We start from the raw sequence: 202056 nt of genomic DNA, 5'->3' as shown, positions 1-202056 counted from the left end.
AATCAGATTTGGTTGCTTTTATATATTTACTTGTGCACTTTGACATCTGATATAGCTGCAGACTTCCACTGATAGTCATATCAGATACAAGATGAGCATGCTCCATTGGGAGAGAGCATGTTGACAGCAGGATATCAAGTAGAACAACAGGTCTGTTTTGACAACATTACTGAGGCCTGGGAAAAATGTGTTCTGTAAAGAAAAGTAGGGCAAGCTAGGGTAAACTAGACAAATGTGGACATTGTGTGGGCACAGTGTTTTTTTGGGAATCAAAGTTTTTGGCAATTTAAACAATGATCTCAAAGCATTCAATTAGAAGTTCTGTACAGAATGTTTACTGTGAAATCTAAGTCACAGCAAATCATAACTGCATAATGAACATGCTTAATGCACCAATAGTCAGCACTGCATGACAGACAGTGCCTTAAAACATCAAGCCAGGCTTTTATCTCTCATTCTCAGGGACCATAATTCAGAATGAGAATTAAATGGAGACCTTGCATAATCTTTTTCTGTTTTGGCCCTATCTTCACTCTGATGTGCATGTCATAAAATGTTTGTCAAGCTGACAAAGTTCAGGCAGGCACAGGAACAATGGTGGTTTTGTAAGTGTCCCTGGATGTTTATCAGTGCGCGACTGCCTTCGTGTCCTGCTGGGCACATTCTGAGCCTGCTGTCACGAGTGCCACCAACATACAGCAACATAACCACAATGATCAGCCCTCCTTCACCACCATGCTCTGCACTCGCTGTTCCATGTTGTTTTTCTTTCTGTGACCCATTCTTTTTATCTCTCTTCTCCCAACATGTTTCTTAGTCAGCTTCTGTATCAGACAGGTACTCGGGCCCGATACTGCGCTCTTACTCATACTCATTAAAATGACGTTAAATGACTGTAAAGAGAGAGAGAGCGCGCACACTTCTGTTGCATGATTCTGATTGCTGATCGTTCACTCAACACACATGCATCATTTGGATTAAAAGTAAATTGTATGTGCAAGTAAAAACATGAACTGTTACATGATTTATGTAATCTATAACGAGTTGCTCCCTACATTATTACACGAAGGTGATACAGTATTCACATGATGATTTCAAGAAGTTTTCTGTGTGCAAACATCTGAAGCGTGCATCCAGAAAGCTGCCTCTCAGACAGCGTATGAATAGCCTATTAAATTGAGTTCTCTTTCATGTCTTCTTTGGCTTGAACAGACAAATTCACACAAAATGATGTCAAACTGCCTGTATAGACAAGTATCCTTGTGAAACATAGTCGGATGTCTTAAGTGAACATAAGCAGTTGGGAAAGAAAATGCGTGTATAACAGTATTTTGGATACGTGTTAATCTAACAACAAAAGACAAAGATAAAATAATCCACTGCTCTTGACTGAATATCATTTGTAACTTTAATAATGATTAATCTATATCTATTTTACAGTGAAGACTATGCAGTGTTATTTTACATTTGATTATTCAATTTCAATTTCTATACGGCTGCAGGCCAGGCTGGTGCATGTCTGCATACTATGGGGATACTGCAGGCCGACCTGCTGAAAGATCTGGATGAGGGCGAGGGAGTTAATCCCGATGCAGTTCGAGAAATGCGTCAGGCCACAGATCTGTCTCTCCAGCCTAGTAAGGAGATGTCCAGAGCTATTCTTTCCTCACCACTCTCAGGTTTTAGGGGCTGCTGGGCAGGAGCAGCCCCAGCCCGAAACCAGCTCCTCAAATTGGCACAGCAAAAAACAGAGCATTGTCTCTTGAGCCTTTAATTGGAGGGTATTGCCTTTATGCCTTGAAGTGAAGAGTATTAACTTCATGGTGTGGGAATCGTCAGCTGGACCCAGTTAACTGCCCAGTTGGTACAGTGCTGGAATTCCTGCAGGAGCGGTTCTCTGTAGGGTTATCCCCCTCCACTTGTGGCAGGTGTATGTGGCAGCCATAGCTGCTTACCACACTCCTTTAAGTGATGTGTCTTTGGGGAGAGACCCATTGGTATCTCGTTTCCTCCGTGGTCCTTTGAGGCTGAGGTCTGCAACTCACACAAGGAAACCGGCCTGGGACTTGGCCGTGGTTTTATAGGGCCTTTCGGCTGCTTCATTTGAGTCTATTGAGGAGGTTCCAAAAAGGTTTATGACCTTAAAAGCTTTGTTACTTCTGGCCATCACATCTCTTAAAAGAATAGTAGACTGTCATGATGTGAGAACGAGGAAGCAATAGCAGGTGCAATAAACTCTTTATTAGTATAATTGATGAAACAAACAAGGTAACAGACACAGGCGGGTGACGCAGGGACTTCGATGGTCAAACACGGGTGAGTCTTGGCTGGTGCTGAAGTGCAGTGATGTGATGGTGAATCCCGGCGTGAACGAAGAACGGAACAGCGAACAGGAATCCAGGAAACAAACACCACACGAGCACCGAACGGGCAACAGGAACACAGGATCAGGACACCAGACAGCACGAGACTTCAACAAACGATCTGACAATGGAGAGGAGAAAACGGTGAGTATTTAAGGAAGTGATGATGAGTCGCAGCTGGCGCCGATGATGATTGCAGATTGATGAATGAACGTGATTGCTCCGGCCACACCCACAGATCCACGCGACACACACACACACACACAACACAAATAACAAACGCACGAGACAAAAAGAAAGCAATGGATTCGTGACATAGACTTGCAAGCCCTGTTGGTTTCCCCTTCGTGTTTGGAATTTGCACCTGGCATGATAAAGGCCTTCCTTCACCCTAGACCAGGTTATGTTCCCAAGGTCCCCACTAGTGTGGCAAGATCTATCGTGTTGCAGGCCTTCTGTCCTCCTCCTATTCGGATGTTGGATCAGGAGAAGTTGAATCTGCTTTGCCCAGAAGGGGCATATTTAGTGATTTGGGGGCCCCAGGCAAAATATAGGAATGGGTCTCAGTACTTGGACCACTTCTTTTCTCATGTCATCACTTGGATCTGTCATTCAGAAACATGTTTTTTCCTATCACTGCTATGCTGATGACACACAACTCTAGCTCTCATTCCAACCAGAGGATCCTACGGTAGCTGCTCGCATTTCAGCCTGCCTGACAGACATTTCTTCCTGGATGAAGGACCACCACCTTCAACTTAACCTTGCGAAGACAGAGCTGCTTGTGGTCCCAGCCAACCCAACACTCCATCACAACTTCTCCATTCAGCTAGGTTCGTCAACTCAATCCAGGCCAACCAGAAACCTTGGAGTTGTGATTGATGATCAGTTGAACTTCACAGACATCAACGTCCCCACAACTACCCTGTCCTGCAGATTTGCCTTATACAACATTAGGAGGATCAGGCCCTTCCTATCGGAGCGTGCTACACAACTCCTTGCCCAAGCTCTTGTTCTATCCAGACTGGACTATAGTAATGCTCTCTTGGTGCATGTCACAGCTCTCCTACAAAATTGCACTGGTTGCCAATTGCTGCTCACATCAAATTCAAGACACTGATGTTTGCCTACAGAACTACCACTTGCTCGGCACACCTATACCTAAACTCATAACTCCAGACCTATGTGCCATCCAGAATCTTGCGTACTGCTAATGAACGGCACCTTGTGGTGCCATCACAAAGACGCACAAAAACACTTTCACAGACCTTTACAAGGACTGTTACCTGCTGGTGGAATGACCTGCCTAACTCAACCAGAGCTGCTGAGTCTTAAGCCATTTTAAAGAAACAGCTTTTATTCCTGTTTTAGACCCCGAAATAGCAACAGTAGGCAAAGGGCCCTATCTTGCACCCAGCGCAATTGACTTTGTACACCGACGCATTTATCAATCCTATTTTGCACCCGCGCAAAGCAGACTTTTCCCTCCACTGACGCACGTCGGTTAACTAAGAAATACACTTGCGCTCCCCGGGGCGGTTCAGCGCAAAGAGGAGGCGTGTTCCGGCGCAAACGTTCCCTCATGCTATTTTACAGGTTTAGAAAACAATTGCGCCACTGCCCGGAAAAAAAAACAGTTTAAAGTCAGTGGCGCGTTGCGCATGTTATTCATATGCTATTTTAAGGGTGCATGCTTGGCCTTAATCAATGTAGCGTGTGCACAATGCGCATACACTTTGATTCTCTCATCTACACACAGACGCAGCAGTTATTTTTGCAAATCATACATTATTACGATAGATAGATAGATAGATAGATAGATAGATAGATAGACATTTTATTATAAAAGCATACATCTAGCTTACACATTTACCCAAATTATCATACGCCTGTTTAACCGAAGTTAATTTGGGTGTGTTTCTCCATCCCCAACGTCCCTGACGAGAACGTCGGTCTCCTCGGCCTTGAACCGCTCCTGTCGTTCGCCTGGCAAATCCGTCGTTATAATAGGAATCCGCTTTAGAACAAGCGCGCCTGCTCTTAAAGGGAATGTGAGATGTCGCTCTGATTGGTTTATTTCACGTTACGCCCAAACCACACCTATGAATAATGAAGCTACTTCAGACCAACCCCTTTTAGATTTGCGCCAGGTGCAAGAGTCATTTATCCCGCCGGGAAAATAGCAACAGCGCCAAGACCCGCCCACAAAGTTACTTGCGCTTTGCGCTTTGACACTTGCGTTTCAGATCGTTAAAATAGGGCCCTATATGTTGAAATCACACATGGAACTGTCCGAGCGGAACTGTCCGGAACTAACCCTAACCACAATTCTTTAAAAAAAAAAGAAAAAAACTAATAAATTATTAATGGTAAAAATAAGTTGCTAATCTAATCCATAATCAATTATTACATTTAATTAGGCATGTTTTGATTATTGAAATTTGAATAAACTGTAGCAAATTATCTCAAAAGGGAAATATTAATAATTAATTATAACTTTAATAGAATTAACTTAATGAAGCTGAATTAATATTACCATAAATTAATCTGTTCATCCAGCGAACACTGAGTATTGATTGTCTATCAACTCTCAGAAAGGATTTTTTTCGTGGCCACAGAAAAATAACTCTTTCTTAGCATGTAGCTGTGATTGCATCGTTAAATGGATGTTGATTAACAAGCAGGGATGAGAATCTTGTGTGAAATGTGCACAAACGTTTTATTTAACTCTATCACAAACACATAACTAATCTAAATAAACACATACACAAAGTTAATGAATCTGGAAGCAGATACAGAAAATTAAGCTATGGAAAAGAGTAATTTAACTATCTGAACAGAACCATCAGTTTCTTAGTTTAAAGCACATATTTAACAAAGGGTCTGCAGCTTATACTAAACCTCTGTTTAGTTATTTAAATGTACGTGAGGCGAGCAGGACGAGGCCAAAGGGCCGTGAGAGAATGGCGCGAGGCTGGTGGTGTGATTGATAATGAGCGACACCTGCGCGACGCACCGGTCTTGTATCTCTCACGGAGGAGCGGAAGCATAAAAGGAGGAGCGACGACAGTGAAGGACGAGAGAGGCCAGGCCTGGATTTTACGTTGTGTTTTGTTTCTGTTTTATTATATGTGGCAGCAGTCATCTGTGAGGGACTGCTGCCTTTATTTTTTGTATTTGTTTATTTATTTATTTATTAAAGTTATAGACTGTTCACTGGTTCCCGCCTCCTTCTTCCCATAACAACGATTATTGGTGCTGAAACCCGGGAGGAAGGTGGGACATGCTGTCAGAGAGCCCTCGCTGCTGAGGGGCATCACGGTGCTGAGGAGGTTGGACAGCAAAGGAGCAGTGACCGCCAATGGCTGCCCGAGGCGGTGGTATTGGAGCTTTGAACAGCAGATGGGGCGGAGAGCTCACTGCCGTGCTCCTGGGTCGAGGAGGGGTGGCTGACGTCCGAGAGGGAGCAGAGTCGCCACTCCCGTTCGCCGTGGGCTGGAGCCTGCTGCTGTCAGCCATGATGGGGGCGGAGAACTTCCTCAACCGGAGGAGCCATAGCCGTCCGCCAGGAGGCAGAGAAGCGTCGAGCCATCCCCCATCGCATGGCACCGCGTTTGAGGACCGAGCGGCAGTGTTTCCGGGAACCACACTAAGATATTTTTTTTCCTCTCTCCCCTCTCTCATCTCTGTCGCTCCTCATGCTTCCGTCTCCTTTTCTCTCACCTCATCTGTCCTTACCCCCAGGTGCTGCGGCCTCCGTGAATGGCCCCCCCGGAGGAGGGGGGGAGTAGAGCAGTCTTGTGAGTACCCCCCGGCCTGCGAGGAGCGATGGGGGTATGTGGCGAGCAGGACGAGACTGAGGGGCGTGAGGCCGGTGGCGTGACTGACAATGAGTGATACCTGCGTGACGCACCGGTCTCGTATCTCTCACGGAGGAGCAGAAGCATAAAAGGAGGAGCAACAACAGTGAAGGATGAGAGAGGCCTGGCCTGGATTTTACGTTGTGTTTTGTTTCTGTTTTATTATATGTGGCAGCTGTCTTTACTTTCGTTTTTGTATTCGTTTAATTATTTATTTATTAAAGTTGTTGAATGTTCGCCGGTTCCCGCCTCCTTCTTCCCATAACAACGAACATTGCTACAGTACGATACTTGCAATGCCTTAGCCATTGAACGAGTGTACGGATGCTGTCTCAGGAGAAAGTATTGATGCCTCAGTAAGTCGATGGTGTTGAGGTTGCAATCAATTTCTTCTGTGTTGAACGAAGAAATGATGATGAACTTGTGATGTTAGTTTGACTCTGTTATGGTCGAGGAAGTTACAATGGTTGTAACTTGAGACCCAGGACAAAGGTCACGTGGCTTTTCACATGAACAGCAACCCAAAGACGAACATAAGAGATAAGAGGAAGAGGAAGAGAGAGATGTCACTGGAACAGTGGCCTTTAACTTATGTGGGGGTCACTCCTCTATGAAGGTAAAAGAGTAGCAAAACTCGAGAGCACGTAGATGTGAATTTGAGAACTTGTACAATAAATATTCGTACTTGTACGTGAACATTTACACTCACAGCTCCAATGTGAAAACCTGTAAAATAAAAATCTGAAGTTGAATGTTGAAATTTGCACTCGCAGACAATAGTCACAAACCTGTATTCTGAATTTAAAGCTGCAGACAAGTAGTCACAAATGAGTAAAATGCCATTCACAGAAATACAATGACAGACACAAACTTGTAATATATATTTGCATTTAATCTTACATTCACATTCTCAGTACAACCTCAATTAGGCACTTGCAACTTCTCAAATCTGTCACTGCAATTTCAAATTTCGCGCCTTGACTTTTCCTACTCTTTTCGCGATATATTAGGTGCAAAACTAACTTGTGCATTTGCAACTCAGTGGTGGCGAGAGAGAAAAGGGGGCGGGAGCGGGGGTGTTGAAAGGAGCCGCTTTATTGGTTGGCGCATAGCCAATGAAATGGGACTTCTATTGTACGCGATGATGTCACGAAACCCGCGTCCTGGGGGACGCTCTGAAACTCTAACATGGCTTAAAGCTATAGTAGGTAATCCTGTTCAGAAACACTTTTTTTTATACTGGGTGAAATGGTCCTTCCATCCTGAGAGTAGTCAATACATTATGTGTTCAGAAAAAGGAATGAAAACAATCAGACCTCTGTAGCAGCTGCAGGACAGTAAAAACTCTGACCAATCACTGCCATTCGGTGCGAATGTAAAGAACCAATCAGATGCCTTCAGAGCCAGGAGGAGTGTCTTAGCAGTGTCAATCAAGTTCGCGTACGCGTCATTCAAAATCAAGATTGCCGGTGTGCCGAGCAGCTGTGCTAATGGCGGACAAACAACCAAAACTGCCAATTTCTCGAGTGGAACCTGCTCATACAACAAAGACAGGTAAACGGAAAAAGACCGATGACGATAAACAAGCCCGTCGGAGCCCATTGACTCAGTGTTAAAACTCTAGCCGCATAACATACAGATAAAATGTCACGCACTGTGCAAAGCAACAATTGAAACCTGCTAACCTTATATCTAGCGACCTTATCCGTCGTCATCTGTGACCCTGCATGTTTACTAGCCTGCACGTTCACGGCAGGCTCCGCTGTGGGGGGAACTTTACATAACAAAATATGTTTAACAGCTAGTAGGCCGTTATATGTTATGAATCTTACACGAAATTCATCTTCATCACAGTGCAACTAATGGAAATGGAAAAACGTGTATCAATGCAACCTGTTTTTAGCTTTGCCTTATAGTTATAACTAGCTCGTTAGCGAATCAAAAAAATATATATTTTAAACTTTACCAATATCGATATGATAGCTTGATAGTGAGTAGGCTACTAAAATACATCTTATTTGTTTATATTCATAATGATAAAGTTAGATTTTTTTATTACATGTGATTCTGACGTCTCAGGAAAATAATGCGTCTTCCAGCTCAGCTGTCGGAGTCGCGCGTTCATGTGTTTTGGGGGCGTGGCTTTGGAAGGACCCCAGAAGGGAGAGGGTGGACTGAATGGAAATAATGAGCTGTCTTTAAAACAGTCGTTAGAGGTCTACATACACTCGATTTTTATACTTTCTTTTTCAGAATACTTACATTTTAATTATGTATTGATATATACATAAAGTTTAAACAAATTTGAAAAATAAGTTTTTTAGACCATTCTTACGTACCCCAGCTTTAATGCATGATTAGACGAAATAAATGATATCATCAAACTCAGTAAACACCATACTAATAATGCATACTACAGAAAAGCAGATGAGCACAGAATAGACAGTGGTAAAAGACCATACTCAGGAAACACCATACAAATAAAGCATACCTTACAGAAAAGCAATCAAGCACAGAATATGAACGCAACGCGTTTAATTGTACGTTAAGCATTTTCCTCCCATAGAAAACCAAGAAAACGCTTAATGAGGCATAATGGACCAACAGTTATAAAAAATATATATATATAAAAAAACACACAATTTATTATACATTATTAATAAAACACAGGCAGCTAGTTTATTTGCACTGAACACAAATTTGCTTTCTTTCATCATATTCTGTGCTCATCTGCTTTTCTGTAGTATGCATTATTAGTATGGTGTTTACTGAGTTTGATAATATCATTTATTTATTTTAATATCAGTCTAATGCATTAAGCCATTTTAGAGTTTCAGAGCGTCTCCGAGGACACGGGTTACTTTGAACACCCCCGCCCCCGCCCCCCTTTCTTTTTTGCCGTCACTGAGTTGCAAGTGCACAGGTTAGTTTTGCACCTAATATATCGCGAAAAGAGTAGCAAAAGTCAAGGCGCGAAATTGGAAATTGCAGTGACAGATTTGAGAAGTTGTAAATGCCTAATTGAAGTTGTACTGCAAATGTGAATGTATGATTAAATGCAAATATATATAACAAGTTTGTGTCTGTCATTGTATTTCTGTGAATGGCATTTTACACATTTGTGACTACTTGTCTGCAGCTTCAAATTCAGAATACAGGTTTGTGACTATTGTCTGCGAGTGCAAATTTCAACATTCAACTTCAGATTCTTATTTTACAGGTTTTCACAATGGAGCTGTGAATGTAAATGTTCACGTACAAGTACGAATATTTATTGTAGCCTACAAGTTCTCAAATTCACATCTATGTGCTCTCGAGTTTTTCTACTCTTTTACCTTCATATCAGTGACAGTGAGCCAATGGAAACTTAAACTTTCGGTGGGAAAATGGTTTGAGCATGGTGTTTTGCATATTAGAGTGGCCTGGTAGTTTGTGTCCCTTCATACTCTGAATTAATATAAAAAAATAAAAAAATAAAAATCTCTACAACCCCAGTTCCATATAATACAGAATCGTCCTGTATTTCAGGCATCAAATAAGCGTTCTATGAAAGGCATAATATGCTAGAGTCTAGCCCATATGAATAACAAACTCTGAATTGAGAATTAATCATTCTTTTTGGACAAAACATTGTTTGATTTGTGAACAGAGAACCATTGCGCAGAGGAAAGAATTTGAATATTTGGGTAAACCATCAATTCAAAGTGCATTTAAACACACTTAACAAGAATCACAAATCACATTAGGGATCCATAAAGATTGCAATTGCTTTTGTTTAAAAAAAAAATCTAATAGGCCCACAAACAATGTCCAACAGTTCACAGTGTTTGAGTATTATTTATTTCATTAGTCCCTGATTTTATGGTCTAAAAACTCTGAAACTCTAACCAGGATCCTTTAGAAACAACAAGTAACACATTTCCATTTTTCAAAATGTAATTTAAACAACTAGTCTAGATACTGTTGAATTTGAATTGTGGGCCTCACAGGCTTTACTTAATCTCTCAAAATTCTCAACTGTGTGACAAACCAGCTGTGGTTCATATTTGTTTCAGCGTGAGAGCCTGACCTAGGGAAATCGAGGACACACACACACACCCCCCACACACACAAGGGCTTATGGGAATACAGGATGCCATTTGGGTAAGTCTTGGAATTTACCTTAGATTATATCTGACATTAGAGAGGATGTTATGAATAGAACAGATCGTTGTTGATGCATAACCTGAGAGAAAAGCATATGGGTGAGAATGATATGCTCCTAGGGAATTGAGGAGTATTGAACTACATCCAAGAATTGCACAGTGAATTTTTCTTTTGATGTTTTAAAGGTTCATGTCAGGATGATGTAAACCTTGTATCTTGACCATTATTTGAGAACACTGGAAATGTTTCTCCACATGCATTTTTTGGGCGTACCAATACCGGAAAATACGATACCGATTTTAAAGGTGCAATAGGTGATCTGGGAAATGCTAACTTTAGCCTGCTAGCATTGAAAGCATACGATTCCACCCTCCCTGCAAATCGCCATCCAAAGCCACGGCTCCTCCAAAACACATGAACGCACACAGACCAGAAGCGAGCAACTAGAGACAACGTTATTGGATTTGTAAGAATTGATTTTCCTGCTAAGACAAAACTCACTCTGCAATAAAGCAATAAAACGCACCCTGGACAGAAGATCGCAAAGAAAGAGCACAGGACATTGTCTTGTCCAAACTTACCTCCTTGTTTATATATGCATCCCCCCTCTCCCTCCTCAAGTCACCAAAAGTTCACTGAAAATGCCTATATATATCACATATGAGGTATCTTGAAAATCTATTGTTTTTCCTTTTTATGTTTGGTATCATTTTAAATGTCTGAAATTGCGATTGGTAAAATGGTCTTAGTTTCATTGCAGTCATTGGTATAATGAGAAAGATTGAGAACTTAGGAGACCTGTTCTCCTCTTTGGGTGATGTCTCTAGGTGACAGAGCAGTCTGGGCGAACCTGTAACCAGGAAAAACCCCCATACAGTGCTGTTTCAGTGTTTTCCCACTGGAAAACACTCACACTGTGTGTCTCTGTCAGGAATGCATTGCTAAACTTTTAGAGTCATCTTTGAGTAATTGATGTCATGTATTTATTATTTCTGAATTGGCTTTTAATCATTTACTTGTGTAATTGGCATGATACATTTTTCCTGACAAATAAATGTTACATCTTGATTTATTCTTAACCCTCTGGGGACCAAGCTGTTTTTGGGGTCCTTGAGATGTTCTGACATGCTCTGACATTTGTGCTTTTTTCAGTTATTTATAAACATGTTAATGGCAAAGGTGTAAATTCACTCTATATAGCACAAACAGGGCTACCATAATATGCGAGCAACGTGTATGTAGATGTTTGTATTTTTAAGAGAATAATGTTTATGCGTGGTTATTGAAAGAAATTTAAATGAAAGTTGCTGAATTAAGACCACAAAACACATATTAAATATGTGTCCACAAGACTTTTGACTAATGGATGTTGTCCCTTTGAGTTCTAGCTTCAAAATTATGTGAAAATAGTCTTGCTTTATCGTTCACAAAAAAAAAAAAAAAAATACATTGATTTAAATGGTGTAAAACAGGTTTTGCTTGGAAAGCCAATATGCGAGGGGGAGGAGTAGTTTACACCTGAGATTACAATGTCCCACCCACTCTGCATAATGACTCTGCCTAATGAGCCTTTCATTCAGGTGTGACACTGACTGAGCCACAATGCAAGGACAAAAGATGTATTTAGAAGAAGACTTATATTGACCATTTAAGATTTCGCTTACACCTATCTTGTAAATATGTTTTGCTATTTTATTAAAAATGTTACAATTACAACAATAATTACAATTTCAACAATATTTCAAGTGTACTCTTTCTTTGTAAAAAAGAAAAAGAAAAAAGATTATAGGCCTACATTTTATCATATGTATTCATTAGTTTGAATATAGCAAATATATATATATATATAATATATATAAATATATATAATATATATAAATAATATAGTTATATATATATATATATATATATATAGTTATAAATATATATAACGTTAGATATGAGCAGAAATTGCTAAACAAAAGCTTATTTGATGTGGCAGTATATTCTACAGTAGCCTAAAAACTGTACCCAAATCTAGTCAACAAGTGACTGACTGTAACGTTGTTTTTATGAAATATTAGGGCATATAAATGCTAATTTGCAGTTTAATACGTTGCTTATACAAATACATTTTATTTCAACATATTCCAGTCGATTTTTACTCATCTCAGTAGGCTATAGCAAAGCAGTTTATTCTTTCACACACAGACGCGCGATTCATATTTAGGCTAAACAGTCTTTACAAATATGTACCCTTCATTCATCTCACAGAAAGGCGAGTCATATTATAGAAATGCGATTCATCTTTTTGCGGTTTACATAGGCCTACACTAACGTTATTCCATAACGTTATTCCACATCAACACTTGAGAAAAGAAAACAGCCTACCTCACTCCTCAGCGGGATCTGCTCCTCATATCAGGAGATATTGCTCCTCATATCAGCACTGTTCTGAGGAAACTTTTCTCTATAAGGTAGGCTATATTATGCCTCACTCGCGGCGCTTTGTTTACAGCTGATGTGGGCGTTTCACAGACTGAAATGGTTCTCAGAATTTGCATTTGAATAGCACGCGCTCCCCGGAGAGTGGTCAAATTACTTTTGAATGAGCTCGTAATGAGCTCGACTGGAGTCGCTCTCTTTTTATACAGATTACAGAAGCTGAGAATATTAGTTTTTTATATAAATTACTTCATTTAAAAGATGCGATCTCAAGCTTTATGCCCGTGGGTCTGTTTGCCTGTTTGACTGAATTTTCGCGGAGTTATAGATCATTTTCGAACGCGTTTCAAATGGGAGTTTACTGACAGAGAGAAGACAGAAATCGCATCATGTTAATTTTTCTTTATTTGTCAAAAAGCAAAACATTTTATTTTTATTGTGAGCATACAGAAAAAAAATAGAAACTGAACAGGATCGATTGATGTATTACACGAAAATGAAAGATCAAAATTAACAGAGCATTAAGTGTTTATTTTCATTGCTAAAAAAAAAAACGAGCAAAACGCGCAGGCGCGTTTTTGGTCCCCAGAGGGTTAAGTATTCTGGAATCATTATTTTAGTAGATTATGAGGAGGCAGGTGATACCGCAAATCTTAGTTAGGGTTGGTCAAACTAAAGGCGCATGTATGAACGGAGCAGTAGGCACGTCATCTGAAGACCTTTTGATTTATGTCTATCACTGATTTGGCAAGTTGTATGGAAGTGGCTAAAATAAACCACACTTTTTTGTACGCGTGAGCAGTAGGCAACCGACTTAAGAGATATTAGCAAACCCTGCATCCTCTGACTATTTCAGAACTGACAAGTTTGTGTCCGTGAGATCCACGTAAACCCGGGGCATGTGACTCTGTGCGGCATCGGGTCCCTTAATGAAAGAATAATTGAAAATATGGATACTCAGAATAATTAAAGATCTAAATTAAGTCATAATCAATATTTATGATTATTTTCTAATAAGAAAGACGATCTAAATTTGATTATCATTTGCAATTGGAGTCAGATTAAGCGTAGAGCTAAAGTAATATTGAAACAAAATTCTAATAAATTAAGTGAACTTCACTGGAGTGCTGAAAAGACATACACGCATTATCCCTTCGCCCATACCGTTGGATTTCCGTCTTTGGGTGGTCTTTACAGATTACATCATGTGTCATTCAACGGTGAGAAAACTTTACAGTTCAGTGAGGGGATAAACAGAAGCGCTTGCTTGCATAAATAAGTACGTGATTGTGAAATGACTCCAGTTCAGAAGTTGACCTGTTGACATAAAGGAAAGAATGCACTGTATTTCAGCTTAATTCATATGCGATTTAAGGACATAGCGGCAGAGGTGGGTAGTAACGAAGTACATTTACTTTGAGTCTCCCAAAGTGGCGCTGCGTCTCCACACATGGGGTTCGCAAATGGAGCTGGTGGATGATGTTGAGATGGCTTCGGCCCTTTCTCAATAATCAGCAGCCAGTTCCATCGGTCCCGTTCAGGAGTCGGAAGCCCGCTCTGTTGTTTCTTCTGCCCAGGACGAGGATCCGATGCTTGAACTATCTGGCTCTGAGGAGTTAGATATTTTGGGCATCAAGGCAGGAGAGGATTCGCCACCTCTTTCTCCTACCTTCGAGGAGCTGCTGGAGGTTGTGACCAGGGCAGTGGCCAATTTAAATATCGAATGGCCATCAGAAAAGCAGGAAGCGGCCAGAAAAAGCAAACTCGATGAACGCTCCCTGCATATATGGGCTGGTGCATGCCTGCATACTATGGGGTTATTGCAGGCATAACAGGCCTACCTCCTTAAAGAGGTGGATGACAGCGGGGAGGTCGCCCTCGACGATATTACTGAACTTCGTAGAGCAGTTGACTTGTCTCTCCGTGCTACTAAGGAGACGGCCCGTACCATCAGCCGCTCTATGGCAGCATTAGTAGCTACGGAGAGACACCTGTGGCTGAACCTGTCAGCATTGGGGAGAAGGACAGGGCCTTCCTCCTCAATGCCCAGCTTTCGCTTTCTGGCCTTTTCGGTGACGCAGTCAATACTGTCGTAGAAAGCTTTCAGGAGGCATGACAGTCAGCTGCATTTAAACTGCTAATCCCCCCCCCCCCCCCCCCCCCCCTCAATTCCAGATCTCGTGGGTCTGCTGCCAGGGGGCAGTCCCATGAGGCAGCTGCCAGCTCCTCGCACCTGCAGCAGCAGAAGGAGAGTGTTGCCTCTCATGCTCCCCCACAAAAGTCCTGGAGCCAGAGACAACACTCTCAGCCAAAGTCCTCCCAACCGAAGGCAGATCTGAGGACCGTCATTCAGGCAAGGAAGGCTTCGGCGAAGAGGCCCTTATCAACATCTTGCTCCCTCACGGAGCCCTCAGGAAATCGATGTTTGCTTCCCGCCGCTGCCGTTTTGCAAATCGCAGTGTCCGCCCGAAAATGTTTCGGCCCTGTCGAGTTCGCTTCCTCTCAGGAGGCCAGCAGAAAATAAATCGGCTAATTCCTGCCAGTCAACTGCTTCAGGTCACCGAAATCGCTCAAAGCTCAACAGCCGTGGCCAGTCCCGAGAGACTGGTCTCCCTAGTAATGTATTTAGACACCTTTAAAGGACTTCAAAATATATCTCAGTCGGTCCTGCACACAGTGGAAAAAGGGTACAGAATTCAGTTCAAGTATCGTCCACCAAAATTCAGTGGGATGGTTCACAAGCTTGTCAGCCCTGAGCAGGGTTGGGTCATGGAACAAGAAGTCCAGTCCCTCTTATCGAAGGAAGCCATAGAGCAGGTTCCTCTTCAAGAAAGGGAATCTGGGTTCTACAGTCGGTACTTCATAGTTCCCAAAAAGGATGGGGGGTAACGTCCTTTAATAGATCTCAGGGTGTTGAATCGGTCTCTGAGGAGGTTCAGATTCAAAATGCTAACCATACCTATTATCGTGAGTCAAATCAGGTCCGAGGACTGGTTTGTCACGATAGATCTAAAAGACACGTATTTCCACCTATCCATCCTTCCCCATCACAGGAATTTTCTGAGGTTCGCTTTTGGGGGAAAACCGTATCAATACCGAGTTCTTCCATTCAGCCTAGCATTGTCACCTCGCACCGTCACGAAATGCATGGATGCTTCTCTAGCTCCACTGAGACTTCAGGGCATTCGTATTCTCAATTACGTCGACGACTGGCTCATTCTGGCACAAACAGAGGAGATGGCTCTGAGCCATCTGAGGTGCTTGGGGTTGAGACTCAATGTCAAGAAAAGTTCACTAATTCCTCTTCAGAGAACGACATTCCTGGGGGTAGTGTGGGATTCAGTTACGATCCGGGCACAGTTGTCTGCTGCTCGTATAAACACCATCTTGACTACAGTCACGAGTATCAAGCTAGGCCAGGCCATCACTATCAAACATTTTCAAAGGTTTCTGGGTCTTCTGGCAGCAGCATCCAATGTAATACCTTTTGGCCTGCTGTATATGAGGGCCCTGCAGTGGTGGCTCAGGACCAGAGGGTTTTCCCTGAGGGGGAACCCATTTCGCACGATCAAAGTAACGCGCAGATGTCTTCGTTCTTTGGTCATGTGTAAGAAACCATGGTTACTGTCCCAAAGCCCTGTGTCTGGAGCACCATGTCAGAGAAAAATAGTGACCACGGATGCGTCCCTCACAGGCTGGGGAGCGCTCATGGAGGGCCGCTACACCAGGGGTCCATGGAAGGACCACCATCTCTAGTGGCACATCAATTGCCTGGAGATGTTGGCAGTATTTCTGGCTCTCAGATATTTCCTTCCGGACCTCAGAGGCCATCATGTTCTAGTACAAACAGACAATATGTCCATGGTCTCATACATAAATCGACAGGGGGGCCTGAGATACACAGATGACACAGGTCCTCGGGCTGGAGGAAGTCGGACCAGCTGCTTGTGTGTTTTGGGTCAACTAAGAAGGGTTCCCCTGCCTCTAAACAAACTATTAGCAGATGGATAGTAGAGGCCATTTCTTCAGCTTATGAGGCGCACAATATGCCTTCACCTCTCCTGATAAGAGCCCACTCAACTAGAGGAGTGGCATCCTCTAAAGCCCTACTAGCAGGGGTCTCCCTTCAAGAGGTCTGTGATGCCACCGGCTGGGCCTCCCCACACACCTTCATAAAACATTAAAGTCTGGGTTAGGCTGCCCTCTACACCGGGTTCACAAGTTATCTCGTCTTGAGTGTGGCAGACTGCTTCACACCAGGGTGGGTACTAGTCAGTGTGGCGCAGTGGGCATTTCATTCCCCAATGCGTCGATTCTCGACACAGCGCGAGTTCCCTCGAAAGGGAACGTCTCGGGTTACGACTGTAACCCTTGTTACCTGAGAACAAGGGTTACATGCTGTGTCCCTTGGCCACACTTCCTGCGCTCCTGAGAACGACTTGCTTCGACCTATCAGAAGCTGACGCTGTTGCGATCCGGCGTCCTTTTAATAGCTTCCACATCACTGTCACATGCGACGTCACAAGTGACATAATGATGCAACACCAATCGAGATTGGACTAGTTCCATACAGGCTTCAGACGCATCACACTGAAAGCATTCCCCAATGTGTCGATTCTTCTCAGGGAACGAGGGTTACAGTCGTAACCCGAGACGTTTTTTGGACATATACCCTTAATTTGTACATTAAATAAGCTACCACTGTTCCCAGTTTATGAAATGAACACCCGCCATCCCGCAGTAATTTGTGTGTATTGCGCAGTGCGGTGTGTGAAATCGTCTTGAAAACGAATGCCTTTGCCTGCCTTAGACACAGTTAACCAGTTTAAACACGCTTGCAGAAATATACATTTGATTAAATTTTGGTGAACAGATGGAAGAGGATCCGTCGATGTGCATTTGATCGTTGTTTGTGTTCAGATGTTCAGTACTGGTCATGAGCGCGAGCACATGTGAAGAGTTTTAACTCTTTCTTTGTGTCAGTGGTTCTCTGTCTTTAAATGCCTTTGAATGCAAAACTCTGCAGATTCACTTTATTTCGACATTGTCTAATAATCCAAATGTAGTTGTATAAGTTACTATTATACAAACCAAAGGACAGGCAATGATTTTCGGGAATGCTTGTCTCTTCTGTTTTTGTTGCAAAGATAGCCTATCTAATTATGATAATAATAGTCTTTTAAATCAAAAATATCTAAATATCTATGTTGTCCCGAGAGTTATTCACGCTGATCCCGGGCGGTCCATATTGACGAGTCCTGCTGTATTTTGTACAGATTTAATTTTGTTGTGCGAAGTATTTAATTATTTTACCCAGAGAAAAACGTTGGATTATGCAACAGACATTATACAGCTCAGTGCCTTCACGTAGTTAATTAATTGTTTGTTATATCTGCCTTTTTAATGGACATTTTATATAGCCAATATGCCAATGGTTGTAAGTATCAATGCTAAGACTCTATGTAGTATTTTTGGTGAATTTATTAACTTTGTGCTTCATAGCAAAGCGTTCACAGCTGTTCACTTGTACCTGCAGATGTCATATAAATTTGTTCTTTAATAACCTTTGAATGGCATGTAGATCAAAAGAGATATATACTATGTAACTGCATCCTAGGTTGTGGGAATCGTGAGCTCAGGGTCATGAAGTAAAAGCTGCCTTATTCTGCTGTCTAGTTCTTATGATTCTAATGTGAGGGCTCTAGGTGCTGCTTTTGTGCCTTTTGAACATAGAGATATTCCCTAGATCATGTACCACAAAGCAAAACTCAAACCTGGTCTTTTGTGTGAATACTCTGGGTTCGGTCCGAACTCCGAGCTTGGAGCCTTCCCCCCGGACAGCACGCCAAATACACTTTAAACTTTACTCCCTCTAATTGTATGTAAGTGTGAACTTGTGAACTTTGATTTATTTTTTTTCCTTCTTCAAAACCTGTAAAAAAAACCAAAAAAACCCATAATGTTACTTTCCGCACTTATGGTTAAAAAGGTCATTGTTAAATAATGTATTGAATAATGAAAAAGGTGTTAAATTAATGTATTGTGAGCAGATCAAGCGTTAACTCATTAATGATATGTGCAAACAGCATATTAATGCACATTGCTTCAAAATGAAAGGTGTGTCAGGGAGCAGTACTTGAACCCTTTTCACTGTCTGTAATGATGCACTTCTACAGTTATTAACATCATAAATCAAGCTAAATCTAAGTTGTTGTTTTTTTTTTTTTACTTAACTATTTACATTTATACCTTTCCATATTTTGTTCTTTTGGAAAGTCATGGAAATTATATTGCAGATTTTTTTATTTTATTTATTTTTTTTTTTTATCTTTAGCTACTAGAGAAAATGGGAACGTAATATTAGTAGAATTAAAGGTCCCGTTCTTCGTGATCCCATGTTTCAAACTTTAGTTAGTGTGTAATGTTGTTGTTAGAGTATAAATAATATCTGTAAAATTATAAAGCTCAAAGTTCAATGCCAAGCGAGATATTTTATTTAACAGAAGTCGCCTACATCGAACGACCCGTTTGGACTACATCCCTCTACTTCCTTCTTTAATGACGTCACTAGAACAGTTTTTTGACTAACCTCCGCCCACAGGAATACACAAAAAAAGGGGGCGTGGTCTTGTTGTGCTCCCACGGAGAAGAGGAAGAGTTGCGTTTGTAGAGTGTGTTTGTCGCCATGTCGTCGAGACGCTGTTATTTTCATCCCAGAGTCCAATCACCTTTGTTTGGCCTTCCCTGAGCGCATGCATCTCCACGTTATGGTAAGAGGCGTGACCTTTCCGGGCAACGTGCGCTAAACTGCTGTCGATTTCATAACACAGGAACCGCTGGCACAATCAGAACTCGTTACGTATTTCTGAAGGAGGGACTTCATAGAACAAGGAAAAATACTGTTTTTTTACACGCGAAACATGAACACATGTTGTATTGCACACTGTAAACACAATCAAAGCTTCAAAAACACACGAAAAACTGGACCTTTAAGTTTACCCAACTATGATGACTTCCACTTATGAGAATCCTTAAAAATGTAAAAAGGCTTATACTAAGATGTTATTTTTTTGCATACGTTTTTGAGCACAACATGGAATCAGAAGTATTTTTTCTTTGCTTGAGTAAGAGCAGTTAAGTTACCCAATACAACACCACAAAATTTGCATTTGTTTGATTTCTTATGTAAGATCTAAATTAGATTATTTCCCACTGTTTGATGGTGTAGCTGTTTATTTTATTATTTTGCCTTTAAAGAAACCACTGGCAGTCAAGAGCCTGCTTTAAATTTGTGACTACATTGGGCAATGACAAAAGTATTTCTTACGCCAGCATAATAGTCTGGTTTACGGAGTCATTGAGTTTAATGGGCAGACACAAGGCTGTTATTGCTGAGGATAACTGAAGATATAATTTCTTCTCTGTGGAGAGTGTGGTGAAAATGTATAGTTGGCATATTTTTTGTTAAAGGGATCATATTGTACATTTGATTATATATATCTAAAAATTAAATGTACAATATGGCGTGTCAAATAATGTATTGTGAGCAGATCAAGCGTTAACTCATTAATGATATATGCAAACAGCATATTAATGCACATTGCTTCAAAATACAAGGTAACATAGTAGCTTTAAGGGAGCAGTACTTGAACCCTTTTCACTGTCTGTAATGATGCACTTCTACAGTTATTAGCATTGTAAATCAAGCTAAATCTAAGTTTTTTTGTACTTAACTATTTACATTTATATCTTTCAATATTTTGTTCTTTTGGAAAGTCATGGAAATTCTATTGTAGATTTTATTTATTTTATTTATCTTTAGATACTAGAGAAAATGGGAATGCAATATTAGTAGTATCCTGTTAAGTTGACCCAACTATGATGACTTCCACTTATGAGAATCCTTAAAAATGTAAAAAGGCTTATACTGAGATTCTGAGATATATATATATATTTTTTGCATTCGGTTTTGAGCACAACATGGAATCAGAAGGTTTTTTTTTTTTTTTTTAGGTTTTTTATATATATATATATATATATATATATATATATATATATATATATATATAATTTTATTTTATATTTTATTTTTACTCCCTCAAGGTCCACTTTTTGCAAAAACAGAAGCATGGCCATTTCTGACATGAAATGACAAACAGCTTTTTCTGCATTTACACACAGACTGCTATTTATTTCACTCAGTTTTTTTTTTTTAAATCATTATTTTTATTTTATGTTAATTTATACTAATATGAACAGATACTGAGAGGAAAGAGGAAGTGGAATAGGTTTGGAGAAATTAAAGCTTAAGCGTAAAGTTCTGCCAGGAAGACTCAAATGTTACGTCACCCATTACATATTTGGTCTAATCAATCATTATCTAAGACTGGGAGTATAAAAGATCGGTACTTACACATGTTTGAGTTCTCAGATGATGATGCAAACATTCACTTGCTAGCACTCAGTTGCGACCAAAATGTCACAGGACAGGTACGCTGTTTGTGACTACTCAGACTCTGACAACGATTTCGTCCCACCATCTCCTCTCACTGTGCGACGTAGCACTCGCATCCAGTCATTCCCTATAGGCTCAGTGGTCTTCAGAAAAAAATATCAACACTTGAGGCTGCTGGTATACCTATCAGCCAAGGATTATCGAGAGAAGGTCTGCTTCTCCTGGCCCAAAACACCTCCCGCTACTACAGATAGGCCTACCACCCCGCAAACTTCAGCGAATTCAGGACAGACCAATCAAGCTGGCAGGAAAAGGACTGCTAAATCTTCTTCACCTCGTCCAACCAAAATATCCACGTAGCATCTCCTCCGGACATCTCCGGATCCGACGATGTTAATTCACAACTACTCCAGGTAGACCAAAGCCTCGCAGGATCTGTCAAAGGTTTAGAGTAAAAAATGGCGAAGTTCGAAAAATCCTTCGCCACTCCTAACCTGCTACGGTGTCTCCTTATCTAAGAATAATATCATCCAAGGTAAGGCCATAAACTTGGCTACTTTACCGCTTCCTTCGCCTGCAACCAACAGGAAAATGGTGGACTCTGGCAACGTGGCAGTTCCCTTTCAAGGGAACTCCCGTTGCGTCGAGAATGACGCTATGGGGAACGCTTTGCGTGATGACGTCTTGAAGCACATGTAAAATCAGTCCAATGGTGTGGCGGAACGTCAGAGGCGGGTGACGTCACCTACCAGGAAACTATAAAAGCCGGCCCGAAACAGAAAACGAAAGCTTTCTGAGTCTTCAGTCGCGCTCTGTGTTGAATCTGTCCGTTTATTTGGTGTTGTCTGTCTATATATCTATATATATTATTCAGTATGGCGAGCAAGCAGCAGTATCGAGTGTGTGTCCGTCCCTGCCCGCGTTATTTAACGGGAGGTGACACACACACTCTTTGTGTTGTTTGTTTGGGAGAGGAGCATGCCCAGTCAGCACTCGAGGGTGGTGACTGTGAGCATTGCTGTGCGCTTCCATTGCGTACGCTCCGATCCCGTTTGGCTCGGTTCAATCCCGACCACGTTCCCCAGGGCTCGGGTCCCGCCGCGGCTGAGGCTCGGCGGCGATCTCAGACCTGGGGTTCGCAAATGGATCTGTCAGTGGATGTTGAGACGGGCTCTGCCTTATCTCAGCATCAATCTGACAGATCCAGTGCCTCTCATCAGGGTGTGGAAGCACGCGCTGCGGTTTCTTCCCCCCCGATAGAGGCACCAATACTGCAACTGTCCAGCTCTGAGGAGTTGGATGTTGTGAGTATTGACGCTGATTCTGAGGATTCGCCACCTCAGTCTCATGCGTTTGAAGAATTGCTCGATGTGGTAACTAGAACTGTTGACAGACTTTCAATTGAGTGGCCAGAGGATAGGCAGGACGTTCGTTCGAAAAGCAAGCTCGACGAACGCTTCCTGCCATCTCGTGCACAGCCTCAGCGCAGGAGCCTTCCGTTTTTCCCCGATCTCCACACCGAGGTGTCGAGATCGTGGGGGAAACCCATGTCATATAGAGTGTACACACCACAGACATCACACTACTCCTCCATTTATAAATATAAAGAGTATGGTTATGGGGAGATGCCGAAGGTGGAGGAGACGCTTGCGAGCTATCTCTCTCCAGCAACGGCATCTTCCTTGAAGGCTCCTTCACTTCCCTCTAAGCCAGTTAAATTTACATCATCACTGGTTCATAAATCGTATGCAGCCGCTGGTCAAGCTGCAGCGTGTCTGCATACGATGTCCCTTATGCAGGCTTATCAGGCTGAATTATTGGGTGATTTAGAGGAGGGCGGGGGAATTGGTCCTGCCACGGTGGCTGAACTACGCAGAGCCACAGATCTGTCTCTCAGGGCCACCAAGGAGACCGCTAAATCTATCGGGCGGTCTATGGCAGCCCTGGTGGCCACTGAGAGGCATCTGTGGCTCAATCTGAGCGATATAAAAGATAAAGAAAAACACGTTCTCTTAGATGCTCCGGTCTCCACCGTTGGTTTGTTTGGTGATGCAGTTAACAGTGCGGTAGCTAAATCTCAAGAAGCTTCTAAACAGGCAGCTGCACTTCAAAAGCTTCTCCCCCGCCGTTCTTTCTTTGAGGCTGCTGAGCGGGAGCAGCCTCATTCCTCTAAAAAGAGCGCTGAGCACCGTGCCACTCAGAAGCAGAGCGTTTCCTCCCGTGCTCCCCCACAAAAACCTCGGGGACACGGAGGGCGCGCTCAAACCCAGCAGTCTTCGAGGGGTAAGACGGATCTGCGGACCGTCATTACTGCCAGGAAGGCTGCTGGGAAAAAGTCCTGATGTCCGAGGGCTCAGGACAAATGAGGGTAGTCCCCCCCGAAGCAGAGCGGTTAACACCTCTTTTTACGGTGCCCGTCTCTCTTCGGTACCCTCAGGGGACCGTTCTGCCAACCCTGCCGCCTCAGGTGTTACAGGGCGCAGCGGTCTCCGGCGAGCACATATCTCAAGGACCACCCGGAAACGTAGTGGCCTCGGGATGCCCGCCCCCTCCGAGGAGGGTGTTAGAGCAGTCTGTTCGGTCGTTCCCTGCCGGTGCGCCGTTACAGGGCGACGAATTGACTACTCAACAACAACGAAATCCAGAAACCAGTCTCGAGAGGCTGGTACCTCTAGTAGAATCTTTGACAGCGTGGAAGCTACTGTCGAATGTTTCTCGTTGGGTCCTGCAGACCGTGGAAAAAGGGTATCAGATACAATTCAAAAAACGCCCACCTCGGTTTATGGGGGTCCTGCCCACAGTGGTGGGCCCCGAGCAGGTTCTGGTTATGGAACAGGAAGTAAACACTCTGTTAGAGAAAGGGGCCATAGAATATGTACCTCCCTCCAACAGGGAAACCGGGTTTTACAGCCGGTATTTCATAGTTCCGAAAAAGGACGGGGGATTGCGTCCCATTTTAGATCTTCGAGTTCTGAACGAGTCAGTCATGCAGCTCAAGTTCAAAATGTTAACATTGAGACAGATCGTGCCACAGATCAGGTCCGAGGACTGGTTTGTCACGATAGACCTCAAGGACGCATATTTCCATATTTCCATCCGTCCGTGTCATTGGAAGTTCCTGAGGTTTGCTTTCGGGGGCAAAGCATACCAATATCGTGTTCTTCCATTCGGCCTAGCTTTATCACCCCGCACTTTCACCAAATGCATGGATGCAGCCCTGGCGCCGCTGCGCCTCCAGGGTATTCGCATCATGAACTACATCGACGATTGGTTGATTTTAGCTCAGTCGCATCAGTTGGCGGTTCAACATCGAGATGTTGTTCTCGCCCACATGAAAGAGTTGGGGTTACGGCTGAACGCCAAGAAGAGTGTGCTTTCTCCACTCCAGAGGACCACTTTCTTAGGCGTAGTTTGGGATTCAGTGTCGATGCAGGCGCGCCTGTCACCGCCACATATAGAGTCCATCCTTGCAGCTGTGAAAAGTGTAAAGCTAGGCCAGCTACTCACTGTCAAACAGTTCCAGAGACTGTTGGGTCTCATGGCAGCAGCTTCCAACGTGATACCTTTTGGACTGCTACACATGAGGCCCCTGCAGTGGTGGCTCAGGACCAGGGGGTTTTCCCCGAGGGGCAACCCATTTCGCACAATCAGGGTCACGCGGCGATGCTTACGTGCCCTGGTTATGTGGAAGAAACCTTGGTTCCTGTCCCAGGGCCCAGTGTTGGGAGCTCCTTGTCGTCGCAAACTGCTAACGACGGATGCTTCCCTCACGGGTTGGGGAGCGATCCTGGAGGGTCGCTCAGCTCAAGGTCTGTGGGAAGACCATCATCGTTCCTGGCATATCAATCGCCTAGAGATGTTAGCTGTCTTCCGGGCTCTGAGGAGCTTTATCACAGATCTCAGGGGACACCATGTGCTAGTACATACGGACAACACGTCGGTAGTCGCCTATATCAACCACCAAGGGGGTTTGCGCTCGCGCCCGTTATCCAACTTGGCACGCCATATCCTCTTGTGGTCCCAGGGGAAGTTACTGTCACTCAGGGCAGCTTACATCCCCGGGGTCCAGAATATAGGAGCAGACACTCTGTCGAGGCAGGGGCCGAGGCCCGGGGAATGGAGGCTCCACCCCGAGGTGGTGGAGCTTATATGGAGGGAGTTCGGCCAAGCACAAGTGGATCTGTTTGCGTCTCGAGAGACGTCTCACTGTCCACTTTGGTTCTCCCTCACGCATCCAGCTCCTCTTGGACTGGATGCTATGGTTCAGACGTGGCCGAGGCTACGTCTGTACGCCTTTCCCCCAGTTGCTCTGCTCCCGGGAGTTCTGGAGAGAGTTCGCAGGGACCGGGTTTGCCTGCTTCTTATAGCCCCGCGTTGGCCGGGCAGAGTATGGTTTCCCGATCTGGTCTCCCTCCTCGACGGGCATCCTCTGGAGTTACCCGTCAGGAGAGACCTTCTGTCCCAGGCAGGGGGCTCAATATTTCACCCCCGCCCAGAACTGTGGAACCTGTGGGCTTGGCCTCTGAGGGGGCCCAGCTCATAGAGTCAGGTCTCTCAACTGAGGTTGTTGAGACCATTCTACAGTCCAGAGCTCCCTCCACGAGGAAACTTTATGCCCTGAAGTGGAGAGTCTTCACTTCTTGGTGTAGTGACCGTCGGTTGGACCCAGTTAACTGCCCAGTTGGTACAGTACTGGAGTTCCTGCAGGACCGGTTCACAGCAGGTCTAACCCCGTCCACTTTAAAGGTTTATGTGGCGGCCATAGGTGCTTACCACATTCCTTTGGGTGGAATGTCTGTGGGGAAAGACCCTTTGATATCTCGTTTCCTTCGTGGCACTTGGAGGCTGAGGCCTGCAGTTCGCTCTAGGGTTCCGCCATGGGACCTGTCCATTGCATTACAAGGCTTGTCCCTGGCCCCCTTTGAGCCAATTGAGGAGGTTCCTGAGAAGTTTTTAACGCTGAAAGCTCTTTTTCTTCTTGCTATTTCCTCTCTCAAGAGAATAGGGGATCTTCAAGCACTGTCGGTTGCCCCGTCATGCTTGGAGTTTGCTCCGGGTATGGTCAAAGCGTTTCTTCATCCCAGACCGGGCTATATCCCCAAGGTCCCCACTAATGTGGTCAGACCTATTGTTCTGCAGGCCTTCTGTCCTCCTCCCTTTCAAAATGCTGACCAGGAGGCTAATAATTTGCTTTGCCCTGTACGGGCGTTAGACGCTTATGTCCACAGAGCTGCCTTGTGGCGTAAAAGTGATCAATTATTTGTGTGCTTTGGGTCCCCTAACAAAGGAGGTCCAGTGTCTAAGCAGAGGATGAGCAAGTGGGTGGTCGAGGCTATCTCACTTGCTTATGAGGAGGCTGGGCAGCCTTCTCCTTTGGCTGTCCGGTCGCACTCGACGAGGAGTATGGCGGCCTCTAAGGCCCTTATTTCAGGAGTTTCATTACAGGACGTCTGTGATGCGGCAGGCTGGTCCTCACCGCACACTTTCGTCAGGTTTTACTCTCTGGATCTAGACTCTGCTCCAGGGTCTCATGTTCTGTCTTCCTAGTGCTGCTCACCAGATTACACACAGGACAGACATTCGTAGCTATGGAGGCGTTGGTATAGACGTTCCCCATAGCGTCATTCTCGACGCAACGGGAGTTCCCTTGAAAGGGAACGCCTCGGTTACGACTGTAACCTCGGTTCCCTGAAGAGGGAACGAGCGTTGCGTCGCCTTGCCATATCTCCTTCATGCCTGTCAGCTCGACTTCAGACTTTTACGAAGCTTTCGTTTTCTGTTTCGGGCCGGCTTTTATAGTTTCCTGGTAGGTGACGTCACCCGCCTCTGACGTTCCGCCACACCATTGGACTGATTTTACATGTGCTTCAAGACGTCATCACGCAAAGCGTTCCCCATAGCGTCATTCTCGACGCAACGCTCGTTCCCTCTTCAGGGAACCGAGGTTACAGTCGTAACCGAGGCGTTTTCCTCAAAACATCCAATTCCAGATTGCAACGTAACCTCTCTTTTCCCGAGTGACATTCTGTGTCAAGTTTTCACAGACCGAAGGGAAGAGTTAGATAGCAATGATGGCGGACTTTAATCAAAGATACGATTATTCTGCCCTAAAGCATTCGCTAGCCAGGATCCACCTGCTGTCCATGGTGCTGAAAACGTAAGAGTCAAGTCAAGTCAAGTCAAGTCATCTTCATTTATATAGATTTAGATTGTTCCAAAGCGGCTTTACATTGGTAATAGGAAATTAAAGTAACAGAGACTATTTTGGCTTTACAGCAACTCAAGAATAAAGTTATTGTCCTAACGTTAGTTTTAAGACCCATTAGTTTTAAGACCCAAGAGCCATTTTCGACGCCAGAGGTCGTCCTATTTCCAAAATTAACGGTGTTTCTCTGTGTAATAATTTCAACAAATCAGTTTGTTCTTGTTCATGATGTAAATTTGCTCATATTTGTAGCTTTTGCAAGGATCCACACTCGAAATCAGTCTGCCCACGCCGGTACAGACTTGCAACCTGAGGGAAGGCCCCAACACGCAACCTTCCTTCTCACCCCGATCCGTCCTTCATCAATTACTTAATCACCAGCCTGTCTCAAAGGTTTCAGGTGGGCATTCTTTCCCATCTCACTACTTCCTATTTTACAAAAAAAAATTGCATATCTCATATATTGCATATAGTATATAAAGCATATCTCATTGGCCCTTTTGCTTCTCCTCCTTTCTCTCCTTTTCGCATTAATTCCCTCGGCGTCGCAACCCGTAAATATTCTGGTAAAAAAACGTCACATTTTTGACATGTCTTCTCTACATTCAAACATCACAGCAAGCGTTAACGAATGCATTCCCTTAGCCCCTTTTTCTAAGCCATAATTAAGTTAGCTGGCCAAGGTGCCTGGTTAGCTAAAGCTGACATTACAGACGCTTTCAAGATTATGCCAATACACCCTCAGATTGGCCACTTTTCGGTGTTAAATGGAACTCAAAATTCTATTTTGCAATGAGGCTCACATTCGGGTGCAGAAGCAGTCCGCATATTTTTAATTGCCTTTCCAAAGCATTATGCTGGATCCTTCTGATTTGCTCGATGATTTTTACTGATCGATTTTCCCTCTTCAGCGACATCGGTGTTCCCCTCTCCGAAGAGAAAATCCTGGGTCCCTCTACTTTGCTAGAATTCTTAGGCATTTTACTAGACTCGGCCAACATGCAAGCATCCCTTCCAAATGAAAAGCTGCAAAGAATCAGGTCCTTTATAGAGCCATTTCTCTTTACGCGTCTAATCTAAACGTGATATGCTCTCTCTGCTCTGTCACCTTAATTTCGCTATGAGTATCATTCCTCACGGCAGGGCTTTTATCTCTCGCCTGTTAACACTGGCTCACTCTGTGCCTAATTTAAGCGATCCAATTCAGCTTGATAAAGGGTGCATGTCCAATTTCAGATTTTGGAGCTGCTTGCTAAATACTGTACGTGCAATGGCATTTCTTTTTTCTACAATGATGTTTTCAAATCATCTGTAGAATTATAACTTTTCACTGACACAGCCCCTTCTATCGGCTTCGGGGGATTCCTTCAAGGGCAATGGTTCACCGAAAAATGGCCATATGAATTTCCCAAGCCTGCTTCAGGCTTCGTTTCGTCCGTGTTTCACAAAATGTATCCTATAGCGGTCGCTAGCGTCCTTTGAGGTTTGACGTGGTCGCGGAAACGTATTTTGCTGTTTTGTGATAACAAAGCCACGGTTGCCATCATTAACAAAGGCAGATCCTCTTGCCAGACGATCATGCCATTCCTGAGACGTTTAATCTGGCAATCAGTCATCTTTAATTTTATAATTAAGGCCGCGCATATTCCCGGCCACTGCAATGCCATAGCTGACGCTCTTTCACGGTTTCGTTTTTGCTCTTCAGCCAACCCAGATCCATCACCCTGTATATCGATCTGGTCAATTCAGCTAGACAGTACATATCCAAAGGCGTGGATCCTTCCACTCTTAACGCTTATACTTCTGCTTGGTCCTCGTTTATTATGTTCTGTTTTTCTTTTCAAATTCCTCTATTTGCCATACTGATCTCAACCGTTTGTTCCTTCCTCGTCTATAATTACGAAAATCGTAATAAAAAATTTTCTTCCAATCGTAGATTCCTCGCAGACATCCAATTTTATGCAAGGTATTTTAATCCTAATTATCCAAGCCTTTTCACCGTACCTTCTGTTCGCTTACTACTTGGCCTAGGAAAGGCATGGCCAAATCCTCTAGTAAACCCCCAGACAAACGCCTGCGAATCACTTTGTCTATATTGCAAAGATTAATCACCTCCGTCCGCAATGGTCTATTTTCCCTCTATATTAATATTCTGCTAGAAGCCGTGTTTTATCAGCATTTTATGGCTTCATGCGTCCAGGGGAATTTACTTCAGAATCTTAACATTTCGTTCCCGCTCGCAGTCTTTCTTTTTCAGATTTACGCTTCTCACCAAAATTCTTTACTCTTTTTCTTAAGCACTCATCTCTATGTCTCTACAGTATGTGGGCCAAGGCCACCGTGGGCCACATAGAGACGAGGCCACCGTAGGCAGACAAGGCCACCGTGGGCCACATAGAGACGAGGTGTCTCTTGTCTCCATGTGGCCCTCGGTGGCCTTGAATCTATGTGCCCAACGGTGGCCTTGTTTGCCCACGGTGGCCTCGTCTCTATGTGGCCCACAGTGGCCTTGTCTCTATGTGGCCTCTATGACCTTTATCCTGGTTCCGTGATTTACATTTTGTCATGCTCATTTTATGTTTAACAAAAAATTTGTTTTTAGGAACCGCAAGATACACTACTGGTGGGTATGTTCCCTTTTACAATTCTTTGGGGGTAGGCCCCGTCCCGGCGGAATAGTTTCCATACCAATTTTGGGGGTCAACTGCGCCCCTGCCTCCATCTTCGGGCAGGAAATGCAGAGTCCGCTACCCTCTGAATATAAGCTAGGAACGAGGCACGCGCCAAAGAATCGCCTTCTCATTCAATATTGTTCCTTCATTTGCTGGTCTATTAATGAACAAATATTATTGTGATATTATCCTGCCTTCCGAGTCTTTCTGGTAGAAATGAAAGCTTCAGTGTAAAGTTCTGCCAGGAAGACTCAAATGTTACGTCACCCATTACATTTGGTCTAACCAATCATTATCTAAGACTGGAGTATAAAAGATTGGCACTTACACATGTTTGAGTTTGCAGATGATGATGCAAACATTCACCCCCATCCTCCCCACCACCACCAGAATGGTCCCAGTCCGCTACCCTCTGAATACGAGCTACGGATGGGGCCCGCGCCAAATAACCTTATCATTCAATATTTTTCCTTCAATTGCTGGTCTTTCAATTAACAAATATTATTGTGATATTATCCTGCCTTCCGAGTCTTTCTGGTAGATCTGCATAATTTTACCCTCTCCATCCAAGGCGATGTTTGCCAAGCACAACTTCCTGATCTCTGTGGTGGGCAGCAATGGCAGAGCCCACCAAAATATTCATACACAAACATACACTGAATTAATAATAAATTGTATATGTTTTCAGTATTCTGTAACCAATATTTTTCTAGACTATTCTAAATCGTAAAGTGAGCAGGATATATAAAAATTTAGCGCATGGATTCGGCGGGCATATATCATGATACTAAGCAGAGTAGCCGGCTCATGCTCATGTGAATAGCCTTTATACAGTAGTTCTTGTTGTGTTTGTTTTACGTTTGTTCTGAGAATAGACATTTATTTTCCTCACTGGAATTCCTACCAATTCATACGAATTTTACGAGGTGGCTAATTTTTGCGAAATCGTACATATTTTACGAGTTGCCCAATTCATATGAATTCGTACGAATGACCCCTGACCCTGCCCCTAAACCTACCCATCACTGGGGTTTAGACAAATTGCATGAATTGTACGAATTCGCCACCTTTTACTCACTCATACGAATTGGTTGTGAGATAGTGTTGGGAATTCCTGTGACTGATGTGTTCAGAGATTAGAATATAAAGCTTACAAAATTTGTATCATAAACTACCCCTAAGACCCAGAATCTGCCCTATCTAAATTTACAGCCAGGAGCCTCTACTGGTGGTGGGTCTGCTGTCGCCAGGGGAATCACCTTTTTATTTTGCAATAAAACCGTACTTGGGTTCTTTCATCTATGTTTCCCAACCTTGTTTGTTGCATTATCCCAGTTTCCAGAATATTATAACACAGATGGCCTCCTCTTCACTCATAAACATAAAACTGTGTGCTGGCAAGAAGTACATTAGCATTATGGCCTCATGTTAACATATCAAATATTGTTTGTTTTTTTAAATGCATTTAAAAGGGGGATCTGGACAGCTTTAACAAACACTTTTGAACAGGTATGTTTGATTAGGAATCCCGGCAAGCCAGATCTTGCTGAGGTTTGCGTAATTGTTTCTTGTAAACTTAATTAAAAGTGGCATAGGCTACAGTAGGTATCTGGTTCTGTGCATAGGATCACCTTCATTTAAAATTGCCACCTGTGACTGCTGCAGAGAACAAGCCTTTAACGGTATAACAGCAATAAACATACAGTAATTACGAACCTATATGCTCAACTGCCATTTCCATCCACGATTAGAAACATGTGGTTCCATGCTGTTTGAGCATTTGAAGTTTGTTCTTTCAGTGTAATTTAAAGCCAGTAACAACCTGATGTTTCATAGAAACAAATGAAACCTTACCAGTCCAGTTTCAGCTTAAATTAGAATTTGACAGTAGAAGTCAGGGAGGAAAATGCAACCAAATACTAAGGGGATAATGGGAAATGTTGAGGAAGGAACAGCAAGTACTTTGACTTAACATTGTGTTTGTGTGGTTATTAAATGATCACATGTAGTTCATCTGCACACACATTGGCCCTCATTTATCAAAAGTGCGTACACCAAATTTCCAGCGTACACCTGGCGTACACCCAAAACCACGGTGACTTTGAGATTTATCAATATGGACGTTGGTGTACGGCACGCTCAAATCCTACGCCAGCTCAGGAGGTGGTGTACGCACGTTTCGAGTGCGGGAATGCGCAGAAAAACAATTTCTAAAACCACACAACGCACTGACAAACTAAAAGATATGATATATTATGACCCACTGTAAAAAAAAACAACAACATAGTAATTATAAACTTAAGTATTTATTTTTGTGCAACATGGACTTCAATGTTTAATTTGTGTGACTTTACCAAAGCATTTGAATTGTAGGCATATGTATTCCTTAAGTTGCGAGCCTGTGCGCTTTACCTGACGTTTCAAGCCTTGTTTATACTTTCGCCTGGCTCCGCAGCGCTAGTCTCCGCAGACTGCGCGCGCAGCTCCCCAAACGGACGAGGCGTTTATATTCGACGCGCTCGCCGTTGTACTATTCTTTGAAACGATGGTTAGGCCAGGGTTAGGCCCGGCAGGTGTGCACGGGGTTTAGTAATGAAAGGCTTTCAATGACCAAAAAAATAATAATTCAGACTGACAAAATAATAAAAATGACATTCTTCTTCTTTTAAATAATAATAATAATAATAATAATAACGACATTCTTCTTCTAAATAACAATAAGCGTCATTAATAATAAAAATCTAGAAATCAATTTTGTTTCTTTCCACTTCCCTGGTTTCGCTTTCTCTTTCTCAAAGAAGTTTCTCTTCTTTGCCGTCTTCCGTGTGTCCATGGCATAAAATGAGGGCGTGGGGGGAGCGGAGACTTGAATATATAGGGGCGTGTTATTCTAATGACGCTCGTTTTCAGCCGCGGCATTTATCAAGGGCAGGTATTACGTACACCTGGATTTCAAAGGTACGCACAGCTTCATAAATCAGGCGATGAGAGGAGTGTAAGCATAATCTTACGCCAATATATACGCCCGTTTCTACGCAAGAATGATAAATGAGGGCCATTGTGTGATATATACAGAAAAAATAGACTTGACAAGCCCTGATGACTTTTTACAGAATGCACACCTGCCTATAATCTAATTATTATATAAATCTAATCAAATCATTAGCTTATAAAGATCAAGACATCTTGTTTGTAGTTTTTAGACTGATGTGATGCACAGCACCTAATTGTGAATGTGTCACATGCCTGTCCTGTCTTGTGCTGCACATGGGTGTTTTGTTATTTTGGGCCATGTGCTCGTGTCTATTGTCTAGCCCCTCCCATCTTGTTATCTGATTATTGGTTAATTTGTCCCACCTATCTTTCTCGTTACCCTCCTTTGTTTGTTCCCCTATTTAGCCTCCTTGTGTTTGTAGTCTTGTGCTGGTTCGTTTGTCCGAGTTTCTCGTTCCTGGAGTTCCTGAGTTCCTGAGTTTTGAGTTTTGTACCTTGTCTCTTGTCTGCATGTCACTAATAAATTTCCTCTGCATTTGTATCCTCTTCTCATGTTAACTATTTCGTGACAGAACGAACCAGCCAGAATGTGGATACAGCGGAGTGAGATTTTTCCTCAGGGAGAGGATAAAGGGTCTTCAATTTCCTTGTTGGAATACTTCTCTAGGTGCGTTCAAAGGACTATGGAGGAGGAGGCGTCCACGGCAGACGGCGGTCAGCTGAAAGGAGAGCCTTCACCGCTGGTCCCGAAATGGAGGAGAAGGAAGAATCCCTCCGTGACTGTTCCAGTGGACCCAGTTCCGGTGGACCCAGTTCCGGTGGTCCCGAGTCCGGTGGTCCCAGTTCCGGTGGTCCCGAGTCCGGTGGTCCCAGTTCCGGTGGTCCCGAGTCAGGTGGTCCCGAGTCCGGTGGTCCCAGTTCCGGTGGTCCCAGTTCCGGTGATCCCGAGTCCGGTGGTCCCAGTTCTGGTGGTCCCAGTTCCGGTGGTCTCGAGTCCGGTGGTCCGGAGGCGGAGGAGGAGGAAGACTTCCTGCCTCCCCAATGGCCCGGAGGCCATCCCCTCCGAGCAGCCCGCTGTCATCCCTGAGATCGTCTCGGAGCCGCCCACCATCAGTCCTGCCACGGCCAAGAGAGTGGTCTTCCTTTTTTATGCAGTGGCGGTACTGCAGGCGTGGAGGAAGCACAGGACGTCTGCCGATCCAGAGACTGTTCCTGAGCCTGTGTCTTCGGACAAGATGGCCACCGCCGAGCCTGTTCACGTCACGCTTGCCGAGCCTGTGTCTTCGGACAAGATGGCCGCCGCCGAGCCTGGGTCTTCGGACAAGATGGCCGCCGCCGAGAGTGTTCACGTCACGTCTGCCGGGCCTGTGTCTTCGAACAAGATGGCCGCCACAGAGACTGTTCACGTCACGTCTGCTGAGCCTGTGTCTTCGGACAAGATGGCCGCCGCCGAGCCGGTGGTGTCTGTTCCTGAGCCGGTGGTGTCTGTTCCTGAGCCTGAGCCGGTGGTGTCTGTTCCTGGGCCGATGGTGTCTGTTCCAGTTCCTGAGCCGGTGGTGTCTGTTCCAGTGCCGTGGCCGCCCGAGGGGTCGTCTCCGCCGTGGCCGCCCGAAGGGCCGTACCACCCTGGTCGCCAGATGGACTGTCTGTCCCTCCCGTACCGCCCTGGTCTGTCCCTCCCGTCCCGCCCTGGTCTTATGGAGCGTCTGGTAGCCGCTCCGTAGGGAGGGGGTAATGTCACATGCCTGTCCTGTCTTGTGCTGCACATGGGTGTTTTGTTATTTTGGGCCATGTGCTCGTGTCTATTGTCTAGCCCCTCCCATCTTGTTATCTGATTATTGGTTAATTTGTCCCACCTGTCTTTCTCGTTACCCTCCTTTGTTTGGTCCCCTATTTAGCCTCCTTGTGTTTGTAGTCTTGTGCTGGTTCGTTTGTCCGAGTTTCTCGTTCCTGGAGTTCCTGAGTTTTGAGTTTTGTACCTTGTCTGCATGTCACTAATAAATGTCCTCTGTCCTCATTTGTATCCTCGTCTCATGTTAACTATTTCGTGACAGAATGTGAAGAAAACTGAGATCGGATTGGAGATCATAACCCTGTAGATCAGGGTCGGCAACTGGATTATTTTGGAAGTCCTAAATGCTGCACAAAACTCTTCCACTAAGTTACTTGCGAAAAGCCGTAGTCGCGCGGCGATTACCACAATAGTACTTGATCTGTTTTAAATGATTTCATTGATATAGCCTATAAGGTGTTAAATAAAAAAATAAAAAAATAAAATTAAAATTTGTCTAATCCAGTAATTCATTTTTTCTATTTTTGATCTGAGCACACAATCAGAAAATCAGAAGACCCGTCGTTATTCGTTTTTTCATTTTAGTTCAGGAAATAAATAATGGAAAAACAAGTAGTTAAAAAAAAAAAAAAAAGAATTATTTTAATTTGAAAAAACGAATGATACACGGACCCATCATATTCTGCTACTATAGGCCTATATAAGAGTATTTAATTTGTATCCATAGGCCTACTCTGTGTAGCTGGCCCGCCATCTACTGGCTAAAAAAAATATTGGCCCGCGGCCAAAGCTAATTGCTGACCCCTGCTGTAGATATTCATAATGTTCCAATAACACAGGTGTTCTCATATAAATATATTGGTGTTAAAATTGACTGTTCTTTTACATTAATTTGACAGTACAGTTGAAATCCAGGCTTGGACCTCGTATTCAAACGACCATGAATATCATGGGCAGAATATAACCTTTTTTTTTTTATCTCCAGACCCTGTATGAAAAGTCTATGCTGAGAGAGGCATATAAGATTCTGTATGATACAACACACACAACTATGAGTTTGAAATGTTGCCATTGGGTAGGAGATTGCGAATGGCAAGTTGTAGATTAAACCAGTTTAAGAATTTGTTCATTCCTTCTGCAATTAATAACACTAAAAAATATATATATATATATATATATATATATATATATATATATATTATTTTTTTTAAGTTTATGTTCTTGGATTTATAGTTGTGAATTATGGCATATGCATTTGTGATTGTGACATATTTCGCTCATTTTTTTTCTTTGTCCTTTTTATCTTTCTAATTTATGTGTAATTGTGTTTATTGTGTTGTGTTATTTTATTTTACTATATGTTTTATGTGATTACAGTGGTTGTATTTTTGAGCCCAAGACAAATTTCAATAAATATAACGTAACCTTAATTCTATCACAGCTTTGTATGCATGTATGTGTGTGTCTGTGTGTGTATCTATCTATCTATCTATCTATCTATCTATCTATCTATCTATCTATCTATCTATCTATCTATCTATCTATCTATCTATCTATCTATCAATGTGACTGTTGGTGTGCGACCCTGTACAGCCTTGCAACCTTCAGCTACCTCTTGCTTTGCCAGCCAACAGTTGGGTGTGGTTCGAGGACCCGGTTTTGCCTTCTCACGTACTCTCTGAGGTCATCTAGAGACAGATAAGAGTCGCACTACACACTCAGACCCTGTCTTGGGCCACCTTCGGCCCTTTCGAGCTAGCTCCCTGTTTGTTGCCTGAAGGCTGTGGTATCCGTGGTTCCGCTGCTTCGCTCAGTTGTAGCAGTACATGGTGCTCCTGGCTGATCCAGCGGTTCCCCTGTACCTACAGACTCGGCTTCATTTGCTGGCATTGAGTGCGTTCGAGGACCCGGTCACGCCTTCTCATGTTTACAACTTGGACCCTGCTTCGGGCCGCCTTCGGGCCTTCCGAGCTGGGTCCCTGTCTCTAACCCGCTGCCTCACTCTGAGTACGTCTCTGATACCTTGGGCCCCCTGTGTTGGCCCTTTTTCTAAGACTCCGTTCAAGTTACTACACAGTACACATTACTAATGCCCATCCCTATGAATGGTCTGCAGTGTGGGGCCTGAAGGACACGTACACGTTCTCCTACTTGCTTGCTCTATTAAGAAGGTAGGGGACCTGCACACATTTTCAGTCAACGAATCGTGCCTGGTTTCGCGCCGGCTAACTCTCACTAATTGAAATCCTGGCCTGGATATGTGCCCAAGGTTCCTACCTCTCCCTTAAAATGGGAATGCAGGTGGTGAGCCTGCAAGCACCTGCAAGCACCTGCAAGCACTGCCCTGGAGGAGGCAGACCCAGCCCTGACTTTTCTCTGTTCCTCCCGCTGTGCGGTTATATAGGACTAGGGGTGTCGCAATATACCGGTATTGACGATAATCGTGATATTCAAAGCATGAAATATCGACATCGTGTTAATTTAGAGCAATACAATATACCGGTATTGGCGATATTGGCGTTTTCTAGACGCAGCGCTCGTCCGCGCCCGCGCAGCTAGAGTGAAACACTCTGTCCACACCCGAAAAGAGTAAGCTGAGCTCGCCAGTATTAACAACAGAGTTCTTCGGCTTCAAAGAAAACAGCACCTTAGAGGTGGTCGCACACCGGACGAGAAGCGCAGCGCCACGTCTTTAAAATTCGAACACATTCTGTATGAGTGTACACACACCGGACGAGAAGCACAGCGCGGTTCTATTCGGCGTCTGTCCGCGGCACCCAGCAACGGCTCAAGACCTTGTTCAAAATCCTGCCGCGACACAGAGCGCAGAAAAAAGTGTTCAGATCACAGACTCAGCAACTATTGTATTTAATTGTACAGTATAATCATAACATAGTACAGACATGATCTCAATTCCATAATGTCCTTAAACATAATGATATTGCTGGCCATAAACTGAGAAAGTGCGTGTCCGGTGTGCGATACCTCGAGTTGTCATAGACGCGACGCTGCTATTATTTTACTAGTCATCATGGAAACGTGACATTAACTGTTAACAGGGGGTTTCTGTGTTCATATATTTAATAAAGGGTGATTATTTATATTAAGAATCCCGTTTTCTTTACTCATCTTATTTTTGTATTTGTATTTGCACTTGATTTTTTTATTCAAATCTGCCATCTGCATGACTTTATTGGCGCCAGTGCAACAACAGGTTTAAGAGCTTTTCAGGTCTTCAGGAAACCTTCAGACAGTGTTTGGCTTCAGTTTGAAACCAGATAAACTTCACATGCTTGTCTTCCTTCACAAAAATTTGCCATAGATTGAGTACGCAAGAAGTAAAAATGCATGTGCCTTGTGTTTATCAGTATCCTTATGTTTGTTGGGGAAAAAAGAAAAACTATATAAACAAAGTAAAAATTCATTTGACTGATAACTACCCCCCCCCCCCCCCCCCCCCATAGATTCTATAGATATCGCGATATATCGATATCGTGAATTCTTTTGGCCACAATAACCGTGGTGTGAAAAACCTAACATCGTGACAGCCCTATATAGGACAGAATGTAAAGTCTCAGGACCTCTTCAGCTCTTGTCTGTCTCGAAAACCAGCAGAAGGGAAGGCGGTTTCTATGCGGAGGTTGGCCCACTAAGATTAGTGTGGCCATCATCTTGGTGAATTCCCAAGGTGCACATGCCCACCTGGGTAGTGGGCTCCTCCATAGAGAGAGTGTAGCTCCTTCCTGGGTGTTGACATGAGTGCCTCGCTGACAGATTAAGAGTTGTGGGCTGGGCGACACCAGCACATTCTCTATGAAATTAGCCTATGTGTCGAGCCGGTTGCTTCGTGGGCTCCCTTCACATGAAGCCAGCTTCACCTTAGCCCGGTTTGTAGTGTCGGCTTGCTGCGCCATTCCCCTCCTATGGACTGGATAAGTGCACCTTTTTGCTCCAGTTGAGTTCCCTCTTCCGAACCCTGTTGAGTTCCTCCTCACCCCGTCGGTGTTGGACATGGCGGAGCGTCCGATACTAGACCTATCACTTGTATGCTTGTGTAACTTGTGTTAGGTGGGGACCATATGATATGTTGTGATCCCTACGGTGATCCCATATGTGACCCTGGATCACAAAACCAGTCTTCAGTCACACGGGTATATTTGTGGCAATAGCCAACATTATATTGTATCGGTCAAAATTATTGATTTTTCTTTTATGCCAAAAACCATTAGGATATTAAGTAAAGATCATGTTCCATGAAGATAATTTGTAAATTTTCTACCATAAATATATAAAACATTTATTTTAGTGAGTGAATGCAGCACAATCGCGAACATAAATGGACAACTTAAAGGCGATTTTCTCAATATTTCGATTTTTTTGCACCCTCAGATTCCCACATTACTCAGATTCCACAAATTTGTCCTGTCCCAAAAAAACATACATCAATGGAAAGCTTATTTATTCAGCTTTCATGTTTCTCAATTTAAAAAAAATTACCCATGTGACTGGTTTTGTGGTCCAGGGTCACATATGTGTATTCTTCCACGGGTTGACTCCCTGCGGCAAGCCTATGTCTTTCCTTGGAAGAGCCTGATCTGCCGTCACTGACCGGTTGCGTCTCCCCGTTATTGGCTGGAGCCACCTCAGTGGCATGCCTTATATTGTACTGCCCGCTAAGTTCGCTCAGTCCATATGTGTTCTCCACATGTTACCTCCTTCGGGCAGGATGTGGCTTCCGCAGCGTAGACCTTCCAACAAAAGTTTCTCCCAGTGGTCCTGTGGAACCGCAGTGACTTTCCTGGCCTAAGCCCTGTCATATTCGCAAGTGCGTAAGATCCCAATCAGTCCCTAGCGTGATCCCAATCAGTCGACACATCGACTACGTCTCCGTTCCCTCCTTCAGGGAATGAGGGTTACATACGTAACCGAGACGTTCTAGTGAGAACTCTAGCTGCTGCGGTTTGGACCAACTGGACTTTGTTTATTAAGCATGCAGGGCAACCACCCAGTAAAGCAATACAATAATCTAGCCTTGAGGTCATGAACGCATGAACTAACTGTTCCGCATTTTTCATTGACAGCATATGTCGTAATTTAGATATATTTTTAAGATGGAAGAATGCAGTTTTACAGATGCTATAAACGTGGCTTTCAAATGAAAGTTTGGTATCAAAGAGCACACCCAGGTTCCTAACCGACAACGAAGACTTGAAAGAGCAGCCATCAATTGTTAGACAGTATTCTGGGTTAATATGTGCAGAGGTTTTTTGCCCAATAATTAGAAACTCTGTTTTTTCAGAATTAAGTAGTAAGAAATTACTAGTCATCCAAATTTTTATATCAGCTATGCATTCTGTTAATTCCGTTTCGTCGGGGCACATAGAAATCTAGAGCTGAGTATCAGCGGCATAACAGTGAAAACTAATACCATGCTTCCTAATGATATCTCCCAAGGGTAGCATGTACAGGGTGAACAGCAACGGTCCTAGTACTGAGCCTTGTGTTACTCCATACTGAACTTTTGATCGATATGACATCTCTTCATTTAATGCAACAAACTGATAACGGTCAGATAAGTATGATTTTAACCATGCTAGCGCAATTCCACTAATGCCAACATAATTTTCGAGTCTATTCAAAAGAATGTTGTGGTCGATGGCATCAAATGCAGCACTAAGATCGAGTAACACTAATAGAGAGATACAACCATGATCGGATGATAAGAGCAAATCATTTGTAACTCTGAGAGCTGTCTCAGTACTATGGTACGGTCTCAATCATGACTGGAAATCCTTGCAGATTCCATTTCTTTCTAAAAATGTAACATAGTTGTGAGGATACTGCCTTTTCTATTAATTTTGACAGAAAAGGTTCGAGATTGGCCTGTAATTGACTAATTCTCTAGGATCAAGTTGCGTTTTTTAATAAGAGGTTTAATAATAGCCAGCTTAAAAGTTTTTGGTATATATCCTAGTGACAAAGATTAATTAATTGGAGGCTTAGAGACCACTTAGAGGCTTTTGCATCTGAACTTCATATATATATATATATATATATATATATATATATATATATATATATATATGCTTTGCATCACAGAAATAAATTATATAAAAAAGTATTAAAAAAAGAAAACCATCATTTTAAATTGTTTTTTTTTTTCTGTATTTTTGATCAAATAAATGCAGGCTTGATGTGCATAAGGGACTTCTTTAAAAAAAATAGTAATGTGTGTGCAAATTTTTGACCAGTAGTAACGTCACTGTGCTATTATACTATTGCTGCAAAATTATCAAAAATGTTAAAATAATAAAGTCACCATTTCACGTGTTGTTGTCAGCCTACACTTCACATAATAGGCCTGTAGGCCTGGGCTTCATTTAACAAACTATGATAGTTTCATCAAATGGCAAATGGTGTATCAATATAGACTAAATACAAGTGACTTGAATAGTATACTTACCATTAATGCTACTTTTGGTGCTGGTTTTGTGCAGTGCTTTGTAGTCCATTAACATTAATTAGTTCAATGACGCAGATTCAGATTGCTTCATAAATGTAAATTCGTCTGTCCATGTAATTTTCAAACTATTTATTTATAAATGACTGGAAAAATTACCGCTCCACTTCACATTGTCCAATGAATTTTTAACTTGTTGTGCCAGATGACGATTAGTGTATTATACATGACAAACAGGCTTCAATAAATTATGTAATATTTTTAAATATGTGATATGTGATTTTTTTATTGGATCGACACACTACCTTTTATTATAAAAAAAATAAAAATAAAAAAAAGTTTAAAAATTGTTTGGTTGAAAAATCGTCAAGCCATATACTCACTGAAAGAACCATAATTGGCTCGAGAGCATCGGTTCCCGAGCAGACTGTGGGATACCTACGTTTACACTAGTGCATTTTCATTTTAAAACGCATAACTTTTGCTACGGTTACGCCTGCCGTCCACACACACTACTCCCTCGTAAACGGAGACTGACCTCTTCAGTCAAGACCGAAGCAAGACACACGCAACTTGATGCAATTTATACCCTTTTATTAACCTGACACCTCAGACTGACAGAAACGTAAAAAGTACGTTTAGTTTTATACACATTGTCATGTTAATTATAATCAAATGTATTTTGTTTTTTTGACCACAATATTATCATTGATATTTGAGAAGGGCACTTTTGATTAATTTTGAAATAGGGCAGGGGCTCGAGCACCCAAAGCACTAATTTTAGTGATCTGCGACTGGCGAAGTCGAACATCATTAGTGCCGACGTGAATAATAATCTTAGAGACTTTACGATTAACATTAGCCAGCACTTTTGAATTTGCTTTGATGTCAGGTGGTCTGGCTCCCGGCAAACATGTTACTATGGTGGCTGGTGTCTCTATTTTCACGTTCCGTGTAATAGAATCGCAAATAACTAGGACACTTTCAACAGGATTCTCAGTGGGTGCTTCACTGAGTGGAGAGAACTTGTTATCTGAACGGAAGAGCGGTGTTTTGTCCCACGACTACAGCGTCTCATGGTCACCCAATTGCCCTGCTGCACGGGCTCTACAGCCGGAACCGAACAATGTACAGAGTTCACTAAGCTAGTCACATCCAAAGCAGTATCTAAAGGCCGTTGCACTCTTACTATCCTTGATTAAAGTTTGGATGCGTGTCTCTAGTTCTGAAATCTTCTCCGTCAGCCTGACTATCTCCCTACATTTATCACATGAAAAGCCCTTGGAGCTGACAGAGAAGGCTATACTATACATGTGACATGAAGTGCAAGTGACAATAACAGGAGAAGACATTACTCACCGTGTTTGTAGACTGATCCTACTCACCACAGTTGTTTGATGGACTCGAAAAGGCATGAGCGCGTGCGAGAAAAATAAGATGGCAAACACCGATGGCAGATTAACAGGCTAGCGGAAGGCTTGCGCATTTTGCGAGCGATAATGATTTAGATTAAAGATAGCGAAGTCAGATCAATGTGACAAGTAATTAGATAATATCATATATCTGGTTGATGAGTACAATATATTTAGCGATATAAACAACAAGGAATGATAGTAAATAGAGATTCAAAACGGAAAGCTATGCAGAGCAGCTTACAGACGCAAACCACACGGCAGCAAGATCAATGAGCCAAAGCAAGATCAATGCAGTATTAATGGGCACCTTATTTTCTCTATTTCACAACAATACAGTGAGTAATATACAGCAAAAGTGAATTGTGTCTTATATGCTTTGAAGTTCATTTGGGCTTCTTGAACAAGTTGAGTTTAAGGAGTCGCACATGGGTAAATCAATAAATCGAATTATTCACTCCAAAACTAACCTTAAACAATTTCATTTCAACACTTTCCATAATACCATTCAACATGTACTGTTGTTTTTGGGTTAAAGGGGGTTTGGTGTTCTGCTTAAAAGGTACAAAAACCAAATCAGTCATCCATGGCTGTTTTCACATGTACGCTGCACCTTCCCCTCACACCCCTTTTAATCTCTCTGTCTTGGCTGGAGTCGTGAGGGAGACCAGTTTGTCTGTGCCAAGAATGGATATATTAGACACTTTAAAACTGAAAGGACTTTTCCAGGTTTGTTTGAGATAAGAGTGCATGGCTTGTGTTTCCAGTTAAACTCTTGAGAAATAGTCCCAAAAATAGCTCTTATCTATTTAATCAGAACTGGCAGGTCTTGACTAGGGCAAAACTATTTGCATGTAGTAGACAAGATTTTCAAGAGATTAATCTGTATTTTCACCTACATTGCAAATTACTGTTGATTGAGGAACCAGGTTTGTCTGTTATTGCTGTATTAAAATATCTTTGTGTCTGGTTTTGTTTGGTGACGCATTGCTGCCACATACATAATATTTTTTCCACTCAATTATGTCGTAATAACGAGATCTTATGTCGTTTTAACGACATCTTTTCTCGTAATAACGAGATCTTATGTCGTTTTAACGACATCTTTTCTCGTAATAACGAGATCTTATGTCGTTAAAACGACATATTTTTCTCGTAAACGAGATCTTAGCGACATATTTTTCTCGTAATGAGATCTTATGTCGTTAAAACGACATATTTTTCTTGTAATAACGAGATATTATGTCGTTAAAACAACATATTTTCTTGGCCTTATAAGGACATGTGCAGTCATGTACAAAATATGCCTTTATCCACATAAAATTGATAGCCAATCATTTATCATACATCTACGTTCAAAAAGCTGAAGAAATAGCAGCCCCCAATGGACATTCATGTTAAAAGATCAAATTCTGTACACACGTTCTTAAATAGCAGATGAGCCCAGAATACGAACATTGCGTTTAATTGCACATTATAGGCTAAGCGTTTTCCTCCCATAGAAAACCCTTATAATAAAGAAAAAGCTTAATGTGGCTTAATAGGCTATCTTCAGTGATAAAGATCAAATGCTGTACACACCTTATTAATAAACCATACTATCCTACAGAAAAGCAGATGAGCCCAGAATATGAACGCAATGCATTTAATTATACGTTAAGCGTTTTCCCCATAGAAACCCTTTATTATAAAGAAAATATAGGTGGTCCTTAACAAAAATAAATCTTATATATTATATATTATATAAAAAAACCGTATAGGCCTATATAAAATATATATTTTTTAAAAAGGGCCTCATTGATTAATTTTGCCTGATTGGGGGCTATTTGCTTAAGCCTTTTGAACGTAGAAGTGTGATAAAGGCGTGATAGGCTGTCAATTTTATGTGGATAAAGGCATATTTTGTACATGACTACACATCCTTATAAGGGCAAACAAAGGGCATCTCGTTATTACGAGAAAAGATGTCGTTTTAACGACATAAGATCTCGTTATTACGAGAAAAGATGTCGTTAAAACGACATAAGATCTCGTTATTACGACATAATTGAGGGGGGAAAATCATATGTATGTGGCAGCAATGCGTCACCGTACCATGGTACTGTTCGCTGGACTCGAGGATTAACATGATATAAAGACAACAGATACATGATTTTGGGGTTATTGTTAGGTCAAACATTAATTAGGTCACAAAGTTAGATTATGAAGGTGGAATTAATACCCTTTTTTGTGCACTAGGGAAAGCAGAAATACATTAAAGCTTGATTGTGGGGATACGGTAGCGTACAGCAAAAAAAAAAAAAAAAAAACCTGTATATTTAAAAAATATATTTTAACCAGTAGACATGGCTTTTTAAACTACAGATAAACAACATATTTATTTTTTGATATGTGGATACAAAATGGCCATGGGATACAAAATGGTAAAACTGCTTTAACTTTGCTGCTGAATGGCCATTTTACTGAGAGAACTCAAAAATCTCAATGCATCATAATTTTTAGTTGTGTGTGTGTGTGTGCGTGTGTGTGTAGTCCATGTCTTACTAATGCCATTAGGTGCATGTGACTAAAATAATTTGGGAAGCTAAAAATGAACAAACAGTTCAGGGGTCTCATTTATAAAACTGTGCATAGGAATAACCTTACTAAAAGTGTACGTGCGCCCGAAAGCCAAAAATGGCGTACGCAAAAAAATATTCAGACTTATAAAACCGTTCGTACGCCAGAACCTGCGCAGAATTCACTTTATAAATCCCAGTCAGCGGAAGATTGTACGCACATGCGTCTCCACCCCGAAATAACCATATATGGAGCTTACAACGCCTAGTTTTACTATGCAGATCCTCATCTGCATTTCATTTGCATATGATTATTCATCCACGTGCTAACGTTTAACGGTACAAGACACATTACATTAATAAAAATCAAGTAGTTGCCTATATCTTGCCTTGTTTTTGAATACATAAATCAAATAGTGTAAAAAACATTTCAGAGAAAGTTTTTCTCAATCTTTTCCACTGGCCGAATTGTATTTTTAATTGATTTATATTTTTAAGGGAAACAGATAGGCCTTGGGCATTATTTGCACGAAACTATTTTCTCAGACAACCTGGTATTATCATGATAATTATCTCTGTGGTTAAAACATTAAAACACAGCACGCCACAGGAAAAGTGTTCAAAAACATTGCATCCACAACAAATATTTCTATTGATTGAATATAAAAAAAAATGTTGTAACTTCTCAGTAATGATTTCATGTTTAAGTGTTAAACTCCATTAATTTGAATGGCATATTTAATCTAAATGTTTATATCAGAAGTAAAACATAGTTTAAATCATTATTTTATTCATTTAAACTGTTATTTGTGTCAGTTTCACTAAACGGCCCAAAGCGCTCGCTGGCGTGGACATTTAAGAAGGGATGGATATTTGCTTCAAGTGATAGGCTTGGTGAGTGAAATTATATTTTGTATCATCTTTCTGTATATGTCTTTAGATTTTCTGTCTAAAAGTGACCAAAAAGACATTTAACTCCAGCTCACCATCGGTGTCGCCAAACTGCTCCATCTCCAAAACGTTCGTACGCATGGGTAAGAGTTTGCGTGCAGGTGCGCAAATTTTCCCGTCAAGTTTGGTTTTATAAATCACAACTTCTTTGTGAAACACCTCTTTCAGGGCCTGTTTTGTGCATGCAACGGTTATAAATGAGGCCCCAGATGAATTAGAAATTCAGTTGGTCAGACCAGCCAGAACTCAGATTTATGTAAAACTATGCCCTACTAAAATTCATATAATTTCATAATCCCATTCCTATCTGACATGTATAAATAATGAGTTGGGCTGCCAATTTCTTTGTAATCAAAAAATACTGGAAGCAGAAGACACAGAAAGCCAGACACATTGAATTTACAAGTGGCTGTTGTGAAAAATAAAGGTGGATATATTTGTGTTTCTGCTCACTTTCATGTTATAACTCATAAGCCTCCAGTGAAGAGTTTAGGGCTTTGCTTTTTGTTTCTTGTGGGTTTGTTTGTCCATTCTTGGTGTAATACATAATGTGACTAAACTCAATGTTCCCTTTTGAGGGAACTCGTGCTTCATCGAATGACGACACTTTGAGGAACTTTGCATGACAGTGTCTGAAGCACGTGCGAAACTAGTCCAATCCTGATTGGCATTGCGTTTTGAGTGAGACAGCGCACCACGGAAGCTACAAAGGTAAGCCGGCACATAACAGCGTCAGCTTTCTGTTCTTCAGCAAGCTCTCTGTGTGTGTGGAACTGTCATTTACTGTTGTATGTCCTATTTGGTGTTGTTTGTCAAAGAAAAAGATAAGGAATATGGCGAGTGAGCTATACAAACAGTGTGTGCCTCCCTGCCCCAGATTCATCACAGGTGGGGATACGAGTTTTGTGTTCTCTGCCTGGGAGCTCTCTGCCTTGCTTTGTTTGATGAGGCGGGCCAGGTTCGCGTTCCTTGTGGTCCGGACCCTCGTCTGCTGAGGCGGCGTGGCATCTTAATTCGTGGGGCTCACAAATGGAACTTGCACAGGCCTGGAGATGTTGGCTGTACTGTATTTCATACTTTGAGGTACTTCTTCCCAGGCCATTATGTTTTTATTCGTACAGACAATTATGTCGGTGGTCTCTTACATAAATCACCAGGGGGGTCTGAGGTCACGCCCTCTGTACAGACTGCCACATCAGATCCTCCTCTGGTCCCTTGGCAAACTACTGTCGCTCAGAGCTATATCCCTGGAGATCCGAATGTGGGGGCAGACATCCTGTCGGCGTCTGTTAGTGTTGGTTGGGGTTTGTTTTTCACCCGACTGAACCAGCATTTGTCAGCATTTGTCAGTGTCTGTTGGGGCAGTGTGAACATGACAGTTATTTTTCATAAAATTCTAAATCCAACTGCAAACTTGTTTGTTGGTGTTTGTCTGTGCGGTGTGAATTGGCCTTTAAAGTAGAGAGTATTCACTTTATGGTGCAGAGAGTGTCAGTTGGATCCAGTTGACTGCCCAGTGGCTTCAGTGCTGGAGTTCCTTCAAGATCATTTCTCTGGGGGTCTTTCCCCATCCATGCTTAAAGGTGCTATCTGTAAGAATGACAGCTAGTGGTCGAAATAGGTACTGCAGTCCAAATTCAAAATATCAGAGATCGTTGTTTCCCCCGCCCCCTCCTCCTCAGACTTGACACTCACGCAGGTTTGCCAGTTTGAGGACACGCAACAGGAACGAGAGCAATTGACAATGAAAGCCGAGGAGACTTACAGACGGTTGATTTATCCAGTTGATTTATCCGCATTTTAATATGCTCTCGTTCATAGAGATTTTTAGATGGATATCAAAGCTTTTTAGACTGTGTGGAATCTGCAATATCTGACCCAGATTGTTTGTTCATTTCCAAGACTGCAATACGCTGTGTATCCTGCCAACTGGCATGCCGGGGTGTTGAAATACTATTGGGTGAACTGGCAGTGGGCGAGATTACACAGACCAAAACAAAAACCGACTGACAACACGTAAAATGACAAGTAAAATAACTGGCTGTAGATGTGTTTTTCAGAGAAACGAGTATATGAACTTCCTAAATATCTGCAAACATATTTTGGTATTTTTATTTTTATGCTTTAGTAGAGTAAAAAAGTTACATATAGCACTTTTAAGTTTTACATGGTGGCCATAGATGCCTTCCACGCACCGTTAAGCGGTGGACCATTGGGGAGACACCACTTGGTTGTTCATTTCCATTGTGGTGCGCTGAGGATGAGGCCTGCAGCTCATGCCAGGGTTCCAACGTGGGACCTGGCTGTGGTTCTAGAAAGGTTATCCCTGGCACCCTTCGAACCTTTGTGAGAGAGGAGTTCCTTACTTTAAAGGTGCCTTTTTTGGCAATAACGTCCCTCAAGAGAGTGAGGGACTTACAAACCATGTCCATCTCTCTTTCCTGTTTGGAGTTCACTCCTAGGAGAGCTAAAGCCTTTCTCCACCCTAGAACGGGTTATGTGCCCAAGGTGCCGACTAATGTGACACAGTGTATTGTTCTCCAGGCCTTTCATATTCCACCGCATGTGTCAGTGAATCTAGAGAAGCTACACCTTGTGTACCCCATCAGGGCTCTGGAGGCCATGTGCATAGGTCCTCCCCATGGAGGAAATCTGACCAGCTGTTAGTGTGCTTTGGGTCTCCCAAGAAGGCTCTATTGTCGAGAGTTTCCCTCCAAGAGGTCTGTGATGCTGCGGGTTGGGCCTCCCCACTCACATTTAAGAGATTTTACAGTCTGGTACCCTCGTACTGAGTTACCAGATTACCAGTGACAAGACAGGTTTCATACTAGGGCAGGCATTAATCAGTGTGGCGCAGTAGGCATTTCGTTCCCCAAAGTGTTGTCATTCAACACACAGAGAGATCCCTTGAAAGGGAACGTCTCAGGTTATGAATGTAACATCCTGGTTGCGTATGCAACCCACAGGGAACGGAGGACGTAGTCGACGTCGACTGAATGGGATCACGCTAGGGAGCCTATCTTCTTCGAGTATGCTTGAAAGAGCCAATGCGCACAATGGCAACGTGAATTTGCATCACGCGCTCCGCCCCGCGATTAATGACCGTTGTGATCAAATTTTACCTCCGACAAATTCTGGCAGTGTCAGTATTGTCAGATTTGACTCACAGTCCTGTAGTGTGACTTCTCTAACGACGACCGTCAAATTGTCTTAATTTTTTCAAGACAAGCCATTTCACCCCCACACTGACACTCCGCATAGGCTGCTTACACTCAGAGAACATCTCTTTCATGGTGCTGGAGGAGTGCACTGCTGAGCTCATCCTGGGACGCCCTTGGATGGTACAACATCAACCCACCATCGACTGGAAATCCGGGGAGGTCCTTCGCTGGGGGGAGAACTGTTCTCATACCTGTCTAGCTCCGGTTAAGAAGATCCAGAGAATTCCCTCTTCTTCTCCTTCTTCTTCGTCTTCAGTGGGAAGACCCAAGATTCCCGTTTGCTCTACTTCCATTGAGAGTCCAGAAGTCCAGCACCAGGTGGAGATTCCTGCAGAGTACAGCGCGTTCCAGGATGTGTTGAGCAAGCAGTTGGCGACCAAGCTACCACCTCACCGGCCATGGGACTGCGCCATCGACCTGCTACCTGGAGCCACTCTACCTAAAGGCCGCGTTTATCCTCTGTCCATCCCGGAGCAGAAGGCCATGGAGGAGTATGTGGTGAAAGCTCTTCAGCAGCAGTTAATTCGTCCATCTACGTCCCCTGCCACTTCCAGCTTCTTTTTCGTGGCTAAGAAGGACAGAGGCTTGAGGCCGTGCATAGACTATCGACATCTCAACTCTCAAACTGTGAAGTTTAGTTATCCCCTTCCTCTGGTCCCAGCAGCTCTGGAGCAGCTGCGTGGGGCCCGCATCTTTTCCAAGTTGGATCTACGCAGTGCGTATAACTTGATTCGTATTCGTCGGGGTGATGAATGGAAGACGGCATTCGTCACGCCCTCAGGTCACTATGAGTATAGGGTCATGCCCTTCGGATTATCCAACGCTCCAGCAGTCTTCCAGGGTTACATGAATGAAGTCTTCCGGGAGTATCTCAACAGATTCGTGGTTGTCTATATAGACGACATTCTCATCTACTCCTCTTCTCTCTCAGAGCATAAGCGCCACGTCACTCTAGTTCTGGAGAAACTGAGAGCTCATAAGTTGTACCTGAAACTGGAGAAATGTGAGTTTCACACCGCCACTGTGCAATTCCTGGGTTACATCATAGACCAATATGGAGTCCAGATGGACCAGAGGAAGGTGGAAACTATCCGGACTGTGTGAAGGATCTCCAGCGATTCCTCGGGTTCGCCAACTTTTATAGAAGATTCATTAATAACTACAGTCTCATCAGTGCTCCTCTGACCTCATCTCTAAAGGGCCGGCCCAAGTCTCTGTCCTTATCTCCTGAAGCCATCTTAGCCTTTCAACGTCTCAAAGAAGCCTCCCTGACCGCTCCAATCTTGGTCCATCCTAACCCTGATCTGCCTTTTGTTGTCGAGGTTGACGCGTCCTCAACAGGGGTTGGAGCGGTCCTCTCCCAGCGGCAGGGTGATCCACCCAAACTCCATCCATGCGCCTTCATCTCTAAGAAGCTATCCCCGGCGGAGCGGAACTATGATATCGGGAATCGGGAACTGCTCACCATCAAGCTCGCATTAGAGGAATGGAGGCATTGGCTGGAGGGAGCCAATCACCAGTTTGAGGTCATAACCGATCATCGCAACCTGGAATACCTCAGAGAGGCGAATCCTCGTCAGGCACGATGGGCCCTCTTCTTTACCCGCTTTGATTTCATCGTTAAAGAAATGTATGTAGATTATTTATTCTCAGTATGACCCCAAGCGACATTTCTTTAATTAAAAAAAATGGTTCCCTTCATCTCAATAAAATTTTGTGACATTTTCTAAATTATCTATACAGTCACACTCATGGCCTTTGAAAATGAATGGGAAATGCAAAAAAAAAAAAAAGGGAAAAAAAAGCAATAAATCCAGCATAAATCCGAAAGTTTTCACACAGAAATGAAGGCCGGATACTAGAGTACAAATGCAATGTAGAAAAGACATGCTCACTCACACACACACAAACACACACACACACACACACACACACACACAAACAGGTATGACTGCCACAGAGAGCATTTGTATAGAATTTGGCTAATAAAATCAGCCACAAATGCAGAGCAAAGATAAAAGGGGTGAGACCTAATGCACACACACATGGGTGCACACACACAGAGAGAGAGAGAGACACAGACACATGTACACTCTCACACACACAGACACACGCACACACACACACACATATGCACACTCACACTCACGCACACGCACACACACACTCTCACTCTCACACACACACACACACACACACACACAGAGAGAGAGAGAGAGAGAGAGACACATGTACACTCTCACACACAGAGACACATGAACACACATGCACACTCACGCACACGCACAGACACACACACAGCCAGAGAAAACAAGATTCTTTCGACCCTCCAGGCCCCTCCACTGAACCTCCACTATCCAAAGAAAAAGGTGTCAGGTTTGTCCAAGAGCCAAGGATTCAAAAATGGATAAGCAGTGCGCAAACTGCAAAAGAGCCATTTGTGCTGCTCATACCGTGTACTTGTGCCAGATGTGCGTGGACTGATTTTTGTTCATCATACTTGTTCATTCACAACATTCTGGACTGTGCTTTTTTTTTACCAGGTGTATTACGTAAAAAAAGAAAAGAAAAAAATTGTAGCTTGTTATTGCTTTTATGTTCAGTGTTCAGAATGTGATTATCAAAAATGTTATAGTTATTCAGTGTTCACTCTTCACTCCTGTTAATTTCTGCATATTGCTGTTGGTTTTATTTATTTATTTATTATTTTATTTATTTATTTATTTATTCTAAATTCTAAAGTTAATTATTTTTGTCACATTTAGTTCATTAAAATAAATAATATGCAACTACAATCTGACTCTAAGTCTTGTCCTTTAGGTGTTTCTTATGTGGCATTTTTCTGTCAGATTTCTGTGGTATTTTGTAAAACAAAATATCAAAACGCATCAAAAACGACCAAAATTCTACTATTTGAAAGAATATTTATTTTTAATGTCTTTTATAATGTTTATACATATATAAATTCACAAAATGTATCACAAAAGTTATGATATAAGCAGTTCGCCACATCCAGTAAAATGAATGTATCTCTATTGCCCTCTGCTGAGTATTTATGGACAAAACTATTTCTTTCTTAAACTGAAATTCCTTTAGGTTTTTTCTTTAACCAACAGATGGCAGAATTCTACACCTAACACCTAGATCAATATCCAGAAACAACTTATATTTAATTTAGATCATCATTTAAGTATTTTTTTTATTTTATTTTTTTTATAAAAATGTAATATTTCACATGCAAGCTAATGGTATAGTTGAGGAATTGTGTGGTAAATAGGTACAATTTTACTACTTTGTATTATATTATGTGTATTATTAAAAATGTCCTTTTTTTTTTTTTACAATCACTCTATACATGTTGGGGTGTAAACAGGAAACTAAGAGCATGACAACTGAGATCTTACAGTGTGACGTGGCGTACAGCGATTATCATGTAACAACAATCGTAAAGGACTATTATAAATCGCACAGTGTGTACTCAGCTTAAGATTTCTTAAGTGAGTGCAATAGCTTTGTGTCAGTATGCTTTGTTTCCTTACTAATGCACCTCATTAGTACAATATCCTAAAAGAATGCAGCACTTAAAATATGCTTTAAGGGTCAATGAACCCAAAAACGCTGGTTACTAGGACATGACACACTAAATGGAATTGCAGCTGAGTCCCTTTGTGTGGGAGTTTTCAAACAGCTGCTGATATAACAAAAGGTCCCTCTTGACTCAGTTGTGCTGGGCATCAACATTATCACTTGCATAAACTGGTGCCTCAGGCTTCAATAACAATAATGTTTGATTCTATGATACAAAATATTTCTATAATAAAACTAATATGATAAAGGATTAGGATATAATATAATAATTGTATTATCCATGTTATATTTATGTGTGCTGTACAGTAAAATAATGTTAGGCTTATATGAGAATGGATAATAATTGACCTCTTTTTTAGACAACTTTCCACTGAGGGTGAGAGGTTCTGCCACTTTGCACTCTGATTGTTTAACGGGGAGCTGGCTCAAGCCTCAAGCTCATTTAAAGAGCACAGTGACCCTGGAACTCACATGGAACATGAGCCCATTCAGTGTAATACAAAACACTGCAACACAATTTGGCCACTAGAAGAACAAATGAAAGCATAGACAGAGCCAATGTATAAACAGCCAATGATTCATCAGTGACTGGATATCTGCCAGGTTGCTTTCCTAGAAAAGGAGACTCAATGGTCAGCGGATGTTGCCCTAATGTTGGTTGAAATGGGACTAATAATAATCATTATCCAGAGACATCAAATGCATGTTAAAAATCTATCCGAGGCCTGGTCTGAATTCATCAAAAACAAAGCATTCTTTGGCTTATATAATTATTTGTTAAATAAATTATAAGTTTTATTTACTTTTTTTCCAACGAGCAGCTGAAGGTTTTCAACTGATGTGGTGAGAATGAGGTTCCCCAAGAGGGATGGTTCTGGCATGGATTGTGCTGTGTGGTAAATGTTGTGTTGAGAAGCCAAGGACTTTGTAATCTTTGAGTACATGGAGTCTGTACTTACTGTAGGTAAGTGGACATGTCTCAGTCTGGTTCCTGTAATATTAAAAGTTGAATATTGTTGACCTGAATTGTCCTCCATCCCGGTTCTTTTTGACCTATTGAAAAATTATATAAAAATGATTAGTGGCAAGCATTGGCTCTGCTTGTCCACATCATTTTGTTTGTATTTGGCCAAGCTTGACTCTGACAGGTAGACAGAGGACTTTCTCTTAGAATTGCACACAGTTCATTTTGCCCATTGTAGTCCAGCTGCAGCAGCTGAGTAGACTTCAGCATGTGTTTGAAGGCAGATCATGTTTTTAGACAAATGTTTTATTCTAACCCATGCAAGCTGAAGCACAGATGGTACAGGATTGAAGAGTTGTTTGAAGTTCACACACAGATACCATGTGACAGAGTATAGGCATGTGTGTGTCAGTGCACATTGCATGTGTATTAGAGCTTCCTGGGATCAGGAGATTTCACGAGGAAGGAGGCATGTGTGGACAGGTTCACTGACCTGTTTCCTTTATTTCGATCTTAAAGCTACACTGTGTAATTTTTTAAGTTCTTAGCAAAAAAACACTTAATGTGTAATTAATGTGTAACTTAATTAATGTGTAATTACTTCTACTAACTAATCAAGTATTCTCGTAAGCGTAGAATCTGCCATTTAGAATACATACGAGCGAGTCGCTCGAATGGCGGCAGTCATGTTGCGCCTCCATCTTGAAAATACATTAGCCAAAGAGGGACATACCGGGAAATTCAAGCTTCGCCTTTCGCGTTTTTACACTCAGTGGCACCGTGACGAATGCGAGGGGGAGATTACTCATGGAGATTACTCACGACTGCCGGCAGATTTGAAATAATACGGCCAGCGTAGGAGTTAAAACGCTCTCGGAATGGGAGGGGCTAGAAAGTAATATTCAGTTTGTAGTAATAAACAATTTCACTGCTAGATGGGAGAAAATCCTACACAGTGTAGCTTTAATGTAATGGAAAGATGTTTTTATAAGATTTAGTATAAATTATGGAAAGTTATGACTTTGAGGCACAACTTTGAGGCACAACTTGACTATGACTACAACATAGTTATGACTATGAGGCACAACTTTTGTTTCAATCGGACTGAATTCATTCTGATTGATGAATCTGAACGTAGTGTTACACGAACGCTTGTGAACATTTGATCGGGTTTATGTGCGTGTTTGTATGTCACAAGCTTCAAATCGGAATAGATTTTTTGACATGCGCACACTGCACAAATATACAGAGTTTCCCGCTGTTTGCGCATACTAACTATTCTCCTACATTGGTTCTTTATTTGTTTTAAACAGCAAACTTAATATTTATCCATTTATGGTCATAATTTTGAGTAAATTAGCATACTGTTGTGCCGTACTGCTTATATTTATCTCGCAGTAAAATGCAGTAAAATCCCCCTTCCCGCGTCGTCTGTGGATGAGAATCCGAAAACGGACGCTAAGTCTGTGAAAGGAGTGAAAGGAGAATTGACGGGACACTCATTATGACACTTTATTCAAAAGGAAGAACAGCTCGTTCCGAGCGTCTTACGTCATGACGCTATTTCAACGTTATTGCACATGCGCAGTCCTTTCAGTCCGATCAAGTATTTTGTTCTCTCGATCGGATTAGAAAAGGAATAAACCACCCCTTTCACTCCTTTCAAAATTTCATTCGGATCGAGCTCAATCGGATCGATTAAGGTGTTTACAGGCTTTTCAGTCCGATTGAGCAGTCAATCCGATTATTAACGGATTATTTGGTTGCATGTAGCCTAAACGTAGAGATAAACAATGTAGGATGCAACTTTTAAATAAGACATTAAAAATGTAAGGTAGGCCTACACATGTTAGCATATGTTATGTAATTTTTTCTGTTTCACTCTATCTGAAATGTAGGCTACAGAAGGTGTGTGTGTGTGTGTGTGCGTGTGTGCTTGTGTATCTGTGAAATCCACACAGATTGCAAAAATCCCACTCAGCCAAGGAAGGGGTTGGTGGGGGGTTTAGCAAGTGGATTCTTATAAGGGAAACGATCCCAGTGTTCCATTTCACAGCCAAGAAAACCAGCACATGGTGTGAAAAGTAATGCTTTAAGCACCATGAGCACATTTGAATCCTCTGACTTCAGCCAAAGACATAATGGAGGCAGACACCATGTGCTGAAAGCATTGTCTTATTTTCAATCCTCATCAACATGAGATATAAGGTATAAAGAATGCTGTTCAAGATATCATAAATGTTAAGTATTGGCAAGATGCTTTAGTAAAATTCAATTGATTTATGTAAAACAGGAGAAGGTTTTTTGGTGTGCATTTAGAATAAGTGCACTCTTGAAGGTCCTTTATTGGCATCAATGGTTTCAAGTGTCACAGATTCACCAGGCTCCACCATAACTCCTTCACTCAGAACCCATTCACCAGAGTATTGATCACTGCCACCTGTCAGCAATCACCACACTCATCAACCCCATAAACAGGGGCTGCGTCCGAAACCGCATACTCACTAGCCGCATTTGCATTACCCTTCAAATTGTGCAAATTGAAATTGCGAATTGAAAATACGCTTAATGGAAACACGTAATTTTAGCAAAAACTCCCATTTATCGCAAAAAGTTTTTACGCTCGCATGAGGTGGTTTTTCAGGCGATTTCAGGCGTTTTCAGACGATGACGCGGTGTGTTTGGACAATACGAGACAGAGTTCTATATTAAATTCATATAAGACAAAATACTTACAGGAATAATGGATTCTAAAGCTCAAATAAATGCCACAATCAAGACCTCGAAGCAGATATGAGGGAGAAACACCCAGAAACACCTCATAGGCCTATGTGCTGCTCACAAGGGTCGTTTCTTACCATTAATGCTTGGAAGACACACATACATCTCTTTCGATTAATAATAATGGGCTGTGCAGTGGCTGGGATTAGTAGGCTACATAAACCTACCAACGTCCGTTGCCATGGTTTTTGGAATGACTTTACTTATCGCGAGAGGAAAAAATGAAGTTCTCTTACGAGAGGTTCTCTCGTACTGCGTAAGAACTTACGCTTGGGGGAAAGTCTCTTTCCGTGAGATATTGAAGCCAAAAATTATCCTTTAATTTTTATATAATGCAAAACGCGTTGCAGCAGCATACAGACATAGGCGAGGCACCTTTGCGCGCCTATTGGCTGCTCTGCGGCAACTGCAGCAGCCTATCGGTCAGGTTGACGCCTGACCAATGGGGGTGCTTCGCTCCCATTTGCATAGCGTCCTGCCGAAATAGGCGTGGCCTAGGGCTATAAATATAGCGTCGAGAGGCTGGTTCACTGATTTTCATCTCTTCAAGCGGAGCTCACGCATCGCTGGATCCTGAGAGAAGCCGCGCCATCTGAAGAAGCCTTTCAGCGGGACGAGTCTGCATCGAAGCCGCTGGCCGAGCCGCCTTCTGCCGACATTCCTGCTGCGCTATCCGGTGCACTATATCCTTTACTGCAGTGTGTTTTCGCCCCGCGAATCACACACCTTTTCTCTCTAAAAGAGCTGAGCGTCTTTTTCAAGATGTCTCGCACTCTCTGTGGCTCGTGCAGAGCCCCTCTCAGCGACGGGGACCGCCATGTTATCTGCGTTTCCTGCCTGGGAGAAGATCATGCAGCTCTCGCGCTCGCTGACGGCGGATGCCCTCATTGCGAGCTGATGTCAATGGCGACTCTGCGGACTCGCATGGCACGCTTCCACGAGTCTGCACCCCTGCCCGCCGCGCTGCCGCGCCGAAAGAAGCGCCGCGCTCAGCGAGGCCCTGAACCTCCTCCCACCGAGGCAAGCTTGCCGGTTCGCCCGCCAGCTTCACCGCCCGCTTCACTCGAGTCTATCACCCCCGGACAACGGCCGCTGTCTGCCGCCGTTTCCGTCGCGGATGAGTCTGATGATGTGGAAATAGCGGAGGAGGACAGCTGCTCTATCCTAGCGTCAGGCAGTGAGGATTATCCGAGCTCTGTTGATCTCGCACCCCCTGCTCGCGAAACGTCTGGGAAACGGGCCAGCATTGAGTCAGAGCTGACGCGTCTGCTCTCTCAGGCCGTTGAGAGCCTCGGCCTCGAGTGGTCGACGCCCGTAGAGCCAGCACGCAACCGACTGGATGGCTGCTTTCTAAAAGGGGACCGTGTTGCTACACCGTCCAGACCCGCGCCTTTTCTTCCTGAGCTTCACGAAGAACTCGTGAAATCCTGGTCTGCACCCTTTTCAGCCCGTGTAAAAACTTCTGTTTCTGCTGCATTCTTCGTTGTTGATGATGCTAAAAACAGAGGATACCAGTCCCTCCCGGTTGTAGAGGAAGCTGTTGCGGATCATCTTTGCCCGCCCTCCGCTGGACGGCGCGCTAAGACTGCACTTCCCTCTAAAGCCTGCCGCACCACCTCAGCACTGCACGGCCGCGCTTACACCGCCGCTGGACAGGCTGCAGCTGCGTTGCATACAATGGCCACGCTACAAGTTTTCCAAGCCAACCTTCTCTGCAAACTTGACGAGGAAGGACTGGAAGCTGTAAGCGTTCACGGATTTAAGAAGCGCCACAGACCTCGCTCTTCGCGCTACAAAATCCGCTGCACAGGCCGTGAGGCGAATTATGGCCTCTCTCACCGTTGCTGAGAGATATTTGTGGCTAACACTGTCTGAGATGCCGGACTCGGAGCGCGCTGCGTTCCTCGACGCTCCCATCTCATCTGCTGGGCTCTTTGGATCGTCCGTCAAGGATTTTGCGGACAGATTCGCTGAGGTACAGAAGACATCGCAGGCCATGAAACATTTCCTGCCTAAGCGCGCTAGCTCCGCGACAGGTCGCTCTAAACAGCCGTCTGCTCGAAGCTCACAGCCGCAGCCACCGCCCGCCGCCGCCGCCTCACAGAGGAAGCAGGCCCGAAGCTCGAGACTGCGCTCTCGCTCTGCTGCCCGCCGCCCTCAACGTGGTCCCCGGCCAAAGATTGACATCAAGCCCGAGGCCTCGAAGTCGTCCTAGCCCTTCTAGGAAAACGACGGTGTTCAAGTCCCGCTGCGGCCAGACTTCCACCAAAACTACCAGCTCGCTCAGTTCCAGAAAATGTGACTGTTCCAGCTTATTTAGCAGTAAACAAGTCGGTAACACGGCCCGCTTGCCTGCTTACAAACGCCGTTGTCACGGCGACCCAGATATATCCCTCAAAGAGTGTAAATTCTGGTATTCCGGCCACGGCCGATGGTGTTACGAGTGTAGAAAAAATGCCCACTATAACGTGCTCATTCCTACACACAAACACAGCTCTTCACACAGAGCTCGCGCTCATAAAATCGACTCAGGTCGATTGCGCGTTAAATGTAGTGAATGTGCCCACAGCCCAGTGCCCACATACACTGCACACTGCATGTCTCCCGGTTTCTGTAAAAACGAAACCAAAACACACACGGTCACAGACCCAGGTTGTGTTCAGTGCTTCCCATGTGCCCGCTGTAGCGCGCCCACATGCACTCACAGACATGTCAAACCCCGAAGGGTCTCGCCCACTCGCCTCCTCTCAGCCACTCGCTGTAACAGAGTTGAGCGCGGGCAGGCTGCCCGCTGTCATCAGCGCGCCCCCCGCCTCGTCTGCCGCAAACACGGCATCTATGTTTCAGCACATAGAAGCTCTTCAGCCGCCACACTGTCACGGCCAGAGCGCAGACTTCATTCAACCCCTAGCTATTCATGCGACTGCATGGGCACAGCTTCCCGGGGTGTCAGAATGGGTGCTGAACATTATAAAAAGAGGCTATTCGCTACAGTTTGCTCAACGCCCTCGCCGCTGCGAGGCGCGAGTCGAAACTACGGTGTAAACGGAAGTAGCTCATCTACTTCGAGCCGAAATAGCGAAACTACTGAGCAAAGGGGCCATAGAACCCCTATCTCTAGCTCAGAGCGAAGGGGGCCTGTACAGCAGATATTTCCTGGTGCCAAAGAAAGACGGGGGTCTCAGACCCATCTTAGATCTAAGACGGCTGAACAAAGCGCTTTCAAAGCGCCCGTTCAGAATGATCACGACCAGACAAATCCTCTCGCAAGTTCGCCAGGGGGACTGGTTTGCGTCGATAGATCTGAAAGACGCGTATTTCCAGATAAAAATAGCGTCTCGTCACAGGCGATTTTTGAGATTCGCCTTCGAGGGCCAGGCATATCAGTATACAGTCCTACCGTTCGGCCTGTCTTTAGCACCCCGTACGTTCACAAAGTGCATGGACGCGGCCCTCGCTCCCCTGAAAATTCGGGGAATGCGAGTTTTGAACTACTTGGACGATTGGCTAGTTCTGGCTCAGTCTCGTACAGAGCTAATAGAACACACGACCATTTTGCTCGAGCACCTCGAGAAATTATGTCTCACAGTCAATTGGGCGAAGAGTCAGGAAATATCCTTTCTGGGCACAGATCTGAACTCGCTGTCAATAGCCGCTTTCCGACCGGAGGAACCTTTTCACAGTTCCTAGAACTATTGGCTTAAGTACCCGGATGTCGGCGTGTTCGCACCGGAGGAACTAGGAACGATTTTAGTTCTAGGAACTCCATTTGGAGGAACTAATTTAGGTCCTACTTCAGAGTAGGGTCTAAACCAGCACTATAGGAACTACCCATGACGTTAGTGTACGTTGATGACCGAATGCACGCGGAGCACCAGCACCCGCCATTTTTAAAACAGCTAGAATGTAAACACACAGATTATTGCCTATATATTTACTCCAGAAACTAACTATACAAACATGGAAAACAGTGATAGATGGGCCTCTAAACCTTTATGCTGAAGAGAAAATCCAACGCAACTTTGCGGGGACCAAGCCAAACATGATTATGTTTATCTGCCCAGCTAGCAACACTGGACATCAACCACACGGCATAGGCTAATAGCCTTTTTTTAATATACGGTCTACTTTCTATTACAGTTCTATCTAATAACATGTTAAACAGTACTGTTAGACAGATCGCTAACTAATAAACACAGAGAATGCGAGCATTGTTTGCTCTGGCGTTCTCAGCGCCGCCAAAATAAAGGTCCGTCGTGCCGTCAAAATAAAAGTCACCGTGCTTGCGTCACTCCCTTACCCCTCCTACCAGTTCCTATGGCCGCTTGGCCAGTGCGAACGCAAACAGCAAAACTGAGTTTGGGGGAGAGTAGTTCTTAGAACTGTTTAGAAGTGGACAGTTCCTAGAACTAAGTTCCTGTAACTACTTGGTCGGAAAGCGGCTAATGACAACTCAGTTATCGCCACGACGCACACTGGCCGTTCAGCGCATGACGGAAAGCTTCTGCCGCAGCGCTATGGTCCCGCTCAAACAGTTTCAAAGGATGCTGGGTCTCATGGCCGCAGCATCACCAGTACTTCAGCTGGGGCTCCTTCGGATGCGCCCACTTCAGTTCTGGCTGCAAGCGCGTGTGCCGCGCCGAGCGTGGACTTCCGGTCTTTTTCGCCTCAAGGTCGATCAGAAATGCATTTCAGCTCTGAAACCTTGGACAGCGACCGACTGGTACCGGTCAGGAGTAAGCCTGGGGACTTCCTCGAGTGTGAAGGTGGTGTCCACGGACGCCTCCACCTCGGGATGGGGAGCGCTGCTCGAGGGCAGACCATTCTTTGGCCTATGGTCAGAACGAGAAAAGCTCCTACACATCAACTGCTTGGAAATGATGGCAGTCGACAATGTGCTCAGGCGCTTCTATCCCCAGATAGCAGGACACCACGTTCTAGTCCGTTCGGACAACATGGCGGTGGTGGCCTTTATAAATCACCAGGGAGGCCTCAGATCCCGAATCCTTCACAGGCTGACGGAACACCTCCTGGTTTGGGCCCAGCACAATTTGCGCTCACTGAGAGCAGTTCATGTGCCCGGCCACTTGAATTTGGGACCAGACAGACTGTCCAGGAACAACGTTCCGGCAGGAGAATGGTCCCTACACCCACAGACAGTCCAATTGCTGTGGAAGAAGTTCGGCAAAGCGAAAGTAGACCTGTTTGCGTCTCAAGAAAACGCTCACTGCCCGATATACTTCTCCAAGAGCAGGAACGCGCTGGCCCACGTATGGCCCCGCTGCCCGCTCTATGCCTTTCCCCCCATTACGCTCATACCTCAGGTAATAGAGCGGATCAGGAAAAGTGGATGCTCTGTGCTACTAGTAGCTCCGTTCTGGAAAAACCAGGTCTGGTTCCCAGTTCTGATGCAACTAGCGAGCTCTGCCCCATGGCCGATACCTCTGAGGAGAGACCTCCTCACCCAGGCCAAGGGCTCGATTTGGTATCCTCGCCCGGAGCTTTGGGCCCTACATGTATGGGCCATCAATGGGTACCCGCTCACCTCCCTTCGGGAGTACTAAACACGATCACGCAGGCTAGAGCTCCCTCTACGAGACGGCTCTATTCCTCAAAATGGTCTGTGTTTTCTAGCTGGTGCACAGCCCGTGATGTGTCACCCCAGGACTGTGGGGTGACGAACGTTCTTTCCTTCCTACAAGAGCTTCTGGAAAAGGGCAGAACCCCTTCCACGCTCAAGGTCTATGTGGCGGCTATAGCAGCGTTTGTTAAACCAACGCTAAGCCAGTCACTCGGGAAGAACGATCTGGTCATTCGCTTCCTAAGAGGAGCAAAGAGGTTAAACCCTCCCAGACCCCCTTCAGTTCCCATATGGGACCTTTCCACGGTCTTGGAGGCCATGAAAGGTGCCCCATTTGAGCCAATCCAATCTGTGGATATCAAACACTTGTCCTTCAAGACAGCGTTTCTTTTGGCTCTCGCTTCAGTTAAGCGTGTGGGGGACTTACAAGCACTTTCAGTAAGCGCGACATGTATGGAGTTTGGGCCAAATGACTCAATTGTCAGGCTCAAACCGAGACACGGGTATGTTCCTAAATCCCTCAACACACCGTTCAGGTCCCAGGTCATTTCCCTGTCGGCCTTACCGGTCCCTGAGGAGGAGAAGGACGCTGCTTTGCTCTGCCCTGTCAGGGCATTAAGAGCTTATGTGTCTCGCTCGTCTGCCTTCAGACAGACAGAGCAGCTATTTGTTTCGTTCTACGGACGCTCTAAGGGGCTAGCTGTAACGAAACAGACCCTATCCAGATGGATAGTGAATGCCATAGAGCTGGCATACATCTCTAAGGGCCTACAGTGCCCATTAGGTGTCAGAGCGCACTCCACAAGAGGCATGGCCTCTTCGTGGGCTTGGTCCAGTGGGATTTCTCTACATGATATCTGTATGGCGGCAGGCTGGGCCTCCCCGTCTACATTTATCAGGTTTTATAACCTGGAAGTTCCCGCTTTGCAAGCTAAGCTGTTGTCGGTCTAATAAGCCAGTACTATCTGCCCCGAGGTCGGCTCAGATGCTGGAAACTGTTCGAGCAATGCTCACGGATCGATCATACAGCCCTGAGGGCAACTGTATTGTGGCAATTTTTCATCAGATCAGGCCAATAACTTTGTCCTGACTGCGTGGAACACTATTATTATAATGCTCCCTGGAGGGATGCTACCTATTCAGGAATGATGCTTTAGCCTCTCTTCCTGGACTCTCTGTGAGTCCCTGATGATCATGTACCATATGGGCCCCGGGCACATGCCCTTGGGACTTTGGTATTGGATCTCAAGCACGCACGGCGTTTTACATTGTGTTCCCCAAGCGTAAGTTCTTACGCAGTACGAGAGAACCTCTCGTAAGAGAACGTACTCGGTTACTAACGTAACCTTGGTTCTCTCTAGAGAGGGAACGAGTACTGCGTATCCTTGCCGTGCCTGCTGTTCACTCTGGTTCGCTCCGGCGATGAAAACCAGTGAACCAGCCTCTCGACGCTATATTTATAGCCCTAGGCCACGCCTATTTCGGCGGGACGCTATGCAAATGGACGCAAAGCACCCCCATTGGTCAGGCGTCAACAGGGCCTCTCTCGATAGGCTGCTGCAGTTGCCGCAGAGCAGCCAATAGGCGCGCAAAGGTGTCTCGCCTATGTCTGTATGCTGCTGCAACGCGTTTTGCATTATATAAAAATTAAAGGATAATTTTTGGCTTAAATATCTCACGGAAAGAGACTTTCCCCCAAGCGTAAGTTCTTACGCAGTATGAGAGAACCTCTCGTAAGAGAACCGAGGTTACGTTAGTAACCGAGTACATTTTAGTCGCATAACATCGGTTAATGGAAACGCCGTCATTTCGCAATAGTTTTTTGTTGACATTTAGAAAAAATCTTGTTATTCACCTGCAATACCAAGAACTGCATCATTCTAAAAGCATTTACTATTGGCAGTGACCATCACTTACCTGTTGTATTGCTGTTCAATAAAGCACTGTTGTCACTCATCCACCTCTCTCTCTGAGTCTGCAATCTCCTTACATCAAGGAATTTTTTTTTTTAAATTGTATTAAATTTATTTTTAATAAACAGATTTTCACAAGAACAAAATTGTTGTTTTAAGAACTGCTCACTGAAAGGTTCTTTGCGGGACCCAAAATGGTTCTTCTATGCTATGGCATTGCTGTGAGTTTTTTTTTTAAAGGGTTTGAGACTTCAAATGGAGAGTAACCCCCAATTTCCACCGGCTGCGTTACGGCTCCGGCACGTCGGCGGAGTCAATAGGTTTCCATTAAAGTCAATGAGTGTATTTCCACTGAATGCGGTACAGCTGCGTTCCGACTCCGGCGATCCGCAGCCCTCCGGAGCAGATACGCAGAGCTTCTATTTTTGCCGGATGCCGGAGAGCTCCGCAGCAATTCAGCACTTATATCGCGCGATCATACGTGAATTTGCGAGATCTCGTGGGTCCTTGTGACTTCAGCTGTCAGTCATGACCGCAGCCGTTCCGCAACAAATACGGACCTGGTGGGTATTGACGGACGACGGAACACGGAGCTGTCACGCAGCGGAGCCGTTCCGCAGCCGTTCCGCATCTGGTGGAAATTGGGGGTTGTCTACACACACCTTAAAGTGATAGTTCACTCAAAAATTATTTCTTCTGCTGAACACAAAATATTATATTTTGAAGAATGTCAGTAACCAAACAGTTGATGGCTCGCTTTTGGAACCTTTATTTTTAAAAGTGTATGCTGTGCTTTGTTCTACTGGGGAAATTGAACTGGGCTCTTAAGTTGTTCCAGTTTAACCCTGATAAGGCATAATTGAATGGATCAGGTCTTATGCTGCCCAAAGCTCTGAGGATCCAAAGCTTAAAAGATTTGTTTCTTGTTTATGATTTAATTTCAGTCACGTAAAAACACAAACGTAACAGATTGTTCCTGAGCTAAAATCTGTTTCAGCAGAAAAGGCCATGAGAAAATTTGTCAGAGTACAAACATTCCTTAAGCATCATAGCAGGTGTTTGTGTTTTCCAGAAATCTGTGAGTATGTTTGGCGGATTTAATTTGGGCAATGTTTTTGTTCAGAAGGATAAAGGGTGGATTACAACTCACCAATGACTAGCACGTTACACCAAAAACACAAACTGCAGTCAAGTGCCAGCATGCAAACTCTTATTTTGGAAAAAAAAAAACTGATTACATGTTTCATAATGATTTGAGAACTGCATACAAAAATGTTGTGAAACAACATCAATATTTGTTAAAAGCATAACATTAACAGCATATAAGCAATATTATAAGCACTGGCACCCACTTAGCATCTTTATTTAAAATGATTATTTAATGAAATATGTTTTATTAAATTATTTAAATATAACTGCATGTGGTTAGTTCAAGGAGTAGTAAATAGGTCATAATGGCTCAGCTGAATTAAATGTTGAGAACCCATGTTAGTAAATTAAGCAGTGAAACATGATTTGTAATCATCTCATTATTTGTAATTATCCATTATTACTGGAACATGAGTAAAATCCAACAGGCTATAAGCCAAAATCACTTTCAAAATATAGTTAACCTAGATTATAGGGTTTGTTAAAGTGTATTGAATTGCACAGAAGAGAACAGGTATAACAAATAGTAGCCTACACAGCAATGTAGTAATAGTGCTTAACATATGATTTTACAGAGTTAGGGACCAATTAGATAAAGTCAGTTTCATCTTTAAAATAATTCAATTTAAATGTGTTTAAATGGGTAACTGATTTATTTATAAAATGTTACTGCAGCTTTCATATTTGGATGTTTTTCTGTCAAATCACCCGGTTGTACCTAACAGCTCTGTTCCCAGATTTGTTTTGTGTGTAAGCCTGTGCCTTGGGATTTATCCCGATTCGGATTTTGTACATATTTTTGCACGATGTGCTTAACTCACTTTTACTTACTGATGTTTTTTTACTTAGGCCAATTACTATACTGTACATTTGCATATGCCTAAATACTCACACTTCTATTTTGTGCAGAGTCTCTTTCTCTCATGTTTACTGTGCATGATGCCCATCATGTTCTAACTGAATAACAATAAGAGGGAAAACATGTTGAAAACAACATTGGACAAATTGAGAGATAGAGATTTAAAAGCTGATAGAGAAGCACATAAATGAGAGCAGAGTTTGAAAGTGAGAAAAGAAACCAGAACAGTGGGGGTGGAAAGAAGATAGAGGAAAATGGAGCAGAGATAAAGTAATGAGGAACAGAAAAAAGAATGTGTGAAAGAGAACATTTAGTACAGAATGTGTTGCCGTTGCAGATTGTCTCACATTTATGCCTTAGCGTGACTTTTGTGTTCGTATTTGTAAGCTAATTTATTTTTGTGTATCATTGTGTATGTGTGAGTTTGTGTGTGCGTGGGAAGGGGGTTTGCAGAATGTATGAGTTGTGCTGTGTTTGGCAGATGTCCAATATTTACTCTGTCTCTGCAGTATATGTCTGACAGATCCTAAGAACACACTGTCCTGGGAAAGATGTTTTTTTCCACATCTCTCTCTCTCTCTCTCTCTCTCTCTCTCTCTCTCTCTCTCTCTCTCTCTCTCTCTCTCTCTCTCTCTCTCTCTCTCTCTCTCTCTCTCTCTCTCTCTCACACACACACACACTTCTTTTCTTTCTCTGCGTTTGAGATGAGCAGGGAGCTGAATCAAGCCTTTGTTCTTAGTCTAAGACACTAAAGAGGATTATCTGTATATGTGTCTTTTCTCGCTGTGTTTCTCAGTAGCAAAAGGTCCTACAACCAAAAGGTAAACAACTACTTTTGAAAAGTAAAATCAAATCTATTTCAACAACAAAAATGACTCCTAGATCACGGTCCTCTACATTTCATGGTGGATCCATTTGATTTGTTCTTTTTCCATATGGTTCAATAAGCACTTTATTTAGCTAATATCATAATTCTTTGAAGCTGCTTGAACTGTTTTGGAGCTTTGCATGAAAAATAAGCAATTCTCAGTTTAAGTTTTGTTAACATTAGTTTTTAGGACCCAAGCCCTGAAAGGGATTCTTTGTTTCCTTAGGATTCTTTATTATTATTTTTCTGTAAAACTTTCGGGCACTTTTGGGGCCCTTAACATGCTTGAAAACTATTGAAACTTTGCACACAGGTCAGAACCCGCGGCCATCAGGGCCGGGCTGAAGCTGGTACCCGGGCGTGGCAGGGGGGCTCAACAGCACCCCCTTGAACGGGGTCCGAAAACTTGGTCCATATATCAAACACGCTTGCATGAATTAATATGAAACTCGGTACACATATAGATCTCATCTCAACAACTTCCGCACTCTATGTTATTAGCTCCGCTCAACAGGAAGTCAGTTATTATGGGTTGTTTGAAAAACATATGCTCTGGAATTTGAAATACTCCTCCAAAAGAATTCATCCGATCACCACCAAACTCGGTGTGCATGAAGTCAAGACATTGAGGATGCTAAATTTCGGACAGATTTTTGATATCTCAAATGGTTTGGCCGTGGCGAGGAAATGAATTTATGGTGAGAAAAAGTGAAACAGGAAGTGTGTTATAACTTCTGCATACATTAACTGATCTTGGTGAAACTTCAGCAGTGTGTTTGTTGTAAGAGGCCGATCACATGGATGTGACTTTTGTGAGTCAAAGTTATAGCGCCACCAACTGGCAACAGGAAGTGTGGCACTTTCAAAATGCTTTTGACAAAAGTGGTGGGGTTAGTTTTACCTACAGTAACAAAACTCAGTACGTATATTGGTCTCATCGAGCCGGACAACTTTCTAATTTACAGTCATTAGCTCCGACCAACAGGAAGTCAGATATTTTGGTTTGAATGTGGATTTTTTTCAAAATCAGTCTCTGAATTTTTACCCACTCCTTTTAAGAGGTTTATTTTATTCCCACCAAACTTTTTCAACATGATGAAAATACATTAAAGATGCTAAATTGTGAATGGATAATAAATATCTCAAACGGTTTTGCTATGGCGAGGGATTAAAGTAATGTCAAAAAAGGAAACACCAAAATAATATATTCTACATCTTCTACCAGAATATCTTCTAAAAATTTAATTATACACTATTTATTTCTATATAAAAGTATAGAAATATCAGAACTAAACCCATTTTATTCTTTTTTTTTTATTAAAGAATTATGTTTCAGTTTAAAAACAGCCAGAATGGTTGTTTAGTCCAAAAAATAAATAAATCAAGTCATACATAGTGCTATACTGCCCTCTTGTGTTCAAAATCAGGTAGGCTTATTGTATTTAGATATAAATATATTAGGGATGTGACTGTGGGAATATTTTCCCACCGGTTAATCGACGTGTGACAGCTCTGGGGGCTTTTAAATCGCTTACTTAAAAGCGAAAGTAAAATACGGACATCCGCACAGACATTGATAATGGTGCGGAGCAGAGCGAGCTTTTTCAATGAATTCCTATGGAAGTAGGAATGAACTCAAAAACGTTGACTCTGTTCTGATCATTTCTCTCCGTGGATGCGCACCGTTATGAATGCCCGTGCATTTTAGTTTCTTTTTAAAATAAGCCCCATTTCGGGGGCGGATTGCTTGAATTTATTTTACAAAAGCTTGTTGTGTTTTATTGCGAGTGTACACAAATATAAGTAAACACTTTGCAGTTTGAATGATGTCCTGTATGAACAAAATGACGGAGTAGCCGATGGTTTTATGTTTCCACTGTTCAATCGCGCCCGCGCATCACACACAACATATTCCAGCATCTTGACATCGCAGCCTGTTCATTATAGCCGTAATAAAATATAATAATAAAATAGTCAAACTATCATATAAAAATTACACTGTAATATCAACTGAGAAAATATAGCTGCGAGCAGTGATGACGGGCCCAAGCCGGTGGCACCGCCGCCCCGGTGCCACCGCCGCCCCGGTGCCACTGCCGCCCCGGTGCCTTTAGTTACCCTAAAGGCACCAGGATGGCGATGCCACCGTCTTGGGCCTGTAAGGCCCGCTATATTGGTCCAATTGCCGGTTTGCCAATACACGGGGAAGGAATCACGTGTTCTGTCCCCACTCATGCAAAGTATTGGTTGGTTAAATTTGTAATACATTAATCATGTATTCTCTCGTAATTTCATCTGACTCCATAAATGAAAGGTTTTAATAATATCTGTGCCTCACTAAAAGTGAGCGAATGTTTGACTATTCCGTTTAACTCTTCAATGAAAATAATGTCAAAGTCAGTTAGAATAATCAAATGTAACAATTTATTATGTCAGGTAAATGTATCATGCCAATTTCATAATCAATTCAAAGATAATCGATACAAAACATCAAATGCTCTGGAATAGAGAGAAGATGCAAACCCAACTTTAAGAAATACGTGAGGCTGAGAGATTTCTTTCTCTCAGCCTCACGGGCCGATCTGAAGTACAGAAAAGGCCCCGAACTCTCTGCTGCATCTCATTAAATAGGCCTAGTCAGACCCCTTTCACATGGAAACATGTGCTAACAAAAGAAATTTGCATGCAGTGGTCGCACCTTCATGGGGGTGGGTGACCATTTGCTTGAGAGACCACCTTCCTTTGTAAGTCAGTTATCCATAAACTCTTAAAACCTTATTACCTTTTATTTTATCTATCTGGATATGAGATATCTGTACCACTCACTTTGAAACATTTCAAATGACACCAAAAACATAACAGTCAATGATAAACATTCACATTAAACCATATTCTTGTGTGAGTTCTTAGTAGTTTGCGGAAGTGAGGTCATATGGGGGAGGTCAAATGGTAATTAGCCCTTTGTCTCAGACCAGGGCCTCAACAAGTATTTTCAGTCTTACAGGCCCGTCATCGCTGCTCGCAGCTATATTTTTCTTTTTCTTTTTTCCAAAAACATGTTAACTGTCTCACTCAGATGAGACTCCAGTCATTTTTAGTAGCTTAATAAAAGCTGTTTTCTTTTACATATTAAAGGTTGCATCATGGTGTCCATCATATTGACGTCACATCTCCAGCCGAATACTTACTTTATCTTGGTAACCCCTCTAATTTCGGAACAATGTTGTAAAGTAAAACAAAGCTCTCTTCATCAAATATATAGAACAGCAAAATAAGATGATTACAATATATTCAATCCAAGGTCATCTAAGCACCCATTTCTCACACAATTTATTACTGAAACATTCTCAACCTGAATGATAGTGTCACCAATGTGTTTTTTTTTTTAAATAAGACAAAGCTTATTGAAGTCAACATAATGTTTTCTTTTTGACTCAATTATTGTGCTACATTTGCCAAATAGATACATAGTTTTTAAAGGGCTCTGTGGGAGTCAATGTTTAACTGGCTGTTTATGTATAAACTTCATCAGGAAGAAAGGTTTGGGAAAAGGTGGCATATCAGTTTAGCCAGCTGTACTCTCTTAAAAATAAACATTACAAAAAGGGGGTTTGTACAGTATAAAAACCATTATGTCTATAGTAAGTCTGCATATTGATATAAAAACAAGTGTGTGTGTGTGTGTGTGTGTGTGTGTGTGTGTGTGTGTGTGTGTGTGTGTGTGTGTGTGTGTGTGTGTGTGTGTGTGTGTGTGTGTGTGTGTGTGTGTGTGTGTGTGTGTGTGTGTGAATCACACCTGCTGAACTGATAGCAACATTATCTGGTGGACAGGACTTGAGAGGAGAGATTTTAGTTAGGAATGTCTTGCCTGTATAGGTCTTCTTTCCCATTCAGGCCCCTCAAGAAGAAATAAGACTTGCATAACGGCTTTTTTTTTTGTAAATTCAGCAAAATGGAAACAAGATATTTAAAACGAGACAAAACGGTTCCACTTTTCTTTTTCTTTCTGTGTGCTTATGTGCTGATGAAACTGATCTCAGAATACATGTTATGGTTCATAGATTTTCATAATGTCCGTGATGTTTTGGGTAAAAGCAATATGAAAATTAAAATAAAGGCAAATAATTGAAATATTACAGTTCTTTTTTTACAATCACTTTGGCACTAATATCAGATGATGTAACTATCAATTGAAACAACTGATCAAAAGAATAAGTAAATGTTACATTACTCCTAATGCATAGTTTTAACAATATTATGAAAGTTTCAGTATAACAAGATCCATTGACACCAATTATTGTGGATCATCAACCAGTTGATCTACATTATCAATGGATGTAATATTTCATCATCATTCATTTTCATACACTGTGTCTATGGTCCCATGTTCATGTTTTAGATTTGACATGGAGACATGTTTCTTTTTTCGATCTGTATGGAGCTTCTTGTAATGAGAACCTGTGTCTGAATCCACGAGAAAGGGTTGACTGAAATATAGAAGTTCAGTTATCAATCCATTGTTATACTCTTTACAGTAAGCCAGATGAGGAACACTGCAGTTGAAGTTTTACTGTATTTTTTTTCTTTTCTTTTTTGTAGCTAAATAGTTTTGCTTTGATTCAAAGAAGCCTATGTTGTAATTTCATTGTATTACATCAATACTGTACATTTCAGAATTTTTTCAATGATTCCACTGTCTGTAGTATTCTCTCGACTAGTCTTGTTACAGTGATGTATTTACGCGTAGTGTGAAATTGTTGGTATCTTGTACGTTGATCTATTTTGTGAAAAAAATTGTCTATTTAAACCAATGATTCTGCAAGTGCAATTTTCTTTCAAAATGACACCAAGGTTCTGAAATTAGTGCCAAAGTTATTGTACAAAATCAGTGAACATTTAAGCGGTGTCAGCCATGGCCTTCATGCTTGTTCAGTCAGGGCTGTTCAAAGCGTCCAGAACTCTATCTGGGATAGCCAGGTTGAGGAATGGTTTTGATCTTGACCCCATTTAAATGGCCTTAAGAGTGGACCATTGACCCCTGCCCCTTGGGTAGCTTCAGTTACACTCTGCTAAGGCCAATTCACACTGCATTGACAGATGCCAAATAACGGCAACAGACACTTCGCCAGGTTTTGTCGGATTAGTGTGTTACCCCTGACTGTGTTGGTTAGCACTTGTTCTTGTGAATGTTTAATTGCCGGGTCGTGGAATGTCTGAGAAATGACATGATTGTCCACGTTGTGAATTGGCCTTTTCTAGGGGTGAGGATTTTATCTTGAATCCATGCTAGTGATAACACCTCTAAACCCTTGTTTCAGAGAACATCTCAGTTACGTATGGTAACCCTCGTTCCCCAAGGAGGGAACGCAGACGTACGTCAGAAGTGATTCTGACGAATGGGGATCTCGCTCGAGAGCCTATCTACTTCGAGTGTAACTAAACAAGCCAATGCACATTGGCATGCGATAATTGCACCAGCTGCTGTGCATCGCGGCGCGAGCATATAATGAGCAGCAGGTGCATCGCATCCTTGTTTTTCCGCTGAGGAGCCGGACTTGTGACTCGGCCGTACAGCGGAAGCTCAGCAACTGTGGCGAGGGGACGTACGTCTCCGTTCCCTCCTCTGGGAACTAGGGTTACCATACGTAAACCGAGACGTTCCCCTTCATCAGCTCACTATTACGTACATCAAAAGTGATTCTGACGAATGGGGATATCTACCAAAACGCCACTGCTGCTAGCCCTTCCAGCGCTCCGCTTGAGCCTCCTGGCCTGACCGCAGTGTTGGGCAGAAAGTAAGAGCTCTAAGCAGAGAAGGTCAATCACTGCTGTTCCGCAAGACCCACACAGTGTGACTTGGAGAACGCTGGGAAAGCGTGCCCTTGAGGAAGGGGACGCTGTGGAACCCATATCCTACCCCGGAGGGAGTCACTGTGACGGTACACCTTAGACACCTTAGATCTTAGTTTCAGTAGTCATGTCAAAGCAATAACTAAATCAGCATACTATCATCTGAAAAATATTGCAAGAATTAGATGCTTTGTTTCCAGACAAGACTTAGAGAAACTTGTGCATGCTTTCATCACCAGCAGGGTGGATTATTGTAATGGACTCCTCACTGGCCTTCCCAAAAAGACCATAAGACAGTGTCAGCTCATACAGAACGCTGCCGCCAGGATTCTGAGCAGAACCAGAAAATATGAACATATCACACCAGTCCTCAGGTCTTTACACTGGCTCCCAGTTAAATTTAGGATTTATTTTAAAGTATTATTACTGATATATAAATCATTCAATGGCCTAGGACCTCAATACATTGCAGATATGCTCACTGAATATAAACCCAACAGATCACTCAGATCACTAGGATCATATCAGCTAGAAATACCAAGGGTTCACTCTAAGCATGGCGAGTCCGCTTTTAGCTATTATGCCAGCCGCAGCTGGAACCAGCTTCCAGAGGAGATCAGACGTGCTCCTACAGTAGTCACTTTCAAATCCAGACTCAAAACACTTCTGTTTAGCTATGCATTTACTGAATGAGCACTGTGCCACTGTTCGTCCGACTGTTTGTACTGTACTGTACTGTATTTTATTTTTTATTTTTCTAAACTGTTTTAATTATTCTTATTTCTTTTTATTATTTTAATTTCTTCTATGTAAAGCACTTTGAATTGCCATTGTGTATGAAATGTGCTATATAAATAAACTTGCCTTGCCTTGCCTTGCCTTACACATATGGACTAGCCAATTAGGGAAGTACAACATATGGCAGTCTCTGGGGTGGTTCCAACCTAGTTATAGAGGGGAAAGAACACCAGCAGAGATGACAGAGTGGGCTCTGACGAGGGAAAGACACAGGCTAATCCGCAGAGGAGCTGATCGTGGAGGAATACACATATGGGGTCGCCGCAGGGACTGCTACATACGGACATTCAGCTTAGCACAGGTTCCACAATGCATACAAGTGTTGGCCTGGCTCCGCAACGTCTGACTGCCGCAGGGGTGCTGGAGGAACTCAACAGGGTTAGCCATTTCTGGGGAACACTACTGGAGCATAGACGCACGTATCCGGCCCAGCGGGGCGGGAGTGGCGTTACAAGCCGACACTAAGAACGAATCCTTTGCGCTGCTGGCCATTGGGGGCGAGTATATGTGAAGATACCGGCTTTACACGGAGGCTATATAATCTAGCGAACGTGTAAAGTGTTGCCCAGCCCGCAGCTCTACATATATCTGTCAGCGAGGGGCCTTGAGCCAGTGCCCAGGAGGAAACAACACTTCTAGTTGAGTGTGCTCGCAACCTGAATGGGCAAGGCATGTCTTGGGACTGATACGCCAAGACAATAGCATCCACTATCCAGTGGGCTAACCTCTGCTTGGAGACAGCCTTTCCCTTCTGCTGGCTGCCGTAACACTTGAGCCAGATTCAGTCTCATTGCTCCCCTCAGCTTACTTGCCTTCAACTGCATCGTGATGTACGGCGATAGCGGCAACCTACACTTTAAGGATGGAGGGAGACTTCGCTCCAACCCATCTTGCAGGAAAGAAAGCACTACTCTGATCAGACATCTTCTGGGGTCTTCCCGGTGGGAAGAACACCATTTTTCAAACAGGTTCCACTTCAGTGCATAGAGGCGCCTTGTTGAGGGGGCTCTAGCAGAAGTGATGGTGTCTACCACCGCCTGGGGTAGGTCACCTATAACCTCCGCATCCCATCCAGAGGCCAGACATGGAGTTTCCAGAGGTCTGGACGCGGGTGCCATAGAGTGCCCTGTCTCTGAGAAAGCAGGTCCTTCCTCAGAGGAATGGGCCAAGAAGGGGCTGTCGCGAGGAGCATAAGTTCTGGGAACCAGTTGAGGCCCCGTCCACAGACCTGAAACTGCATGCCCGTTGTACGTGGCCCCCCAGCCGGTGGCAGAGGCATTCGTGAAGACCACAGCAACACCTGCCCGTAGAAATGAAGGGTCCAACCACGGGCTGAGAGTTTGGCAACAGAGCGGGGTGACATGCACGTGACGCTCTGCTACGCCCATCTCAGGACTCGGCCATAAATCCAGTGCTGAAGCGGTCTCATATGAAGCAACCCGAGCGGCGTTACTGTGGCTGCGGATGCCATATGCCCCAGGAGCCTCTGAAAAAGTTTCAGTGGGACCGCTGTCCTGCTATTGATTGTACTCAAGCAGTTCAACACTGATTGGACGCGCTCCTCTGTAAGTCGCGCCGTCAGGTTGACCGAGTCCAGCTTCATACTGAGATAAGAGATCCTCTGCACAGGGGAGAGTTTGATCTTGTCCCAGTTGACCCGAAGACCCAACAGGCTGAGGTGACGGAGCACCATGTCCCTGTGTTCGCACAACTGATCTCGAGACTGAGCCATAATCAGCCAGTTGTCAAGATATATGAGAATACAAACGCTGTGTTCTAGGAGCGGAACAATGGCTGGCTACGCGACTTTCGTGAAGACGCTGGGTGACAGGGACAGCCCGAAGGGTAGGACTTTGTACTGATATGCCCGTCCCTCGAACGCAAAGCGTAGGAACGGTCTGTGTCAAGGGAGAATCGAGACATGAAAGTACACGTCCTTCAGATCGATCGCTGCAAACCAATCTTGGAGACGGATGTATTCGAAAATGCGTTTCTGCGTTAGCATCTTGAGCAGGAACTTGTGCAGGGCCCGATTCAAGGTTCGCAGGTCCAAGATCGGTCGTAACCCACCCGCCTCTTGGGAACAATGAAGTAGGGGCTGTAGAGCCCTGTCCTCATATCGGCTGGAGGGACCAGCTCGATCGCGTCCTTCGCCATAAGACATATCTCTGCCTACAAGACAGGGGCATTGCAACTCCGCACAGAGGTGAAGTGGATGCCCCTGAACTTGGGTGGGTGCCGGGGCGAAGTGACACAGGAGGGACTTGGAACAGGAGGCACTGAGGTGGCCCGGAGCGGAGTCTGAGTGTGCCATGCAACACTTACCTGGTTCCAGGGTGGCGTGCACACTGCTGCCCGCTGGCGATGAGAGAGGGAGATGGGAGTGGCAAGGTATGGAAGTGTCGCTCACTGCCATCCGCGCCCTCTTGTGACCCAGAGATGTAAGAAATTTCTATTTTATTGAAAAAGTGGGAACAGAAACAAACTGAAACAAAAGATTCTCCCCCCGACCCTCCTCCGGGGGAGGGAGAGGTGCGGTCACCATCTCCTGGAGAGCAAATTCCTCCATCGCTGGGTCGCCCGTCTCAGGGCGGCTTGCCCTTATGCTTGCCGCCAGATTTGGCGGGGGCTTGGACGGGCTGGGAGCTCCTCTTGCGGCCGACCGCCTGCTGATTGAGTGGAGGCTGCTGCTTGTTTGCTCTAATCCGGGGATACACAGGAGAGATCAACCAACAAAGCTGTGAAAACAGCTGTTTGCTCTAAACCGGGGATACACAGGAGAGATCGCGACCACCACTGTCCGCACCGTCACACCAACACCAGGAAACAGAGATTCTTCTCACAGAGACTCGAAGACACACACAGTAGATCTTGCAGGAGACAGGAAAAGCTTACACCGTCTGGCTCCGAAGCGAAAGACAAGGATGCGATTCACCTGCCGCTCATTATATGCTCGCACCGCGATGCACAGCAGCTGGTGCAATTATCGCATGCCAATGTGCATTGGCTCGTTTAGTTACACTCGAAGTAGATAGGCTCTCAAGCAAGATCCCCATTCGTCAGAATCACTTCTGACATATGTCATAGTGAGCTGACGAAGGGGAACCTGCTTCAGCAGAGCATTACACTGGCTTAATTTCTGCCTCTGTCATAATATTTAATAAATGCTATTTAAAGTTAATCAGATTATGGAGATGGAAAGAGATTATGAAATATTGAAGGATCTAATACTGAGAGATGGTGTTGATTTGGTCATGCACAAAGGAGGAAAATATGTGAACAATGAGTTTATTCTAGATTTTAAGGGTATCCTGTGAAAGGGTTACTGTCTCCACACGTTGATCTCAGGATTTTGGAGATTGACAGTAGAAACAACTTGATCTTGCTGTTCTGTGTATTGCATTGAGTTCCAGCCCTTTTTTTTTTTTTTGCTGTTTAATGTTTGATATGTGCCCATTTTTTCAGCCAGAAGATGATATAAGACCAGAGCCATTTTTCACTACTTAAAGACCTCAAAAATGGTTAGACAAATGCAGTTTTATTTCCTGAGTTGACCTAACAGGAATTGCTGGGTGGTCCATAAATCTATAGGCAACCATCTTGCTGGAGACATTGGGTTCAATGCATGTTTGTATAACTGTCAAGAAGTTTGAAGCCAGGTGCATCCTATGGGGCAATCACTCTTGATGTTTTGATATTCCTGGTTGATAATGCTCCCATGTGAACTCTAAACAAATGCAAACATGTTCATGAACAGCATGATAATGTCAAACTCCTCCAATCAAATGTCACTTAGAGAGTGCTGGATCTCAGAGAGCTAAGTAGAATTTCACATCCTTCATCCATCCAGGAACTACAGGCTTTTCTTATTGCATAGTAGTGCAATATCTCACGATACACAGGATTTGTACGACGGCATTCCATGAAGGATTGTTCTGTAGCTGAGGGTCATTGATACTAATATATTGGCTTTCTGTTATTTTGTCCTACCCCTTTACCTTGAAATAAAGAAAACAGAAGCACAACAACCAAATACACTTTTTTGTTAAAAAATAATAATAATTCATGCTACTTTAAGCAAGTCATAAATACTTCCGTTATTATTAATTTTTACAGTTCTTTCTGTTCTGTTTTGAAGCCATTCAGTTTGTTGTGTGCTCAGGCCAGAACATTTTCTCCAGAAGGTTTGTTCTTCAAGGAGTGATAGTTTTACAGCTCTCTATCGCCCCCCATGGACAAACAGTGATAGACTTGAGGAGGAATATTACTACTGTGGCCTTGTACCTCAGATATGTAAAAGCATATCAACACTGCACTTGTTCATGCAGGTGCATGTTTAGAACTAATTTCCCCCTTTATGCCTAAGTATTAACACTATTTTTTCCACATCCAAAGTGCAGAACTCACACGCAATTTGTAATCATAAACTAATATAACACTACCTTATTAGGCATTCTGTACCTATAATCATTTTCTTATATGACCTCAGGTGGAAAACATTGAACCCATCAAAATGATAAAAGTTAGTCCTTGTGCCAAAGGCTTACATAAGAATGAGTATCATGCGATGTGATCACCATATGGCAATGTCGTGGAGCGTGTGTGGCACATGATTGACCAGTGGTGATATTGATGAATGGCAATATGTTCTGTGACCTCTAAAGGTCATTCACCTCAAGGCCAAGGAACACTGTGTCCAGCACAGCACCAAAGTAATTATGTGCAGGAAATATTTTAACTACTACTAAGGCTTAGAGATGAATAATGGGGTTTGGAGTTTGTTTTGTCTGAGCTGGGTGAAGGAGGAGCTGTGTAATTTCTTATTGTGTACTGTACTGTCATGTGTAATTAGACAAACTCAATGTGAATAGCTTCAGAGGGAGGGATGAAATTTAGAGAAAGAGAGATGGAAAGAAACAAACAGAGCTTATAACCTACTTCACACACGTTCTAAAGAAAGATGTGTGTAAACGACAGAAATAGGGTAATGATGACATGAGGTTCAGGATGAAATAACACACCTGATGAGGGAATGAGGTCAATGTCCGTAGGTGCCTCACATCCACCGTTTGTCCACCTTCCTCCCTCTGTTCCTCATTACTTTTTATTCTTTGATGCTTTTTTTAATGCTTTGATTTTTAGTACTGTTGATATCTTTGTAATACAGCTCTCAATGTGTGCTATGGGAAGCATGAATCTGCAGGTGTCACCAAAAGGAGATTTATATGTAAATATGATCTTTAATATTTTAAATGTTTTGTTGATATTACATGTATCTTCTTGGACTTTTTGTCATAAGTTTGTGAAAATATGCTAAACATCTGCACTAAGAAGAAAAGTTAATGACCCTGTAAATGAGAACTTTCTTTCCTCATTACACACATACAAACACCTTCTCTACTTTTTATTTGCCAGCAGCACTTTTTGTCCTGGTTTTGCTTACTTTTGTATATTCCCGTGAATAAAATGTTGTTTAATGTAACTTTGAAAGAACCAGCAAATTAGACCTGTCGGGCTTATAACACATATACACTGATGCCAAAACACATCAAAGGGACATTTTATGGATTAATCACAGAGGAAAGACAGTCACCACGTGCACACAAAGAAGCACAACGTATGTAGTACAACCAGCCACAAAGGGAAAGTCACACTGACACCTGTAATTCAAGTCAAGTGAGTTTTAATTTTTGCAGTACATACTGTTTCAGAGCAGCTTAAATTGTCTTAAATTGTGTAATGTTCCCATTTAGCAGTATTTAAAAAAAAGACAATACTTTTCTCACTCACAATTCTATTAACTTGCAGAAGAAAGTTTTCACAATGGATTGTTGAAGCCAAATAAATTAGTAAAACGGTGAAAAAGATCACATGCTTTGTTGGAAAGAAGACAAACATATGCATGTGTGTGTGTGTGTGGGGGGGGGGGGGGGTTCGAAGCTTTGGCTATTGGGCTTTGATTACATCTGCTTGAGCATAGTCCCTCCCCTCTCCTGGAGAGTACACTATATATACACACATGCAGTCAGACGAATCTGCTCACTAGCTCTTACTCGCCTACTCAGAGTTGAAACGTGTGAGATGTGTGTGAGCTCGAGATTATAGGGAACCGAGCAGGCACATGGTTGCTCATTTGTAAGTGTGATCCCACTTGAGAAAGAGACAGTGACAAAGTGAGAGGGAGAGAGAAAAAGAGGGAAAGGTGCCAGTATCAGTAAAAGAGAGACAGAAATAAAGAAAAAAAGAGGCAGGGAGAGAGTACAAAGCATTTTCACCTCTAGTACAATGGAAGACTGTTCAGTGTCTTTCTGGATTTACATCGGAGTAATGTCCATCTTTGTTGGTGGAGCGGTGAAGAAGTTTCTGGCATTCCATATTGGTGCCATGCCCTCAGTGGTGGCATGGCTGGGTGCCACTCTGCTGGTGGAGAGACTGTGTGTCCTGTGCATGCCCGCTGTGCTGGCAAGGTTGGTCCTCTGTGTGTCCTGCTGGCTGTACTTTACGTGGGCCACCCCCAAACCTTCCCTGCCAGTTGATGGCAAGGCAGTCTTCATCACAGGTAAGAACAGAAAGAAAAAGAAGAACTAAACCGAAACTAAATTACAGAATAAAATGTGTGATCATGTTTGTCATTGTTCAGACTGTTTTTATATTCAGTGCTTGATGACAGTTTTGTTTTCTTCTTGTGATTCATGGCTGACTGAGAGGATCGTTATGTATTGACATAAAATGCATGTGAATTGATAAGCACAGATTGTACAAACAGCTGAGAAATGTAGGTCATGCTGGGTGGATTCTGTTGTGCAAAATTGCCACAATTATATTATGATTGCTGTTGTTTTTCTATTTAGTGATTCAGTAACTTTTAGAGGTAAAATTAGAACGTTTTCCACCTGTATTATGACTGAATGAGTGGCAAATTTGTACCCTCCTTGTCAGAACATGCTATGCTCTTATATGGGAAGTTCCATAGGAATTACTTTACTGATTAGACTCACTTTTACCCCACAAAACTTTCTGTGGCATGTGTTTGAGTATAGACTTGGTCCTGATCCAGAACACTCTGTACTATGTTTGTATAACAACTTTCTCTATCCATAGATCATATCAAGCTAAAGATAGTGTAATGTTCAGCTCAGTGTGATGATTAATCACTAACTGTATTGACCCATATTTTATGGCAATGAGGTAAACATGTGGTATGAACCAAATTGTATTGGTCATGTGCCTTTGTATTCAAGGTAAGCCAAGTTTGAGTGGTATTTGTAAGGTATGTTCTAATTTCGTTATCCTTCTTATGTGTTGTGTGTTAACGTCAATTGTGTCCTGCTGGATGAGAGTACTCAAAGGTTATTTGGCTTTTTCTTAATTGGCTGAACTAATCTGTTTCTAAGTTAAATGATCTTATGCAACATAAATGCAGTGTAAGCCATAAATCAAATAAAAGAGCTGCTGTGTTGTACCTGGTGGTTTACTTAAAACTCATTTACAAATTATAGCTGTATTTCTCCACCTGCACCTTTGTGCACTGTTTCTTTAAGTGTTCTTTGGAGACTTCTGTAGTTGCATTGAGTGCATTGCTTTAAAGGGTAGTTCACCCAAAAAGAAAATGATGTCATAATTTTCTCACCCTCGTGTCATACAGGTTTAGAATGACATGAGGATAAATAAGTGATGACAAGAGTTTTCATTTTTGAGTAAATCATACCTTTTTTTGCTCTAATTGCTCAGCACTTTTTGTCCAGTCACCAAGCTTCAAAACTACTTGTTGCTTTTTCTCTGTGTGGGGTAGTGCCCCCTGTCCCCAAGAGAAAATATCTTAATAAACATAAAAATAATGTTCAAATTAATATCCTACAAATGAATAAAGTTTTATGTGGGGGTTAGTTTTAGGCATGGGGGATAGAAAATTATATTAGCTCAATATGAAAACTGTGTGCATGTGTGAAATGTGCAATAAGCAGCTCTTAAAAAGAATCTCAACAACACTGTGTAGTTGAGGAATAAAGGCACTTTTGTGATGATTTATTTTACTGTTAAGCAGTTTTAGAACTCATTTTTAATCTGGATCATAAGCTCCTTCAGTAGCCATGTACTTCATTTGAGCACTTACCTTTACTGTTCAGGAATATGTTATATTTATCCTTTAAAGCCCAAAGCAACTCTAAACACCTATTTTGCAAACAATTTCTTGCTAACTTTCTTTGCTAACTATTCTACCTTTTCCTATATGACAAACCACACACAAAAAAAATGGTAGGTACAAGCACAAGAGCAGTACATGAACCCTGAAGAGTTTGAGTAACTTATGCACTACTGTATGTATGAAAAATCTATCACACTAGTACACCTGCATACTATATTATTAGCCTTTCAGAATGAAAATGTAATGTTTTATGTGAATGTTTGGCAGGTGCGCAAACAGCTAAATGAGTAAAAAAAAAAAATTAATAATTTATAGTGATGTCATTTAATTTTTGACCTTGTCAAGTTTTTCTCCATGAGCTGACATGGCAAACTAACTGGCATGCCTGTTATTCACTTAGCAGGGCAAGGTGTTAAATTCAATCAGTTACTCCAAGGAAGCTTATAATCGTTTGATGGACGTGGGTTTCTCAGAAATAACTCATATGGGTTCCTTAAGTCCCCCAAAGCTGTCTGTCGTCTATTGGCATGGTAACCATCAACTCAGTCAACCTCTTTCATTGCTTGCTTTAATACATGCACACACAACCAGCGTGAGCTTCTGAGGTTGGCACAGAGCACGCCACTTGATTTGATTTTAGTGTTCTTAATTTCCTTGTCTTTGTTTCTTTTGTACCAGAGCTAGCATATAATTGCATGGTATCATACTTTTGAGTCATTTTGATTAGAATATTTTCTTAAATTACCGTTCTCAAAGCTATAAGTCACTCTTATGGCAAAATCCAAGCGAAAGTGGAAAACCTGTAAACCTCTTACAAAGCCAGCTGAAAGGCACATTCAGGGCTTGAATTGCTGTGAGACAGGGGGTTAAGGTTACAGAATTGGCTGACTAAGCAACCTAAAGCCATTAGTCTGGCTAGAGTCAGGCTGGAAAAACTTCTATAGACTGCAAGGCCAGTACACCTTGTACATGTTAATCACCAGCTATGGGAGAACAACATTAAAGTGTAATGTTCACTAGAATTAGAATGCAAACTTCTGTAATCTTGACTCATAATTATTCTGAGGCATCTGTTGCTCAAAGAATGCTTCCTTCCTACATAATGAAGCCGCTTTCTTTGATAAAAACATGCTTATTGTTAGGGAGGATTTCCATAAATTGCCCAATAAAAAGGAATGGTGCACACATTTATGTTCTCTGAGTATATATATAATTTTTTTTTTTCAGGAAATTATTTCTTTTAACTTTAATAATACTCTATAAAGACTGCATTGCTAGCTGAAACTTGTATACTCACATCTTACTACCTCGCTCTATTTCTTGATTTCCCAGTAAACCATAATGACTGAACTAAGCTGTGATTAACACCAGGTTCTAGCACCATGAAGGTGTGAACTTCTAGTGTTAAATAAACACACACTCTCATCTCTTCATCTGTCCGCACTAACACTTGCTTCTTTTGACTCTCCCCACTTGAGTTATGGAGATTTGTTTGTCAGGATCAACCAGTGTATAATTCATTCAGAACCCCAACATTTCTTTGAAATGTATATGACGTCAATCCGGATCCCTAAATAAACTACTAAGTACTAGGTGACATTAGTCTGCATGATTGTGTTATGAAGGGCAGTGAGGAAATCTGATCAGGTAGCATGAGACACACTCATTGTGTTTACATGCTGAGGACAGCAGGAGGAAGCACTATTAATCCCACACCATTCAGAGATCTGAACGCTAGCCCTTCTATCATCAGCATGGTTTTGCACGTGAAATCACAAGCGAGTGAGGCCAAAGATGCATTTATCTTGGTCCCAAATATTATTTAGACACTTAAGCTACACTTAGAAATGTATAGATGTCATTTTAATTATCTTAAATTTATTATACATTTTATTAGCATTAATAGCTAAATTAAAACAAAAAAGTATTTAGATTCTTTCTTTCTTTCTTTATATATATATTCTGTTTAAAAATGGCTAGCATTGTTTGTTTGCAGATACTACTTGCTTTGATATTTTGTGTTTAATGCAAAGACATTCAGACATCAAGTGTCGCAAATGTTTTTGGGCCACTATATGTGTGTCTTGGTTTCTGCTTCATTGTCTCTCCATTAGCCTCATTGTTTTGTGTTTAACACTTTTTCACTGAAGCCAGGGAAGTTCCTCATATTGCCTCACTGATTAGCACACACTGCCAGTACCGACTGTCCTCCAAACCATGTGGGCTTCACTGCCGTCACATATATCTGTGTGTGGGGAATCAGAAGTGGCTCATCAGGGCTCTGGCAGGCCTTTTCCTTACCCAATGTCCCTGGATCAACTCCAGAATGCAGACCAATTGAGTGTGGGATGAGATATGCTCAACCCGAGGTGTCTAATAATACCCATATCAATGTTACATAACAGTACACTGTAAATATTTTGGAGAAAAATGTAGGGGAGAGGCACCTGTGGCATTCCTGCTATGCTTAGTTGTTCAAGCCAGGTGAAGAGGTTAAATGGATAAGCAAGGTTTAAGTGTGGCATCGTAGGGCTAGAGTTCAGAGAGGATTTACTTGGCACAGATGCACAAATGAAGTGCAGACTGACCTCTCTGCTACATCACCATTTTACATTGGCATCCTTCTGTCTCGAAAGACAATGGAATCTGCACCTTGGGGTCTCTAGGCATTTGTTGAGTTACAGCACCTGCTGTGACAGTAGAGCCCGGTTCTTGGAAGACATTTCATTCATCGTTCTGTTGCAGTTACTACAAGTGAAGATCATGCCTGTCTCTGTGGTTGTTGGGTCTGTTGAGTCTGTCGTCTGCACTCTCTTCTCTTCCCACTGGTGCTTATTTGGATGCCTAGTTTGACAGCAGTTCTGACTTAAGTTGGGATAAACATTCAGAACCAATACACAGATTTCCCTGTGTGATCCTCTTTTTCACTTTCACTCATTTATTTCAAATGGAAAGTATTATTGTTTTTCCATGTAGTTCCTACAGCATTACCACAGAATTAGAATGACCAGAATTAGAATTACCCGGAGCCTTCTTAGTACCTGCTGGGCAACATGTACGCCTGGCTGGGAATAACTTATCTGGGTAATGGCAATATTTAAAAAAGATCATCCTACGTTTTATTTAAGTGATGATAATAGAGTGATTATAAACAGTTATAATGGAAGGTAAATCTGAACAGTTGCATTAATTGATAATAATAATAATAATAATCTAAAGTATGTTAGTCTTGATTAATGTATTTTTAACTCCCCCATCCCAAGACCCTCCCTTCTGCAGGCTCGGCGTGTTTATTGAGGAATACTTTGTGTATCTATGACGGATAACACACTGACAAAGAAAGAGCCCAGCTAGTGCACTGACAGATATGTGTGTGTCCTCAGAGGACCTTGAGATAAAATGCAGAGGTGAGATTGAGGTTTTGTGTAACTGCTGTTATCATAACTGGTGTATAATTGTTTGCCACACATTCACAAATTCGAGGTGAAAACTTTCATTTCTAAAATCCAGTAGTTCAGTTATGTTGTAGACCTTACATTGAGAGAAATATTCATGTCTGTGTATCTATTCATGTCACTTTTATTTCCAAAATCTGTAGTGTACTGCCGTTCATTTCCAAGAACTATATGCACATCAGGGGTAGAAAAAGAACATAAAGTCTGCTGTTATTCTCCTTTTTGTCTTCTTTGGGGTAAAGTTCCTATGGGTTTACATATTATCCGTACTCAAATGACCCTCATAAAGATCGGATGTTATATTTTTTTATTAATGTGTCGTTCCCTGCCACCACTTCTGTAAATGTGTGTGCATCCCAGATATCAGTCATGAGCATGCATTTGTAACCATGGCTGGATTTGTTTAGTTGAGTCCTGATTTGCATTTTTAACATTTTAGTAATACAGCTCCAAAACCACAAACTCCCTTGTGACGGTAAGGACATTGTCTTCAAACTGAAGGACACCAACTTCAATATCTCTTTCAGTTGTGTAATTTAGTAAAGAGATAAGAGTCATGTTTCAGAGATTGATGCATCACACTGTCATGCAACTTGATGTGTGATCATGACTTTATATAATTGTGCTTTTGTTTTGTTTCCTGTTGTACCGTTCTGGTTTCGCTGAACTTTATTGATGTTCAGAGGTCATAGTAGTGAGATTACTTGTCACCAATGCTGATGGTGTTTCGTGCCTAGTTTTCGATCATTTTTCACATAAGAAAGTTTCCTGAAACTGGCTGAAGTGTTCTAAAATGATTCCAAAACAGCTATTATGGTAATAACAATGTTGCTGTGGTGTTGCATAGCATGCCATTTAAGTGTAATTACTGTCAAATATTGCCAAAATGTGAGAATTTAGAAGGAGTCAGTGTTTTGATTTCTAATATATTGGCATAACATTCATGTTTAACTCCCCTGTCTCTGCAGGTTGTGATTCAGGGTTTGGTAACGCTACAGCAAAGTGGTTAGATGCAATGGGGTTTGAAGTGTTCGCTACCGTATTGAACCTGGACGGGGAGGGAGCCAAGCACTTGCGCAGAGTCTGTTCATCACGCCTTACCCTCCTGCAGGTAGACATCACCCAGCCCCAGCAGGTACAGCAAGCCCTCCTTGACACCAAGGCCAAACTTGGCATGAGAGGTGAGGACTTTCGCACTATGCCAGAAAATACATACACACAATCTCACTCCAACATGTTTGAACTCAGTGAACCTAAAATACCCCTGTAAGAATGTTATATTTTTAAAACTGCCAATGATTTTTGGTTACCCTTAATAAACTTTAACCAGCTTGTGGTTTTCATTAACATTTCTGTTGAACCCAATCTTGAAACAATGCTATCAACAAAGCACCTCATTGAATTACCTTTAATGTAGGTAAAATAAGTCAATACATTCGTGCTCAGTGGTCAAACGTTTATTTATTTTACAAGCGATTCAGCATAGTCGGGTGTATATGTGTATGTGTATAGTGTATGAGTGTGTTTTTTTCTACAAAAATGTCTAATCTCAGAGATAGTGTTGGGAATAGGAGGGGATGGGGTGGAAGGGTGGTGAGTAATTTGGCAGTACATCAAGGGGCTGTTTTATTTTCAAACATCACACACACCACAGCGCCAGGTGGCTTATGGACCAAAAGAAAAAAAATTCCATGCTTCCTTTCTCAAAACCTGGGTGGGGTCTCCACAATTTAGATGCTGAGCAGGGAAAAGTGAGGACATATTTAATTGCTCACATTTTTGTAGATTTTTTTTTTTTTTCTGTATAACTCTTACACATAAAGTTTCCAGAAGAAGGGTTTTGCAGCCATGTCATAGAATAACCATTTGGTTCCATTTTGGGTTCCCTTAAGAACCTTTCAGTGAATAGTTCCTTTCAGAACCTTTTTTTTTTTTTCTTAGTGTAAAGAATATTTAAATCAACCAAATAAACTTTTTCCACTACAAAGAACCTTAAGTGTAAGGGAATGGTTCCATGAATGTTAAAGGTTCTTCATAAAATCATAGATCCCATTAAAGAATCTTTATTTTTAAGAGTGAATTGTTTTTAACTAGCTGATTCAGGCTTCCTTTATTCTTTCCTCTCCCTGATTCTTTCCCTTCTTGGTTAAGGCATTGGTTTCCTTATTCTACAAATAATTTCCCTAATCTAGGATGGGAGTGAATATAACCATTATCTCAGAATAAACATGCTGTCCTCTCATTTAACCAGCTATTAAACACTGACAGACCAATGGTGAGCATGGGTGTTGTTATGAAAATGTGATGACCAACACAATGGATGCAGTGTTCCTCCCGTAACTTTAGAGCAGTGATTCTCAGCATGCAAACATCCAAGTGGTCCACAAGATAGATTAAAAGTATTTAAATTAATAAATTATTATAAATATTTGTTAACACTTTATTTTGATGGTCCCCTTTGAACATTCTGTTTACTATAAGAAACTCTGCACCTTGCACCTGCAACTAGCAGTTATTAGATTATTAGTAGACTGCTTAATATCTGCTACCATTTTATTGGGATGGTCCCCCAACAGACATTCTACTGACTATAAGTAACTTTGCAAGTATATGTCAACTTATTCTAACCCTAACCCTTACCAGTCTACTAACATTCTAATGAGAGTTAGTAGACATGAAGGTGCAACGTTACATATAGTCAACAGTGTGTTAAAGGGACCATCAAAATAAAGTGAAACCAAGTATTTAAAAATAATCTAACTTCATATAAATTAAAATTATTTAAAAAAAAAAACCACACACACACACAAAATGAATAGTGTTTAATTTATTAAATATTTCAATACTCCCAGTGTCTGTTAATAAAAAAAAAAGTTTTAAAACAAGCATTTTTGTCATAATTGCAGCAGAAAACAGAAAATATCTTAGTCTATATTGGGAAGCTTTCAAATATTGTGTTAAAAAAACAGGGCTTATATTTCAACACTATCTCACGACCAATTCGTACGAATTCGTACGAGTGATAAAAAGGTGGCTAATTCGAATGAATTCGTACGACCTCACTCGATACGAAATTGTACGATTTGTCTAAACCCACGTGATGGATAGGTTTAGGGGCGGGGTCGGGGGTAGGTCATTCGTATGAATTCATATGAATTGGGCAATTCGTAAAATATGTACGATTTAGCAAAAATCTAATATCAAAAAGTGAGGTCGTATGAATTCGTACGAATTAGCCACCTCGTTGAATTGTTACGAATTGCCGTGAGATCAGGTTGTATATTTTCATCATTTTTACATAAATAAAATGAGAAGAAATCAAAATAATACTCTGGCATGATTTTTTCCTCTAGATTTGTGGGGGCTTGTAAATAACGCTGGATTGTGTGTGAATATTGGGGATGCTGAGCTCTCCCTCATTTCCAACTACAGAGGATGCATGGAGGTCAACTTCTTTGGAACGCTCCATGTCACCAGAACCTTCCTGCCTCTTCTCAGACAGGCTAAAGGCCGGATTGTGACTATCTCCAGCCCTTCAGGTACACATACACATACATGTGAGAACCAGTGTAGCTAATGCACTTATGCACATATTAAGTTACTCTACTCAGACTTCACCACTAATAAAAGGGAAAGAAAAGAAAGAGTAAATTAAATTATACATATGATGACATGTTTATGAGTGTTTTTAGGTTCTTGTTTCAGTGCTAAATCTAATTAGGAATCTCTCTCGCTCTCTCTCTGCCATGCACATAAAGCTGCCAGCGCTTATAAATGTATCTCTGTCCATCAGATGTTTATTTTATGCCTTCATCACACCTAACCAAACACTATTCCGAGCCCAAACTATAATCCACCTGTTTTCTTTTCTTCTCAAGTGTCCACTAACAATCTCAACAGAGAGCAACTCTCTGCTAGCTCATGCTGGAATTCAGTCAGCAGGAGAAATCAGCATATTTTCTAGCTTTTCCTGACTCCCCATATTTTGTCTCCATTTGTTTACCTCCATTGTGCCAAAACAGTGTGATACTATGAGTAACAGCCTGGCGCAGGACACAGTAGAGTTCTCCGTAAACACTGGCGCACAGCCCTTTTAAATAAAGATGTCCCCATCAGTGCAGAAGGAAACAAAATGGTTTAGCTGTCATGGGCAGCAGATGCTACTGTCTCAATAGAGATGAACAGTCATTACTTCTGAGGACTAACAGGAGGCCTCTTGTCTTCCCGTTCATTCTCCCGATGATTTGAACAGAAGCTCTTTTATATGTCAAGGGCTTGAGGCAAAACCACATGTTTTATAAACAGTCACAATCTGCAATTAACCTCCATAGGCTTCCTGTGTTCAATACAGATCTTTATTACACCAACAATGAATGACAATCCCTCTGTAAAAGAAAAAAAACTACAATTATACCTTTGGTATACATTTCATCATTGTACTGGTTCTCTGCCAATGTGGCAGGTTTAAACAGTAATGTGATAACTAAAGCCTGCTTATTAAAATGTTCAAGGATGTGCAGTGCTGTAAATTGTAATTAGGATATCTGTGTCATTTAATCATTCTTTCTCTTTGTAATTCTGCAGGTGAGCATCCCTTCCCTTGTTTGGCGTCATACGGGGCTTCAAAAGCTGCGCTGAATCTGTTTATCAACACACTTCGTCATGAGCTGGAGCCATGGGGTGTCAAAGTCTCCACTATCTTACCCTCTGCCTTTAAGACAGGTGATTAACATTTTTACAATGTGAAATCAAGTTATAACTGTATGCCTCCAGTGTGATGATTCACTTACCTGTATATTGCCATTCTCATCACAGTGGTTCTATAATTGTGTAACATGGCCCAAGGCCAACCACCTTTTTAACATCTACAGTAGTTGAATGAACTGGTTTGTATATATTAGCTTGTTTGTAGCATTCTGTAAATTAATTAAAAGACCATCTATTTCTTCCATTTCTAAACGTATACCTTTTTGTGTTGTTATCGGACACATAACAAAACAAGCTAATTAAAACAGCACTGCTTTTTCCTAGTGAATGGCCCCGTCAGATATTTCTCACATCTTGAGAGAAAAAGTTCTCATTTTAGCTGTTTATTTACATCTGAGCCTCAGGGATCCATCAGGTTTTGAGTTGACATTTGAGTCCTCCTTTACACGCCGACTTAACAGATAGTCCAGCCAAATACAGGTCTGGAAATGCAATATAAATATTTAATAAAGTGTCCCCAGACCTCTGTTTACGTTCCCTTCTATGTCTCCAATCTGTTCTGTGTGGATTTTTCCATGTCCCCCACCTTTGTTAGCCCGTTGCATCATGCTTTCTGCTCTTTTTCTTACCTTGCAGGGCAGAGCAGTAACACAGAGTACTGGGAGAAAGAGTACAAGAAACTGATCCAGAACTTGCCATCTAGCCTTCTTGAAGAATATGGGGAAGAATATATGCTGGAGACAAAGGAACTCTTCCAGAGTTACGCAAAAACAGCTAATGAGGATCTGAGTCCTGTCATCAACACCATTGTGGACGCACTACTCTCTCCTCAACCTCAGGTGCGATACTACGCCGGGCCGGGTTTAACGCTCATGTACTTCATCTGCAGCTACTTCCCTTTGAGCATCAGCGACTGGTTCCTCCAGAAACTGTTTGTACAGAAGAAGGTAATGCCTCGCGGCCTTAGGAAACAGCAAGGCCTGAGCCTCAACGACAATAACAACAGCATAAAGGAGAACATGAATAACAGTAACAACAATAACAGCCTCACAAAGATTATTGATTAGTTCTGGTAAAGAGTGTAAAAACATCCTTTAGCACCACTTAATGTGATCTACTTAGAGATTTGTTTCCATTATGTATACATTACTTTTCTCGTCTTGTTTTGTTGTATACATTGTGTAATATTTTGAGGGGATCACTGAGTTGCATCAAATCATCTATGGCAGGGGTTCTCAACCTTTTGCAAGCTGGGCTACCCCAAAGCTGGTTCATTGCAGTTGGGGCCCCCCCTCCTCCAGCCCCTTGGGTATCCTTTGAGTTTTTTTCGATAACGGTGCCTGAACCAATAGCCTACTTAATTTTTTTTTTTTTTTTTACAAATTAAGAGCCTCAAAACTATGGTGAATGACATCAAAGAACGGCTTTTTTATTGAAAAAATATATATAATAATAATCTTAAAATCGAACAATATATAACATTTTTAAAGTATCCTTAAATATATTTAAATAAGTAGCCTACATGGAAAACACAACAAATTTACTTAACAAATTCACAATAAAGCCTAAGCCATCTAACCAACTACAATAATTTAACACTAAATAACACACACAAAAAAATGCTATTATGCTATTAACAGTTACCGTAGGCTACAAATAACAGCTAAGTAGTCTGTATTCTTCGTTTGCAACAAACCAGCTTTAAATTTCAGCAATTCTTGCCTTCTCTGGCAAAATACGACACCTCTCCTGACTTATTGCATGTCCTGCACAAGGTGAGCGTTATTTTAGAACGCATCACCTTAAATGCCGTGACGCGAAACCCCTCATGGAAGAAGAACGCCATCATGTTTACAACTGTGACAAGGAGCGCTCATCGGGATTGGATGTACGCCGGTCTGTTGTAGGGACATCGACTTTTCATACTAAACATGACGCGGAACAAAACTAACTTTAAATGATTGCCTGCTTGTGTATTTTTACAAACTATACATTTATTGTTTTGTTAGTATACTTATGTGTATTTAAAAGTCTGAAACCTAAAATATTCTTTATGTGGTTGAAAACACTGTATAGTTGTGATATATGACAGCGCTGAGCGAGTCTCTCTCTGGCTCAGCGCCAACTAACGCGCGAACGCAGATTTGAATTTAGAAGTTGATGATCACGCGATCTGAACGTTCTAATCAGTGTGATCAATCATACGCGTCGAATGGTTAACTAGCGATCACATGTGGTGATGATGCTTCTTATGTCCGTTTTGGAGAACCAGATGGCAAATATTTCAACCGACAGCTGACGAGCTGAGGCATTTAAGTGGCACCGAAATGAGGCACCGAAATCTGCTTTTTGATTCGGTCCGGTTACATACTGGTTACCCAACCCTAGTTATAATAGTCCAACCCCCCCCCCCCCCCCCCCCCCCGGCCCCACAGGTTGAGAACCACTGATCTATGGTAAACCCAGTGCTCAGAAGGCAGTTGACACTCTGAAGCATCATTAAGATAATAATAAAGAAGAGGTCATGCCCACAGGCCATATTTAGTCAATACAAGTTCTCAGGTGAGGCAAAATCCAAATAGATACAAAACATATGGTTTCTTTATTTTGCAGAATGCATTAACTCTGGGTATTCGCCATGGACACACTTTAGAGGCCCGTTCGCACCAAGGACAATAACTATAACGATAATGATGAAGATATTTCTAAAGGGGCGAGAGTCCAAATCATAGCTCTAATGATAATTGCACAGAGAAATGATATTGCTGGACTCACTTTTAGAAAAAATATTCCAGCTGATAAACGATTAAAAAAATAACAGCCAATCAGAATTCACCAAACTTTAAAGAGCTGGAGCATTTTAAGAGACAGATGACATAACTGCAGTGTGCGCTTAGAATAAACAGAAGTGGACGATAATATAGTTATTGTTATAGTTATCATTCTTGGTGTGAAAAGGCCTCAAATGATGTGCAATAGATTTGATTTCACTAAGGCATGTAAGATCATTAAACTGACACAGCTGTCTTTTTATGTACTGCACTGAGAGGCTGATGATAATGTTACTATTTTCAGTCCAGGGTCAAATATAGTCAGAGTGCAACATCAAGTGAATATTGTGGGTTTGTTTTTGTTTGGTTGTTTTTTGTAGACAAGTGACCAATGGGCTGAAGTGGTTCAGAAGTCCTTTTTTAAATGTATTTTACTCCATAGGTTTGCATTTGTTATATTTGTTTTGTTTTTTCAGTGTCATATTTTTTTGGCATATTATATGCCATTTTGTTCTTAATAAATCACTTAAACTGTGAATTTTATACAAATATGAAAAATAAAAACAGGAAAACTATAAATTGTTCACCTGATCATTCTTAGAGTATATTAAAGTTTTTTATTTATTTATTTATTTTTTTTACATAATTGACCTCTGCTTTTTTGCATTTCCTGTCAGAGAACATGAACAATGGCTCCCTTTAGCTGGTCAAAGATCTTTGTGTATGCTAAATGACCTCTCTGAGACCCAGCCACCCACCTCGGCTGTGTTAATTAGCAATTGGCTGTAGCTATGCTAATTGAAAATGTCAGTTTGTGTAATGAAGCCAGAGTCTTACAAGCCAGATTTAACAGAGCTAGAAAAACATTTTGAACTCTCATTATAATACACTGTTAGACTTTTCAAGGTTTTTTTACAGTAACTTACTGTAATTAAGATTTACAGTACCAAACCGTATTTCAGTTTTACAGTATGGTACTGTAATTGTGTAATACAGTGCATTACTGTAACGAAACGAAGCTAATCAGTACACTACTGTATTTTTTTTTTTTTTTTGTACTAAACATAAATTAGATTTCATAATTTTGATATATGATACATTTTATTTTTATCCTACATAAGTACTACTGACATACAAACCAATTAGACAAAGTTATCACAAAATAAAATAAAAATATTTAAACCATTTCATATATATCACAAAATAAACAGTCTGCCAATGCTGGAAATGATGTGATTTTTACACATGAATGGGTGAGTTTAGGAATAACGTTTTTTGTGTTAATTTTAACTCATTCATTGTGTTAATGATTTTAACAAAGTAAATCTGTCAGAAAGGTTAGCACAAATATGTGTAAATGTGTTAAATTAACACATTATGTGCTGTACACTTCACTGCACACATTGTTAAAAACATACATAAAACCATAAACAAAATGTTAGCATTTGACAAAATGAATGTAGAGTCATTGGTTGTTTAGCTTATACAAGTATTATAATGAAATATCAACCATTACATTCATAAAACTGCAGAATATAAATACATTTTTAAGCAGTCAAAAAGGAAATGTCCAACACAGGACAAAACACAGTTACTTTCACAATACATGACACATAACCCCACCTTAAAAATAATTTCACTTATTTACAAAAATTTGTTGGATTCATGTACACTGGTGGCCAAAATAATTATTTAAGTGTCTTAAAGGTGCTCTAAGCGATCCCGGGAGACGTTACTTCTTGTTAACATTCAAATTGTTGTCAAACAAAATGGAGGCTAGCTAGACCCTCCCTCCTCCTCATCCCGTCTCCTCCCCCCTCCCCTCCCTTCCGACATAAAGGAAAGTCAAAATAGTCACTACAAACGAAGTTAAGTTATACTGATACTTCATTCAATGTGTAATGTCGCCAAGTTAGATAAATGCTTTTATATATTGCAGAACAGAATGCAGAAAAAGAGAAACACTATCTTAAAATCGTTTCGCCATGAGGTTATAACTATAGCTCCCATACAAGGACGCAATAGATAAAGTTAGCTTCGCGTTTCCCAGTGAGCATAAACAACGGCGGCGGCGTAAACAAATTTTGTCAAAGTTGTCAATAGCCTATAAATGAACATTCAAATTCATAACAAACAGTGGGTGAAAACAATCGTTCACACAAATTGTCGCCCTACTGTGAATTTGCTTGATCATTTACAATAGAGATTGATCGCTGCTAGAAACATACATGTTGTATTCACCAAAGTTAACGCTGACTGCATAGATCTAGCTAATTACATCCTTGTGTTGGTTTGGCGAACATGAACGTCAGTTAGGAAAGAAAAATGGATTTACCTGTTCTGCAAAAACAGAGCAACTAATTGGAAGCCCTTCTGCCGGCGGAGTTCTTGCCACCTTTCGAAGGTTTTTCCGATGTAAATTCGGGACTTTGTGCGTTCCTTATCCTTGTCCCTCTTCTTTGCATTTTGTTCATCGGAACGTCGTCTCTTTGGTCGTGTGTCGGCCATAATTCAAACTTCCCTCTTCATGCTTCTCTGTTCTCTCTCCTCCACACCCCCTTCATGTGTATGCGCACTAACCCCCCAAACCCCACCTCCAATACTTCTTGTCGGTTATTGGCTGGAACTCTGTTTATTATGTTTCGTGGTGCGGGTGAGCCCAGTTTGTTTTTGTTGCCGTTTGTGGAGCCTGTGGTGTCTAGAGAGACCGCGTTTTTTTACAGTGTGTTCAGGGGACAGGCCGCTAGCGGATAGTGAGGAGATGTTTGCTGTATGTGACAAAAAATGTTTTGGCCTAAAAAACGCGTCGCATCACTTTAATGTTTTTGAAAGAAGTCTCTTTGATGCTCAAGAAACATTTCTTATTATTATCAATGTCTGACTGTCTACTCCTCCATCTTTTCTACAGCATAGGAGTAAAAGTCATCATCAAAATAATCTTTAAAAAGCCAACACAATGTTTTTGTCCACCTTTGCGAATAAATGAACTTCTCCAAAGATAGGTTCCTGTTCAGAACTTGATTGACAACATCAGAATGTTCCCTGGTCTGCATGCGTGCCCACAAACACAAATGTACTCTTTTGTCCAGTTCAATGTACAGTTGTCCTTCAGAGGAGATCCTGGTTCCAACACTACAGTATATAAAACACAGAGAGAGAGAGAGAGAGAGAGAGAGAGAGAATATTAGTGTCAAATTATTTTAAACCTCCTTTTTTAAATTTTTATTATTATTTTCACAAAAACTTAAGAATATATATTTGTAAAAGCTTTTGTCAATAAATAGCATACAAAATAACAAAATTAAATTATGCCAGATTAAATTTTAATACTTACAAATCCTAAATTCTGTCCAAAAATGCTGAGATCCATAGAGAGAAAGACTGAAATCGATGATTTTAGCCCATTTCAGCTTGTCTGCAGTGAAGGGGTACCTGTTTGAGACAAATACACAGTCAGACACATGCAAGAAATCACTGAGTGATGATCGTTCTCCTTCCTACAGTAGTTAACCCACCTGTGCGCTGATATTAGGACCTTCCTGTTCAGGTGGGACTGCAATGGTAGAGAGTCTTCTGCCTAATAAAATATCAAAATAATGCAAAAATATAAACCTAAGTAGTTTAGAATGCTAGATTTGGTATGAATGAATTAGTGAGAGTTTTACTGCAGTGCTTACCTGGATACATTTAATCTGGTGAGACTGAACAAAGAAAATGGTCCATCTTCTGACTGGTTCATTTGCTGTGTAATAAATATAAAGTTAGACATGATGCAAAGGTCACTTATTTGATATAAAGTTAGCCAATTTTATAGAGATTTTATAAGATATTGTAAGCTACCTAGTCTGCACCAGTGGCTCCAAAGCAGTTTTCACATATTGCTAATCATTTCAGCAAACTTATCTCAAAATATATCACAAATGGCCTACCTCCGGAATCTTGCTAGAAGTCACTGGCGCCAATTGGCGCTTTGTTGCAGTTGCCTTTAAACACAAAAATGGAAGTATATTAAAATTCCCCCCCCAAAAAAAAATATATATATATATATAAACTAATGCTAAAACTATAAAGGTTCCCATCAGTAGGCCAACATTATCTACAACCAAAACAGAATTTCACATTAGTTAATTTACTGTTAATGTAAACTAAGCGTTGCTCGTTTGCATATTTAAACTCGACAATTCAATAATCTAACAAAGTCTGTAAAATGAAACGTTAGCGCAGTTTACCGTGGTAAAGTTTGTTACCACCATGTTGACGAGTAACGTTAGGCTAACGTTATAGAGGTTAAACTGAGCACAATCCTGTCAACACACACAGAATTTTTATTTTATTTTTTATTTTTTACCTTGCTTTCTGGTCTCTCTCTCTCTCGGTGAAGTGAATTCCGTCTCTTCCCCAGGCCAGACACAAAAGACAGTCAGAACCCAGTGATATTACACTGCATGCTCCGGCGCGACACGACAAAATCTCAGACAGTGTGTAGTGATGCGCCGTTATATTTCGGACGTACGGTTCTCCGAGTCCAAGCGCTCGCGTTATTTCTGACAAGGTTTGCATTTTGTATTAATGGTCCGGTCGCTTCAATGTGTCCAATATAGACAGCCTCTGGCTATTATAGCGTTGTAGACACGCGGTGTAAGGCAAAAAGTAAGTCTCTGTATGTGGTGTTAGACGTCACAGAAAATTCCCATGATGCAATGGGAATCACAGTCATTTACTGTAAAAAGAAATAGCAGTATAATACTAGGGGATTTAAAGTAAATAACTGTAGAAATTACAGAAAAATCTAACAGAAGACTAAATAAAGGCTGCTAAAATGTTTTGCTTTGCATCACAGGAATAAATTACGTTTTAAAATACATTAAAATAGAAAACAATCATTTTAAATTGTAATAATATTTCAGAATATTACTGTTTTTACTGTATTTCTGATCAAATAAATGCAGCCTTGGTGAGCATATAAGATACTTCTTTCAGAAACATAAAAAAATCTTTCTAACCTCAAACTTTTTAACTTTTCATTTAGGAATAAATCACTGACAACCCCATATTGGTAAACCACTAATCTGAATATTGGGGAATGCGTTTTGAAACACTAATAGCCACACAGTAGAGGGAAGAGTGAAAATAGGATGAGAGCCACTCTAACTGACTATGATGGTCTCTACTTGAGAGATTCTGGACACTGAACAGAGGATTCAGCCAAATGTGAGCAGATCTACAATGGCTTCAGTCTCAATCTTTGACACTCTGTGTAAATAGTGATCTGTGTCCCCTTATGACATAGGCCATTGCCTTACACTTTTCAATATAATGATTTTCAAAGCTTTTTGACCAGAGCAGAAAGGCTCAGTTCCTGGTAAAAGTCATACCAAGAGCTAAGTCATACTCTAATTTCATGGAATTAGGATCCAGACATTCAAAAAGCAGGGGAACGGGGTCAAAACACCCACAGTTAAGAAGCTTAGCCTTTGTAGCAAGGTCAAAATCCCAGAAGATTTATTGGTAATCATGTTTATCTCATTAACTGCATTTATTGTTTTTGGAAAGAGCATTGTGGACATTCTTTGATAGCTGAAACATAATAAGGAATAAATGGGACACATTGTCACACACCACATCACACTGGGTCCTGTGATTAACCAAGCAGCGCTTGGTCCATAATTGATGAGAACTTTGTTCCTAAACAATGCAATGTGTCCCTGCCAGTAAACAGTGTAAATATGAGTGGCACTTGTGTAATAAACAGAGAAAAAGTATGTTTAGCCTCTCTCCGAGTCCCAGCTGCAGCAATTTGTGTGATTATCAAAAAAAAAAAAAGTTTTACAAACATGTCTGCTTCATTGTTTCATTGTTGTGCAAACTTATACATCAAACTTATGCAAACACACTCATACATTAACTATTTATTTTACCAGCCATCAACTTATTGTGAAGTGGCTAGGATTCATTCATTTTTAAAGTATTTTCATTGTTTTCATCCTCTGTACAAGCTGTCATGTGTGGTTTTGCCAGACTATGATGTAAAACTAAAGGCTGTTAAGGACAATATATCCAACTCCAACTTTTAAAAATCAATACATCAAAAAAAATAAAAAAAATAAACTTCAAAGTCTCAGCATGTTCTAGCAGTTACTGCATGTGCTTTCATACGTTAAGATGTGGTGCTCACATGGGTGATGCAAGTTCAATTCCGACCTCGCATCATTTGCCAAATCTTCTTCCCCCTCAGAATATTCTGAGAAAGAGACAAGATTAACAATGCTGGTGGTGTCCTGGGGAAACAGTTCAGCCAATTCTGGAAACTCAAGATGTTTCATCAACTAAATGGCCGGGGCGGGGACGTTGTTTAGGACACAAAACAAAAAAAGGGAACAACTCTATTTAAGGGAATTCTTTTTTTTAAACAAAGCAAGAAATTATTTACTGTGATGAACTGAAAGTCCAACAGTAATCATTATATATATATATATATATATATATATATATATATAAATGTTAATTTTCCTTAACATGTAATGAAGCACTACTTCCAAGATATTATGTTCATTATGATATTATTATGTATTATTTACAAGACATATGCTCTGACATGTTGAGACGTGGTGCTCATGTACACAATACAGATTCAAATCTGCATCAACTATCCATCAATTACTGTTCCTTACACTGCCACTGATAGCTAACGTGGCAAAAAAGGACCAAATTAAACAAAATACTGGACCCAAGTACTGTATGTCCAAGAGTTGAGAAATCTGGCATAGCAGAGAGAAAAGCAAAGAAAATTCTGAGAAAGAGTTCAGATTAATAATGCTAGTGGTGTCCTGAGGCAAGAGTTCAGCCAATTCCAAAGAGGAAAATTATTTTTTTTTTAAATGGAAAAGAAACAAAAAATGTTTCACACACAAGTCAACCCTTGGGTTGTGGTGGGGTGTTAAGGACAAAGGGCAGGATATTGTGCCATTCAAAATAGGGAACAATAACACACCACTACATCAATAAACACTGTACGTCCATCCAGCATTACTTCACAGCTGCAAGATTTTCCACTCTAACACTTCAATGTTGTCAGCACATTTAGCCGTACTTGAAGTACTTGTATGTAAAACTGATATTATGATTAACGTTAGTGAGTGTCTGGCCTGCTAGCAACAAATTTCAGTCTGCTTAAAAGCTTAGCATTTCAAAACCTTTGCAGGTGTGCCACAGGCAACGGTTCTCACTTGCCAATTCCCCTCAGGAGTGTGGAGTGCTGCACACTGTCTCAGCGCTGCAGATGTTAAAATCCAGAACAGGACGTTTGCCAACATCAACATACTAAGTTCTTAACACTGAGCATACTTGGATGGAAAATGGTAAGGTTTGTGCTGGCCAGATACACTAGGCTGAAGTAGATCCAAAACCATAATTTGGCCCTTGTCAAAGTCGCTCAGATCTTTATTCCTGTCAATTTCTCCTGCGTCCAACACATTGATTATGAGAACTTTGCTTACCATATCCAGACTTTAATTTGTGGGAAGAATTAAGGTCACAGTGCCAATAATTTAGGACACTATAAGAGACCTCTCTACTGAAAAATGCCCAGGGATCCCTACTCAGTGCTCACCTCCATTCTTCTGCTGCAGGGAGGCTTGAGGCCTGCAGATGTGGCCAGAACGATAAACTGCAATGTCCGTGATGTTAGACACATAAGACAGTGCAGCAGGCAAACAGGAAGGACACTTGGTCATCCATGCAGTGCCAAACAACCATTTATGCTCTCTATGTTCCCTCTGTTTGTTTGTTTTCTTCCGGAACTGTGGGACACAATTACATTGTAAACAATGTATAGCGCATTTGTTCCCAGCACTTGCCAGTAGGAAATGGGGCCGAGTTGCCGGGGCATTTGTCAGATGGCAAAGCAAGATGAGGGACACAGAGGGGCATAGGACACCGTAGGACACACATGCCCATCTAATACAGCGGCCTTTGTAAGAACTACATTGATGGGGGCTTAATGTTTAGGCTGTGTTAATGAGTAGAGAATGATCTGGGGCAACTGTGGCTACACGTCATTAATTTCATCCACACAAATAATTAACAGTTTGGCAACCGCAGCACACGTAATTAAACAAGTAATTTTTCAAGTAATTAAAACAAATCTAAATGATGCTATTCTTCATGTTCACTTTCGCAGAATGCCACCCTGTGTGTGATGCAAGCTTTTGCAGAAGCTTTGCATAAGCATAGGACTGTGTAACGTCATTTAATGTACAGTGACTATAAAGCAGTAGAGATACAAAGGCTGCAGCGTTTTACAGATGCCTATATACGTTGCTTTTGTTTCTGTCTTCTCAGTCTGTTCACACTGTTTGTAAGTACCGGTCAACGAGTACAAGTCTGCATACATTAGTCCTTGACTTCTCTCATTCACTGCTTGACAAGGGCCCACAAAAACATCATTAGCAGGCTATTTTTGCTCATCTGGTTTCCAACAGAGATCTTCTTGTCAAAGAAAAAGCCCATGGAGAAGAAACTGCCCAGTGCGCTTGTAATTATGCCAGTCAAATCCCAGGGCATCAGTGAGTGTTGTGCAACCAGAGAACCATTTCCTGCAAGTGCAAAGGAACACACAGGCTACGTACTTGTAACTACACTATAAAATGTAAGTATAGCTGTGTCTGCACCCTGCATTTGATGCATACTCATTTTGCTATACATCTTCCTTTCTTCACCAGGAAGTATACAAAGATAAACGTAAAAAAAAAAAAGACAGTATATTTGAACCTGAATTTCCAGTGTGATCGTTTTTCCTGTATAGCAGGTGACAGTGCATCACAGTTGCTTTCCATATTCTCAAAATATTCTCCTGGGTACATGGGAACACTGTGACTTCCACAGAAACACTAAAACTGTTTCCTAGTATCAGCAAAAAATAACCAAAGGCGTCTCTCTGAACATCTTAACATCATGGGTGGAGAGGGCTTCATCTTGCTGAATTGCAGGGATTTGTAATCCAATTAGAGAACACTGAACATGCTCTTAAAGGGATACTCCACTTTTTTCGGAAATAAGCTCATTTTACATCTCCCCCAGAGTTAAACAGTTGAGTTTTACCGTTTTAGAATCCATTCAGCCGAACTCCGGGTCTGACGGTACCACTTTTAGCATAGCTTAGCACAGATCATTGATTCTGATGAGTCCAGTAGCATTTCTTTCAAAATGACCAAAGAGTTTCAATATTTTTCCTATTTAAAACTTGACTCTTCTGTAGTTAAACCGTGTACTAAGATCGACGGAAAATGAAAAGTTGCGATTTTCTAAGCCTATATGGCTAGGAACTACTCTCATTCCAGCGTAATAATCAAGGAACTGTGCGGCTGTACCATGGGTGCAGCAGGCGTAATGATATGACGCAGCGCCTGAAAATAGTCCCCAGCTCGGTAACTTCTTCCAACGTGACCGGGACTAAGTTTGTCTAACCTATTAGACCTATTTTCAGGCGCTGCGTCATATCATTACGCCTGCTGCACCCATGGTACAGCCGCACAGTTCCTTGATTATTACGCCGGAATGAGAGTAGTTCCTAGTCATATAGGCTTAGAAAATCGCAACTTTTCATTTTCCGTCGATCTTAGTACACGGTTTAACTACAGAAGAGTCAAGTTTTAAATAGGAAAAATATTGAAACTCTTTGGTCATTTTGAAAGAAATGCTACTGGACTCATCAGAATCAATGATCTGTGCTAAGCTATGCTAAAAGTGGTACCGTCAGACCCGGAGTTCGGCTGAATGGATTCTAAAACGGTAAAACTCAACTGTTTAACTCTGGGGGAGATGTAAAATGAGCATATTTCCGAAAAAAGTGGAGTATCCCTTTAAAGGCTCTGTGACAGAAGATGTAAGATGTAGGTCTTGCACTCTTTACTCTACTGTTTACTACTCTTAAATAGAATAGTAAAGACATTGCATTGCATGAACTTTAAGGGGTTGCTCCAAACCTGCATGCATTTCTTTCTTCTACAGTACATAAAAAATCATATTTTGAAGAATGTTGGTAACCAAACAGTTTTAGTGACCATTAACTTCCATTGTATAGACAAAAAAAAAAAAAAAGACATTGAAACATTTCACAAAATATCTTTTGTGTTCCACAGAAGAAAGAAAGCCATGCATGTTCGGAATGACATTAAGTAGTAAAGTTAGATGGTGTTCCTACAATGCAAAGGTGATGATCCAACAGTAACTTTGTACATGTATCACCTAATCAAAATGGCCATAAATCCCATAATGTTCCATAAATTCACCTCCATTATTTAATTCAAGTCTGGGACTTCCATCGTATACATCGAACTGCATTAGATCTGGCTAAACTAAACTTTTTTTTATCACTATTTGCTGAACAAGATTAAACAGGAATACCACATGTAGTACTACTGCAATAGAATGAAGTCCACCATAATAGTACAACATTAGCATTGGTCAAAACAGATACATTGCATATTTATAACTCTACTAAATGAAAATGGCTTGGAGCGTCTGAAAGATTTATGCATTTTCCAGGAGTTGTGTGGCAACAGGAGGAGGAACTGTTTAAACTTATTGTGCTCTTGTCTCATGGCTGCGGTGACGTGGCTGCTAAGATAATTTGCATTCATAAAGGTTGCTAGAGTCCAAGCCATTTTTGGTCTTCTGATCCGCAATAGATCCAGAGCACTGTGGAACTAAAAGGCTGTGATTGTTTGCAGTAATTAAGCGTTTTTAATGAGGCCTGGACCATAATGTTTTAGCACGTAGAAAGAACGAGGATGGGGTCATCACCGAGTGATCCAAAGCCCCCTCAAAAAAAAAACAAAAAAAACCTTAACTAATGTTCATTCAAACAGAAATACAAAACTCAATGAACTGCGTGGGTGTTTAGAACATCACTAAGATACAATTTCTTCTCCAGTGTTTTAAAACACAGATAACCAGCCATTCAACTACATGTTCAAACCACATCTGGTATTTACAAAAGACTGAAGCTCTGTCAGTAAGCAGTTGGCACGTCCTTCACATGTTTCGGTATAGCTTAGCTTTTGGCAGAGTAGCCTACAGCAACACAGCATTAATGCAAAAATGGCATCATTAGCCCCGGAGGCATCTCGTGGGTTTTGGCAGACACATCTTCCTGTCAACTAGAACAAAACATGCTTAAACAGGCTAATTATCTTTATAAAGAATATCTTCAGGTTGTGTTGGAAGGTACAGTAAATCCTTTTGTGTTCAGCTGAATGTCCGTAGTAAAATTTTAATTCAAATTCTAAAGCTCATGCTGTAGCCAACTTCCAAGCCAGTCTGCACATGGTGATGAAGAATTTTTGGGCTCTTTGCACCATCTGGTGGTGGCTAATGTAACTACTGCTAAATCAAGCTAGATATCTCCACAAAATGCAATAGTGGCTGTTTTTCAATCCTCTCTTTTTCTCTTAAAGATAGAATAAAACATACAAACACAGAGTTACTGTATATATAGTGTGTGTGTATGTGTATATATATATATATATAGACTTCATTTAGATCACTTAAAACACAAACATTATGGTTACAACAGTACAATAGATTTTACATTGCAAGCAGAGGGCAAGGTCTTTCTTAATACTAGATCCATTAGACCTCACCAATTCAGCTGTCAATCATGAATTATGATCTACTCCATAAATTATGTCAGCACAAATTTACAAACAGCAAGCACACAATTCTCATTTTAACAAACATACATTATGAAGAATCTATACACACAAAAAACATTTTCGTGTAAATCCCCCACATTTCTCTTTTTTCTAAGGATAATCCTACTGTTCCGTATTCCTGAAACACATGGAAAACAATTTCTCTGTAAATCAATTATAAATCCATTCTTACATAAACCGTGTTGTTGCATTGAATCCAACAATTTACACAAAAAGGATTATGTAAAATTTATAATGAAATTCATTCTGCTTGTTTCATGAATAAGGACAGCAGTCTAGATTAGCAGTGGTTCTCTAACCCTCATCAGATGTGGACACTGGATCCTCTAAGATCCCAAGTTCAGGGAGTTTATAATCTGAAAATGTACATTAACTGAAAAAGTATTCAATGCATAAACAATAATGATGGAATGCGTGTTTTCTTAGCCTTACACAGGAAGAGTATGACTATAGATCTCTCTTTAGTTTTGTGTTTCACTAAAACAAACTCTCCTGTAACTCCCTGCATGTATTTACTTGCAATGGGCTGTGATTGCTTTCTAGGTGACATTGTTACACAGTCATAACATTATGAAGCAAAATAACATTTGACTACTTTTATAAAACTTTTCATTTAAAAAATCCTAAGTTTTGAGAGGGAATGCAAACTGCATTGCTTTGTCTGTCAGACAAAAACAAACAATAATTTACTCTAATAAAGACAATCACAATGAAAGGTAAGAGTGGCATAGTGCAAGAAACAGGGAGGAGACAGAATCATAATTTTCAAACCTTAACATAACAGAATACAGTTAATACAAGCCATGTGGATCATTACTCAAGACTGATATTATGTACCATTAGAATATGGGGATGTAGTTGTCAATCTTAGCCCGGTGCCTTTGGGCGATACACTCTGCAATCCACACAATGTTCCGGCACTCTTGTTCCTTCAATTTGACATAGGCATAGAACACGCTGAAATGAAACTGATTCAGGAAGGCCAGCTTATTAAGTTTCACCTGCAAACACATAACCAACATTTTCCCATTAGCAGAGGACTTTCAAAAGAACACATTTGCCAACATCAAAAAAATCCCTGAATTACATAATGCAGTAGCATTCTCTCTGTAATGCTGACCTCATGTTCAAAAAAGCGATCCTCAAGGGTTTTGTCTCCTGGGTTGCTGCCAGCACCCTCAAAGAGAAGCTTGTATTCCTGAAGCAACATGAATTCAGAGTTAATCCTCAAATCATTTTGGTGGCCAAAAATACATGAACTTCACATCAAAACAACTAGAATTAAAAGAATAGAATTAAAAGTTCCAAAAATTCGGAACATTCTGTCATAATTTAATCATGCTGTCTATGAAGTGTTAGTTTGAAGCCATTTCGTTGTACACAGATACCTACAGGGTAGTATTCAGCCACAGCTTTGACCTGCTCGTAATCATCTGCGCGGGCTAGCTGTGCTAGACCCTCTGGGTAGAGCTTGCCACAGTGAGGGAAAAGTTTCGCTCGGTCTTCTTTGGAGAGCTCCGTACCAAAGGAGTTAATGGTAATGATGAAAGCCCTTCTGTCTGCCTCAAACTGATACACAAACAAAGCTTTGCTTTAGTTACTAAAAGACTGAAACATATCAATAACAATTAAAAAATCCCATCAGAATCTTTTTCATTGTACTCGTATTACTCACCTCCAGAATTGGACACATGGTGTCTGCGGTTGTTCCCCCCAGTGAGGAACAGAACTTGTAGAAAGCTTCGAGATATGCCTGGAGACACAGACAGGAGAGATCAACCACAGCTCATGGTTTCAAGGTTAAAGGCCAGACAGAGCACAGAAATAGAAAGAATACTGACATATTTTGCTGGTCACATGCCCAGCACTTTTGAATCCTAATGACCTTATTGCCATTTTGTTATTATTATCAGACATTTTTCCATCATTATTTCTTGTGTTCATCTTATCTTACCTTTTTTATCTACTATTTATATATTTAATGGACAGTCTAAGTAGCTGGCCAGGCTTACATTTCACTGCAAGTTGTATTCTGTAGATAACGTGTATGCGAGAAAAAAAAAAAAACTTAAAACAAAACAAGCGTTTAACCTACTGTATAATTTTTTCTGCTCAACAACACTGCTGTTCAATATAGTTTTTGCAGCCAAGCCTTGGCATGTGCCTATACAGAAATCAACCTACCCTGAAAAATATTCAGAGGAGTAAATATGGTAACAACTAGCCCCGGTCTCCCCTACATACAGGGTCAAAGTTAGATCACTACCCGCGCATAATATCCAGACAACACCAGTGAGTTTCTGTGTTTAATTAAGCATATTTGTTATGTCATGAGAAAATTCCTAATGAATGTTTAAGATTTACATCCCTGTATTTTCCATCGCAAGGCTGACCTTGTAAAGGGTGTTGCGAATTATTTCAATGTTCATCTCATCCAAATCCTGCTCAGAGATGCAGTCCTGAAAGAAAGCAGCTGAAACAAACAGAAACAGTCTTTAACTGTGATGTGGGGATGAGCACTTTGGTATTATTTAGAATATGTTTTGGAGATTTGTGAATGCTTAAAAAAATCCAGACAATAAATGACAAGATTTGCAACTCAGTGACTTCCTCTAGCCACAAAACTTGTGAACGAAAAGGTGACCGTGATTCATGTGTTCATTTTTTCATGTCAAGATTGTCCTACCAAGTGGTGTATCCACCAGGATGGCATTATAGAGCTCTGCTGGAGTCTGGGCAATGTTAACGGCCTCCATCTGTTCGAAGCTGCCAAGCGGATGGCACTTGGGCACCAGCTCAGAGATGGCCCGCTGATGCAGAGTTCCAGTGATCAGCAGGATGACGTTGTCAATCATATAGCTGTATCTGAAAAAGCAGCGGAAAATAGCTTAATAACGGGTCCTGAGAGGTGAAATATTTTAAAACAGTGATTAGTTTAAAATCGAGCAGATAAAGCTATCAAAAAAAATTTCTTAGTTATGAATATTCACTAAATCCAGTAAATTTGTACAATACAGCATTATATTTGACACCTCGTGTTGTGAATTGGCAGCATTGGTTTGCTTATGCTTTTTGATATCTGACTGCACTCACGTGATGAAATCCATGAAGCTGGCCAGAGGCTCATAAGACTGGTTCCTCATATGGCGGAACTCAACCACCATCTTCTCTTTTAGTTTGTCATCAATGACGGAGACAGTGAGAGGGGAGGCTTCATTGGCCAGGAAGCTTCCATAGTCAGTGCTCTGCAAATGAAGCTTCAGGTCTGAGGAGAAATACAAGTGAAAACTTTAATTGTTTAAAAGAAAAAAGAAGATGATGATGATAATGAATGTATCTGTAAATCCAAATTCTCATTCTTCAATGCTAAAGGGTTGTGCTCGAAGTGATTTCTGTATACATTAATCTCGGAAATGTTTTTACACAGTTTCCAGTTCCCTAAAGCACAAGCAAAAATTCCAAGTGAGTCACTTCCCATTGATTCTTAAAGGGGGAGACACAATTAGGCTACAATGTATTCAATTTCTAAAAACATTGCTTTCATTTTTGGGGTCATTTTAAAAGTTCTTTAATTGTAAAGTCTGGCATATTAGGCAGTAATGCAGCACAGGTTGAAGGATTTTTTTAGATTTAAACTGTCCCAAATGGAATGTATCTGATTGAATTGATAAAATGAATTAAGCAAAGTTTCTTCCCCAATGTTACAAAATACACACAAGTTGGAAACATCAGCAAAAGTAGCAATTTGGGAGCTAGTTAGATAGATATTTTGCAGTTTCTTAAAATGTACTGTACTTATATTCTTAAGGAGTTTTCAGGGAGTGACAAAGCTCTGTTCCAGTGAATACTGTCAAATTACTTGTTCCAGTAAAATTTTCATCTAGAGGATGTCTAAATTAATTTATGCAGCAATTGATTTAGATGTTTAAAATTTGATATCTAAACAAATTTGGTCATAATTGGTTTTCTCTCATTAAAGCAATTTATTATTTATTTTTTGAATAAGTGGAAGTAAATTGCTGGACGAGTAAAGTCATAAAAAAAAGCCAAGTATAATGCCATCAGCACAGGCTGAATAAGAATATGCCCATCCTACAGAACTGACGTCATGACATACTGTAATCACATGACCAGCACCATCAACTATCATTCCTCAAATGAGACCTGTATCTTTCGTTTATTAAAAAGATTAAATAAAAACACATATTTACTATTTATCCCGATCATTACTTTAAACGGGTCAAAAATCAATTACTGGCCGGTCTTAGCAATTTAAATACGACGTTGAAATCACAACCGAGGATGCTCCGGTAACCATCAGTCCGTCAGGTTAAACGCAGGCCTTTAAAATTGATACTGTACATTACATTGCATGTTTAAAATAGAGCCGCGGTTTAAACATTTGCGTACCATCATGTAAAATAAATACGTAAGTTAAATATAAAGATCAGAAAATAGAATGTGTTGCTGAAAGCACCACAGTTAGCATATAAATGTATTGCACCTAAATTAAAAAGTAACATAATATAATGATCAGAGGACTTCATGTGTTTACTTAATATCAGGGCAGAGGAAGATGGGAAATATAAGGATGTAAAAACTGAATATCGCCAGATGAAGGGGATTTAAACGCTCGGAGGATCTGGGCTGGCTAAAGAAACAAGCTAACTGACATTAGCTGTGCTGTTGTTTTATGACGATTTATGAGCGAGATACCACATCAGTGATAAAATACGGATTGCATATTTAAACGACAATACATGTCAAAAACGACACGCAACTGCATGTGAAAATGTCGAAAATGAAAACGGACACAGACCAGATAACGTAAGCTAGCAGCCTACACACACATTTGACTCACCTTCCAGAGTTTCACATTGAACAAGGTTCAAATAATCCGCCTGAGATAAAATACCAGCCTTAAAACCTCTCACCAGCCCCTCCAGATAACCATTATCCACATTAAAATACAATTCAGAGAAAGGCATGGTGAAAAAATAAGACTAACTGTGTAAGTTACTAGCTACAGAAAAAGCAAGATGTAGCTCCACAGTCGCTGTCCGATTCATGAACTATTTGTTCTTCTGAGTCGAATCATTTTAATGAACCATTTGAACAGATTCACAAAACAGTTCTGAATGATTCAATGAGCCGAATATCAGAATTTCTACAAATACTGGATTGTTTACAACTTGATTGTATGTCAGTTTAATCAACAAACATACGAAACCTTTTGTTTTAATAAAATCCTTTTTCACCTGAAAGACGTACAAAAAAAAGAAAAAAAAAGTTTAGTTTATTATAAATGCAAATTGTAATTTCGAAATTACTTTTTGTATTATGAGCTGAATCCTAGCTGCAATAAACTAAAGTGAGACACTAAAACATAATAATAATAAACGATCATTAGTACAATTTAATCGTAAAATAGCTAGTAATAAATAGCAATAGATGTGACGGAAAACAACACCTGAGAATCGTTTTGAAGCAAGAATCTTTAAATCTAACGGTTCGAAAGAATCGATTCGTGGAATGAGTCCGACTTCCGAGTCCCATAGCTGAAGATGCGAATACCCGGATGAACACACACACACACACTCATGTGACTGAGCATCTGACCATCAGACCATAAATACTGATCTCAGACCATCCCTACACATAGGAATTGGGGTCCCGCGGGTTGGGTTTCACACCTTTGCTGCAGGTGGGAGAGTGGACGGTCAAAAACCACGGCACGGGTCCCGTCGTCACACAATTTGCCGCGTAACAAGAAAAGAGTCAACAAATGAATTTCGCCGCAGTCGATCAGTAATTAACAATCTCTTCCTCTATAAACAGGGCTTGGCCAAGTGATTCATTATTTAATTAATAATTTATTTTCATTTTGATATATGTTAATTAGCTAGGCTACATAAACATATTTATTTCCTAATTAATTTGTTTTATATTTGATTTGTTTCATAATTATTTATGCTATTAGTAGCCTAATTCAATTAAATAGGCCTATATTGTGCCTTGTTAGGTTACCAGAGTTTTGTGTTGGTTAGGTGTGTCAACCATCCAAACAGAAGCAACCCAAGTCAGTCTGGGCTGAGCTGGACCTTAAACTCAATAAAGATTCCACATGAATTGTTTGTTTAAATTAATGTTTGGATGTAAATGTTTTGGTTGTCCTTCAGCAAAATTCATTTTTTAAATTATATTTATTATATTCCCAGTATTCACCCATCCACCATCATTACAAATCAACTATTATGTTTCTTTGTTTTTTCATTATTTAAAGGGCACTGGAGTTTGAAAGGCAGCACTATCTATGTATGGTGCACTTAGACGGCCTTCTGAGAGAGAAGTACACTGAACATTGCACGTAGCCATCCTAAAAGATAAATGGAGAGATTTGTACAGATGATGGTGTTCACCGTAAGATTAATTAATGTACATTTTGGAAAATGAACAGATTTCTGTGAACTCATCATTGCCCTCTGATAAATTATTTTTGCTGCAAACGTAAATGTTGATAAATTGTCTTTCAACGGAAACACTCAGTCTATTATTTCTTCAAATATGTGGTTTATATTTTCCAGAGAGCAGGATATGAACTGAAATCATCTTAATTCAATATTAGATGCATGGCTAAAAGCATGTCATAGTATAAAATAGCAGCAAACATTCGTTGATGAGAAGTTGTCTGACAGTTAAGCATTACATACACACATGATGTATTTATTCATTTATTTAATTTTTTTAAAAGAGAGAGATTTATCATACATTTGTGTCTACTTTGTCTTAATCCTAATAGATCAGTCTTTCAATAAATAAACTAACAATTCTGACTTGGCCTGTTTGTTTTGTACAAAATTATTTGAATAACATATGTTTTTGTTAATTGCACATTCTATTTTCCATTTATAAACAATTCAGACCAATCTGACCGTACAAAGATAAGTACTGAAGTCCTTTCTTTTAAACAATTTATTTCCACACAAATGGATGCTGTATTGCGTCATCAGCAGTAAATCAGCAGGATGGAGTCATCAGCTGATAATAGATGTATTAGCTTCATAATGAAGTGTTTACTGGTCAGTGCTGAGCGTTAGGATGAGCACGAAAAATAATCTGAAGTACAAATTCAGTGCAAATATTACCAAATAGGGTATTTCCCTTATTTATCAGGAATAAGCAACAATTATGAGCAAAATCACAAAATTAAGCTAAAGATCATTAAAAGTGTGATTGTGTCAAACAGTGTCAAAGAAAATTATGCTATGATGAGAAACATCACAAAATTAAGCCAAATAATAAATTAATATGTACTGAATACATAGATATAAAATTGTGTACGTTAAAAAATGTACAAACAGATATGCCAAATAAATATGCAAAATTAGCATCAGATTAAAAATAAGCATCGTTCAACTGATTTTTGTTCTGAGTGGTTCAAAATACAGAACCATGTTTCAAACCTACTGAGCTTCACTAACTAGTAATGAATTTTTCACACTCCTCCAATTATTTCATACATTTAAAATAAACTGACATTTTTAAAATCTTAAATAGGTGTTACGTTTTTTTCTTATGTTTCAGCATTTATTTTTTATTCTAACATATTACAGTAATATTCCATCAGACACCATCATCCAGGATATTCTGTTTGTTTATTTTTTTTCCTGACTGCGTGGGCACTGGGCGGTCATGTATGCGTGTGTTTGTGTGGAAGTTAAGTGGTTGTGCCAGGCACAAGAGACCACACCTCCATCCACTGATCAGCACCATGTGTCCCTCACCTCCCACCTCAAGGAGCCTTATAAATCGAGGAGTCTTGTGCAGACACTCAGCCTGGGACGTGGAACGCTGCAGGTAGGTCGAACATACATAGTTAACTTGTGCAAACGTACATAGATCCACACACATACTGTAGGGCAAAAACAGTGCAACTAGAAAAATACACACTTTCTACTTGCTCACAAACATATACATAAGACTTTTTTAATCTGTATTTTCTTGACTGCTCTCTCTTTTTTCAGTGAATACAACCAGATCACTAAAAGTGCGGCTGAAGTTTATCTTGTTTTTGAGTTTAAATGATTATGATGCTGAACACAGCCATCTTCAGCTGGTTTTTGATAAATGTTATGGTGATGGCATCACATCCAAACCTAAGACGTAGTGAAAACTCTTTTGCTCTTTCTGACACAGGTAAGGTTTCTAGACTGATGTTATTTTCCCAAAAAAAAAAAAAAAAAACGTGTTGTGTATCTTTTTCTATTGATCTTTTCAGAGATTAAGATTTTTGTTGTTATTGTTTACATTTTAATGTGATTTCGTACACTACAAATGTTCACACATATCTTATATGGAATATTTTACCAGACTTGTTCTTTTTTATTCTAAAATGTGAAAAATACTTATAATCAGAGGCGGACAGAGTACACAGCTTCATTACTTGAGTAAAAGTACAGATACCCCTTGCTACATTTTACTCAAGTACAAGTAAAAGTACTACAGTCAGATGTCTACTTAAGTAAAAGTACTGAAGTACTTGTTTTTAAAAGTACTTGAGTATCAAGAGTACAAGAGTACATTTTCTAAATATTGCATTACTACTGCCACAGTGCTTACATTGGTAAACACGGCAAACACTTGAAGCGAAAACTATCATTAACTTGTTCAGAAAATTGAAATAGTCTGGCGAGGTGCGGCCACGGGTTGGCACATTCCCGGGATGGACCTGCTGCGTCTTCATCCATTGTTTCGTCCATGGTTTCGTCTCTTAGCTAAATCTGACCGTGGAGTTGACTTTGGCGGAAAGCTGAAGGTGATTGCTGATAGGCTGTCCCAATCAGTGGCACCTGCACAATCCAATCACGTTTGAGAGGGAAACAACAAATTGAGGGTTTCCGAGATTTTTCTTTTTTCCTTGTTTTTTTTTTTTTTTTTTTAGAAGTAGTAACGGGTACTCACGGTTATGGATAGAAATGTAGCGGAGTAAAGAGTACAATATTTGCCTCTCAAATGTACTTGAGTAAAGCCATGAGTACTCCCCAAAAATGATACTCGAGTAAAGTACAGATCCCTCAAAATTGTACTTAAGTACTGTGCTCAAGTAAATGTAGGCTACTCCGTTACTGTCCGGCTCTGCTTATAATAAAAAAGTGGTAGGTTTGTCCAAACTTATTATGTTTGATATATGTATGTTTATATATTTAATGTGTTTTGATAAATAAAATAATTTCAGTTCTTAAAGTGGACACTATTTTGTCTGGACATAATCTTTACATTTTGATCAGTATGGGGAGTACAAAAGATTTTAGCAAAAATGATCAGTCCTTCATTGTGTAAATCCCAGTTAACATTAGGTGTTAAATTAATGAATTTCAAATTGGATACAGTGGACTTATTTAAAAAAATTATATTTGGCACATTTGTGTTTTGTATGTCACAGACGTACTACCTATACTGGAGCACCTTGAAAGAAACTCTGCAGAAGAAAAACTGCTAGAAGACCTTGGATCCTATGATGAGGTGGTTAATTTACATTTGGCTTTCACATTTAATATCATGTGACTTACAGAATTTACATGTACCACCAGTGGTATGTGCCTCCACTTGGTACGCCAAATGACAGTGCTAAAAATATTCCATTTAAATTGTCTAAATTTTTTTTTTCATGTTTTACTTTTAATATCTGATCCGTTTACAATTTTAATATTGGTTAGTTTTTACTCCAAAGCATAGCCCACATTCCTATGTAAGCAGTGCATTGCTCAAATGGTTAAGGTGATGACTTGGATGTTCTGATATAATTTAACATGGTACTTGGCCTGAAAAGTTTGAGCACTATAACATTATTCTCTGTGTTCTCTATTTTTGATTCGTTGCCATAACCACAGGATCTGGGTAAAGCTGTACGGCTTCAGAGAAGAGGCACCCGGTCCCCCAGCCGCTGTATCCCTCATCAGCAGTCCTGCCTGGGCCACCACCTGCCCTGCTGCAACCCCTGTGATACGTGCTACTGCCGTTTCTTTAAAGCCTTCTGTTACTGCCGTAGCATGGACCACACCTGCAAAAACTAATATGCATAGAGCCAAATTCTACCCTGAAATGGCTAATGGTGGTTTAACGTTTACAGTTTATACAGCTATAGCATGTATATGTGGATAGTGCAAACATACAGCCTTACACTAACCACAGAGAAGTTTAATATAGACCAAATATAATGGTTAATAATGTGTTAATAAAGCTGCACATTTGCTCTTAACACTTTTATTGCTGCAGTTTAAGGTGTAGTTTTATTGCAATTTTAGGTCAATATCTACTCATTGCCTGAAATATTTTGTATATATGCATTCAATAAACTCTTATTGCAGATGTGAAGAGTATTATCTAAAAGAGCAACAAAAAGTATCAAACCGCCTGACATTGAAATTTAACCATGTACAACTGCACAGCACACATACACTGAGAGGCAGAAGAAAAACTGAGGGGAAATAATAATTATCTATAGGCTTTAAAAAAAAGGTTACCAAAAAACACATGTGTAACAACACACCAACACAGAAGATGAAGAACCCAGTTGCAGGAGTATTTTGCAAAACAAGGAGAGAAAAAAACGGTAAGTAGCACAAAAAAAGGAACTCATGATATCATTTGTCCAAAAAAGCAAGGAAAACAGGTAATATTTTAAATTCCATAATTAATTTATCGTAGCCCACAGGAATCCAAAAACACAGTAAACACACAGGTAAGTTCTTTTAAAGCATTCTCAGCAAAGAAGGTGAGTCCATGAAACATTTCAGCAACAAGGCCAGTCAACGAGTGAGTGCAAGTGAGTGGGTTAAATACAAATCCAAACCAAATCAAAGAAACAGGTGATACAACTTAATCAATCACTGAAAAACCATGGAAACATTATGTTTACACGACAATGACTAAAAACGGACTTTTTCCTTTGCATTTTTTGTGTATAGATGACAACTTTGTCAAAATGATCCCTGTTCACATGGAAACGCTGTATTATTATTTATGCATGCCAGGCCAATAGTTGGTAAGGGCACTTTGTAAAGAAACGGTGTCGTGTAAAGACACCACAGACAGACGGGCAGACTAAGGCTAAGGAGCCGTTTTCAATTAAAAATGGAAAATTGTTTACCAAAATAGCGTTTTTAGGGTCTGAAAATGCAAACTTTTTAATACAGGTTTCAAAGTGCAAGATTTTAAAAATGATACCACTATTGTCTACGTCTAAACTACAAAAAAACGCAAATTTATGGAAACAATGACGTCACACGCATGCGTTTTACGAGTTCAGTTTCTTTACAAAGTGACCTCGCCAACTACCAAACAAAGCCCTGACAACAGTATATTGAGTAAGGGTGCTTCTTAAATGTTAATTTGTTCTTGGATGTGTATGTATATATGGGAATATAGGTTCATGTTTTTATATATTTCTATCTTTTTTACTATGCTGCTATCTGGAGAGGACTGCTCCAACAGAATTTCGTTGTATCGCATACAATGACAATAAAGATCTATCTATCTATCTATCTATCTATCTATCTATCTATCTATCTATCTATCTATCTATCTATCTATCTAAATGGAAAGCTGCATCCTAGTGAGTGGGGAAAGGATTGGTTAGAAAAAAAGCAACAAAAGCCCAGCATTCATGGGAACTTCGTAAAAAACATTCCAGGATACCTCATAAAATAGGCTGAGAAAATGACCAAAGTGTGTATTTAAAGCAAAGGGTGGGTGGCTATTTAAGGAGATCAGATCGTTAGCCTCATAGTATAATTGCCTATAAGTCATTTTTTTTTTAAATAGGACGTAGGCAGTTATGCTATGATGCTAACGAGATGTAAACTAGTTTTGATCTGTTAAACATTTTGGTCACTATATTCACAGTAATTCCCATAATTCCATTTGTGCAATGTCAGTTCCCCATTGTCAGAGACAATATTTAAAAGGGCCCACAAGATATTTCTGTTTTTTATATATTTTTTATGTATAGAAACTATGAGAGGCAATAATATTAAAATAATTAAATAATTATAATCAATTAAAATAACAAAAATCCATAATTCCATAAGTGTAAATAACTGCATTTTTTAATCTTCTTGCAGCCCCCTTAGAATTGTGCTGAGGCCCCTAGTGGGTCCCGGCCCCCTGTTTGAGAACCACTGTGTAATGATGTTGTTTTGACTACTTTATGATTATTCTAAAATGGGGAGAATAAGAATAATAATAAGGAATGAGCAAGTGTGTCTAAACCCTTGACTGGTAGTGTATAAATTATATCTGAAAAATAAAATATATATATATATATATATATATATATTCAATATATAGCCTTTATAATAATGAATCCAAGAAAGAGGAACAAAAGGTCATGTCATACATCTTTATTAAAGAAAATAAAGACAGTATTCATAGCTGCTTTAGTTAGAAGCAATGGTCTGGTCAACCCAGGCACGGAGTTTAGTGACACGGGCGTACACAGCAGGAGTTGAAGTGGAGCAAGTGCTGCTTCCCCAGGACACGATACCAACCAGAGTCCAGACTCCATTCTTCTCACAGACCAGAGGACCTCCAGAATCTCCCTGTATAACACATAGAAGAGTTTGTAATCAAAACATTTATCTATACATGTAAGGCGAACTTTCATAAATCATTATAGAAATAAATAATTGTCACATATATTTATTTGGGAGCTCACCATGCAAGAAGAAACACCAGAGGCTCCAGCACAGATCATCAGATCAGTGATGTTGGTTCCCCAGTAACGCTTGCAGTCATCATTGGTCAGCAGAGGCAGAGCGGCCTGCTGGAGCAGGGCAGGGGTACTAGGGGCTGAAAGGACAGATTGGCAGCATTTTAAAAGCTTTCAACATAGAAAATAAATCAGGACAGAGCTCTAACTCAAGTTTGACCTTCTTAAACCATAAAAACTGAACAAATGCAATAATATATATTAAAACTAAAATAAAAGTTTCATCTTTGTAAATGTAAATATTTTTTAAATATATGCAACAATGATATAAATACTGAAATGAAAATAGACTCTGAAACTCACCATTGTACCTGGTCAGGCCCCATCCAGATGTCACACACTTCAAGCCTCCAGCGAAGTTGTCACTGGTTTCAGCGAGACACACAGGAGACACTTGAGTGTTGATCTGAGCAGGAGTGGCCAGCTTGATCAGGAGGATGTCGTTGTTGATGGTGTAGCTGCTGTAGTTAGGGTGTATGATGGACTTTGGGAAGAGGATACAGACATGTTAGCATTCCAATTTTAAGGTAGCAATCAGTGGAAACGCTCTCTTCATGTTTCTATTAAAAGACTACCTCAGAACAATGGTTCATGTAGGATATATGCTAGTGTTTCTTGCAGTGCTTTTCAACAATTGGGAATCTGTGCCGCTGCTGCTGAATCTTTTGTGAAAAGCAATCATATTACCTAGGTTGTGAGTGTGTGTTTGCAGTCTGAATTGAATGTGATGGAATATAATGGTGATAGAGAAAAAAAAAAAAAATTGGGGCTGTCTGTGAAAATGTAATAGACGCCTAAACATAGCCCAGGAATAGACTCACAGGCTATGCATACAACATGTAAAAGACATGAAACCAAACACCTTGTAATCACTGTTGACTTTGCTTACATGATGGAATATGATACATCTCGCAAGTTATTTGGGAAAAAACGACATGTAATCAAATTCAGGGTTATTTTGTCTAGAAGTGGGTTACTCATAGCCGGACTATATCGGGTCTAGTTAACCGAGATGGTGAAATGACGGCTATTGCTTGCTGGGCAGTTGGCTTTGGGAAACGCACCCCAGATACATTAGTGAATCAACAACTGACTAATTTACTGAACTGCAAGTTGTCGTTATTAGGGGCCATTAAGCACTGAATGATGTAGCCCCTATTTGTTATTTTTTATTTATTTATTAATTTATTCTCGAACGGGCATCCATTTGAACCTTACATAGTTAAACCATGAAATTTGTTACAATGATAGAGGTAGTCCTGAATAGTAGTTGTACTGAATATTTTCAGTGATGTCAAATGCATGAAGAATGCTTTGCATGAGCATCATCTCATGCATCTGGTATATATTTCTAATAAATGAAGCGATTGTGCTTTATATTTATGTAGCGAGTGAATATGGACGGGGGCTTCCCACTGGCAAAACAGAATTCTGCAGGAAATACTGCGATACTCAATAAAATAGATATTGAGGGTCTACACACCTTTCCAACGGCAATGGTCTGAATGGCCTCAGAATTGGATGAACGATCATGCTCACCCAGGACGACGCGGTGAGAGGTCCTGTAAAAATATATATCGATTATCAAAACAGTATAACCCAAAATCTTTGGTAGTAGAACAATAGGCTATAAATACCATATGAAATATAATGATAACTGAAATTCAAACTTATTCACCAATTGATCCTTATAGGCATTAAGGTTTACTTTTTAATACTGTCTTACCTGACATTGCAGTGAGCAGCAGTCACAACCCACCACTCGTTGATCAGGGAGCCACCACAGAAGTGGAAGCCAGTGGAGTCCTGTAATAAATTAAAAATGACAAAATAAATGATTCAATATTTTGAGTTAGCATTAAAAAAAGCATTGTTTTTCACACCAGTTTTACCTGCAGAGACACCTGCCAGGGCCAGGAGTGAGGACGTGCCTCCTCACCATTCACAATCCTGGCATAGCCAGTGACAACAGGGGGGATGGCAGGAACGCCACAGCCTAACAGACCAAAAATTGCACCAAAGAAATTTAACAGATTCATGCATCCTGAGCACAATTTAATAAAGGTTAGCCAGGCTTAAAGGCTGATATAATGGTATCTTATTATAAGAAAAACAGGATTGTACCATAGGCTGCACCAAAGAAGGCGAGACAGGAGAGGATCCACAAGAAGGCCATTGCTGCACTTGAATATTGTCTGCTCCTCTGAGGGCTTTATATATTCAGTCCTCATTCATATGCTGGACGTCTTATCGCTCCACTGTGGGATATTGTGCACCTTGCAAAAGAGAGTTTTTTCCACCCAAAAGATAATGCCCCCTCCTTCTGGATGCTTTAAATCAGCTGTAAATACTGCATTATTGAATTACATTTATATTTATGCCTTTGACAGACTTAAACTGCATTGAAAGTGATCATTTTATCAGTTTGTGCATCCCCTGGTTGTTAAACCCTTAACCATGGCATTTCTAACACCTTGCTTGCACTATACTGTTGGAGCTACAGAAATACTTCCCAATTACCCATGAAAGAATGCCTTTAACTTTCACTGATTCACAATGATTGAAAATTGAGAGAATTAATGGCATTCATATACAGCAACATGCAGGTTATATTATATGAATGCTGTTAATTCTCTCAGTTTCACAATGATTGAAAATTGCTCTAATATTATCTTAAATTTCTCAGTTTCATGCAAAACATTTCTTAGGAAAGCTGTACTCAGAAAAGTGATAACCTCCATGTTATATGAATGAATATAGTTAATAATACCTGCATGGTCAAAATGGTGAGCTGTTATTTTTTACTTCAGGTGAGCTGTAATTTTTTTCTTATTTTGTGTAATATTCTCTGTTAAATAGACTGCACAATAGCTTTCAGTAAGTTTAATTAGAGGATTTCATATTTTGCATTTATCAAATAAGCTTATTGAATGAATTTTAGAATTTTTCTCCTCTACTTTTTGTTGTGTAACAGACATTTTTCAAAAGTCATTATGTTGACTGCAATAACCCTGACCTGAATAGCTATATTTTCATACAAACTGATAAAGCCGTGTTCCTGGTTTCAAGGCCTCTGTGTCCACATCTGCACTGATTCCCAGGTCATTTCTATTTAGGTAACCTATTCCACGTATGTTCATCAGTTCAGCTGTATGTACTGTAAATGTAGCCTACCTAATTACATTATTTACATACTGCAACCAATTTACTTTGCACTGATATACCTAAGATCAAATATTTCAAAATGCGAATATTATGAGATTTCATTCAAAGATAATCTGAGCTTGTTAGAATATGTTTTTATTCATAAGTCATTTTGTATTCAGGTATCTCAATGGCAAAAAAAGTGTCCCAAGCAACCTGAATTCAGCCCTATATTTATTCATGTGGTACTAATTTGTATCCAAAGACTGAATGGGATTGAAAATGCAGCAACATTAGTTATTCTAAGGAAGCATGCAATATTGCTTATTGCTTAGAAAAGTAAGAGTTGAAAAGGAGAGTGGAGAAACAGCTCAATAACAATAAGTAGCCTACCATTCCAGTAGGCTAGCATTTTTTCAATGTTTTAAGATTTATTGGATTAACAGTTAACATTAACTGTGTTCAAATTACTTTATTGGGCTGATATATTCACAATTGCACAGCAAAAACTTGACAAGCACCCTTATGATAAAGGGTATGTCCAAAGCTATTGGGTTTGAAGGGGGTTAGTGGTAACAGTGGTTTTTTTTTTTTTTTTTTTTTTTTCAGTAACATTTATTAGATTATTCTATGCTTTTATATTTTTTGCAGTATATTTATAAAACTTCTTACAAGAATGTTATCATATAATTAAAATATATCAAACACACACAATATATATATATATATATATATATATATATATGTATGTATTTAATTGGGGATATTTTGGGGATATTTAATTTTATCAATCAATAAATTCCACTAGAAACAAACCTTGTTGTATTATTTTAATTTAATACTGTGAAGCTGCTTTGATAAAATCTGTATTGTGAAAAGCGCTATACAAATATACTTGATTTGATTTGATTATAGATTACAAATTAATGGCAGGTAACTAAATTAATATCAGTTAACATTTTCATTTTTTCCTTCATTTTTTCATATCCTTACAAAAAATAACTTGTGAGTATATGTAACATACAAAAAAAATTAAAAATATGTTATTCCTTTTTTGTCCTGGTCACTATTTTTTTTTGCATAGTCGTTCTATTCACAAAGTTCATTTAAAAGAGCTCCAGGCATGCTAGCTATTATAGAAAACATGATTGAATACATGATTTCTTTTGATTTTGAGATGATCTGCTAGTTGTTATTATTAAGTTATCATCTCATCTTCTTTTGCAGAAGATAGTAACAAACAGGGTCATTGCATTTATAGCAGTTTCGAATAATTCATGTTCTGATGAATTTGCAGTTATTAAAATGATGTAATAAGAAAAATGCACTCAAACACATTGAAAGTCCATTGTCCAAATTCTACAAAAAACACAAACAGGTTGTTTTTGTTTCAAAATAAAACTTTATTGATGAAAATTATGAGCAAGAACTGCTATATAAACATTTTGCTTTAGTTAGAAGCAATGGTCTGGTCAACCCAGGCACGGAGTTTGGTGACACGGGCGTACACACCAGGCGAGCTGGTTGAGCAAGTGCTGCTTCCCCAGGACACGATACCAACCAGAGTCCAGACTCCATTCTTCTCACAGACCAGAGGACCTCCAGAATCTCCCTGTAAAACACATAGAAGAGTTTGTAATCAAAACATTTATCTATACATGTAAGACGAACTTTCATTAATCATATTGAAATAAATAATTGTCACATATATTTATTTGGGAGCTCACCATGCAAGAAGAAGCACCAGAGGCTCCAGCACAGATCATCAGATCAGTGATGTTGGTTCCCCAGTAACGCTTGCAGTCATCATTGGTCAGCAGAGGCAGAGCGGCCTGCTGGAGCAGGGCAGGGGTACTAGGGGCTGAAAGGACAGATTGGCAGCATTTTAAAAGCTTTCAACATAGAAAATAAATCAGGACAGAGCTCTAACTCAAGTTTGACCTTCTTAAACCATAAAAACTGAACAAATGCTATAAAAAATGCTTTTAAAACTAAAATAAAAGTTTCATCTTTGTAAATGTAAATATTTTTTAAATAAATGCAAAAATGATAAAAATGCTGAAATGAAAAGAGATTCTGAAACTCACCATTGTACCTGGTCAGGCCCCATCCAGATGTCACACACTTCATGCCTCCAGGGAAGTTGTCACTGGTTTCAGCGAGACACACAGGAGACACGCGAGTGTTGATCTGAGCAGGAGTGGCCAGCTTGATCAGGAGGATGTCGTTGTTGATGGTGTAGCTGCTGTAGTTAGGGTGTATGAAAACCTTTGGGAAGAGGATACAGATACGTCAGCATTCGCTGCAGCAATTCTCATATTCAGTGGCAGCAGTTTTCTCATCTCTCTGTTTAAACCTTGTCTCAGTGGTTTAGGTATGATACAGAAAATATGAAGAGTCAACACACCTTGCCAACAGTCATGGTCTGAATGGCCTCAGCGTTGGAGGAACGATCATGCTCACCCAGGACGACACGGTGAGAGGTCCTAATAAAAAAAATTGAACTTTTTTTCTTTCAGAGTTGCGCCGATTTATTTTACTCTCTAGAAAAACATACTTATTCTAAAATGAAATAAAATAAAAATAAAAAATGATGATGATAATAATAATAATAATAATAATTTATACTGTTTATACTTTTAATACTGTCTTACCTGACATTGCAGTGAGCAGCAGTCACAACCCATAACTCGTTGATCAGGGAGCCACCACAGAAGTGGAAGCCAGTGGAGTCCTGTAATGAGACATTAGATTTATTTATTTATTTATGGATGTTTTAGCCAAGATATATGTTTGTTTTGTTAAATGTGTTTATATTATCCATATGTAATCTATTAAAATGATGTCTGTTTGTACCTGCAGAGACACCTGCCAGGGCCAGGAATGACGAACTGCCTCCTCACCATTCACAATCCTGGCATAGCCAGTGACAACAGGGGGGATGGCAGGAACGCCACAGCCTTGAGAATAAAAAAAAAATTATAATAAAAAAATTGTAGAAATGTTCATACAAATCCAAGCATTCTGCCCTTGATGGCTATGTATTAAAATGGACACTTTTATTAGAAAATCTGTTTTACAGAGGAAAAAACAGCAACAAACCATAGGCAGTTCCAATGAAAGCAAGACACGACAGAATCCAAATGAAAGCCATTTCTGAATCAGGGCCGTCTCACCAACGTTTGAGGGTTTATATACCAGTCCTTCCCACACATTTACATATTTTGCTACATAAATTTGCTGACACATTTACTTTGAGTTTTCACCTATTATCAAGATTGTAAGTATTCCAGAAACCCCATATAAAGGCATCATATAACTCATCAACTTATCATTAAATAATATGACCTTTTTTAATTATCCTAATTTTCCAGATGCCTGAAAAATCCCTAGTCACCTCATCTTTATTACCACTTCTATAATATGTTTTGTGATTATTAATTTGCAAAACAAAATAATTATTTTTGATAATTATATAAATAAATAATAGAACTAATATAATTAAATTATATATATATATATATATATATATATAATGTATGATAGAATATAAATAATACAATAAAATAAATAATATGTAATTATAAAAATAATAGAACAATTCAGTATTTAGAGTATATTCGCTTGTTTGTTTATTATTATTTTTTATTTTATTTTTATTCTTCAGTTGCAAATGTGTTTTCGTAATGGAATAAGAAGTTATGTTACTGCTTTTGCCAAACAAAAATATTAACCAAACCGTTTTGGTTACCATTACGTTCAATGTAAAAAAATATATATATAAAAATGCGCAAAATATATATACCGTATATATTTCTATGTTCTACAGAAGAAAGAGAGTCATACAGGGTTATGAGGGTGAGTAGATGATGACACAATTCATATTTCAAAAAAGAGAGTTTTTTTTTTTTTTTTTTTTTTCCTAAAAAGAAAACCCGATCAACAAATAAAACAATTTGAATTAATTAAACAATAAGAACATTTTTTAAATAATAAAATAAAATAAAATAAAATAAAATAAAATAAAATAAAATAAAATAAAATAAAATAAAATAAAATAAAATAAAATAAAATAAAATAAAATAAAATAATAAAATAAAATCAATCAAACAGAAGTATTAATGCGAAAATGTACTGTACTTTGCATGTTAAACATGGCAATGTTCAAGTACTGGTAAAATCATGGGATTCTGCACAGGTGAAGACCAGCTGATGCAGACTCTCAGGGTTAATTTTTGACCATGATATCAGGTGGCCATGCCCTCATTGGTGTGCGAAATCATGGTTTGGTGTTAAATAGGACTTTCTACTATCAATAATGCTGTCTTCTGCACAATGTCTTTCCTGTGGCTGCTGTCCTGTGTTGCCTTCATTAGTGCAGCCTATGGTGAGGAAGTTTTTTTTTTTTAAGTTCATACTCATAGTTACTGAAAAGATCAGTATAGTCACCAGCACACTACAGTATGTTAAAAAATGTATTGTTTGCATTTACGAAACCATTGGTCAATTAGCCTATTTATATTATACCATAAAATTTCATTCAATTTTCATTCTTCTTTGATCTCCTGTTCTTCCTTTTTCTTTAGGCTGTGGTGTTCCTGCCATTCCTCCTGCTGTCAGTGGCTATGCCCGCATTGTGAATGGTGAGGAGGCAGTTCCTCACTCCTGGCCCTGGCAGGTCTCCTTGCAGGTATAATGTATTATAGCTAATGGAGATTATACTACACAGTTTATACAAAGTGTAATTTGTTTCTCTCTCTCTCGCTGTCTCTTTCTTTTGCCAATGCGTTGTTTAAATTACAGGACTTCACTGGCTGGCACTTCTGCGGTGGCTCTCTGATCAGTGAGTACTGGGTTGTGACTGCTGCTCACTGCGGTGTGAGGTGAGACTAACTTAGACTAATCACAGTTAAATCATTACGTTAACTATGCATGAATCCTGGGATAGATGTGGATTAATAAACCTCTCTTGCTTATGTCCAGAACTAGTCACCGTGTGATCCTGGGAGAGCATAACAAGGGAAGCGGCAACACTCAGGAGGACACGCAGACTATGAAAGTGTCAAACGTGAGGCTTAAAACTTAAAACTTATTCCTCAATAACACGCAAGAGCTGGACACTTACATGTTCACTTAATAATCATTCAACATGATAATGCTTTTTAGGTATACTAAACCTTTTCTCTCCTCATTATTTATTTACTGATTTTTCTATGTTTTGACATGGAATTTATGATTTAATCACAATTACAGGTGTTCACCCACCCTCAGTGGAACTCCAATACCATCGAGAATGACATTGCCTTGATCAAGCTGACTTCCCCCGTCTCACTGAATGCCCAAGTGTCTCCTGTTTGTCTTGCTGAGACTTCAGACGAATTTGCTCCTGGCATGACCTGTGTGACCTCTGGCTGGGGAGTGACCAAACACAATGGTTGATTATCTATAACATCACAGTCTATTATACATACTTGCTTCTGGTTCTAGATCAATAGAAATATCTTTCAAAATTTGATATTCATTCAAGTCTAATGAATTAGAATATTTTGAATATATTTCTACAGCAAAATAAATTGAAATATATTATTATTATTCTATAATGGTTATATAATTGATATAATGCTAATAATAGATATGCCTATTGATCTCTAATTACATTATATACACTACCATTCAAAAGTTTGGGGTCAGGAAAATCTGTAATTTATTCCTGTGATGGCAAAGCTAGCAAAACAGTTGTGCTGCTTAATATTTTGGTGAAAACCGTGATACAAATTTTTTAGGATTCTTTGATGAATAGGAAGTTCAAACGAACAGCATTTATTTGAAATAGAAATGTTTCATGACATTATAAATGTCTTTATGTCGCTTGTCCTTACTGAAGTATTAATTACTTAAAAAAAAAAAAATCTTATTGACCTCAAACTTTTGAATGGTAGCATACATGTTTATAATATATTTACAATACCTAACATGTTTAATGATCTCTCTCTCTCTCTCTCTCTCTCTCTCTCTCTCTCTCTCTCTCTCTCTCTCTCTCTCTCTCTCTCTCTCTCTCTCTCTCTCTGTGTGTGTAGCTCTGTTCACCCCTAATGAGCTCCAGCAAGTTGCTCTGCCTCTGTTGTCCAACCAGGACTGTAAGAGCTTCTGGGGAAGCAACATCCATGATGTCATGATTTGTGCTGGTGCTGCTGGTGCCTCCTCTTGCATGGTAAGACTATCTTCTCTTCCTCACTTCCTCAATTTCTCTCAATATAACTCTCTCACCATAACTCTCTTGTCCTTCTGTCTGTTTAGGGTGACTCTGGTGGTCCTCTGGTGTGTCAGAAGGGTGATGTCTGGACACTGGTGGGTATTGTGTCCTGGGGAAGCAGTCGTTGTGACACCAGTATACCTGGTGTGTACGCCCGTGTCACTGAGCTCCGCGACTGGGTGGATCAGATTCTGGCTTCCAACTAAACACACAAAATGTATAGAGATTCCTCAACATTACTAAACAGCAGCTAACGAAACAATATCTACGACAGCCACTCAAGGCTGATGTTAAAACCATCCTAAAACCATCATTGTGGTCAAACTAATGCTATGAGAGGCTTATTGCTCTTATAGAATGTCTGTAATAGTTAAATAAATACATACAACATATCATTTTATAGTGTTTTTTTAAAAATAACTCCAGTCTGGGTTTTTTTAGACAGATTCTGCTAAATCTACACCGTGACAGTTACATATTTATTCATAAACTTTTCATCGTGTTAGAAATTAGCAAATGGGTACAATACTTTCCTGGAGAACACAAGATGGATTTTACTTGTCATACGCAGATTTGACAGAGGAGGGCGCTAAAGACTCACACAAAGCGTCATATTTACTAACTCACTATATTTTTGGCAGATCAGGCTACTTCTTTTCATCAATACAGTCTATGTTTTCTAGTATGTATGCATTGTCAAAAACAGTTAAAAGTTTTTCATTTCCATAAGGCAGTCTTTTGTTTATACTTACTAGAGCTTTCAAATCTATCAAAGTGAGGATGGGCTTTATTATATTAGAAAAAAAATAATTCCCCTGCTATTTTGTGGTTATTTAAAACATAAACCTAACTGAAAGATGTTTTTGTCTATACATATGTTGGTGTGTTCAGGTTCAGTCTCAATCAGTCTGTTAAATATGAGGTAAAACGCCATATAAGGTGTCTCCATGGCAACCTCCTGATCTTCCTTAAGACACATTTACAACAGTGGAGTGAGTTGTTTCAACAAAAGGACAAAAACAAAAGACAGAGAAGGGATGAGACAAATTATACAATAGGAGAAGCTCTCCTCTTGCCTCTCTGCTAAGACTGATAAAAATACAATACCCCATTAACCACTTCTTAAATTCAAGCATAAATTGATTTGCTAAAAGCTTGGACTCTTCAGCTCTTGGTTAGATGTTGGTTGAATAACACTTTAAATTTTTAAAACATTACTGTAGTTTCAATGTGAATGTCGCCTCGAGGTCACTCTGAATCAGAACCGAGCAATTGTGGAGCTTTGCTTTTTATAGTTTGCTTGCGTCATCCACCTTTCATCTACCATCCAGTTTTGTGTTCTTGCAAGGCTGATCAGACCAGAATTGAACATTTGAGATTAGTAGAAGGATCATGTCTGAGAACAGCTGGATTGACTGGAAGATAATATAGAATAACGCTTGCCGATTTCCCCTTAGGACTGACTCCAGTATTGAGAGGGTTCAGTGGATCACAGAGCATGGCAATAATATCTGTGGGTCTGCCTCTCCATAAACCTCTTGCAGTAAGAGATTCATGGGAGTATATTTTGTTTTTGGACATTGGTTGTTCGGACATTTCAAAGGAATTTCACAAATTCAATTCTCACAATCAAATAGAGTATAGGAAGTTTGAGTCACCTGTGGGAAAAAAGTGGTACTTCATACATTTCAGAAAAGATTTTGATTTAAATTGCCTCAGTTGAGCAATAAATTAATGGTATCCCATTTCCAGTTTCTCTACAAGTATCTGCAAATGGGCACTAACAGTTAACAATTACAGTTACACTATAACAATCAAAATACTCAATACATGCATATGCATTAAGAATCAGAAATAAATAGAATCCAGTCTCACAAAACATCTACAAAAAATCATATAATGGAAATAGATTATTTTAACTTAATGCAATTCATAAATATACTATATTTCATTGTTAATTATATGTATAATTCATAATTTGCCAACATTAACTGAAATCTAAAAAAAATACTATCTGAGAAAGTAACGTTAATAAATGCTGTGTTAGTTGATGATGCCCAATGTATTAACCTCTGTTAACGAACTGAACCTTATTGAAAAGTATTACCACCATTTCTTCTTTGAGATGTCCTGTCAAGAATGGATACAGAAAAGAAAAAAGAAAAAAAGATGTGAGGCAGTACCTATAATTATCCTGGCACTGAGGTGCATATGAGCATTTTAATTTGATTGTTAAGGATGTATAGAGAATTTCTTTATTGAAGAGAGGACACAGTACATTCAGCCGCTACTTTATTGTATATATATACACTGTAAAAAAAAAAAAAAAGTTGAGAAAACTTAAAAGTTTAAGGCAACCAGCTGCAGGACATTTTTGAGTTTTCTCAACTTACGTGTTTGAGTTATCTCAACTTTTCTCAACTTTTTTCATGTTAAATAGTTGAATAAACTGAATTTGTCATACAAACCGTAAGTTGGATTTTTTACAGTGTATACACACAGTATATGGTGCTAAAATATCCATGTGTATTTTTTAATACTTGTATTTCACATGATTAATGGTCAGTGTAATTTCTTATTTTTGTGGTTAACCTCCTAAAAAATTTCTTTTTACAAATTATGAATCGTCCCCTTCAATGTCTCCCTTTTTTCACTCTTTCTTTTCATTTATATCACTCAGTCTCAGCTCAATAGTCTCAGTCATTTCTTTACATCACTCTACATTTCTCTTTTTTCTTTTACCTCATTTCTATCTCGGGTTTGAGTCCTCCCTAATGTAAGCCATAATGAACTTGAGGCGCTCACTCGATCCTCTATCAACCAGATAGTTTTCATGTGTGCCTTTTGCCCACAGTTTGACAGAGAAGATCAAGACTGCCAACTGCCAAGTTAAAAAAAAGTCTGAAGAATTGTACTGAGAATTCCAGCCCACCTGGGATACAGGTGCTATGCTTTGATACTGCTTCTAACAACAGATGAGTTTGTGTGTGTGTGTGTGTGTGTGTGTGTGTGTGTGTGTGTGTGTGTGTGTGTGTGTGTGTGTGTGTGTGTGTGTGTGTGTGTGTGTGTGTGTGTGTGTGTGTGTGTGTGTGTGTGTGTGTGTGTGTGTGTGTGCCGAGGCTTTGAAAAAAAAAATGAATGTCTGCTTTAAAAACTGACTGTACTGTGCAACACAACCGCATTGGTCGTGTGGTTGCATAACCTCAGCAACATGCCACTTCAGCAACCCTCAAAATGAGGAGTATGGAAACATCAATTATGTTGACAGCTCTTAACCTTATTCTAGGTATCAGAACACTATGACGCTCATTCAAAAGGCAAATAGGAATAATGACAGAGATGAACACACACAAACCAACTCACAACTCAACAAAACAATTTTGGTTTCTGATTCTGGTTATTATACATAAACAAACTTGACCAGGAGTTTTCAAATTCTGTGTGCCAGAGAGTCCAGATAAATCCAATTAGATTAGAGAAGATGCTTTTTACATTAAGTGTATGGTAGAAAGAGTGCAGGGAGAATGTTGTGTAAAGAGGTAATTTGGAAACCTTGTTTGAAGGGAAGGCAGAGCATTCATCATGCACCCTCCCCGAAGTAGAGGTTCTAAACAATTACCTTGAATAAAGACAACCAAAAGCCTTTAAAATAACATTTAACTGAAAGAGCATCTCCCGCCCATGGGCACAGAGGATTTTTTCCAAAAGCTTGTGCCAGCTATTTTCTAGCAGCTGGAAACATTATCACTCTTACCCAGCCCTTAAACATCTCAGTCCCCTCTCCTATCAGTCACATCCCTGCTAACACATTGCAACACTAACCATGCATGTTCCTCTCCTTGACTTCTTCAGTGTTTATTTTCACAATGCTGTGTGGGAATGCTCGTTGACTGCCGCACAACCTTGGTTTACAAAGATGAACTGATTTAAGGGTGAAATGTCTGAATCTGAAATATAAGATACAAATACATTTTATCATATCACTATAAAAAAAAAAGTTGCTGCCTTAAATTGTTAAGTACTATCAATCGGGATGTGTAGGCCATTTCAACTTAAATTCAATTAAACTGACTTAAAAAATATATTTTGATGAGTTAAAGCAATGTAAATACATAACTTTGTCATAACTTATTGATCATATCATTTTTTACAGTGTAACACTGGATGCTACTTCACATCATTGTGGTTATTTTTCAAAATTTCTGTATGTGCTGGCAGAAAAAAATAGATAATCACATCAGTCAGGTGAGGAAAGTGTTAGTCTAAAAATATGTCTTAAGTAATTGTCTAATGCTCAATGTTTCAAGCAATAATGCCCTTAACAATCAACTGTTCAAACCACTTACAGCTTACCTACTTACAATATATCTAAAATTATGCATGAACCTCCAAATGCTATTACACATGAAACAGATTTACTGTAAAAACTCACACCTCACCTATCTCTCTCAAAATGTCTACTTCATTTATATCAAAGAGGATAATGTCCATACTTCTCAAAAGACAAAACATGAGCTGCAAGGCCTGATAAGACGACACCAGCTGTGTTTATAAATCTATTCAAACAATTACTGTCCCTAAGCTTCTTGCTTCAGTGATTCTAAACCAGCGATGCAGAGAGTCCTTAGGGGGTGGACAGCAAGAATGGAGACTGTTACTGTAAAAATTTTCATTTTAAATTTTGTTTTATATTAATTGGTTATTTTAGTTTATTTTGTGTATCCTATTACAATTTTATTAATGCATCGCATACTTACATCAGATGAATAGGCAATGCTCTCAATTTTATGCACGTATGAAGCTGGTAAAAACTATCTATCAGCAAAACAGAGATATTATTCTGTCTGTAAGCTTGGTTTCCTGTTTGACTTTAACTGGATTCAGTACTTAGTTTTGACCGTTATGGATAATGAAACCAGACAAAGGAGTTCAAGTGCTAAACTGATGGATGAAGTTTAACATTGACCTAAATAGGTCATGGGTTCGATTCCCAGGGAGTGCAATCAGTGAATGAAGTGTCTTTCACTTAGGCCTAAAGTGCTTGCCAAATGCTTAAATGGGATTGCAATACAGTATTTGAGGTGATTTGCTAAATGTTTGAACTGGACTACAAAATGTATAAATGTTACTGTTGTGTTGTATGTGTTTTCGATTCTAGAAGCTGCGTGTCAGTGGTCATTTCCAAATTAACATGTTTGACATCAGTATTGTTAAAAGAATACCTACATTTGTACTTGGTACTACTCTCCTACTTTATGCCAATGTGATACAGGCAAAACTATTGTTTTTTTCAAGCACATGTCAATTTTGAGATGTTGGGCTATTTTGCTTCCATAACATTTTGCTTCCATAACATGTCTTCTTTCAGACCAAAATATGCATTTAAGTGTTTTCTTATAGAGGAGGTAAAAACTAGCATACATATAGCCTACTGTATACAAATATTGTTCATAAATGTAACTTGATTTAATAAAGACATTTTTTTTCTGGCTGTTGATGGTATTTTCTGATTTAAATGTAGTGATAAAAATACGTTAAATCCTCTCTGTTAAAACTTTAATTCTAATATGTCAACAAAATTATAATTTTAAACCGGTCTTTATCCAGTGTTCAGGCTTCTGTTATGAAAATGTATGCAAATTTTTGCATTTTTAATCAGATAATACCTCATTTTTATATTTAAACATAACATTCCAGAAAAATGGTCATATAAAACAATGTCTTAGTGTGATCAAATGGGGAAGTATGGTCATATCTATTCATTCTTTTCTTTTTTTCACCCTATTCACTTGTGGTGCGTGGTGTCATGTCCCATTCCCTCCTGCTACTTGCTTCTGAGGGGAACAGTGCTACACCTCTGCTACACTTGGCAAATACATCAGAATGCAATTTGTGAACTTTTGCTCTGAGACAAGTAAATATAACACCATCTTTGAGTCAGTGGATCACAAACACCTGGGCTAAAACCTGTAAAAATCCATATGAGAACTAGAGTGCCTCAGGGCTGCTCGTTTTACCTCTTGGAAATTAACCCACCTCTTCTAGAAAATAAATGCAGCTGCGGTTATGACTGAATCACTCAATTCCTTGGGACCACCATAACCAATTAAATAACCACAGCACATCACCACACTGGAAAAAAGGACACAAGTGATCATGATCCTATAAGATCACTCCAGTTCCTATCCTCCTCCAATGCATTACAGTCTGGTTTGGCACTTCCCTTGTCTCCTCAATGGGAAATCTGCCACATGTTGTCTGATGAGAAGAACACAGTGCCAGAACAAGGTTGTATGCCTTGAACAACCACTGTTTGCAGGTGTTTCAGAGCTTTTAAAACCAACTCCAGAATCACATAACCTTCGTCCCTTGAAAAGTCAGACTAAAACAAAGTCTGAGAATTCCAATAACCATCCCAGATACACAAGTTGCATATTAAAATATCATGTACTGACAGAGCACATTGGTAGTTGTTTTTTCTGTTTGTTTTTTAGCTCCACACTCATTGTATAGAAAAGAGTAGCTTCAAAATTATGGAAAAATATCCCTCCTTTCCTAGAGCTAAAAGTGTGAAAGATGCAGGAAAGTGTGCATATCAGAACATCAGCGTATAAAAAAATAATATTCCACTTTGAATGATTCTCCCACATCTTTTTAAAGCAATTTTCACTGAACTTTAATATTCATTGCCACATTGCTTTTGCAATTATAATAAGACACCTTCATGGATTAATCTATTCATTTGGCTTTAGACAAAAGTCTTAAGTCTATTATACTTTACCTGACCTTTGCGGTTTTGCTTAAAGTGCAAGGCTTTCTGCATTCATTCTTTTGAAATCAATCAAATCTTTTCATAGTTTTCATTAACACAGTTACTTAAATTAATATCAGGTGTTTTAATGTGTCAAATTTTAATGTTTTTTCCCCCCTTCAAGAATCCTTTCTATTTAATTTGATTTGTAAATGGGTAATATAGCAGGTGTGTTATAGAACATTTCCCTAGAGTAACAAAGATTGCATTGTTTTCACAAAGACTTTTGTTTCGCATAACAAAATGGAACATTCTATTCAAGAACACATTTTAAAACTGCACAGTAACAGCTGCTATAAAATCCCGGAAACAGTGTAAGGATATTCTTCTTTTATTGAGTTCACTGAACACTCTTGCATCATTTTATTAAGGTTATTTGTGTGGGTGGAACGCTGCTTGTGTTAGGTTCTTATAAAGAACAGGGTAATGAAAGTAGGCCTACTAATGAAACTTAAGAAAATATATTTTGACAAATCAGTACTGAGTTGTGGATATCAGCAGGCTAGTAGGCTAGGCTATGCAGATCAGATGCAGCATACAAACAAGCAAGTCACTGAGTCTGCGCCTGGTTATCTGTATCGTCTTGACACCTAGATAATGTGAGAACAAGCGTAAAGGTCCTCTGAATTTTTCTAAGCCAAGTTCATAATGACATAGCCTACACAAACATGATAGTGTTCTTTGACCCAACGACATACTTATCGTTATGACAAGTAACATATAGTTATTAGGCCATTTAATCTTCAGATAAACTATGCCATAATAATAGTGAATCGATCATGACCAAATCACGACAAACGATCTTTTAACGCTTCCGGGCGAAAACTTTCCCCACTGAGCTAGTGCCAGTGTTCCAGCGTCTTCCCTGGAAAGAACACGCGCCAGTGAATGATGTGCGTTCTCTCTAGTGCTTCATACCCAGCCGGTGCATTTCCCAGCGTAACTGGAGTACTCTACAACCGAGCCAAGGATTTGTTAGCGCGCGCTAACTTGAGAAAATGAGAAATCAAACTGGGGAGTGATTGTTCTGTGCTTCTGAACGGACTTACGTTCTTTTGTTTCGACCGGTCTCCTCGAATCCTTGTAAACATGGTGTTATCCCGAAATGAAACGGTAATCTGGACAGAGGAGCATATGGACACGAACCAAACGACCGACACTTTTGGTCCGGAGATAGTGATTGTGCCCGTCGTTTTTGGATGTATATTTTTCTTGGGAATCGTTGGAAACACTCTAGTGATGGTTGTTATTGGGAAAATAAAGTCAAGGCGCTCGAGAAGTACCACTAACATTTTCATCATAAATCTCAGCATAGCAGATTTATCTTTCCTCCTGTTTTGCGTCCCGTTTCAGGCCACCATATACTCACTTCCCGAGTGGATATTCGGGGCGTTTCTGTGTAAATTTGTGCACTATTTTGTTACGGTCAGCATGCTGGTGAGCATTTTCACGCTCGTGGCCATGTCCGTGGACAGGTACATTGCCGTGGTGCTCTCCAAAAAGTCCCCCTGTATTCGTAACCGGAGGAATGCGCTCATTGGCGTTTGTGTTATTTGGATGCTTTCCTTTATCTTTGCAGTCCCGGTTGCGCAGCACCAAATTTTGACGGATCACCCTAAGGCTCCCAATAGCACGTTCTGCTGGGAGATTTGGACCGAACGGGTGGCCAAGCACACTTATAAAGTGACCATTCTCGTGATAGGGTATCTGTTACCGCTGGTTTTGATCACATGCTGTTATGCCAAGGTAAGGATTCGACATAAGATAAAAGATCAAATCTTGTAGAACTATTGAGGGAGGATTTATACCTGCTACAAAGCTATAAGTTTCATGTCTGATTTATCGTTTAAAATGAAAGTGTGAGGATGAGAGGGTTTTTTGGAGCGTCTAAGAAATTATTACATGTTTTAAAAATGAAAACTACTTGAACCGCGTGATTGCTTACTCAGAACTGACTTTTTATTACAGTGTGCGTTTCCTCTAACTCGTGTCAACATGATTATCACAATTGCCATAATAATTCACAATGGGGTCATTCCGTGTCAAATCAACCGAATTTCAGAAATGTCCCCGCTCAAATCTTTGGTTTTGTTATTCTTGTGTTGTTGTTGATGTTGTTGTTCGCTCCAAGTTTGCATGCCTGTAACATAAGATCTATTAAATATATCTTAATAACCTTTTAGATTCCAATTATTAACAAGCGTATATCTTAATTTTTAAGGCCCAATATGGTTCATTTCCAGAGACATGGGGATCTAGCTCCATGAGTAAATTGGTAACTGTACACATTTTCAGTGTTTAAAAAACAAATGTGTCACTCTGCATAAAGCCAATACTTTTTTCCTTTAAAGAGGACTATCTAAAGAAAAAAATATGTTGAAACAAATGCATATAATTTTTTTCTATCAACATAATTGCATAGAATATATCTGTCTGAGTGCCATAAATTTGTGCCAAAAAGTCTGTGTGCCTGTCACTCAAAAAGTATTAAAATATCAATATCCTTAAAGATTCTAATTTTTAATTACATTTTCTTTTGTAATCTTTATTTTTAAGGCCTTACATAGTTCAAACCCATAGATATGGGGATCCCAATGCGAATATGACAAAATTATTCAATTTTACTCATTTTAAATGGTCGAAAACAGAATACTTTTCAAACAGCTGCTTATTGTTCCGGTTTCACAGACAAGGCTTAGACTAAGCCAGGATTAGGCCTTAGTTTAATTAAAACATTTAAGTAGCTTTTTTTTTAAATGTGTCTTAGAAAAAACAGTACTGTTGTGCATTTTGAGACAAAACAATGGCAGTGACATATTCTAAGATATATTCTAAGCTTAAGCCTTGTCTGTGAAACTGGGGAATTGTGTTTAAAGAGGAATGTCTGAAGAACAAATAATACTACTTGTAATGTATCTTATTTACCTCTATCAAAATAATTGCATACAACATACCTCTCAGAGTGCAAACAATACACTGAAATGGTCAAGTTGAGGCATTAATTTGCTCTCAAACGTGTATTTATAAGAATCTATATTTGAATCAGTTTCAGGGATATTTGGATACAGGAATTTTGTTCATTTTAACAGCTTCTGAAGCTACCAAGAGTTCAAAATACACAGTATAATAACTGCTGTCACATTGACATCCCAATATGGGATTAAATCATATAGGGTCTTAAAATGAAGATTTCAAAAAAGTTTCATAGGAACAATAATCTAAATGAAAATAAAATTATATTAAGATATCTTTAACACTTCATGAGTAACAGACATGCAAACTTCTGAAAAATACTGTATATTTGGCACTTAGAGGGAAACTTGATTTCTATTTTAACATTGAGCCACATTGAGATCTTCTTATCTGTGGGATTGAATCATATACTGCTTTAAAAGTTAAGATTACAAAAGAAAAGTTTCTTCAGAATGAAAATCTTGGGAGTGTTTTGAGATATTTTTAATACTTTTAGAGTTACAGGCAGTCAGGCACACAAACTTTGTAAAAAGAATATTAATGGCACTCAGACAGGTATATTCTATGCAACTGTGTTGATAGATTTCTTTTATACATTTCTGGTTTCAACATTTTTGTTCTTGAGATATTCCTCTTTAAAAGAAAAAGTATCGTCTGTATGCAAAGTGACTCACATTTTGTTTTTGACCATTGACAATTTGTACAATTTACCCATGGAGCCACACTGAGATCCCCATATCTCTGGAAATTAACCATATTGGGTCTTAAAAATTAAAGGTATAGTGGAGGATTTTCTTTTTCCGGGTGGATCATCAAGACTATTGGTCCTCCTAGTTGTCAATCATTCTGGTGATATGTTTACGTAAGGCCGTCGTACGTGCTCGTCCCTAGGTAGTTTTCGCTTTCTGCACATGCGCACTTTCAGGCGTATATGTGTGGTGGTGAGCTATGGTTTCAGCCATTAATTGAAGCTCGCCGTTCTCACCGGGTTTTTTCAAAATGTCTGAGGGTCGCAAGAGAAAAAGTGTCTTTTGACAAGAAGAGAAAGGCCTCTGAAGAAAGAAACAAGACCAGAGTGTTTTGGGGAGAATATTTCACACGCTGGCGTGCGCTAAAAGCACAGGTTGGGCTTCCCACTGATGCCTCAGTCGCGAAGTTTCTACTCGACAGGTAAAGTTTGGCATGCTATTTGGAGAAATCCATTTAAAATCACTGCTAGTAAAAGTTAATGTAAGCTATGATTAGCGATGCTAGCCCTGGCACAAGTCATGCACCGACAGCAACTTGTAAACAGAGCGTGCACGAGGAGAACTAGGCTCGTGCATGCTCTGTCGTGCACACGTTTAATAGGTGTTCCCTCTCGGGAGCAGGTAGAGTGTTGCACATGTGCATTTTTTCAAAAAGTGGAAAGGGCGGTTCTTTTCTAAAATTCGGGAAAATCCTCCACTATACCTTTAAGAGACCAACTGAAAAATTTAAGAACAAAATTCAAAAAGGATATTATGAGATCTGTAATACTTATTCAGTTACAGGCATGCAAACTTCGGGCAAAAAAAAACCAAGAAGTGCTTTTTCCCATTTTTGAACTGTCACCGTTGGCATATAATGCAACAAAGATTGTAAAAGTCAACAGATTTTACTAATAGACCTACCAATCTCTGTGTAAAAATACTGTAAAATAATGATGCATGAAATCTGGCTCCAAATCTCAGGTGAAAATTTTCATTTTAACCCCCCTCTACAAAATAGTGAATTACTTCTTCAGAAAATAGGCTTTCTTCTTCATTTATGCAAAAAAATAAATAATTTTAATCAGGAACCTCTGGTTGAGTGGACATGGAATGACCCTATGGGCATTGGCAAAATAACCGTGGTCATAACTCTTAACATAACTTTTACAAACGTGCTCGAGAGCATTCATAGTTTATTCAAGGATGCAACAGATGGCCATGCGCCCACACAGAGTGTTTGGTGGGCACTTCATAATTCATTCCCTTTGGGTTCAGAGATAAATTTACCTACAAATAGTAGCCTAAGATTATCCAAATGTCACGAGAAGATAAATCTTTTCCAGACTCCTCATAATCTGTTTGCTTCTTGCAAAGCTATAAGTTATCTGCAGTTTTATGTGCAGTGACCTCATCGTAGAAAATCATTAGGCTTGTTTGAGATGCGCCTAGCCTCGCCTGAAATGTATGCGAGAGTAGGTGGCTGCAGTGAGGGGAGGAGTGAAAAAAGCGCAGGCAAGACGGACAGTTCTCTCTCCTCGCAGTGGATCTGACACCTGTGAGATCAAAGATGGATATCACGGGATTCACGCTTGTGCACAGTGTTGCTAATAAACTGGATGTAATTTAAGTTCTGTTGCTTTTATATGAAAATAATTATAATGAACAAGAAACCCATTTAATTACATACCAAAGACGTGTTTATCAATCATTTTTACTCTAATTACAGACATGTTTTATATATTTGTATAAAGATGACAACAATCATAACCCATAGATAACACTATCAGAGAGTTTGGGAATAGGCTACTAAAACATAATTTATACACATAAAAACATGAGATCAGAGTTTTAAAATCAAACAGTTTAAAAGAACAATACATCATGGTTGTTTAAACCAATCAGCATTAAGCTGTGTTGTCAGCAAGTCATTTCCCATCATGCTTTTGATCAGCGCAGTCAGTGGAGAGCAACTGCGCTCGACTGCAGAATCCGACACGTCTGCCTTGCGCTCGCGAGAGTTTTTTGACATACGTCAGCATGACATCAGAGCAAGGCGGACCCCACTAGGACACATTTCTAACCGACATGCATCTCGCGGTGATCACCGGTGATCGGTTCTGCGCAGATTTTGCTAATCTCAAACAAGCCTATTAATGTGCATCTGTTCCCCTTCGTCCGCTCACTATTACATACGTCAGAAGTGATTCTGACGAATGGGGATCTCGCTCGAGAGCGTATCCAGTTCGAGTGTAACTAAACGAGCCAATGCACATTGGCATGCGATAATTGCACCAGCTGCTATGCATCGCGGCGCAAGCATATAATGAGCGGCAGGTGCATCACATCCTTGTCTTTCACTTCGGAGCCAGACAGTGAATGCTGTTCCTGCTCTGCAATCTTATCTGAGAGTTGTTTAAACTTCAAAAGACGAGTCTGCTTCTTCAGGAGAACGCTTCTTAAAGCTGGTGATGGTGTTACAGTGCAGCACTGGCCGCAATCTCACAGAGAGCAAAATAGCTGTTTTCACAGCTCAGAATGTTGCACCTTCAATTAGAATGTGAGTGCTCACATCAGGCTTGCACTATCATCCTGTTTGTGTTGCCGCGGTCATCCCTGGGTGCTTCAGCACCAGAGAGAGCAGTTTCCTAAAAGAGCATGCACGGTTTGACACTGCGTCTTTTTCAAGACGTCATTTAAACCGTGTTTTTCTGGATGCGGTCGTTTCCTATTAGGGCTGGGACGATACACCTATCTTCCGATTCGATACTATCACGATACTTGGGTGCCGATACGATATGTATTGCTATTTATATATTTATTTATTTTTAAGAATGGCTTTTCTCCAAGTATTGCGATTCGATATTGCGAATATTTTTTTATTTTTATTTTTAACACTAGACCAGTGTTCTTCAACCCTGCTCCTGAAGGACCCCCAACACTGAACGTTTTCTTTGTCTCCCTAATCAAACACACCTGATTCAACTCATCAGCTCAATAACCAATGTGATAATGAGCTGATGAATTGAATCAGGTGTGTTTGATTAGGGAGACAAAGAAAACGTGCAGTGTTGGGGGTCCTTCAGGAGCAGGGTTGAAGAACATTGCACTAGACCATAGCAGAGAATGTCTAATATGGCGAGAAGTTTCACTCTCACTACACTTCCGGCTTCTGAACTGGTTGCAGTTCCACTCTGATTCCATATGAGGGCGCTCACAGGACGAGTGCAGAATGAATGGAGGTCAATGGCGGTATACCCCTCAAAATCCACTTTTCTCAGGATATAATTTTTTGTCTAGTAATTTGAATGTTGTATTCGAAAGGAGATGCAAAGAAATTACACATTGCTGGGTGTTAGATTTTTTAGAGTCACTTATTTGCTTTAAAAAGTCTTTCAAAATGTCAATGACGTCAGAATGCTGACGTCATTAGCAGAATGCTAGCGTGTTATGGGCAACAGCAACTCAACCTGTAAGAAATCAAAAGGACATAAGTACTCGTTCATTCAACTTTCGACCTAAAACCCATGTTGAACTTGCAAAATCTACAATCAGATCTGAGATTTCTCAACGGCAATCGGGTGAAAGAGACTAATTTAGCTGTCTAGCCCCATTGACTCCCATTCATTTTGCACTCATGGCGATCGCCCCCAGTGGAACTCTGGTGGTACTACAGCCAAAATTCGGTACAATAGGACTTAATAGGGAGTGGGCAGGGTCTCCGTAGACGGGCTCTGACCATAGGCAAAAGTTAAATCGTTCACTTATACAGACTGTATATCAGGGTTCCTCAAACTCGGTCCTGGAGGGCCACTGTCCTGCAGAGTTTAGCTCCAACACTGATCAAACACACCTGAGCAAGCTAATCAATGTCTTCAGGATCACTAGAAACTCACAGCTAGGTGTGTTTGATCAGGGTTGGAGCTAAACTGTGCAGGACTGTGGCCCTCTAGAACCCTGCTGTATATGATGTATAAGATGAGTCATATTTACAAAAAGAATTCATCACATCTTTCTGACTTATTTCAGAAGCATCATACAGTACTACATTCTCTAATAAATGATTCAATAACAAATACATTTTTTAAAAGTTACTTGTCGCCACCTAGTGGCAAAACAATGTAATCGATGAATGTGTTATTTTAAGCGCCAAGTTTCTATCTAAAGCTGATTTACTCTATTTTGATCGCTATCGTAGACATCAGTGTTTATTATTTGAACTTTAAACTTTTATCCCAATACTTATATGATAATTTGAACTATTGTATCACAGAAATAATGCTAGTATGAGGTTGAAAAGACTCATCTTTCATGACTATTCTCTCTGGGTCAGCAGCAGCGCCAACACAGATTTGAATGTTGCGATATGATTCTGTCAAAGGTTTAATAGACAGACGAAATGGAAGAAGATCACGTGGGTGTTTGAATCGAGATCACACTCTTTTAAAGATGAATTGTGCAGCTCTAGTGTCTTATCTCTCTCTCAGCATATGAGTAGCGCGAGGGCTTTTCAATGCATTCAGTCTCACGTCGCTTTCACGCGTCCACTTGAAAGGAATATTATGTCACTCAACACTCAAAGATAATGACACATTTCATCCTCTGTTGAAACGAAAGTGGCTTCTGTCAACCTCATCTATAAGCAAGGACAAAAATAAAGCAATTTCATTTGAATTAATATCGATTCTGTAATAAAAAAATCTATTTTAAAATCGTAAAAAAATAAATAAAATTGCGATACCTAGGTGAATCGATTTTTTTTATACATTTTTTCTCCCAGCCCTATTTCCTATCCTCATATGATGGCCACGATCACGGTTTCACATGCCTGGGTTTAAGCGTGTTGAGACTGGGTTCGTGGGTGGTTCATGTTCTCACATGAGAGCATGACCACGTCGGCAAGTTGTCTGTCCCCCCTTTCTCGTAAAGGCTGGAGCCGCTCAGCGTGCCGCGTGCCATCAAGCTGCCGGCCAACAGCGCTGGTTGTCACATCAACCCAGCGCGCGTTGTTCGTTGCTCTAGATGCGCGGTCGAGACTTACGTGCCTCAAATGAGGTGGAGTCCCCTTGCCCCTTTGCCCCTTGCTCTAGTTCCTCTTCTGGTGGCCAACTCTCAGCTCGTGGTCGGACCCTTCGTTTCTACGCACAGGTGTTCCCCTAGAACAAGTGTCCAGGCATGCTGTGGTCTTAACGGATGCCTCGGCCACCGGCTGGGGGGCCACATACAACGGGCATGCAGTTTCAGGTCTGTGGACAGGGCGTCAACTGCATTGGCACATCAATTGCCTCGAGTTGCTCACAGTACGCCTTGCGCTGGGCCGCCTCAAAGGGCCGCTACATGGCAAGCATGTACTTGTCCTTAAGGACAGCTCTGCGACCGTTGCGTACATCAACCGTCAAGGTGGTCTACGCTCCCGCCGCATGTCGCAACTTGCCCACCATCTCCTCCTGTGGAGTCAGAAGCATCTGAGGTCGCTTTGTGCCATTCACATCCCTGGCGTGTTCAACCGTGCAGCCGACGAGCTCTCATGACAGCTTACACTTCAGGGAGAGTGGCGTCTCCATTTCCAGGTTGTCCAGCTGATATGGGACTTCTTCGGAGCCGCTCAGATAGATCTGTTTGCCTCTCTGGACTCGACCCATTGCCAGTTGTTTTATTCCCTGACCGAGGGGACCCTCAGCATGGATGCACTGGTGCACAGCTGGCCCCGGGGGCCTACGCAAGTTTGCGTTTCCCCCAGTGAGCCTTCTCGCACAAACACTGTGCAAAGTCAGGGAGGATGAGGAGCAGGTCTTGTTAGTTGCGCCGTAATGGCCCAACCAGACCTGGTTCCCAGAACTTATGCTCCTTCTGACAGCCCCTTCTTGGCCCATTCCTCTGAGGAAGGACCTGCTTTCTCAGAGACGGGGCAGTCTATGGCACCTGCGTCCAGACCTCTGGACTAGGTAGCCTACCCCAGATGGTGGTAGACACCATCACTTCTGCTAGAGCCCCCTCAACGAGGTGCCTCTATGCCCTGAAGTGGAACCTGTTTGTTGAATGGTGTTCTTCCCACCGGGAAGACCCCCAAGGATATCCGATCAAAGTCGTGCTTTCTTTCCTGTAGATGGGTTGAAGTGAAGGCTGTCTCCCTCCACCCTCAAAGTGTATGTTGGCGCTATCGCTGCACATCACGATGCAGTTGAAGGTAAGTAGTTGGGAAAGCATGACTTGATCGACAGGTTCCTGCGGGGAGCGAGGAGACTGAATCCGCCACTAAAGATCCTGTCACTAAAGATAGTGCTCCTGACTGCTCTGGCTTCCATCAAGAGGGTAGGGGACCTGCAAGCATTTTCGGTTGACGAATCGTGCCTAGAATTTAGGGCAGCCAACTCTCACGTTGCTCCCTTCAGGGACCATGTAGTGAACCTGCAAGCGCCGCCTTCGGAGGAGGCAGACCCAGCGCTAGCTTTTCTCTGTCCCGTCCACTCCTTGCGGTTATACATGGACAGATCGCAAAGCTTCAGGACCTCAGATCAGCTCTTCGTCTGTTACGGAGGCCAGCAGAAGGGAAAGGCTGTCTCCAAGCAGGTTAGCCCACTGGATAGTTGTTGCTATTGTTTTGGCATATCAGTCCCAAGACATGCTTTGCACTTTCGAGTTGCGAGCACACTCAACAAGAAGTGTTGCTTCCTCCTTGGCGCCTTGCTGACAGATATATGTAGAGCTGCGGGCTGGGCAACACCTAACACGTTCGCTAGTTTCTATAGCCTGCGTGTAGAGCCGGTATCTTCCTGTATAGGAGGCCAGTAGTGCAAAGGACCCGTTCTTAGTGTCGGCTTGCAACGCCACCGCTGGGCCGGATACATGCGTCTATTTGCTCCAGTAGTGTTCCCCAGAAATGGATAACCCTGTTGAGTTCCTCCGTCACCCCTACGGCAGTCAGACGTTGCAGAGTGTCTGACGCCAGGCCTATACTCGTATGCATTGTGGAACCTGTGCTAGGCTGGATGTCCATATGTAGTCCCTGCGGCGACCCCATATGTGTATTCCTCCACGATCAGCTCCTCTGTCTGAGCTCCTCTGAGCCCATGTCTTTCCCTCGAGGGCACGCTTTCCCAGCGTTATACAATAAGTCACACTGAGTGGGTCTTACGGAACAGCAGTGACTGACCTTCTCTGCTTAGAGCTCCTACTTTCTTCCCAAAACTGCCCAAGGAGGGAACGGAGGCGTACGTCCCCTCGCCACAGTTGCTGAGCTTCCCTTGTACGGCCGAGTCACAAGTCCGGCTCGTCAGCAAAATAACAAGGATATGATGCACCTGTCGCTCATTATATGCTTGTGCCGCGATGCACAGCAGCTGGTGCAATTATCGCATGCCAATGTGCATTGGCTCGTTTAGTTACAGTCGAAGTGGATAGGCTCTCGACCGAGATCCCAATTTATCAGAATCACTTCTGACGTACATTTCTGTTCCCTCCTCGGGGAACGAGGGTTGCCATACGTAACCGAGATTTTTTCAATAACAGTACAGTAATTGTGGAATTATGACAAGTAGTTTGTTGAGGGATGATTTGTAAAGAAGGACTACAGAAGGACTACACGCCTGCGCACATATATATTCAAACGCGCATACCTATGAACTGAACACATGATGCGCATGTGTGAGATGTCAGTTACCAGAGGTTTGCGCAGAGATAACTGATAATCATTTGCACCTTGGAACCTATTTATGTGAGTGCGTTCTCGAGCCACAAGGCACTGTTTTGGGTGGCCGGAACACGCTGAGGGTTTTCTGTTAAAACGGTGTCGTGTTAGCGGCCCCTTAGTTAATAACTAATGATCTTTGCAACGGAAGTGAATCAATCAAAACTAACTTTAGCTGGACAATAACTTTAGCTGCTGTAAAGCCAAAACAATCTCTGTTACACTGTAAAGCTGCTTTGAAACAATTCATATTGTTAAAAGCGCTATATAAATGAAGGTGACTTGACTTTTGTTCACACAGGACACGTATCGGGACTGATCCCAGCAATATTAGTTGGTCCCCATCCCAGGATTGATCCCGGAATCAATCCCGGGACGCGTTTGCTTTCACACAGAAGGCACTCTAGCAATTCTATGGCAATGTTCTGGGATCAATGTGTGAAAGGGGCTTAACAAGTAGTAAATAATAATTCAAAGACTATGAGCTATTTTCTTTAGATATGAGATTTTTTTCCAAAACAATCTTTTCAATAAAGTAAATGTCAACACAGGATAGAAAGCTATTCCTTTCAACAGATTTCATGCGCTCTTTAAACATTTACATTATGAGTATGGAGATCAGCATTCCATGAAGTGTATGGCTTTTATTTGCTGAATGCCACTAAACATTAGACTACTTTTATCACATTTATTGTGAGTTAGATTGTTTACTCATGCATTTAATGTAATCAATGTATTTATTATGTGTAAATGTCACACTACTGTTTTTGTCATACCTGTTTAATGGTGGATGAGTAATGGTATACACTCTTAGGCATTAATGTGGCTTTTTTATTCCAGGTATTATATCATCTTCATAAAAAAATGAAAAATATGTCCAAGAAGTCTGAACGGTCAAAGCGAAAGGTAAGAGATTTGTTTTGTGGATATGTGTTATTTTCCTGGATATGTGTTCTTTTCCTGGTGTGACAACATTTATTAATATTATGGTCTGTGAAACTGGGTTTTGTACGATTTTTACCAGATTTGATGGCAAGCTGGCATGATATTACCACAGTAATTGTGAAAATTCATGCATGGGTATGAAAGCTAGTGGATGACAGACCTCTGGTGCATGACAGACCTCATAAACCTTCATGGATGATATAGTACATTTTTAAATAAACTACAACACATATAATATATAATTGTAAAGGGGACATATTATGCAGAATTCACTCTTACATGGTGTTTGAACATAAATGTGTCGGCAGTGTGTGTACACAACCACACTATAATGGTAAAAATCCTCCATTTTATCCCCATTAATCAAGCAGTGTCTCAGAATAAGCCATTTGCAGTTTATGTAATGTGACGTCACATTGCACAGGCCCTGCCCATGACTGCTGACGGACTCTGCCCTGTAAGCATAGACCCCGCCCTGAGTGAGCTGTACACAGTCCGCCATGTTTATCTTCCCAGAGCATTTAACAGCAGCATTCAAGCAAGAAATGCCTTCTTATTAAAGCTGCAAACGTTATTCAATCAAGAACAGTGAGTGATTTTCTGTTTTTCTTTTGTTGTTTGATTCATTTTAACAGCATATATAGCAGTAGGTACAGTATATTACACTGCTTTCACTTTAAAGTCGGCATGAAATCAAAATGGACCCTATTTACTTTGTTAGCGCATATTACTAGTCTTGTGGTGAACAATTAATCCGTGCAAGTTAAAACACAGAAAACATTTTTTTGGCTTCGTAATCTTTAATCAAAATCTGAAAATGCCCCTCCCCTCTGCCTTGGAGGACCTTCTCTGATGACGTAGGTTTGACGGCTTGGTTTGGGAAACGCTTAACCACTCCCCTCAAATCGTTAGTCTGTAATGAGCGAGAGATGGAGAGGAGGAGCGCTAGAGTAAAACCCTGCCCTCTGTTCAATATTCCTTTTCACTGGGAAATACGTCACAGCACTGGAGAAAAGTCGTTTGCAACTTCCGGTTCACGCGGACTTTAATACACATCTACTGTAATATATACACATGCGATTTCTTTACTTGCTGTTTACGTTCACAGACATAACCGACTGTGTTTATGTGAACAATAGCATTGTGTGTATTTGACAGTTTAAATGCAATAAGACGTGAAAGAGAACTTAGTTTAATACTCAAAGGACGCGCCATCTGACGTCCAGGTCTCTGTGCGCATGCTTCGGATATGTGCGCTCAGAAAACCATATATCAGAAGTTTAAACTGTCAGAGCTGAGTAGGCTTCGCCCTCTTCTGGAAAGCAGGTAGTGACCAGTTGCTCATTTGCATTTAAAAATACATGCTTGAAAACAGCAAGTTTTTCCTTTCATTAAAGAATTTACTTCACATACACATTCTGGACACCTGAGCCTTATATTACATCTTGTAAAAAGGGGCATAATAGGTCCCCGTTATTCACATTAACTTCTGGCAATCTGACACTCTTAAATCAGTAAGTAATTGCAGTGTAATTTAAGCAGATTGATTTAGATGAATTTGGACACTTAGCCGCAAATGTATGGATTGTATTGCATTGATGACAAAATACAACACCATGTAGCATCTGCAAACAAATAATGCTGGCACTTTTCACTGAACTAGAGCTCTAGCAGAGAGTAACCACATGTCTACTCTACAGTTATTGTGAGGAATTACACGTTTTGCTACGTTTGACAACCAGAAAGTGTTGAACAACTTTACGAACACTAACTCACTTGTGACAATTCAGACAATCTCCAGTTGTCAATACAATATTTTGAACAATTTCTTGTTGCCAGTACACTATTTTTGTGCTGCCTCCAGTTGCTAATACATACAATACTGTGACGCCGTCCCGTCTAGAATCTGCTATCAATACCCCAATTCACAGGTGCACGCCAGGGTCTGTATTCACAAATAATTTTATCTTACCACTAGGAGTCTTCCTAAGAGTCCCTAGCCAGGGGCCATGTTCACAAACAATCTTAAGGCTAAATGTTGCTCCTAATGTGGAAATGTAGGGGCAATTCTTAAAAATGAGGGCTCTGTCGCTATTAATTTTAGTAAATGTATAATCTAAAAGTAAGTCACAAAGCATTTTAATGCTAAAAGAGCTCCTAAAACATAGGACAGCAAAGTCCTCCTGCGGACTTCTAAATCCCTAAAACCGGGCGTACACGGTGCGATTTTTGCTGTTTTTACGAGCTCGCAGATGATTTTTTTCACTCGGGAGAAATCGAGTGGAATCGGTGATGCTCGCATGGTCGCGGCTCGCAGCGTGTGAGAGGAATTACGAGCCGAGCCGAGCACCTCCCGACCTCCCGATCATTTTTAAACATGTTTAAAAAACTCGGGGAGTCGGCCCGATTTTCACCAGCTGTCCTCCAAATCATACACAACGTCGATGGGGCTATACCTCAGTGGCAGCAACCATACAGCGTGCGCATACTGTCTCACACACACATACACACACACACACTTTTCTCTCTCTCTCTCTCTCTCTCTCTCAAGTTTTTATGTTGAAAGGAATGGCTACTGTTCTCTGCTTTTCAACAAATCATTTGCACACACATTTCTGTCATTTTTCTATCTGAAACATTGCCTGCATGCAATACAATGACGGTCTCTGTGTTAAGCGCGGAAGCTCACGTGATTACAATTCGTGCAGGACAGTCGTGCCATGTACCACTACCAGCTGCTTTGACACGATTATCAGTTGACTATGACTACGCAACGTGTGCAATATCTCACGACCTCCCGAGTGTCCGAACTCGCACCGTGTACGCCCGCCATAAGAGAAACGATCCGAAGCATGGCTGCTGTTGTCAATCTGAGTTGCAACTGAGTAAATATACTGAAATATTACAATTACATTGAACTTTTAAAAATGTATCAATTTAAAAGGTGTTTTCTTAGATTTAAACAGTCAGGTTTATCTTTTTTGTCTTATCTTTGGTGGTTCTGTATCCATCGCTCTATCTGTACAGTATTTTGTGGTTTAAATATATCCACTAATTAATTAAATTGAGAAACTGAAGAGAACAGAAACTGATTAGAATTAGCTGTAGGTGTAATACTTGATTGTTATTCATAATACAAAATTTATTTTATAGCCTACACAATACTTGGTAAAACACACACACACACACACACACACACGTATACATTTCTATCATTATATATTTGTCCTTCCCACTGTCTGCCTGCTATGCTTCTCTACAAACTACTGTGTGTAAATTAAAAGAGAACTCATAAAAAGTGACTGGGTTTAGGCCAAAACTCTTAGGAGCTCTTAGGAGAACTCCTAGACTAGTGGTAAGATAAAACTTTTTTTTTTTTGGTGCATACGGCCCCATGAGTTTTTAATATTAGATTCCCCTAATCAATTAAACAAATTAGTGGATATATTTAAATCACATTTAAAAAACTGTATACATAGAGATGGAACATAGGCCTACAGACCCACCAAAGATAAGACAGAAAAGTAAACAAACTTTCACCTGCACATCTCAGCTTGTTTTTCCAAAATACCACTTGTTTGATATTTTGTTAAATAATGCAGTGACATTCATGTATTTTTTTAGCTGTGATTATATAATTATATCTAAAAACTGTATAATGTGGCTGTATAACCCTAACCTGTATAACCCTTCAAGAACATTAATAATGCACAGCCTTAGCATTTCAGACATATTGACTTTCAAATCCGATATTTTAAATGCACTGCTTGATTAAAACTGACAAATTCATGCATGTCATGCAACCATTGCATCTGTGGTTTTAGCTCCTTACTTAAGATAATGGTCCATAATAGCCAAGACACTCCAGAGTGGTCTCTTGTATCCAGTGGCGACCAAGCAGGGTGTTATGGGGTGGCTGGGGTCAGAAGGGAATTATAATAACGCTTTTAATCATTGTTGAAAGTAAGATTATCCTAACCTATGTTGGGATCTCTCATACAAAATGCAGTAGACCTCAATACAGTTATTTTTATGCTGAGGTGAATTCGACCTTTTAATGTGAGAAAGATTGGTGTTAGAGCACAACTTCAAATCTGAGATCTGTATCTATAGCAACAAATCAGCAGACTTGGATCCTTTTATAGAAGATGATGTAGTCATCTATTCATGGGTATTATGGGGAAAATGTTGTTTCTATGGCAAGCCGTTTTAACATTTAATCATTTTAACCGACTAGTCTCTATTTTCATGCTACTAGTACTTATTTTTTAGATACTAGTTTCTATTCCATTAAGTACTAGTACTTATTCATTAGCTACTAGTGCTTATTCTTTAGGTACTAGTGCCTATTCTTTAGATACTAGTACTTATTCATTAGATACTAGTACTTATTCATTAGATACTAGTACCTATTAAATAGATACTAGTACTTATTCATTAGATACTAGTACTTATTCAATAGATACTAGTTCTTATTTATTAGATACTAGTACTTATTCATTAGTTACTAGTACTTATTATTAGATACTAGTACTTATTCATTAGATACTAGTACCTATTGAATAGATACTAGTACTTATTCATTAGATACTAGTACCTATTAAATAGATACTAGTACTTATTCATTAGATACTAGTACTTATTCCAATAGTGACTAGTAACTATTATTTTGTTACTAGTAACAAATAAAAAAATTTGCCATTGACTTCTATGGGGATCTGTCATTCAGATATCAACTATTCAGTTCTGACTAGTATGTATTCCAATTGTGACTAGTACATATTAGATACTAGTAGTTATTTATTAGGTACTAGTACTTATTTTTTAGATACTAGTAACTATTACTAGATACTAGTATGTATTCAATAAACACTAGTACTTATTCATTAGATACTAGTACTTATTCAATAGATACTAGTACTTATTCATTAGATACTAGTACTTATTCATTAGATACTAGTACCTATTAATTAGATACTAGTACTTATAAATTAGCTACTAGTACTTATTCAATAGATACTAGTACCTATTTATTAGATACTAGTATTTATTCCGAATGTTACTAGTAAGATTTTTTATTTTACTAGTCACAACTGCTTTTTTACTCGTCTTATGTTTTGACTAGTCAGAACGGCCACTGGATAGTTCAATTAAAAATCTTACTAGTAAAATCCAAAATCTTACTAGTAACATTTGGAATAAATACTAGTATCTAATAAATAGTTACTAGTATCTATTCAATAAGTACTAGTAGCTAATTTATAAGTACTAGTATCTAATTAATAGGTACTAGTATCTAATGAATAAGTACTAGTATCTAATGAATAAGTACTAGTATCTATTGAATAAGTACTAGTATCTAATGAATAAGTACTAGTATCTATTTAATAGGTACTAGTATCTATTTAAGAGGTACTAGTATCTAATGACTTAGTACTAGTATTTATTGAATACATACTAGTATCTAGTAATAGGTACTAGTATCTAAAAAATAAGTACTAGTACCTAATAAATAACTACTAGTATCTAATATATATGTACTAGTCACAATTGGAATACATACTAGTCAGAACTGAATAGTTGATATCTGAATGACAGATCCCCATAGAAGTCAATGGCAAAAAAAAAATTTTTGTTACTAGTAACAAAAGAAAAGTTACTAGTCACTATTGGAATAAGTACTAGTATCTAATGAATAAGTACTAGTATCTATTTAATAGGTACTAGTATCTAATGAATAACTACTAGTATCTAATAATAAGTACTAGTAACTAATGAATAAGTACTAGTATCTAATAAATAAGAACTAGTATCTAATGAATAAGTACTAGTATCTAATGAATAAGTACTAGTATCTATTTAATAGGTACTAGTATCTAATGAATAAGTACTAGTATCTAATGAATAAGTACTAGTATCTATTGAATAAGTACTAGTATCTAAAGAATAAGCACTAGTATCTAAAGAATAGGCACTAGTACCTAAAGAATAAGCACTAGTAGCTAATGAATAAGTACTAGTACTTAATGGAATAGATACTAGTATCTAAAAAATAAGTACTAGTAGCATGAAAATAGAGACTAGTCGGTTTAAATGATTAAATGTTAAAACGGCTTGCCATATTGTTTCAGAACATGGATTTGTGGGCTTTCATGTCGGTCAATTATAACTACCATGAAAAGGAGTGATCGCTATCTCGCATGATCCATTGTGTAGTAAAAAAAGAAATTCAGTCTGCAATGTACTGAAATGACTACAACAGGCAGCAAGAGAGTCCAAGAACTTGAAGAGAACAGCTTTCACTTTATTTTTTTGTGGGTATAGGTCTGAAACAATTTCTTGAGAGAATCATGTGAAGTTCTAGCTAAAATATAACATAACATTCAAACTAAATGCTGAAATTGACTTTATTACAATAAACTGCACATATAGGAGCCTTCACACACACACAAAAAAGATGTTGCTGCTTGTTGATTTTGCTCTGACCAATTAATTATTATTTTATTATTTAGTTATTTTCGGTTTTTGAGAAAAGTGGGGATACTTGTTAGTATTTAATGTGCAGTTATGCTGGGGTTCTTCAGCGATATAGTGATAAAGTGACGGACCCAATGACGGACCTGTCATTGGGTCCGTCACTTTATCACTATATCGCTGCTAGCTGTCGCAGGTAAGGTCCTGGCAAAAATCATGCTATGTAAGCTGGTGGAAAACCTAACCGAACATTTGTTGCCAGAGTCACAGTGTGGTTTCAGAAAGAATCGGTGTACTGTGGACATGATTTTCACTGTGAGACAGCTTTAAGAAAAATGCTGTGAACAACATCAGGACCTCTTCGTGCCATTTGTCGATCTCTCCAAAGCATTCGACACTGTGAACCGAGAGCTGCTCTGGGACATCTTGACAAAATTTGGCCTTTTGACAAAAATCTTTTTAACTTTAAGTACTTTTTAACATCTACCTCCTATGTGTCACAAAGCTTCTGCGTGATAAGCTTGAAAGCAGTAATGGGATCACAGTTGACTTCAGGTTGGATGGAAACCTCTTTAATATGCAAAGGTTCCAGGCCGCCACCAAGATCTCAGCTATGCGGGCCCTTGAGCTGCAGTATGCTGATAACTGCATGCTCGTGGCACATACCCCAGAAGACCTGCAAATTATCCTTGCTGCTGCTGTGAAGACCTATAGCAGATTGGGCTTGTTAGTTAATACCAACAAAACTGAAGTGATATGCCAATGGAGGCTCCACCTACTATGCCTATTTTTATCATAGAACAACAACCACTTACAATAGTGCCATCCTTTAAGTATCTTGGCAGCATTGTATCAGAGGACTGCAATTTCGATTACAAAATAAAAAAATCGGATAAGGCAAGCCTCCGCAGCCTTTGGCAAACTTTGATGCAAGGTCTTTCAAAATAAGCACATTCAATTGTGCACTAAAGTTACCATCTATAAAGCTGTCTGCATCACCACTCTTCTTTACAGCTGTCAAGCCTGGGTCATATGCAGCCATCACCTAAGGTTGCTGGAGCGTTTACATTTAAGGTGCTTGCAGCAAATCTTGGGGATCACATGCTATGACCATGTACCACGTTCTGAAGTGCTTGCTAGAACAAACTGCAAGAGTATGGCGGCAACAGTCACTGAACATTAACTACGCTTGCTTGGGCATGTTATTAGGCTGCCTCAAGATCGTCTTCCACGACAAATCCTTTATGGTCAGCTCCATCAGGGCCGCCGTTCTGCAGGGGGTCAGAAAAAGCGGTACAAAGACCAACTAAAAACATCACTAGGAAAGTGTCAAATTAATCCATCATGCCTGGAAGAATTAGCAGCAAACCGAACCACCTGGAAGCAGCTCTGCCACACAGGAATAGTGCAGCTGGAATCTGAGAGAAATATAAGGAAACAACAAAAAAGACTACGGAGACATACAACCAGGGCTTGACATTAACACCCGCCAACCCGCCAAATGCGGGTGGATTTTGCTCGTGGCGGGTAACGCAGTCACTCCAACTAGCCACTTTGGCGGGTTGAATAATTGTAGTCTTTTCAAAAGGCATCTGAAATAAGTGTAAAACTACGACACTACAAATCCCATAGGGCTGTCAATGAATATTCTAAATTCGAATATATATTCGAATAGTTTTAAAAAACAGAATTTCGAAGGTGAAAATTAATATTCGAATGTGGAAAAATGCCCGCGGTAGCAGAGGCGCGGCTGTCTGCTTTGCGAGTGGGCGCGCTGCCTGAGGGATCATTTTATTTAACGTTAAACAGAAACATTTCTACTGTACTGACTGAATAGATATTGCATGAATACGGTAGATACAGCAGTTTCATGCACTGCAGGCTTCCACTGGTTTGATTATTTACCATTTCATGTCAAGGAAAAGTTCCATGTTTACCACAGCACAGCTCGCTCGGAGCGTTCAATGTCGGTTCTATATACTGTAAAACTTCAATTAATGTTAATAATATTTGTTTCAATCACTGAATGAAGCCTGCTTTCTAAGAGTCGCGACCTTAAATTGCTTGCACAAAACTCTTGATCAGCACTCAACATTTGCTTATTGTTGTTGTTCATTTAAACTGCACAGAGCGCGTGACGCCTCATTCATGCCGCAAGACCTCCAGACACGCGTAAACGCGTCTTTACACTCGCGCCAGACGCTCTATTCGCGTTTGGTGTGAACACAGCTTGAGGGAGGGCGAGAGAGAGAAAGAGTGCCTGCGAGTGAGCGAGCGAGAGTGAGTGAGATCTGCGGTCTTGGCCATTAGTTGATTTACTTGTTTTCGTGTAGGTAATACGTTGTCAAATATGTTTAAACTTAAAGGGATACTCCACTTTTTTCGGAAATATGCTCATTTTACATCTCCCCCAGAGTTAAACAGTTGAGTTTTACCGTTTTAGAATCCATTCAGCCGAACTCCGGGTCTGACGGTACCACTTTTAGCATAGCTTAGCACAGATCATTGATTCTGATTAGTCCAGTAGCATTTCTTTCAAAATGACCAAAGAGTTTCAATATTTTTCCTATTTAAAACTTGACTCTTCTGTAGTTAAACCGTGTACTAAGATCGACGGAAAATGAAAAGTTGCGATTTTCTAAGCCTATATGACTAGGAACTACTCTCATTCCGGCGTAATAATCAAGGAACTGTGCGGCTGTACCATGAGTGCAGCAGGCGTAATGATATGACGCAGCGCCTGAAAATAGGTCTAATAGGTTAGACAAACTTAGTCCCGGTCACATTGGAAGAAGTTACCGAGCTGGGGACTATTTTCAGGCGCTGCGTCATATCATTACGCCTGCTGCACCCATGGTACAGACACACAGTTCCTTGATTATTACGCAGGAATGAGAGTAGTTCCTAGCCATATCAGCCTAGAAAATCGCAACTTTTCATTTTCCGTCGATCTTAGTACACGGTTTAACTACAGAAGAGTCAAGTTTTAAATAGGAAAAATATTGAAACTTTTTGGTCATTTTGAAAGAAATGCTACTGGACTAATCAGAATCAATGATCTGTGCTAAGCTATGCTAAAAGTGGTACCGTCAGAACCGGAGTTCGGCTGAATGGATTCTAAAACGGTAAAACTCAACTGTTTAACTCTGGGGGAGATGTAAAATGAGCTTATTTCCGAAAAAAGTGGAGTATCCCTTTAAATAAACTACCTATACAAGTAGTTATGTCTCTTTGTATTAATTTGTCCTGTTATTGACGTAATGCGCGTCATTGACAAAATGTGCAACCAGATGTTCGAATAGTTCGAAGATAAGCTATGTGGTTTTTTTTAGAGGGAATATTCGAAGGTCATTTTTGAGCAATTTTGACAGCCCTAATGAGTATTGTCGCTAGTGACCGACAACAAAGAATCGAAGAGACAGCTAGCTGCCCTGCTGGAGTTATGTCGTATGCCGGTGGAGCAATACATAATACATGGTTTTATTTTAAAAAAGGAGCTTTACACACAACCTTATCAGAGCTAATGATAATGACCTGTATTGTTATATATTTATGTAGTCTTGATTTGGGTGGATGTAACAATGGTTTTACATTTAAAAGGGTTGTAAATCTAGTTCAAGTAAATTTTAGCACGCCATAGTCCACTTTTATCAGGTAATTTCACAACAAAAATGTGGCTAGTAAAAATGCTGTGTCGCTAGTAACTTTGGAAAACCACTAGCCACATTGGCTAGTGAGGAAAAAAGTTAATGTCAAGCCCTGCATACAACCATGCCTGCCCCTACAAACTCAGACTTTACATGCCTAATATGTAATAAAATTTGTGTCATGAAAGAGTACAGTCATGAAAGAGTACACAGCAAATGAGGTGGATTGTCATTATCGGATACGATGGACAACCAAAGTCAAGACTGTGATCTATTTAATTCAACATCACAAGGACAAACACCAGGTGTAGTATGCCAAAGGAGAATATATTAGCTTTCTTAGCAGATGCTTTCTTACAAAACCAATCCATATGAATGTGAACATATCACAATGAGTAGAAGTGTAAGTTTGAGTAAATATGTCTTGACACAAGAAGTTTATAACCAAAACAGCTTTAGTGACTCAATAAAAGGTCTGCTGTTTCAATTTCTCCTCCTACTTTAGTGGACAGAGATTAGCACTGAGAAAACTACCCATAATCCCATTATCCAGGGTTATTTGAGTACTTCGTTGTTATTGCTATCTGTAGCCCTAATTGGGGGTCAGTGCTGTCACAGAGCCCGAAACAGCAGGATTAGACAGCCAGATGCTATAATTTTTCCATTAGCCTATTATCTCTATTGATGGTTACCATGCCTTTTTGTATATTTTTTTCTTCTGCTTCTCGGTGAATGTGATTTCACCAAGTACAACATGTTCCTGGATCAACATCTTTGTTAATCCTGGAACAACATTCCAATCAACCAATCATATTTGAGAGACATCTTTTTTTTATTTTATATATTTTTTCAAGTTTAGGCTTACAACCAGGTAAGCTTCTACATCAGTGTTATTCGCCTATCCTTTCCTTCTGGTTTTGGGGATAAGTTATGGGTAGGGTTTGGTTTAGTGGCAGGGATGGGGTTAGGGCAAAACATTTTGGACAAGAATGTTGTTCCAGGATCAACAAAATAGAGAGGTGGAGGGAGGATGTCAGAAAAAGGAAGACTAATTCACCAGTGGTTCCTTCCAGATTTACCTACGGGTTTTTATAAAGGGGTTTTTCAATTTATGAGTAAAATAAAGCCTGTTCTCACGTTGTAGAACTTACGTTGTTTAAAAAAAAAAAATCTACAATGTAAACTACACACACCCATACTAATAATGCAAATTTTGAAGCTGTTATGTTTATATTTGAAAATGTATGTTTCTAATAAGTAACTAGGGAGGACAGTTTGGGGTGTGAGTGTGTGCAGTTTACGTTGTAGAAAAAAACATCAAAGTATTGTCAAGTTATGTATACCACACACATCTTATTTTACTCATAAATTGATTAAAAAATATATTTAAAAAAAACATAATAAAGGGTTTTCTTGAAGGAACCAGTCCCTGAGCATCCACAGCTCAAGCTCCCACGAAAAAAACCCCACAGATATTCTTAATTTATTTTAACCAATCAAAAAATCAATTGAGATTTGGGAACCTCTCTGATTGGTGGATCTCACATCGGGTCCCGGTGTGTAGTAATACACACAATTTTAAAAGTGTGAAGTGTGTGTGCAGTGCACCCATCTGCAAAAACATAAATCGGATCACAGACTTCATTCCCAATTGAACATTTGTTCCCATGTAATTTAATTAATTCCCAATGTCACAGTTCATTTCAGCATACATAACAATCATATCCAATTCATATTTGCATCTTCATTTACTGAAAACCAAGCTGTTAAATGAAATATTTCTTTCTTTCCCATGGGATGCCTTGTCTAAGTTAGCTTGTGTAATTGGAGCTTAGAGAAAAGTAATTTATCATATTTCTACATTCCTCATAGATGACTTTAAAAGACAATGGGTTGACACTGGGTTGAGCCTGTTGGGTAATTCTTTTTGGGGTTATTTTTTTCCATGTTTGAGTTTTTGTGTTACCCTGCTGTTAGGTTATATGCTGAGTCAATCTCACTGACTGTTGAAACAATGTACGCCTTCCCTACCCTCCGATGCAACAAAAACCCAGTGTTATGGAAACAACCCAGCTGTTAAGTTACACAAGTCAAGTCACCTTTATTTATATAGCGTTTTATACAATACAGATTGTTTTAAAGCAGCTTTACAGTGATAACAGGAAAAATTATGCATTTCGGCTATTGTTCAGCTGAAGTCAGTTCAGTATTGATTCAGTTCCGTTGTAAAGTTTATTTAATCTATAAAGCATTTCTGCGAAAAAATTTAATTGTCCAGCTCAGTTCAGTATTCATTCAGTGGCATTACAGTCAGATCAAAAATATTGTTGAATATTAATATTTGAACAGAGTGCGGGCTTTTCCGGAGAGATCAGTTTTCAGCGACTGAATTGGTGCATTTCTTCACTGAAATAAAGGTTTGTATACATTTTATTTAATCTATAAATTCTTTACTGTGCTATTAATCATTTTATTTTACACAAACATACAGAGATGTCAGTCAGCTATCACATCAGTCAGCATGGGTCTTTTCGCATGATGGAAAATCCTTTTTTTTCATAAATAAACAATTAAATTTTTTATAATACTGAATCTAATTACTTTGGATATTAAAATATGTTCTCAGAACTCTACTGTTTGTTTATTTACAGGTTATAAGGAGTCAGTCACAACATCTTTCAGCTATCAGAAATATAGAGCAAGCACTCTGAGGTTTGCAGTTTCCCCGTCAAACGGCGGCACATCACCAGCTCAGATTTCAGCAACACACCGACAGAAGAATACTTATAAATGTTAGATGTTTGTCTAAAATTTTTGTTAAACAAGTTTAAATCTAGGTAATATTGTATAAATGAATAAAAACGTATAACTGTACACTGTAAACACAGTGGTTGTGTAGCGTATTTAAACACATTTTGTACAAGATTTAAGTTAATCTGGAAACATGAAACCATGTATGAGGTAAAAAATAATAGTTAAAGGTAGGGTAGGCAATTCCTCTGAAGTGAGGGTGGGATCTCATGCTTTCAAAGCTTGCTTGCTATTGTTAGCCTCTCCAAAATTGCCTATCCAACCTTTAAATGAACAAACCAACATGCTAGGTTTAAATAACTCACGGTTGGGTTCATACATATTTGTCACAGCGATGGATTGCAAAACAACCCAAATTGAGTTATTTTCAAGAGATTTTCCACTAATAGTATCACCTAATTTACATAATAATTTGAAAAAAGGTTTGGTACACAACCGTGTCTATGTGATTGTAAATGGTCACCATGGGCAATGATCTGTGTTTTGCAAATGTAGGTGCTTTTGCATCTGCAGAGGAAAAACACAAGAAAAAGAACCAAAAAGAACATTTGTTGGATTGTGGACAATTATTGCTTGTAGTTTCTCCTGGGTTAATTGGTGGTAAGAAGCAGTAGCGGCTCCTGACCTTAAATATAGGTTGGGCAGATTGGGTCTTAGCGCTAGTTTATGATAAACATTTTGTAAGCTTTATATTCTAATCGCTGAACTTATGCAGACACACTTTTGGCAGAGGTCTAACGTCCTTGCGTATTTCAGCCTGAGGGTGGCGCTCTAATGTTAATTGACAGGCACTCATAGAATGCTATCTTAGTACTGCCTAAAGCCGGGCTCAGACTACAGGAGTTTTAAGCTAATTCATGCCCGATTTAGGGGTGTAACGATATTCGAACCGAACCGAAAAACCGTGATACACCACCCACGATACGAATCGCGATACTCTCATGGCGTACCGAACACGCCCGCCCCGCTCCCTGCTGCCCCGGCTCATTGGACCTCATGTCTTATGTGTACACAACGAATACAGCGTTGTTGCCTAACCAACATTAACCACGTTTAATCGCAATAAGCTCAGTGTTTTGTTACTTTCGATAATAAGCAAGGTGTAATCTTTCAAATTCTGTCTATTTGATCACAAAATTCAAACATTAAATTTCGTTTTGGCGCTCTTTGATGTGGCGTGACAGATCACCGTACTCGCTCCTCATTTAAAGCGGCAGCGCGGAGCGCGAGTAAACGCGATTCTTTTCCTCAGTTACAGAATAAACATGAATGGACACCTGAAGGTATGTTGAAAGATACAGTATACTTACTGAAAGGCATCATAACTCGTGTAATCGCTCAGTCAGTGTTTCAACAGCGGAAATATGTCAATAAAACGCTTCACATAGCTTTATTTACCTCAGGCAAGTCATTCAGTGTCCACAGCTTGTTGGTTTGCTAAGGAAATGAACTCTTTCACTAAATAAATGCACTATATTAGCCTATATATTATATTTTACTTAACCTGTTAATGACATCTTGATTATTTAATGTATGTTTAAAATATCTGTCATGAAAATGACAGCAACTGTGTAAATGATAATATTTCAATAATAAATTAGAGTAAAAACATATGTTAATGTAAAAACTGCCTTATGTGCAGTTTACATGTTTTCATACAATTTGTTACTTGAGTGTTGATTATTATTATATCTAAAAATAAATAGCAACTGAATTTAGGCTAAAAGTCTAGGCTCTGTTGTTAAGCTTTAATGTTATAGTAATGTGCAAGTAAGGGCTCCTATATAGTTTACAGCATTAGCAGATAATTTTTTTTTTTATCTTTGCGAAACGTTTACTTGTAATTGAATTAATTTAAAGACAAGGACACAATTTGTTAATTAAAGCACTGTTTAAAAAAAACAAAAACAATTTTAGCTTTCTAAACCCCCCACTTCACCTAAATGAACCTAGATGAACCGAACCGAACCGAGACGTCAAAACCGTGGGACGTACCGAACCGTCAGTTTTGTGTATCGTTACACCCCTACGATTTACCCCTCCCGGCCCATTTAAATTTCACATTAGCACGTTTAAACTTTCATTAATTTGATATTGAAGAACAGACATGCCAGACTAGTTACTGACCAAATGCAGACTACAGGGCCTGTTTACACCTGGTATTAAAAAGTGTTTTGGTCGATTGGATCACAAATAGACGATGCTAACAGGTTCTAAAACATTTTGAGCTTGTCCAATTTCGACCTCTGTCGACCTCTGAGGTAGTCGGAAACGCATTTAACCAGATTACTTTCATAGGGTGAACGGAAAGCGCTCGAACAGCCACAAAAAAACATTGAGAAGCGCGCTTGCCAGGTGGGATTTAAACTTTGTCAGCTGAAGGCCATATTTGGTTTGAAGATGAAAAACATACCAAGCACAATGTTCTCTCACCATTCCTGATTTCTAACGCACACTCACAGCGTTCAGCATGGCCTTGCAGCTGTCAGAGCTGAAACGAAGGTAACACTTTATAATAACTGCATGCTATTAATCATTAGTTAAGCATTACTGAACAGTTAATTCATCATTTATAAAGCATTAATAGACATTAATAAGCAGTTTATAAATACAGCTATAAATGCTTTATTCTTTATTTATAAGCATATCTATAATGTGTTTAATACTTTATTAATGATCAATTTATCATTTCTAAATAAAGTATAGCATTATTTACAAACCAGTTACATTATTTACCATTATTTACAAACTAGGTGTTGTCATTGATTAATAAGATCAGTTAGAAAGTGTAAGTAAATGTAGTAGATTCAGGTAGTTATAAAGCATTTAGTAGTGGTCAGTTAACTATTTTGTGAGCTCATCTAAAGTGAGGACTAGTTATGCTTTGTAAAGCATTTATAAAGGAGATTTAAAGGCTCAGTTATCTTCTAAACAGAAAAAGGAAACGCAACACAACACTGATACAGAACATAAAAATATTTAACAGCCTTTAAATCTCCTTTGTAAATGCTTTACAAGGCATAACTAGAAATTAGAAATGTTTATGATAGTATATCATATTAAATGTTATGCTTTATTAACAGTAGAAATACATGTTAATAAAGCATTTATTAACACACTAAGTAACTATTACTATATGTCTGAATAATAATTTGTATTTAAACAGTTTATTAATCATTTACTCACACTTTCTAAGTGATCTTATGAACCACTGACAACTCCTAAATAACCGGTTTGTAAATAATGCAATACTTCATTTAGAAATGATAAATTGATCATTAATAAAATATGAAAATACAATTATTAAACACATTATAGATATGCTTATAAATCAAGAACAAAGCATTTATAACTGTATTTATAAACTGCTTATTAATGTCTATTAATGCTTTATAAATGATGAATTAACTGTTTACTAATGCGTAACTAATAATTAATAGCGTGCAGTTATTATAAAGTGTTACCGAAACCAAAGCTGCTGCTCTACATGTGTTTTCTCGTAGCCTCTGGTCGTAATTGCAAATGTAAATGTAAATTGCTCGAGCTTAATTTGCCCATTAAGCTGTTGGAAGAGGTGTTAGTGAGGCCAGTAGGGGGTGCTCTGTGGTCTGTGTGGGTCCTAACGCCCCAGTGTAGTGACGGGGACACTATACTGTCAAAGAGCACCGTCCTTCGGATGAGACGTTAAACCGAGGTCCTGACTCTCTGTGGTCATGACCACTGGCCCCTGTCCATCATGGCCTCCTAATCATCCCCATACACTGATTGGCTTCATCACCTTCTCCTCTCCACCGATAAGCTGGTGTGTGGTGGCAATAAGCGCAATATGGCTGCCGTCGCATCATCCAAGTGGATGCTGCACATTGGTGGTGGTTGAGGAGATTCCCCCCCTTACATATGTGAAGTGCTTTGAGGACCCAGAAAAGCGCTATATAAATGTAACAAATTATTATTATTATTATTATTATTATTGATTCAGTTTTAATGAATATTTTGGTTGGGCTCTGCCTCACCTGCCCTTACAGATGAGCCGTGGCTTGTGAGAAGCTCATTAGTCACTTCTGAGCCAAGAGCCCACCTCACCCACTTGTCATTTCGAATTATTCCTGGCTTACTCTCTAACAGAGCGGGAGTATAAGAGCTCTTCATACTCACCTTGGGGCTCGTCACATCTGACAGCAAAAACACACCAAGGATTTCCTTTCTCATTCCCAATTTCAGAGAACTACCAAACATCAGGGGCTGTACCCGCATATTATAAGGGAAGTCTTCTCAAAGGAGAGTGTTTTAAAAGTGGAAAGTTTCATCTTAGATGTGAGGATTCACATTCTGTACAATCTACACTTGACTAACATCATATGTGTAAGGTGTATGGGTGGGTACAGGGAAGGTGTAAGGTTTTTGTAGTGTACGTCTTAAGCACAGTGCTATGCGATACAACATTAGGTTTGGACATTTTTTGGGTTGGTTAAATTGTGCTTATAAATCATTATAAACTCTGTCCTTCTTCACCGACAAAATATAAAAGTTTTTACATTAAGGTTTCTTCTTCTTTCATGCTGAAAACAGCAAAGAATTACAAAAGGGAAAATGGTCAGCCAGCTTAGATCTCTCGCTAAATAATTTTACAAATCAAGAGTATCTATTCAGTCTGTTAACTTATATTTTAATATACAATTCTGGCTTTAAAATCTGATTGGATGAGCCATGTTCAAAGCATTTTAACAGGCAACTGACTTACATGTGACCACACATTAGTTGAGTTGTATATTGAAGTCAGCATGAAATGGAAATTTTGATGTTTTTTTCTTCTCAAATGTTTCCTTCCTATTATACACGAGTGAGGAAAAATAATGTAGGATGGGACTTGAGTAGCCTGGGTTTTCCCATGCTGCCTTGCGCGCAGCGCGATTTTATTCACGCTGCTAGGCAGCCTGGACACCATGGACCACCATTTCCCCTCAAAAAGGGAACCAATCACAGAACGGGGAGGGAGCAGCAAGACGATGACGACGTCTATGCGACACACCGAAGCAGTTTGTTTATATCTATGGATCCAACATGGCATCAGACGCAAAGTTACCTTTCGATGCAGCCTTAGATAGTGTTCTAAGTAGTTTAGAACGCAAGTTTATTTCGTCTTCTTTATCGTCGAGTTTCTGTCGCTCTACATACGTCATCTGGTATAATTGAAACGATTGGCTATGAGCTACGTACAGGCGCATTTGATAGACATTCATAGCGCCCAATAAACGGCTCTGGGCATGTGGTTCCCAGACCACGTCTCAATGAGACGAGGTCTGACGTTAGCCAGGCTAGGACTTGAGTGTATCCATCGGGAATTTATAAATTGACAGTTGTATTGACTGTAGCTCATTTAGCCCAGCTGTGGCACCAACTGCTAACCCCCCCACACATCTCTATCTGTCTCAGCTGAAACTTTGGCCTGAGGGGGTTTTGAACTACTCTCACATCAACTTCAATAGTACAGTTATTTTACACCTTGAAAATCTCTATATATCTGTGTTTCTGTTCCTGGACTGCAGGGCTCCAGACTTCGACTAAAACTGTCGCATTTGCGACCAAAAAATATATATTTGCGAGTGGTATTTTTGCTGAGATCGCCACTGGCGACTACATAAATTTACATGTAAATTTACATGTTTCTTATGTTTGTTGTGTTGACGTATTAAAATGAGACGAGCGGCAAAATTCGCATGGGGACAGCGAGGATCAGCTTTCCACGTCAGAAACGCATGTCAAAACGAAAAATATCAGGCTTTTTCAAAGAACTTATCTCTTTCGAGCACCAACTCTGACGGCTGTGCCAACAGGAGAGAGATAGAAAAAGACGGAGACGTGTCAATGAATGAACATCCAAGTAGGCCTACTGTAAAAGTTCAGGAATTAACAGATAAACATGTCAGGTGTGGATGTGAACTAATCATTAACGATTCTATTTTTAATTGAAACTGATATGGATTCCTATTCTTTTATCTAATATCTTTTAATCTTTGTTTTTTTTCCTGTTACTTCCTGAACTTCACATTATTTGTAGTGCAGCCATCCATAATCGCAGTAAGATTTGCACTTAATTGTCACCTTTAATATGCCACTTTTAAGGTGTTTGTAAAATAACTAACTTTCAGCTTTAGCTCAATCAGCAAATCTGGAAAGAGCTTGTATAAAACAGCTTGAGAACAATCATGTCATGTAACATCACATTTACCTCAGAAAAGCCATTCAGATCTCATAAACCCGTTAGTCAGCTAGAAAAATAACTATAGAAAGTCATGTGACTCATGTCTATCTTTATCTTACATCTCTATCTTTTCATACAGATTACATAAACAGAGAATATTTGTTTCCCTTTTGAATTAGATAATTTAATAGCAGAGACTTAAATGTTTATAAATATATATTGCTTATGCCTGTGTTACTAGTATTCGCTGAGTTTTGTTTAAAGGGTTACTTCAGGATTTAGCATTAAGCTTTGTATTAGTAGAAAACCTGTAGTATTTTAGAATTACCATGCTTTCCACCCTCATATCCCCCTGAGACAAGAGATTTATGTATTTTTTGTCTGGAAAAAATCCTCCGATGACGCAAAAATCGTCATTTTGCGTCATCGGAGGATTTTCTGGCCAGAGGCTAAAGACTACAGCCAGTAGATGGCGTTGTTCCGCATGTTTTTAGCCCGCCCATACAGGGTGGGATCTCACTCAGTCAGAATGTACACAGTGTCAGCCGTCTTTCTTTGGAAGCTAAGCTAGCAGGCTCTTGTTCTGTGGAGAAAGCTGAATAGTAGGAGAAAGCTGAGTAAGTAACCATCCTCCTTTTCCCGGACTTGTCCGGTGGGCGAGATCGTTCAAAATGTCCGGGATTCAGCTTTTGCTTTCTGCGGTCGCTATTCCTTGTTTACATGCACACCTTTTGTTTCAATCTAACTGAATTCATTCCGATTGGTGAATTTGAATGTAGTGTTTACATGAACGCTAAACAAGTGATCGGTTGATGTGCGTTTTAACATTGCTAAGAAAATTCCCGCTCCTCCGTGAGAGATGGGAGACCCGGCGCGTCTCAGTAATCATGCCACCGGCCTCGCGCTGTTCTCCCGCGGCCGTCAGCCTCGTCCTGCTCGCCACAGTAAACATGATGAATGAATGGCGACTGTAGAACCCAAAAGCAGAATCCCGGACATTTTGGGCTATCTCTAAATCCCTCGCAAACTCATCACGTAGGCTAGCTTTGTTGTTTTAAACTGCGCTCCCTTACCGGTAGGCGTGGCCTCCTAAGGCAGCGAAGCAAGTGCATTCTGGGAGTTGTTGTCTTTCATCCACATAAGCCAAAAATACATTTTCTGGCTTTTCTCAGTCTAGAAAGCTCCAAATTCAAAAATTTCTTCACATTTCTTCTACTTAAATGACCTATTTTAAATACACATTCATCTTCCCAGAGGTGAAGTATCCCTTTAAGTTTAGAGACGTGCTCCAGAAAAAAATTTCAAGGAGACGGAGAGGCAGAAAGCATACCCTGCATGTTCTTTATTTTACAAAAGCACAATGTTTTGTTTCCTAATAGGAAGGAACATAAATTGTGATTAAAAATATATGCTCACTCACATCAAGACGCCGCTGCGGTTGTGGAGTCCATGCAGGAGGAGCAGTGTTTGGCACTGCTTCGCTTTTCAGCTGTTTGGAGAAGCCCATTTCCACTTCCATTGCGTAAAATGCAGGTTGCACACTCCAGCTCTAGACAGGAACTCACGGTCTTCCAGGCCAAGTGCATACAACCACTGGACACAGACTAATTTCCAAGTCTGCTGGAAAGCTATGTAGTCCAGCAGTGCTGTTGCAACCAGCAACACTACACCTACGTCCCATCCTAACCACTGTGCTAAATACAGATAAAGCTAATGCTAAAAATCTATGCTAACTTGAGAAGCTATCCTAACTGATACAATACTATGCTACTAACTGAATATGCTTCTAACAATATTACACTAACAACTATGCTAATTAACTACCTAGGCTACACGAAATAATCTAAATAACTATATAAATGCTATGCTAACTAAATGCTAATATATGCTATCCTGATCGTTTTCAATACTTGTAATTCCAACGCCCGACTCGCTACAGTGGTTTTGATGGAACAAGATGTTTTTATACCAGGGGCTGAGCCTATGCCAAGGGCGTGGTGAGCTCGTACCAAGGGCGTGGTGAGCTGGTGCCTGCTTACATCACGCGGGGAAACAACTTCCAATAGGAAAATTCAACTGCAGTAGCCACCGTTCAACCTGAAGAGGGCAGCACTCAGACATTTTTACACCATATATTGTAGAATTAAAACACTTTATACCCAAAATGTCAAACAATTTACTTGAATCAATGAACAGCACTAATAAAGCCCCAGTCTTACAGATCATTAACTAAAAAAAGTTGTTTTAGGGTTTAGTTACTCTTTAAATGAGAAAAGTAATTTGGGATAGACCGGAATTTTTAAGTGTTAAGATGCAGTTTAGTTTAGTTTAGTTTAATAGTTCTCATTGAAGTGGTAAACAAAAATCTTGCATCCAGTGAATGTTTGAAGATGCCTATTGCAAAGCTAGGTAAAATGTGGACAGTGACAGGACAGGAGTAGATTTTTGTTACAGATCTGCCAGGTTCCTGCACTACACTTCCCATCACTCTCCTCTGCTCCCACCTGCAAGTCATTCCTAATCACACACACCTGCACCTGCACCTCATCATCACCATCACCACCACTATAAAGACTCACTCTTCACTTCTGTTCATGTCTTGTTCATTGGTTGGAAAGAGGACTACTCACCTTGCCATCCATGATAGTGATGGGAAGTTCGGATAATTTTACTGACTCTCTTCATCAAGCAGATCGGATCATAAGCCAATCAGGACACGGTGTGTTTACACCTGTCCACATCAAGTGGCTTCTGTATCTGGATAACAAATCGGATCTCGCATTCCCAAAAAAAAAAAAAAAAAAAAAAAGGATGGCTCCGGTGCAAAGTTGACCTGAAGTGGTGGGTTTTCTTTTAAGAACAGTTTTCAGTTGGGGGACATTTTACAAATTTCGCAAAATTAGGAGGATAAAGAGGCTGCAACAGTACAGAGAAATGTATGGGTCCGAGAACGTTGCCAGCTGTGGTGGAAAAAAATGTGCGTTCTTTACAGAAAATTAATGGTTCTGCAACTTTCGGGTGTGAACTGCGAAGGCATACATTTCAGTATATTTGCGATGTAGCCTACATGTACTTCGCACTCGACTGTATCGTAAAACCACACAGCTCTCAGTTCCGGAGAGAGGAGGGGGAATAATGACAGTGGGTGGGGTTTTGTGTGATGTCCACCTGTGAATGCAGACACGGTGGCTGGATTGCGTTTACATTAGATCCGATCACAATGCATCCTCGACTACCACCGAACCTGGACGCGCTGATCGGATAACATTCCGATCAGAAGCGCGTTTACACTTGTCTTTTCAATGTGTTTGTGGGCAACATCCAGATACAGGTCGCATGTTAATGCCAAGTGTAAACGCAGCCCCTGTCTCCAGCGTTCTCCCTGTCTCCAGCAATCCTGCATCTCATCTCTCCACGTCTCTATCGATCCACCACCATCCCTGTAAGAAGACACATTCCTTTCACTGCCAGCACACCACTCTCCAATCCATCATTGCACTTCCCACTCACCTGCTTCCCGTTCACTAGCCCTGTTGTTGTCAGTAAACTTCCTGTTTGCTTCATCCCTGTCTTGTGAGTCTGATTCCGTAACAGAAGACCAGACCTATTACAGACAGACAACAATATGAGCATCAGACCCGGCTGATCGGCTTCTTGCCATCTCCCAGGACCACCGCCCGATTGAGAAGTAAGTAGAGGAATTCCTCCTCCTCATTCAGGAAAGTGAATCCTCCACATTCAGTGTCCTGGAAAGAGGCAACCCTCAAATCCCTCTTTTGGATGGGTCTGGACGATACATCGACAACATCCTGTGGGTGAGTGGATTGTCCTACACCATAGGAGAAGCCGAATCGGATTCCCTTTCTGTCATGGCCACCCTTCCAGAGTCTCATCCCGCCGAGACCACCCTTCCAGGGTCTCGTCCCGCCAAGACCACCCTTCCAGAGTCTCGTCCCGCCGAGACCACCCTTCCAGAGTTTCGTTCTGCCGAGATCACTTTTCCAGGGTCTCGTCCCTAGATGGCTGCCACCATTCTGGAGCCTCCTCTCAAGATGACCGCCACCATTCCAGAGCCTCGTCCCAAGATGACCGCTGCCATTCCAGAGCCTCGTCTCAAGATGGCCGCAGACATTCCAGAGCCTCGTCCAAAGAGGGCTGTCGCCGTGCTTAGGCCGGAATGTAATCGGAATTTAGATGTCATTATGTAATGTCATAGGTATTTATATGTTTACATTTATAATACATAGTATATACATTTAGAATTTTCATTTTGAAAAGTTTACAAAACAGCATATTATATTAGATATTATATTACTTTTATTGGTCTTAAACTTTGATCTGATATCCCACTACGCCGCAACTGTAGACAAATGCAGTCGTCTTAAATATCACACAATAACTTCTCCAAAAAAAGTAAAAAGTCAACTATCCTGGAGTCCAATCAATCAGTGCGTTTACATGCACCCTCTTAATGCGATTATAATGCGATTTTTGGGAATGTTAGATGAAACTTTACCTCATGTAAGTGCAATACTTTGATCAAACTAATGTGATTAAGCTCATAATCATGGTAACCATATTCGCATTAAACTGCGTGCCGTATGCTGATTTTAATCGCAATGAGCAGGCATGTAAATACCTTAATCGCATTATTACCACTCTGACCAAAGTGTGCATGTGCTCACTTCTACACGGATATAGTGTGTTTTTTCACACAACTTCATGAATGTGACTCCGTGACATTATTCTGAAGTTCTGTAGTTGTCCAAATAGCTAAACTCTGTCAACACAACTCACTGCGCAGTCTCTGCTTCGTATCTTCATCCAGACAGCACGAAGAACGTGACGGCAGCGCAGGGCATTGCAATGTTCATCACGGCACCGAATAATATGCCCATCTGAGTGTGGTATAGTCATACTTATTAGTGAATAATGACCTTAATCTGATTATTAGAAATAATCGCATATTGGTGCACATGTAAACGTAGTCAGAGATTGGAGGTGTTGGTCAGAGCTTTTCTCTATAAAAACTGACCCCGGATTTCCACCAACTGCGGAACGGCTGCGGATCGGCTACGCTGCGTGTCGGCTCCGTGCTCCGCCGTCCTTCAATACCCACCAGGTCCGGATTTGTTGCGAAATGGCTATGGACATGACTGACAGCTGAAGTCACGAGGACCCACGAGATCTCACGAATTCACGTATGATCGGGCGATATAAGTGCTGAATTGCTGCAGAGCTCTCCGGCATCCGGCAAAAATAGAAGCTCTGCGTATCTGCTCCAGAGGGCAGTGGATCGCCGGAGTCGGAACCTTTAATGGAAACCTATTGACTCCGCCGCCGTTCCGGAGCGGATCCGCAGCCGTTCCGCAGTTGGTGGAAATTAGCTTTGAATGTGCTATTCACAAGAGGCATTGCCTGATACAAACCATGCCTCAAATATACCCCTTTTCCACCAAGGCAGAGCTGGTGCTGGTTCGGAGCCAGAGCCTAGTTTCAAATCGGTTCTTTGTTTTTCCACCGCCAAAGCACCAGCTCCGAACCAGTAAAACTGGTTCTTAAGTAGCACCAAATCATTGCAGGGTCTAGAACGGAGCCAAGAAAGAACCGCTTGCGTCAGGGGCTGGGGGCGGGGTTACCGTGACCAACAAGACGAATAGAAACTTGTGACCGCCATTTTTAAATAGCAGCTAGTCGAGCTAATAGCAGCTCGATTATAATATCCGTCTATGTAAATTACGGCGAGCTGCACGAACGCGTTGGATTCCGATGTATTTTTGCAAACCCATGAGCGTCCATAGTATTGCAACGTCCGTTATTGTTGATGGCTTGTTCGAGATGCATCGGAGCGGCGAGGACCTATCGGAGCTGCGGGAGTGTTTGGAGAGCATACGACTCCTTGTGCTTTTAGATCGCTATCGCAGTGCTTTTATGTCATGCGGCGATCGATCTGCGAGAAGCCGATGCATCTCGAACAAGCCTGGCGTGTTTGTGTTTGGCGCTACCGCACTAGCGGTTGCTGGGCAACATGAGACGTATACAGTGACGTAAGATCTGGCTCTGTTGTGGCTCTCTAGCCGGTGGAAAGGCAAACCGGTTCTTAGTAAGCTCGTCAGTCGAACCAACTCTGAACCAGCTCTGGCTCTGGCTCTGAACCAGCACCCGGTTCTTGTTGGTGGAAAAGGGGTAATAGAGATCTCAGAACATGCAAGATAGGGATCGTTCACTTTCTTCTGTGGAAGATTTTTATTTATTTTTTTGTCCACACAGTGAAAGTTAGTGAGGTGTGTGTGTGTTCGTTCACAGAAGAAATAAAGTCATACAGGCTTTACATTTTTGAGTGAACTATCCCTTTAAGTACGTTGATTTGCAAAAATCCGGAAATGGTTCTAAATTACTTTGCTGCCTCAAGGTCTGGACAGCTTGCTATCATTAATGGGGAAAAAATTAATTCCGAGGTTTATCGGGACATTTTGTAGGAGAATGTGTGGCAATGTGTGGAGAATGGCATAACAAAAGAAAATACACCTTGAGTGGCTCAGTCCTGATATAGTCTATATGGCTTTGGCTTTACCTTAAGAGAGGGATTTACACCAGACATCCCAAGAATATTGCTGAACTGAAACTTTTGTTTTGAAAAATTATGCATTTCAGTCTGGACCACTTCGCCAAGTATGGATAAATAGATTTATTGCGATAATAGCATACAGTTAGTGTTGGCGGTATGGATCTGTTCTGGGCAAAACTCCCACGCCTGTCCATGCAGCTATGCCTGGATAGAACGGGAGAGCAGCAAGGCAAACCCCCCATGGGGTACAGAACAGAACCAGTATATGCATGATTACAATTCTCAATTACATGAGTTGAAATGAGCAATTACATGTGAAATACAATATAAAATAAAAATTTGCCAAGATTACACTGTAAAGAGAACAAGTGATCAGAAAGATGAAGGTTTGTTAGGAGGAGTTGGGGTTGGAGGAGGGAGTTAAGATGCGAGCAGCAAGCTATGAGGGAAATGCTGAAGGAGTGTGATATTTAAGTGTGCCGCTGAGATAGATGTCGACACCGGATTGGACCACGTCATGAACAGCTGGCTAACAGCTGATGCGGGCTTGGCTGACGTGGCCTGCCTGAACTAACGCGATGCTTGATAATTTTTTGCAGGTTTGATCCGCAATTATAGAAAACTGTTGATGGACATGGTTGCTGAAAGCATAAACTAGTTATTGAATTCAATGTCCATTATTTTCCCATCATGTATTGTGAATGTTTAATCCATATATTTAGTAAAGACCCAAAAACTGAATTTATGCCAACTCTGTTTGTCTGTTGTTGTGACCTATCAGATCAAGTTTCAAGACCAAGTTATGCAGAAAAAGGTTTATATTCTTTTCCCTGTAACTGTACAAAGGAGTTGCCACAATTCAAAACTGAGACTAATATATGTGCAGAAAAAATGCTGTCATTAATTGATAAGGAGCTGGTCGAAGGTATTTTTAATTAATAGGTGTTTACTGCACCGTGTGCAGCTTTGTAATGGAATTTGGGATCCTTTCTGTCATATGTGATTGCCATTTATAACTGTTTTTAGGGGTTCATCTCAAGAACATTAGAATGATTAGAAATTGTGGACAAATAGAAATATGGTTAACAAATCATTATTAGGCTCATTATATAGGTATTATATATCAAAGTCAGTCTGTTGCAAGATAAGACCTCAGTCTTATCAACATAATGCAATAATGGTACCCCCCTTTCTCCCTTTTCAACATTCATCTTGATCCCTTTGTGTGAGACTGAATTTAGCTTTTGAAATGTACAAACTTTCCAGACACTGGTGCACAAATGACATGGGTCTGTATTGGGTAACAATAGAGAGGGATCTGACACGGCCATTTGATTCAAATGAGTTTCTCACACTGGTGGGAGAGCAGGCCTAATACTTGCAGTCCGTTTAAGTCTCTAACAGAGTCATACAATTTATGGTAATTTCACAATACCAAAATCTCTATAGCCTATAAGCATCATTTTGGCACAACCCTAAACTTTTTTCCAAAAAAGCAGAATATATACTGGATCAGTTGTGGAATTCTTACCTTTGGGCACATATGCGTCAGCAACAGAAGAGGACAACACACTTATCAGTGAAACACAAAGGTAAGTTTATTTGCTGGAGTGGAGAATTGCAGCTGGCGAGGATAACAGGTAAGAGGTGAAGCAGTCAGAGAGAGTTTCCATAGACTGAATGGTAACAGTACTTTCTTGTGATGTAGGTGGTGAGGATCATAAGAGTCACTGGATATGGGAATCAAATGACTGAAGACGGAAGACAGATGGAGGCAATTTAGCATCAGGCTGTAGATAGTCCAACAGGTAAGTGGTCATGTAAGTTGAAGCATGTATACAACAACGAGACTAGACAACTGATGAAGAGATTGACAGCTTAAATGGAGTAAAGCTGATGCGAGTGAATGATGGCAGGACTGGACATTTGGAAAAACTGGAAATCGCGACAGTACTCCCTCCCACCCAGAAGGGCGTCCTGGAGGCTGACAAGGGGTGGCTTAGACAAGGCAAGTTTATTTATATAGCACATTTCATACACTATGGTAATTCAAAGTGCTTTACACAGAAAGGAATTAAAATAAAAGCAAGGAAAATTAAAACAGTTTTAAAAGTAATTAAGAGATATATAAAGATGATACAGTTATAAAAGGAATTAAAAGGGTAAAAAGATGACACATAGATAAACTTCTCATCTGGCAAAACACCGGTGTATCATATTTCATACCTCCCAGTTATACTCTAAGATTTTCCCATGGTGATAACACTATGTTTGTAGTGTTCTTTCGGGCAAACAGGAAGCCTCCAGGGCGGTCCTGGCAGTTTAGGGGGCCATTGTGGTGCAGGTAGCTCAGGGAGCCATGAAGGATTGGCCTCCGTGGCCTTGACACTTGGCTCGGCCACAATGGTTGGTGACGTATAGCCCCTAATAAAATCTTCTTTGGAGGCCATAATGGTCAGCGCTGCATTCTCAGGAGCTGACTCTGGGGCTGGAACGGGCTCGAGAATTTCCCTTTCTTGAAAGGACTGGTTAATTTCTCTCATTGAAATGGACTGGTAACAAAACTCTGGGACTGGAACGTGCTTGTTACTGGACTCTGGGACTGAAGCGGACCATGGAGAGCATTCTGGAGCAGGCTCTGGAGCGGATGAGAAACCCAAATGCTTTCAGGATGGGACTGGATGAGGGTAGTAATTGTCCACTGTAACTTCAACCAAGGAATCAGAACCATTTTGCCAGAGGATGAAATGAATGGAATCGACTATAGGTGAATCACAACGACCAGGAGACAGGAACCGAATTACCTCATCATCCAGTCCCATTTGAAAGCGGGTATTGAGCGTAGTTTTGCTCCAACTCACCAGATGGTAAAACACTAAATTCCTCCACATACCACTCCAGAGGGAGTTTTGACAAAGGGAGAGGAGATGATCTTCAGCCATTTATTTATTTTTTTTTCTGGTTGGTCTAGTATTCTTTCAGCAACAGAAGAGGACAACGCAGGTATCAGTGAAACACTAAGGCAAGTTTATTTGCAGGAGTGGAGAATAGCAGCTGCTGAGGATTGCCGGAAGGCAATCTAGAAGACGGAAGGCAATCTAGAATCAAGCTGCAGATAGTCCAACAGGTAAGTTGAAGCATGTATACAACAACAAGACTAGCTTAAATAGAGTGGAGCTGATGCAGGTGAATGATGGCAGGTGTGGATGATTATGAAGTGTGTGCAGGTGTGAGCCAGGAGGGATTATGGGAAATTTCGTGTGAAGGTGACCGTGATGGTGAAGTGAATGGAGATTGTGACAGTATGAGTATTTATTAACCTTTTTAGGACTTTTTATACAGGGTTCCCACACGTCCTGGAAATTCTGGAAAAACAAGTTGTTGGTTTTAATTACACTGTTTAATCTTGCTGCGATGTAGTGATGCTAGAGGCGCAACTACCCAGTGTCAGAGGGGTATGCAGCAACAATTTTGGCGCCCCCCAAATTTTTCCATATTAATAATATTAAGAAATGAATTTGTTGTTATCAAGTGGCTCCCCCTACACTTCCACCTAATGTTAGACCTACCTGTTGCCTTCCCCTGTCTTTCCTGATCCACCATCCTGTAAGAACTGTTTTTCCTGCTAAAACAAAACGCACCCTGCAATAAAGCCATAAAATGCACCCTGGACAGCAGATAGCAAAGACAGAGCACAGAACCTTGTCCTGCCCAAACTTATCTCCTTGTCCCCTTGTTTGACTTCAACTCATCCCCCCTCTCCCTCCTCAAGGCACTGAAAGTTCATTAAGAATGTCTATATAACACATATGGTGTATCTTGTGAATATGTTGTTTTTCCTTTCCATGTTTGGTATCATTTTAAGGGTCGCAGTGCGATTGGTTAAAATGGTCTTAATTTCATTGCAGTCATTGGTTTAATGAGAAAGATTGAGAACTTAGGAGAATCCTGTTTCTCCTCTCTGGGTGATATCTCTTCAAGATATCTCCTGAAACCAGGTGCTACCTCCCTGGGGTACATGGATTGGCCCAAACAACTCTAAACAACATTTGTATAACCCCTTTTGTTCTGGTCTGGTACTTAAGGCGAGGTGACAGAGCAGACTTTGGGACTCTTTACCAGGATCATCCCCCACAGTGATGTTTCAGTGTTTTCCTGTTGGAAAGCCCTGACACATTACTGTGTGTCTCTGTCAGGAAAACATTGCTTACTTTTAGAGTCATCTTTGAGTAAATTATGTCATATATTTTCTGAATTGGTTTTTAATCATTTACTTCTGTAATTGGCATGATACATTTTTACCTGACAAATAAATGTTACATCTTGATTTATTCTGAAGTTTTAGAAATCATTCATTTTAGTAGATTAATGTGTAGTCTGGTGTTTCCGCAAATCTTTGTCCAGGATAGATCAAACTGAAGGCACTTTGAATGGACCATGGGGCACATCTTAGGAAGACCTTCTGATTTCTGACTATCTCCTGACTTAGCATGTTGTACGCTGCAAATATTATAAAAAATTACACCTATGGGTCTGCAGTGAGCAGCTGCAAATACTTGCACTGCACCCTCTGACTATTTCAGGACTGGCTAGTTTGTGATCGTGAGCGCACATTCGCAACGTGACGTCTCAAAGCGACACTAGGTCCGTAATGAACGAACAATTGAAAGTATGGGATAATCAGAATAATCTTTGGTCTAAATTAAATCACAACTAATCCGAGGATCAGCTGTTAAAATAGAAAATTTGAAAAAACAAAGAGTCACTTAAATTTGGAGTCAGATTAAATTATTCATGGAGTCAGAATTAAAATTGGAAATCAACTGTTTAATAAATTAAAGTGATTTTTCCAGAAGCGCCCGAAAAGACATACACGCTGAATTCCCTTCGAACCAAGACACTGGACAAGACACAATCCTCACACCTGAATGAAATGAACTCATTGTTAAATATAGCAGACTACTAAGACAACTATTATGCAGTAAGGTTGTGCTGCTGTTGAAATTACATTCATATTTTGGATTTTAAAAAGTACAAATATGGCACACACACACACACACACATTATATATATATATATATATATATATATATATATATATATATATATATATATATATATATATATATATATATATATATATATATATACAGTATATATATATATATGAGATGTGACCCTGTGATTACTGCTTCCATGTCACCTAACAGATGTAACTATAGCCTGTATGTCTGACAGCACAGCTAACATGAACAGCTAATGGTAAAACAAAATCTATAATGATTCCATGGTAAACCAGACTTATTGCATAAGTTATGTTTTCCAGCTTCTGGTCATTTATTGTGCATGCTACCTTATGTCAGTTGTTATTTTACCTTAATAAAATTGAGATATGTCATGCATGGGATTGGTACCATAGGGTTTAACCAAAATCTAAGCTATCATCAACCTTAGTTTGCATTAAGTTAGCCAACACTAGCCAGTCTGTTAACATTAATATTTGCAAGCCTCCTAGTTTGGGAGCAAATCTATGCATGATTCCATGGTAAACCAGAGATATTGCATTAGTTGTTTTCCAGATCATTTATTGTACATGCAACCTTATATTTTCAGCTCATGCAGCAACCTCGGTTTTAAGCTAGCCGTAATTTAAACTCCCATTTGGCTGCTACATTCCCAGTGTTAGCAAACGCTAGCTAGTCGGTTAACATGAATATTTGCAAGCCTCCAAGCACACACAGACGTCACACTTTAAATCCTACCTGTTGCCTTTCACCATCCACTTATTTAGCTGCTGTTGCATCCCTTAACATGCCATCTCATTTTCCCTCTTTCCTTTTCTATTTTTAGCCCCCGACAGCTTTTTTGCTTTATCCATCTTTTTCGACGACAACTCACTACTCGTACCTGCACACACAGGTACGCGCTCCCGGCGCCCTCGCCCGCTCGTGATATTACCCCCCTCTTCTGGCGCCTACTCTAGCCTGTTAGTCCTCTAAAATGTTAAATAACATTGAGGAAATGCAGAATTTATTTAGAAACGCACAACAGCAGGTACATATAGAAATGAACCCCCCCAAAAAAAATTTTTTACTGAATTTTTTTTTTTTTTACCATCGCTTTGGTGCTGCACCCCTATGCGCCGCATATAGCGCATACCTACTTTTTGCGCCACTGAGTGACGCTATCTTGTGTTGGCGGTTGCAAGACCTAGGAATTTTAGGAAAAAATATTGTCTGTTTCACTAACAAAAATAGTTCCAAATAAAACCAGATCAGAATTTTTCTTAACAACACACAGTGGTATTTCATTTTGAATGAAACTACAATTTTGAACTAAACATTTGAGAAAATGATTCAATGACCCATTCATAAAGACCATTACTAAATTCGGAACCGCATAGTATACTTGACGTACTACTTTTACCACATCTTTCTATGGCAGAAATAGTAAGAGTAGTATGGGGTTCTGAATTCAGTACGTCATTTGCTTCGTTCATAAATGAATAAGCATTCTGAACGAATCGTTTGAAAGATTGACTCTAATGACTCACTGAATTTCCGTAAGAAAGAGAACAAAAAAAAACTCTGTCCCAGAGCAAAGGAATGGGTTTGCCATCCTTTAATTACAATAAATAATAGATTCTCTTAATCTGGCCACCAGCGCTGAATAATAAATCCTTTGACAGATGTCTGTCAAAAGTTCCATTCAACTTAAATCATTTTCCTACCTGTGATAAAGTGTTGGGAATTAAGATTTTAATTATGATTTTGGTGACAGAGCCAAATGTCACATGTCATAAAAGAGATTTCAAGGAAATGTCATTATGAATGATATTGTACATTGTGAATGCTTTATTCCATTATCTGTATTGAATCAAGTAATATTTAAAACTCTGATTCAAAGTATTTAGCCAAGTGGTTCTTTTTTGTCAGTGGTTCTTTTACTGAGTGACTGCTTTTCTTCATTCACTTTTCTTCAACACCATGTAAATTTATTACATGGTTTTTTATTATTTATTTATTAAATTTATTAAATGTATTATCCTCTCTCACATTGTAAGACCTTAGCTCTTAAGGTCTTACAATGTGAGAGAGGATAATAAATGCTGATTTTGGTTATCACTGTTTATAATAATGGATGGATGGATGGACGGATGGGCAGACAGGTAGTGTAGCAGTCAAAGTATTCCTACTGAAAAATGTTGGCATGGGTCTTTCGGTTCAGTACGCATGTGTACCGAACGAATGCAGCATTGTTTTAACCATCACGGAACTTCTGTGTGCGGAATGTAATTTGAAACTCAGTTTTTCTCTTGGACGAACAAAAACCTAGATCTTACGATCTGATCGTTTCGCTGGATAAGACCTTTATTTCTCGATTGGGATCGTGTAGAGACTTTGAAGCTGCATTGAGAGTTGGTTGACATTGAAGTCCATTATGGAGAAAAATCCTGGAATGTTTTCCTCAAAAACCTTAATTTCTTTTTGACTGAGGAAAGAAAGACATGGACATCTTGAATGACATGGGGGTGAGTAAATTATCAGGAATTGTTTTTTTTTTAAAGTGAACTAATCCTTTAATAGTCACTTCTCCACTTAAAGGCATAATGGTAATGACACTTTTTTGATCTTCAGATCTTTTTTGATCTTCAGAACAAAAAATGAAGATACTTTTAATGATATCCGAGTCCTTTCTGTTCCTCAATAGGCAGCAATGAAATAAATCATTAAAGTAGCTCATCTGACTCCAGTGGTTTAACCTCATTTCATGAAGCAACATGAGTGCTTTTTGTAAAAAAAAAATATATATATATTTTTTTTTTAAATTACTAAATCTTATCGAATTGTTCAAAGAACAACAACTGGTTGCTCATGCATGAGCAAAACACACATACTTTGTGATGTCTTCTTGAACATGCATTGCAGGTCAGTTATTTTGTAAATAAAAAATATTTCGTCATAAAATTAAGATTATACCATTAAATTTGCATGGATTACTTTGTCTTTCTTACCTTTCTGGGGCTTTAAAGTGCTAGATGCCTAGGCTGCCTATGGAGGGACCGAAAGCTCTCAGAGTTCATAATAAATATCTTCATCTGTGTTCTGAAGATGAACAAAAGTCTCAAAGGTATGGAATGACATGTGGGTGAGTAATTAATGACAGAATTTATATCTTTGGGTGAAGTAACCCTTTAACAAAATTATTTTTACTGTAATTTTAATTCAATACCTTGCATACTTAAAGGGATAGTTCACCCAAAAGTTACAATTATCCCATGATTTACTCACCCTCAAGTAATCCTAGGTGTATATGACATTCTACTTTCAGACGAATACAATCAGAGTTATATTAGAAAAAGTCCTGTCTCATCCAAGCTTTATAATGGCAGTGAATGGCCGTATATTTTTTGAAGTCCATCAAAATGCATCCATCCATGATAAAAGTGCATCTATCCATCATTAAAATATACGGCCATTCACTATAAATCATTTTTAAATTATACAATTTTAATTTATAATTTATAAATCATGCCTTTTCACTTTTCTCTGTTGTAATATTTTTATTATTTGGTTTCATTCAGGTATGTGATGTTGATGAAGCCAGGGCACAAGTATCTGTTGGGGTGCTGACTGTCATTGATGAAGAACAACTTCCCTCTCTAAATAAACTCTACCTTTGCCCAGTGTCTACTGCCATCATTGTTGAAAGGTATTGTAATGGATAATCTGCAGAACCTGCCTCAGGCAATTTGCATCTGTTTTGGTCTGTCTTATGCTTTAAATTTGAATTACCCAAAAGATATGAAAAATACTTTTAACTTCATTCAGAAATTGATGCTTGCTTTGAGACAGAACAAACTCTCACCAAAACTGCAATCTCTGAACAATCTCCTGTTGAGTAATCAAATGTGCAAGATTGATGATGTTTGGCATTAGATTACATTTGTTTATGACAGTGGAATTAGATTAGTTGAAAGAAAAATAAAAGGGAAACTAAGCCACTTGTTTAAAATTGTCAGCCCATTAGTTCAGGAGCAAGTTAAAGGGTTAGTTCACCCAAAAATGAAAATTCTGTCAGTAATTACTCACCTTCATGTCATTCAAAACCCGTAAGACCTTCGTTCATCTTCAAAACACAAATAAAGATATTTTTGATGAAATCTGAGAGCTTTCTACCCCCCAATGACTGCAACGTCATTGCAACTTTCAAGGCCCAGAAAGGTAGTAAAAACATCGTTACAATAGTCCATGTGAAGTATACAGTACTTCAACCTGAATATTATGAAGCGATGAGAATACTTTTTGTGTGCAAAAAAAAACCCAAATAATGACATTATTCAACAGTCTCTTCTCTTCCACGTCATTCTCCTACGCTGTTGACGTAGTGTAAAGATCCCAGTGCTTCTGGGTCCTATGTCAGAACGTAGGCTTATTATTGGCCAGCATCACACATGACCAGCGTCAGCCAATAAAAAGCCTCAATCTGACGTAGAACCCAGAAGCACTGGGCGTTTACACTACGTCAACAGTGTAGGAGAATGACATGGAAGAGAAGAGATTGTTGAATAATGTCGTAATGGCGGGGTTTTTACACATAAAAAGTATTCTTGTTGCTTCATAACATTAAGGTTGAAGTACTGTAGTCACATGGACTATTTTAACTATGTCTTTACTACCTTTCTGGGCCTTGAAAGTTGCAATGACATTGCAGTCTATGGAGGGACAGAAACCTCTCAGATTTCATCAAAAATATCTTCATTTGTGTTCCTAAGATGAACGAGAGTCTTACGGGGTTGGAACAACATGAGGGTGAGTAATTACTGACAGAATAAACATTTTTGGGTGAACTATCCCTTTAAGATGCTGTCAGCGTATTCATTTCTAATGTACATGTGTGTCAGAGATATTGCTTTTTCATCGTTTAGGCTTAAACGATGAAATACTATTCCATTAAATGATGAAATACTATTCCATCGTTAATGAATGTAGCCACTTTTTTTTTGCATTTCTATATACCAAGTTTGGTCTCCGAAGTGTTATTGATTAAAGTGAGTCATTGTTATGTATTGAATTGTTAAAGCTGTTTGTTGAAAATGTGTTAGAGTCAGGGTATGGTCTCAAATATATTTATTTGTATTCAGATTTTATATACATTTACTAATATGTTATTAAAATCAAAGGTTGTATTTGTTAACATTAATGCACTGTGAACTAACATGAACAATGAATAGCTGTATTTTTATTAACTAACATTAACAAAGATTAATAAATACTGTAACAAATGTATTGCTCATTGTTAGTTCATGTTAGTTAATACACTACCTAATGTTAACTAATGAACCTTATTATAAAGTGTTTCCGTTTTTATGTTTTCAAAAAAAAATTAAAACCTAAAGTGACTATTTACATAAATTGTATACCCCAATGCAAACTTGTGTGGACCACCCCTGTGTCAGTTGTTAAGAAAACAAATACAATAAATTAGCCTTTGAACTGTATCATTGCCTTAAATTTATTTGTCCAGTTGTAAATGTTATCTTTGTAAAATTGTGAAAGTATTCTCAATGATTTATAATAGATGATTGATAGCACTTAAGTTATTGGAGTAAAGCTTACTTGCTCTTTTCAAGGCAATCGGTTTGCATGGTTTTAACAAGTAAACTGGATTGCTTTTGAAGTAAACTCAGTAATTCCAAGTTGTATGCAGAAAACATCAGAGTTAACACAACTAGCATAAATGAGTACATCTAAAGTAAATGATCAAGTATACTATACAAATTAGTTTTAAGTTACTGGAACTCTCTTGTAAGTGTACACTACTAGACATGCACTTGTTAGTACTACATACTATTCCTATTTCACCTTACTTAGTTTTTTAAGTGCAATCGGTTTGCATGCTTTTTTTGAGTAAGGTTAACTAATCGGATTTTCACTTTTTGCTGACAAAACAAAGGCAGAGTACAGTAACTTTAAAATAGTGGTCAAAAGTCAAGTTTGAGCTCAATTTTTTTTTATGTAGATAATTTTCATTACTAAAACATCTAATTGCCAGATTTCCAGTGTCCTACTTAATTTGGCGGAACAACTAAAAATCTTTAAAGTAATTTTTCTCAGTTCCACTGTCCACACTCTTAAGGCCTTAAGACTTAAGGTCTTTTGCCTTTAGGGAACCATTTTTACAAAACACTGTCATTAGAGGTTTTTGTCTGTTCTTGATTGCATGTTTTACTGTCTAAAGCTGATTATAACTAAATTGTATGGCATTTCTTAAATATTCTTATTACTTGAATTAATAAAAATCAGTATTTGCTTCATATTCCACTTTGATTACAATCCTGGCTTATATAATGTGGAACTAAAGAATGGCGTATGAATTCAATTTAATGTGTTTTTTTTTTTTTTTTTAGCAAGGTTCCTTTATAGATTGTCTGTTTATAAATTATGTAAAACTATAGCCCCTTTCACACACACAGTCTTTACTGGTACGTTACTGTTTAGAGATCATGTGTGAACAGGACATTTTCAAAAATACCAGTAAATCAGTCTTTTTGGTATAAGAAATTGGGTAACATTTTCTAGTAAATTATGATGCTATGTGTGAACAAAGCATAAGATTACTTGTATGAGCAGGTAGGAGGTCAGGACCTGCTAATGTAAGAAGTCTGCTTTGGGCCAGTCATAAAGCCCTGATGGAGATGAAGTGATTACTCCACACTGTTTACAGTAAGCTTAATTGTCTTTCTATCTAAATGTGCTAGAAGGAGGTCTTTGACCATTGCGTTGTGTCACAGCTTTTTCAGCGTCTCACACTCAAGAATGTTGTCAAATTGGACAGATAGTGAAACTAAAGCAGATTATTGGTATCACAGAGTTTACCGGTATTTTGGTAATGGGTAAAAATACGGAATGTTATTGCTTGTGTGAACAGCATAGAATATTTTGCATATGACATACTTTTCAAACTCTCCTTTGATCGTGTCACCCCATGCCTTGCTTCTCTTTTTGTTCACCTGCGTTGTTGGTGCCAAATATACTTCTTGTAATTGGACTTTTCTTTGTCCTGTGATGCCATCCATTCAGCTTTGAACTTGTTGATTGAATGTAAATCCAAATGTTTTGGCAGGAAAAATAAATTGTCTTGCAGTAAGGTAATGATTGCAGTAAGGCACAAAGAGCCTGTGTTGCAGTGACGTTTATGCTAATATAAATTGTTATGCTTCGAACACATTTCAATCATGGAATTTAAAATTCTGTAAAAAATAAATTGAACTGACAAAATGTTTATTATAATACATGACAAATCATGTATTATCCACTGAATTTGTCAATGTGATTTGTGTTTGTTTTTAACAAACTGTGAGGCCAGTCAAAATAATTTTCTGGTCATTTACAGCCTGTCACAAATGCTGTTGATAAAGATGAACTTGTTTTGAACCTGTAAACTCTGAATTGTGTGTTTTATAAATGCCTACATACAGTAGCATATGAAAATATTCGGAACCCTGGGAGATATATGGTGCTCTAAAATAAACTTCATCTTATCTTATGTCCTATCACTCATTACACGAGCAGCCTATATAAATAACCGCTTACCTCAGTCCAGTAACAATACTTCCAGCATCCCTCTTCCACCCCACATCCTCCTCTATTTATGTTCTCTCTATTATGTATTGAATATTCTTTAGTAATCTCTATTACTAAAGTACTCCAAGTACTCCATTTATCTCTCAAGTCAAGTCTCATGCTCAAGCCCTTACATAATAGATAGCATAGCACTCCAAATATGTTTACCTTTATCTCATTTAAGGATCATGCAAATATGAACTCATAAATTATGGTTTATTGTGTAAGGGCCTGGATACAGGATATAGTTTAAATCTGTGTTAAAAGATGTTGTTTGGCATAAATCTAGCAAAGCACATTACTGTGTGAGCACCCTCCCTACAGTAAAGCATGATGATGGCTGCATTACAGTAGGGACGCTCAGTAATATGCCGGAATGTGCTAGAATCCAATTCAGATTCGCTGTCCTAGTCCAGTGGCAATGTCTCCTCTTGACTATTTTTTGGGCGGCAAAGTGATTAAATTAACATTGATTTCACGGATACTTAGTAATTTCCATTAATGTGATTAATGCACTTACAATTTGCTAAGATAGAATCTGTATGATGTAAATGTGGCCAGTTAAACTTACAAACTAGCAGCTAAAATTGCTATCAAAGGTGGCCGTACAATAAAATAACTGAGTTTGTTTAGCTTTCACTTGACATTGTGTTGTTTTAATACATTTATGATCAGTCCTTGATGATTTAAACACTGTTCACACCATTAATATCACTCAGTCATACCAAGAGATACACCTTTAGATTACTTTGTTTTGAATCTGATTAAAGATTAAGAAAGAGAAGTTGAACAATGTTTTAGAGTGCATAATGTAATAAAGGCAGAAACAAGGGGCACTCGCTAGCAGCCACATCAAAGGGAGACCCATTACATTGGTGTTGCACACCACAGCAAGGATTCCATTTCCTTTGAGATCAATGGATTGATGTTCCTGCCAAAGCAACTGTCTTCTCATTATGTGGCAGATAAGGAGTCAGCATGCTGTAAGGAAAAGGCTTACTTGTAATTGAAGTATAGAGATGTGCGATGCCCCGAGAGGATAAACTGTGTATCAAAACAATATGTATACAATATGGGGGGCGGTTGCAGAGAGCTAAAGCTTTTACATATTTAATGACCACCATGCATTGGGTCATGCTTGCAACAGCGGGTAAAGGTTCAGAGGGAAGTAGTGTCTCTTATTGTGTTCTCATTGTGGATGGCTTTCCATGTCACTATTGGCTGATAACACTGTCGGTGTGATTGATAATAGCCAACTATTTGTCCATAAAATATGTCAAATTGATGGAAATGTATTGTTTAACAAAACAAACAATAAATAACCTTAAGGATTTGTGAGTGAGTTGGTTCTTAGTGAGCACTCAGCTCTGTTAAATTAAAGGTGCACTTCTGCGCCTGTGACCTTCATGGTACCTGCAGTGGTCACAGAGCATTTAGTGACTAATGGTCTGAAATTAAGGTGTCTAATAATAAGTAAACAACAGCCGGTAGAAAGAAATTTAACTAGAATTTAACGGTAGAAAATATGTTTGGAATTCTATCATTTTTTAAAGTATTATTTTGAATCAAGGTTTAAAGATATGATAAACTTGACAAGACTCTTGTGTTGTTAAAAACAGTTCAGATTTAAAAAAATATGTTTTGAGATGCGTGCAGTTTGTTCTGTTCTCCATCTAGCTTTTTAAACACAAGAATGCCTTTCTCGTTCTTCCTCTTACTTTTAGTGCACAGAGCTAAAAGGATCTAATGGTATCAGGGTCATAGCACTAACAAAAGTACATAGCCTACTTCAAAATGCAATTGCATGTTACATTACAGATGTAAATGTACAGGCACTCTACCTGAATGTTGTTCTGTATCCATCTCTTTTAGTTCTAGCATTAAATTTTCAATTTGCCAGTCAGAAGTGGGTAGTGAGTAGGATAGACACTTTTAATCATGGGTAAAACTTCTCAAGTAAAAGTACTTGTAAAAAGAATTACTCAAAAAGAAGCAATATAATAATAGGATATATATATGAAATATAATATATAAATATAATATATATATATATATATATATATATATATAATTGGGATGATTTACTATATGTATTTAAAAAATATTTTATTATGTGCAAACAGATAAATAAACACATACATATAGTAAATCATCCCAATAATTTTATCTTTCAATAATTTAATCCACTGCTCCAGTCACAGAATCAAACATTTTTAATGTTTAGTCTTTCCTTTTTATGTTTATTAGTTTTTTTCTTCAAGAAGGAATGTCTGTATCTCTAGAGTTGGTGTGTATTTGTTGTTATTGGGTGTATGAGGCTCCATGTATAAATCAAACTTAAATAATTAATGCTGCACTTTTCAATGCACTTGAGTAGGCCTTTAATGATTTTTGATACTCACCCTATTTTTCATAAATATAGACAGGGCTCTTGACAGTACATCTGAAAGTAATTGTCCATGTAATTATTACAAACTACCTGAGTTGTTAGCAGTCCTATTCATTATAGTTCACTCTCACACTTTCCAATTCACTTGGTAATTGCCCTTCTGAACTGGAGCATTAAGGTGTTATCAAAGAAATGTCTTACTTTCATGTAAGTGGATTACAAGCCAGTTTATGCAGATAGACTTATTGTCTTATCATTAAGTAGCATATATTTGAAGGTTAACACTCAAATGTGTTGCAGGTGAAGTAGACATGGAAAAGTGATTGTGTAGTTGGGAAGAGAATTATGTGAGAGAGAGCAAAACAGTCTAGCAAGAGAAAGAAAGAAGACCCAGGGAGAGACCAAGGAGAAGAGAACTGAAACATAATTACAGACAGTGGAGGTCACAACAGGTGTCTGGCCACTGACAAACCCTTTCAGCCCATACAGGCTACCTTCACAATTCGTGCTGTATAAACAACTTGTTTTCCTTTGCCCAGGGTTCTGACAGTTGGTTTTGTGGATGGTGGCAGAGGGGAAATAGCAGTAATTATGTTTGAATCAGTCTGAGAGCTGTTATGAGCCACTCATTATTTTCTGCTGTTCATTCACACCATTAAAAATGTACAAATTCACACATAATGTTATTTTTTACCTGCTGTTTGAGAAACAGTGGACAGAGCTAGGTCAGTCATAAAATGTAAGAAAGAAAAATTCCCCTCAGTGTGTGTTTAAATTTTGCTCATTGTTTGATGTGTGGACAAAGATATTTAGACCTTCCCATTATGCTCTTCCTTCTGCTATCACAAAAATGAAGCATGTTTGTTATATTTTTGAAGATGTTTCAGTGCCCACAGCTTCTGTTTCATCTGTGCCATTATGGTTGCTATGCATGTCAATGAGAAAGTTTTAATATCTGAAAATAAGACATGGTTGCAGGTTTGCAGTGTTGTGCATCTCTACAATGTTAAAGTACTGGTTGTTTTGTTTTGTTTTGTTTTGTTTTGTTTTGTTTTGTTTTGTTTTGTTTTGTTTTGTTTTGTTTTGTTTTGTTTTACTGTGAGTGATCCATTTCTCTGGCTGTGTCTCATTTTGAAGGCTGCATCCTCCGGAGGTTCGCATTTGTCGGCCGCATACTTTATTGAGGCTGCCTCACTTCAGAAAAGTAACCATTACATTCCAAAATAAGAAAGAAATTACAATAATTTACACCACACAAGGAATAACGGTCAATTTTATAATGGTTACTTTTTTTAAATGAAACATCCTCAATGATATGCGGTGGACAAATGTGACCTTCAGAGGGTGCAGCCTCCGAAATAAGACAGCATGTATGATCACCGTTTTATTCACCATACTGTATTTGACAACATTTCCTTTTAGAGACACCGGACTGTAAAACATTGAATGCTTCATTTCTAATTTCAACTCTATACAGTTTCTTATATGTACTGTCATGTCAAACAAGTTGTATGGAGCATTTTGTCATTCTTAAATCAGAATACAAAATATCCAATAGACACCCATAAATAATTTTGATTTGCAAGTAATATTGGATATTGGATGTGTCCTATGCTATTTAACATAGTTAACCTGAAATTAAAATTGACCATATTTCTTTCTTAAAGGAAAAATGTCATCATTTACAAACCGTCATGTCACTCCAAACCTATATGACTTACTTTCTCTAAGGAACACTAAAGAAGTTATTTTGTCCAATGAAACAACAGTTTCACCTTTTTAATTCACTGACTTCCATTGTATGGACAAAAACACTGAAATGTCTTTTGTTTTCTACAGAAGAAAGCCATACAGGTCTAGAACGACATGAGGATGAGTAAATGTGTCCGGGTTCTGTCACTCCAGTTGGTCTTATTATTAGTTTGTTATTATTAGTCAGAATCCATTCAAATTCTGAATGGATTATATTTATACTATACACAGTATATCGCCTAGAAAGCAAGCTAAAAGCGCTCCCCTTATAATCACTAAAAAGCTCTCATATGATTCATCTCAATTCATCGCAATCTCACAAAGTTCCGCTATAATCAATGAATCTGACTGCACAATGATTCTCTTATTTAGCCTATGTAATTTCTAAAGTTTGTTTGCTATAAGTTAACTTATAATGAGAGTATTTGCGAGCGTGTGGAAATCCATTCTGTACTGGACAAAAAGTTTGAGTTTTGAGTTTGAGAGGTGAGTGGATTCTAATTTAAACACGTCTGTTTGGCAGTTTGCTCTCAAGAAATCATCAGATATGTTTGTGATTGGCTGCATTGGTCAATGCGGAAAAAAAACACTTTGTAAATAAATACCTTTGACACTCTCAAGAAAACACCAAATCTGTTTCGCCAATATGCTGTTATTACTGAGAAAACTGATCCTAGACCAGCGGTTATAGACGTTATTCAGAGCAGGGCCATGACAGGTATGAAAGTGAGGCTGTGAGAGATTTTCAATGGTTTTAAAAACCTGTTTAAAGCTCCTAGATCAATTTTCCACAGCTCATGTTGTCTAGAGTTTATTATCTACAGAAATTTCTTAGAAAGATATTTTTGCATAAAAGGTTTAAAAATAAACACAATAAATAACAGTACAACCCACTGAAGAGATCCATGTCCATCCCTCACAGTCTCACTTTTATTCCCATTAAAAATCAAAGATACCGCTATTCAGTGGTGAACACCTCAGAAATAAAATGGATTGTGAATAATGAGCATTGAACGGAGAGATTAAAGTAAGATGAAATGACCGCCAAAGGAGAAAAGAAACAACTGGTTTCTCGCTTGTTTATTTACATTAGTCTGATCCTGTCCTGTAAAATCTCCAGCTGTGTTTCCGAAGTAAACCATGTCTGTCCGCAGTGATACTGAAGTCGAGCAAGGAGTTGCTATTTTGTTGTTTATGGTGTGGTGTATTTGCTCCGCTAAACAGTTATACATTTATCTTGTTACCTGATGTTCTTAGTAAATAGGAAATTCCAGGTAGGTACTGTATAGGGAAAGATGTGATGAAGAAGCATGGCTTTCAAACATCATTAGTTCAATGGCACCTCTTTGGAAATGTTTATCTCCTTATCTGCTTAAATATGCTCACCAGTTAGTTAAATCTGCCAGTCACTCTTCATTATTGACAGGAGTTCATCAGAACTGTTGCTTTGTGTCTAACATTGCTCAATAATAATCAATCAATCAGTCTGACAATGATATTGATTTACTAGAATTGATACTGGTAATACCAAACTCTGCTACTTCTCTTTGCTTCGTAGACAGAGTCTGGAAGGGCATAATTGAAAAGCGTTTTCTTTCTTTTCTCAAAGTTTAAAATCATTGGTTACCCGTAAGCCAATCACATAACGTTTGGTTATGACGTGTGTTATGCGCCGGCTCAGCCGCATCGAACTTCCACTGTAAACACATGTATGATGCGAAACCAAAACCATCGAGCGAAATACCGGAGTGAACATGGCTGTGAACAACTTTTGCAGATTATGTGAAGTAAATCTACGCTGCGCATCCACGGTACAATCAGCGTCTACGTCACGGCTCTCAGCCCGCCCTCTGTTCGTTGATTGGCCGGCTGTTTTGAGGCCGGAGGAAAACTGGGAGATAGGTCGCTATCTCAGACTGAGTACAGAAGCAAACTGAAATTGAGCGGAAGTACGAAGTCTGACGTAGTCAAGCTAACCGATACCACTTTTTCCAGAACAAGGCCAATACCGATACTTTCAATGTGGGTACTTGCTGATACCTCTACGTGTATTTTCATTGCATTTGTAATTTTTAAATAAGCTATATTACGTAGAGAATCCAAAAGATTATGAATAATTTTCATTGATTTAATTTGTTTAGCAACTTTATATTTCCTTCAATTATTTCCATACTTATATTTGGATGTTAAAATGTATTGTACAGGCCTCTGTTACTTTCGCTGTTCATTCTATTAGAGGGCTGCATTGGGATTGGGGTCATGCGGAACCCAACGTAAATCTCGTGGGAGCGGACGGTTTTACCTTTGCTGGGGGTGAGTGGGCGGTCAAAAAATACAGCGGGGGTCCAGCAATCCCATGTTTTGCCATGCAATAAGAAAGGAGTCAACAAATGAAGTTCACCGCAGTCGATCAGTAATATGCTCCATAACAGGCTATAGGCCAAGTGATTCATTATTTAATTCATTCGTTAAGCTACATTTAATGTTTTTTTTGTATTATTTCTTTTCTTTTTGCTGTTATTTAGTTAGGCTATAAACACCTATGATATCTGAGGTTTTTATTTCTTATTTTATTTATTTGTTTTATAATAATTCAGTTAAATATTGTGCCTTTTTAGGTTCCCAAATTTTATCTGTGATGTTTAGGTGTGTGTGTGTGTGTGTGTGTGCTGTTACGCATATGTTTAAATAAGTTTAGGCTCCACTATAGTTGTGACGTTTTGTTTTAACAGTTGAGAGTTTTATAAGGCCAATAAAAAGCTGACTTCGGTTTGTCATTTGTGGTGCTAGCATTGTTTTATCTTATGGTCAGTTTATTTAAACAATGTTTTATCTCTGTTATTCTGAATGTTTTGCATAGCCCTAATGTTTTTGTAATGTTTCGTAATTTTTTCCACAATTTACATTCTATTCCTTCCTCATATTTTATCTTTCATTTAATAGCACAGCACAAATTTAGAACTGCTTCAGCAGGGCTCAACGCTATGATACCAGTATTTTAGATACCAATGAAATATCACAATTCTCTATTACATTTTTGATACTACAGCAAAACTACTAGCCTAATTAATGTAAATTTAAAAGTAATCAAATGTAAAATAACACTGGACTGTCTTCGCTGTATAAATGAAATATAGATGAATATTTATTACATTTATTGAGTAATTAATTGAAGAGCAGTGTGTCATTTATTTGTCCTTTGTTGTTTAAATAACATAAAAAACACAGCAGCAGGTTTATTAAGCTGCTGTCCCTTTATGACCGATTGCACGGATCCAATAGGCTATACTGTTACACATGCATTTTATTTCTCAACTGTTTGCGTTCACATAGACATAGTCTATACTAGGCTATACTGTTACACATAGTATTTATGCCCATCTCTGCATAGGCCTACACATGCGTTTTAGTTTTAATCCAAATGATGCATGTGCTGCGTGAGCGATCAGCAATTAAGAACATGCAACAGAAGTGCGCTCTCTCTCTCTTTACCGTTAGTTAACATTAGTTATGTGCCTTCTTTTACCTTCCAACCGAACTACAAACTTTCCAGCGATGTCTGTGAAAAAGGGATGTGCGCTTGATAAGCTTGTGCGTCTGTGCTGCTGTGTTCTCAATCCACTTTACATAGGCTGTATAGATGTAAATATTTAATTTGCTAAACATTCTATTAATTCGATACATTTACTTCATAGTATAATGATTTAGTCCACTGGAGGCAAGTTGAAGTGAGATACAATTGCAATTTATTAACAAAATGTGATCAAACATAAAACAAAAGGCATGAAACTGGAAACTCAAAACAAGAACATCGACAGGAAATATTCAATACTCAACAAAAACACAGGGCAAACATGAGGGCTTAAATACACAGACTAATTACAAGACAATGAACACCTGTGAACAATGATCAGACGATTAACCAATGACAAGACACATGGCAGGATCACATGACAAGACACATAAACATGACAATGACAAGAACAAGAAACAAAACCCAAAACGTGACAAATAGACATCCTTCTCTGATATACTGTATCCATTCTGCTTTCTTCTTGCTCTGTTGTAAGTGTTTCTCTGTCACAAGCACTGTATTGGTATCGGTAACTGCGTGGTATCGGTTGTTGGTATCAGAGCATTTTAATGAGTACAAGTACACAAGCACAGTATTGGCCCGATACCAATATCAAATATCCAGATCTTTTTTAAGTACTTTGTGTATTTGTTTCATTTTGATGTTCTACCACTGGAAGTATGTCTGGAATATTTCAAAATCTGCCAAATATACTGGATATAATCTATATTGGCATATGTTTATCCTATCTTTGATAATGTTGCTTTACTCAGAATTATTCTAGGCAGATGCTCTCCACATGGCCAGTGCCAACTATAGACTGGTCTTATCTCTGCTAATGAGTTCATGGAGGAAGGTTGAATATCTGCTTTCCTGGTGTGGCAAAAACAACCAGCTGTACAAAGTTGTGGAAGTGAATATAAAAAGAACATTTTGAAAATTGGCGTCCCTTCCAGCCTCTCTTCCAGCATCATTCTTATTGCCAGGCACCATTTATTGTATAGATTTTGAACAGAGCGACTACATAACATCCATTAGAGAATGCATCTCTTGCCGCTACACATTACTGCTAATTTTAGTTTCATAATTGAGTTCATTCTGCTCTCATCAATCATCTTTTGGTGTGGAGCCTCATCTGCCCACTCAAAGGATGCGTTTCTTCATCTTTTGCAGGATGAGGTACGCATTATCAAGCCTATACAAAAGGTTCACTGGGTGTCATCTTCTTTGTAAGAACAGTTTGACTCCAGGTTGAGAAACAAGGAAGAATATGCCACACTCTTCCCATTCGGCCTCCACTTTCAATTCAGTGAAAATCAAACCCATGCCACCTGCTACCACAGTCTTGCACTATTGCCTTTCTTCAATGTCCTGTCCAGCCTTTGATTCCCAGCCCACATACTGTACACAGATGCTTGTCTCAGTTACGGTTACAGCAGAGTCTGAATCATACGTTTATCATTGAGTTGAGTTGAGTTGAGCCTCAATAATTCTGTCATCTATTAAAAAAGGCCAGCACCTTTTACAGACTCACTTTCACTAGTGCTAACACCTTAAAAAAACTCTGTCAATTATTTAAAGAAAGTTTGTTTCTGTATACCTGCGGAAAAATCAGGTCATCTGAGGTATGATTAACCAACCAATTTTTCTCTCTCTTTCTGTGTTCCCTAGACGGCTCAGACGGTGTTGTTGGTTGTCGCTGCGTTCCTCATCTGCTGGATGCCGCACCACATTATTGCTATGTGGGTGGAGTTCGGCCAGTTTCCCTTGAATGATGCTTCTTTTGCGTTTCGCATCATCTCACACTGCCTGGCCTATGGAAACTCCTGTGTCAACCCCATTCTTTACGCTTTCCTCTCAGAAAACTTCAGAAAAGCCTGCAAGCAGGTCTTCACTTGCCATTTTTTTTACTCCCCTCCGCCTGTGGAAAAAGTGGTGCGCATTCGCATGGAGAACTTCTCCATGACACATTCCACTACTAACTTGTGACTCAAATTCTTTTAGAGATATCAGCACTGTTTAAAAAAATGGGCAAACATTTGTGTTGTTGTTTCTGGATCATAGCCTAGTGTATGGATCACATTCAAGAAGGTTTGACTAACATGGACAGTAAAAAAGAAAAAGCTACCTTGAGAAGTAAAAATCCTATAATATCTCAAACCATGTATATCAAAGGCATTTGCTTAGGAAAAAAGTGTGAACTATTTAAGTGTAAATAGTCTTTGTCATTGAAATGTTGTTTTATTACATTTTGTATGTTCATTGTTTAATGTGTATTTAATGTTATTGAAAATAACTCAAACATATGTAGATATTCATTTAAAAATAGAATGATAGTTTTTGAATATGTTTGAAAGATCCATTTTAAAGGAAGTGATTCTTTTGAATGTGTGAAAAGTGATTCTAAAAGAAGTGATTCGTAAAAGGCTGTGTTTGTGAATGAACTGTGCTGTCTGAACTCCTTTTTAGTGTTTATGTTGTATTCAACAAACACTTTCAGTCTCAGTATAAACATGCCATAAACCTCAATATTTACTTGTATGCTGTAATTATATATTTGGTGACGTTTGTTTCAGTGTATTATGTCCAGTCTTCTGGTTATATATCCATTATAAAAAGAAAATATTATTGAAGGTTTCCCCCTTAAGAATTCAAATAAAAAAATATCTAATTCAATGAAAAATAAAATGTATGTTTAGGTTTTCTGGTCCTTTAAGAGTAAGTTAGAGTGGGTTCTTGTTTAAAAAGGATGTCTATCTGTATCCTAATGCTTATGGTTAACTGTTTGACATAAACTGGTGATTGTCCTAAACAAAAGACCAGTGGAAACTTTTGTGTGTGTGTGTGTGTGTGTGTGTGTGCATTTCTTACCAGTCTATTACTCACGGCTCTCTGTGAGATATCAGGACAAAACCTCTTATAAACACTTAAAAAAAAAAAAATTTGAATCAGGAACGAGTCAAGAGTGTCTCAAAACTTAGGAACTTCCCTGATGACGAAAAAAGAATGGCACATTTTCCAACAGGTCAGGTTCCTGTCTGGTGAATATGATTGCATAAAATGCTACCATCACTCATGCCTTTAATCCTTGTGGAATGCATCTCCATTACAATGCAGCTCTCTCTATAATGTGATATAATAGTACTACACAGTGCTGTAGGTAACCCTAAAAATTACTTTTCTTTTCTTTTTTTTGCAAAGATCACATAACTTTGGAATGACTGTCAAAGTACAGACTGGTAACTTTCTGTTATTTTCTTTCTTTATAAGTATATGTATATTTGAATACATTTATAAACAGTGCTGCATTTCACATAGTATCAGCACTATAGTCTGGCAGTGCACCATGATAAAAAATGTTTTACACTGGGAGAACTCCCAGGTGAGTCGTCAGGGAAAATATCCAGAATCTGGTGATGTTAAATCATGCTCAGACAAATCATTAATAACAAAGTTAACCCTTTCAGACATTGTCAGTGTCAAAGCACATCACTTTTCTCAGTTTTTTTATTTTTTTTAATCATAATTAGATTAGATGCTGGTAAATTAATATTTGAGTGCTGTATCACTATCACACAGTGACCATTATTTCATTAGTAAATCCATACTTTTGTCCAGTCACTAAAATTGAGTCAAATTATTTTTAGACAAAAGTTATCAAATATCTTAGCATTGCTAGCAACCTGAATTTACAATGCCATCTATATGAAGTTTTCTTGAAATAAACTTGAATCAACAAATATAAATTTCTAATTATTATTTATTAATTATTATTATTTATTTATTTTCTTAATTTTAATTTGTAATTTTTTTGTGCCTGGAACATAATTTGGGTCATTAACAGTTATAGATATGCAACCTCATTCTCTATACATTTTACACCAAATATCTCTAATGTGAAAAAAAGCAGACAAAGATCCACATATAGCCTAAACATCCTTTTTTTTTTTTTTTTTTTTTACACTTTCAATAACATTATCTCCTTCTGCATTTCTGATGAACCAAATGAACCTTTAAATGGAGTGTACAATTAAACCCAAAAGTATTTGTTGCATTTCAAAGCCAAAATGTTGCTGTACTCTACAATCAATAACATTATGCATCTTATGAGTATTTTCATGAGTGTTTGTCTGTCATTATAACATTAAAGCATGAATCTCACAAAATGGACTTGAAAAAACAAGAACGTGTACATTTACTTCATAAGAGAGTAGTTCTGCTTGGCCAGGTTGCTTTTTCTTCACAGCTCCCTGTTTACGTCTTCTCTAATCAATGTTATGAGAGACCCTCTTCTCAATAACACTGCAGCAAAGTTCAAATTTATCTCATGGCAACCCTCCTGTTGTGCCGTGATAAACAGTTGTGAAGTAGTGAAGCATGAAGCCTCACTTTCAGACCTCTATATCACATTCATTCCCATTAGGCAAAAGATGCAGCATTAGCAGCACTGAAATAACAATGCAAATAAAACAACATCACATCAACCAATAAAACAGGAAAACTGACAACCTTGCTATTTAAATGTGTTTTTGTCTTAGCACCACTTACAGCTTTCTTAAATTAGCCTGTTTGTTGTACAATTTATTGTTCAGTGTCAAATACCTCACATAACAGTGAGAGGTCACTGCAAACATTTTCAAATGAAAAACAACATTCAGTCTAAATGTAAACAAGCTTTAGGCCAAAATGTTCGTAAATGTTTAGTGCTATTCTGAAGTGAGCATCTGATGGACACTACTATCCCATGAGGCCACGGGATAGGAATTACAGTGAATAGCATCATGAATAGCAGTGAAGCGAGTCAAGCGATGCAACTGGCACTGTTGGTCACATGATAATAACAACATGACAAATGTATTATGTGTGGAATACATTTATACTATACACATTCAAACTTATTTTTTAACATTTCCAAACTGAAGAATAAAGGTGTTCTGTTGTTCTTCCTAGAGTAGGAAATACTTACTAAGATATGCGCTTTCAGACATGATTTAAATGATGACAGAATTTTGATTTTGGGGTGAACTAGCCCTTAAGATGTCTATACAAATGTGTACAGAAGCTTTAGGCCAAAATGTTCTTAAATGTTTAGTAAAGGTTGAAAACAACAAATACACAAAGAACCAAATAATATCAAACCTATATGGTGTTCTTTCTTGGCCAGAACACATAAGAAAATATATTTTGGGGGTTAAATAAATAAATAACTTTTTTTTCTTTTCTTTTTTTTTTTTATCATTTGTGTACAAAAGTAAATCATAGAGGTTTAGAATGATGTGATAAATGATTACAGAATTTTCTTTTTTGGGTGAACTATCCCATTAAGATGTCTAATACAAATGTGAACAGAAGCTTTAGGACAAAACATTATTTTAACATGTTTATTTTAAAGGTTCAAATAACAAATATACAATAAACATTTGACATTTTTAATAAGGCTGATTTGTAGATCATACTTTAACCACCTATTTGTTTTTCTCCATTTCTTTAACATCAGTTTTATTGCTGGGTTTCTGAATTTCTGACTCCATCCCTGGTAAAGATGTTCTCCTCCTGGCTGCTGTCTCTATTCTCTGCACAAGTTCCACATCCCACAGGTGAGTAACGAAGCTCAGCACCTCACCTCCGCCGGAGCCACCTGCTCTACCCACGCGCCCTGCCCGGTGGATGTAATCTGTGTGGGTCTCTGGGAAGTCATAATTGACAATAAGTCCAACCCTCTGTGTGTCCAAACCTCTTGAAGCAATGTCAGTGCATATTAGAACATCAACACTCCCTCTTTGAAAGTTCCTGAAAATTCCCTCTCTCATGGTTGCAGGCATCTCTCCCTGGAGCCTCATATGACGAACACCCATCTCCTCCAGCGAATAGCCCAGCCAGTTGACAGTGGAAGCCGAGTTACAGAACACCAGAACGCCTTTATGCTCCAGTTCAGCCTTCTTCAAAGCTTGATGAAGCTCTAGAATCTTGTCTGCACCTTTGATCCTGAGAAACGTCTGCTTTACATGCGGCATGAGATGATGTAGCATCCGGCTTTTAACGATCACCATGCTGGCCAGGTCAGTCACCATGCTGAGGACCTCTCCTACACCACCCGGAAACGTGGCTCCCACCACAACCAGCTGAGCTTTATGATCAAGCCCAACTGTCTCTGAGAGTCTGGACGCCACCTGGGTGTGCGAAAAAATATCCTCAAGCAAGCCCGCAAAACTGACGTCAAACATAGTATCGGCTTCATCGATGACTAGGAAGTTTAGTTCGCTCAAGCTGATGAATCGCTTCTGGAGAGCCTTTAGCAGAGCGCCAGGTGTGGCCACTAAAACATCCGGCTGACCATGAGTGAACGCCGCTTTGATGTTTCCCACACCTCTCCCACCTCCTGCGACTTTGACCACTATTCCAAACCGTTGGCTGATTGATCGAGCTACAGATGTCACTTGTTCTGCTAGTTCCCGTGATGGAACAACGACCACAGCGCGAATGTTTCTCTCAGAGTCTGTGAATGGCTCCTCCTGCAGCCTGTGGATGATGGGAAGGAGGTAAGCGAGTGTTTTTCCACTTCCTGTCTCTGCAGCGCAGAGAATATTGCATCCTTTTAGTATTTTGGGAATGGTTTGCATCTGCACTGTGGTGGGGTGAATTATATTCTGACTGTGTAAAGTCTCAACCAGTTCTGGACAAATGTGAAAGCAATTAAATGACTTTTTAGTGGTGGAAGCTGTGTCATTACCCTTGTCCTTCTGCTTGAGCATGGATGGTGGAGCACTCTGGATATTATTTATGGAGAAGTAATCCCCTAACGTTTTGTTACTCTTCCATCCCTTTGATGTCAGAACAGGTTGTTCAAATTTTCCAAGTGTATAGCCTACAGACTGGTTTAGCTGCGGGTTCTTGCTCTTTATCAATAGTCTGCCCGGCTTGACTGTTGGCAGCCTGTCAAACTTCTTGCTTTGCATCTGTTTGACGTTCTCTATATGTTCTTGCATTGGTCTCGGGATGCGGATCACAACAGGCTGTGAGCTAGCTGTTGTCATTCTGCGTAGACCCGCACTAATGGACGCGGTCTGTCCCCTGCCAGGCTGCGAACTAGAAGAACAGCGTGTTGCCTGCGAGAGTTTGGAAATTAGAACGGCACAGCGTCTTAACTTCACTGCCTGCATTGTGGATACGAGTACAAACGAAAATGAATACCGTATGTCCTGTTTAATACACAAACGGATAAGAGAAGTACCTTTTAATGTGACAAATGCGGAAAAAAACATTGATCTCACATGCACCCATGCGCTTAGTTTGTCCGGGCACAGGATGATGACGTTTACAAACACAGCGGGCTAATGTCAAAATTAAAGCCCCATTGATCAAATGTGAAATGACCATTGTTGAATTCATAACCGCGTACTAGCCTACTCTTGCTATTTCTGCAATTTATTTACATTTATTTAAACAGACGATTTGATCTAAAGCGACTTTGAGGAATACAGAAAGCGATTTATTTCATTTTCAAACATTGTCTAGAATAGAACATGGACAGGGAGTGATTCAGATTAAGAAATAGTGGAAGCATATAATCTTTAAGAGTGCAAAACTAATGTTCTTTATTCTAGAACATTTATTTGTTTTGTGGAAATATTCGTTAACATATGGCCGGAGATAGGACACGCTCAAGACAGGCGCAAAGATTAAAGGTCCCATTGCATGGATTATTTTAGAATGTTTCCTGGGGTGCCCTTATAATGTTAGTATGCTTTTTAGATCAAAAGTTGTTATAATTTAGAAATAAAAGGCATATTTCCTAGCCTGATCCAGATAAACTCGCGCTGTGTGATTGACAGCTTGGGTGATTGGAAAGGCATTGTTCTTTGATCGCTTTCTGTATATTAATCACAGTTTAAGATTATTTTCATCCTACTAAGAGAAACAACGTGAAGTTGATCGTTTAGTCTCTGGCTTGATTTACTGATGCATAAACAGTATTGAACGACTTTGAGAGAAAGATTATCTGTCTGAACTTGAACAATTACACATCAGAAATTCACATAACCCACTGGTTCTTCAGAGGCTCGGATGAAGGAACTAAAAAAATACTTTTGTGTTCATTTGTACATCCAAACACTGAGCAACTGCCATGCTTCACTCGTTTGCAAGCCATGATGTCTCTCGAGGAAAAACCAAGGGGGTATTGTTTCAGAAAAAACTGAAGCTTCCCCGGGGGCCACCATTGATGGCTCAGCCGCTCAGCCATCAGGAAGTGAGTGCTTCTAATTGACTTCACTTTTCTCCGTTGAATCCAATGTGTCCATTTCTTTTACTGTCTATGGGAAAAAACAATATCGCGCTCGCCCAGCTCATTTTCTCATTCGGACAAAGAAGAGAAAGGGGAGGTAACCTTTCCCCTTATGACGACATAAGGGGAAGATTTCTAGATTCGCCCGTCTGTGCTTTCATTTTCTCAAAAATACCCAGGACTTGGTTTACACCCATCAAAACGTCTAGCCACTGGGGGACCATAGGCAGACCAGGGAAACTCATATTAAGGTTAAAAAACCTCATAAAGTGAACTTTTCATGCAATGGGACCTTTAAGAAAATTTACCATGGTTTTACAACAAATAAAACAAAACAAAAACATGGTTATTGTAGTTCAACCATGTATCCACAAATAAACCATGGTTTTGCTACACTATAGTTTAACCATTGTATTTGTAGTAAACTGATACAACTGGCAATCAGTCCGACAAAAAAGCATGGTTACTATAATAAAACCATGGTTAATTTTGGTAAGGGAAAGCACAGAAAATACTGTAACAGGCACAGCAAGCTCACTGTTCGTGATGCTCAAAATATTGAAAGAAAAATATAAATATTCAATTTCTTATCTATTTTAAAATCTCTAAAGAGAAGTTTCGATGACATTTTCTTTCTTCTTTTTTTCTTCCTTTTTTTTTAATTCAACTTTCCGGGATTTTATTTTCCTCTTACCTCAGTGCAGTTCAGATTTGTTTAAATCGGGAACCAAGGCAACGCTATGTTGCTGCTCTTCCATAAGCGCCGCCACCTAACGTCAGAGAGTGAATGCATTTTAATTCAGCCCGTCTCATACACAGTAAAAGAAATGGACACAGCGACCCCATTGGATTCAACGGAGACAAGTGAAGTCAATTAGAAGCACTCACTTCCTGATGGCTGAGCGTACTGCGCAGACTCAAACTGAGCTTGACGACGTAGATGTGACGTGAGCAACCCGTCTGTCTTCTAGTAGCTGTGCCAAGAGAAATCTGAATCATTCCCTTCTGAAACTTGCAGAGACGGAGAGTGTGAGTAGGAGGTGTCCATGAGCTAGGAGCAGGAGCAACTTTTGCTAAGTATTCTGATTAATTATTTTGTCATTTTGCCTCCACGTCCCCCCGATTGCACGTGAGCTTCTCCTCCTGTCCATACGGTAATTTCTACGGTAATTTTTTACAAAAACTGCTTCTACGGGGCCATAACGTAGATACAAGGTAATGGAGCCTTTTATACATTTTCATGTTTCTTTAGAAATAAATAATGGACAAATGGAGTCTTAAAAAGCCTCAGATGTAAAGTTATTCGCTGTCAAAGTGACGCCAAAATGAATGGGAGTCAATGGAATGCTAACAGCAGGTGATGGTCTGCTAATCAAAGGCGGCCCCCGGGGAAGCTTCAGTTTCCGGCTGATAGATTACCCCCTTGGCCCGTCTGCTATTTTTGTTATGGTTTGTTTAAATCGGGAATGTCGCTGCTCTTCCATAAGCGCCGCCACCTAATGTCAGAGAGTGAATGCATTTTAATTCAGCCCGTCTGCTGTTTTTGTTATGTGCAGGTACGATTTGTGTAGCATAATTCCACAAAGCTGAAGTCAGACCATTCTGTTTTTGCTTTAAATATTGAAACTACAAAAAAAAATTCAATTTTTATTAAAAACTGCTTATGCTGCATGTGTGCATCTTTGTTTGGATCATGATTAAATGCAGTGGTTGCCACTAATTTCAAATGGCAACAGTTTTTTTTTTTTTTTTAAAGAGAAAA

The 202056-nt window shown here is 39.8% G+C and overlaps 8 protein-coding genes and 1 long non-coding RNA gene across 12 annotated transcripts; 4 read left to right on the top strand and 5 right to left on the bottom strand.

The window, feature by feature from the left end:
- The first annotated feature begins 79435 nt into the window (after positions 1-79435).
- On the top strand, positions 79436-93522 carry hsd11b2 (hydroxysteroid (11-beta) dehydrogenase 2). Its single transcript, XM_084404253.1, has 5 exons — positions 79436-80423; positions 86434-86646; positions 88819-89004; positions 90050-90187; positions 90809-93522. The coding sequence occupies exons 1-5, from the start codon at positions 80150-80152 to the stop codon at positions 91237-91239; spliced, it is 1242 nt and encodes a 413-aa protein (XP_084260379.1). The 5' UTR covers positions 79436-80149; the 3' UTR covers positions 91240-93522.
- A 1074-nt stretch (positions 93523-94596) lies between these two features.
- LOC311288148 lies at positions 94597-96724 on the bottom strand. 2 transcript variants are annotated; one of them, XR_014626892.1, is made up of 4 exons: positions 96621-96724; positions 96459-96520; positions 96278-96375; positions 94597-96075 (listed from the first exon to the last, which is right to left on the bottom strand). It is a non-coding gene; the product is annotated as an uncharacterized lncRNA (long non-coding RNA). The 2 variants fall into 2 exon arrangements; XR_014626893.1 differs by having other exon boundaries at positions 96459-96670.
- A 7701-nt stretch (positions 96725-104425) lies between these two features.
- atp6v0d1 (ATPase H+ transporting V0 subunit d1) lies at positions 104426-109742 on the bottom strand. Of its 2 annotated transcripts, XM_084404159.1 has the most exons (9): positions 109519-109742; positions 107751-107922; positions 107344-107522; positions 107051-107130; positions 106333-106410; positions 106050-106226; positions 105778-105855; positions 105495-105658; positions 104426-104775 (listed from the first exon to the last, which is right to left on the bottom strand). In XM_084404159.1, the coding sequence occupies exons 1-8, from the start codon at positions 109643-109645 to the stop codon at positions 105497-105499; spliced, it is 1053 nt and encodes a 350-aa protein (XP_084260285.1). In that variant the 5' UTR covers positions 109646-109742; the 3' UTR covers positions 104426-104775; positions 105495-105496. The 2 variants fall into 2 exon arrangements, with proteins under 2 accessions (XP_084260285.1, XP_084260284.1); XM_084404158.1 differs by having other exon boundaries at positions 104426-105658.
- Positions 109743-112490: 2748 nt separating this feature from the next.
- Positions 112491-114826, top strand: agrp (agouti related neuropeptide). The gene is made up of 4 exons (XM_084405400.1): positions 112491-112514; positions 112682-112853; positions 114100-114179; positions 114548-114826. The coding sequence occupies exons 2-4, from the start codon at positions 112739-112741 to the stop codon at positions 114728-114730; spliced, it is 378 nt and encodes a 125-aa protein (XP_084261526.1). The 5' UTR covers positions 112491-112514; positions 112682-112738; the 3' UTR covers positions 114731-114826.
- Positions 114827-117043: 2217 nt separating this feature from the next.
- LOC311288098 (chymotrypsin A-like) lies at positions 117044-119702 on the bottom strand. Its single transcript, XM_084405344.1, has 7 exons — positions 119551-119702; positions 119319-119422; positions 119153-119232; positions 118910-118988; positions 117730-117910; positions 117373-117506; positions 117044-117256 (listed from the first exon to the last, which is right to left on the bottom strand). Exons 1-7 carry the CDS (start codon positions 119600-119602, stop codon positions 117095-117097), a joined length of 792 nt encoding a protein of 263 aa, XP_084261470.1. The 5' UTR covers positions 119603-119702; the 3' UTR covers positions 117044-117094.
- Positions 119703-121949: 2247 nt separating this feature from the next.
- On the bottom strand, positions 121950-123772 carry LOC311286893 (chymotrypsin A-like). The gene is made up of 7 exons (XM_084403336.1): positions 123673-123772; positions 123427-123530; positions 123225-123304; positions 122978-123056; positions 122658-122838; positions 122298-122431; positions 121950-122182 (listed from the first exon to the last, which is right to left on the bottom strand). The coding sequence occupies exons 1-7, from the start codon at positions 123722-123724 to the stop codon at positions 122021-122023; spliced, it is 792 nt and encodes a 263-aa protein (XP_084259462.1). The 5' UTR covers positions 123725-123772; the 3' UTR covers positions 121950-122020.
- A 1071-nt stretch (positions 123773-124843) lies between these two features.
- Positions 124844-127215, top strand: ctrb.3 (chymotrypsinogen B, tandem duplicate 3). Its single transcript, XM_084404957.1, has 7 exons — positions 124844-124957; positions 125157-125260; positions 125374-125453; positions 125554-125638; positions 125824-126004; positions 126648-126781; positions 126868-127215. Exons 1-7 carry the CDS (start codon positions 124906-124908, stop codon positions 127027-127029), a joined length of 798 nt encoding a protein of 265 aa, XP_084261083.1. The 5' UTR covers positions 124844-124905; the 3' UTR covers positions 127030-127215.
- Positions 127216-134533: 7318 nt separating this feature from the next.
- galr1b (galanin receptor 1b) lies at positions 134534-194877 on the top strand. The gene is made up of 3 exons (XM_084403893.1): positions 134534-135380; positions 145863-145928; positions 193682-194877. Exons 1-3 carry the CDS (start codon positions 134724-134726, stop codon positions 193997-193999), a joined length of 1041 nt encoding a protein of 346 aa, XP_084260019.1. The 5' UTR covers positions 134534-134723; the 3' UTR covers positions 194000-194877.
- An 89-nt stretch (positions 194878-194966) lies between these two features.
- ddx28 (DEAD (Asp-Glu-Ala-Asp) box polypeptide 28) lies at positions 194967-199363 on the bottom strand. Of its 2 annotated transcripts, XM_084403892.1 has the most exons (2): positions 199242-199363; positions 194967-199116 (listed from the first exon to the last, which is right to left on the bottom strand). In XM_084403892.1, exon 2 carries the CDS (start codon positions 199042-199044, stop codon positions 197476-197478), a length of 1569 nt encoding a protein of 522 aa, XP_084260018.1. In that variant the 5' UTR covers positions 199045-199116; positions 199242-199363; the 3' UTR covers positions 194967-197475. The 2 variants fall into 2 exon arrangements, with proteins under 2 accessions (XP_084260018.1, XP_084260017.1); XM_084403891.1 differs by having other exon boundaries at positions 194967-199314.
- Positions 199364-202056: the final 2693 nt, after the last annotated feature.

Source organism: Rutilus rutilus (genome assembly GCF_951802725.1).
Source record: "Rutilus rutilus genome assembly, chromosome: 3".
NCBI lineage: Eukaryota > Metazoa > Chordata > Actinopteri > Cypriniformes > Leuciscidae > Rutilus > Rutilus rutilus.
The sequence above is the reverse complement of the archived record's forward strand: the minus strand, read 5'-3'. Positions and strand labels throughout refer to the sequence as shown.

What these genes read in the sequence shown, in the direction of transcription:
- ctrb.3 (XM_084404957.1), top strand. Translation starts at nt 124,906, where the DNA reads ATGTCTTTCCTGTGGCTGCTGTCCTGTGTTGCCTTCATTAGTGCAGCC. An exon ending in CCTGGCAGGTCTCCTTGCAG is followed by an intron (nt 125,261 to 125,373) that starts GTATAATGTATT and finishes TTTAAATTACAG; the next exon opens with GACTTCACTGGCTGGCACTT. An exon ending in AGACTATGAAAGTGTCAAAC is followed by an intron (nt 125,639 to 125,823) that starts GTGAGGCTTAAA and finishes TCACAATTACAG; the next exon opens with GTGTTCACCCACCCTCAGTG.
- atp6v0d1 (XM_084404158.1), bottom strand. Translation starts at nt 109,645, where the DNA reads ATGCCTTTCTCTGAATTGTATTTTAATGTGGATAATGGTTATCTGGAG. An exon ending in TCAATGTGAAACTCTGGAAG is followed by an intron (nt 107,923 to 109,518) that starts GTGAGTCAAATG and finishes ATTTCTCCTCAG; the next exon opens with ACCTGAAGCTTCATTTGCAG. An exon ending in CTGTGGCTGAATACTACCCT is followed by an intron (nt 105,856 to 106,049) that starts GTAGGTATCTGT and finishes ATGTTGCTTCAG; the next exon opens with GAATACAAGCTTCTCTTTGA.
- ddx28 (XM_084403891.1), bottom strand. Translation starts at nt 199,272, where the DNA reads ATGTTTTTTTCCGCATTTGTCACATTAAAAGGTACTTCTCTTATCCGT.
- agrp (XM_084405400.1), top strand. Translation starts at nt 112,739, where the DNA reads ATGATTATGATGCTGAACACAGCCATCTTCAGCTGGTTTTTGATAAAT. An exon ending in TTTTGCTCTTTCTGACACAG is followed by an intron (nt 112,854 to 114,099) that starts GTAAGGTTTCTA and finishes TGTATGTCACAG; the next exon opens with ACGTACTACCTATACTGGAG. An exon ending in ACCTTGGATCCTATGATGAG is followed by an intron (nt 114,180 to 114,547) that starts GTGGTTAATTTA and finishes CCATAACCACAG; the next exon opens with GATCTGGGTAAAGCTGTACG.
- hsd11b2 (XM_084404253.1), top strand. Translation starts at nt 80,150, where the DNA reads ATGGAAGACTGTTCAGTGTCTTTCTGGATTTACATCGGAGTAATGTCC. An exon ending in GACTATCTCCAGCCCTTCAG is followed by an intron (nt 89,005 to 90,049) that starts GTACACATACAC and finishes GTAATTCTGCAG; the next exon opens with GTGAGCATCCCTTCCCTTGT. An exon ending in ACCCTCTGCCTTTAAGACAG is followed by an intron (nt 90,188 to 90,808) that starts GTGATTAACATT and finishes CTTACCTTGCAG; the next exon opens with GGCAGAGCAGTAACACAGAG.
- galr1b (XM_084403893.1), top strand. Translation starts at nt 134,724, where the DNA reads ATGGTGTTATCCCGAAATGAAACGGTAATCTGGACAGAGGAGCATATG. An exon ending in TCACATGCTGTTATGCCAAG is followed by an intron (nt 135,381 to 145,862) that starts GTAAGGATTCGA and finishes TTTTTATTCCAG; the next exon opens with GTATTATATCATCTTCATAA. An exon ending in CTGAACGGTCAAAGCGAAAG is followed by an intron (nt 145,929 to 193,681) that starts GTAAGAGATTTG and finishes TGTGTTCCCTAG; the next exon opens with ACGGCTCAGACGGTGTTGTT.
- LOC311286893 (XM_084403336.1), bottom strand. Translation starts at nt 123,724, where the DNA reads ATGGCTTTCATTTGGATTCTGTCGTGTCTTGCTTTCATTGGAACTGCC. An exon ending in GGGCCTGACCAGGTACAATG is followed by an intron (nt 122,432 to 122,657) that starts GTGAGTTTCAGA and finishes CTGTCCTTTCAG; the next exon opens with CCCCTAGTACCCCTGCCCTG. An exon ending in CTGGTGCTTCTTCTTGCATG is followed by an intron (nt 122,183 to 122,297) that starts GTGAGCTCCCAA and finishes TGTGTTTTACAG; the next exon opens with GGAGATTCTGGAGGTCCTCT.
- LOC311288098 (XM_084405344.1), bottom strand. Translation starts at nt 119,602, where the DNA reads ATGGCCTTCTTGTGGATCCTCTCCTGTCTCGCCTTCTTTGGTGCAGCC. An exon ending in CCTGGCAGGTGTCTCTGCAG is followed by an intron (nt 119,233 to 119,318) that starts GTAAAACTGGTG and finishes AATTTATTACAG; the next exon opens with GACTCCACTGGCTTCCACTT. An exon ending in AGACCATTGCCGTTGGAAAG is followed by an intron (nt 117,911 to 118,909) that starts GTGTGTAGACCC and finishes CTCTTCCCAAAG; the next exon opens with TCCATCATACACCCTAACTA.